Source organism: Myodes glareolus, chromosome 13, assembly GCF_982192425.1.
Source record: "Myodes glareolus chromosome 13, mMyoGla1.1, whole genome shotgun sequence".
In the NCBI taxonomy this organism is placed as follows: Eukaryota; Metazoa; Chordata; class Mammalia; order Rodentia; family Cricetidae; genus Myodes; species Myodes glareolus.
Genome location: NC_142038.1, coordinates 54926486 through 55157807, shown reverse-complemented (window position 1 = coordinate 55157807; position 231322 = coordinate 54926486). Strand labels below are relative to the sequence as shown.

General features: G+C 42.1%; 2 protein-coding genes, 1 long non-coding RNA gene and 1 pseudogene across 6 annotated transcripts; 2 read left to right on the top strand and 2 right to left on the bottom strand.

Annotated features, from left to right (window-relative positions):
• The first annotated feature begins 33326 nt into the window (after window positions 1-33326).
• Map3k2 (mitogen-activated protein kinase kinase kinase 2) lies at window positions 33327-121835 on the top strand. 4 transcript variants are annotated; one of them, XM_085700011.2, is made up of 18 exons: window positions 70726-70838; window positions 79518-79595; window positions 81414-81482; window positions 84783-84901; window positions 86176-86216; window positions 88047-88146; window positions 91405-91518; window positions 92209-92296; window positions 95482-95612; window positions 96847-96926; window positions 98071-98138; window positions 98290-98382; window positions 101858-102064; window positions 104567-104715; window positions 105671-105802; window positions 107465-107594; window positions 111444-111621; window positions 113013-121835. In XM_085700011.2, the coding sequence occupies exons 3-18, from the start codon at window positions 81479-81481 to the stop codon at window positions 113236-113238; spliced, it is 1860 nt and encodes a 619-aa protein (XP_085556137.1). In that variant the 5' UTR covers window positions 70726-70838; window positions 79518-79595; window positions 81414-81478; the 3' UTR covers window positions 113239-121835. The 4 variants fall into 4 exon arrangements, with proteins under 4 accessions (XP_048298499.1, XP_085556140.1, XP_085556137.1 ...); XM_048442542.3 differs by lacking the exons at window positions 70726-70838; window positions 79518-79595 and adding an exon at window positions 33327-33464; XM_085700014.2 differs by lacking the exons at window positions 70726-70838; window positions 79518-79595; window positions 113013-121835 and adding exons at window positions 33327-33464; window positions 112322-112609.
• A 697-nt stretch (window positions 121836-122532) lies between these two features.
• LOC146891800 (uncharacterized) lies at window positions 122533-125177 on the bottom strand. The gene is made up of 2 exons (XR_015734722.1): window positions 124985-125177; window positions 122533-122988 (listed from the first exon to the last, which is right to left on the bottom strand). It is a non-coding gene; the product is annotated as an uncharacterized LOC146891800 (long non-coding RNA).
• A 47-nt stretch (window positions 125178-125224) lies between these two features.
• Ercc3 (ERCC excision repair 3, TFIIH core complex helicase subunit) lies at window positions 125225-155265 on the top strand. The gene is made up of 15 exons (XM_048442541.3): window positions 125225-125375; window positions 125586-125791; window positions 127754-127990; window positions 129796-129845; window positions 130536-130671; window positions 130841-131005; window positions 131660-131864; window positions 133028-133342; window positions 140116-140300; window positions 142086-142288; window positions 146917-147013; window positions 149483-149600; window positions 150812-150930; window positions 152813-152965; window positions 154859-155265. Exons 1-15 carry the CDS (start codon window positions 125240-125242, stop codon window positions 154988-154990), a joined length of 2457 nt encoding a protein of 818 aa, XP_048298498.2. The 5' UTR covers window positions 125225-125239; the 3' UTR covers window positions 154991-155265.
• A 13143-nt stretch (window positions 155266-168408) lies between these two features.
• Window positions 168409-168980, bottom strand: LOC125405721 (large ribosomal subunit protein uL5 pseudogene; annotated as a pseudogene).
• Window positions 168981-231322: the final 62342 nt, after the last annotated feature.

Sequence of the window (231322 nt, the reverse complement as noted above, 5' to 3'; positions counted from 1 at the left end):
AGCCTGTGTGCTCTCTCTCCTGGCTTCTGGATTCAGTTCCTGTTCCCCATTTGTGCAGAGGACTGTGATCTGTGAGTCTAATATATAAAGAACCCTTTATATATTACTTTATAGTGTCCATCTTCATACTTTGATTTTCACCAGTGTTAGATGTTGTCGTTTATTTTCATTTTTAATTTCATTACTGTTATTAAATACATGTGTGCACAAGTACATGTATGCAGAAACCAGAGGACAACCTTGACCATCACAGAAAACAGTGGGCACAGTTATCTCTTTTTATTTATTTATTTTTTAATTTTTGAGACAGGTTTTCACCACTTTGGCTAGGCTGACTAGCTAGTGATTCCCCGTGAGTCTGCTTGTTTCCACATTACCAGCTCTGGGATAACACATGCATGCCACCCCCACCCAGCCAGTTTTATAACAAGGTTTTGGGTATTGGACTCAGGTCGTCATGCTTGCAAGCAAAATCTTTACTGACTGAGCCGTCTCCCTAGCTTTTATACCTAATGAGATCTTGTTTCAAAAATCCCCCTAAGCAGGGGCTGGAGAGATGGTTCAGCAGTTAAGAACATAGGTTTAATTCCCAGCACCCATATGGTGGTTCACAGCCATTTGTAACTCCAGTTATATGGAATGTAAGGCTCTCTTCCGGTCCATGCAGGTATTGCACTCACATGTTTAATATGCATGCATGTTAAACATCTATACATTTAATATTACAATAAAGATGAATTTAACTCCTCCATCAAGCAAGTAATTATAACAAAAAAAAGCTGTAACTGAAATAACCTGAGTAAATATAGGGAGGCTAATGTAGATGGGTCTTCTTTCTATGTGTTGCTTCCATTGGTTAATTAATAAAGAAATTGCTTGGCATGATAGGTCAGAACATAGGTGGGTGGAGTAGACAGAACAGAATGCTGGGAGAAAGAAGCAGGTCAGGCAGATGCCATGGAACCAGCCACCAGGTCAGACATGCTGAATCTTTCCCGGTAAGCCACGACCTCTTGGTGACATACAGATTATTAGAAATGGGTTGAGTCAAGATGTGAGAGTTAGCCAATAAGAAGCTAGAACTAATGGGCCAGGCAGTGTTTAAATGAATACAGTTTCTGTGTAATTATTTCAGGTAAAGTTAGCCAGGCAGTGGGAAGCAGCCCACTGCTCCTCCTTCTATAGGAGGCAAATGGTAGTTGCTCTAGCCCCTTACACCACAGAGCTACCAAAAATCATGCTACTATAAAAATGGCTCTGTGGTGGTTTGAAACAAAATGGCCCCCAAAGGGAGTGGCATTATAGGGAGATGTGGCTTTGTTGGAGTGGGTGTGGCCTTGTTGGAGGAAATGTGTCACTTGGGCTTTTCATATATGCTCAAGTCATATCCAGTGAGACAGACCACTTCCTGCTGCCTGCAAGATGTAGGACTCCCAGCTACCTCTCCAGTATTATGTCTGCCTGCACCCCACTATGTTCCACCATGATGAAAATGGACTGAACCCCTAAACTGTAAGTGAGCCACCCCAGTTAAATGTTTTTCTTTATATTAGTTGCCATGGTCACAGCAATAGAAAACCTAACTAAGATAATTTCTTATCTCTTAAGACTTTTGATTAAATACATCGAGTTTCTATCAAGGCTTTAGTGAAACTGCCGAAGGAAGCAACAGATAACTTGTCCAGGTACCGAGAGATGCTAGCCCATCTGTGTGCATCTGTGACAAGTAGCGCAGATATAAAACTGGCAAATTCCATGCTGCCTCTGGCCTTCTTAGCAAGGAAAACAGAAAGACGTGAGCCAGTGTGTATCTGGCTCACCTTAGACACAGCTCTGTTGACAGGGTCAGGACCAGGTTTTGACTCCTGCTGACACTGGGGCTTTCAAAAATGGAAAGCCTGATTATTTCCCAGTTGTCTCAGGATGGTAAAGTATTTAATGGGGACTTCAAGTTTCTGAAAAGGAGAAGAATAGTCTTCTTCAAATCATCCTTTAGGGGGCTATCATTATTACCAGACCAAAAAGCCTCGACACCTTTTCCTCCCTTCTTCTCTCCTTTTCTTTCAACATTTCTTTGTCTCTCTCATGATCTCTTTTTCCCTTTTGTAAACTACTCTAAGGAGTTAGTGGGCATTGAGCTTCCAAAGACAAACAGATGAATGGGTTGCTGAGAGACTGTCTTTGTCTTAAAAGCGAGCCTTGTCCAGCACACTTGTTCTGGCTGCTGTTTTACAGTGCAGCACAAGTCTCTCACCAAATGTCAGCCCTGTGCTCTGGGACATTACCAACTACCAGAACCATAAACCATGTTGTGATGGTTAATATTGGTTTTCAATTTAACAGGATCTAACATCAGCTAGGAGACACGCATCTGGGCACATCTGTGAAGAGATTTCTAGACTAGGTTAATGGAGGCAAGAAGACCTACCTTAAGTATGTGCAGCACTATCCCATTGCCCGGGTCCTAGACTGAGTATGAAGGAAAAACTCAGTTGAGCATCAGCCTTCATCTTTCTTTGCTTCCTAACTGTGGGTGCAATGTGACCTCTGTCTCAAGCTTTTGCTACTATGCCTTCCCTTCCATGATGAACTGCACCCTCAAAATTGAGCCAGAGGGGCTGGAGAGATAGCTCAGTGGTTAGGAGCACTGGCTGCTCCTCTAGAGGACCTGGTTTGATTCCCAGCGCCCACATGGTGGCTCATAGCCATCTGAAACTCCAGTCCCAAGGAATCTGATGATGTCTTCAGGCATCAGGGACTTAAGGGGAGCACAGACAAACATGCAAGCAAAACACCCATACACATAAAATAAAACTTTAGGGAAAAAATTAAGCCAAAATGAGTCTTTAAACAAGTAACTAACACACAGGTTAACTGTTATTGTTTGTAAATCAGCCAGTTTTGGATATTTTATGATAGCAACAGAAAATGGATGCAGACACCGGCAAGTTCAAATACGTTAAGTTGTTCCTCCAAAACCACCAGCGGATCTTGCAAGAGCCCTAAAGGACAGAGTGGCACTGTGAAGGACACCCAGGGCTGATTATCTGCCTGGGATGAGCACAGGGTTCAAAAGGCCTGGAGACTGGCACCGCAGACCTAAGCCTCCCTCCTTACGCAGTAGTTTTCCAAGGGTGGTCAGACCCACACCCTCTTCTCCAGAGCACCCTTCTCAGGGGAAAGTGCCAACACACTGGACTGGCACCAGGGGTCATTACCATGTGGGCTTACTAGGGGTGGGTAACTGTGTCAGAGAACGTCTGCATTCACTGCCTTCCGTTTTATGGCTTCTGTATTGTTTGTTTCCTGTGGCTGGGATAAAAACACCCTGGCAAAGGCAGCTTGAGAAAGGGTTCATCTGCCTCACAATACCGGGTTAAAGTCCACAGTTGTAGGGAAGTGAAGGCAACAAGAATTCACGGCAGCTTGTCACATCCACAGCTCAGAGCGCCGAGACAGGAATGAACAAAGGCAGTTTACACTCTGCTTGCTTTCTCGTCTGCTACACAGTCCCAGACCCAAACCCAGAGAATGATGATGTACGTGTACAGACTGCATCTTCCCACAGAAACCCACACAATCAAGGCAGCCCCCCCCCCTCCAGACACGGCTAAAGGCCAACCTGCTCAACCCCTTACTGAGACTCCCTTCCCAAAAGATTCTAGATTATGTCAGGTTGACAATCAGAACCAACCATCACAGCCACCCTGAAGGAGAATGAAAATGTCCTGCTGTTGCCTGGGAGCCTGGTGATACAGTGCCTTAGATCCTCCTCCTTCCTGTGGCAAAGCACCCAACAAAAGCAACTCCTAGAAGGCTTTGTTTTGGCTCACACCTCCAGTGTGCTTGTCATCACGCTGGGGAAAGGTATGAAGGCGGGGCTTGAGGCCACTGGTCCCATTGTGTCCACAGGCAGGAAGCAGAGAGAGATGAAGGCTGGTATTTAGTTGAAGTCTTCATTTTTATTCAGTCCGGGACCTCAGTGCAGGGACTAGTGCCTCCCACATCTAAGGTGGGTCATCTCTCATCTCAGTGAACTCAGGCTAGGAAGCCCCCCACAGACATGCTTTGAGGCTCGTCTTGTAGCTGATTCTAGATCCTGTTGACTTCAGTCTTCACCATCACAGGAGCCAGTTAAGGCTTTTTGTATTTTCCTTCATTCTGTAAGACTCTTTCTCTTCTTCCTTTCTTCCTCCCAGTATTCTTTCCCTTCTCCTTCCCCATATCGTGTGTGTGTGTGTGTGTGTGTGTGTGTGTGTGTGTGTGTGTGTGTAATAATTTTTTAGACAAGGCCTCACTGTGTAGTTCTGGCTGTCTTAGAACTCACTATCTCACTGTGTAGACCAGTCTGGCTTGGAACTCACAGAGGTCCATCTGCCTCTGCCTGCTGAGTTCTGGGATTAAAGGCGTGCATCACAACACCTGGGTATGTAAATTTTAATGTAAGGCTTAAGTAGCCAATAGTGAACTAAATAAACTGCTGTGTCAGAGGACAGGAAGAAACACAAAACTAGCGTCTCAGTATGTAGTCCACAACATCCTTAAACTCACCATCCTCCTGCCTCAGCCTGCCCAGTGCCAGAATTACAGGCATGGGTCACTATATTCTGTGTATATATAAAATTTTAAATATAATATATACATATACACACTAAATATATAACATATAGCATTACATTATATATACATACACATACTAAATATATAATATATGGCATAATTACATTATATAAAACACATTATATAAAACCATATATTATTACATTATATATCGTGTATAATGTTTGTAATATATTCTATGTTATATAATACTATGAATTATTTGGGGGGAGGTCTGAGTAGCTGGCCGTGTGCCTTGGATTTGAATCTTTAACCCTGGTCCCTCAAACTCATATCCTGTGGTTTCTGTCACAGCCCTGGCCAACCTGGGATGTTACAGAGAAAGTGAAGATGCTGTTGTTTCTCTCACTGTGCTTTACCTAGTTAAGAGGCCAGAGATAAATCAGGCCAGGTCGAAGGTGCCCTATAGTTCTCCAGCTCCCTGGAGGAGCCGCCTAGCCTGCACAGTCGGTTGGCTGTGCTCTAAGGATCAGGCTACAGGAGAAGGGCGGAACCAGCGCTTTAGCCTCGACTGGCTAGTGACGGTCCCACCACGGTGTGCTCAGGTCAGGCTTTGGATCTAGGACCTAACTGTCTCTTGTAGGGCCTTAGAACCACGACCCTCCGCGCCTAGGCCCCTCCCTTCTAGAGCGGCGGGTAAAGCCGGCTCCGCCAGGCGCCCCCTGGCTGCGCGCCTCGCGCTGAGTCAGCTGTGAGTCAGTGTCCCCTGACCGCGCCACGTCCTGCTCCAGGGGGACACAGAGAGAGGGCTGGAAAGGAGTCAGTGGAGGAGCAGAGTTACCCATTAACCAGCTTGTCGCCCCAGCAACTTTCTCGGAAGTCAGGCCTGCGCATTTATTGCAGGAATGGGCCGTGAGACCTCATCCGCAGAGCAGGGCAGACAGCCTTGGTGTCCCAGGTTGCCGCTGTGTTTAGAGTCCACACTGGCGTTTGGCAATGTCCTTCAAACTTTCCTTTTAATCCTCAGCCAGCAGTAAGAAATACGTTTTACAATGAATGCAACGAAGTCTCACAAAACCTTTTTAAAATTCTAGTTCTTTTTAATCATCATGAACTCTTAATAACTCGACGACCTATTAATAGGTTGTAACCTGTAGAATTGGTCCTGCAAGGCCTGTTTGCTCCCACTGTTCTCAGCCCAAGCTGGCCGAACTTCCTAGGTTGCCAAGGGACGACCTTGAACTTCAGTACCTCCCGGCTCCACCTTGTAAGTCTTGGCACTGAGGGCATTCACGATCAGCCTGGCTTTATGGCATGCTCAGGGATTCATTCTTCAACCTTGTCCTGACGTGCAGCAACGGGAAAGACCTCACAGCTGACCAGCCTGCTGAGGCTGTCTGAATTCAGTTGTTAGAATTTACTTCTACTCCTTTGACCTGGAGATGGACCCCAGACCGGCAGAAGCAATAAGGACTTGTTTGTGTTGGTTTAAGGTACAGGGAATCCTGGTAAGCCTGGCTTGAAAGAGGACTTACTTTCTTATACACTTTGTTGCCGCCTGAATGCTAGTTACACATCCGTTGCCCAAGCAGTTAGGTTAGGAAGCGTTTCAAACCTACAAAGAGAAGTCAGAAACAATGCACCCTACAACATTATCCGCCAACTCATCACCCGAGTTTTCCGGTCTCTACTCACCCACCAGTAACCTCCTTGGATGGGTGCCTCCCGCTATGAAATAAAAACCTGGCACCCTGGTTTCCGAATTGAATTCCCCTTTGGGTCATGCTCTCTGGCTCGAGAGAACTTGTGCCCCTGAGTGGACGACTTGAGGTGCTGGTCGACTTGTCCTGGAAACACCCACCTGGTCTAGATGCGATTGACTTCCTAGGATTGACTTCCTCATTGGCTCTGTCCTGTTATAGTATCTCTGAAAGGAAAGGTTCAACCGTACCTTTGGCTGTCAGTCACAGCACTGGACAATGTGGTTGTCTATAGGACTCGTGGAGAGGACGAACAACTATGGCATCCTTCTAGTTTGGACGCACTGCCTGCCTTAATCCTCTATATATGCTACTGAATGGGATTCCCCCAATTTAAGAGAATGGGGGTGCTTTAAAATGATTTGGGCCGGTTGTATCCTCTCCAATTGTGTAAGTTCTTCCTCTGCTTCTCAGAGCTCTCTTGCTCTGGCAGACTTCCTTTGTTACAATAGCTGTGCACTTGGATGGTATATGATACGGTGACTGCAGACTGCAGGTTCTCCTTGAACTGCATCATGCTCTTACTAGAAAGCAGAGATTTTGGGGTCAGATTTTAGCAGCGTTTTTGTAATAGCCACTGTGCTACGTTCTGCAGCTTCTTCTGTTAATATTTCTGGAAAGAGTAAGATCACTAACCACAATTCTTTGAGCCAGATTTGAAGGAAGCTTTATTAAATACAGGCTAGGACGATGAACACAGGCCAGATCCAAACCTGAGATTCCCAGAGTATGGCATTGAATTATGTCAGCTAGGGGCTTAGAGAAGCAAAAACCCACCAGACTACGTACTGCCTTCGCCCAATCAGGGGCAAGCATACATCCTGACATACTTTCTGCCGACGCACCTCCAGCCTAGGTGTAATCAAGCACATCCTGTGCAGTTGGGGCAACCAGCCTTGTTTACAGAAGCGAAAGCACGTGGCTTGTTATCTTACATAAATAACAGCCCCAGAATTCCAGCAGGTTGTCCGTCCTTGGGCAAGCAGGACTTACCGTTAGAGGTTTCTTTCTGTTTAGTTTTATAGCTCTCTTAAGCACAGCAATTTAAACTTAAAACACAACATTAGCCCTCACACTGCCACAGTGGCCCTTACCCAACAACCGCAGACTGCCCATTGTGCTAATCCGCTTCTTTGGCAACACAGGGAGGCTCCGAGTTAAAGGCTTAGGAACTGTGGTGTTGCATTTAGGAGATGCAGTACAAACTATGCAACATCAGTGAACTTTCCAGTGTCAGACTGGCTTCAGGTTTGTCCGTGTTACCCCATTAAGCTGCAACAAATCTAAATAAAAATGAGATAACATTAAAAATCATTTACAAAGCCAAGGGTGGTTAAAGGCTCATGCCTTTAACCCTAGCACTCAGGAGGCAGAGGCAGGAGGATCTCTGAATTTGAAGTCTGTCTCATTGCATAGGGATGTCTAGGACAGCCAGGACTAACCTGACATTCCCCGCTCGAAGAGACTGGAGTTATCAGTCTCGAGGTCAGTATGTGCTTGGTCTGTGTCACCCTTAAGATAGCCTGTGTTCCCTTTGTGCAGCATTACTTGATGAGTTTCCTGCTGACTCCATCCCATTTTATGACAGCTTCGTGCTGACTGTCCCATCTCCCCCCCCCCCCCCCGCTCCCCGTAAACTGTATATGAGACATGGTACTTCCTAATAAATTTGCTCAGCACAAGCCACATATGCAACACCTCCTGATCCCAGCTTTCATACCTTTTTTTCTGTTCTTTTTTTCCAATTCATTTATTTATTATGTATACAATGGTCTGCCTGCATGTGTCCCTGCAGACAAAAGTTGGCACCAGATCTTATTACCGGTGGTTGTGAGCCACCGTATGGTTGCTGGGAATTGAACTCAAGACCTCTGGAAGAGCAGTCAATGTTCTTAACCACTGAGCCATCTCTCCAGCCCCTTTTTTCTTTTCTTATCTCTGGTCCTCTGCCCCAGGACTGAAGAATGGTTTGCTCGTTCAGGTCACACCACAGAAACATATTCAATCAGGGCAAGATTTCCCAACCTATTGTTCAGTCTTGTGATCAAGCGAGGCATTCTACTTTGAATCTAACACAGCTTATTTCCTGAGAGTTCATTCTACAGCCTACAGTGAAGGAATCAGTGTCTTCAGTATGGAAGGACTCGGGTGAGCTCGCACTGTCTAAATGGAAAACTGAAGCGCCAACAATAAGAGTGGATACCTAGTGTACCTCAGTTTTCTCTTTTTTATGTTTTAAGCTATTTGTATGTTTCATTTAATTTATTATTGATTTATTTTTTTCTTTTTACACACTAGCCCCAGTCCCCCCTTCGTCCCCTTCTCCCACCCCTTCACCTCCCCCAGCTACTCTTCAGAGGCATTAAGACTCCCCTTGGGGAGTCAACAAAAGTCTGTGTACCTGAGTTTTGAAGATATATTTTCTCAAGAAAATAGTGTTATATTTCTAGTGTTAGTGAGGGTGGATTAGACTTAAGTTATTAGGACTATTTATTTGGGATGTGTATATGATACTGGAGTTGGAGCCCAAACACATTAAGCAAGTGTCCATCGTTGAGCTATGTTCACAGCTTCTTTTTTTTGAGACAGGATCTTGCTATGTAGACCTGGGTTAGCCTCAAACTTGCCATCCTCCAGTCTCAGTCTCCCAAGTGCTATGCTTACAGGAGTGCACCATCATCTTAGGCTGGGTTGATTTTTTTTTAAAGATTGACTTATTTTCATGTGCACACATCATTTTTATTTATTAAGTGTACAGTGTTCTGCCTGCATGTACACCTGCAGGCCAGAAGAGGGCGCCAGACCCCATTACAGATGGTTATGAGCCACCATGTGGTTGCTGGGAATTGAACTCAGGACCTCTGGGAGAGCAACCAGTGCTCTTAACCTCTGAGCGATATCTCCAGCCCCCTGAGCTGATTTTTAAAAAAAGTTTTATTACATTTGTTATTATTCTATTTATGTGTCTGCACATATACTGTGTGTGTGTGTGTGTACAAGAGTGCTATATTATGCGAATGGGTGTCAGAAGGAGTTGGTTCTCTCCTTCCACTATGTGGATTCAGGTCTTCCAGCTTAGTGGCAAGTACCTTAACTGGCTGAACCATCTTGAAGACTCAAGATTTTTGGTTTTGAGATTTTGTTTCTATGCTTGCTTTTTAAGACAGGATGCCATGTACCCCAGGCTGGCCTTGAACTTGTTATGAAGATGAGCATGACCTTGAACTTCTGATCCTCCTGCTTTCACTTCTACAATGTTGGAATCAGCGGAATGCGCCACCACACCGACTTAACTTGGTGCTGTGTCTGGAATCCAGGGCTTTATTCATCCATGCAAGGCAAGCACTAGACCAACTGAGTCACAGCCCCAGCATCCAGATGATTTTTAAACATTTATTTATTTTATTTTATGTGCGTTGGCGTTTGCCTGCGTGTCTGTCTGTGTGAGGGTGTTGGATCTTGGAGTTACACAGACAGTTGTGAGCTGCCATGTGGGTGCTGGGAGTTGAACCCAGTCTTCTGGAAGAGCAGTCGGTATTCTCAACTAACGGCTGTCTCTCCAGCAGCCCCTTCCCAGGTTGATTTTTTTTTAAGTGTTAAGAGCTGAGTGAAATCAGAGCAGGAGATTTTTTTTGACTTTTATAGGTTTCCATTTATTAGCTTAAATAATAACTTTACTATTAATAATTAATACTTTCACAGTATTAATGGTAGCAAATATATCTAAGTTATGGTTCTAAATTAGGTGACTTCAGTGAAAACTTTTAATAATGTTATAACATTTTTATTCAATAATAGTACATGCTTGACAATTTCAATATAAGTATTTTAATTTCTGCATTCTAGTATATAGAAATGATAAGCAATATTTCTGCATTCTAGTATATAGAAATGATAAACAATAATAATGTAATAATAATAAGATACATATATGATTTAAGAGTAAATAAAGTTCATGGTGAAAATAGAGTGGAAAGGCTATAACCTAACAAGATATTAAATGATGGTGGTTCTACCCCTGTGAGCTGGTGTACAGCTAGTGTCTCTAGGTCTAAAGTAATTTAAGTAAATTGTCGTTTGAGGCCAAGTGGAGCAGCACGGCACCATGCTCTACAATTTCGTATTCAATTCTGGAGAACTATGTTGCCAAAAAACACTGGCAAGCAATTATTGAGGAGAATGACCAAAGGAATTCAGTTAAACATCTACCACCGTGTTGGTAACTTGCCAAGTCCTTTGTTGCTAGTGTAGAGAACTCAAATGAGTAATATGTACGAGAAGATATCAGATTGAAAATGAGAAATCATTATATGAAGTGTTCTATGTTTTGAGTTAATAATTTACCTACTGTTCTATGTTTTCAAGCAGGAACTTTGGTGACATGTTTCTTCACCCTTACAAGAACATGACGCTACATCTTACATCAGACACATGAGCAATCCAAAATTTTGTTTCATCCCAGGAATTTTGTAGAATATGCCAAAACTAAATGCAAGATACCTGTCTCATTCATTTCATTTTTTTAAAAAAAAACTTTTCATTGCTGTATTTATCAGATTCCCTTAGTGAGCAAGAGATTTTAAACAAGAGTCAGGGTGTTTCTGCCTTTCCTTAGTCAGTAGCCCCAGATGTCTCATGTCGAAGGCCCACACTCTTTAAAACAGAACTAATTTGTTGGTCCCTTGACTTTTTTTTCAGTAAACACCCTCAGTATATGGCAGAGGCAGGTAAGGAAAATGAAGATGCCTTCGAGGGAGAGTCAGTCTAGTGGGGTCAGTCAAGCACCAGCAACCTAGTGATGGAGATGAGCCTAGTGCTGGAGATGTGCCATGATGCATTAGGCTCTCAGGAAAGCTGACAGATGGCTGGATGGCTTGGTTATGATTGGAGGATCCCTCAAGAGGCTGCAGATGAGAGTTTAATCACCATGTGAAACGTTGAAGGAGAAGTTGAGCCTGGTGTTCAGAGGTGGGCTTTTGGAAGGTGATAAGGGTGGGGTGGTGTCATCAGGAGAGACATTCATGACTGGATTCTGATGGCTTTGTAAGAAAACATTACACACACAGAGCATGCCCTATGATATCCTATGTCAGTCTCAAAGACATCTTAGACTTTGGCTCAAAATCATATGCCCAAATGATCCCATTTTTATAGTATTACTCTGAGAGACCAAGGAGACAGCTCAATTGGTAAAGTGCTCACCTTATGAGCATGAGAACCTAAATTTGATTCTCAGAACCCACATTAAAACAAACAAACCCTTTGGAGGCAGAGGCAGTCAGATCTCCGTCAGTTCAAGGTCAGCCTAGTCTACAGAGTGAGTTCCAGGACAGCCAGGGCTACATATAGAAACCTTGTCTCAAAAGAATAAAATCAAAACAAAAACCCCAAAGACATTAGGTGTAGGGACTCACAACTTTAATCCCAGCACTTAGGAGGCAGAGTCAGGTAAATTCAAGGCCAGCCTGGTCAACATAGTGAGTGCCAGTGCGACCAGAGAAACACAGTGAGACTCTGTCTCAAACAAGACAAGACAAAACCAAACCAATAAAACCCCAAATGGACTGTACCTGAGGAATAACAGCCAAGAGTGCCTGTGAACTGCACATTCACCCCCACAAAATATGTGCGACTGTACACGTGCAGGAACGCACACAGGCGCACACACAGGTATTGTTATGGTAGTTATGGTTGTTATGGTAGATTGCCGGCCTCAGTAACGACATTTTCCTGATCCTGACACAGAGACAGAGCTCTGCCCCCTTGAGCTGTACTGTGCAGGACGCCTTCTTCCCCGAGCTCAGCCACTACTCGTAAAGCCTCACGGCTTCGGAAAGCTTGTCCCAGAAACTTGCAGGATGAGCTGCGTTTTAACAGTCTGCACTGGACCAGCAGGCTTGAGGGTACCGCGTGCTAAAGAACTTCGGTCTAGAAAGCAGGTGCTGGTTGGTAAGAATGACAAGGAGCGAGACTGAAGAGATGGCTCAGTGGTTAAGAACATTTTGTTGCCCTTCCGGAGGACCGGGGTTGGATTGCCAGTGCCCACGTGTCAGGTCACAACTGTCCATAATTTTAGTTCCAGAAAATCTGGTACACCCTTCTGGCCTCCACAGGCACCATGAACATACGTGGTGTACAGACATACATTCAGGCAAAACGCAAATGCATGTAAAATAAAATAAAGGCTAGAAATAAAAACAATTAAAAAAGAAGGAACAAGAGGGCTGGTCACGGCTTTCTACCTCAAGCAGAGTTTAAGTTCAGTTTATAGGGTGAGCATGTGACTTGGTGGCTCTTGGTTCCACCCTCTTGAACCAGGGGAAATGTTTCCAGAATGGAAGAGGAGTGACAGCCAGCCTTGGAGCCTCCATTGACCTAAACACAGCTCGTGTAGCCAGAAGCTGTCAAAATTGGACATTGTGAAGTTCTTGTAAGACAACTGTTGGGTGACTCAGATATTCAGCGGGGGGCTGGCATTTCTAACCAGTGACCCACAGTGGGCAGGCAAACTGACGCAGGAGGGCAGCTGCGCTCACTGACGCTGGGATCGTTCTGGCCTAAGGCAGGGAGAAGTCTATAGGTTTCCATTCCTGCTCTGAGAGACTGCCCTGCGGAAGCCCAGCCACAGAGCTCAAGATATCTGCCCCGTGGTAAAGGAACATACAGAGCCTGACTCTGGAGATGGAGCTTGGAGTCCTGCTTCTTTGGATAATTTTGCATAACTGAGAAAGTGAACGTTCCCTGGAACTCGAGTTTCCTGATTGTCCAAGGGAGAGCATGGCAGCTGTGTGAATCAACCAGGACACTGAGCGCATGCTGGAAGATTTTGAAATGTCATCCCACATTCTCCCTTCAGAAAGTTAGAGGTGTTAAACGGCCTGCCCAAGTTCAACCAACGCCAGAGCAGGCGCCTGGAATGTGTGCTTGCTTTGGCTCTCGGCAAGCAGGTGAGACGCTGGGAACTGGCTCTGTTCCATCTGGGAATTCCACAGCCAGGTGGGTCTGCTCTCCAAGCCTGACTTGAATGTGTGCACCAGTCCCAGAGGAACTAACAACTCAGGGATGAGTCACCCTGGCTCATTGCAGCAGGAGACCCCTCCTCCCTGCCACTTGGGCCAAGGCCTGGTTGCTCAGCAACGAGACATAATATATATAAATAAAATGCAGCTTCTTGCTTCAGGAGGGAGGCCTGATGTCTTCTTGCTTTTCCTGTCCATTTGTCCCCCTATCGCTCGCCCAGGTTCATTGATTCAATGCTCAAAGCCCTCACTACAACAACCAGTGGCGGATTCTTAATTGTGGGTGCTGGGTTCTGCAGGCGCCCGATTAGATAAGTTGCCTCGGGGTGGTGCAGAAGGGGAGAGGCTTGGCAGGCACACTGGACTTTACCGCCTGGATTACTGGACGAGGGCGGCTTGGCTGGACGTGAGTGCCCGTCCCTGAATCAGAAGGGCAGGAGGTGCCCCAGGCTTCTGCGGGGAAATGGTCTCCATTTCCCACGCATGGGTGGGACTTATGCTACCATGGAATCACCTGACGGCAGGGACTGCCTGAACTGGCACCTGCACTTGTCTCTGGTGACTCATTTTATTTAGGTGCAGAGCACCTAGATCTGTGGGCAGTACCTGAAAGTTAGTGCCCCAGTCAGAAACACACACAGACACAACCATTAGTTTAGGAAGCCTCTCTGGGGCAACACTGAACTTGCATACACACACACACACACACACACACACACACACACACATTTATACACATCCCTATATCACACACACATCAGTTCTTTACAAAGACTTTGTGTTTTTTTTTTTTTGGAGGGGTCAATTTTATTATGGCTTAGTTTAAACCTTTGAGACTGTTTTAGGTGCACACACAGATTTGACATCACAACCTTCAAGACACAGAGCATTGCTTCTTCCACAGAGAAGAGTTTCCCTTGTTACCCTTCCTAGACAGCCCACCAATGGCCTCTAGATAGGTCTTGTTCTTAGGAGAATTTAATATAAATGAAACCATACACGATGGAATGTTTTATCTGCTTTCTTTCATTTAGCACGGTGCGTTTGTTGGCTAACTTTTAAAATCACATTGAGCTGTGTGTGTAAGTCTCCATGCATGCTCCAGGTCAGAGGATGGCTTTCAGAAGTTAGTCTCTCCCTCCCTCATGGGGGTACCTGGGATGGAACTCAGGTCCTCAGACTTGGAGGCAAACACTGTATCCACTGAGTCACCTCACCAGCCGCATTGTGTTTCAACCCTGTTCATAGTCTCATTGATTTTTTTCCCCTTTCTTTGTTAATCCACTTGTGAATATTCAAATTGCTTGGAGCTGTACTAACAGGATGGAAAACACAGATACAAGTCTTTGAACACATAGCTTCACTTCTCCTGTGCAAATACCTAGGAGAGGAAATGTTGGCTCCTTAAATGGGCACAATGTCATCCCTATTCTATAGAAGAATGGAGCAATCACAGAGAGGCTAAGCAGCTGCCAGAAGTTAAAAGCCATCACTGACCTCTTCTCTAGGAGTTCACCCACCAATATAATAAAACAGGCAATTTGTGTGTGTGTGTGTGAAGCTTTTTTTTAAATAAATAATTACTACACATCGGCTGGGTTCAAGTTTGTAGCTTTCATACCCTGACTGTCCTTGAGTACAAGTTGCAGCCACAGCAAGTACATGTCCTGAGGACCAATGAGAGCTTGAGCTGGAGGTCTATAGGGGCAGGGTTTTTAGTTAGTTTTGTAAAGATAACATTTGGTAGTTATATTCTTTCGTTAGGAAGAGCATCTTAGTCTGGTTTTGCATTGCTGTAACAAAGTATCTGAGGCTGGGAAGTTTATCAAGAATGTATGGTTATTTGACTCAAGTTTGGAATCTAGGAAGCCCCAGGGCACCCATATTGCCAGTGTTTGGTTGGTATGTGGTAAGGGTCTTCTTACTGTGTTATAAGAGGGCAGATACCACAGTGCCCTGCTAACTACAATCTCTCTCTATACAGCTTCCCGTACTTGTGCCTATGGAGGTCAGAAGTCAGCTTTGGGTGTCTTCTTATTTGCTTCTCCATTTAAAACAAACCAAAACCAAAACAAAACATTTATTTATTGTGTGTGTGTGTGTGTGTGTGTGTGTGTGTGTGTGTGTGCTTGCATGAGTTTATGTGCACCAAGTGAATACAAGAGCCGGTACAGAAGAGGGTATTTGACCCCCTGGAACTGGAGTTACAGTGGTTCTGAACCACCATGTGGGTGCTGGGGACCAAACCCAGGATCTCTGGAAGAGGAACAATTCTGTGCCGTGTTTTCTTGTTTCTTTGTTTGTTTTTTTTTGTTGTTGTTGTTATTTTTGATCTCATGTAGCCCAGGTTGACCTCAAAGTCAATGTTCAGCTGAGGCTAACCTTAACTGTCTCATTTTCCTGCCTTCACCTCTCAAGTGCTGGAATTATAGGCACACACCACCATACCTGTTTTATGTGGTGCTAGGAATCAAACCCAGTATTTTGCACATGCTAGCGAGCTCACTAGCAACTGAGCTACATCCCACAGTCTACCATCACTGTTTTAATGTTGAACATGTTCCAGATGTGACCAAAAGCAGTTCTGATTTATATCATTTTAGCAAGCCCTTGACCTCTGAGCATTTCCTTTCTCTTGGCTGTAAAAGGTTCCAAGGCAAGGTTTTGAGCAAGTATTGATTCTTTTCATAGGGAATGACATTTGGAAAACAAGGTAGGGTGCTAGATGAACTTGATACTGAGATATCATAGCTTCTAGGCCACCTCAGGCTACAGGTTCTTCAGGGCCAGCCATGAGCCTGGGCTTATGAGCTTAGGTACACCAGGAGTCCATCAACAGGAAATCAGTAATGCACCAAGCTCATACGTTTGTAGACAACTGCGGTGATTTGAAAGAAAATGGCCCCCCAAAGGAAGTGGCACTATTAGGAGGTGTGGCCTTGTTGGAGGAAGTGTCACTGTGGAGGCTGGCTTTGCTCAAGTTTCCCTCAGTGTGACTGGCAATCAACTTCCTGTTGCCTGCAAGCTGTAGGACTCTCAGCTACTTCTCCAGCACCATGTCTGCCTGCGTGCCACCATGTTCCCTGCCGTGACGGTTATAAACCGAACCTCTGAACTGTAAGCATGCCTGCTTAATTAAATTAAATGTTTTCCTTATAAGAGTTACCATGGTCAGCTGGGCAGTAATGGCACATACCTTTAATGCTAGTACTTGGGATGCAGAGACAGTGGATCTCTGTGAGTTTGAGGCCAGCCTGGTCTACAGACTGAGTTCCAGGATAGCCAGGGCTGTTTCACAGAAAAACCCTGTGTTGGAAAAAAAAAAGACAAACCCCAAACCAAAAAACCAAATGAAAACAAAACAAAACAAAGAAAGAGTTGCCATGGTCATGGTGTCTCTTCACAGCAGTAGTAACCCTAAATAAGACAATATCATTCAGCTTTTGCCTTAGCTTGAGCTAGTTCCATAGCAAAGAACTTGGTAGCTAGGTTCATGGAGTAGGGAAGGCGTGGAGAAGAAGGGTGATCTCCAGAGCTCTGTGGTAGATCTGGGTCTCCCATGGAAACAGAAAGCTTCAGAGTTGTTTTCTGGCATGGGACATCTATAAAGGTTATTTGATTGGCTGGTTTGTAAACCAAGAACTAGGGTGACCAGTGTGTGAGGGAGAGGGACTTTGCTTTGAAGGAACTGCTGGAGCAGGGTGGCGTTGGGTCCCTCTACGCTGTGGATGGAGCTCAGGGCTGCTTGTCACTAGAGACTCCTCCTTCCTTACCTAGATGGTCTGTCTCAACCTCAGGCCCAAGCAGAGGGTGAACATCCCCTCTTCGGGAAGCCTGTGCTTTTCTCTAGGACTATCTGACCTGTAGACAGCAGGTAGAAAGTTTACGAGGGAGGCCAAGAGAATCACACTCTTTGGAAGGGCCTTGAGCAGCTTCTGCAGTACAACTGGACTGGGGACTTGGTGGTCCTGGGGCCTCTCGGGACACACTCCTACGTAACCTCGGCTAGCTGGCCTGTGATAGAGGGCCAGTTTCACACTTGTCATTCGACTTCTGGGCACGATCCCAGAAGGATCTGCATTGTGCTGGGTTGAGGGGGACAAAGAACCTGACACAGGAAGGCATTAGGTTTGTCAGCTGGGCACAAACTAGAATCTGAGAAGAGTCTCGATGGGAATTATCTATACTGGGTTGACAATCCTATGGAGGATTGTCTTAAAGTTCATTGTTATGGGATCCAGTCTATCTCAGACCGAAGCCTAGGCAGGAGTTTCTGAACTTTTGAAGAGTGGAGAGATAAAAGTGAATGAAAGCAAGCAAGCAAATGGGCATTCTTATTTCTCTGCTTTTTGTTTGCTTGTTTTGTTTTGAGACAGGGTTTCTCTGTGTAGCCCTGGTCATCCTGGAACTCACTCTGTAGACCAGGCTGGCCTCGAACTCAGAGATTTGCTGCCTCCGCCTCCCTCGTGCTGGGATTAGAGGCGAGCACCACCACCCGGCTCGTTTTCCTGCTCTTAAGTATGGAAGGGATGTGACTAGTTATTCGAGTTTCTGCCTTGACTTCGCCACCGTGGTGGATTATAAACCGGAATGGTGAGCAGAAACCCCTTCATCCTCTAAGTTGCTTTTTGTCAAGCAATTTAATCACAGCCAATAGACCTAAAACTAGGCCAGAAGGTGATTCATTCTCCCCTCCTTTCTGTCTGTGTGGCTTTCCATGATGGGATGAAGAGAGAGCAGAGTCCAAAGAGGCTGGGAGTGCTTGGAGTGGGGTGGGGGCTAGGGGTTTTAAGATGAGACCCCAGTGTTGGGAGATGCAGCTGGAGGTGACAGGATGGGGGGACACTCCAAGACGTTAGACAATGAATGTGCACCCTCTACCAGGGTAAAGGTAGAGGTAATGAATGAGGGCCTCTATCAGGTGGGTTCTACAATCCCAAGGTCTTCTGGCTGATCCAATAGTGTCTCTGGGGCCTAGTATGACCACCAGCCCTTCTCTGACATCTTTGCCTGTGAGAGAAACTGGTGATCACCTTCTTAGGTGGTCAGGATACCTGTGAAAAGTACCTAGTGAGGTCAACTAAGGAGGATGTGGAAGAAGCACAGGAGAAGGGATAGGGAGTGTATTGGCTAGTTTTATGTCAGCTGACACAAGCTGGAGTCAGTGAAGAGGTGGGAGCCTCAGTTGAGAAAATGCCTCCCTAAGATCTAGCTGTAGACAAGCTTGTAAGGCATTTTCTTAATTAGTGATTGATGTGGGAGGGCCCAACCTATTGTGGGTGGAATCTGTCCCTGGGTTAGTGACCCCTAATGCTATAAGAAAGCAGGCTGAAGGGTGTGTCTAGGGCTGTGCTGCTGCCAAGGTCACGGTGCTCTGAGTGGCCTGCGCTCTCACCTAGGGCTACAGTGTCGACCAGGCCAGGACTGCTGCCGAGGGACACGTCTGAATCCATGGTCCTGCTGCAGCTGGGGTCTGTAATGATGTCCATGGCCAGTGTAAGCACAGGGTATCATAGGATTCCAGGACTGTGCCGAGTTAGCCCCTCCTTTACTCACTCTGGGATAGCTAGTCCTGCCCCTTGCTGGATACTGCAGCAGGAGAGCTGGCCCTGCCCCTCAGGGGAGAACTCCTCCAACCCCCCAACCTCCCCATGCACCCTCAGGAAAGGTGACCCCACCACCTGCCACGGGCATACGACTCACCTGGGCAGCACACTGGAGCTGACCCTATTGTCTGGGACTCGGGCGAGCTGACTCTGCTCACCTGAGCAAGAGAGCTGACCCTGTCCCCCCTGTCTGCCATGCGGTGGCATGGGTGAGAGAAAGATGCCTTCCCCTTCCCTGCTTACCCTGCCATCTGTGGCAGGTGGCAGAGCTGGCCCCATGGTCATGAGAGTGAGAGAACCAGCCCTGTCCCTCATGGGCCGCAGTGCATGCATGAGAAAACCAGCTCTTCTCCCCATTTAGGCAGGACACTATTGTCGGGGATGAAGGAGAGCCAGCCTGACAGCAAGAGAGCAGCAGAGCTGACCCTATCCCAAAACTGGTATGTCCCTTACAGCAATCGAGAGAGAGGGCCCTGTACCTCGCCTGGGCAAAACAGTAGAGCTGGCCCTGGTGTTGTGAGTCATGGTTGAGCCGGATCTGAGGACCTGGGAGCAGGAGAACTGGCCCCATCCTTGCTGTAGGCCCCACTGGGTGAGCTAGCTGCGGCAGTGGTGACGACGAGGGGGAGCTAACCAGCTGGCCAACCCAGCTACCACCCAGGCCCAGAACCAGGGCTATGAGTTAGCCCACTCCAACATCCACTGCAACCACGAACTGCTAGAGCATGTGAAGGGGACACACCTACAGCTCCAAAGCTGCAGGATCTCCATGACAACAACAGGATATCCAGAAGAGCCCCGGAGAGAGACAATTATCAATAGTTTAGCAGAAGTCAGAGGTCTCAAACCAGATCATTATGACTCAGAGCAATGAACATTTAACAAGATGAACGGACGAAAGGGCAAATTGTGTGACTCAACCAGACAAACTATAACTACTAAGACAACAAGATTCTTCTCTTTCCTTCCTTCCTTCCTTCCTTCCTTCCTTCCTTCCTTCCTTCCTTCCTCCCTCCCTTCCTTCCTTCCTTCCTTCCTTCCTTCCTTCCTTCCTTCTTGCCTGCCTGCCTGCCTGCCTGCCTTCCTTCCTTCCTTCCTTCCTTCCTTCCTTCCTTTTTTCCTTCCTTTTTTCCTTCCGCCCTCCCTTCCTTCCCTCCCTGCCTGTCTCTCTCTCTCTCTCTCTCTCTCTCTCTCTCTCTCTCTCTCTCTCTCTCTCTCTCCCTTTTGGTTTTTGGTTTTCCTTTTAAATTTTGTTTTGTTCTGGGGGATAGGTTGCATGGGCAGAGGGTGAATTTGAGGGGACAGGGAGGTAAATGGGATTGGGATGCATGATGTCAAATTCACAAAGAATCAGTAAAAGTTCAGTTAAAAAAAAAACAAAGATGAAAGGCCGAGCAGTGGTGATGCCTTTAATCCTAGTACTTGGGAGGCAGATACAGGTGGATCTCTGTGAGGTTCGAGGTCAGCCTGGTCTACAGAACAAGGTCCAGAACAGGTTCCAAAGCTAGAAAAAAACATTCTCTTGAAAAACCAAAAAGAAGAAGGAGGAGGAGGAGAAGAAAAAAGCAGGGTGAGTAAGCCACGTGGAGCAAACCAGGAAGCAGAACTCCTCCATGGCCTCTGCATCAGTTTCTGCCTCCAGGTTCCTGCCCTGTTTGAGTTCCTGTCCTGACTTCTTTCAATACTGAGCAGTGATTTGGAAGCATAAGCCAAATAAAGCCTTTCACCCCCGACGTACTTTTGGTCATGGTGTTTCACCACAACAATAATAATCCTAATTAGGATGGGCAGAGAATAACAAGATGTATAAACAGTAGAAAAGTAAAAAAGATAATCTTCATTTTACTGTTGAGACATAGAAACTGGAAGTGAAGTGTGGACCATAAGAGAAGAAGAAGAGACCCCTAAGAGAAGAAGCTGCAGGGGTTCCCAGAGGATGCCAGGAAGCCTACAGTACACAGTGTCTAAGATACAGGTCATCATCATTAATGATTTTAAATTGATTTTTAACTGATTTTTTAAACATTGAGTGTGTGTTGTATTGTTCGTGAGGGGTGTATATATGTGCTAGTGTGAATATGTGGTCGTGTACCTTGGGTGCACATGGGTGCACGTGTGTATTCAGGATAGAGGTTGTCCTTGGGTATTGTTAGATTAGGATGGTGGAGGTGATGTAGAGGTAAAAGATAGAAGGCAGGCATCTCTAGAAGCAGGGTTGCCCTTTTGATTGGAACTGCAGGACTGCAGTCTTTTAGAGCAAGTGGAGGCTGTGCACTGTGGCAGTGAGGGCTTGAAGTGGGGAAAGATATCAGGGCGAGCTAGTGGGTAAGTTTCTGGCCTTAGTCCTGCTTCTGAAATTTCAAATAGGAACTATCTGTTAAGGCCGTTACTCTTGAGTGTTGTAGAACATTATTTTAACGGTAAAGATGTGTTATATCTGTTTGTGCTGCAGAGTATTACTTTAACTATGTGAGGGTGTGTTACATTTGTTGCTGCTGCCTTTGTTTAATGATGTAAAGATGTGTTGCGTTTGTTCCCTTCCCTGCCTAAGGCACCTGAGCAACCAATAGCTGGGCAGAACTGGCAGGCAGAGCGAATAAGTAGGAGAAATCTAGGCATGAGACGGTGGGAGAGGGGGAGGGAAAGGGAGAGAAAGAGAAGAGAATGAGGGAGAAAGAGAGGGACACTCCTGGGGCCAGGAGCCAGGCAGCCTCCAGCCAACCAGACACAAGAAGTAATGAAAGTAAGATATACAGAGGAAAAGAAAGGTAAAAAGCTCCAAGACAAAGCATAGTTGAAGAGAAACAGGCTAATACAAGTTAAAGAAAAAAGTTAGCCAGAAATGAGTGTAAACTCAGGCCGAGTATTCATAACTAATAGGAAGTCTCTGTGTCATGATGTGGGAGCTGGTTGGTGACTCAAAAGAAAAAGCCTGCTACACTGAGCATGGGCCAGGGAAGGGAGGGGGGTTGCAGGCAAGCTTTGCCAGACTGAGATATTTTTACCCTTTAGCTATTTCCTCAATTTCCCTGTACCCTGTTTTTTGAGACAGCATCTTTCCCTGAGTCTGGAGCTCACTGACTGATCCAGAATGGCTGGCCAGTGAACTCCAGGGATGCCCTTGTCTCCACTCCCCACTCCCAAGTACTGGGGTTGTAGGTATGCATTCAAGTGTGTGAATGTGTGTGCTGGTGACACACACACATTAATTAAAAACCTAACAAAATGAGTTCTTTTAAAGATGAAGAGTAGTAGAAGTACTTGAGCTCTGGCCTCCACATACATGTTCCTGCAACCCAATTGCATGTATGTACACACATATCCACACATCACACTTACAACATGCATATATTCACATCACATATACAGCACACATATCAACACGTATGACATGCATATGCACACATCACTCATACAACACACATATCAACACACCACACATACAGCACACATATAAACACATTGCTTGCGTGCACACACACACACACACACAATAACAATAACAAAACCCAAAGTACTTGAAACAGAATCCTAATGACCTGCACCTCTTACACACCCCCACACATCCCAGTATGGTTACTGGGTGTCTTAGTTACTTTTCTATTGCTGTAAGAGACACCATGACCAAGAAACATGTAAAAGAAAGCATTTAGTTGGAGGCTTGCTTACAGTTTCAGAGGATGCGTCCATGACTATCATGATGGGAAGCATGGGGGCAGGTAGGGAGGCATGGCACTGGCGCAAACAGTAGCTGAGAGCTTACATATGATTTGCTAGCATGTGGTAAAAAGAGTGACTCAGAATGGTGTGGGCTTTGAAAACTCGAAACCCAATCCTGGTGACACACCTCCTAACCCTTTCCGTACAGTTCCACTAACTGGGGACCAGCATTCAAACCCAGGAGTCAGGGGGACCATTCTCATTTAAAGCACCACACATGAACAATTACATTTGTTAAAGAAAGCCAAAATAATAAAAAAAAATAAATGAAAAAGCTGGGCAGTGGTAGTACACAACTTTAATCCCAGCACTTGGAGGCAGAGGCAGGAGGATCAAAGACCAGCCTGGTCTACAGTGCAAGTACTGAGACAGCTGGGGCTATACAGAGAAACCCTGTCTCAAAAAACGAGAGAGAGGGAGAGAGAGAGAGAGAGAGAGAGAGAGAGAGAGAGAGAGAGAATAAAAGTAACGTTGTTAAGGACAATATCTCAACCACCCACTCCTGGGTCCTCTAAACTCATGTCCTTATACAGTGCAAAATTTGGTTACACTATCTCTATAGTTCCAAAGTCTCAAGCTCACTCCAACACCTACTCAACAGTCTGAGTCCAATCCTAATCCAAATCAAACGATCCGTTCCAAGTATCAACAATGGAACAGTGACATGGGACCAATTCTAGTCCAAAAGGCAGAAGCCAGGTGTAAGTAGCCCAAAGCAAGTATGAAACCCTGTAGGAAAAGTGTAAGCCTTGAAGCTGGAATGTAGTTCTTCGTTTCTTAGAGGGCTAGGGCTGGACCTCTAAGGTGCCAGGCCACCCCACTTCTAAGACTTTGCTGGGCTTGTTCCTCAGGGCTGCTCTCTGGGGTTGGCACCACACTGGAGTGTGCAGCTTTCCCAGGTGGGCACTGCACCCCATTAGGGGCACTGCCATTCTGATGTACCAGCACCAAAGCAGTGATTCCACTATGAGATTTTTCTTCTGTAAAAGAGAGCTAACCCTCTAGGTGCTGAGAACCCATAAATCTTCCTCAGCCTGCAAAACTGTCATGTAAAGGAATTCAAATATTTTAATCTCCCTTGCCTCGTGAAACTTTAATGAAAATATCTTAATCTCCCTCATCTTTTGGAATTGATACTGAGCTCTTAAACAAAGGGTAGCATGGCCACGCTCTCAGTGTTCTCCCCTGGACCCGCTTTCTCACTCCTCGCATGCCAGTCAGCAAAGTTTTGAAATTTTTATTTTTTTTCCCTTTATTTGTGAATGACATCTTTAGGTCATCCCTTTGTTCTTGTATCTCAACTGAAGTGGTTAAAAAACAGCTGCAAATGGTTGGGGAGATAACTCCATGAGCAAAGCTTGTGGCAAGTCTGACGACTTGTTCCCAGAACCCACATAAATATGCATTAAGAATGAAAGAAAGGGGGGATGGGTTTTGTAACTCTGTCACTAGAAAGTAGGAGTTGGGCAGATTCCTGGAGCTCACTGGCCACCCACTCTGGTCTGCTTGGGAAGCCCCAGTGAGAGACCCTCCCCCATAAAAAGAAAACACAAAAACCACATGAATGGTGTCTGAGAAATGAAGCTTGAGATTGTCCCTGTGATCTTCATGTGCACCGTCACACATGTGCCAACCCACACATATACTACCCCGACCAAAGTAACTGTGTAGCTGTCCCATATTTTGCTTACAATTTTATTTCACCAGTAATCCTATTCTTGTTTCCATAAAGAAACAGGGCATGTGAGGCAACCACATTCTTGTTTCTATTTAACAAGGAAGTTTTTATTTATTTTTATCTTATGTACATTGGTGTTTTGCCATGGGTATCAGGTCCCCTGGAACTGAAATTACAGACAGTAGTCTGTAGTGGGTGCTTGGAATTGAACCCAGGATCTCTGGAAGAGCAGTCAATGCTCTTAATCAGTGAGCCATCTCTCCAACCCCAGCAAGGAAGATTTTAATGTCTGTTTCTGACCAGTTATTCCAGTTATTTCCATCTGTTACACCCCTAGATTGCTTACTTGTAACAAGAGGGCCGGCTTGTTGGGTTTCTGTCCACCCAGTACCCCACAACCGGCAAGCCTCAAAGAAAATCACACACAGATTATAGATTATAAACTGATTGGCCCATTAGCTCTGGCTTCTTGTTAACTCATAGCTTATATTAACCCATTATTCTGATTTATGTTAGCCATATGGCTTGGTACCTTTTTCAGCTGTCAGCTCACATGTTTCTTCTTCGGTGTTCTGGGCAGGAATGGCAGAGGGAGCTCCCTGCTTCCCAGAATTCTCCTGTTCTCATTACATCACCTCTACTTCCTGTCTGGTTTTCCCGCCTATACTTCCTGCCTGGCCAATCAGCATTTATTTAAAATATAATTGACAGATTACAGACAATTCTCCTGCACCACTTACTACTTTCTGTGTTTCTTTCAGAATTCTGGCCATAACCATTGAGATAACTGCTAAGGAGCTCCAGCTGTTCCCAGTCACACCTTGCTCATGTCTTCATTCCGCAACATTTCCAGGTGCTTTCGTAACTCTAGCAACTAATTCCACTCTGTGTTAGAAGCAAAGAGTAATCTTGTTGTACAAAGGAAAACATAGACAAAACAAAATAGTTTGGCAATGCAATTGTGTGTGTGTGTGTGTGTGTGCACATTTGTAAAAAGAGTGCATTAGAACATGTATAAGCTACTTTTATATTGCTGTGATAAAACACCATAACCAACACAACTTATAAATATAAATTTTTATTTGAGCTTATGGTTTCAGAGGGCTAAGCTCCATGATAGCAGAGCAAAGGCATGGTGGCGGAAACGTCTGGGGCTCACATCTCAAACAACAAGCAGGAAAAAGAACAATGGGAATGCCATGAGCCTTTTGAAGCCTGAAAGCCTGCCCCAAATGAAACACCTCTTCCATCAAGGCCAGGCCTCCTGATCCTTCCAAAATAGTTCCACCAATTGGGAACCAAGTATTCAAACATATGAGTCTAAGGAGGTCATTCTCATTCAAGCCATCACACTTCTCTCCCTAGTTCCCTTAAGCTCCTGACCACATCATAATGCAAAATGCATGTAGTCCAACTCCAAAAGTTGCCATAGCCTTCCACAGTTCCAGCATAGTTTAAAAGTCCAAGGTTTCTTTTGAAACTTAAGACAATCTATTAATTGTAACAACCTATAAAATCAAAAATCAAATTAAATACTTCTAACATACAATGGCATAGTATATACATTACCATTCCAAAAGGAGGAATGAGGGCATATTGAGAAATATGTCAAAGAAGAACCAAAATCCAGCAGAGCAAATTCCAAAACCTGTAGCTTCTGGGCTGATGTCAAAGGGCTTAGGTGACTCTGCCTCTCCAGCTTTCCCACCTGTCACATCCCTCTTTCTCTCTCTCTTTCTCTCTCTCTCTCTCTCTCTCTCTCTCTCTCTCTTTCTCTCTCCCCTCTCTCTCTTTCTCTCTCTCTCAGGCTTGTTCCACTCTTTGGCTGCTGGTGTAGAAGGTCCTTCTGTTTATGTGTTACTTTCATTAGTTAAATAAAGAAACTGCCTGGTGATAGGGCGGAACTTAGGTAGGTGGAGAAGACAGAACTGAATGCTGGGGAAAAGGCAGACAGAGAACCGCCATGGAGCTGCCAGAATCAGACATGCTGAATCTTTCCCGGTAAGCCATGACCTCGTGGTGTTATACAAATTAATAAAAATGGGTTAAATCAAGATTTGAGAGTTAGCCAATAAGAAGCTAGAGATAATGGGCCAGGCAGTGATTTAATTAATACAATTTCTGTGTGATTATTTTGGGTGTAAGCTAGTGGGGCGGCCGGGACAAACAAAGGGCCTGTGTTCCTTTCAACAATTGGCACCCAACGTGGGGCTGACCGCTAACCCCCAAAAAATGCCGGAGAAGGAACCAGAAGTACAGAGGAGAACATGAGGCTAATCCACAAACCCCAAAAAACAAGGAAGAAGTGACCAGACATGAGGAACCCGCAAAAAAAAAAAAAAAAGTCAGTGGATATGTGAGTATTGAGTGCTCAAAAATAGAGATCAGGACCTCTTACACCAGGTTGTAGGTTCTAGCGACAGGTATCCCATGCCTTTGGCACCTCGAACATCTTGGGGTCTCCAGTGCAATCGAGGCTCCACTTTCACAGCTTTACAAATGACCTCTCTGGGTGGGGCAGCCGTGTAGAGGCCAGCCTGCCACATATTGCAGGGATTCACACCTTAACCTCAGAGGAAGATTTCACAACCTCTTTACTCCTGTATCCTTTAAGACTCTAAAGTCAGAGCCATGAGAACAACATTGCCATGTCTGCCTGCCTGCCTAGCTCCCTTGAATGACAGAAAAACTGAAAACCCCTTAGGCTTTTTCCTTTCACAAGTTGGAAACTTATATGGGTAGAGTCTTCCCTGAGGGCAATACCCCCAATTCCATTTTAGATTTGGTCTCTCGTCCTTAATCTCCTTAGCTCTTTCAGCACAAGCCTTGGATCCAGCATTAAACTTTCTGATGCTCTTTTTCTCTTCAAACTATACTTGCTCTATTTTGTCTTGGGTAACAATGCATAAGATTATTAATAACTGTGAAATAGGTTTGATGTTAGGATATCTTAAAATCTCCCCTGCCAAAGAAATTAGTCCATTATTTTCCAATTTAGTCTCATGAAAAATCTTAGGACAAATGCAGAAACCAGCCACAGTCTTTGCCAAAACGTCACAAGAATGGTCTCCAGCCTTGCTGTTGCTATTGTTTCCCCACTGAAACCTTTTGAGTGGGGCTTCCACGGTCCACCGTACTCAGTCCTACTGTCTGCCAAGCTCCTGGTAGGGTGGCCCATTAAGCCCTGCTTACAGAATTCAATCATGTTTCTAGTCCAAAATCCTCAGGTCTTCTGTATTCTTTCATTTATCTGCATGATCAGGCTTGTCACAGCAATATTCAACTCCTGGTACCAACTTCCATGGTAGTTTCTTTTCTATTGTTGTGATCAAACACTATGACCCAGGCAACTTATAAACGAAGTGTTTAATTGGACTTATATTTTCAGAGGGTTGGAGTCTATGGAGACAGGGTAAAGACACAGCAGTAGGAGAGGTTGAGGGTTCACATCTCAATAATAATAAGGGGGTCATATCTCAAATAATAAGCAGGAGGCAGAACACATTGGGAATAGCATACCATCAGTGACACCTACTTCAACAAGGCCACCCTTCTGATCTTTCTCAAACAAACAATTCCTCCAACTGGGGATCCAGTATTTAAACATATGAGCCTATTGGGGCCATTCCCATCCAAACCACCGCAGAATCCAAGTACAGCTGACAAGCACACTTGGTTAAAATGGCTTCAGTCTTTAATCTCTGACATAGGTGTTGACTCAACCCTGTTGGTCGGAACTTGACTTCACAATCTTACACAATTAGTTAATTGGCACAAAGAGGAAGAGAAGTTCCAGGAAATGTGAGTCATTGTCAGGCTAAGTACCTTTGACAGAAAAAAAAACTCCATAACTTTGATAGAAAAAGACTTTTTCTAAAATATTCCCTCTTACAGTTTTTTTCCCCCCCAAATGTAGACAGCAGATGTTGATCATCTGAAACCTCTTTATGTTTGTGGGTGTTTTGTCTGTGCAGCACTTGCATGCTTGGTGGAAGTGAAGGCCAGAAGAGGACATCAGATTCCCCAGACCTTGCCTTACACATGGTTGTGAGCTGCCATGTGAATACTAGGAGCTGAACCCCAGAAAAGGGGCCAGTTCTCCTAACCTCTAAGCTACCTCACCAGCCCCGGCGTAAATTGTTGCTATGGTAAGTGATGGTCTAAGATGGCTTTAGAGACATTAAAGAACCACATCAGAGACCTGGGACCCCAAAGCACTTTTGGTATATCTGGTCTCTAGCAAGAATGAGATTGCCAGGACACCTAAGAAAAGTTTTGGCTTTTGGCTAACAAAGAAAATGGCTACTTTACTTGAACTGTCAAAATTGCCTAGCCAATTTCTGCCTCTTCTTCTTCTGCCCTGTAAGAGTCATTGGAGAACTGGAGAACAGCTGATGTGGCTTCTTCCAGGTGAATTTGGGGTGTTTAGTGTGGCAGTTGGGATATCTCTCCAGAGGGTGTATCTACACTGTCAGATGTGGAGAGAAAAGGAAGTCCTGGTCTGGTATCTGGAAAAAGGTGTGAGAGGGAAGTAAAGACAAGAGTTATTAGCCTATGTGAGGATCCAGAGGAGACAGAGAAGGGGGTGTGTCTACATCAATGCACATCAGAGCTTCCTGATGGGTGAACATCTATCTACTGGGCTCCTGTTCATTTTTCCTGCTTTCCTGAGAGGCTGAACTCAACAAAGAACCAGGGTCTGCTTTTCAGGCACTTTGATAGTTGGTGAAGTGGCTGGAGTCACAGTGAGCAGTCCCTCTCAGACAGCTTCTAGAGAGGGAGAGAGAAACACTGTAAATATTAATTTAAGTTTAATTTATTTGATTATTTAAATTATTTGATTTTTAGGTTAAAATAACTGTGGGCAAGTCTCCTTCTAGGAAGCACTGTAGTTTTTTGTTTGTTTGAAAATAAGCTTCACCCTACTAACATTTTGTGACAATAGAGCAGGCATTACCTGCTCTGGGAAAAATCGCGATAAATTTGCTCTAGATCATTTAACCATCATAGTATGTGTGAGTCCTAGTCAGTCTCCCCAAATCCAGAGTCTGCCATTCCCAGGACAGAATCTGAAGATCCTGTCTACTGGTGTACTTACCCCATCTCACCCTTAGTAACATGAGTATAATGCATAGTCATCTGAGGAAGTTCGGTGACTAACTTGTCTTTAATAAAATGTTATTTAGATAAGCATAGCCTAATTATAAAAACCCTGTTTACAATTTTATTATTGTTTAGCAACACTGGCGGCCAGGGCTTTATCCATCAACCATACCCCCAGATATATTAACGCTTTAAAAGCACAGTGGAGTGGTTTGAATGAGAATGTCCTCCATAGGTTCCGGCCTTTGAACTTTTGGTTCCCAGTTTGGTGGTGTTTGAGGAGGCCTGAGAGATGTGGCCTTGTTGGGAGACCTGTGTCACTGGGAGAGGGTTTGAGAGACTCAAGCATTTGAAGTTGTTGTGTCTGCTTCCCGCTTGCAGTTTAAGGTGTGAGCTCTCAGTTGCTGCCCCAGCCTCCAGGCCTCCCATGCTGCCATGCTTGCTGTCTGTGATGGGGTGAACTCATCCCCCTGGAGCGGTAAGCCCAAATAAACTTTTCCTTTCTTAAGTTGCCTCGGTCATGATAGTTTATCACAGTAACAGAGAAAAAGGCAAGACATACAGTTTCTATTGCTTTGTAGCAAAAGAGGAAGTCAGGAAGAGATTCAACACACAGCATTCTCTGTTGGTAGCTAGGGTAGAGGCAATAGGAATGCAAGTGACTTCATGGAGCCAAAAGAAATCCCAGGAAATGAGGGTCTCCATCTGGAACCACAAGGAACTGAATCCTGCCCATAGCGTTCATAAGGGATGCAGACTTTCTGCAAGACTTTCAAATGAGAATTCAGTCCAGTTGATCTCTTAATTTTAGCCTGTGATATCTTGACGAGCAATTGGGACACTCTTGGTGGAAAATTCTCACCTCAACGCTGTGAGCTAAATAACAGGTATTAAATGAAGTCATCAAATTTGTTTTTTTCTTGTTGTGGGATAATGCTCTTGTATACTGTAAAAAATTGTCACTCATATTGGTCTAGTAAAATGCTGATTGACCAGAAGCCAGGCAGGAATTATAGGTGGGGCAACCAGACTAGGAGAATTCTGGGAAGAAGAAAGGCAGAGACAAAGTCACCAGCCAGGCACAGAGGAAGCAAAATGAGAATGCCTCACTGAGAAAAGGTGCCAAGCCACGTGACTAAACATAGACAAGAATTATGGGTTAATTTAAGTTGTAAGAGCAAGTTAATAATAAACCTGAGCTAATGGACCAAACAGTTTATAATTACTATAAGCCTCTGTGTGTTTCTTTGGGACTACACGGCTGCAGGACTGGGTGGGACAGAAACTTCCATCTACATTTTTCTTTTTTATTCTCTCTCTTTCCCTCTCTCTCTTTTTTAAAATGTGATCTCTCTATGTCACCCTGACTGGCTTTGAACTCTCCTTGAGTAGTTGGATGCAGGTATATAATACCACCTCTGGCAGTCTATGGAACTTGTCATACAGCAACAGAAGATTCAGGTATCATGCCTTTTGTCTGAAACCTTCCCCTACTTCCTCAAGCGCAACTATGACACCTTTTCCACTGCTACCTCGGCCACAGTGCAAGTAATTCTGTGTTACAATTATCTCATCTTTGTCTTAAATTTATTTTTATGAAAATGGGTGTTTGCCAGCTTGCATGTCTGTGCACCACATGGATGCATGGAACTCACAGAGATCTGAAGGCATCATCTAGGACTGGAGTTACAGACAGCTATGAGCCACCATGTGGCTACTGGGAATTGACACTTGGTCCCCTGCAAGAGCAGAGCTATTAGCTGTTTAGCCATCTCTCCAGTCCCCAAAAATTGTGTTCTTTTGATTCGGGATCTTACTATTCAACTAAGGCCAGCCTGGAACTTGTTATATATCATAGGTTGACCTCAATCCCGAAGGATCCTGCCATTTCAGCCTCTATAATGTTGGAACTACAAGCATGTGCCACCACACCTGAACTCAATTTGTGATCATATATACTAAAAAACCGAAAGAATTTAAGATTTAATATCTAAGAAGAAAAGTCATAGACACACACAGACACACACGCACATCTACAACCCACCATGGATTTGGGGATGGAATTCAGGTTGTCAGGCTGGCATGACGGGCAAACCATCTCTCTGGTTCACAAAAAACTTGGTTTTATGCAAACACTGTTAAGAATTTTCTCTTAGACGAGCCCCCTTCTCCTCCGCCGACGTAAATAATCCCAATCAGACCCAATCAGACTGAATTAAAGATGCCCATGATTAATGGAGTGCTTCCGGGAGTCCCGGGGGAAACATGGAGAGGGGAAGAGAGAAAGAAGGGGAGACCAAGTGAAATCAGGAGACTATGTGTTCATTCTTTGGGGGGCAGTTTAAATAGACTGTAGGGGTGGTCTCGACCTTCCCTGGGGAGGGGTTACCGTTTAGCGGGCGTTTGGAGGTGGAGTTTTGACTGAGGCAACTCCCAGGGGAGGGAGCTTATGCTAGGAGCTGGGGTGAAGCCCCCAGGCAAACAATCCAGACTTTTTGTATAAAGGGATGTTAGGGAGCTGAGGTGATGCTTCCGGCCAAAACATACATAAGTTGAAAAACAAGACCTTGTAATGGAAATAGACTGATTTTCCCCTTAGCGCTACATATTTGGAGCAAACATCCTTGCTTTTCTGCGGTTGATATCTCTGGAAGGAGACACAGACGTGTTGATAATCCTCAACAGTTGCTCCCTGGAGCCTGTGGTCAGGTCAGCTCCCTCGACAGTTTGGGTAGTGTGTCAGCTACCATCTCCCTCATGTCAAATACCGATGTGGAAACGTGATCTGCCTCAAGCGGGAAAGATCAGACTGTACTGATAACCAAAGAGGAATGGTACAGGAAACTGTAAGGGGTACTGGAGGCGAGGAGGAGATGGGGCGGAGAAGGTGTTTTGCCGTTCTGAGTGGTGTAAAAACCTCAGGGTGCAGGTCACACCACAGAGGGTCTCCAGGGCTAGCTAGCCCGCTGGTTAATCTGTATTTTATCTCTTGGGCTAAGAGGGGGGAAAGGGAAGGCTTTGGTGAAAGGGATTTCACTATCTTTTGGTCCGGGGGTGTGATGTCAAGTCATCTCGGGGTAAATCGGAAAAGTGATAACGTACTAGGCTAACCAGAAAATGCTTAAAATTTGGTTTGCGACGGTGATTTTAGGCGGTGGTCTAAGGTCAGGCCAATGATCTTTAAAGTCCTTTAAATGCTTGTTAAATCTGTGGAGGCAGATAGTTGCCAGGATTGGGAGACAGTCACTGCCTCTCTGCGATGCGCCATCCATTGGGGAAGCCCTTTCTGCGCGTCTCTGGCAGCACACACTTTGCGCAGGCGCAGAACGCAGAGGCTCGGCTGCGCGCGCACTCCGTCTGGAACCTGGGAACGTCGCGCCGTCGGTGGGCCGGGCCCCGGTGGGCGGAGCCGGCTGTGCGCCGGCGAGCCGACACTGCGCAGGCGCCTGCTCCCTGGCCCCAGCCGGGCGCGCGGATGCGTCGGGTTCCGCTCCCGGCGGGCCGAGGGGTTGCGCGCACACGAGCGAGCCGCCGTGACGTGCTCCGCCGTGCTACGCCAGACATCACGGGTCTCTGTGTAGTGGCGGCCCGGCTGTCCTCAGCCGCATCGCCTGGCGAGGGCTGCGCGGCGTTCGCGGGTGGCGCAGCCGGCGACAAAGACTACACACGGCGGACGATCTAGTGGCAGAGTCGGCGCTTCCGCTTCGCTGCTTCTCCGGCCCCCGACGACGCGGGCCCGTGGCTTCCTCCTCATCGGCCCAGCTTACCCCGCGGGCCCGGGGCTGCAGCTATCCTGAAGCGGTAAAGAGGCCCCGGGCCGCGCGCCCGCTGCCCCATGTGAAGCAGATTGGGCCTGGTTCCTCGGCCCGCGCCCGGTTTCTGCTGCAGCCCTTCGGGCCTCCGTGGCCCAGTGAGGCGCCGCTCCTGGGGGGCGCGGTGACAGGCCGTGCGGGGGCGGAGGGGCCAGCTCGGTGGCCTCCTCTCGGCCCTCGGATCCGCGATCCCCGCCCAGCGGCCGGTAAGTGCTTCTGGCTCAGCGTGCGGCTGGGCCCAGGGACGGGAATTCCACTGCAGGGGGGTCGGGGGTGGCGGATAGCCCTGCTAGGCTAGGGCTGACCTCAGAGCCTCCAGGTCAGTGCGATGTGGGCTGGGAAACTGTCAGACTCGTACTCCGCGGGGATTTTATTCTAACCAGAAGGTTGCAACCAGCTGATCGCAGAGAGGCTGGCACGGAGGTGCTTTTAGCCCCCAAAGTCTTTGGGTTGACGGTGAAGTAGGTTATTGATGAAGGTGGCTGGCTTCCCCTTATCTTGGAGAGGTGGGCCCAGCTCTCTCGAGGTGCACACACTTGGCTCCCTGTACTTTTATGTCAACTCGTCTCATCTTCCTAGCTCCACAAGACGAGTATGCAGTCAGCCAGCTTTAAAAATGAAAAATTGAGGCTCAGCAAGATAAAGGTGTAACTTCCCAAGGTCATGGAAGTGGTCATCGAGGAAGCCCTTAGTTCACATATGAGATATGTTTCTGAGGACTGCGTTTCTCCGTCTTGCAAAAATAAGTGCGTTAGAGAATGAGGTTGGCTGAAGAGTTTGCCCCGGTTGTAAATGCTAAACATCTAGATAGATAGCGTTTACACTTTATGACTTACCTCGTTGGATGTATTTGATTGCAGCCTTGTCCCCAGTCATTTTAGTTTTCAAAGACATTACTTGTGAAAAAGTGGCTCTGAGCATCCTTTTATGTGTTTGAACTGTAAAAAAACACAAATTTGCCAGCTTACTGAAAAAAAGAAATACCTGACAAGACTTCATATTTCTTGAGGTTATGTTTTAGTTTTGCGTTTTGTTGTTGCAATATACGGGGAACTCACAGTTAGGTTTTCTTTGCTCGAGAATTCCTTATTACGAACTTTGTTGCTGGATTATGTGGCAATATTTAGTGATTTTGTATTATCTTATGCAGTATTTCAGAGTTTAATGTCAAAAGTCATTGTGTAGAATGCTACAGGAAGTGATCATTTGTTGTCATGATTTATGTATCTATGCAAAATGCTACTAACTAGTTAATAAGATGACAGAAAATTTTCCTTTTAGTACCATACTGTAGTGTGTAAGCAATTCAGGGGCTCTTTACAGAAGAAAATACTGATAAATTTCTCTCATAATTGAAGCTTTATGTAACTACAAATACTCAATTATAGTATGCAAATTTCACTGGTGTATTACACCTTGAAGGAAACTCATAACTGATTGTCTTTGCAAAGTTCTTTTTTTAATTTACTAGCTTTATTTTATGTGCATCGACATTATGCCTGTGTATATGTCTGTGTGAGGATGTCTGTGTGAGGGTGTCAGATCCCCTGGAACTGGAGTTAAAGACAGTTTTGAGCTGCCATGTGGGTGATGGGAATTGAACCTGGGTCTTCTATAAGAGCAGCCATTGCTCTTAACCACTGTGCCATCTCTCCAGCCCCCAGTTGACTGTCTTTGTAATAACCTATAGGAAAGAGGTTACATTTACAGTGTTAACAGGTGAATTGCTTGCAGACTGTTTTGTTGTTTGGTTAGAATACAAACATTTGAAGTAGGTTGAATTTGGTATTATTGCAGAGTGGTTGCCTAGTCATACCCCTGGTTTGTCTGTTTTGAGGGAACTAGCTGTCAAGGGGCTTATCTTAAATAATTACATATTAAGATTGAATCATTTAAGTTTAGGTGGAGTGTTGCTCCTTAGTTGATGCTGCCAAAGGGATGAACCCTTATTAGTAGGTGCTGCACTGTGGTAGTGCACTGTGCTTTCTGCACTTGAGCTTTTAGGTTACATCTTTCCCGGTCTGGAAAACTGAAGCCCTTTAGTTCCCCTCTCTCCAGCTTTCTAGCATGAAAACAGTTTAAGCATAAAGAAAAATTTATCAGCGCTAAACAGCCATGTGTTGATCTTCTCCATTCAGCATTTGTTGATAGTTTGCTGTATTTGCTTTGTTTGTAAATGCCTATTCTTTTTGGGTGAACCGTTTGAAGCTAATCTCTTGATGTGTGACACTTTACCCTTGATATGTTGGCTTGCTTTGTCTAAAAACAAGGGCACTTTTTCGCATGGATAAATTACTATTATTGTTCATTTTCCTCAACATGGTAATTCCTTAGTGTAATCTTTAAAAACAAACTTAGATGTATGTGCGCATGTCTGGTGCCAGTGGAGGTCAAAAGAGGGTATCAAATCTCCTAGAACTAAAGTTATAGGTAGTTGTGAGCCATTATGTGGGTGCTGGGAACAAAACCTGGGTTCTCTGCAAGAGCTGGTGCTCTTAACTGATGAGCCATCTCTTTGGCGTCTCCTCAGTGCAATCTAATATACATATCTATATCTCTCCAATTGTCCTGTAAAGGTCTTCTAGACCATTGTGCACAGGCTTTCTTGCCCAACCAGCATCTCATCAGAGATTATTCTTTACATTTGTTTAACTCTTTTGATTTCTTCTAATTTAGACTACCCAACCCCTCCTTGTAAAGTGACATTTCAGAGAGAGAGAGGGAGATTCTGGGTTTGTCAGAAATTTTCCTTCCGGTGGAATCAAGTACAGGCTCTTTTCTCTGCCCCACTTAAACTAGCTGTTGATTGTAAACTAGTTTTAAAGAGTCCAAGAACAAGAACACCTGGTAAATGATGCCTTGTGCTTAGTATTACTTCCCATCAGGAGTTTCACACTTGCTAGTAGTCCCTTTACTTCTTGATGCTGTTTGATCATATGGTTTAGATGGACCTCATATTTATTAAGCTAGATATAAATAAATATATAATATAAATCAGGTTTATTTTTCAATGAATTTAGTATTTGTTTCAATAGTTTCATAGTAAGATTTCCTTAAGTAGCATTCTTTCATTAAAAATATTTAACTCTTGAAACAATTTTGAAGATTTTTTTCCATATATTTTTGTAGATTAAGATGGTCCATGTACATAGAAATAAAAAACTAAACTGTTATTTTTAAAATGCTTTTGTAGTATATCTATATATCTACATACCTATGCCTGCAGGCTTAAAAGAAACATACAATTTGTCTTGAATCCCTTGGATTTATTTTGAACATTGGTTGACTATGTTCCTCATGGTGACTAATCACATATTTGAATTGTGATATCTATTGAATTGTTGCTTTTGTTGTTACTTAAATTGATGTTTTATTATTATTTTAAATATTATGCATATGCACAGTACAGTTCAGACACTTCTGAAACTGGAGTACCAGGCAGTTCTGCGCCACTTGATGTGGGTGCTGGAACCATCTCAGTTTCTCACAAGCATGGTCCTTGCTCTCAATGGCTAAGTTGTTTTTCCAGCCCCAAGACATGCTTTTGTGTGTGTTTGTGTCTTTCAACACATGGGAAGCTAAGGACAGAATCCTTTTTTAAGATTCTCTATTATAACTAGCAGATTGCTTTTTTCCTTCCTTTTTGTTTTTTAATTTAAAATACTTTTACATAATTTTTCTCTTCCCTCTCCTCTTCCCATGCCCCCCCATTTACAACCTCTTTTTTTTTAACCATCATCACACCCATCAGACTGATTTTATTTTTCTTTCTTGTGTCCCCCCCCCCCAAGATAAGGTTTCTCCATGTATCCCTGGCTGTCCTGGCACTTGATCTGTTGATCAGGCTTGCCGTGAACTCAGCCCCTGCTTACCAAGTGCTGGGATTAAAGGTGTGTGCCACCATGGCCTGGCCAGACTGATTTTCTTATATGTGCTTAGTACTATAAATTTAAAAAGTTATATGTAGCTCATAAATTTTGGATTTTTTTTTCTGAAGGTAATTTGGCCCTGAACATAATGTCCCTCTAGTGCTCTGTATACATCTGCTTCTGTCATCATCCTAACCAAACACACTATAATCACATCTGTCATCCAGAGGGAAGTTAGCTATTCAAGAACAGAAGTAGTATTTTGTTGATTTCTGGTACCCTGAAGTCTAGCCTAATAAACAGTAGAGGCTTCCTTTTACAGTGTTTAAGACCACTTAAAAAGCCTGAGAACCCCAAATCATTGTAGTATACAGTAATTTTTGTCTTAATTTTATGAATTTCCTTTTTCTCTTATGTGATTTATTTGATTTTATGTGGCTTACTTAGAGCATAATTTTCTGTTATAGGTGTATACTGATGTAAGTACTACTTTAAGTAACGTAATTCAGCTAATCACAACACTAGTCAGTGAGCTAGCAACTATTACTTTATCCAGACTGTAGGTAAAGGATAATAGGTAATTTGCTCATGTTTAGATTATTTTATGGAGCTGGGACTTGGATTAAGACAGTCTTGCTCCAGAATTCCTGCTTTCACACACTGCCTCTCTGTTTTGAGTTGCTTTACCAAAAAGTAGGTCTTACTCAGTCATTGAGCATATATTAAGCTGAGGCAGGGTGTTTTCCAAGACCTTGAAAAGTAGGCAGCAGTAGGAAACAAATGAAAAATTCTAGATGTGAATTGACTGTTTATAATACCTACTAAGGACATAGTAGATATTATATAAACTACTGTTTATAGTACCCACTAAGATATTTTAAAAATGCAGAAGACAAAGGTGAAGGTAAGTGATTCTTAACCTATGGGTCGTGACCTCTTGGACTGAATGACACTTTCACAGGGGTCGCCTAAGATCATCAGAGAACATAGATATTTACATTATGATTCATAACAGTAGCAAAATTACAATTCCTCACCACAACATGAGGAGCTGTATTAAAGGGATGCAGTATTCAAAAGGGTGAGAATCACTGATGGAAGGAGCTTGACAGTCTGACCTAAATGAGTGCTAGTGCTTCTCTTTAGGTGCTTCAAGCTTTACTTGTCTTATCTGTATGATAGGGATTATAGAGCCTGACCCAGAGATTTGTTATGTGTAAATGGGATAGCACGTTCAGGAAAATTCCTATCATTTGTGCATGTGTGTGTGTATATATCAGTTGATGTGAAACCTACAGCCATGAAGATCGTGTCTATTTATGTACAGTGAAACAAAATTAATATTATTAGGGCTGATGATACTCATTTTAATAAAAATAATATAAAGGAAATAAAACTGACCTGTTTTATCCTAAGTATTTTATAGTCTATTATTTTATAAGATAAATGTAAAGCATTCTGAGTACATGACCCACCTATTTATATTAAAGTTTCTTTTTTTGTGTGACTTGTCTGATTATTTGGCTTCATAGTTTCATAGTTTCAACTTTATTTATTTATGTATTTTGAGACAGGGTTTTCTCTGTATAATAGCCCTGGTTCTCCTGGAACTTACTTTGTAAACGAGGCTGGCCTCAAACTCACAGAGATCCACCTGCCTCTGCCTCCCAAGTGTTGGGATTAAAAGCATGCGCTACCATGCCTGGCCTGACTTCCTTAACTCTCACTGGTTTATGTGATTTTAGTTAACTAATGGCGCATACTGAGAATTTATTAAAAGACTTTCTAGAGAGAATGGAGGCAGTGAATTTGTTACATTTGCTTGTTAAGGCTGAGTAAGGGGCACAAAGATTTTAAGAGCCTAATGGTAGTGAACATCTGCAGCAAAACAATCCTTGCTGAATGTGACAACCCCTGTGCTTAAACTCGCACGGCTGTAACTGCTTGTACAGACCTGCATGAGCTCAAGCCAGCCAAAACTCCAGCTTGTGAAGTTTCACCCCCACTCAAGGAGCTATTGGCAGTTGATGGCTGCTGAGGGATGGAGAGTCTGTCTGTCTAGGGATGTGGTCCCTGAGAGGTTAACAACTGTGTCCCTGTGAATTGTTCTTCTGGCTTTCATGACTGCTGCTTGCTGCCATGTTCTCTTGCCATGACAGACTGTTACCCTCTGGAATCTTAAACCAAACAAACTCTTTCTTCTGTAAGTTGCCTTGGTCATGGTGTTTTATCACAGCAACAGAAAAGTAACTAACACAGAAGTCGATACTAGAGAGTGGGCTGCTACTGTGAGGAATCTGACCATGCTTTTTTGGAGAATATGGAAGACTTTTTTAACTTTGGATTAGAAAAGCAATTGAATGCTATCTTCAGAGCTTTAGGATTGTCCTAGTAGAAACTTGGAAGACAGTAGTGCTGAGAGTAGTTGAACTATGGAGATCAGCTTAAGTGGTTTCAGAGAGGAACAGTATTAGCCTCCAGGTTAGAGGCCATTCATTCCTATGATATTTTGACAAAGAGTCTGGCTGTTTTCTGCCCTGATCCTGAGAACTTGCTGGCTAAATTAAAAAGTAATGGGCTGATTTCTCTGGCAGAGAGAATTTCAAGGTGATATTGGATCTGGCAGGGTTGTTACTAATGACTGTTATACAGATCTTAAGAGAAAAAGAGTAAGTGGGGAAGAAAGAAACACAAAATGTTCAGTTTTAAGAGAAAGAGGACCACTAAACTGAATTTTGGCCAAGGCTTGTGCTGAAAGAGATGGAGATTAAGATCAAGATTCAGGAGAATCCTGTGCATTGAAATAAATGGAACGGTCCCCGTGAAAGAGAGTAGTTATTCCTACAAAGCAATAAAAATTGCTGCTAATGTGGTTTAAGGAGCCCAGGCTCCATCTCAAGCTAACAGCAAAACTTGGTAGTGTTATCCATGTGCTGATGGCTTTAGTATAAAGGATGCAAGCGTCAGAGGGTTGTGGCCTCTGTTTTAGAGAGCTGCTGAGGCTAGGCAGTGTATGGAGAGAGTCTTTGCATGAAGGCCATGAGAGGACAAGAGACTGTGAGAAGCTGTTGTATTAAGCTGTGAAAGTGAAGCCTGACTGGTTGTGGAGAACTCAAGAACTCCAGAGTCATGAGATTTCTGTGAAGGAAAGCTTTATACAGGAAGTGGAAACAGCCCAAGGGGCATGGTGCCATTTAAGTTTTGTTGGTGAAAGATTTCCATACCCTGATTTTAAATCTCTCTACTGATAGCAGTAAGCAGGATCAAGCCGTATTAAGAATAAAAGACCAAGTTTATTGGGCAAAACATTCCTGGGTGATTTTCCTGGCACCCAGAGATGATATCAGGAAAGGAGACTGGAAAGACCACTTGACTCCTCTATAGGCAGCAGTTTAAATACCCTGTAGGCATTCTCCAATAGCTCTGGGGGAGGAGCCAGTGCTTGGTGGGCTTTCTGAGAGGGAGTGGGGTTTGGAATGGGGGATAGTGAGGCTGGAGCAGAGCTTCCAACTTAAACATTGATGTGGGATTCCCCTCTGTATGCTGTGAGTATCCTTGGTTAATAAAGGAACTGCTTTGGACCTATAGCAGAGCTATAGGGGAACAGAGCTAGGCAGGGAAAACAAAACAGAATACTGGGAGAAAGGTGGAGGAGTTAGAAGCCATGTAGTCCACCCTCCAGACAGATGCCAGATGGAACTTTAGCCAGTAAACCACAGCCACATGATGATACACAGATTAATAGAAATGGGTTAAATTAATATGTAAGAGTTAGCCAGTAAGAAACTAGAGCTAATGGGTCAAACAGTGATTTAATTAATACAGTTTCTGTGTGATTATTTTGGGGCTAAGCATTTGAGAACTAACTAGCGAGCGGCTTCCCCACAGCAAATTGGTGCCCATGTGGCCAACTAAAATCCACTTAAAACCTGAGAGGGCTTGGAAAGGAATTCTAGACATTAAAAAACAAACTTTAGCCGCATTTATATTCCCAAATGGGCTTTACTTACTGGCTGCATGCGGCAGCTCCTTTAAGAGAGGTTTTCCTGATTTAGCGGTAGCAGGAAAAAAGCCGCGGTTTGAAATGCTGGCTTTCTAGGATGTGCTGCCAGCCCAACCTCTGGCTCTTTCAGGAGATCGAGCCATTGAGTAGGGTTTGTGAGAAACGTGCTATGGCTTCTTGTTGGCAACATGGACTTGCTATGTGCCTAGAGATGGGGCGTTGTGCATGGCTCTTGGAGGTGGCAAGCAGCTCCGCCATGCCGGACTGGGTGAGGCAACAGGCAGTATCGTATTTCTCCTGGCAACGGTGCTGTTTAAGTTCATAAGAAGGGCTTGGCATTTTAAGAAGTGCTTCTGGTCAGAAAATAATTACACATATGCAATAAAGACAAATCCAGATGGAAAAGACCTCTAAATGGTTCACAGTGTTGGATAAATGTACGTAGGCTTAGGAGAGAGAAGAAAAAGAATATAGACAGTTATAAAAAGAAGTAAATGGTTAAAAAAAGTAAAGTCTTTAAAGAGTCAGTTCAGACAGTCATAGATTAAAAGAAGTAAAGAAAAATAAGCCACATAAAGATAGACTATGCAAAGAGAATCTGGATTATGTATACTATTGTGTTTTCTTTGAATTTTTTGATTCTGGGGATTGCTAAGCTAAACCAACATATATACATACTTTAAAGGTATCTTGATTTTAAAATATGGATCTAAGGATATGTTGCTTTGGAAAAAAAGGTTCTTTTGTTTCCATGGAAGATGAGAACCTTGTGGAATCTTTGTAGACTATTGTGGTTTGATAGACCAAGACCCCATGAAAGGTTGCCTTGAACTCCCCTCAAAAAATTACTTTGTTCAACAAAAAGCATTGAAGCAGTTTGGAGAGAAAAAAAAGCCCATATTCCCAAATTTTGTTTATAAATGTTTCTTTACATTTAAAGTGGGGATATGCTATAGAGAGTTGCATTGGTATGGATCTTGGTTTATTGATACAAATTTAAGGTCAATTTTGTTATACTATGTATATGTATATGTATGCTCTTAAGGTATTGTGTTTATATAGCTCATTTAAAATTTTAATGTATAATTAAGAAATATAGGTTAAGTCAAGTTTGTTCTAATGTTAGTTAGGTTTTTTAGATATATAGAGATATATTTCAGTTAGATAGGTATTCTTCAAATCTTTCAGAGGTCTTCAGAATATGGCATTTAATGTTTTAAGAACTTAGGACTTTTTATGACAGTGAGACATATCTGCTTCAGGCAGCACCACTTACTTCAAGAGGAAGATGGGCATCGAAGAGGATTCTTATGGAGTTAGTTAGCCATTTGGGCAAAAAACTGCTCTTGACTGGACTGCTTGATGAACTGGACATGCAGGACCCACAGAGAGATGACTGCTGACGCTACCTAAAGAAGGTGAGATAGTCCTTAGGGTTCCTGCTTCATGAAAAAAATCTGTCAGACATTCTGCAGGACACAGAAGAAAGTGACTGACAAACTACTAATATAGGCAGAACTATTTTTGAAATTTCCTGCTTCATGGAAAAGTCTGCTGGATACTACGGGCCAGTAGGTTGAAGATGGATGCCCCAACATTACAGAACTTTGGGTGATTGTCCAGGTAGCGAGATGGCTCTGTCAATTCTAGAGTTTTGGAAGTTACTTACGATGCATTTGCTGTTTACTTAGGTAATATTACATCCTTCTGGAGTCTTTGATGGAGTTGAAGAATAGTTATAATTACCTGTTTTGTTATATGTAATTTTACCATGTTAAAGTGAAAACCTTCCTTTTTTATTTAAACAGAAAAGGGGAGGTGATGCTGGATTCCACTCTGTTATGTTGTGAATACCATTGGTTAATAAAGAAAATTGTCTTGGGCCTGCACAGGGAGCAGAGGTAGGCGGAGAAAACTAAGCTGATTGCTGGGAGGAAGAAGGTGGAGTCAGAGAGACACTATGTAGTCCTGCTGCTGACAGGCGCCAGATGGAACTTTAGCCAGTAAGCCACAGCCACATGGCGAGACACAGATAAATAGAAATGGTTTAAATTCATATGTAAGAGTTAGCTAATAAGAAACTAGAGCTAATGGGCCAAGCTGTGATCTAATTAATACAGTTTCTGTATTAATTATTATTCTGTGATTGTTTCAGGGCTAAGTGGCCAGGAACTAACTAGCAGCCTCCCCACAACAAAACATCTCAACCTTTATGGATATATGGGTGTTGGTTCAAGTCTGACTCCTCTCTGTTGGCATGGGACGACATGGGAAGGGGGACGTTGGGAGTCAGGGAAATAGTTGTCAGCATGTGAATGGAGAAGGGGCCTCAGAAGAAAGAGGTAGAGTAGGTACCTGGCCAGTGGGTGGTGGTGATTGACACGGAAGGGCCTCCAGTAAAGCTCAAAAGGGCTTAAGCCTGTAGGCAAGGGTGGGGTGGCCCAGATGCATGTAAGGATCATGCTGAGGAGGACAATCAAGTGACCTGAGTTCAATAGAGCACTTGATGAGTTGTCCTTTAATGTGTCAGTTGGCCCTATCCACCTTTCCCAAGGATTGTAGACCGAAGGGGAAATGGAACTTCCAGGAGATGCTCTGAGAGCTTCTGATAAGAGCTCTGTGAGCCTGGAAGTGAAGACTGGCACATTGTTTGGTTAATCTGGCGTGCCAAACTAAGGGATGATGTGGTTCAGGAGTACCTGAGCCACCGCATCTCCTGTCTCCCTGGAGGTGGGAAACATTTCTAGCCATCCTGCAAAGGTGTCAACAAGAGTTAGGAGATGGTGAAGCTTTTTATGAGTGGGCATGTGGGTGAAGTTAACCTGCCTCAAAGATGGTGCAGGGGCTGATGTATTTGGAGGTCCCCTTGTGGGTTGGCCTTCGAACATCTGGCAGGAGTGAACCTGTAAAATACAAACTTGAAGATGCATGGGCACAAAGAAGAGCTCTGAGAAATGGAACAAAACTTTGGGGCCTATATGTAAGGTCTGGTAGATGTCTGAAATGATGGACAGTGCCTGGTCCTGAGGGAGGATGAAGTTATTTAAGAAGAACCATCCATCCTTTGTTTGCAGGCCCCCTTTTTTCAGGAGTTAGTCCCTCTCCTCTGGTTGTTAGCAGGACTGATAGGAGGGTATCAAAAACAAAATATGTTCTGTTGTTCCAGTGGAACTGAAGGCCAGTCCCTGAGCTATTAAGTCAACCCTGGCTTTACCTAAGGCCAATGGGTCCTTGTAGGACTGGTGTCCCTGATAGTGGATTATGGATTATGGCCACTTCTGCACGGAGCTGGAGGACCTCAAAGAGCTTGACTATGAGAAGTCTGTCAACTATGGGAGTGCCCTTGGTAGTGAGGAAGCCCCTTTCCTTCCAGAGGACAGAATGGGTATGGGCTATTAAAAAGGCATATTTAGAGTCAGTATAGATGTTATCCTGTTGACTCTTGGCTATCTGAAGCTCTCTAGTCAAGGCAATTAATTCGGCCTTTTGTGAAGAGGTTCCCATTGACAGGTGGGTCACTTCAACTGTTTTAATCCACTGCATATGCTGCCTGGCAATTTCCTGTTCTGTCCATGAGAAAGCTTCTGTCAACAAAGAGGGTGAGTTGGGGATTTGTGAGAGTTTGATATAGGAGACCAGGCTGATGTGAGTATACTGCCTCCACAGCCTCTGGGTGGGGGCAAGAGGAGGAACCTGTAGCATGAATAATAAAAACCCAGAGATAGATATTGGGGTTCAAGCTGGAGATCAGAAAAGCAAAGCAGTCATCCACTATAAAGTTATCACTTCTAACAGTGCTCAGACCGAAGGGGCGAGCCACTGAACCTCAAACTGCACTGCTCTCCACCAAACCTCAGACTCAAACAGAGACCCTGAGCTTATGTCTCCTCCCGTTTTATATTCCTCTCTAGTGCTGGGATTAGAGATATACACCACTATTACTCAGCCTCTATGGCTAACTAATGTTGCTGCTGGGATTAAAAGTGTGTACCACTACTGCCTGGTCTGTATGGCTGACTAGTGTGGCTAGCTTTGCACTCTGATCTTTAGGTAAACTTTGTTTTTATTAAAACACAAATAAAATATCACTGTAGGTACCAAAAGAGGAGGGAACAGGAATTATAGCACAAATTCTAAGTGTTCTTAATAAATAAAACCCAGAGTCAGATATTAGTGGATGAAAGCTGGAAAGATCAGAGAAGCAGTGCTATGGAATCATCAGACTGAAGGGGCAGTCTTCTCTCTACTAATTCTTGACTGCATGCTCAGACTGCTTCTGAGCACTTGTCTCTCCCACCTTATATTTTTCTCTCTGCCCAGCCATATCCTTTCTTTTCTCCACCTCTCTAGTGCTGAGATTAAAGGTGGGGACTATCAAGTACTGGGATTAAAGGTGTGAGCCACCACCACCTGGCTGTGTTTTCCTCTTAGACTGGATCAATCTTCTGTAGCCCAGAGTGGCCTTGAACTCTTAGAAATTCCTCTAACTTTTACTCCCGAGTGTTGGGATTATGTAACATGAAGGGGCCTGCTTGTTGGGGTTTATGTCTTTCCCAGTTCCTCACAGCCGGCAAGCCCCAAAGAAAATCACACAGAGTTATATCTCCATAAGTTATAAAACTGATTGGCCCATTAGCTCAGGCTACTTATTAGCTCTTGTAGCTTATATTAACCCATTGTTCTTATCTGTGTTAGCCACGTGGCTTGGTACCTTTCTCAGTGGGGCAGCTCACATCTTGCTTCTTTGGTGGTCTGGGAAAAACTGCGGAGGGAGCTTCCTGCTTCCCAGCATACTCCTGTTCTCATTGCCCTGCCTCTACTTCCTGTCTGGTTGACCCCCCTATACTTTCTGCCTGGCCAATCAGCATTTATTTAAAACATAATTGACAGAATACAGACAATTCTCCCGCACCAGGATTAAAGGTGTATGCCACTACTGCCTGGCCTCTATGGTTAACTAGTGGCTTAGCTCTGAACTCTGATCTTCAGGCAAGTTTTATTTGTTAGAGTACAAACAAAATATTACTACATTTCCTCCATTTATCTAAAATAAAAAGGCTATGATTAATATGAAAAAATTATATACAATAAATACAACAACATATACAAAATATACAGACAATAAATACATCAACAATGTCTAGTCGGCTGTGGGACAATGGTTTTACCATGTAAAGATTTGTTTCTTGTACTTGTTTAATAAAATGCTGATTGGCCAGTAGACAGGCAAGAAGTATAGACAGGGTGACAGGCAGAAAGTAGGAGCAGGACAATAAGAACAGTAGAATTCTGGGAAGAGAAAGGTTCAGTCTACAGTCGTGACCCAGCTTCAGAGGGAGCAGTATGTGATTGCCTTGCTGAAAAAGGTACCAAGTCACGTGGCTAGCACAGACAAGAATTATGGGCTAATATAAGTTATAAGAGTTAATAAGAAGCCTGAACTAATAGACCAATCAGTTTATAATTAATGTAGGCCTCTGTGTATTTCTTTGGGACTGAACAGCTGCAGGATCGGGCAGGACAGAAACTTCCTGTCAACACTAGTCTATTTGCATTTGATAAATTCAGAGGAAATATTCTATTTTATATCCTATATTGGTGAGTCCAAATTCTTGTACCTAATTTACTTTCTATCATAACTTGGATTGCCATCCAAAAGTATTTTTTGATGCCGCTCAAAAATCTTATCTATGTGAGAAATGACAAAAACAGCTGACTGCCTGGACAGTTCCTCTGCAGTGTTAGGGCATTCATCTTCGGCCTACAGGCCTTGAGTATTTGATAGACTTTTCTAGGAAGCAGGATTTTTGTCAGTCCTAGTTAAGCTGATTATCCCTTCATTTAATTGTTCCATTTTTAAATCATGAATTGCATACTCATACAGAGACCTAACTTTCTCCATCGTAATAGTGTTTCCCATTTTTTAATGTGCGGGGAAAAAACCTCTTAACTATTTCCTTTCTTTAAGAATTCTCAGTTTTCTCACCAAATCTGTTGACATTGAAGATATGAGTCTGACTGCTGCTGTGTAGAACAGTAGAAGCCTGACCAGATTTCAAGGCAGCTACCTGGTTTGACAGTAGCCTGAGAAGGGGATCTAGGGAAAATCCACCAGGAGAGAAGAAAGAAAAACCTAGCCAGCAGGGTGGTAACGCTGGTCACATGTAGTTCCAGCCTGTGTCACTGGCTGCAAAGCCGCAGGCAAATGATTTTCTTGTGAATTTGTTCCCCAAAAGTTGAGCACCAGATGTAGCATGAATTGTAATTGTTCTTAATAAATAAAAGCCAGAGTCAGGTATTAAGGGATGAAAACTGAAAGATAGAGAAGCAGTGCAGCCAGCCACTAGAGAGACTTTTACCTCTATGGAATCCTCAGACTGAAGCGGGGTGATCCTGTCTCTACTAATCCTCAAACTGCATGCTCAGACTGCTTCTGAACTCCTGCGTCCTCCCACCTTAAATTCTTCCTTTCTTCATCTCCAAAGCTCTTTGGAATTAAAGGCATGTAATTCCCAAGTACTGGGATTAAAGATGTGAGCCACCACCACCCAGCCCTGTTTTTCTTTTAGAATGGATCAATTTTGTGTAGCCCAGGGTAGCCTTGAACTCACAGAAAGCTGTCTGACTTTGTCTCCCAAATCCTGGGATTAAAGGTGTGTACCACCACTGCCTGGCCTTCTGACCCTGCTGATGGCCCTAATAGGGCTCTGTAGCTGGCACCACCACGTCACTCACAATGTTTTATGTACTATGTGGGTTTGGTTTGCATACTGTCTCAATGCTGTCTGAACTCAGCCTCGCTCCTTGGGAGTGAGAGTGGAGGCCTGGATGACATAGAGGTCATGCCAGGTCAGATCATAGGCTTGATAACGAAACTCCTTGACTGGCTAACAGAGAAGGAACCTATCCACTTCTCTATCTGTGAGAGGTCTTAAAGGGAGAAGGGGGTGTGGACTTGAACAATTCCCTTGGTTCTAGCTACCTCTTGGAGGGGCTAGAGGAGGGCAGGAGTCAACCGAGTGGAGGTATGAGAAGACTCAGGAGAGGACTGTGGGGGAGGGTAGGCTGGTATGTGGAAGGGGACCAGGGTATAACTTCTGGCATTAAAGGATAGGGAAGGGCAGTTGGAGGGAGGGAGAGAAAGGAAAGTGGGTAAGGGGGTGGAAGTTGGTTCTCAACCTTTGTCCTGGAGGGGGAAGAAGGGAGGATAAAGGAAAGAAGGTTGGCCACTGTGTGGAACAAACAGGTGGCAGTGTGGGAAGGGGATGGGTAGGCAGGGTTCTGAGAAGTGGGAGAGGGGCCAGTGTCTCTGCTGTCATGGTCAGGATGGAATGGTCAGGGTATAAGTTCCCTGATAAGCAGGAATCTGGAGGCACTGTGACCCTAACCAAGAAGACCTGGGCTGTGGGATACTGGCTCCAGAAAGAAGGACAAGGATGTAGAACCCAAAAACCGTGGACATAGGGCAGTTCTGACCACTTATCGCCATGCTGACAAAATTTTCAAGATCACGGAGGATGGTAAATTCAGAGGTTCCCTCTGGAGGCCATCATGACTGGTTATCAAGAGCTTGTTATGGTCAGACCTTAGTGCACAGGGAAATCAGGCGTTCAGGACATGTGGTGTTAGATAGCCCCAGTTTGAATAGATTTTGTAAAAGACACCCCAAGGGTTTTTGTGGATCTGGCTTAGACCTGCAGCTGCCCATTTCACAAGCCTGCGCCAGAACCTGAAGTCTAAAGCAATGTGTCCAGTGTGATAGTCGTGTGGGTGGGTGTGGGAATGTACCTCTGTGCAGAACATCTTTTGCACAAAAGGTCCCAGTAAGCAAAGATTATTTTTGTTCTGGGAACAGATCGGGGTTGCTCTGGTGCTGCCCCATCCTGGCAGGTATCTTGAAATTCGGAAGGGGTTCTGGACCCCTAGAGGCAGTCACTTGGAACAAGTCGGGGGTGGGGGTGGAGAACAGGACACTCAGCTATTCCTAGAAAATGCACTGTAGCATGATTAATAAAAACCCAGAGACAGATATTAGTGTTCAACCTGAAGGTCAGAAAAGCAAAACAGCTGGCCACGGCCTCTTCTACCTCAGTCTAAAATGGGGATCCTGTCTCCAGGAATTCTCAGAATGAACTGTCTGGGAGCTGTCTCCTCCTGTCTTATATTTTTTTCTTGGGCTGGGATTAAAGGCGTGCACCACTACTGCCCTGTTTCTATGGCAAACTAGTGTGGCAACTGGGATTAAAGGTGTGTGTCACCACTGCCTGGTCTGTAGAACTGACCAGGGTGACTGTTTTACTCTCTGATCTTCAGGCAAGCTTTATTTATTAAAATACAAATGAAATATCACTATAGTGCACCAAGATAAAAGGTTTCTGTATTCTGATATTAAGTCTCTCCACTGATGCAGTAATCCTAATCAAGGTGAATTAAGAATAAAAGACCAAGTTTATTGGACAAAACATTCCTGTGTTATTTTCCTGGTCCCTAAGAGATGAGACTGGAGAGGAAACCAGGAAAAAAATTTGTCAGTTTTCTAGTAGGCAGTTTAAATAATACCTTGTAGGCATGAACCTGAGTAGTTCTGGGGGAGGAGCCAACACTTGGTGGGCTTTCTGAGAGGGTGGGAGTTGGAATGGGAGAGAGAGAGACTGGAGTGGAGCTTCCAACTGGTGTTTGTTCTGCTGTGTTCTGATCTTGCTTTAGTCCTTTTTTTTCCTTACTGTTTTGTATTCTTCCTTTTTGGAATGGCAATGTTCATTCTGTGCCATTGTATGTTGAATATATTTAATTTGCTTTCTAATTTTACAGAGGTTACAATTAAGAGGTTGTGTTGAGCAGTGATTCTCAACCTTCTTAACTCTACAACCCTTTAATATAGTTCTTCATGTTTTGATGACCCTCAAGCATAAAATTATTTTCGTGGTTACTTCATAACTGTAATTTTGCTACTGTTATGAATCGTAATTGTCTTAGGTAAGATTTCTGTTGCTTTGAATAGACACCATGACAATGGCAACTATTACACAGGAAAACAAAATTTAATTGGGGCTACCTTACAGTTTCAGAGGTTTAGTCATGATTGTCACTGGAGGGAAGCATGGTGGTGTGCAGGCAGATATAGTGATAGAGAGGTTGCTGAGAGTTTGCAACAGGAAGCAAATGCCACACTGCTTGTGGCTTGAGCATCTAAGATCTCAAAATTCTTCCCATTGACACTTGCTTCAACAAGGCCACACCTATTCCAACAAGGCCACATCTAATAATGCTACTCCTTATGGGCCTATGGGAGCCATTCTTATTCAGACCACCTTAGTAATGTAAATATCTGATACGTAGGATGGTCTTAGGTGAAAAAGTTGTTTGACACCCCTCACCCAAGGAGTTGTGACCCACAGGTTGAGAACTACTGGCCTTGGGTTCCAGAAGAGACTTCAGGTTTTTAAGCAGTATTAAGACTGTGTATTAGGGTTCTGTAAAGAAACAGTATAATGGTTTGAGTAAAATGGTGCTGTTTCCTGAGTGGCTGTAGTGGGCAGTAGGCATGAGACCATGGTGAGCCATGAAGGCAGCCATTCCCAGGCTGGAAGCCCCTGAGTTGCCCATGGACAACGAGGGGCAGTGGGTCCCAGGCAAGGTGCAGTTTCCCAAGTGGTGGCAGTGGGTGGCGGGCCATGAGGAGCTGCAAGTCCCAGGCAGAGAGCCCCCGAGTGGCCCACGGGCCATGAGGGCCAACAGATCCTAGGTACAGAGCCACGTAGTGGGTGAGAGACCTAGACGGATAGGCACGTCATGCAGAGTGAGGTTGGATATTTATTTAGTGGGTTATGGAGGGGAAAAGAACAGAGAAGAAGGACGCTTAAAAGAAATCCCATACTAGCTCAGAATTGAGAAATAGATGGTTATTTATTTAGGGATAGCCTCACATCTATGTTTGTCTATATGTTTTATAGTTAGACTAATCAGGTTCTTTAGATACATAGAGATTATATTCTGCATAGATAGGTAATCTTCAACTACTTCAAAGAGCTGTAGAATATAACAGACATTTAAATAACTTAGGGTTCTGCTGAAGTGAGACACGATTGCTCCTGACAGCACCATTCTATTCCTTAGAGAATGTTGAGCACAGAAGACACTCCACTTTGAGCTTGTTTTCTTTTTGGCAAAACTGTCCTTTGGGCAAAGAAATGCCCATTTCTCAACCAATGACAAGATACATGGTATCTGGAAATGGATAAACAGGACTGTCAAATCTTGCCAAGACAGGATAAGATGGTTTTAAAAAATTTCCTACCTCTGAAAATGATCTGTCAGTTATTCTAGGCCTTAGCCAAAGTTGGTTGCTTCAATGTTGCAAATAGACTTTGGGTGATTGCCCAGGTAGCCAGTTGTCTCTGTCTTTTGTTGCACATTTTGGAAGTTGCTTGATTGTACTTCCTGCTTAATATTATTTCCCTTCTCGGATCTTCGATGGGGTTGAAGACTAGATAGTTGTAGTTACTTTCCTCTCATTACTTGGCCAAGTTTTTTATCATACAAGACTTAAACTAGTTAGGATAGGATAATTATTGAGTATATTTGTTCTTATTGTATATAATTTTGTATTAGACTTAGAGCTCTCTTATTTAAACAAAAGGGGGAGGTGCTGTAGGAAGTCTTACAGCCAGTGTTTATCCACCCACTGGGGTGTGGTCTCTTATATAAGCCGATGTAGAGCATGTGTTTGCTCTTTTTCTGGCTGCGGGATTCGGTTTATGATCATCGTTCAAACAGAGGATTCTAATTTATGAATCTACCCCTAAATAAATAACCATCTATTGCCTCAGCAGAAGAGGGAGGGAGGGAAGGGAGTGGGGCTTGCCTCTTAAAGGGACAGGACAGACCATTGCATTCTCATCTCTTTTATATAATAAAAAGGTGGGAGGTTAGGCACAACAGGTTAAAGGAATTGGGGCGGCGGATTCTCAAGACTACTTCCTGCTTATTTGTGGGCATTGTCTTGAAGGGGGAACCTGAGAAAGCTGGGTGCTGGTCACATCCTGGCATAGCTGATCTGTTTGTTCCTGTCCGATGTTTGTGGTATGGAATGTCTGGTGTCTCTTACACCCGTTTAAGGTATTGACAGAACAGAGGACAAACTTAAGTTTAGAAAAAAAATATTTTTGGACCAGGGAATTGAGAGGGGTGTATCTGACCTGTTTAAGGTGGATACTTCAATTCAGCTCTCTGGAACTCACCAGAATTCTTTGGATTTGTGAGAACATAAGTTTTAAACATATGCATTGTATAAACAGTAGCATATTTACGTCAGAATGACTGTGACAGATGTTTTTGCACAACGAAAAGTATTTTTAAGACTATGGGAGGCAGTGTGAGAGAGAAATTAGATTAACTTGTATTTGTCCTCATACCTTTATAATTTGTAGGTACACACCTTAATAATTTGTATTTGTGTTTTGCTGAAATTTGTTTAATGAGGTTGTCCTTTTAAACTGACAAAACCTGTCAGCTGTCAAACTGCATCAGAGATCTTTGAGAAGGATAAAATTTTACTTGAGTTATTGATTAAAAAATGATAGAGAACTTATTTGGTTGGCACCTAGAGCTACTCCTTGGGGTTCTCCATGGTTGCTGAGGGTTATATTTTTCTTTTGCTGTTTATCATAGGACCTGCCAGGCTCCAGAAGATCCTCTGGGCTAAGAAATCTGTAGGAAGATTTCTCCCTTGACCTGAGCAGCTAGGATGTCAATCCCAGCGATTCTGTCCCTGTCTGGAAATCTTCAGTTTAGATGAAAGGCAGTTTTCCCAGTGGTCAGCGCTTAGCAGTTGAAACAAATTGTGGATGGACATTGTTTTGTGTCCATTTGTCTTCTGTCTTCTTTGGAGGAAATAGAGTGCTGCTGCTAGGAGCCAACCTGTCTTTTTGTTATGAAAAGTCTTTTAATAATTGTTTAAATGCCATGCTCTCCAGTTCTCTGAGCAGTTGAGGTCTGTCTGTCAGGTATAATAACAGTATATAATCTGCCTGGAGAACTTGGTCTGAGCTTGACTGTACTGACTCAACTTAACAGGTAAGATTTACACTTGTAAAAAGACAGAAAGAACAAAAATGCTTGCAATAGAAGGTTAACGGCAGAACAGACAATAGTAGAGAACAGCTTAATTTTAAATCAGGGTTGGATTACATATATAGTATTTTCTGTAAGAGACTTAAAAAGTACATGTCCATTTAAAACGTGAAACTTAATTGCTTTGTAGTCTGTAATGAGATACAACGGACAGACAATTAGAACATTTAACAGTAAACATAGGTGCATTCAAGTTACATGTACACATACACACACACACAGAGTGAACAGAAATCGGGCGAAGTTGATGCTTTTGGTAGGCCTTACCAAAGGCATGCCACTGCGTAAAACACAGAGGTAACAGAGTCACCACCAGGGAACCAGGCAGGGAATACCTTAGTAATGATGGTGAGATTTGGTCGCCTGGTCTGGCTCTCTCTCACTTAAGATGGCAGTGAAGTCACCTGACCTTAGTCAAAATGGTGGCAGTCACATGTTGTATGGAGAAGCCACGTTTTTTTGAGCCGTGAGAGTTTTAAGCATAATAGCAAGAGAGACCTAGAGGCGTGATCTGCCCTGTTGCCGAGCTACCATGCTATAAACCGCAGCGGGGAGCAAAGGCTGGAATTGAAAACAGCTGCCTTGTGGATCCGGCCGATTTTGTTGGCAGCAGTAGCAGTGGCAGGGACAGTTTGAGGAAAAGCGGAGCCTGCGGGAAACTGGCGGAGCATAGTTTGAGGGTTTATACCATAGCTGAAAATGTGAAAACCTGTGAAAAATAGAACAGCATCCTCTCTCTATAGGCAGGGTGTGAAACGGCAGCAAACACTGCCGGACCTGTAGAAGAGCATCCTCTCTCTATAGGCAGGGTATTAAAGCCTGACTGATTCCAGTCAGGCCTACTCAGAAGCCAGAGAGGCTAGAGGCTGCTCTGCACTGTCTCTTACTGCGGGGACTACTTACAAGTGGTCCAAAAGAAAAAGAAACAAAGAAAATTCCGAGGGACCCTGGGCAGTGCTAGCGTGGGAGGACCAACCTGGTTAGTCCGGTCACATTTTTAGCTTTGGGAAGAAACCAGAGATGAATGTTAGCGAAGGGCTCAACCATAGCTGTGGTTGGGGGCTAGAAGGGGAAAACTCATCACCGAATCTGCTGGTGTGCGTAGAGGTCAGCGTTCAGGCAGATAGAGTGCAGAGCTGTTGTAAAGAAACCTGGTTCCAGAGCCCAGGGTTCCACGTGTCCCCAACTGGCCCGCCCATGGGCAGGAGGGAAAGTGAAGAGCCTTGGCACAAGCACCATAATGGTAAAAATAAAATGGTACCTTTTCCCGAGTGACAGCAGTGGACCACAAGGGGCAGTGAGTCCCAGGCAGGGAGCCACGTGGTGAGTGGCGAGTGAGAGACCTCAGCAGAGCAGCCAGTCCCACAAGGAGCTACAGCAGGTGAGAGACCAAGACGGATAGGTTGGATATTTATTTAGTGGGTTATGGAGGGGAAGGGGAAAGGAGAGAGGAAAGGAGGGAGAAGGAGGATGAGGAGAAAGAGAGAGGGCAGGGGGGTGTGAGATTAGGAGCCATGGCAGCAGCTACCTCTTTGGGAGAGAGATGGGGGTTGGGGGGAAGGGGCTTGAGCTGTAAGCAGGAAGGAGGATCTGCCTGCCTCTGCAGTGGACGGGGGAAGGGAGTGGGCATGGCTTGTCTCTTAAAGGGATAGGACCGACCATTACAAACAGAACCAATAGAATGAAAAAAAATGTATATATACAAATAAAGGGACTTTCTTAGAGTGACTTACACGCTGTGGTATGACTAGTTCAAGAATGGTGGTCTTCTGGAAAGGACAAGAGTCTAGTCCAGGAGATTGTGTGTTTCCGCAGTCTTCATCTGGTGCTAGAGTCCTAGGGAATTCCTAGGGAGTTACTGGGCTTGAGTCTGGTGGAATCTGGGAGATGTAGGTTCTACACTAGCAAAGGAATGCCTCAGAACATGAAGGATGCATTTGCCAGGCAGAGCAAGGACAAGCAGGCAAAATCAAAAGCTTCCTTTTCCCATATCCTTTTATATGGGCTGTTAACAGAAAGTGTGGTCTTATTTAAAGTGGATCATCCTACCTCAAATGATCCAATCAAGAAAATTCCTTCCCTCACAGGTATGCCCTGCTGCCTGGGCTTTTGTTGATTCCAGATGTAGTCGAAAACCAACAGTAGGGATTACAAGACTGAAAGACTATAGGGATTTTTAAAGTTGGATGAAATGCATTTTGCCTTATGATATAGCTACGAGACTGTTGGGGCCAGGGAAGGGAATATGGTGATTTGAATGAGAAATTCCAACAGTTGATGTTGGTTGGTAGTGCTGTTTGGGTGCATGTTTTGCTGGAGGAAGTATGTAACTGGATGTGGGCTTTGAGAGTTTAAGGCTTCATCCTACTTCTATTTTGTTCCCTCTGTTTTGTGCTGATGGTTGACAATGTGAGCTCTCAGTTTCTCCTTTTGGTTGTCATGCCTGCTGCTTCTGCCATGCATTCCCACCTCTGGACCCATAAGCCCCAATAACTTCTTTCTTTTGTATGCCTTGGATATGGTGTTTATTCCAGCAACAGAAAAGTAACACAGAATCTTTCAGGTATGTGCCTAGGAGTTACGTAGCTCGGTTATTTTGTAGTGCTATTTTTACTTTTTTGAGAAACCTCATATTAATTTCCATAGTCACCACACATTTATATTCCTGTTGGCAGTAAGGATTCCTCTCAGCCTACATATCCTTGCTCTCACTGGTTATCAGTTCCCATTGTCTCTTTTTGTAGTTGTGGTTTTCTAACTAGGGTGAAATGGATTCTCAAAGTAGTTTTAATTTGTATTTGGCCAAGAATGTTGAACACTTTCAAATATTTATTGGTTGTTTGTATTTCTTCTTTAGAGAGCTATCTATTAATTTAATTAGCCCATTTATTGGATGGATGATATGGATTTTCTGGTGTTTGATTGTTTGCTTTGCTTTGCAGACGCTTTTTAATGTCTTGTAAACTGCATTTGACAACTCTCCTGTGCTATTAGAGTTCTTTTCAGAAAGCCCCTACATATAGTTACATGTTTTGAAATGTTTTTCTATAGCAGTTTCAAATCTTCAGGTCTTACATTAAAGTCTTTGGTTGATTGAAATTAATTTTTGTGCAGGGTGAGAGATAATACAGACCTAATTTCATTTTTGGCAACAGTAAAAGGTACCTGAACTCAGTAATAAAATAAATTCAAAATCTATCATGTAACACACCCAAAGTGTTTCTGACAGTGCTACTGTCCTTATTGAATTTGGAGAGACCACATTACAACCTTGTTTCTGAACATACAGCTTGTGCTGTCACATCATGCAATACTGGGGAACACTGCCTAGTTTTAGAGTCTAGAAAATTTCATATTAAGAATTGTGGTGTTTTTAACTATACATACAAATTTATTCTTATAGAAGCAGGATTCAGTTATGGAAAACAAAGAGTACTTTTTTTTAGCTGCCTTTCTTCAGGATAAATAATAAATTAATATAGTTTTAGATGGTTAGAATGCTTCATTCTTAAATGCTGTTTGAGGACTGGGGAGATAGCTCTTACAGAAGACTAAATACTTGTACAATCATGAAGACCCGAGTCAGTTCCCAGAACCTGTGTTAAAGGTCGGGTGTGGTGACACTGGGAAGTCCTGGGGAGATACAGACAAGTCAACCTCTGAGGTTCTTGGCCAACTAGCCTAGACTGCTTGACAGGTTCCAAATCCATGAGAGATCCTGCCTTAGGAAATAAAGTGGATGGCTCCTGAGGAATGATCAATCACATACACATTGTTTCATTTACTGGTTTGAATTTCATTTTTTAAAAAAAATTGTTGAATGAATTTTGACTTGACATTAAAGCATTATTTCTAGCAATTACTGAAAGGGCCCTGAACGTACTACTGCTATTTTGTACTGCATGTTTATATGAAGTGGCACTCTGAATATTGATAATCACAAAATCAAATATTAGTCAACTCTGAAAAAATTTGAAGATACTTTTATCCAGCTGCTTGAAATAATCAATTTTAAAAAGCATTTTATAAATATAAAATGTAAAAATCAGCAAGTGAAGCTTTTTTTAACAAATGTATATTTGCCTTCATCTTTATTGAATGTTAAAATTACATTTCTTCTGAAGAATTATTTTAAAATAAAAATCTGGAAGGCAAAATGGTTCATCAAGTAAAGGTGTTTTGCTCTGTGTAAGTCTGATGACCCATGTTTGATTCCCAGAACCCTTGTACAAGTAGAAGGAGAGAATGGACTCCACAAGCATGCCATGGTATGTATGTGCCTACACACATACTGTGTCATACATAAAATAATAATTAAAATAGTTTAAAAATTCATTTGAAATAAAAATTCTTTACAGTTATCAGTAAATGTTTAATTTATGTATCTTTTGTATACCTGGTTGTTTAAAGTTCTCAGGTGAAAAATGGATGTGAGTGGAAAAAGGTTTAAGAAGCTCTGATATAAATTATATTAATTGATTTCTGTTTAGATTGAAACAGGTGACATTAATCTCATTTTCATATTAGATTAAAACAAAATAAAACAGCAACAGCAAAACCCCAAAATGTTCTCTATTATCTTATAGTCAGAGGCTAGGCAGGTTTTGTGTTGTGTGACATGACTTCATGGGGAGACACAACACACATGTCTACTCACCCAAGATAGGGAACCCATGAGAGAAACAAAGTATGAATAACGCTGAAATCAAACTTGATGAACCATTGAGTGCTGTGGGATAATTCTCTTCTACACTATAAAGATTTGTCACTTGGGGGAGGGAAATGGGAAGAGGTGGAAATTTTTAATAAAAAAATTAAAAATCAAAATACAGTAAAAAATAAGATTTGTCACTTGTATTAGTTTAATAAAACACTGATTGACCAGTAGCCAGGCAGAAAGTATAGGTGGGGCAACCAGACTAGGAGAATTCTGGGAAGAGGAAAGACAGAGATGCAGTCGCTCTCCAGATGCAGAATAAGCAAGATGAGAATGCCTTACTGAGAAAAGGTACCAAGTCACGTGGCTAAATATAGACAAGAATTAATCTAATTTACTTAATTTAAGTTGTAAGAGCTAGTTAATAATAAGCCTGAGATAGTAAGCCAAATAGTTTATAATTAACATTTAGGACTGAATGACTGAGGGTAGGACAGAAACTTCCATCTACAATTTAGTTTTATTTATTAGGGTTACTTAAAGGAGAAGAAATGACTCAAAGATAGCTGTATCATGTGAGCCCACCCAAGCATGTGCAACACCTCACAAAAGCTGGAGCACACTGCACAGCCTACAGACAGCTTACCAGGTTAGAGAGTGTCCTTTATATGTGACTCAGTGGGTCTAACTTTCCTCCAGGTTCCTGGTCTGGTCTCAAAGTCTTCTTTGGCTGAGAGTGACTCTTCATCAGTTGTTGTTGCTTACTGGGAGGGGGAGGAACCTAGTAAATGGAGTCAGTTTCTGGTACTTCCTGAAGCTATTTTGAGTTGTTTACCTTCTGTAGCTTCCCTGGGAGATGGAATGTTTTATTTCTTCAGAAAACTGCTATACAACTGCAGGTAGGAAATCTGAATGCAGTCTTAAATTGGCTGTTTGTTAGAACTGTGGCAGAATGCTTTCAACAAAGGGAATCAGACTCAGTGCCTTGCTGTGTTAGTGTTTTATCATAGAGCTATGTCCCCAGCCCTGACTTGCGGATTTATAAAAGTGCATTTGTCTGGGCATTTTTGTATAAATGGCTTGTCTAGTGTATGATTCTGAGAACCACAGCTTAATAGAAGTAGAGGAGGTAGAAGAAACTTAATTCTGTTGAACACGACAGTAATATGAGGGTAGATTTATTTCAAGACAGCACTTAGAAACAGGATAAATAGCTTTTTAAAATGTAATTAATTGATCTGAATGAAAATTTTTGAAAGCATTCCATACCCAGACGCCTTCCTATGCCTGGTAGTGCAGAATTTTAGGCCTTCAGTGGATTCTTGAAAGAGTAAGCCAGAAGTCATAGTCATCTGCGAGGCAATTGAGAAGTATTGGGTCCCAGAAAAATCATACAGAAATGAATTATTCTTATTTTATCCTGGAGAAACCAAACTAGTGAAATACATTTCTGGAAATAGCCAAAAGTTAGGGATCTTTTAAGAAAAAAAATATCAGAAAATTATATGCAGTCTTTTAGGTGCAGTAGAAATTTAAAATTACTACATAAAAAGTGATTTTTGAGATAATAATTTACAAGCATTTTTTCTTATAGTGTTTTGTATTCCTTTTCTGTCTTTCCGTCTTAACCAGAATGCAAAAGTGCCCCTAAGTAAAACTTGCTTTTATTTTTGATCATGCTTTTATTGATGTTTGCTAGTCTGTAGATGTACTAACTAGTATTCTCACCACTAAGTTCTGCTCTTTTTTAATAAAAGGAGCAAGTAAGGAGAAGTGGCTTCTTGGGAAACAAAAATGAGTATTGCAGAAGTGATTTGATTGGAGGACCAAGTACCTCAGAAAGAAAAGTTTCAGACATTTCAGTAGCTTAGGAGGAGAATTGGTGCTTGCACCATGTGAGAACTTTATCAAGGACATGCAGCCACTGTTTTATATGGAAGAAGAGATTCAGGAAAGAATTAAAAGCAGATATGGTTGTGGAGAGACTCAGGCCCCACTCTGCAGATTTGAGAAAAGCTACTTACCAGCTTGTCTGAAGTAGTGGTTCAGTGCAGATGATAGGTGAACCTGTTTGGCCACAGGGTGGAGCTGGTAGAAAGTCTGCAGTATGACATTTCTGCACAACCTTTTCATTTTCTCTGTGATAGATCTGTACTTGGAAGAACAGCTACATGTGGAGCAGGGAGACCAGAGATATGGTGGAGTCTGGTGTCAGCATTCTTTTTTGTCTAATTATGTTTTTGAGAGTAATTTGCCCTTTTGGGCAACTGTAACCTGGAATAAGATTCTGGGAAATGTGGTTTGAATTAATCAAGTTGACCTAGTACAACTTCAATAACAGTTAAGGGAGGGGGGGGAGAAACTCCACAAAGGAGGATGTTGAAGTTATGGGTATCTGCAGACTATGTCCATGCCAATCTGATAAAGCCAGTTGCTTAACCTTCCCACACCTGTTTCCTTATCTACTTTATGGGATTGTTGTGAAAAGCATTTAGCAGAGTCAGCATTATTATAAGTGTTACAGCTCTGAGGGGAAAGGTTCCTCAAGGCAAGTGTTACAGCTCCAAGGGAAGCAGTATCCTGGCAGTTAGGAACTAAGGAATATCACAAAGTCACACTGCACAGCAGACCTCACACAAGAGATTTATTAAGAAAGACACAAGAGGGTGGCTGCCTCTGCTTGGGTGAGAAGCAACAGAGATCCGTGTGTGAGGCAGGCTTTATATAGGGTCTCTTGGCAGGCAAAACTTTCCATAGTGGAAATTTCCAAGGTGGAATTAGTGGGATTTTTTTACTCAGGGATTTTTTTTTTTTTAAGCTCAGGGATTCTTGGGTTTTCCAAACCTAGAAGTGCATATGGACTTTTTACTTTACAAGAGTAATGCAAGCTATGGTAATTAGTAGCTTTTATTACTATTTGTAATTACAGTAGTAATGACAAGAAAGAAATAGGGCACGTTTTGGAAGGATAGATGGAGAGGAGATGAGTGGAGATAAGAATGTAATATAAAGTTAATATATTTGAGGATATTGCAATCTAGCTACAAGAACACATGAAGACATGGGCTAGAGAGATAGCAAGTGTTGCCATTGAGAATGGTTAGTGTAGAGCGGTGGTGAATGAAGTGCTTAACATACTACTTGGTGTTTCCAGGTGGTAATTCTTTCCTACTGTCATTTATAGATATGATCAAACACAGACATATCATTTATAGATATCTGACCCCCATATGCCATGGCATGAATTATCCCTATTTAACAAAAATAAATTGGAAAAACCACTAGCAAACTGAAGTGTATGATTTCCCTGTGTATGTTAAAATGAATGTGATACAATGAAATATTTGCAAAGTGCCATGGAAATCTTTATTATAAAACACCATATGCAAGCAGAGTTTTCCTGTCCCAAACACTCTATCCCAAATAACTGACTTAGAGGTTGAATATGAATTATAACTTTTCGGCCAATAGCTCAGGCTTGTTAATAGCTGACTCTTACTTTTAAATTATCTCACTTTTATTAATCTATGTGTTGCCATGTGGCTTGTGACTTTACTTGTCCTCTAGCATGTCTTGCTTCCTGGACAGCTGGCTATCATCTCTTTTGACTCCCCTGACTTCCCTTCTTCTTCCCATCATTCTTTATGTTTCAGGTTGACTCGTGTAATCTCTTCTTGCCCTGCTATCGGCCAATCAGTTTTTATTAGCAATGAGCATAATCCACAGCAACTATATTCTAAAAGCTCATAGCAAAAAAGTAAGCATATATATATATATATATATAATTATGATGTCAGTAGTATTGGTATTTTAGAAATGAAGTACTTAAATATCAACCTCACCTAATGGAAAAAAGATGTAAATAGACAAAAACCACAGTTTGGCCAATAAAAAATGAATTCCATATTGAAAGATCATACCCTAAGCCCCAAAATGGGATTGAAAGTGCTCAGAGTGGCAATAAAGTTAATTGAAAACATTTCTTTTTTTTTGTGGGGGGCAGTATATACACAACAGAGTTTTATTTATTCATCCATAATGAAAATTGACTTTATTTGCAGTAAATTCACTGACCGGAGACCATCATGTTAATTGAAATAAGATATAAGCTTGACTTGGGGGTCCATATTGGGTTTCATGGTCTAAATCGATGAGGATGACTGGTTCTTCTTAGGAGGGCACCAGATCACATTACAAATGATTGTGAGCCATCATGTGGTTGCTGGGAATTGAACTCAGGAGCTTTGGAAGAGAAGGCAGTACTCTTAACCACTGAGGCATCTCTCCAGCCATCTGTGCCCTCTTGAGGAAGAGACCTGGTCAGTCATCCTCATCAACTTAGACCATGAAACCCAATATGGACAAGTTCAACAGAACCACCATATGTAGGCTGTTCATGCATATTTCAGCATTGCCAGGACATAAATTTCATTCAGTTTTCATAAACTTGACTTAGACAAACATTGTCAGTTTTCTCATATTCAGGGAAACCATTTCCTCATGCATTGCTATGTGTTTAGGAGTAAGGATTACCAAAGAAAAGAGGGAGATAGGCACTTGATATACAGAAGTAGACCCTGGAAGTAGACTCTAGCAGTTCCTTTTGAGAGAAAAGCAGGAAGCATGTTATTGGTTTGTCATAGGGTTTTTGTTGGAGGTTGAGGTTTTGGTAATGTGTCCTCTGAGTTTTGATGGAACACTACAGCATTTGGTATTATTTGGGACTTTTGAATTATATAATAAGTAGCAAAAAGAGGGCCAGAGTAGTTAAAAGCACGTTGTTCTTATAAAGGACCTGGGTTTGATTCCCAATACCTATGTGGTAGCTCACAATCCTCTGAAACCCCAGTGCCAGAGGATCCAGTAACTTTTGCTCTCTGGGCACCAGGCATGCATATGGTGCACAAAACATATAAGATAGATAGATTTCAAAAATAAACAGCAGAATGTATTAAACTACCATTAAAGTAAGAGTATTTTTAACATTAAACACATTTTCATGGTAGGCCCTGGTATTGTTTTAAGGCCAGTGTTAAGGCCCACATTTATTTATTTATTTATTTATGTATTTATTTATTCTTTTTTTCTTTTTATTTTCTTTCTTTCCGAATCAGGGTTTCTCTGCATAACAGCCCTAGTTGTCCTGGAACTAGCTCTGTATACCAGGCTGGCACTAACTTACAGAGATCAATCTGCCTCTGCCTCCCGAGTGCTGGGATTAAAGGCGTGCATCACCACCACCCACCTGGTGTAGATATTACTTTAAAAGAATATGTTTAGTTTATTATTACTGTGTATATGTATGATGCATGTGTGAGTGTATGTGTCCTGGTGCATGTGGAGGTCAGGATTTTTTATGGAATCAGTTCTCTCCTTCCACCTTCATGTGGGTTCTGGGGTTTGAACTGAGGTGCTAAGACTTGGTGGCAAGCGCTTGTAACTACTCAGCCATCATACTGGTTCTGTAAATATTACTTTTATGCTCTGGAAATATTTTAGAATTTAAAAATTTACTTTATTGTGTATGTATACATATATGTTTGTGTGTGCACTCTGTGGCCTTTATCAGTGTGTACTTGTGTGTGTAGATCAGAGAATAGCTTGTGGGGATTGGTTCTCTCCTTCCATCAGATAGATTCTAGAGATTGAAGTCAGGTACTTAGAGGCTTGGTGGCAAGCACTTTTGAATCCAGTTAATACTGTCCTGATTTTAGAACTTTAACAAGATATTTTTAAAATTTTAAAAAGAGTAAATTTTGTAATTTAGTTTTTAAAATTTTTATTAGTTTCTTTGTTTTTTAAAGACAGGGTTTCTCAATGTATCCCTGGCTATCCTGGAACTTGCTCATACATCAGGCTGGCCTTGAACTCAGAGATCACCCCCTTCTGCCTCCCAAATGCTGGGATTAAAGGTATATGCCACCAGACCTGGCCTTATTTTGTCATTTTTCAGTATGGGAGAATATTGAGGGAAGTGTGATGTTATACCAAAGACATGTGTTTCTAGGACAAATAAATGAAATAAAGGCAGTACAGTAGTGTATATGAGTAGATTCTGAATAAGATTAGATTCAAAACTGAACTTAATAACTGAGTTTCTGATGTATGTATTATGATCGGGTATTTAAAATATTTTATACATAATATTTTCTTTAATTCTTACAGCATTCACAAAGTGGATACAGTTTTGTCCCATTTTCCATATGAGAGCCACTGAGAGCCACTATTCACTAATTCACTAATTACTGTCAGTGAACATTGAGTAATATGTTTGGTAAACCATTTATGAATTATTCCTTTTTTAATATCTCATAAAAATACCCAAAGACAACAGTTAGGGTTTTTTATACTCTGTACATTTGTTCAGAGTGATTTGGGAGTTTTGACAAAAGCCTAAATTTATTAGAGTGCTAATTTAAAAGCTACTTTTATTTTCTTTAAGACTGTTTTATAGCGGGGCAGGAGAGATGGCTTGGCAGTTAAGGGCACTGTCTGCTCTTCTACAGAACCAGGCTCAATTCTCAGCACCCACATGGTAGCTCAAAATATCTATATCTCCAGTTTCAGAAGATCTAAAGCTTCCTTCTGGCCTCTCTAGCTTCCTTGGGCACTGCACATATACATGTACATGGTTCACAGACATACATGCAGGCACCACATCCATACATATAAAGTGATAAAGTTTTTTAAAAGGCTGTTTTATAAAATACAGAAAACAAAATTGGTAGACACATACATTCTGTAGCATTGCCACAATGACTTAAGAACAGAAGTAGAAAGAACTTGTAAATGTGTACTTCCAGAGAAGCTGGTTTTGTGCTTCTCTAACAGATTGCCATAGACTGTGGAAGTTACAAAGATCTAAGATTTATTTCTTACAGGCTGAAATCCAGAACCAAAAGATTATGGCTGGTGAGAGGTTTATCTTGTTTTGTTATAACATGGTAGAACACATTTTATGGGTGGCTAGAACAACAGATCAAAGTTATAGCCTCTAGCCCTTTTATTGTAAGCAGTAGTCTATGCAGAAAGGCCAAGCCCTCCTGGCATAATCACCTCTTAGGATCTATGTTTTAATACTGTTTTATTGGGAAAAGCTCAACAACATGGTTTTTCAAAGATACATTCAAGTTATAGTATCTCAAATTGGTTTTGCTTAACAATTATTAACATAATTATTACTATATAGTAAACCTTCAATTAAGTTCTTTACAAATATTTACGTTTTTGGGCTAGGATTGTAACTCACAAGTAGTTCTTACCTATGCACAAGAACCTGGGTTGGACCAGCAGTACTGGGAGAAAACTAAAACAAAACACAAGCCACAAAGAAACATATACTCATTTCATTTCCAGTGCAATTTGGTTATGGTATCATGCCACAGTCTCCATATTTACAAGTGTGGAAACTAAAGCAAAGAAATATTAAGTCATTTACATATGGTTGTATACTTATTAAGGAACAGATTCACTGTCAAACTCAGACAATTTGGACCTACCACCTAAGCTTTTTACTTCCATACTTTCTGTCTTTACTTTTGAAGGGATCATGACCCATTCAGAGAGGAAATATAAATGATTGGAAAAGAGTGTTATAGATTAAAATTATGGGCCAAGCATGGTGATGCATGCCTGTATTCCTGCTGCTTGGGAGGCTGAGGCTGAAGGATCGTCACTTTGAGGCCAGTTTGAAATATAGACTAATACTCTCTCTCAAAAAACAAAATATAATATGAAAGACAGGCAAATAGACAGACCCCACAGATGAAGTGTGGCTATGCATTATTAAAACTTAACCAAAGAATGACAAAATTTCTTGTCTGCCTGCCACCAAACCCAACAACCTGAGTTCAGTCCCTAGTACTCATATAGTGGAAGGAAAGACCAATTTCTGACAGTTGTCCTCACTGTGACCTGTAGTATACATTGGGCTCACATATGCACACACATTTGTAGACAAAATAAATAAAAAATTTGAAACAGTTAAATTTCCCTTTAAATGTTATATGATTTTAATAGGAAAATAATTTGAAATTACTTGCAGATGTATGCACTAAAGTTTTTAACCAATATTAGACAGTTTTATTTTATTTTTAAAAACTTAGAATTCTTTTACAACCCACTAAATCAAGGGATCACCAGCTTAGGTAATAATTTTTAAAAATTCAACAACAGGGAGTGCCTGTATGACTCATTAGAGTTGTGGGTATGATAGCATTAGACAGCGATGTCTTTATAACTTGATTGGTAAGTGATTTGCAATGAACTGTACATTTAAAACCTGTTATTTATTAATTTTTTATATGTGTATTTACCTGTGAAATTAGTACCCATTTCCAGACAATGGTCATATCTTTCACCTCCAAAAGGTTTTTTTTTATAATACGTTATATTCTTACCTCTTTGTCCACGGCTTTCCAGCAATAGGTGATCTGTTATTTTCTCCATAAATTACTTTGTGTTTCTAGAATTATATATAAATGGAATCATACAGTTTATATGATGTGTGTGTATCTGAGTTTTTTCACCTCATATAATAAAAATATCATTTATTTGGTATTGTAGCTTGAACTTAAAAGGTCTCAGCATACTAAGTGTAATAATTACTTTTGATTCATTCATATTGTTTACTTTTCTCAGTAGTTCATCTTATTTATTGCTGAATATTATTTATTCCATTGTGTAGAATTGCCACAGATTTGTCTAACTGGTGATTGACATTGGGTTTCTACTTTCTAGTTGGTGATTACAAATAAATTGGCTAACAATTTTTTTAAATATTTGTGTGAATATATGCTTTCACAGTTTCACAGTTTTTCCATGGGTAGCTAAAGTTAGTTGTTAAAAAGCCCTCCCTTTTGTTTACAGGTATTTTATTATCATTATTATTGCTATTATTGTTTTTACAATGCCAGGGATTGCTAAACCAACCACTAAACCTCATCATTAGTTCTGTATTGATTGATCTTTGTATTTCTGTATTATACATAATGGGAATCATACAATATATAACCTTTTCAAATTAGTTTCTTTTACTTAGCAATTGCCACTAAAGGTTCCTCCTGTCTTTTTGTGGTACTATTTATAGCTCATTTTTTTTTTATTGTTTTCGAGGAAATATTTTTGTATTAGTTACTTTTTAGATGCTATGATAAAACACCCTTACAGGAACAGCTTAAGGGAGAAAAGATTGACCTTGGTTCACACTTTCAGGTCATAGTCCATCTTGGTAGGAATGTCATGGTGGCAGAATGTTGAGGAGACAGCTTGGTGATTTTGCATCTACAATCAGCCCTCATCATCTGAGTTCTGTCCCTGAGACTTAAATGGTGTAAGGCGGAGGCTTTTCATTCGTTTCCTGGCTGCCCAGACCCGAAATAATCACAAAGAAACTATATTAATTGCAATACTGTGTGACCAATAACTTAAGTGTATTTTTAGCTAGCTCTTACATCTTAAATTAACCAATTTCTATTATTTTATATTTTACCACAAGCCTTGTAGTTTATGGGTAATGTTTCAGCAGGTGGGCACCTTTCTCCTTCAGCAGCTACTTGGCTTTTCCTTGACTCCACTTTTTTTTTTCTTTATCTCTGCTTGGAATTCCTGCCTTGCTCTATTGTGCACTGTCTTAGGCCCAAAGGAGCTTCTTTATTAACTATTGGTAACAAAACACATTCACAGCATACAGAGGGGAATCCCACATAACCTCTTCTTTTCTGTCTAAATAAAAAGGAAGGTTTTAACTTTAACATAGCAAATTACATACAACAAAACAGTTATCAAGCAAGAATTATAGTTACAATATTTAATCCATTTACATTTGGCAAATTAAGGAAAATGCTCTATCATTTATCCTATTTTTGTGAGTCTACAGTTTTATATCTAATTTGTCTTTTATAACTATCTTTTTTCAACTCTATCAAAGACTCTAGAAGGTATAATATTACCTAAGTAATCAGAGTATATTCTAGACCAGTCGGAACTATACAGTGAGACTCCCAAATCTCATTCCCCCAACAGCCTATTGTTCTACCACCTTACATAGAAAATATTATCCTTTCCAGTTGTATAATCCTAGTACCTTTAAACAATCACTTAACTGTGTCTTAAAAGTTTTTAGATGATCTGTGCTTTTAAAAAATATTCATTTTTAATTGTGTGTTTTGGGACCTAGCCATCAGTTTCTGGAAAGTGACCAATAGCCTTATCAATGCCTGGGTTGTTTGGGGGTTTCCATGGTGTCACTTTGACCAGCAGTGTAATCCATTTCTGACATTGGAGATTTACTTGTTGGTGAGAGATGTCTAGCTGGGATTTTGTCTCGTTACTTGGTGACTCCACTTAAGTTTCTTTCATATATATTTTTACACACACACACACACACACGTGTGTGTGTGTGTGTGTGTGTGTGTGTGTGTGTGTGTGTGTGTATTTCAAGAAGCTTCTATTGTAGTAAGGTTCCATATGGCTCCTGAAATAGCCCTTAGTTTTAGCTGTCCACTTCTGTATTCTCTCCCTAACCCCTTGTTCTTTCCACCTCTCTGTTTAGTCACCCCTTTCCAATTCCCTGTCCATTCACAAATATTCTATTTCTCCTTTCTCAAAATTCTTCCTTTCACCATAATCTTTTATACCTAACCTCTATGGTTGTATGGATTGTAGCCTGCTTATCAAAGACTTAGCAGCCAACATCCACATATAAATGAATATTTACTGTATTTGTCTTTTTGGCTCTGGGTTACCTGATTGAGGACTTTTCTTTTTAAAGCTCTATCCATTTACCTGAAATTTTGTAAATTTTGTTATTTCTTTTTTTCTTTAACAACTGATTAATATTCCATCATGTAAATATAGCACATGTTCTTTATCTATTCATCCGTTGACAGATATCTAGTCTGTTTCCAATTTCTGGTTATAAATGACTAGAGAAACAATGGACATTGTTGAGTAGTTGTTTCTGTCGTAGGGTTTAGGGCCTATGTCTAAGACTGGTATAGGTGAATCTGGAGGTAGATCTATCTGTTCCCAACTTTCTTTTTTTAAATTTTTATTGAGCTCTACATTTTTCTTTGCTCCCCTCCCTGTCTCTCCCTTCCCCTTAAGCCCTCTTCCAAGGTCCCCATGCTCCCAATTTACTCAGGAGATTGTCTTTTTCTATTTCCCATGTAGATTAGATCTATGTATGTCTCTCTTAGGGTCCTCATTGTTGTCTAGGTTCTCTAGGACTGTGATTTGTGGACCTTCAACCCCATCGAAGACCTGAGAAAGGAAATAATATTACTTGAGTAAACAGGAAGTGCAATCTAACAACTTCCAAAATGTGCAATAAATGACAGAGACAACTGACTACCTGGGCAATCCCCCAAAGTCTCATTTGCAATGTTGGAGCAACCAACTTTGGCTAAGGCAGGGTCTGACAGACCGTTTTCAGAGGCAGGAAAAATTTTAAAACCATCTTACCCTGTCTTGGCAAAGTTTGGCAGTCTTTTTTCTTGTATACTGCTTGTCTTGTCTGGACACCACACATTTTGTCAGTGGTTGAGGCATAGGCAGTTCTTTGCCCAAAGACCAGTTTTGCCAAGAAGAAAACAAACTCCATGTGGAGTGTCTTCAGTGGTCAACATTCTCTCAGGAATAGATCTCTGCTATTGTGTCTCACATCAACAGAACCATAGGTTATTTAAATGCCATATTCTACAGCTCTTTGAAGTGGTTGAAGATTACCTATCTATGTGAAATACAATCTCTATGTATTTAAGAACCTGATTAGTCTAACTATAAGTGTGAAGAACATGTATGACTATTGACCTATATTTGTTAATACCTGTGTAACTTAGAGTAAGGCCTCATATTAGAATATTAAACAGTCTTTAAACAACTCTGTAGCAAATGAGGACAATGGCCTCAAAATATAAACCATGTATAAGTATCTTGATCAGAGGTAGCAATGTATAGTCCAATATGATAAATATATCCTAAAATTGTATCAATAACAAAATGTCTTAAGCAGAAGTATGCATGCATGAAATATGACAAAATAACTTTACCTAGGTGTACAAATATTGTAAACAGATATAGGAACATATTCAATATAAGAGATATAACTTGAATTTGTATCAATATACAAGAGTATACCAATGTAAATTGTCTATAAATACTAGCTTTCAAGTATTCACTCTATTACTCAGTATTATTATTAGTGTGAGAACGGTCACACTAATCTGCCTATAATCCCATCCAATTTTCCTTTTTCCCCCCAAAGTGTTCCACCCAACCCTATACTCCTAATTAATGTCCCTAACCCTAAGGACAAACTTTGTTGGGAGAGGGGATGTTGTCTTCTAGAATTACTTTCAGCTATTATGGGGACAGTGTTCTTTCTATGGGGTCCTGTAAAACTAAAATGATAGTTAAATTTCAAGATTGCTGTCTGTAGTTGCTAGGATTTTTTGGATGTTCTTATTTGAAGTTCTGGCCAGAACGTTGTGAGAAGGTGCACCATTTCATCTAACCAAGTTGGAATCATTTTAAGTAGCTGGTACCCAAAACAGATATTAAAGTAGTGCTATCAACATCATAACAACATATCAACCATGTGGAATCATTGTGGGGCCCCATCTTCTTCCTGAAAATTTCAAAGATTGCTGCAGGAAAATTTATTGTTCATTGCGGAAACTTAAACATTATTCATATAGACACATTCAATGAAAGGTACAAAAGAAACAAAAATAGGTATGGAGAGAAGTAAAATTTTTCCTAAATTCTTTCCTCTTTCTTTCTTATACCAGATGGCTCCTGACATGAGACAGAAAGTCTGAATTTTTCTTTTAACAACATGCTTGGATTTAGAGAGGATAACCATTGTACAACTCCAAAGTCAACTTCAGTTTTTAAATAGAGATATATACATACTGAGGTAATGAAATTTTACCCTGCAGATGATCGTCATGACAAGTCAGATTTCTCTTTGCTTGGTGATCCTTTCTGGATAGTTATCTTTTTTCCTTTGCCGTCTAAATGTGCGAGGTCTCTGGATATTTTGAAGATGAGTATTTTTCTGCAAAGACAAGAACAAACCCTGCCCCAATCCTTATGAGGTTTCCTTACCACCTATATGATAGTTACCTCCATGGATGAGCTGTCATTTCTGTCTCAAGAGGTTTCTCTTTTTCAAACAGAATCTTGATTAATTTTGAAGGTATCCATAACTTTTCTTCTGTGGAAACAAGAGTGAAACCCCTTCCCCAATGTAGCACATCTCCTGGTTTCCATTCTGAGATCAGCACATCCTTGAAATACACTGGCTAATTTAGTTCAGAAGTTTTTTTTTTTTTCTATTATCCAATGTCTCTGTGTTGCCATTATTTTTTTCTCATTAGTATAAAGAAAATTCAAGGTTAATAAAGCATATGCAATCTATTTCTAGGGGTGTTTTCCATTCCTTTCTGTTTGTTTAACATATCCTTTATAGTTTGAATTGATCTTTCTATAACTGCTGGACCAGTAGGATTGTTTGGTATACCTCTAATATGCTTTATATTATAATAAGCAAAAATCTGTGTCATTTTCTTAGAGACATATGCCGGACCATTATCTGTCTGTATTTGTGCAGGTATACTCATGATGTCTGTAACTTCTAATAAATTCTAATACTGAATCAGCCTTTTCTGAACTCAAAGCAGTTGTCCATTGAAAACCTGAATAAATGTCAATGGTGTGGTGTACGTATTTTAATTTTCTAAAATCTGCAAAGTGGAACACATCCATCTGCCAGATTTCATTCTTTTGAGTACCCTTTGGGTTACTCCCTGCAGGTAATGGTGTTTGGTTATAGAAAGAGTAAGTAGGACATCTCTTTATAATATCCTTAGCTTGTTGTCGTGTAATAGAAAACTGTTTCTTTAAGCCTTTGTTATTGACATGATTTTTTTAAAAATTCTGAAGGCTTCAGCACCTTTCCAATCAATAATCAATAAATTTCTTCATTACCTTGTGCTAGAGTACCTGTCAGACTTGTATGGGATTGGAAGTGTGTTATGTATATTGACAAAGTCTGTTTATGATTATGTTTTGAACCTGAATGAATAATGAAGTCAAATCTGTATAATCTGGTATAAATTCAATGGTTTCAATATGTAAAACAACTCTTTCTGCATATTGTGAACCAGTAACTATATTGAGAGGTTCTTTTTTTGATTATTTATTTATTTATTTAGTATACAATATTCTGTCTGTGTATGCTTGCAGACCAGAAGAGGGCACCAAACCCCATTACAGGTGGTTGTGACCCACCATGTGGTTGCTAGGAATTGAACTCAGGACCTTTGGAAGAGCAGGCAATGCTCTTAACCTCTGAGCCATCTCTCCAGCCCCTATTGAGAGGTTCTTTAAGATCCCTTGGTACCATGAGAATAGCATATAATTCTGCTTTTAGATAGAATTAGAAGGGCTTTGTTTCACCTCACTTAAATCTAATGATTTTCAACCTGCCTTTTCTGATTTATTTGCATCAGTATAGAATGTATTGGTTCCAGTTAATTGATGTGCCACATACAATATGTGGTAAGATTCAAGTAATTCTCTTTATATGGTTAATTCTATTGTTTTTGGGATCCTTGCTCTTAATCTCTCCTAAAAAATTATCACAAGCTCTTTGTCAGGGTTCATTGCATTCTAAGTTGGCATTTTCAAAAGTCAGAGATTTAATATGTACTTGTCTAGCTTCTAGGTTTTTTATTCCTATTTGTACAGCCTTAGTTAATCTTTGTAAAAAGTCACTAAAGGGTTCTCTTTGGCCCTGTTTAATCCTAATATATGATTCAGTTATTTTTACTGGTTCTTGAATCCTGTCCCAAGCATTTAAGGCTGCTCTGTGGCATAGGTTCAAGATGTGTTCATCATAAAGAGCTTGATCCTGTGGGTCAGCATAAAGGCCCTTGTCAAGATTTTGATCGTGGAAAAGCCTCAGATCCTTTTGCTTTTCCCTGTTGTCTAAAATTTTTGCTTCTTCTCACTAGTAGCATTTTCATTTTAGTTGCAGCCAGTCTTAGGACCACTGTAACTAATTGAAGCCAACCATGTGGTGTATCCTTATTGCTTAAAGCACACATCTTTTCCATCTCCTTAACAAATGGTGAATGTAAGCCTTAAGATACTACTGCTTGAGCCAGGCGGTGGCAGTGCACACCTTTAATCCCAGGACTCGGGAGGCAGAGGCAGGTGAATCTCTGTGAGTTTCAAGCCAGTCTGGTTCACAAGAGCTAGTTCCAGGACAGGCTCCAAAGCTACAGAACAACCCTGTCTTGAAAAACCAACACAAACAAACAAACAAATAAATAAAAGATACTACTCTTTGCTTAATTTCTTTTAGATCGTTCATACCTATACATTTCTATCTATTTTCTTTGTATTATTTTGGTTATTTAGTGTTTGATAGTTTGTTAGAGGTGATTACATAGCTAAAACTCTTGGTAAGATATCTCTGATTCTGACAAATACTGGTGATGTTAAATCCTGTCCTTGTATCTTTTCTCTCTACTCATCAGTTCCAATAATTTTCTCAGTCATTTCAAATCTTTATACCACTGTCTTTTGTAAAGCCTAAATCTCTTGGTCTATGAATATTTATAGTGATTTCATTGACTCACATAACCTCTTGTCCTTCCATGGTATGAAATTTTTCATTAAGGATAACTTCTCATTCTTGGATACTATTTTAATGGTCTGCATATTGCCTTTCTGGAGAGATACTTTATCTGCTAACTTACAACTTTTTAACTATTTTGATTTTCAAATCCAACAGTATGAATTCTTTCAGGTAACTTCTCAGCACCTTTTGACATAGATTGAATTTTGTCTGTCAAATTAATGTTATCCTTTTCAATGGTATTAATTTTTTTCAGGTAACTTCTGATAATCGATGGTATTAAGCCTGTCAGCTAGTTGTTCATTATTAGTTTGTAAAGACTGTATCATTTCTAAAAGTGCCTGATTCTTGGCTCTGTTATCAAACTATTTTCTTAAGGATATAATATCAAAAATAAAGCTAAGTCCCAATATCAGATAAATGGATGTATTAGAATAACCACATAAGCGTTGCAGAATGCAAAAAGGTTATTAAATTTCTGGATGGTGATATTGTTTGTCATTATATACCTTTCAAGTTTATTGTTTATTTATTAATCAAATAAAGCTGCCTTTGTTCAGTAAATTGTTGTAGGTGTAATAATCTTTACTGACCAGCATGTGTTGCAGTTTCTGCTGTGTTGTTGAGAGACACAACCGGTGGCAGTGTGAAAACTCCCTTTAGGTTCTGAGTTGGTGTCTGCTTAAATACTGTATCCTTTGCTTGACAGATTAAGGGCAATCAAATCGATTCTGTACATGGAGAGAGTTTTTTGGTGGCCAGAATATCAAGGAACCTAGAGCTCGTGATTGGGGAACACAAACCAGAAGCTGCACAAGTTGCCACATAGCAGGGAAAGCAGTGGGGAGCTCATGTGAGCCCAGGAAATTGCCAGATCACTGCACGGTAGTTCCACTGTGGCAGGGTTTTGACAAAAAAACCACTTAGTAGGTGAAATCGAGCCAGGTGGGCTGGGGTGGGAGACCTTCTAGCCACGGACCTTTTGTGCTGGTCCTGGTAGGTGTGGAGTTGGGATTCACATGGGCACCAGATATAGATGGACACTATAAAGTAATCTCACACTAGCTCAGAATTGATTATAATAAAGGGTTCTTTATTTAGGGGTAGACTCACAGATCACACTCCTCTGAATGAGTAGGGAACAGGAACCTAATCCAGCAGCTGAGAGAGATACCGTGCAAAGTTTATATCTATGGCTAAGTACGAGAGACCACGCCCAAATGGGCTGGTGTCTTAAAGGCTATTGGCTGAAGTTGTTTTCACAGCAATCAACTACCCTTTTACTAAGTTACATAGATAGTAAATATTTGCTCAGTTCATTTGCAGAATCTCCCTCCCTCCCTCCCTCCCTCCCTCCCTCCCTCCCTCCCTCCCTCCCTCCCTCCCTCCCTCTCTTCCTTCCTCCCTCCCTCCCTCTCTCCCTCCCTCTCTCCCTTCTTCCTTCTTTGATTTTTGAGAGGTTGGGAAAAGAAGTGGAAAATTATACTTCAAACAAGAAGTTGGAAAAGAACTTCTAATAGTATGGAAAAATTTACAAGAGTTTCAAATGTTTTGATTAAGAATTATTGCCAGATGGTGGTGGTACACACCTTTGATGTCAGCACTCAGGAGACAGAGGCCAGGCTGATCTCTGAGTTTAAGGCCAGTCTGGGTTTCTAAGAAAGTCTAGGTTCAGTCTTACTCCCAGGAGTTATCTAATACCAAACAGTCACACAAATAATACATACAGACTGAGCCGGTTGTATATAGGAATATGAACACACACATGCATGCACATGCACATGCACACTCAACTGTTTTAAAAGGCCATGAATCACAAAAGGGGAGGGAGGTTTCATGGGAAGACTTGAACAGAGGAAAGGGAAGAGGGAATGATGTAATTATATTTTAATCTTAAAATATAAAATAATTTAATTAACTACTATTCATTTCTACCTTTAAAAATATTTACTAAATTGAAGAGCATATTCTATACGATTTGCACAAGATAAAGATAGCTGTCTTAGGGTTTCTATTGCTGTGAAGAGACACCATGACTACAATCTCTCTCTCTCTCTCTCTCTCTCTCTCTCTCTCTCTCTCTCTCTCTCTCTCTCTCTCTCTCGTATGTAATATGTCTGTGTGTATGTCTGCAGGCCAGAAGAGGGCACCAGACCTCATTTTACAGATGGTGGTGAGAGCCACCATGTGGTTGCCGGGAACTGAACTCAGAACCTTTGGAAGAGCAGGCAATGCTCTTAACCACTGAGCCATCTCTCCAGCCCCCCTACAATAGCTCTTACAAAGGAAAATATTTAATTGGGGCTGATGTACAGTTCAGGTGTACAGTTTAGTCTATTATCCTTATGGTGGGAAACTTGGCAGCATGCAGGTGGCTGTGGTGCTGGATAGGTAGCTGATAGTTCTATATCTGGATCAGCAGGCAGCAGGAAGAGAGAGTGACATTGGGCTTGACTTGAGCTTCTGAAACCTCAGAGCCTACTCCCTGTGACATACTTCCTTTAGCAAGGCCACACATATTCATATAAGGCCACACTTCATAATAGTGCCACTCCCTATGGATATATAGGGGGCATTTTCCTTCAAACCACCACTACAACAGTTAATAAAAATATTTAATAGCCCTCTTCCAGTCTGAGTGTAAACATACTATAAGCTTTTTCCTCCACCATGAGACAGGGTCTCACCATGTAGATCTTGCTCTTCTGGAACTTTCTTTGTAGACTAGATTGGTCTCAAACTTGTAGAGATCTGCCTACCTCTGCTTCTTAAGTGCTGAGATTAAAGGAATGCACTACCATGCCCAGAACTATATAGACTTTTTGTTTGTAGACATTATTGAAGATGTGTGCTTCTATGTAACAAAGTAGATTTTCAAAATGGAAGTTTCCCATAACAGCACAGAATGAGCATATTAAAATCATTAAATAATCATCATAAGACTTGGTATGCTGGGTATTTTGGTACCTATATTTCTAAATTTTGTATGCATTGGTAAGGTTCTGACACAATAGTACACTTAAAGACATAACTCAGAGCAATTTGATTTCAGGAAAGGTCAATTGATAAAAGTAATTAGTACATTTTAAACATTGAACAGCAGATAACTTTTGCTAAGTGTCTAAATAGATGGGTCATAATCTAAACCTAGGTTGCAAGTCATTCAAACTTGTGGCTAATGAAATTGGATTTCAGCGTTTCCATGAAAACTTCAATAGACACATTCACCAGGCTGACACATTGACTAATTATACACAACAAATTAAGTTTTACCTGAAGTTTTACTCTAGGACAGTGGCAGCTGACACCCCAGGTTTATTGAAACAGTAGTTATTTCTGTGTCCACTGGAATCTTTGCAGTGACGCCACATTTAAGGATAGTACGTCTCCAGATGCACAAGTTGTTTGTTGTTAAAATCTCCATTCTACTGTTGTTATGGATTAGACTAATGAATTATACTTGCATCTTATTTCATTCCACCTTCAATGAATGCTAGGCCCCAAAGCACTGGCGCTCTCCCAGACCTGCAGTATAGTGGACAGCAGTCAACTATCCAGCCTCCTCACAACATCAGCAGCAGTCTGCTTGGATGGTAGTGTACTGTCTGTCACAAAAGGCTAGCCCAGAACTTGATTGCCTTCTTTCTCCACCAGAGTAATATCGTATGTTGCTCTACATACTCTTACTATTGTGGCGACACACCACACACACACTTGTTTTTTTGTTTTTTGTTTTCCCCCAGACAGGGTCTCAATGTATAGTTGTGGCAGGCCTGGAACTTGCAATGAGACCAGGGTGGTTCAAGCTCATAGAGATCTGCCTGCCTCTGAAGGGTTGTGGCACCAGGCCAGGCCAGCACTGTACTTAAATTCCTCTATAAACTTAAGGTCACATTGGTTGGATTGTGTGTAACCAGGACAGTTCATTCAAGCTGTTAATTTAGTTTAACAAAACAAAAACCAGAAGGCATCCAGTAGGGTTACAAAAGAAGAATTTTAAAAATCAGTTGCAGAAATGATGCAGAAAACCCTAAACCCACTTCTGAACTCTACTTCAGAATTCTACTTGAAAATTTCAGTGTTTGGAGTATGTACTTGGAAGAAGTGGGGAATGAAAGAAACTTCCTAACAGGAAGCAGGGATTTCAGTCTAGTAACACTGAAGCATTATCAAGGAAACACACTGAGGTTTACTCCGCCTAGGCCTGAGCTCTTGTAAAATTTTAGCTCAGTATTCAGGTTATCCACTCTCCTGGGGCTTATTGGTGGAATAGCAGTGTATTTCTACAGCTTTCTCCATAGAGTTCATGCTCTGCCTAGCAGTAATCTCCACTGCCTTCCAGAAACTGTGTGTGACCACGCACACCACAGAAAAGGAGCTTGTTTACTCCCCGAAGGTTGTAGCCTCTCCTGAGTGGTGCAGGAGGAGACAGTGCAGGTGGCAGGTAACTAGAAGCTAAACAACCTTGTTTTTAAAGTGGGTGATTATATAATATGCAATACTAATTATGGTGGTGATAAGAGTAGTAGTTGTGGTACTTTTTGTGTTGATTTTATTTTTATAACAATTTTTGCTGTAAGAGAACATAGTCAAGAGTTAGAGAATATATGGTTATATAGTTATAGGACATCCTGTCATGGGCCCTTTATAGTATGTTCCTCATGTTGTAGTGACCCTCAACCATAAAATTATTCTGTTGTTGCTGCATAACTGTAATTATCCTACTGTATTAATTGTAATGTAAGTATTTGATATGCAGGATATCTAATATGCAGCTCCTGTAAAAGGTTGTTCGGCTCCCAAAGGGGTTATGACTCACAGGTTGAGAACCACTGCTGTCATGCCTAGCTTTTTGTTGTTGTTTTTGTGTGGGTGCTGCACTTCTGAATTCAGGTCCTTCATGCTTGTGTGACAACTTTGTGAACTGGGCATCTCCGCAGGTCCCATATGATACTTTAAAAAATGATGTCTCTATTTGTTAATGTGAGTATATGTATTCATGCACACGAGTGTAGAGGGCAGATTCAACCTTGGATGTTCTTCCTCAGGAGTTGTCCACTTTGGTTTTCTTTTCTGTTCATCCCACCCCCACCCCAATTTCCTTCTTCTGAGACAATTTCTCACTTGGACCTGGGGCTCTTAGATTAAGCTAGGTTGGCCAGCCAGCAGACTCCGTGCCTAACTTTGTGACTTCTTGGAATTGAACTCAGGTCCTCATGCTTGTGACAAGTGCGTTATTGACTGAGCTGTCTCCCTAGCCAAGTGAACAGTTTGTGTGCTTCTGTTTTCAAGTGTTTTGTATGTATGTGTAAAAGTGGAAATGGTGATTTCCTCCTGTGCACATTTCCACTACCACACATGTTGTCTTTTTGCCCATGTCTGTCCTACTGAAGTGAAGTGGTCTGGCACCGTGCTGTTGGTCTCCATTTTCCTAATGAACTCATGACGCTCAACATTATTCTAAGTGCTTCTGTCTTTCTGTATCCTCTTTTGGAAAAAAAATCTCTATTGAAATCCTTTGTCCATCATTTAATTGGGTTATCTTATTGTTGAGTTATAATGATTTTTTATATAATGTATATTATACATAAAAAGAAGACCTTTATTAGATACAAATTGATATAAATAAATACATTTATTAATATTATATATTAAATAAATTTTTATATAGTTTATTTTCTCCTGTTCTTGGGTTTTTTAAAATTATTTTCATGTCATTTGTTGCAGAACTTTAAAAATTTTTGGTGGAAGTACAATTTATTTTTCTTGTATTACTTATTATGATTTGATATTAATGATTTGTGATTATGGTATCATACTTAAGAAACTTGCCTAATCTAAGGCTATAAAGAAATACATATACTCAAAGAAATACAATTAGCTTGTGCACTGAGTTGCTATGATGTCTTTGTGAAAACTCAGTTGACCCTGGGTGTTGGTTTATTTCAGGATTCAATCCTACTCCACTGACCTGTGCCTACTCTACAACTATTTTGATTATAGTAACAAGTTTTAAAGATAGCAACTGTAAGTCCCCTCACTTTTCTTTTGCAATAAATTGTTTAATTCTTTTGCCCCACTGGGAGTGCCATATGAATTTGAGGACTAGCTTTTCCATTTTTGAAAAAGACCATTAGAATTTTGAGAGTGCATCTAATTTATAGGTGTGTGTGTGTGTGTGTGTGTGTGTGTGTGTTTGAGACAGGTTCTCATTGTGTAGCCCTGATTGTTTGTCCTGGAACTTACTGTATAGACCAGCCTGGCCTTGAACTCAGAGATGCCTCGGCCTCCCAGTGCTAGGATTAGAGGCGTGTGTTATCAGTCCAGACTTTAAGTGTAATTTCACACAACAGTGTTTTATAGTTTTTACTATACAAGCTTTAAATTTAAGTATATTCCTGCACACTTTTCTTTTTATGTTATTGACAGTAGAATTGATTTCTTTTCCACAATATCATTTGTTAATGTATACAAATAGAACTGACCGGAAGTGAGTAAAGACAGCTAGAACACAAACAGTGAAACAGCTGGTGTTGGTGTTCTCATTGTGCTGAAGAGGGCTGGATTTTATGACCTGTTGGTGCTGAGGTGCTGCCGAGGATTTTATCCTTTATTCCATTAATGCAGTTTGTTGTATTGATTCTTGTGTGTTGAATCTACCTTGTTTTTATTGGATATATCTCTTCTAGTCATCTATATAATCTTTTAAAATTTTTAGAAAAGATTTATGTATATGAGTTTTTTCCAACATGTATGTATGTATGTATGTAAGTATGTGTGTGCACAGTATACATCCCTGGCTACCAGGGAGGTCAGAAGAAGGTGTCAGATCCTCTGGATCTGGAGTTTGGGATGGTTCTGAGCCACCACATGAGTGCTGGGAAATGAACCTGGGTCCTTTGCAAAAGCAGAAAATGCTCTTAACCACCGAGCCATCTATAGCCCCTGTAATCCTTCTTTTATGTACTAGGTTATGTTTGCTAGTCTTTTATTGGATTTTTTTTCACTGTGTAGCCCAGGCTGGCCTGCCGTTGGTTTTAAAATTTGTCTGTTGACAAGTTAGAGTTTGTTTTTAATCTGTTTACCTTTAACTTGTTTTTATTCTATTTATATTTTATATAATTTATATAAGGTATATCTGCTATTTCTGTTTTTGTGGGTCACATTTTCTTTCTTCTCATTTGTATGTATGTATATGTATATGCAAAAAGTTTTTTTGCAGTGTGCTGTTTTTAGTTTTTGTCTTTTTTGCTTTATTTTAGATTTGCTTTTTGGTGGTTTATCTTTAGAACTCAAACTGTTGTTGGTTTGATACCAACATACTTGCAGGAGCTTACACAAACACATATATGATTGTATCTTTCCTCTCTCATTACAGTTATACAAATTATATTGCTATAAAATTTATGCCAAGCAACAGTTATAATTATTCTTTATGCAATTTTCTTTAAAACAATGTATTATTTTTCTGTTGCTGTTTTCATAGAAAAGAATTAATGTGGCAGGAAGACCGCATGTCGTTAGAAAGGCCTGATTACAAAACGCCACCTGGGAGCTGAGATTTGAGGAGAGTTATGATAAGGGCTCATTGTATCTGAGCTGTTTATACAAACAATATGCTTGTTGCTGATCACCTGCTATTTTTGGATCCTGGAAGTTTAGTGTGTTGGGGGAGGGTACCTACACAATCAGGTCCTAATGTTAGGTATTCTGAAAAACTCAGAAATTATTTCTAGTGTATACACACATATCCTTCATTAGTGTCAGTTATACTGTTACTTTCCTTTTTGTGGTTACCTCTTCTGGTTGTTATTAATTAATGTGTTCATCTTCTTTCCTTTTCAGGCAGTAAATAATGTTGATGGGAGAACCATTTTCCTAATTTTCAAATTATTAAGCTGGTCTTCATAATGGGTAAGTTTAAGTTAAAAGCATTTAAAATTTTTTATAACTAAAGAATAGGATGAAGGAGAAAATATTTTTTATAAATTTATTTAGAAATTTATGATATAGTAAGATTTAGCTAGCATTTTACTTAATGGATTTTAAGGCTTAGGGAGAAGTATCTCTCTCTCACACACACACGTTGTAGAGGTTAAAAAGACATTTAGAAAGCCTAGTTTTTGAGGGCTCAGCATACTCTCACTCTGTGTAAGGTTGGGTTAGGTGTGTAAACCAAAGCTTCACATTATCACTTTTAAAATTCTTCTTCCTCTTCTTTGTAGCCTTGAACGCAGTGTCCCCTGATAGTCCAGGTTCTCCAGGTCTCTGGTAGCTCCAAATTGGGCACACTTTTACTGACTCCTGTTTGCATCTCACTTTTGTTTCTTTCATTTGCGTTGCGACTTATATATTAAGTTGGTCTTTATAACCCTTCTGAAACAATATACACTCTAGTTACAAGACAAAGAACAGTCATTGCCTAAAAATACATAAAAGGAATGGGGAAATGGTATAATTTTTATTTCAAACAAACAAAAAAATACATACTGGAATATTCACAGACAATCATGACTATTTAAAAGTAGCCATCACAAGCTGGATGGATGTCTTGGAGCATGTAGTTAGTTCCAGCACTGAGGAGATAGAAGCAAGGGGGGGGGGAGAGTCTCTGAGTTCAAGGCCATCCTGGACTGTGTAAAGTTCTAGGCTACATAATGAAACCCTGTCTCAAAACAAAGAAATTACACACATACAAAATGGGAATCACAGATACTTGCATTTTTTGAGAATATTAATATATAATGAATATGTATACAATCTATCAAATTCATTATTTCTTTTTGTTTGTTATTATTATTATCATTTAGAGATAGGGCTTCTGTATATTGCTCTGGCTGTCCTTGCACTTTCTATACCAGGCTGCCCTCAAACTCAAGGATCTTCCTTGCCTCTGCCTCTTGAGTGCTGGGATTAAAGGTGTGTGCCCCCATGCCTGGCATTCCTATACGTATTCCTAATAAAAGTTACTTGAAATTAATTCCTAACCCTTTTCTGTTTTTATGCTCAATTGCGTGTAGGTGTCAAACATCTGCTTCTTTTTTGTGCCTGTGCTTAGTCTATGGTCCTCAAGATATTTTCACTGCCTGTTGGACCAATCCATGACCCTTCTGGCACCTGTCACCTGTCTCATTTGCCTAGCATTCCATGGCTATCACAGGCATTCCTAACTAGAGATGTTAAGACGGTCCCTTTCTAGTTAGTGTGTGCACACTATGCTTGGTAGTTTGTGGAATTGTTAGCTCTCATCCATTTGTCTTGTCAGAATCTCCAGTTTCCACCTTGGCAGGACCTTCTTAAGACCTGAATTTTGTTAAATGATCTTTTCCTTTTTTACATATTATAAAAAGTATTTGTTTTCTTAACATGGAAATAAATATATGTGGGCATGAAAAGAGATTGGAGCTAAAGCTTTCATAGGTATTTGTTTATTTGGCCACTGTGTTACTGAGTATATAAAAATGCCTAAATTCAAGTGCTAAAGATTTTTTTTATCAAAATAATCAGAACATGATATGTATATTTAAGTACTAGATTCTTATTCCAGTGTGGGATTAAGGATCCTAACTTTTTGTTTTTGTTTGTTGTTTTTGTTTTGTTTTGTTTTGGTGTTTTTGAAACAGGGTTTCTCTATGTAACAGCCCTGGCTGTCCTGGAACTTGCTCTATAGACCTGGTTGGCCTTGAACTCACAGAGATCCACCTACCTCTGCTTCCTCAGTGCTGGGATTAAAGGCACATGTCACCACTTCCTGACTGGCCTCTGTTTTCTAAGAAATGAATTTATTTCATATTTTTGCTTTTAAATAAATTTTTGTGTGTGTGTGCCTGGTGCCTACAGTGGATAATAGAGGTTATGGGATTGTCTGGAGTTACAGTTGTGAGCTACCGTGTGGGTGCTGGGAATGGAACCCCACTCCTCTGCAGGAAGAGCTGGTGCTCTTTAGTTGCTGAGCCATCTCTTCAGCTCCACATTGTTATTGGTCTTTGTTGAGAAATACTTCAATTAATTTATTTGTTTGTTTTCAGAATTTATGTGTTTGTTTTATATGCATTGATATTTTGTCTGTATGTGTGTCTGTGTGAAGGTGTCAGAAACCCTGGAACTAGAGTTACAGACAGTTTTGAGCTGCCATGTGGATGCTGGGGATTGAGCCCGGGTCCTCTGGAAGAGCAGCCAGTGCTCTGAACTACTGAGCCATCTCTCCAGCCTGATAAATACTTTTATGTTTGTAGTCTTTGGGAGAAGTTTGAGAGAACCCTTCAGAGCATTAGTAGGCAGTGTCCAGAGAGAGCTTTTCTGATAGTTCTAAGTATCACATCTAGGAACACATCTCTAAGGTGTGATCTGTGTTTTGAATATATAAATGCTAAAGGAAGATGATGTTTACATAAGGTTTATGTTTTTACTCACTTTTAGTAAGGTTTCTGATGCCTGATGTTTCGTTTGGAAGTCAAAGAAAAGAATTTATTTTAGCTGACGCAAGGTGTTAAATCAGTAAATGAATTAGAATGGCATTTACTTCCTACAAATGTCTCATGTATAGAGGGCTTGGAGAGAGCTCAGCAGCGAAGAGCACAGCTCTAGGGGATCAACACCTCTGGCCTCTATGGGCACCTGCACTCATACATACTTATTCACACACAAACACATACATACACTTAACTAAAAGTAATAGAAATAATATAAAATAACAAGTAAAATATTTAAAACAAAAATAAGTGTCTCATGTGTGGACACTTAGTTTATGTTCAACTTGAGTCTTACGCAGATTGATGTTAGTTGTTCTCAGAGGTGGTATTTTGTATTTACTTATAACACAATATTTGGCAGGTTGCTCCCTGTGAATTCAAAGCCAGACAGATATACATAGTGAGTTCCAGGACAGCCAGGGCTACATAGAGAGACCCTGTCTCCAACAGCAACAGCAGCAACAAATTTATATAATCTATGAGTGTTTGGGGTGCCCATAAGGGCCAGAAGAGTGTACAGAATTCTAGAGTCACAGGTGGTTGTAAGCTGCTCAGTGTGAGTACTGGGAACTAAACTTGGATATTCTGGAAGAGTAGCAAGCCCTCTTAACTTCTGAGCCATCTCTCTAGACCAGCTAATTCATTTTTAAACTCAATTCCATTATAAATTCTGCTTCTTTTCTATGATGAATATATGTTGAAATTACAGTTTTGTATATGTGTTCTTTTAAAAAATACCTAGATGATCAGCAAGCTTTGAATTCAATCATGCAAGATTTGGCTGTCCTTCATAAGGCTAGTCGGCCAGCATTATCTTTACAGGAAACCAGAAAAACAAAACCTTCATCACCAAAAAAACAGGTATTTATTTCAATAATACCTAAAACATTTCATTTTTATTATTTTTAAATTATGTGTATTTGTGTGTCTGTGTGGGTATGTGGATGAAATTGTAGGTGCTTGTAGAGTCCAGCAGTACTGGAACCCCTAGTGCTGGAGTTAGAGGTGGTTGTGAACTGTCTGACATGAGTGTTAGGAGTTGAGCTTGTGTCTTCTGCAAGACCAGTATGTAGTAACCACTGCATCATCTTTCTAGTCCCAAGATCAGTAATATTTTAATAAGTATATTTTGTTGTTTTATGAATAACTTTCATTTCATAGCCTGATCTTGTAAAGACTTCTTTTATACTTTGAATCAAATGTTGTGTTTAATAAATTATCAGGTATGTTTGTTTTTTAAATTTTGTCTTATCTACAACATTTAATGTGATATAGTGTAAATGCTGTGTATAGGTATAATATTGAAATAAAAAAAGAAAAAATGAATACATGTTTTAAAAGCTGTATGACAGTTGTATAAGTTTTTATCTCACCTATTCTTCAAGCATCTAAGATAAACAATTTGTTTTCCCAGAAGTCTCCTCTGGATACTTAGAAATGTGATGATTTTGATTTCTATAAACAAGATTAGTATGAGGTAGAAATCATGGAAAGTAGAATTTTAGAGTTCCTCTTACGTCTGTTTTTACTTCCCATAGTTTCAGTTACTCATGGTCGGCTTAGGTCAGAAAATAACAGGTATGATGTATAGATAAGCAGGTCATAAGTTTTAAATTTCATGCAATTTGAAGTAGCACAGTGAAATCTCACACTATCCTGCCCTACTTTGCTTAGGACATGAATTATACCTCTGTGTGTGTTGTATCCATGTTGTATATCCATGTTTGTTACTTAGAAGCTATTTAATTTATGGGATTGACTACCGAAATATGAGAGAAAAGAGACTGACAATTTGAACATTCAGAAAAGAAGCTTTAAAGTACTTTCTTTAAGAGAAAAGGAGAAAGTTCTGAATTTAATAAGGAAAAACCAAGTCAAACAACAAGCATATGTTCAGAAGCCTTGAAACATACAGATGAGGAAGATCTATAGTATAGCATTCTGTATGTCCTTAGGTTCAGGTCATTCGAGTACATTGGTGCTCTTTCCTTATTGTCAGATCTGACAGTGTAGTCTCACCTCAGCTTTTTGACAGATGTCAGGTGATTAGAATTATACTTTGAAAATGAAACCCCCTCTCTTCTGCTCTATGTCCAATGAATAGGCTAATAACTAATATCTTCATTTTATTATAGAATGATGTCCGAGTCAAATTTGAACACAGAGGAGAAAAAAGGTAAGTAAAGAAATGTTACACATCAATTAAATCATATAATAAAACATGTGTTCCAATTAAGCTATTAAAGATTCTTTTTAGATTTGAATGAATTTTTGTGATTTTAAAATTAAAAATGGAATAGTCTTTGGTAATATGTGACACTCACCTAGACTGAAGAGAAATAGAGTATGTCAGGTGCCTGCTGACCATTGGAAATACTGAGTGTGCTTGCTTTGCAATATCAGGAAGTAAATAAGATTGTCTCATAGTACACACTTTAAAATTTTACTCTTTCTTTTATTTTTACTGAGTTCAATTTTTGAGTGTTCTCAGGAGATTTCAGTGCCATGACATGTGCTTTGTTAATAATGTTGTACAGTGAGTTGGAATGGTGACTGCAGACTATTTATTTCGTATGATTGTAAGCTTAACCTTCTATGCCTGGTGTCCGACTAGTATTTGTACCTCAGGGCGAAGTAACTGACAAAAAGATCTAATAGGAGGTATAATTTTTGTTGTTGTTGTTGTTAGTGACTCATGATGTTAATGAAGGCTTGTTATTCTTAAGGAATTTAAAACGGCTCATAAGTCATATAACTTGAAGATGTGAATATAATTCACCAGAGATACTGGGGGGAAAAGTATACCTGACAAACTGTAAAACTATTATCTAAGCTGTGAGGTGGTAGTGCATGCCTTTAATCCTAGCACTCAGGAGGCAGAGGCAAGTGGATCTCTGGAGTTCGAGGCCAGCCTTGTCTACAAAGCAAGTTCCAGAACAGCCAGAGCTGTTACACAGAGAAATCCTGTCATGAGAAACCAAAAACCAAACCACACCAAACGAACAAACAAACAAAAACTTATTGTTTAGTAATGTATTCCCTGTTTGAAATTATTTTCTGGGTCTTTGCTAGCTTTTCCATTTCCTCAGCTCTGGATTTAGTATGTTATATGCCCTAATACTATATAAAATGAGCACAGAAGTGGCTTCTCGCCTGAGAAGCTAATCTAACATGGTTCTCTCTAGACTTAGTGCATGTTCTCTGGGCTGGCCAGGCCTCAGGAATAGAAGAAGCAAATAATCATAATTTATTTCATTTCAGTCCCTTAGAGTCTTTAGTAAATGTGCTAAAATATTGAATTAATAAGGATCCAGAAATCAAATTTGATCTCCACAGAATGGATAACTTACTATTCTTATCAATTTCACTGCATTCTGTTACAAATATGTCACATAGTTAATTAAATTCACTTTCCTAAGTGGATGCTTTACACTGGTTTTTAATATTTATGTGATTATTAATTAAACTTCGAGAATCTTTTAAAATTATAAATTAGCATAAAACAAATTTTAGTGGTTTTGTTTTAAATTTTATATTGAAATAATTTTGTTAAAAAGTGTGTTATAATTTTTACTTTTTTTTTTTCATTGTTTGATTTTTTTGAGGCCAGGTTTCTCTGTGTAGCCCTGACTATCCTGGAACTTGCTCTGTAGACCAGGTAGACCTGAAACTCACAGGGATCTGCCTGCCTCTGCCTCTGAGTATTGGAATTAAAGGTGTGTGCCACCACCTCCCAGCTTTTTTTTTGTTTGTTTGTTTATGTGTTTATTATGTGCACTGGTGTTTTCTCTGCATGTATGTCTGTGTGAATGTGTCAGATCCCCTAGACAGTTGTAAGGTGTCATGTGGGTGCTGGGGATTGAACCTGGGTCCTGTGGAAGAGCCAGTGCTCTTAACTGCTGAGCCATCTTTCTAGCCCTTAATTTTTTCATATAATGAAACAACTGTTGTAAGTGTATTATTTATTACAAAGAAAATAAAATATTTTAAAATTATTTTCCTGTAGAATCCTGCAGGTTACCAGACCAGTTAAACTAGAAGATCTGAGGTCTAAGTCTAAAGTTGCCTTTGGGCAGTCTATGGATCTGCACTACACCAACAATGAGGTAAATGTGCCATTTCACTTCAGTAGTCTGTATTTTTTACAGTTCATATGTTCATGTAAGAGCCTGTGCTTTCATTTGGTGACTAGGAAAGAGTGGCACATTAGATGACTGAAATGTGACATGTTTGTAAATTTTACCCTATTAAGTGGAGGTGCTACTGTGAAAATAGTTGAGTAAGAATATACAGTAGGATGATAGGCATCACCTCGCCATTTTCTGCTTTAGTTTTTTTCCTTTTACTCTATGTACGCAGTGAATTTACTTTCCTTGGGCCTATAGAGCTTTGGGAGTCAACTTCATTAAAACTTAGGATCACTGGGTGTTGTTTAGGATACTTTTTTTATTCTTATATAGTTAAATATTTTTATTTATTTTATTGTGCAAGGATGTTTTGTCTGCATGTGTGTCAGTGTGGATACCAGATTTCTGGAATTGGAGTTACAGACAATTGTGGATGCTGGGCATGGAACCTGGGTCCTTTGGAAGAACAACTAGTGCTCTTAATCACTGAGGATCTCTTTGTGCCCCATTCCTATGTTATTTATGTTTGGGGTCAGTACATATGGTCTTGAGGGCTCACTTTGTTTTTGGGATACCTTTTTAATCTTGAGATTAGAACTGTATTAGATAGTAACTGGACTTTCTTACTCTGTATGGGATCTTAAAATTTTTAGTTAATTTCTTTAATCTTTGGAAAATGCTTTTTATTGGCCTAATGTTATGATTTGTGAGTTGCAGCCTTTTATGGGGTAGGCATTACAGATTTGTAGAAGAAGCAGACAGTAGATGAGTTGAAATTTTTTTTAAGGAAATACATAAACTCTTGTGACAATGAATAAAAGCGAAGTCAAAGATGGGAGTGGCGGTGCCTGCTTTAATCCCAGTACTTGGTAGCAGGGGCAGGTTGGAGGCAGAGGCAGACAGGGATGGTAAGTTTCAGAGCAGCCAGGTCTACATAGAGACCCTGTCTCAAAACCCCAAACAAAAAGGTCCGTGAGTGTCCTCTTTATACTATTAAGGAGAAACTAGCTGAGATAATATTTAAAGCCAGCCCTACAAAGAGTTTCAGGGGAAGAACAGAAGATGGAGCAGCTTGAGAACAGTGTGAATACCAAGTGTACCAGTGGAGATGGAGTGACAAGAGAGGTCACCGTAAAACTTCAGCAGAGAAAATACATGAAGCCTGTGCAAATAAAGTACTTCAGAATAACTCCAAGAGGAAAATGCTTTTTTTCTTCACTTTCTTCATATGTATTTAATAGACTATTTGAAGAAAATACTCTTTTAAACATAAAAGGCACAGAATTCATCACCATAGTAGCCCAGTCTGATCGCCTATTTACAACATAGAGTACTTTCTGTGCTGAATACCAGAAAGTTTATTGCTCTGGGAGCTCCAGGGCCTACAGCAACACCAGCCACAGACACAGAGCCACAGCAGGACTTGCTTTCATAAGTACAATAAGTACAAATCTATGTCTTAACTAGGAACTCTGAATGGAGTAATGAGTATTGTACTATAGCAATATCTTGAAATTGTACTTTTCAGTTCATTTGTGGTTTATTACCCATAAGCATTTGTCTTTCCCAGTCTTCTGGGTACTGCATCATAGGTACATGCTGACCAGGTTTTCAACAGCCAGCCTAGGGTTCTTGGAGTTTTCTAGATGTAAGCATGGGGTGAAGAACGTAGAGGGAAGATGATTATCAGCTGTCCTAAAGGGCAGCTCTCTGGATAATGCAGTTTTCAACCCCCCCCCCCCATTTTTCCAAATCCCCTATCTAGATTCTTTTCCCATATAAATAACTTGACCTTGAGTCATTATCTCCTAGCGTGATTCCCAGGGAAACAAAGACTCCTACTTTCCAACCCCTTTGTCCTCCCCTTCTTCCTTTCCCTCTCTCTCCCAGGGTGTTTTGTCAGCTATAGGCAAGAGGAGTTAAGTTGATATGTAGTAGCACAAAATTAGCTGCGAATAGAAACTGGGAATAAATTTTTAAGTAGAGAGTAGACAGATGTAAACAGAGTATAAGACAGAGTTCAAATTAGTCTTGGTTTGTATTTGCACTTGGCAGCTTTCCCTTTTAAAAAAAAATATTAATTTTTTTTTTGAGACAGAATCTTACCATGTAACTTTGGCTGACCTGGCACTCACTGTATATCTTAGGATGACCTTAAACTTCTGTCAATCTTTAAAAAAGAAGACACTGTTTTCATAAAACACTCTATAGAGTATAATTATATACCATAGTAGTTCCTGGGTTTGGGCACATCTCTGGTGCTCACCCTATGATACGTACTGAACAGCATTTGCCAAGGGCTCTTTGCTGTGTTCTGCTGGAAGGGATCCTATCTTCATGGACTTACACTGCAGAGGACTCTGAGCTAAGCAGACTTTACATTTCAATATGTCTCACATGCTCTGCTCTTTAGAGATGATTAGTAAATGTGGCATATGTCCTCTTATTTACAGTGTTCCTCTTCCACTGAAATGACACATGCTTTTATATCATTGACAGTTTCCTTAAGCTGCACAAAATTTTTTACTTAAAAAAAAAGATTCTTATTTTTGTAAATTATGTGAATCCTACTTTTTTTCATAGACCTCTTGGGTGTTTCTGTCTTTTATAACATCTTAGCCATGAGTGAGTCCTAATGAAAGTAGACTTCACTTTGAGGGTTTCCTGAGATGATCGCTCATTTGGCTTGCTTGTTCTAGAGTGTAGTGGTCAGTCACCAGGACCAGAGATGAATACAGGTGAACTGTAGATTGCAGATATACTTCCCATGGCAGATGTCACTGATACTCAAGGTTTGTTAAATTGCAAATACATCAGATAGAGTATAAATCTGTAGTTACTATTAGAAAAAGAACTAAGAATTTTATTTGTGCAGATGAAAAGAGTAACTAATTTTATAAAATTTGTGTGTTTTTACCTTTCAGTGTTCTTATTAGCATGAATATACTTACTATACCTTAAATTTAGCGTTATAAAATATCACAGAAAATTAATTTTTAGTTATATTTACTAGAAGAATGTAATGATTAATAAGAAAGACATTTGACTCTTTACATTCTTTCGGAGACTTGAAGTGGTGTTGGAATAGAGGATAGAGATGTGTATACTCCTTAAACTTTCATTGTAGTGAGAGAGTACAAGGTGTTTTGAGATTTGCAGTTCCCCTGTAATGGAGCTGCTCATGGAAGAGCTTGACCTGATGTGGTGTTTGCATGATTCCTGTGTCTTTTTGTTCAGCTGGTAATTCCGTTAACTACCCAAGATGACTTAGACAAAGCTGTGGAACTGCTGGATCGGAGTATTCACATGAAGAGTCTCAAGATATTACTTGTAATGAATGGAAGTACACAGGTATGAATTGGGGTTGTATTTCTCACTGAAGATTTTAAGACTTGTAATCATTTCATATATTCTAATTTATAAAATTAAGTTTTATAAATTATTTAATTCATAAATTTAGTTTACAAAATTGAATTTACATACTTTTCATTACTGTAACTTAATCTCCTTGTTCCCCCGAAACTATACAGAGTTATAAATAAGAATATATTATACATGTGAAATGAATAGAAACTGGCAACTTGGAAAAAATTATGTTAGAATTGAAATATCCATTTTTTATTTTTACTTTTACATTTATTTTGTATGGATGGGGTGACGTGTGCACATTGTCACAGGCACATGTATGAAGAAGATCAGTTCTCTTCTTCCCACATGTTGGTTCCAGGGTTTGAACTGCAAGCATGCTTTCCTGCTAAAGCCATCTTACTGTCCCTGAAATATCTTGTCTTCTTCATCCTCTCCTCCCTTCAACCAACTGCTTTCCTCCCTCCCTCCTTTTCTGTTCCTGGGTGCTAAAGATCTTGTTCTCGCCTTTCAATTAGGCTTGTGCCACTCTTCTGGCAAATTAAAATTTGTAAGAGTGGGTTTGAAAAGTCCCAGCAAGAATGGAGAATAGCTAGGCTGTGTTGTAGTGAGAGGAGGAGTCAGTTGAAAGCCTCAAATGGGAAGAATAGCATTAATTGCCCTTTTCTTTTCTAGGCTACTAATTTAGAACCATCACCATCATCAGAAGATTTGAATAATGCACAACTTGGTGCAGAGAGGAAAAAGCGGCTATCTGTAGTAGGTGAGAAAGCCAGGGTCTGAATAAGGAAATTCTCTTTTTTTAATGTATTGTAACATGAAATATATTCCTGATAAGTAGCGCCTTGTCTCTATGCTCTCTGCAATTACGTGCTTGAACCACTTTGTCTTAACTGTTGTTCCTGAGAAATTAATTTTACATATTGTAGGACTAGCTATATCCAATTTAAAATTTTTGTTTATACAGAGTATTTTAATATTCAGGAATTCAAATAAAATTTCGAAGAGTTTTTAATAATATGAGTAAAGAAAGGCAGTAACTAAGACATGATTGGACTCTCATTTCTAAGTTCTCTAAGGTTTTAGGTATTGCCAGAGTATGCTATCAATATAAAAATGGCTAAGAATAACTAGATTGTGTTATTTTTCTTGTATCTAGTTTTACTTATCATGAATAATGAATTCCTTATACCTAAGCTTATGATATAAAGAAATAAAGATCCCGTGTGCTATCTTGTGAGGTGACCTTATTGAGCCTGGGTAGGCAGAGGTGTTTTAAACCCTCCATGCTTGTTGCCATAAAAAAAGAAACAAAAACAAAAAACAAGACAACATTTACAAGGAGCTGATGAAGAGATGACTTAGTGGTTAAAAGTGTTTGTTGTTCTTTGAAAGAACCAAAGTTTGATGTTTGATTCTCAGCACCAGTGTCAGGTGGCTCACAACCATCTGTGTCTCTTGATCTAGGAGATACAGCACCATCTTCTGGTCTTTTCTGACACTTGCATACACATGAATACATGTTGACTCACATGTACATATAAATAAAGGCAATAAAATAATTTTTTGTTGTTGTTGTTTTGTTTTTTGGTTTTTCGAGACAGGGTTTCTCTGTAGCTTGGAGCCTGGCCTGGAACTAGCTCTTGTAGACCTGGCTGGCCTTGAACTTAGAGAAATCCACCTGCCTCTGCCTCCCAAGTGCAGGGATTAAAGGCGTGTGCCACCACTGCCTGGCTAAGAAGATAAATTCTTAAAGTATCATTAAAAAGACAAAAAAAATTGACAAGCTCAAAGTGTTTGTTGCCTAAAGAACAGCTGTTTTTAACAGATAGGGCATAGAGTAGTCACTCCAGGTAGCATGAACTCTTGTATTGAAGGCATAGATTTGAAAGGGAAGTAAAAGAGGAGAGACAGGTAAGTAAAAGAGAAAGCAAGCAAGCAGGACAAAGGAAAACATTTGAGTGAAAATCTAGAAATGACTTAAATAAAAGAAGGGTGTTAACAATGAATGAAAAGATTAAATTAGGATGTGAGAAAGTAGAGGAGTTTTTTATGTTCTTTTGTTTTATAGAATAAGCTGCTTTATGATCATTCTCTTTTTAAGTGTCTTGTCTCATGTGAGTCTGTTTCAGAGTACTAGAGATATAACCTACAGAGATGATACATAAATCAACACAGCTTATCCTTAAGCAGATGTACTTGATATTACTAAAAAAAAAAAAGTGAAATACTATTTGAACTGAGTTCAAATTCTGGCACTCTCACTATGAAGCCAGTGCCTTTTCCCTTGCTTTGAAGCAGTAGATTAAAGCCATGAACAGAATACTTGTAAAGTAGGTTTCGCTTCTCAAACTGGAGGCACTGTTGCTATTAACTATATAGTTTTTCTTTGTAGAAGTAAAATCAGCCACTTCGTTTCAGTTGTTAGACACAAAAAGCTTAATGCACTAGTTAAAATGCAATTTTGAATTTTCCATTATTAACCTACTAATAAGTATTTTTGTTGTTTGATTTGGTGCCAGGATAAGACAAAAACTGAAAATTGTGCAGAATTTCTATGAGTGTGTTAATATGCCCATTACAATCAATGTTAATATGTGTTGTCAGGTAATTGGATGAAGAAACTTTTATAGCTGCCTTCCTTTTCAGTTAGTAGTTGAGTGTATTGTTCTTTTATTTTAAAAAAAGGAATATTCAGAAAGAGTAGAAATATCAGGGATGCAGTTATAACTATAACCATAGCTATTACAAAGCCGACATGAACCCTGAACTCAGCCCACACTTCTTTTCAGACAGCAGATGAGGTCTCTGCACGTTTAATAGGTGTTCTCTTGCTCCTTCTCCCTACTTAATAAAGGACTCCTTTACATATGCTTCTTTTCCTTTAAACTTGAATAGAATTTAAATGCTTACACCACTTATGTATCTATTTACTTTTTAAAAACCTGCAAGGAGAGCAGAAAACTGTGTTAATAAAGTATCATTTCTGAATAACCAGGTAAAAATAGGCAGATTATTGTCTCATAAGAGTTGTGAATAATTAAATGAACTAACTAAATGAATGTCAGGTCTACTTCATTTTTTCTTAAAGTATAAAGTTTTTGGAGGAGAGGGATAGGGCAGAGTCTTATTGTATAGGCTGGTTCATCTGGAACTCTATGTACATAAGGTTGGCTTCGTACTTAAGAGATCTGCCTGTGCCTGCCTCCTGGGTGCTGGCATTAAAGGTGTTTGCCAGTACACCTGGGAAATTATGAAGACATTTAAATGAAAGGAATGTAGCTTGCTATAAGAACGTAATTTTAAGTAATAAAAAATAAGATATAGGATACTAAATATAAAATAGGACCCAAATGACTAGGAAGCAGGTTTCTAAAGATTAAAGAGAGTGACCAGAAAGAGTATCATGGAACTAAATGTGCACAACATATGTTTGTGGTGAATGAATCCATCACAGCATTCTTACCAAGAAGTGATGTAGTACTGTGTACTTTGATAGTAAAACAAACTAGTTGCCGAAGACACTAAGATGGTAACTTGTCCTAGACTTTAAGCCATGCCTGAATACAGAGCTCTTATTCTTTTACTATATCATGATATCAGCAACAAATTATATCAAAGACTAGCAGATGCAAATTATCTTTGGAAATTCAGAAGCAGTGGCATTAATGTAAGTTTCTCTTGTGTGTTATCAGTTCATGATATGGTTATCATCAGTCTGAAAAACTTTAGTATAAATTAGCATATTTGAGTGAGGTTGTAGAATGTTAATTTAGAGTTTAGAGAGGTTGTAAAAGCTCTAAACCTGAATATTCTGATTAAGTTTCTATAAACACTAGATTTCACTTGCTAATTTATTTTTATGTGGTTAGAAATATAACCTATTAAATTGAAACAAAAATAGTTTGCTTGCTGACAGTAATAAAACTTACAATTTTTCTTTTTAAGGTACCACTAATAGAGATAGAAGTTCCCCTCCCCCAGGATACATTCCAGATGAACTACATGAGATCGCCCGGAATGGGTCATTCACTAGCATCAACAGTGAAGGAGAGTTCATTCCAGAGAGCATGGACCAAGTAAGCCACTATGTGTGAAGATGCACTGATCAGGACCAGTGTGATTTGGCAGATACCTGGGGTGTGTGTGTGTGTGTGTGTGTGTGTGTGTGTGTGTGTGTGTGTGTGTGTACATTTTCTGTAATCCTCTATCTTAACTGAAAAAAATATTAGAAACTTCTCATTAATTTACATATCCCTTTTTGTATTAGTATGTAAAATTACTAAAACAATTTGATTTTCTTTCTTTTTTTTAAGGATTTATTTATTTATTATATGTATGGTGTTCTGCCTGCATGAATGCTTGCAGGCCAGAAGAGGGCACCAGATCTCATTATAGATGGTTGTGAACCACCATGTGCTTGCTGGGAATTGAACTCAGACCTCTGGAAGAGCAGTCCCTGCTCTTAATAGCTGAGCCATCTCTCCAGCCCCATAATCTGATTTTCTTATATTGATCATCCATGATGCATTTGGTTTGTAATCTTAGATTAACTGTCATTCCGATTTTTAAAATGAATATTTTATTTTATATATTTTTACTTCTTTGAATTTTCGAGATAGGATTTCTCTGTGTAGCTCTGGCTGCCCTGGATCTCACTCTATATATCAGACTGGCCTCGAACTCCTGAGATCCACCTGCCTGTAGAGGGCTAGAGGTGTGCATGCACCACCTTTGCCTGCTTAATGAGCACTTTAAAGATGGAGTGAAATTATAAATACTTTATGAGGCTGAGGTTTGTGAACTGTTTATTCCATTTTAAGAACACTTCAGGTTTGTAGTAATCAGATGTTTTTGTGAGGTTGCTGTTAGGTCCTTACCCTGCACTGATGCCCACATACTGCAGCATTTTAAGTCTAATGTAGCAGTCACTGTATGGTTCATCTCAATTGAACAGGGCCATTGTCCAGTTTTTAATAAGCAAAATTACTTCAGCTTCAATTACTTGACTATAGAAAAACTGTATTTTGCCTTAAAAAATTTTGTAGTCACAGCTTGTTTATTCAGAATGTTTATAAATGAGTAATTCTGGAAAGTGATTGCTGTTTGTTACAGAGTTTCTTTGGAAGGTCCTAAAAGGATTCTGAAATTGTGGGGAAAGTTGTGTATATTTCTGGATATGCTGGAAGCCATTGAATCATATATTTTAAATGCATGAGGTTTATGTTATGTCACAAGCAGTTTGTTTATTTTTTTTAAGTAACTTTTGGTTATTATCAGGCAGAATCATGGTGGAACTCTTTATTTTCCTAGATGCTGGATCCATTGTCTTTAAGCAGCCCTGAAAATTCTGGCTCAGGAAGCTGTCCATCACTCGATAGTCCTTTGGATGGGTAATTATGATTATTGGTCTGCCTTTTAGTTCATGTTGATATATAGTGTTATCAATAATTCTTTTATTATACATTCTGAAAAATGTAGCTTATTGATAATTGTCTACACTGACATTGAGTAAAGTTTTCTATATTGTAAATAAATCTTTTTGGTTTGAGGCAAGGTTTCTCTATAGCTTTGGAGTCTGTCCTGGAACTCACTCTGTAGACCAGGCTGGCCTTGAACTCACAGAGATTTGCTTACCTCTGTCTCCTGAGTGCAGGGATTAAAGACGTGCACCACAGCTCCTGGAGTGAGTAAATCCTGGAACCTCATCAGATTCAATAACTTTATTGTCTTACTATTTTTTTTTCTATTTGTGGTTGTCAAAATCTTGTTTGGAGCAAATGCAAACTTAGACTATGTTTATTTTAAGACAGCTCTTGAAACTGTTGCAAAGTTTCTCATGTTTGGTTTTGGCAGTTTCTTTTAAAATTTTATTTGTTCTTTGTATGCATGATGTGCATTTGTGAGGGCACCCTCTTTTGTTCTCAGAACATTGCTCTTTTCAGTCTTCTGTAGCACAGTTAGTATTAGATGCTTCACTTGCTATTTCCTCCAGGCTTCTTTATGACAACAGATACACGTTTGGAAGTTCACGTATAATTTCCTCTACACATATCTATGAAGCCTGTCTGTCAGTGCTTGCTTTGGGGAATCTACTCTGTTTACTCGTACCCTCCCCACCTCCAAAGAAAAGAAAGAAATTTTGTAGTATTCCATCCTGAAAATTTGTCATTGATGTTTGATAAGTTAAAATTATATGTCTTTTATATAGATTCATAAACAGTTTTAGAAAAAAAATCTTCCCGCATTAAACAGAAATGCAGGTGCTTCAAACCTCCATGGTTTCAAATGTACCATGTTTACCCCTATATGTAGTAACTGATTTTAAAAGCTTGGCTTTTTGTCTGTGTGTACTAAATAAGTGTTTCAAAGAAGTTTCTCTTTTTAAAACTTTATGTTAGTACTTATGTAAGCTCCTTCACACACACACACACACACGATATGAACACACATACAAATACAGATATTGGTTAAAACTTTTTTAAACGTTTTATTGCATACTTTCTTTTAATTTAATCTTATATTTTCTATTTATAGAGAAAACTATCCAAAATCACGGATGCCTAGAGCACAGAGTTACCCAGATAATCATCAGGAGTTTTCAGGTTTGACTATAAATTCCACGTGCTTGAATGTTTATGTCATGTTTTAGCTGGGAGGGGAAAATCTTTTGAAAAAAATTAAAAATGATAAGTGTACTTTTCATTATTAAAAATATTTTCCTTTTTTAATGATAACATTCTTATGTCTTAACAGATTATGATAACCCTATATTTGAGAAGTTTGGAAAAGGAGGAACATATCCAAGAAGGTATCATGTTTCATATCATCATCAAGAGTATAATGATGGTAAGTTTCGAACAATGAGACTATAAAAAACATTAGCAAATATTTTAAAAATGACCACATATTTAAAAAACCATATTTATTATGACCAAATAACTTGCTCTTGAGTCACTTAAGTTTCCGGTTAAAAATAAATAAATAAAAACCTTTGCCTTTAGTCTCAGTACTCAGGAGGCAGTGTCAGGCAGATCTCTATGAGTTCAAGGCTACATAGTGAGTCTCAGGACAGCCAGGTACATAGAGAGACCAGGTTTCAAACAAACAAACAAACAAACAAACAAACAAACCCAACAAACCTTTTTACTGGGGCTGCAGCTCAGTGGTAAAGTACTTGCCCAAAGCCCCAAATTTGGCCTCTGTCAATCCTCCAAAAAACATTTTTTGAGAATATCAGGTTATAACTAAAGCAAAATAATATAGTAGTTTTATGCCATCTTATGATATTTATGTTTAATTACAGAGGAATAATTGGAAATGGTATAAATCAGAAATTTAGTGTCATATTTCCTTATCCCTTTAAGAAAGTAAATTGGGCTGGGTGGTGATGGCACATGCCTTGAATCAGGACTTGGGAGGCAGAGGCAGGCGGATCTCTGTGAGTTCAAAGCCATCCTGGTCTACAAGAGCTAGTTCCAGGATAGGCTCCAAGAGAAACCCTGTCTTGTTGCACAAGGAGGGGGCCCTTTGTTCTGTTCCAGCAGCCCGGCTACCTTACACCCGAAATAATCACACAGAAACTGTATTCATTTAAATCACTGCCTGGCCCATTATCTCTAGCCTCTTATTGGCTAACTCTGACATCTTGATTTAACCCATTTCTATTAATCTGCATATCACCATGAGGTCGTGGCTTACCGGGAAAGATTCAGCATGTCTGACCTGGTGGCTCCATGGCAGCTCTCTCACTCTGCTCCTTTCTCCCAGAATTCAGTTCTGTCTTCTCCATCTACCTAAGTTCTGCCCTATCAACTAGACCAAGGCAGTCTTTTTATTCATTATCCTATGAAAGCAGCACACAAACAGAAGGAACCCCTACACCACTCACTGTATCAGAAAGAAAAAGAAAAGAAAACAAATTGGGTCTGAGAAGGGGTCTTAGTCACTGAAGTGTATGCTGCTCAAGCACAAGAAAAGCTGGCACAGCAGTGCATGTCTCTTACTGAGCTTGGAGGAGAGGATGTGGAGCAAAGGATTCCTGAAGTTTAGTGGTTGGCTTGTCTCACTGAATCCGTGAACATCAGGTTCAATGAGAGATCCAAAAGTAATACTCCAAAAAGTAAAGATGGCAGCTGGGCATGTTGCCCACGCCATTAATCTCAGCACTTGGGAGGCAGAATCAGGTGGATCTCTGAGTTTGAGACAACCCTGGTTTACATAGTGGGTTCCAGGCCAGCCAAAATTACAGAATCACATATACCTTGTCTTAAATAAAACAATCAGATAAATAAATTACATGGTTATGCCCTGGTCTTAAATAAGTAAATTCATACATACATAAATAATCGAGATAATAGAGGTGGAGAGTGTTTGAAGAAGATGCCCATTGTTGACCTTACGTCTCCACACGCATGTGCACGTGTATATCAAACTTGTCTTGTTCTATTGTGAATAGACTTCATGGTCATGACAACTCTTCTAAAGGAAAACATTTCACTGAGGCTGGTTTGCATACATATGTATATATAAATTTAAAAATGTTATAACTCTTAAAAATTAGCATACAAAATATAGAGTATTAGGTTTCATTATAGCATTTTTCAAACAAAATTTATTTTTGTTGCTCTTCCCCTCTACCCTCCTCCCCTACCATTTTGTCCTTCCCCACTTTTTCAAAATCCTTTCCTCTTGTCATCTCCTGTTTAGTTCATAATCTGTAACTATGTTCATACCCACATATATACATGCATATAAACACTAAAAGTTAAGTGTAAACTGTTTTTTCGTTCTCAGCCACCCAGTCCCAAATAGTCACACAGAAATTCTATTAATTACAATACTGTTTGGCCTATTAGCTCAGGCTAATAACTCTTACATCCTAAGTTAACCCATTTTTATTAATCTGTATCACCATAAGACTATGGCCTACTAGTAAGGTTCTGTCGTCTGTCTCCTTCGACAGCTACGTGGCATCTCTTTGACTCTGTCTACTCTCTCTCTATATTTCTGTTCTGATTCCCACCTGGATTCACTCTGCTAAGCCATTGACCCAAACAGCTCTATTCATCAACCAATAAGAGCAACTTATATACAGAAGGACATCCCATATCATTTAAGAATCTGTCTTTCTGAGTCTGGGTTACCTTACTTAATAAAGTTTTAGATCCATCCTTTTTCTTACAAATATCATTTTTCTTTACAGCAGAAAAAAAATTCACTGTTTGTGTGTCTTAGTTACCGCTCTGTTGCTATGAAGAGACACCATGACCAAAGCAGCTTATAGAAGAAAGTATTTGACTGGGATTTACTTACAGTTTCAGAGGTTTAGTACATGATTGTGGTGGGGAGCATGGCAGTAGACAGGCAAGCAGGCAAGGGGAAGGAGCAGTGTCTGAGAACCTACAGATCTGCAGGCCCCAGACAGAAAAGCTGAGCCTGTTGTGGGCTTTTGAAACCTCAAAAGTACATCAGCTGGGGCCCAAGCTTCAGATATATGAGTCTACTGGGGCATTTTTATTTAAACAGCCATAGTATATGCATTACATTTTCCTTTTGATGGCTATCCTTTTGATGGATATCTAGACTGTTTGCATTTCTTTGCTCTTATGAATAAATGTAGATGTGTCAGTGTCTTAGTTTACTCTCTGCTACTGTGGCCATAATCACCATGACCAAAACCAACTTGGTCATGAAAGGGTTTATTTCACTTAGTAGGCTACAACCCATCATGAAGTGAAGTCAGGGTAGGAACTGAAGTGGAATCCATGGGAAAATTCTACTTACTGGCTTGCTCTCATGGCTTACTCAGCATGCTTTCTTATACAACACAGGATCATCTGCCCAGGGGTGGCAGCACCCATGGTAAGCTAGGCCCTCCCACTCATATCATTAATTAAGAAAGTGCCCCACTGACTTGCTTACAGACCCATAAAATTGAGGTAGTTTCTCGATTGAGATTTCCTGTTCCCAGATGACTCCAGCTTGTGTCAACTTGACAAAACAAACTAAAAAAGCCTACCAGGATCGACAGTATCTCTCTGCTACCTATCACTCTCCAGTTTGCTTTTATCTTTTTTTAAAGTCATTATTGGAAATGAAATTGTTTTTCTTCTGTGAAAGTGAAGGATTTTTTCTGTGGTTTTCTTGTGCACATAAGTGTTTGTGCATTTTTCCATAGCAGGGCACATATAATCATTGTTATTTCAGGTTTTTCAGCCTATATGTCAAGGCTGATTCTTATTCTACACAATAGATGTTTAAGTATCTTGAAAGTGTAGTACATTAATGGAAGGAGTAAGTTAATTCTCTTTTCACTTTGTAGGTCGTAAGACTTTCCCAAGAGCTAGAAGGACCCAGGGCACCAGCTTCCGGTCTCCCGTGAGTTTCAGCCCTACTGATCACTCCTTAAGCACCAGTAGTGGAAGCAGCGTCTTCACCCCAGAGTGTGACGACAGCCGAATAAGAAGAAGGGGAAGTGACATAGACAATCCTACTTTGACTGTCACAGACATCAGCCCACCCAGCCGTTGTAAGTAATAGAAATGTTTAGCAGAACATTTGCATAGTTTTATGTTAACAGGAATAAATGGCAAGTCAGAACTCAGGGAAAAACACTCTTCACAAGAAATAATAGCATGCTTTTTAAAGGTGACTATACATTCAGGTATAAGTATATTAGGGCTAATTACTGTAGCCATAATTACTAATTTTTCTTCACTTTTACTAGGAAAATTGTTACTAATTATTCTTATACATTCTAGTCTACATGTCTTTGTTAAGCACTGAGACTCCCTATGCGATTCCTAAGAAATAGCCTAGTGAGGAGATTGGTTTATATGTGTCAGATGAAATACCTTTCCAAAACAACTTAAAGGAGACCCAACAGGATCCTTGTGGCCTTGACTGGCTTGGAACTCATTACATAGACAAGGTTAGTCTTGAACTCACAGAGATCTTCCTGCTTCTGCCTCCTAAGTACTAGGATTAGTGGTATACACCACTATGCCTAGTTTTTTTTGTGTTTTTAAGTTTGCTTTTTTATGTTTTTTACAATTTTGCATGGAGTACCAGACATCACTTATAGGATCATGAAGACTGAAGTAAATAAAATTTATACCTGGGCATATACACAACTCTTCTACCTCATTCATTTTTATGATGGATTGAGTCAGCAGACTCCTAGTTTACTGGGTTGATTATTTTGTATGCTCCCATACCTGTGTACCATGGGCTTAAAATTCCTCTAGAGTTTTACCAACTTGGCTTTTTAGATGGTTTCTAAGTGATCCTGCTCAAGCCCCAGCATTTGGTCCTTTTTTGTGCCTGCTTCTCAGAAAGGGAAACTCTCCTGTGTCCTTGTCCTGCTCCTTCAGCCGTGGGCTAGAGACAGGCTGTGACTTCAGTCTTGAGCAGGCCCCATTTAGGTCTCAAAGATGGGCCCTTTTCTGGAGGAAGAAAACTCTTAATGGTCAGGGCCTCAGGTTTCCAGGCCTCATTTATTCTCCAGGGTTTTTTTGTTCTGTTTTGTCTTTTGTTTTTCAAGACAGGATGTCTCTGTAGCTTTGGAGCCTGTCCTGGAACTAGCTCTGTAGACCAAGCTGGCCTCCACCTCACAGAGATCCTCCTGTCTCTGCCTCCTGAGTGCTGGGATTAAAAGTGTGTGCCACCACTGCCCAGCTTGGTTTTTGTTTTGTTTCATTTCCTTTTCCACTGCTCTAACATAGTGATAACAGGGCTTATTACTTTTCTTCAAGAAGTTTCAGGCTGTTTGGGTTTTTTTGTTTTTGTTTTTGTTTTGTTTTTGTTTTTGTTTTTTTGGTGGTGGTGGGGTAAACAGATCTCACTCATCTGGCTCAGAACTTCTAAGGGAAATCCCCTCACTCTGCCTCCTTAGTGATAGAATTAAAGGTATGTGTCACCAGCAGTGACTCTTACTTTTCAGGGTGGCTGTCTATCACAGGGCCATTCCATTTCCTATCTTTGACCATGAAGGCTATGATCTCTGGCTCCTATGAGTACAGGGAAGAGGTACAGAGCGAAGCTGGGCAAGTTGGGCTTATGTAAGTCTTGCTTTTCCTGTGTTCAGTGCTATCGTAGCAACCCACACTTGTTCACGGTGGAGCTGAGCATTCCTTGCTGGCTGGAATGGATTTGTTTATATGCTTCACCATTTCCTTTCTCTTCTTGGAGTGCCTCCTTTTCCTTAGATTTTAGGTTAGTTTGAGACCCTGTAATCTGTGCTCCAAAATGTTCAGTAAAGGTTATAGTTTTTTTCCAGAGAGAGCAATATACATCTATAATTCCAATACTTGGGAGCAGAAGCACCAGAAGTTCAAGGCCAACCTGAGGTACATAACAAGTTACAGGACAGTCAAGTCTACATAGTGAGACCCTATCTCAAAAAAACAATTTTAAAAAGTTATGGGGGCTGGAGAAATGGTTTAGTGGTTAAGTGCACTGGCTGCTCTTCCAGATGATCTAGGTTTGATTCTTAGCACTCAGGAGGCAGTTTACAACCATCTGTAACTCCAGTACCAGGATATCCCATGCCCTTTTCTGGCTTCCAGTTCTGTATACATGTGGTGCACACATCCACACATACAGGAAAACACCCATATACATAAAATAAAGCTGTAATTTTATTGATTGCCTGATTTCTCCTACAGAAGTGGGAAATGATACTTTTTCCAGATTTCTGTATATAGATGGGACTGAAAACCTTCTTTACAAATATTTTAATTTGCTGCAGTAAATTGGAAAATTGGGTATCTTACATCTTAGATTAAGTGAAAAATGACTGTCACTTTGGTAGTGGGGAAAAGAAAATCTTCCTTGGGGGAAAAAAACGTGTCATGAGATGCAAACTTTTAAGAAGTTAGACTTCTTAGAAGAATAAGGAGAACATTTTTGGAAGATGGAGACCATTATAAATTTGGATGGTCATAATTTTCCCTTCTATCTGCAATGTTCAGTTAAGGATGTCGTTTTATAGTACCTGACTACTCCATTTTAAGAAAATATTCTTTTTCAGCTCCTCGAGCTCCAACGAACTGGAGATTGGGCAAACTACTTGGCCAAGGAGCATTTGGTAGGGTCTACCTCTGTTATGATGTTGATACCGGAAGAGAACTGGCTGTTAAACAAGTTCAGTTTAACCCTGATAGCCCGGAGACCAGCAAGGTAAAAGTCACCATGCAGTTACTTGGCCATTGTAAAAGCATTTTTTTCTTGGAGGAGGGGGGAACCTAAAAACAAAAACAGGACTAGTGAGATTATTCCAAGCCTAGAGGCTTGATTCAGTCCCCAGAACCCACATGATAATGGAGAGTCAGGTCCCACAAGTTGTTCTCTGACCTCCACAATTGTGCTGTGGCATGTGTGTTCACACCCCCCCCATACCCAGAGCCAGACTAAATGTACATAAAAGGTTTAAAATGTAATAGAACAATGTGGTGGGATTTGTGGGTTGTAGTAAAATGTTATTTTAGTGCTTCATTTGTATAAGATAACTTTGTCAAACCCTCAGGGACTGTTAAGTAAAGGTACTGGGGGTCTGGAGAGATGGCTTAGTGATGGAGAGCACCTGTTGTGCTTTCGGACAACCCATGCTCAGTGCACAACACACACCTGTCTGTAACTCTAGTTCCAGGGTGGTCGAGCATCCTTTTGGTTTCTGAGGGCTGCGTGCACACACGTGCCGACACACACACACACACACACACACACACACACACACACACACAGTCCAGATAAGCTCAGACAAGTTCACACACAATAAAATTTTTTTTAAAAATTATCGATTAGAGACTAAAATATTCTATGTTCAGTGAACATTTTGTCCATGAACTAAGAGTATCTTGTGTTTACTATTATGCGATAAAGATTTAATGTAGGGTCACTGAAATTGTCTAACAAGTAAAGATGCTTGCCACCAAGCCTGTCAACCTTAGGTCAATACCCAGAATCCACCTCCTGGGGACCCTCATGGTGGAAGAAGAGAACTAACTCCTGCAAGTTGTTCTCTAACCTCCACTTGTCTTTCCTGGTGCATGTATGAATGAACCTGCACACACACACAGAAACAAACAGAGTAACTTATTGTTTAAAGAGACTTAGCAGGAGTTCTGTCTTTCAGGAAGTAAATGCACTTGAGTGTGAAATTCAGTTGTTGAAAAACTTGCTGCACGAGCGAATTGTTCAGTATTATGGTTGTTTGAGGGATCCTCAGGAGAAAACACTCTCCATCTTTATGGAGTATATGCCAGGGGTAAGTCCATGCATCTTTATGGGGTATATGCCAGGGGTAAGTCCATGCATCTTTATGGGGTATATGCCAGGGGTAAGTCCATGCATCTTTATGGGGTATATGCCAGGGGTAAGTCCATGCATCTTTATGGGGTATATGCCAGGGGTAAGTCCATGCATCTTTATGGGGTATATGCCAGGGTAAGTCCATGTATCTTTATGGAGTATATGCCAGGGGTAAGTCCATGCACCTTTTTGAAAAGATAAATTCTTTTAAAAAATAAGTTGAGGTTGCCGGGCGGTAGTGGCTCACGCCTTTAATTCTGGTACTTGGGAGGCAGAGGCTGGCAGATCTCCGAGTTTGAGGCCAGACTAGTCTACAAAGTGAGTTCCAGGACAACCAGGGCTACACTGTCAAAACAAAAAAAAAATTAGTTGAGGAGAATTTAGTTCAGCCCTTTTGATCTGCTGTGTCAGAGATGAAATTTTGAACCTGATGTGGTGATGTTAGGAGACGTAGGATGTCTGGTGATTCCACTGTAGCCGTGCAGATTGCTCACAAGAGGAGAATAGTCATGGTTTGACTCATTATTATAAAATTTTATTATTTTTTCTGTAGCCAAATAGGAATATTCAATTCATTTTTAAACATATTTCAAGATGGTAATTACTCATTAAGAGGTGCCTTCTGCCAGGCATAATAACATATATCTGTGATCCCAGCAGTCAAGAGGTAGAGGTAGAAGGATTTCAAGTTCAAGGTCAATCTAGACTTGACCAAAGTCTTCACTCTTCTTCCATATACATTTTTTCTACTTTTAACTCTTAATATTATAAATATATACACAGAGGAATGTTTCCTGTATTTTTACATGTTATCAGTTCAATTAAATAAAGACTTTTGAAATTTAGAAAAAAAAATAACTTTACAAAAAACCCAAATAAAAGAAAATGTATCCAGGCAGTGGTTGTGTAAGCCTTTAATCTCAGCACTTGGGAGACAGAGGCAGGTGGATCTCTATGAGTCTGAGGCCAGCCTGGTCTACAGAGTGAGTTCTAGGACAGCCAAGGCAGTTACATGGAGAAACCCTATCTCCAAAAAAAACAATAACAAAAAGGGTGGGGGAGAAAAATATATTCTCATAATTTATTAGAGTAAGTTAGGGAAAAGATGTTTGATTCATGGGGCTTTGTGGAAGTAGATAGCCAGAATTACATGTTGATGGTACAAGGTTGCCATCTGAGCTTATAGATCAACCAGGACCTGGTAGTGCCGTTGTTGGCCATCAGTGTTAGGCACAGAGTAGCAGTTTACTCTCACCATTATGCATAGCTCTTTATCATGACCCCATTGCTACTTACTGGATTTATTTGCTACTACTTTAATGTTTTCAAATATTCTATTTCCTGTGTAACTTGGCGTAAACATTATTTTTTTTGGAAAACAAATTGGGGTTTTATTAAGGTCCTGCAAATATGGAAGACTTGTAATTTGTTAATTTCCAAGAGATTAGTTCAACATAAATAATCTGAAAGAAGAGAAACTCTGTATATTTATTTACTAAGAATTCTTGCCCTTTCTACTTAGAGCTCCTAGCCATGAAGTAGGATTCTCTAAAAATAAAAAGATTTAGTAGCAATTTTTGTTTTAAACAGAATATTTAGTTGTTTTCTTTTTTCCTAGGGTTCAATTAAGGACCAACTAAAAGCATATGGAGCTCTTACTGAGAATGTGACTAGAAAATACACCCGTCAGATTCTGGAGGGAGTTCATTATTTGCACAGTAATATGATTGTCCATAGAGATATCAAAGGTAAGTCATGAATTACTTTTTACTTTAAGTACACAGTTTTGTGTGAGTGAGAATGAAGAAATACCATCAAAGCATTGGACATTTACACTGTAAACTGCCATAAGGAAACAGTTTTCCAGCTTTCTCACGGACTTCGTTAGTGTCCTGTCAGACCAGTTCTCAAGTTGGAACCTAAATGAACGATTAGCTTCAGTGTAAGGATCCATAGACTCAGTCTCATTTAAACATCCTAGAATAATATAACCATGTTTGTAAGTGTATTTCCTAGGCATTAGGGCAATGAGCTGGGGTTAGGCTGTCACAGAGTTGGATTCAAACTTGGGCTTCATTTGCTTTTAACTGTAACCTTGGACATGTTAATCTTTCTGTATCTTCAGTCCTCATTACTCTTTCCATCCTCCTCTCTCTTTCATCCTCCCTCGTTTTCTTCCCTCCTCATGACACACACCGTAATTTCTGGAAATGGAATCTAGGAAACTGCATATAGGCAAGGTTTCTACCCCTGAGATGCACCCACTGTCTTCTCTTTTACTTATTCTTAAGTTAGAGTCATAATAGTACTCAATTTATAGGATTCTTAAAAGAATCTAATGCACTAACATGTTGTAATGTTTAAAACAATGCCTGGAGCTCAGCACTTAAAACCTAGCTACTGTGATGACATACTGTATGTTGTAATTATATTTAAAGTCATGGGAATAGATGTCATGAAAGAATAAAGAGGAAGAAAGGAAAGATCCCAAGAATGAGCTTTCCTCCCTAGGGTCAGATACAGAAATAAGTACATGAAGTGAGTTAATGGTAGAGATGTGTAAAATTTGAGAGTGTTAAAAACTGTTTACTTTGGAGCCTACATGAGTCTTTAAAAACTGGGGTATGACCCAAAATTTAGAAAATCACTGAGTAAAAAAAGTAAGTATGTCTGTATAATATTTACTCATTGATCTTGTTGTCCCTTTTATAAGTTCCAAACTTCTGCTTTTCCATATGGTGGGGGCACATTTTAACTGTGTCCAGATTAGGCCAAGAAGAAAATTGCCAATCATTTCTGGTAATTTAACAGGAATTTCTAGTATGAGTCTAGTATGCAGAATTCCTGAGGCAGATCACATGCACTAGAGGGGGGCTTATTAAGTATGAAGATTGATAGCTTAAAGAACTTCCTAAAGAAATTATTCAATGAGGAATAACTGTTTCTAGACAAGCCAACTTCTCTTTGGCCCTCAAAATGAAGTGAGAAAAGAAACAGAGGCAGCCATCTTCTATATAGATCAATATTTTTCTATTCTTATCAGAAAGTATGACAAACCACTTTGGTCAAGTGAAGGGAGATGGAGGCAAGCTGATATATAAATATTATCAGACAAATATATTGGTAAAGGAGAAAAATAAGATAGAAAAATAGGCATCAAATTTGTAAATTTAAGTGTGGTAGGAGGAAAATAAGGGCCACCAAATGGCAACATAGTAGTATATGTTTTATACAGTATACTTTTTACTTGTTCTGTCTTCTATTTTTCATAAACAATTTATAAGTGGCAAAAGGAAAAGTAAAGGGGGCTGGAGAGCTGACTCAGTGGTTAAGAGCTTGAGTTCAATTCCCAGCAACCACATGGTGGCTCACAACCATCTGTAATGAGATCTGGCGCCCTCCTCTGGCGTGCGGGCATACGTGGAGGCAGAATATTGTATACATAATAAATAAATAAATCTTTTTAAAAAATAGAAAAAAGAAAAAGTAAAGATAATTGATTTCGTGTAATTTCAGAGCTGATGTATCATAAAAAAGATGAAAACAATTACTGTTTGGGAACTCACTCTTTTCCAAAATTTATTCCCTCCATTCTTCCTCTCCTTTCCTCTCCCTCTCCTTCCTTCTTCCCCCTCTAAATTGATCACATTTTATTTGTGTGTGTATGCATATGCATGCTAGTGCCATAGAGCGTGCACAACACGCAGAGAACAACTTGAAGGAGTTGGTTCTCTTCTTCCACCTTGTACATCATGGCTTTTACTCACTGAGCCATCTCTCTGGCCCTATTCTTTATCTTTTTTTTTTCTTTCAGGGAACTATACTGTTGACAGGCTTGGTGGTGCATGCCTTTAATTACAGCAGAGGCAGATGCATGTGGATCTCTATGAGTTCAAAGCCAACTGGGTTTGGGGAGGACTGTACTATTAAATACCAAATATTTAATAAGAGGACACTTGGTTTTATTTGTGCACATGCACGCATGCACACAGGCATGTACACACACAAACACACACACACATACACGCACAAGCGTGCACGTCAGAAGAGAACAGGGAATGCCTGCTGTCTCTCTCCAGCATGTTTTTTTTGGGGGGGGGGGGGTCCAGATCTTTCTCAGTCTGCAGCTCACTATTTTCCAGCTAAGCTGGCTGGCCAGGAGTATTAGTCAATCTTCTTGTTTATGTCCTTGACCCAGGCACTGAGACTACAGATGCATGCAGATAACACCCAGCTTTTATATGTTGTTGGGGGTCTGAATTTAAGGTCCTTGTGCTTGAACAAAAAGTACCCTTACCCATTGAGTCATCTTCTTATCCTTACTATTTTTTTGTTTTGCTTTAACTTTTAGTTGTTCGGTTGGATGTTGGATCTGAGTAATGGGAACATAAGCAATTCTGTGTACCCTTGCACATATTTGAAAGGGCTTATTTTTAATTTACTAAAATAATGTTTAGAAAACTTTTTTGGGAACCTGACTGCCTATTTTTTCCCCAGCTTCTCCTGTGAACAAGTATTGGTTCAGTATTGATACCACTTCCCCAAAGATGACCCTTTGTACCTATGCACATATATGTGTAAGGAAAGTGTCATTTGCTTGTAGCCGGTAAAATCTGGCTTATTAAGCATGTGTAGTCTCAGTTACTTAGGAAAACTGAAGTAGGATCGTGAGGCTCACCTAAGCCCGAGTTCAAGTTGCCAGCATGAACAGCATGGCAAGACCACATCTCAAGCAAACAATGAGGTCTGTTTCTTTGTGATTAAATATTCTAGAGATGGTTGGATTTTTTTCTGAGTCCTTTTTTTTTACATACTAGATGGTAGGAAGTAATAGGCAAGCAGAGCTACATTAGATTACTGATGGGTCAGACAGGCTTACTAGATTTTGCTGAGAAGGATCCTAGACTTTCCTTTGGAAATTACTGCTGCTAAGACTGGGGAGATTTCTGTAAAAATAGAAGCTCATGGTGAAGATGGAGAGCGTATTCTCAATGGTCTGTAATGTAGATTATCTGCACTATTTAGCCTCCTCCATAGGAATCATTAAAAGAAGGAATAGTGTAGTGTGGTGGTACATACCTGTAATCCCAGTGCTGGGGCAGTGAGTCAGGGAGATCTCAAGTTTGAGGTCAGCCTGAACTATATAGTGTAGCCTTGAATTAAAAATAACAATAGCAACAACAAAAGAACACCTTAAAATACAGGTAGTTAATGCTTCAATAATATTGCAGTAGGGGAATGATGCTAGAAAGTTTTGGTTATGAACGTCCTGTTGGAAGTTCCCGAGGAGAAGCTGACTTATCAGGAAAAGGATCTTCAGCTATGGACTTCTTGCTTCATAGCAAACAAATGGAGCCAGAGCCTTTGTTGGTGCTCTGTTCTTAGCCCCTTTCCACCTCACCTGCCCCCGTTCCATCCAGGTTCTGAAACACCTGGATAAATGTATAAACAGCAGATGTTTAATGCACTGTGGGAAATAAACAGACAACCTAATTTGGGGACAAATTAGAATCTTCAAAGTAATTCTCTGCCACTTATGCACATTCTAGAATGCCAATAAAATCATTGAAATGATACCATTTCTTATTTTTTTTTAGGAGCAAATATCTTAAGGGATTCCACGGGCAATATCAAATTAGGAGACTTTGGGGCTAGCAAACGGCTTCAGACCATCTGTCTCTCAGGCACAGGGATGAAGTCTGTCACTGGTACACCTTATTGGATGAGTCCTGAGGTCATTAGTGGTGAAGGCTATGGCAGAAAAGCAGATATCTGGTAAGTTTGGATGTCAGATTTGCCTAGAAACTTACCTTCTTATTTCTACTCACATTTGAAATTGCCAGATTTAAATTATCCTGTGTACTTTGGAAGCAGGATATATGAATTGTAATGTCATTTCAGTTATACCTTATCAAGGCTAACTTGACTAAATACTGGAGTCTTTTTAGGAAGGATTTTGTCTTAAGCAAATCAACATGAGAAAGCTCTTATTTCCCTGAGTAACTTGTAGAGTACTCTTCATTGTCAGTGTCTTTAAAAACAAAACAAATAAACAGAAAGAATCAGTGATACCCTTTTTAAGTCACAAAGGTATATTTATAAACATGTGAAAACAGATAATAGCTACCTGTATGAGGGTGAGGCTACAAGTAATGATTGGGGTAAGAAGGGCTATGAGATTAATTGATCATGGCATACCTACTCACCCTAACTTGAATCTTGACTCCTCACCACCACCGTGGGCTGGGACATATCAGACTCTTCAAACTTTGCATTGCATGAATATTTACTTAAAAATTTAAAACTTTACAGTGAAGCAGTGCAGTTCTGAATGGGTAATTTCTGTTTATATGTTTGAAGAACAAGGAGATCTTCATTAATAGCTGATTTAGTTTTGATTGCAACATCAGATTTTCCAAGGATCTTGCATGTCAAGCGTATAATTATTTACAATAAATTGATAATTGCTTTACAGAAATAAAAACTGTTGCTGTGGTGGTGGTGTGATGTGGTATTTTCATAATATGCTTAGCTCTGTTGTTTTTGGAAAATACATTATTGGATTCTGGATGATTTAAGGTATCTGCAAGTCTTCCAGGTAAGGAAGAAGAGAAATTATGCTGGTGCCTATACCTCTGGCAAGGGCTCTGTCATGGCAGGGGCTGTGTGTTTAGTTGTTAGTGTCTTAAAAGTGAATTAATAAATTACATGATAATTTTAAGTTAGATCATACAATGGCCATTTCCTACTTCCTAACCAGAAAAATATATTCATTTTTATTTGAAGGAAATAATTTATAATACTTGTAGTCTTTGTAGGATGGAGATAAAATTATTAACATCATGTTAGAAAATGATTTAAAACAAAATAATAAACTTTTTTTGCCTAACCATACATTTGTAATCATAGATAATTATGATATATTTTCATTGAAATGTATATGTTGCTCCAGGATTTTACTGATTTTCATGTTTGAATTACAGTTTTATTTAATTAATCTTTGAATGAAACTTTGTATTTGAAATGAGTAATATTAAACTCTATGTGAACTTTTCCCAGTTTCTCATTTTCTGGTTAATCAGCTTTCTTTCCTAAAGTTATTGCTTGGGTAAAGCTTATTTATTTATTCATTCATTCATTCATTCATTTATTTATTTATTTTTTAGGAGTGTAGCATGTACTGTGGTAGAAATGCTAACTGAAAAGCCACCTTGGGCTGAATTTGAAGCAATGGCTGCCATCTTTAAGATTGCCACTCAGCCAACAAACCCGAAGCTACCACCTCATGTCTCAGACTATACTCGAGACTTTCTCAAACGGATTTTTGTAGAGGCCAAACTGCGACCATCAGCCGAGGAGCTCTTGCGGCACATGTTCGTGCATTATCACTAGCAGCCAGCAGCTTCTGTGCCTCCACCAGCTCCATCTTCGAGTTCACCTTCTCTCTTACTGCACTTTCCTTTTTTATAAAAATGAGAGATGGGGAGAAAAAGACAAGAGGGAAAATATTTCTCTTGATTCTTGGTTAAATTTGTTTAATAATAATAGTAAACTAAATTTTTTATATTTAATCTTTTTCTTTACAAGAACTTGAAAGTTTTTTTTAAAATTTTTATAATGTACTGATGTGGTTCAGAGATATAAAGCACTTTAGTACATAGTTGCTCTTTTTAGTACAAACAAATCATTTGGAATATATAAAGATTGTAGTCTTGCCCTGTATCACTGACATGGGAGACAAAGAGAAGAAAGTGATGTACAATTTGTAGTTTTTAGTGATAGTATTTAAATAGATCCTTATTTGTGGGGTTGAGCCTAAACTTGGGTTTAGGTAGGTACTCAACTTAAAGAATATAGGTTCCTTCTTATATCTGTATTCTAGAGCCTAACGTCTGTCTGTCAAGCTTTTTTGCTCAGTAGGACTCTTGAACAGAAGATGAGAATCTCTAAGAGGTATGTTGGTTAATCCTAGGCAATATACTAGGCAAATACACTATAGTAGATTCATGTTCCTGGAATCTATAAACCTTGAGAGATAGCTTCTTGCTTAAAGATACTGTTGTATTTGAAAGCAGGTTATGTGCAGCCAACGACTAAATTCAACTAAAACACAGACGACTGCTCATTAAACGTCTGAGCAGTAGACGAGACCACATTTGCCAGTCAGTAGGAATAATGGAAAAACAACCAAGTGTCATTCAGTATATTTTAAACGTTGTTTACTTGAGGGAAAATTTCCCAAAATGAAGGGAACTGAGAAATAATAAAATTGTGTCCCATATCTTTCTATTTCAAGCCCCTGGTTTCCCATATTTGCAGTCTTTAGCTCAAATACCCATCTGTTAAAAGCTCCTGTCATGAAATAAAACCTTGTTCTTGTGATCACAGAGTCCTAAGCCAGAGGCACCTCAGAAGAGCAAACATCAGGTAACACTGAGGGCAGTGGTGGGGAGTCAATTTTACTTCACTTGGCATTTGGCAAGGTACTACTAGCATCTAGTGGGCAGGAGTTGGGGGTGCTGCTAAACAGACTGTAGTATACAAGGACTCCCTTCTCAGAAATTATCCTGCCACAGATGGCATAAGTGCCTAGAATAAAAACCCCGTTATAAGCTGAAAGCAGCCATTCACAAATCAGTAAAAACATTTCAGAGGAAAGATGTAGGGCAAATGAGGGTCAAAAGAGTCAGGGATGAACAGCCTCATCGCAGCAGATAACAAACGGTCCTTTCACAACTGCTGATTACACTTGAATCACTAACTCTCTCACTTTAGAAATAATGAATTTGAGTATTGAACCTTTTGAATTTAGCATCTCTGTATATTCTTTCCTAAAAGTCAGTTCATCCTTCTAGGCCCAGAAAAGTACACCAAAACAAAGTGTTTACTAGCAGTGGGAAGATTAAAACACTGCCAGATATTTCCAGTGTAAGCACCTATTAGAGCCATGTCATTAAATGGAAAGACTGAGCTGGAGAGGATCCCGCTGTCTAGTAGAATTATGAGATTTAAAAAACATGAAGGTGTCAGTAATTTGGCCACTTCTAAATATTTCAGCATATTAAATCAAGTGCTAAGTAGTTTATTTTCCAAAGTCTAGACGCTAACACTCTTCCAGGAGACCCTGAATGGAATGCTTTTCATCAGAAGAGACAAAGATTCTGATTTCATTGTTGTTGTTATTATTATGTTCATTTAGATACCTTTTAAGTACTTTGCTTCTGAAGTTATTTAGATCCGGCATTAATGTATCAAGAGCCTTTCGGGCATACCCTGTAATAATTTTTGAAATTTCAGTAGTGTAAGAGTCAAAGCAGGAAATATTAGTTAACACTTCTCCTGTGCACTGTAAAGCAAAGGAAGCCCTTACAAAGATTAAACATCAGGTGCCTACCACTTCAGCAAATCTTAATCTTAAGCTAGAAACCTAATGTGTGGGTGTGTTGCAATTTCTTTATCTCTTATGAGTGAGGACATCTTTTCTACTTGAGCAAAGTCATGGTACCTGGATTGCTGGGGTTTTATTTTGTTTGTTTGTATTGTTGTTTCTTTGTCTCTAGTCTGGTTGTGATTTCCCTTAGGCTCATTTTTGGTCCGTCAGGGTAATGTGCAGTACAGAAGAGAGACAAACACTCTTCAAAAAGATACCTGCACACTGGAAATCAAAGCAATTGTTAGCTTTTTTATAGTCTTCTATTTCTTTTCTAAATTCAGTAGTAAATAGTTGTATCAGAATACTTTTGCTTTACAAGAAAAATAAAATTATAAAGACTTAAAAAAATAGATTAATAGTTTACAGAGTTATTATATGGAATATGATGTGAATTTATTTCAGACCAGTTATGAAGGTACCAAAAACACAATGAAAGTTTATATACATACATACATACATATACATGTATGTGTGTATATACATACACATACATATATATAAAAGTACAGACACACACACACACTTGTGTGTGTATAAAAGCAAATGCTCTGTGTGTGTGTGTGTGTGTGTGTGTGTGTGTGTGTGTGTGTGTGTGTAAAAACAAACCCTGCAAGAGCCAAAAAGCTCGAAGTAGATGATAGGGGTATGGAATGGAAAGGTCAATAGTAAATTTTTTTAAAAAAAGAAATTTTTTGAAAGGAAACAGTTTTGTCAAAGGAAGTAAAATATTACACTCCATTTTTTTTCCTGCCTAAATCTGTTTTGTGTTTTTAATGTATAACTGATTCTTTGGTACGGCAATGTTTCTTTGTGGCTGGAAAATGGCCAGACTGCTGACTTTGTGCCTTTAAATGCATTCTGCATTGCCAGTAGCAGACTTCCGGTGCTGGACCCAGATCCATTAGCAGCGTCAGATGTGCTTCCAGGAAGCACCTTCTGCTTAGGCCCTGAGAGATTCAAAGTGGCATGACAGGATTGAGTCAAGTGGAAGACATTTTGCAGTGTAAACAAAAGTAGTTGAGTAAAAGATTTGGAAAACATAACTAATACAATTTTGGATGGATTGGTATTTAAATGTATTGAAGTTTTACGTACTTTGAGGTTTTCAGAATGAATGCCTTGAACAATTTCAGCACTTTTTCTTGTTTACAAAAATATATCTCTAACTTTAGAAACATCTGTAACTATTGCCTTAGAAAGTATTAAGAGGCACAATCTACAACATGTGAGAAGTCGAATATTAATGCACATGCTGGACTATAAAAGAAATTAAAACTTTCATTCCAGAGTAAATTGAATTGACTTTCATTTGAGTCTTCTTCCTAATAGAAATTACATAAAAGTAAAAATACATCTATAGAGTAGCTTTCTGCTACTAAGTTCTGACATTGTTTAGGTCTGCTCTGTACTGTTTCTGAAATAGGGTTGCTATAAAATTCGTGAAATCGCTAAGAAAATAAAATCAAACCTGAATAGATGGGCAGATGACCCAGCATGATGCAGACTCCTTGGCTAATGGCACAGTTCATGCCAAAGGTTTTATTTGGGATCTGAGAACTTTTATATAAATTCAGCTGGAGTCAACCAGGTGTACAAATATATGTCTTATTTTAATTTGTGTTTTTGAAGTCAGGGTCCTCACTGTGTGGTTCCAGGCTGGCCTGGAACTTCATTGCTCTTCTTCCACTTCCAGGTGCTGGGAAAACAGGCATGTGCTACTATACCCAGCTTTGTCCATTTTTTAAAAAATAGGGTCAATCTTTTTCATTTTTTCCTCAATAATTGTGATATGTTATGTCATATTAAATTAATATCCTTCAGGAAGTTACAGTCGAGGATGAGTATGGGCAGTTAGTTTATGGCATACCCTAACTCTGAAAGTTTAGTAATAATGTTTAAAATGCTAGCATTTTTATATGGAATAATAAGGAAGAAATTGTTTAGGTAATTGTTGGCTATTGTAGACTCCAAAGATATTAACAAGAAGGATTAGAGTAAAACTATCCCCACATCCCAGGTTAGACAACCTCTCTGTCAGAACCTGTTCTTACTACACAACACAAACCCAGACTGTTCACCACAGTGGAATATTTATTCCTTAGCACACTGTATTGGGGTTCTCCCTGACCCTGCTGTTGTTGTTACAGTTTTAATTTGGTTTTAAGGGGGAAAAACCCCAAACTTTATTTTGGGGTGTTGAAATATCCAGAATATTTGATAGAGGTTGAACTCGCGCCAAGTGTTTATTATGCTAGATCAGATTTTTATTTTTTGAGACCCTATTGTTTTATCGTTAAATTTGGCATTTACTTTTAGATGTAACATTCATATTTATTTAACTTTAACACTGGTTCAACTTCAATGAAAAGCAATTTGTTAATTTTTAGTAGTGCCTTTTTCTCTGTATGCCTTAATTTTATTTTATATGTGTAATTGAAATTACCTAACAAAATGAAGTTTTCCAAAATCACTAGGCCTCAAGAGTTTATTTGGCCTTAGACTGTGTGTTGGTCCTTATGTGTTTCTTAATGCTTATTTCCTACTCTTACCCTTTCTACCTCCTTTAAAAAAGTTAGGAGAGAAACAGCAGCATTTATCTGATTGCAGTCTCCACTATATGTGAAGTCCTAAAATAACTGCAGAAAGGTATTCTCATTCTAAAAGACATAGTAAATTAATTTTGGGGTTGATTACTTGATTTTCAGTCATATTGGCACTGTCCAAGTTTTTGTGTATTATTATTTGGTATGATTTTCATAGAACTAGGGTTGTTGTCTTGCCCTAAAGAACTCCTTTAACAAAAGTTGAGGCAATGAGCAAGAAATCCAGGGACAGCAAATTCTAATCCTTAGTGTTTAGTATTTTGACTAATACTCTAGCTTACTGTTATGTGAAGTGCGTGGTGTGTGCGTGTGTGTGTGTGTGTGTGTGTGTGTGTGTGTGTGTTTGGAGCTGGGGCAGGGGTAGGAAGGAAGGTGTAGTTAGTTGTTCAGTTAGATCTGTCTCTGTTCTTGGAAGAACAACTGAAAATGTATGATCTACTAATTTGGGGTGAGAATAATCATCCTCAAGTAGGCATGCCAGTATATTTTCCGTAAGTAGCTAGTACAAATGATTGTTTAATAAAGGTATTTATTGTAAATTGCCAAGCTCTTAGTTGCTAAAAGTAGATTAAAATTCAATTTGTGTGCTTGTGTGTATAATAATTAGCTTATATATAATTCTTAAATAGAAAATATTCAATCTTAGATATTTCTTCATGAACTTTTTGGAATAGAAATTCTGCCAGACATTATCTAACCTAACCAGCTTCCTTAGCTTACCAAGTCATTAAAAGGAAATATTATTATACCTCTTTTTGGTTGGCTAAGGAAGGCGTGCTGTGATGTCACTCTTCCTACTTCATAGTCATCTTTAGTGTTGCTTTGACTTCTCTCATCAACTAGACAGGATGCGTTAGGAGCTGTGGAAATGCCCGGACCATCCTTCTCTCCCTTTCCATTCTCTCCATTCAGAACTGGAGATGACAAGCTTTCAGGAGAACCTAGACAGTTCTTTTGATAGAGGTACTAAGTATAGTCAAGGTTGAGCTTCAAGGGAGGAGTCATAACTCCAGTAAAGAAAAGACTAACTTGTATCCATTGCCTGTACACAGTCTTATATAATTCTTCATGTTTTTTGTGTTGTGTATTTTAATAGACAGTCATAAAGTATTAGTCATAAGGTATTGTTTCCTAACAGCAAAGACATTAAACAAGAGAATACTCCTGTCCTTCTGCCTGATGTTTGTTTGTATCTCAGTCTGTATTACCAGAATCACTTTAAACCAAAGCTTTTGTATTCCCTGCACATATAGCCAAAATGATTAGTCCTGTTAAATCTGCCCATGAGTAAACTAGTAGGAGATAAGTGGTAGAACAGATGCTAGTAGAATTTGTATGCCAATCCTTCAAGGAAAAGGACAGGTGCTCAGTGTTTGCATTTAGACATGAAGAATTTCCTTAAACTATTGTGAAGCTGTATAATACTGCAGACTTAAGTTTGTATGTGTGCCAATCTTATTAATGTCATTTGACCACTGATGTATGTAGATTTGCATTGACATCTGATTCCTCAGATTGGTAGCTTATTTTCTTTAGAGTCTCTTAACATTTATGAGCTTGTGTTTGACTTAAAGGGACATTTCGACAATGCTGTGAAGAAAAATAGGTTATAAACTAAAGTCTGCTTTGTGCCATAGACATTTTGGAACATACAGAAGCATCTGCTCTCTGTTCTTTTAGGCTTACAGAATTTGTCCCCTGCTTTGGATTTCTGAATCTTGTAATGCCAGTTGAGAAAAGTTTATAACTATTCTGAAAACCACTTGTGTTCATTTATTTGTATATTTTATAACTTCTTAAAAAAAAAACCCTGTGTAACCAGTGATTTTAGCATTAGCATTACTTAGAAGGAAAGATAAGTAACTACATGTTAAACTCTAGTAGATGCTTTGACTCCAGGATGTATTTGATAGGTTCTCATTTTTCCAAAGAGTCTTTTCCCCACCTGTAGTAAGGAGAGTAGACTGGTGGGAAGCTACAAGCCAGAAAGGCTTATGGGCAAAAAGAAGTGGGCCAAACTTCTTTAAAACAAATAATTTTGGTTCTTTTTTTGATAATTAGTAAGTAAAAGGTTTACATTTCTTCTATTGCTGTTGATTTTTAAATTTAGCCTGCATTCTAAAATATCGTAACCAAGTTAATACCAAAAAATACTTTTAATGTCTGACATCTCTTATATCTCATGTGGTTGTTTTTACTCATTGTAAATAAACTTGGATAAATTTGAAAATGAACTTTTATCTTACAAACTATGATTATCAATTTGTAAATTTACCCTTTGACTTAATGTAAATTTAAAATGTATCCATTAAATTCTCTATATTTAATGTATTATTTTCAGCAAATGTTTTTAATCTCAGTTGAATACTGAGCAGTTTATAATTATGTATAAATATTTTATGTTTCTTATCAATGTTGACTTTTTTGCACATTTTCCAAACATTTAATTTGTACACTGATTTATATGACCAATAATTGTTGAGTGTCTGAGGATCATGAGTGTGTGCATTGAACTACTGTCTTTGTGTTTGCACTTCTTCCCAGATGTAGCCCTCCGTTACTACGCTGCTACAACACTTAGTAGGACCTTCTTGCTTTTGCAAAGTTACCTTGTGTGGTTCTGTCTTTGTCGAGGAACTCAGGAGTTCAGTGTTGCGTTCTAATTTTATCCTGTATTCTGAATCAGTTCCTAGGTTGAAAGTATTCTGTTTCAAGAGATATGTGTTTGTCTAGAGATGCCCTTTTCTGTGTGTAGGCACATGTATATATCTTAGTAAATTCTTATTTTCGTTTCATTTCTACAATTTAAAGAACTTTATGATAATTAAATATATGTAAAGGATTTCTGAAAAATTATTTACTATATATATACTATATTTTCATCTGGCTGGTCAAAATTATTTTTTAAATTTTGGTTTTAACCATTTAAGCATTTGTAGTTCCAAAATCAGATACAGATTTTGCTTAGAGCTCAGTTAAAATACTCTTGCAACTAACATTCTTTTGGGGGTTGGGGTGGGGGATTGTTAAACAGTAGCAAAACACACTGTCCACAAACATGGCATTTGACCTCTCGGAGCTGTTAAAAATGTAAGAAATTAAATTGTCTTGAAGACATGTCAAGATTTTTATATGTCCATTACTTTAGGCCTGTCTGGCTTTTGTTTTTGAGTATTTCCTTTATTTCCAAGTTTTCAGGTTTTAATTTTTCTCTTACTGAGCAAAGTTAGACTGAGTGTATGAGGCAATGCATTGGCATATTGTCATTCTTCACAGTTGACTACCATTGTTAGGAATCTCAAAATACGCGGTATGTCTTTATACTGTACTGTGTGTTTTAAGCAACTGACAGAAAAAGAGTTGGAAATTAGGTTTCCCATCTGACAGTGTTTCTGTATTCAGTGTTCAATGGAAGCCTTCTAAAGTATGTGGTGTTATAAATGATCTGTGTTAGGAATAAAGCCCACGGTTGAAGTTGACTATCACTAAACTTATTAGGTTGAAAGGAACCCATGTGATTAGAACCTACCAGAAGCCAGACACAGTGTAGTATGTGCCACATTTCACACACATTTTGGGTTTGTTGTTGATTCAAAATTGTGCTTGTAAAAAATGTGTAAAATTTCTTGAGTTTTATAATTTCTATGTATTTTTCTCTTGCTGGTAAATAGCTTTTTAAAAATTTAATATAAAAGAAACCTTGTTTATATTTTGTTAGTGATAATGACTTTGTTTATATGGCAATTTGTGTATTACTGACACATCTTTATTTAGATTTGTCATGCATGAAGGCCTGCGATATTTAGTACAGTGAGACATACTTTTTCTTTCCTGTTCATCTTTGGACGGATTGTGGTACAGAGGCTTACTCTCGGTAACCTTCTGGACTACGGGATGGACATAAATGATGGCACTTTGAGTGTTAATAAAGCTGGTATTTATTCCCACTGTGATTTGTGTCTACAAATACGTTCTTGGACATAATGTGTCTATAGAAATTCCGTCTTGCTTGCTTGCTCTTTGGAACACCTAGCAGTTACCTAGAAACTCTCAGTGTCTGAGCCTGTAATGCCCATAAAACCTCTTTAGCAGATCTTCGTGGAGGTAACGATGGCTCAGACTGAATGTAGCAGTGATTAAAAACAAACAACAGGCTGAGGAGCCAGTTCAGTGGGTTAATGTGCTTGCCCCACAAGCCTGGGGACCTGAGTCCAATCCTCAGAGGTGGGGGAAAAGCCAAAGCAGGAGGGGAAGGGGATTCAGATGCCACTTCAAAAGGAAAGCTAGATGAAAGCCAGACATTCCTATTCTTAGGACAGTCCTACAGCCCTCATGAGTCTTAACTCCATTTGTGGGGTTTGGTGAGGTAGTGATTCCTCTGGCATATGGGCCAGCAGAAGAGTGAATTCCAGTTTTGTCACAATTTTGTCACACTGTATGACTCTGGATACTATCTGAGAGGGACTCTATTGCTGGGTTTTAATAAACTGAAGGGGACAGGAGACAGGAGGCTGATGAAGGTGGAGAAATGCAAAGGGAGAGATAGCTTTGTCCATGGTGGTCTGAAAGCAGATCTCAACTAAGAATAACCCTGGAGTGGGATAGTTGATCCTCAGGCCAGTGGGGAGAATCAAATTCTGGAAGCATCTGTTTATGGTTCACTGTTTTAGATGCATTTGATAGCCACAGCTGAGTTCCTCCAACAGTATGATCAATAATACTCAAGTGGCTTTGAATTTATGAAGACAGGTCCTCCATCTGGACCATTCTCAGTGCTATGCTTGCTTCCACATTCCCAGTGGATGTAGGATTCTCTCCACGAAGTCTCCAGAGGGTGAGACCTTGCTCAGCCCATAGAATGCAAAGCTGGTAGAGGCACAAAGAAAGAAAATGGCCACTGTGAAGACTGCTCTCATAGACACAGGACACATTTTTTAAAATTTACTTATTTTTTATATCGTATGCATTGGTGTTTTTTCATGGGTGTTAGGTTCCCTGGAACTGGAGTTGCAGACAGTTGTGAGCTGCCATGTGAGTACTGGAATTGAACCCGGGTCCTCTGGGGGAACAATGAGTGCTCTTAACCACTGAGCCATCTCTCCAGTCCTGTGAACACATTTTCAATATAGACTCAGTAGCAGTATAACCAAAGGAAACTAAATCCACTAATTCTGCTGACTTTTACTTCCCCATGCTTGCTTGGTGTGTGTGTGTGTACACCCATTAATGCAAGAGGTTGATGTCCAATGTCTTCCTCTATTACTGTCCTCATTTGCTCTTCACCTATACAGGCAGGGTCTCTCATTTAAATTCAGAGCCCAGTGATTGGGCTTGCTCCAGGAACCTACTGTCTGCTTCCTTCATGTCATCATTAGAAGCAGTTTACTCGACCCACCTGTTTTTGAATTTTGTTGTTTGTTTAGATTTATTTGTATGAATGCATGTCCACCTCATGTGTGACTGGTGCCTGCAGAGGTGAGAAGAAAGCCTTGGATCCCATGGAACTGGATGTAGGGATGGCTGTGAGCCACCATGTAGGTGTTGGGAAGCAAACCAGACCTTCTGGAAGAGCAACAAGTGCTCTCGGCCATTAAGCTATCTCTTCAGCTTTTCCATGAGTGTTCCTTAGCTCCAAATTCTGATCCTTACATCTTTGTCGCAAGTGCTTTCTCACTGTTCCATCTCCCCACAGCCCCACTTCACCTTGTTTAGTTTGCAACAGGAATTTTCACTAATTAGAGCTCACTGACGAGACTGGCAAGTAAGCCCCAAGGATTCTCCTTTCTCTGCTCCTCAGTGCCAGGACCACAGTAATCTAACATCATGCCTGCACTAACATCACACCTGTCCCGTTTATGTAGGTTCTGAAGATCCTGCATCAAGGCTTCATGCTTCTGCTCAAGTACTTTTACCCACTAACTTATCTTTCCAGCTCTCTTAAATTTTTCATTGCTTGTCCACTTTGTTAACATAATGGGTTTCATTGTAACATTTTCATACTATGGCATGCTTTATTTTCCTCCCTCTTGCCGCCTCTTTCAGGTCTCCTTCTCACACCCTTCTACCTTCTTATCTATGTTTTGTTGTTTACATCATGCCAACTGTGACATTTTATTCTGGAACAGCAAACTGACTTGCCACTTACATCTGACTTGCTGCAAATCATCTTCCAAATCTGCACTTTGTCTCAGATAGATCATTTTAGTAGCTGCTGAAACCAAACGTCTTGGATGTTACTTTTCCTTCCTCCCCCTTCCCATATTATCTCAGTCAGCAAATCCCATCCACTTCCCTTTCAAAATAAGCATAGAATGAAACCAGTCATAATTTCGTTTAGTTAGAGCTATTCTGGGACCATTCTACTGTTATTTTTGGAAGCATGTAGCATGTATATACACTGTTAGATAGCCAAGTATTTCTTTGAACTTTTCTTGCCTCCACCTTCCAGGTGTTGGGATTACAGTCATTACACACACACACACACACACACACACACACACACACACACTATTGACAATATGTTTTGCACGCACAGACACACAGGCTGCTGACAACTGTTTTGCGCACACACAGAGACTGTTTACAATTGTTCAGTGCATACACATAGAGAGAGAGAGACACTGCTGATCAGAATTTGGTGACTCAAAGCAGCTGACCCGACCCTTTCACCCTTTCTTTTGTGTCTTGTTTTAAAACTGGACACTTGTCAAAAGCTGTGAGATCTGACCCCAGTCAATGGGGAAAAGACATAATCACCAAACTAAAAACTACGCGAACTGACTACTTGGTGTCCTTGTTAGTCCCTTTGGGTTTTCAGAAAGAATTGTCTCGCCGAGTTATTGTTCGTGTCATCCTTGGTGAGGCCCCAAGATTATTCTTTGCTTTCTGGTATAGAAAAAATTTAGCCACACCCTCTATCCAGGGCCACTCCATTTAGAATGGCACTGCCCATTTTATTTTCCTTAAACCAATGTTTAAGGAAACATTTCCCACCTCTCGCGTTTAGAATTTAATTTCCAAACACGAGGTGTGGTGGAACACGCCTGTAATCCCAGCTCATAAGGGGCCTGAGGAAACCATCCAGGTTTGTTCACTATCCTACCTTAGCGATCTAAGCAGTGGCCTCAACAAACACGAGAGCGAAGGCAGGGCATAGTGAATCACAGCACTCCAGAGGTAGAGGCAAGCAGATCTCTGAGTTGTGGGCAGCCTGGTCTACAGGGCAAGTTAGTGCACATCAGGTTCAAAACAAAACTTACAAGCGTAGGATGAACACTCCAGAGTCACTGCTCACTTTAGATTGGTTGTGGCAGTGTAGCGACGCTCTTCCGGTCCAAAGCCAGAGGTGGGATTTCCGATGGTCTGGGGTTGTACTTCCGGGTATAGACCGGAAGTTTCTCTAAAAGTTACTCTTCGGGAATTTACGCGCTGTGGAGTCCCGTGGCTCCCTGATCCTGGAGCTGTTATGGGCAAAAGAGACCGAGTAGACCGCGGTAAGGACTCCTTGTAGCGGTCCTTGTCTCAGAGTTTGCTCCGGTCTGTTGGGTCCAGGAGATGCGCTGCGGAGCCGGGTGGGAGGTGTTTGCGGATTCCGGGGATTGCGGGGATGCAGAGCGCTGGCTCAGGAGAACTTAGCGTTCCCTGTGCAGTGCGGAGGAAATAGTAGAACCTTGTTGGGTTCACTTCTGTGTCTTCTGTCGCAGACAAGAAGAAGTCCAAAAAGAGGCAATATGAGGAGGAAGAGGAAGACGAAGACGACTTGCCTGGGAACGACTCTCAGGAGGCGGTGCCCTCAGCGGCAGGGAAACAGGTGGATGAGTCCGGCACCAAAGTGGATGAGTATGGAGCCAAGGACTACAGGCAGCAGATGCCGCTGAAGGGCGACCATACTTCCAGGCCCCTCTGGGTGGTAAGCATAGCCAAAAAGTCTGGGTGGCAGCTAAATCTTGGACATTCTCACACCTCCAAAATTCAAGAGTCAGGAATGCTGCTTTCTGAAGCAGCTGGGGCTGTACGTGCACATTGGAATAGCTGTTGTGACCTGGGCGTTCGTTCTCCATTTCTCCACAGCCCACCACAAAGTGGTGAATGCCAGATAACTCAGCAGGTAAAGGCTCTTGCTGTCAAGAGTGAGACCTGAGTCTGTACCAGTACCCACATGGTAGGAGAAGAGAACCTGCTTTGGCAAGTTGTCCCCGACTTTCAACATTGGAACTGTGGCATGCGTGTACTCACACTTACACCACATACAATCAGTCAATCAATGTAGCATTTCTTTCTTTTTTAATTGATTTTTATTGAGCTCTACATTTTTCTCTGCTCCCCTACCTGCTTCTCCCCTCCCCTTCAACCCTCTCCCAAGGTCCCCATGCTCCCAATTTGCACAGGAGATCTTGTCTTTTTCTACTTCCCATGTAGATAAGATCTATGTAAGTCTCTCTTAGTGTCCGCATTATTGTCTAAGTTCTCTGGGATTGTGGTTTGTAGGCTGGCTTTCTTTGCTTTGTGTTTAAAAACCACTTATGAGTGAGTACATGTGATAATTGTCTTTCTGTGTCTGGGTTACCTCACTCAAAATGTTTTTTAGCTCCACCCATTTGCCTGTGAAATTCAAGATGTTATTTTTTTCTGCTGTGTAGTTCTCCATTGTGTAAATGTACCACATTTTCCTTATCTGTTCTTCAGTCAAGGGGCATTTAGGTTGTTTCCAGGTTCTGGCTCTGACAAACAAAGCTGCTATGAACATAGTTGAACACATGTCCTTGTGGCACGATTGAACATCCTTTGGATATATACCCAAAAGTGGTATTGCTGGGTCTTGAGGAAGGTTGTTTCCTAATTGTCTTAGCAGTCGCCACACTGACATCCAAAGGGGCTGTACCAGCTTGCACTTCCACAAGCAATAGAGGAGTATTCCCTTTTCCCCACAACCTCTCCAGCATTCTTTATTTTGTGTGTGTGGGATATGTGCACACATTGTGCAGGTATGCTCATGGGGGTGCTTCTAGAACCCTGAGGTTGATGTCAGGCCGTTTTCCTCCATCACTCGTCACCTATTTGCCCAGCTTCCTGCTTTGTCTAGACTGATTGACCTGTGACCTCTCCCCCGCTTCTTCTGCCTGTGTGCCCACCCACCTATCCCCACCTCTAACCACCAGCTCCAGATATACACATGCACTACCATTCCTGGTAGATCATACCCATGCATGACCTAAGCATGAACTCAGGTCCTCGTGCTTGCATAGCAAGCTTTTTACCCACCGTGCCATCTCCCCAACCACTGAATAGTTTGTGTTAGGTAACAATTTACTTCCTCATTTTTAAAAAAGATCTTTTAACTTCTATGTATGTCTGAGTACCTGCATGCATGTGCGCCTCATGTGTGTCTGGTTCCCGAGGAGGCCAGAAGAATGTGTCAGATCCCCTGAAACCAGACTAACGGGCTGTTATGAGCTAACTACCTGATATGACCATTGGGAATGGAACCTGGGTCTTTGCGAGAGCAGCAGTGCTCTAAACCCCTGAGCCATCCTCTTTAGCCCCTTTTCAAGTTAATGGAAGGTATGTGTTTGGTAGCTAAGTTTGCTTGACTTAAGATACATAATGTTCCACACACATTTTTATTCTAGCTGAAAGGCAATTTGAAACTATTAAGTTAGGGAAGATTTCTGTATATGGAACATTGGGAACCTTTTCTCTCTACTCTTCTGTGTCTAATTAAAGTACTAGGACCCTTACAGTTGCCTGAAGGACTGGTTTCAAGAATATCTTAGCAGTGGACAGCTTATCCTTTTTGAGAATGACATGAGAGCCTAGTGGTCTCTGCAGCCTGTTAATATCCTTGCCTGTTGTGTTCACTTGATGTTTTTAGGCTCCTGATGGCCACATTTTTCTGGAAGCCTTCTCTCCAGTTTACAAGTATGCCCAAGACTTCCTGGTGGCAATTGCAGAGCCAGTGTGCCGGCCTACTCATGTCCATGAATACAAGCTAACTGCCTACTCCCTCTACGCAGCTGTCAGTGTTGGGCTGCAGACCAGCGACATCACTGAGTACCTCAGAAAGCTCAGTAAGACTGGAGTCCCTGATGGCATCATCCAGTTTATTAAGGTGAGTTGCTAGTGATTCCAACTGTCTTCATAGTGTGGCAGTGGTGTGCTCAGGTACTGATATTGCCATCAAAACGTCTGGCTTGTATCTCCTTTGGTAACACAGTAGCTGATTGCCTAGCTGTTACTGCTTTGGATCCAGTTGTGGTTCTGACTGAGGCTATGCTTCCCATGAGTTACTCCTAGCCCTGGAATAATAATTCAGGTCCAGTCTAATAAGGGTTATTTGGAAAACCAGCTCTGAATGGTGGTGCTAGAGATCACATTTATAAGTATGTATGTACACATGTATGTATATATCTACAATTTATTTTTTGAAATCCTAACCCCAATATAACTGAATTTGGTAAAACTAAATGAGGCCATAAGAGTGAGGCCTCACAATCAGGAAGATGCTTGTCTTTATTAGGAGACATCATACAGCTGTCATAAGTCCCTTCTTCATGGGACTGTAGAGAGAAGGTGGCTCTCTACCAGTCAGGAGACCTTGTCACAGTCTCAATCATCTGGACCTGGTCCATTCATCATGAACATCTAGAACTCTGAGAAAATAAATCTTTGTATGGTGTTTTAGGTAGTGAGCTCCATTTAAGGAAGTACTTATTCAAGACCCATGGTAAGTGAATTGTACTAGGGAAAGTCAGAACTTCAGATGTTGGAGTGAGGAGGGCTCCAGGGGAGTGGCAGTTGAATCAAAGAAGCAGGACGGTGAGTAGTTTTGTTACCATTAGCGAATCTGAAAGGGCTCCACATTGGATTTTACATCTGTAAGCAGAATACCTTGCATCCACTCCCAGAGAAGCTTTGGACTCTGCAGAGTTCTCTGCTGTGTTGTTGTGACATAAAGGGTTGCCCAAGGAGAATGCACCTACTCCCTCTATGCAGCTGTCAGTGTTGGGCTGCAGACCAGCGACATCACTGAGTACCTCAGAAAGCTCAGTAAGACTGAACCAGAGCTAGGTTTAGTCTCGGTGGGAAGCTGCCTACAAAGGATGATGGCGTTGGGGCAATGCTGCGGCAGTCTGAGGGCAGCTCAAAATCTGATTGCGAGTTATCATTGCCAGCACACAAATGACAGGATTCCCTCCAGCAGATTGGGAACCTGAGAGGATTTACACTATATTCCCTGTCACCAAGAAGCTTACATTGTGCTGGGCATGGTGGCACATGCTTCTGATCTCAGCTGTCCAGGGACAAGAACTGAAAGTTCAAGGCTGGGCCGGTCGATTTATTAGAACTTGTCTCAAAATTTAAAAATAGAGGTGGAAGTGATTAAGGATGTAGCTTCATGGTCTTGAGTTCATTTGCCAAGAGACAGGGTTTCTCTATGTACCCTTAGTGGTCCTGGAACTCCCTCTGTAGATCAGCCTGGACTTGAACTCACAGAGATTGATCTGCTTCTGCCTCCCAGGTGCTGGGATTACAGGTGTGTGCCACCCCACCCAGTTGGAGGGAAGGCCTAAGCCTTTTGAGCTTACCTTGTGCAGCAGGTACTGCAGAGTACTCACTTGTGCCTGATGACTTCTGGGAGCTGAGCCTCCAGATCAGGATGGGGGCTGTGGACAAGCAGGGGAAAGTAAAATGGGAAACACAGCAGTGCTTTTTAGCAGTGTTTTATAAATAAAAACCTAGTCTTGTGAATTAGGTAGGAGGAGCTTCTTTCATCTCTAAAACAGCTCCCTTTAGGCAGATATGACGGCACATGGGATTTTCCTAAAGCAAAGTCAACTCTTCACTTGGCTGTGCTAAGGCCTGGCGTTCTGGGGACTGAGATTTGCCTGTTTGCTGATGTTCTCTCTCTTGCAGTTGTGTACTGTCAGCTATGGGAAAGTCAAGCTGGTCCTGAAGCACAATAGGTAAGAGGAGGTATGAGGCACCGCCCTCTGATGCCAGGGAGGAGGGAGGACTGTGGGTAGGGCCTGGGCTCAGGCTCTGCTTGAGACAAAAATGGAAAATTGAGAGGACTTGGGAAGGGAAAGGAGTCCCTCACCCTGTAGACTAGTTGACTTCTTCCAGCTGATAATCAAGAATTCTAGCTGGGCCTGCTGGTGCATACCTTTAATCCCAGCGCTTGGGAGGCAGAAGCAGGCTGATTTCTGAGTTCGAGGCTAGGCTGGTCTTACAGAGTGAGTTCCAGGATAGCCAGGGCTACACAGAGAAACACTGACTTAAAAACAAACAAGAAAAAAAATTCTAGAAGTTAAAATTTGCAGTGTTATTTGTCCACATACAATAGTAGTTTTTTATATAGATGTTTCAGAGAAGAGTGTTAGCAGAGCAGTGACCATACTCAGACTGTGCACATTTATGACTTGTGTTCAGCTGGACTCCTTTCCCAGTCAAACCTTCCTGCTGCTGACGGTGACTGTCACTGTCTCCTGTGGCTCTCAGCATGCTATTCTTCACTTGTAGCTACTATCTTTGATTTGACAAAGTTATGGGAAGTCATGAGACTATAATTTTCAGATCATCTAATTGAATTAGATGCAGAATGTTCTGGAAATGGTGTGCCGGTCAGTAGGGACTTCCCTCCTCCCTGCTTGTAGGTACTTTGTTGAAAGTTCCCACCCTGATGTCATCCAGCATCTTCTTCAAGACCCTGTGATCCGTGAATGTCGCTTGAGGAACGCGGAGGGGGAGGCTACGGAACTCATCACAGAGACCTTCACAAGCAAATCTGCTGTGCGTGAGCTCCTGGGTTACCTGGGGCTGGGAACTTAGGACCTCAGTTCTCCTGTAACCCGGCAATGGTAGGCTAGCCGCCCTGCTGCTGTTGCCCCTACAGCGTCAGTTCATGGCTGATAACAAGGCTTGGTGTTGTGTAGAGTCCCATACTGCCTTTCTCTTCCAGATTTCCAAGACTGCAGAAGGCAGTGGTGGGCCTTCTACCTCCCAGGTGGTAGACCCACAGGCCAAATCTGACATCCCTAAAGACCTGTTTGATTTTTATGAGCAAATGGACAAGGATGAGGAAGAGGAAGAAGAGACCCAGACAGTCTCCTTTGAAGTCAAGCAGGTTAGTGAATGCTTCCTGGATTGTTTACCAGTCCAGCCATGTGTCAGCACCCTCTACTCCGAGAGAAAGGGATCCCTGTCCGTTTCCAGTTTTGTTCTTACCAGTGTGGCCCCTGATATTCTCCTGAGGTGATTATGGTCTGAATGTCCTTCTTGAGGCTAGGAGGCTGGTTTCCACAGGATCCATTTTGGTTCTGATTAAAGTTCATTTTGAGAAGACCAGGGATGGTGCTCTGTTTGTAGAATAACTTTCCTAGTGTGTCTAAGTCCCTGGGTTCAGTCACTAGCACCATATAAACTGGGTGTGGTAGTGTATGTCTGAAATCTGAGCCTGGAAGGGCGGAGGCCAGGAGGAGTCAGCAGTTCAGGGTGATCCTTGACTGCACAGTGAATTTAAGACTGGCCTGGACTAGACGCCACTTGTCTCACAAAACCAAAGCAACAAGAAAAAAACAACCCACTAAACAAAAAAAATTGTTTTGCCCGTGTTCCTAGTTTATGCTGTTTTTCTATGCTAACCTTCTTGTTGGCAAGCAAAATCTGAAATTGTGTTCATCCAGATAAAACTCCAGATATTGATCATGAGGCCTTTTTGAATGTTGTCTTGAATGCGTTTCGGAGTTGAGATTATCAAATTTCCTCTGCTGGCTCCTAGGAAATGATCGAGGAGCTGCAGAAGCGCTGCATCTACTTAGAGTACCCTCTGCTGGCAGAATATGACTTCCGGAATGATTCTCTCAACCCTGACATCAACATTGACCTGAAGCCCACAGCCGTGCTCAGACCCTATCAGGAGAAAAGCCTGCGGAAGATGTTTGGAAATGGGCGAGCACGCTCCGGAGTCATCGTTCTTCCCTGTGGTAAGTGAGGCCTGAGTGGAGGAGGCTCCACCTTTGTCTGCTGGCTGCCTCCTGCCCTGCTTGGTGTGTCTCCCTGCTAGCACCCTGCCTGTGAATGGCGATGGTCAGACCACTTCCTGGTTCTGGACTGAACTGATATTTACTGAAGTGCTTACTTTGTGCTACCCTTAGTCAAGGCCCTGCGGGTCTATCAGAGCTCATTCAGTCGGCGGAGAATGGCTGTGAATGGCTCCGCTAAGGAACCTGCGAAGTCCTGACTAATAATGGAGGTGTCAGAGAAACCTGGAGCGTGCTGTACGGGTAGACAGCAGTGCTGGCGGTGCTGCTGGGCATGTAGCGCAGTTCCTACCCAGTGAAGTCAGTCTTGTAAAATGTAATTTGGAGGCTGCCTCTCCAGAAGTGTTGCTTGTTTCTAGATGGCTTGTGATGGATGTAAGGAAAGGCAGCAGACACACGCGTTTGCACACACGCATCCCCTTTTGTCAGACTTTACAGTTGAGTGTCAGGTCTACCTAGGTTCACAACCAGAGGCCATTACAGATTCCTCTGGGAACTCAACCTGGACACAGTTTGCAGAGATGGGCCTCTGCCTTCAGTTCTCTTCAGAAAGCTTCACGGGTCATGTCGGAGATAAAGGCAAAATCATTGAACAGTTTGATTTTTTTCATCTTAATCTTCTAATGGAAGGGGAAACTAAAGTAAGAAGTTCAAAGAATTTTGTCTTCTCTGACTTTGCCAGGCGCGTGCACACTTTGTGCTTTCCTGAGCCTTGATTGTCCTATTAGTTTAAAGCTGTCATTTGCCTACAATGTATGCTGGGTACCTGTGACCGTGGGCAAATGCTCTTCGCTCCAGCCTTCCCTTCTTTAAATCGATGGTAGCAGGAGCATCCTTCTCATTGTTGATTCTAGCATTTTACCATTTATGTGAGATACATAAAAGGAGCTGCCGAAGGACCTCCTACTGATTCTCATAAACAAGTACTAAGTGGGTCATCTCTTTATGAAGGAAGCAGCCTGAAGCAGTAAGTGCCTTACAGATATTGTCTCTGAGGATCAGTTTATGGATTTTGCCTAGATTCTGGTCCTGTTAAGCCATTCTATCTGTTCCTGACCTTTGTTTCACTCTGCTGTTGGGTAGCATCACCCTTTGGTTGCTTGTAGGTGCTGGGAAGTCCCTGGTTGGTGTGACTGCTGCGTGTACTGTCAGAAAGCGCTGCCTGGTCCTGGGCAACTCGGCTGTGTCTGTGGAGCAGTGGAAAGCCCAGTTTAAGATGTGGTCAACCATCGATGACAGCCAGATCTGCCGCTTCACCTCGGATGCCAAGGACAAGCCCATTGGCTGCTCGATTGCCATTAGCACTTATTCTATGCTGGGCCACACCACCAAAAGGTCCTGGGAGGCTGAGAGAGTGATGGAGTGGCTCAAAACCCAGGAGTGGGGCCTCATGATCCTTGACGAGGTGCACACCATTCCAGGTACGGAGGTGGAGGCTTTATGCAGATAAAAGCTGACCCACTGGGGGTTGCAGGTGACCGCTGTGTATTCTACCTACTGACTAGCAAAGCTTTGACATATCCACAAAGCCTGACGGGATGGCACTGGGAGGGGGTGTACAATCCAGAGCCTCCTCAGTCACTGGTTCCTTTCTGCACCTTCTCATTGCTGAAACTTATGGTCCTGGGAAACTGAGCCAAGAGCACTACATAACCCTTAATGATACTGTCGTGTTTCATTAAATGAAGGCTGAAGTACCAGTTGTCAGTATGTAATATAAATCCAACTTCTCCAATTGCAGGTGTATCCTTTTCTTACAACAGCGTCAGTGATACAATCTATCAATCTGCTGTAAAAGTCACCCATTTAGAGTATAATCCAGCAGGTTTTAGTAAAGTTCTAGAGTAGTGCAGCCCTCACTATGGTCCAGCTTTAGAACATCTGCATCTCTACTTTCAGTCAGTCTGCATCTTCCTCTGCATTCTCAGGCAGCCCACGCTGCGTTCTGACTCGAGATCAGTGGCTCTCAGCCTTCTTAATTCAACGACCCTTTAACACAGTTCCTCATGTTGTGGTGACCCCACAATAGTAATAGAATAAAATATTTTATTAAAATAATAAAATTATTATTACTACTACTATTTTGGAAAAAGGGTTTTTCTGTGTAGCCCTGACTGTCCTGGAACTTGCAGTGTAGACCAGGCTGGCCTCAAACTCACAGAGATCCCTCTGTCTCTGCCTTCTGAGTGCTGGGATTAAAGACATGTGCCACCACAGCCTGGCCATAAAGTTGTTTTTGTTGCTACTTCATAACTATATTTTACTGCTGTTATGCATCATAATTAAGTATCTGATGTACAGGATATCTGATATGTGGCCCCTATGAAAGGGTCATCTGACTCCAAAGGGGTCACAGCCCACAGGTTGAGAACCACTGTTCTAGGTGTACCCTTTCTGGGAGTTTTCCTATAAAAGAAACAACACAGTACTTATTTCTCTGTGTCTGTCATCTTGTGTTGTAACAGTGATGTGTTCCTTTTACTGATAGACAGTGCCCTGAGCAAATGGCTCTCTGAAGTTTTGGTGGTGGTGGTGGTGTTCTGTTGTGGTTTTGATTTTTGGAAATGTGCTCTTTCTGATTGCCCAGGCTAGTGTCAGACTCCTGAGCTCACAGGGATCCTTTGCCTGAGCCTCCTGAGTAACTGTGACTGTTAGGTGTGAGTCTGCATGCCTGGCTAGGCAGCTCTTCTTGGGAAGAGAGATTAAGGAAGACCTCTGGTCTAAAGCAGAGATTCTTCTACTTTAGAGAGGCATTTTTTAAAATTTATTTAATTTTATTTTATGTACATTGGTGTGAAGGTGTCAGATCCCCTGGAACTGGAGTTACAGACAGTTATGAGCTGCCATGTAGGTGCTGGAAGTTGAACCCAGGTCCTCTGGGAGGGCAGCCAGTGCTCTTAACCACTGAGCCATCTTTCTAGCCTCAAGAAAGGCATTTTTACAGAGAACATTAGAACACTGAAAATTGGCTGCCCACTGTTGGTGTCTTTTTTATATAATGAGAGCTCTTCCAGGGTCTGTATATGTCTGAGGATAAGTAGAGATGTTAATAGAGGTGCTTATAGATGGTCCAGCAGAGATTGGATGTCTTTGAGAAGGGAAAACGACAAGGTACCAGCCTTATGGTAAAGAACTTGGCATGCACTGGGAGGCCATGGCACACGTCTTTAATCCCAGCACTCAGGAGGCAGAGGCAGACAGATCTCTGTGAGTTTGAGGCCAGCCTGGTCCACAAAGTGAGTTCCAGGACAGCCAGAACCATTACATAGAGAAATCCTGTCTCAAAAAACAAACAAAACAAAAAAGACCTTGGCATGCTCAGACAGTGTCCCCAGAGAAGTCCTGAGAGAGCAGTCAAGGCTGCCCTGGTGCAGGTGCCAGAGCAGCTTCAGGGCTCAAAGACCCGGGTGGAGATGTGGCTTATACCACTCCTCTCTGCGGAAGGAGCCGTCTATGGATCGGAAACAGAGTAATCTGAGCTGACTTTCAATAGGAATCACTCTGGCTACTGAGCATAAGCACTTTGGGAGCAATGAAAGGAGTAGGCTTATGAAGTCCCAAGAGAAGGCTTGAGCCAGGGAGAAGACAGTAAGATGAAGACAATCTGATTGGACAGGCCACAGAGATCCCATGAACAGGTTAGATATGAGGGCAGAAAGGAAGGCAAAATCAAGGATGAGACTAAGGCTTTGGTTTGAGTGAAGGAAGCTCAGCGGGGCAGTCATTGAAATGAGATAGCTTTGGAACCAGCATGCCGCCTACCAAGGACAGTCTGTTAGACTTTAGACATGCTGATTTGCATTGTCAGATGAATTCAGGCAGTGACCAGAACGTTAGGAAACAACATTAGCGAAGAAATTCACATGCTGTGTCTGCTCTAACAGTGTAAGCATCATTAGCCATCAGGGAAATGACGATTAAGACACAAGATGTCACTTTACTCCAAATAGAATGACTAAAATGAGAATCCTGGCATGACCAGTGCAGAGGAGGTTTTAGATCAGAGGCATTGCAGAGTTGATGGTTGCTCTGTAGAACAAATCGACATCCACTGTAAAATCACAGCATGTACACTGTTGGAAATGAGAACAGATTTATATAGAAATATCTATACTTTTCCATAGCAACTCTCGTTCATAATCTCCAAAATTCAGGGGTCATCTGGGGATGTTTAGATAAGCAGAGGACAGCACATCTGTACACCAGAACACAACTTTTTTTTTACATTTATTTTATGATAATTTAGAAAGTCAACCTTCAAGAGTATGGGTATTAGGTCTGCCAGGATTAAAGCTGATGGTATAGAAAGTTGTGTTTTAAATGAGTTTAAGATTGTTCTACAGTAGTTCCCTTGGGCTGGGTATGAAGCCTGGGAGGGCTGAGAGTGTACTAATGCATACTGCTGTTCTTAACTAAAATCTCAAATTCAGGCGTGTGGGAGCCTAGTACAGGTCATAGTGCGGTCTCTGTTCTCTGGTCTGGTTCCCAACATCACTTGTTTGTCTTTGGGTATAAAAGTGAAACCAAGCTTTGAGTTCAGGCCTTTGAGTGTATTGTGTAAGAGTTCCTGTGTTGAGCCGGGTGATGGTGGTGCCTGCTTTTAATCTCAGTACTCAGGCAGAGGCAGGTGGATCTTTGTGAGTTTGAGGTAAACCTGGTCCACTGAGTGAGTTCCGGGACAGCCAGGGCTATACAGAGAAACCCTGTCTCACAAAACAAAACAAAACACAAACAAACAACAACAACAACAGGAAGGAAGAAAGGACAGAAGAAGAAAGATTTCATACATTTGAGGCAATTCTCAGAAAAGGTGGAGTCTTTAAGAGAAGGCTTTTGGTCATGTGTATCACTGGCAGATGGGATTAATTCTGTTCTCCCGGGATCCCAGTTAGCTCCTGCAAGAGCAAGTGGTTATAAAAGAGCAAGGCTTCCAGACTCCGTGGGAGCTTTTCTGCATGTGTGATGCTGTATCTACTGTGAGGCTCTCACAAGAGTCCACACAAGTGGAGCTACCTAGTCTTGTACTTTAGTGTTCATTTTGCTCTGACAACAGAGGATGAACTAATAACACTGCAAGCCCTATTGACTGTCAGTCAAGCCCCAAGAGCTGCTATTAAATAGAGATGTAAGCAAATCAGTAAATTTTCAGACGTCCTACTTTGATTACATTGGATCCAGCAAAGCGCTTTATCTTTGAGATCTCAAAAGATAAGCTTTTCTTTTACTGGTCTTTTAAGAAGGAACCTTGTTGGGCCAATTTATTAATACTTTTGTGTTGTAATGAACTAGAAAGATAGCTCAGTTAGTACACTGCTTGCCTAACACACGCACCTCTAGGTTTGCTCCCCAGCCTCATATAGATTAAAGGCATAAACCACCACCTGGCCAGTTCTCCTGACTTATCAAGCATTTATTGAGCACTTTCCTTGTCATTAGAGATACAGAGGTACAGTTGAGACATCCCAAATGAACTGTAGACTTAGCTTTACCTAACAGTGATGCAAACTTCACCCACAGGGAGAAAGGTGATGCCATTTATGTGAAATTCAAGGAGAAGACAGACTTCTTTGACAGCAGAAGTCAGAGTGGTGGTCTCTGTTGACAGAGGGGTGATGTTGTGCTCAGTGCTCCATCTGTGACTGTGAAGGGGCCTCTCAGTACAGCGTGCCTCACTCACCTGGGGCAGTTGTGATGGCTGCCAGAAATGGCCTAGAAGATTCAGATTCGAAAAAATTCAGATCAAGTTCTCCTTTGTCCTGTTAGCTGTTCTGCCTCCCAGGCCCACAGTGTGTTGCACTTGTTGCCTGGACCTCCAATGCTCCAGTTAGGAAAGGAAAGCCTGGGATCCTTTGCTGTCACTTGTTTGGGTCAGCAGTCATTGCTCAGAGATAACCATGACATGAATGTTTTATTTGCTTGTGCCTCCTTTTGTGTTTTTGTTGTGTTTGCACATATATGTTTTCAAAAATTGTTTTTGTGTATGATACTTAAAACTGATCATTACTTAGAGTCTGTTCATTCTGTTCTTCTATGACTCTTTTGTTTGATTTGTCTTTTGGAATATCTGGCCTCTTCATCTTCCAGTTGGGTGGATTGGGAGGTCCTTCTGTCTATGTGTTGCTTTTATTGGTTAATGAATAAAGAAACTGACGTGGCCTGTTGATAGGGCAGAACTTAGGTAGGTGGGGAAAACTGGGCTGAATGCTGGGAGAAAGAAGGCAGAGTCAGAGAGAAGCCTTGGATCTTCTGCCTGAGACAGATGCTGGGAACATTACCCGGTAAGCCACTGCCATGTGGCAATGCACAGATTAATAGAAATCGGTTAAATTAATATGTAAGAGTTACCCAATAAAAAAACTAGAGCTATTGGGCCAAGCAGTGATTTAATTATTACAGTTTCTGTGTGATTTTTTTTCGGGTCTAAGTTGGCCGGGCAGCCGGGAACCAACAAGCGGCCTCCCTTCTCCAACAATTGGGTTTCTTTTTAGAGTATCATTGGCCCCATCTTTAATTATATTATAGAATAAACATGACATTCGTGTGTACTGAAGATTGAAGCCAGGGTTTCATGTTTGTGAAGTGCATGCTCTTCCACTGAGCTACACATCCAGCTCCGGAGTTAAACACTTTTTTTCCTCCTTTGGAAAAGCATGCAAGCCAGGTTTTATTGAGAAGTAGAGTAACAGCTCCCTGTGGGGTGTGAGGTGGGCTGTCCTCAAAATGTGTTGCCCAGCCCAAAACTCTTAAAAAAATTATATTTACCTCTGGGGAGAGCATGTGTATGCCATGTTCAGGGTTTGGAGGTCAGCAGGAGCTGACTCTCTCCTTCTACCATTTTGATCGCAGACTTTGAGTTCAGGTCATTAGGCCTGGCAGCAAGTGTTTTCACCTGCTAAGCCATCTCATTGGTCACCCAACTTAAAACATCTTAATCTTCCTCCAAAGTGTTAAAAGTTTTAAAAACTGTGGCCATGGAAACCTACAAATTGGAGGACCAGGGTTCAAGTCTCAGGACCCCACAAACACGCTGGATGCAAAGGTTTATCTGTAATCCGAGCTCTCCCGTCCTGTGGGAAGGCGGAAAGTGGCAGCAACAGAATCCCTGGATGCTGCTAGTCATCTAGCCTGGCACACACAGTGGTACACCGCAAAAATGGTACACTGCCTCCGACAAGGTGGAGGATGAGGTCTTCTAATGTCCACACATGTGCCGCAGCGTGTGGGTAGCTGCATTCACACGCATAAACACACCCACACCAGATTTTTAAAAAGTTGTTTCCCATTTATTGGTTTATTTGATAAAATCGGGAATTATAGGCAGGCAGTGGTGGTGCACGCCTTTAATCCCAGCACTCAGGAGGCAGAGGCAGGCGGATCTCTATGAGTTCGAGGCCAGCCTGGTCTACAAGAGCTAGTTCCAGGACCGGCTCCAAAGCTACAGAGAAACCCTGTCTTGAAAAACCACAAAAAAAAGGAGGAAGGAGGAAGAAAATGAAAGTTGCTTCTTGATGAAAGTCAGTCTCATCGGCACTGTTGGGTGTTTTGTTGTGTTGAGACGGGTCTCACTCTGTAGTCCTGGCTGTCTTGGAACTACTATATAGAACAGGCTGGCTTCAAACTCTGAACGATCCTTTTGTGTCTGCTTCCAGAGTACTGAGTCTAAAGGCATGTACCACCACTCCTGATTTAATTGGTATCTTTGTGGGAATCAGAGAAGGATGCTTAAGCAAACTAGTGACTGAACTTCATCATTCCTGTGAGCTCTGTTTGCTCTCTGGTTTAAGGGGGAATGGTAGAAGGCAGAGCAGAGCTGGCTTCCTCTCTACCCCCACATCCCAGCTTCCCTAGCTGTAACCTGGGGACAAGCTTCAGGATAAATGATTTGTGTGGCTTGAAGTCAAGTCCTATTTGCTACTGCTGTCTGGACTCTAGACAGTGTTGGTAGGAGAATTCTGGCATTTGTGAACTTGGAACTCCTTGAAGTCATTTATCCCGTGTTCTTCTTTCTATCTTTGAGCAGTTCTAAAGCCATGCTGAAACACTCTTGCTTTGTTGTTCTTGTCTGGAGCCAGAGTTCAGCTCTCTAGTCCCAGGGTCAGCCATATGGTGCGGCAGATCAGTGCCAAGCTTCAAGCTGTGTGTGGTACCTTCTCAGTGTAGGAAGTGATGATGTGAATCTTCCCTTTGTCCACAGCCAAGATGTTCCGGCGGGTGCTGACCATAGTGCAGGCCCACTGTAAGCTGGGTTTGACCGCAACCCTTGTTCGGGAAGACGACAAAATCGTTGACTTAAATTTCCTGATTGGGCCCAAGCTTTACGAAGCCAACTGGATGGAGCTGCAGAACAACGGGTACATTGCCAAAGTCCAGTGTGCTGAGGTATTTGCACTCCTGGGTGGTTTGCGAACTAAGGACTCCTCCAATGGGAGGAGTCTCCCATTCCTCATGGGCAGACAAACAGGTCAGGACCCAGTCTAAATGAGCATGCCGTACCGTAGTCCCTTGATAGGCGAGCCATGCCTCAGAGCAGAGTGCAGTGGAATCCTGTCTCCGCCGTGTGGTAAAGTCAGTAAGCCAGTACAGACCATACCTCTGCACAGTTCACTCCCTGCTCCTCCTGTGACGAACTCTGGGTACTCTGTCCACCTTTGCCCTGAAGGATTGCTGCAGCAGCCTGTGTGGGCAACCACGTAAACTAATTCCAGTGCCAAAGTCCTAAGAAAATAGATTGGTCCTTGTGGTGTTATTTCTGAGGACACATTTTTCTAATACTGTTTTTTAGTGAATACTGCACGACTGTGTGCTAAAATCCATGGTCAAAGGTAAGTCTTTGAACGAATGACAAAACCATCCATCTTAGTACTTTAACATGACTGTTTCTTCACCCACTCAGAGGCCAATAATATTAAAAGTTATTATTTGAAATGGTTGTATTAATTACTGTCTTTTTCTATTTGTGGTTTTTGTTTGTTTTTCAAGACATGGTTTTACTATTTAGCCTTAGCTGGCCTGCAACATGCTATATAGTTTGTAGGCTGGCTTTAACTTACAGAGATTTGCCTGCTGTTGCCTCTACAGTTCTGAGATTAAAGATATGGCTCTATGTATTAAATTTGATTAATAGCTGTACTCTGGTTTTCCCTTCCTACCCATGGTCAATTTTTCTAAGACCCTCAGTAGATGTCAGATACTGCATAGTCTGAATCTACTGACTTAATGGCATTTGCTTTGTAACTAAGCACTTGTTATGTAATAGAGTCATAACTTTTGCTCTGTGAGGCTGACAGAAAACCAGCTGGAGTTTCCTTTTCTTCTTTACATTTTAATGGCGTCAGAATCACACTTGCTGTGGCTCTTAGCAACCTCAGCATGAGTTTTATTTTTTCTTTTCCTAAGTCAAGTACTTTCAAGTAGAGGAGGAACTTTATGGCATCTCTTTGGTGTATTTAAGCTGCCAACATCACTGCACTTGTACTTTAAGGCTATTAAGTAGTTTTCCTAAGTGAGTGTTACTTAAGTACAAGCATTGCAATACTGGGCCAGGCGGTACAGTAATTAAGATAGCGGTTCGTGAGCAGGAATTCTGTACAGTGCAGGTAAGCTAGAGCAGGAGACGATTGACAGTCTGGGCATAGCAGAATGGGTCTGCATAAGATTTCATTACTCAAGTGGTGTCAGTTTAAACTTCGTGAGTTGTGTATCTGGTGGATTTTTCCATTTAGTATTTTTAGACATTTGATTGTATGAAACTGAAGTCATGAATAAAGAATGACTATTATATTGAGATAAAAATTCACCTACCATTGTTTTTGGTTTTTTCATTAAAAAATATTTCTTGTGGTGTGTGTGTGTGTGTGTGTGTGTGTGTACGCACACATAGGCATACACATGCCTCAATGTGCCTGTGTAGGGTGAGGACTACTCAGATTGTATCTCTCTTACTACCTTCTAGAGTCTGAGAATCAAGCTCAGATCACTAGGCTTTGCAAGTCCAAATACCTCTGCTTGTTGAGCCATTCAAGCCACTGATAACTGAATTTTTTTCTAAGCTGATTCTGCTAAATAAACAGCATCAAAGGTCCTTAATGGTGTGATGTTTTGTTTTGCAAAATGATCCCCTTATTCCTTATTTTTATTCCTTATTCCTTATTCTTACTGTCTCAGGTTTGGTGCCCGATGTCTCCTGAGTTCTACCGGGAGTATGTGGCAATTAAAACTAAGAAGCGCATCCTGCTGTACACCATGAATCCCAACAAGTTCAGAGCCTGCCAGTTTCTGATCAAGTTCCATGAGCGGAGGAATGACAAGATTATTGTCTTTGCCGACAACGTATTTGCCTTGAAGGAATATGCCGTTAGGTTGAACAAGTAAGAGATGAAATTTTTGACTTGCCGCCAAATCCCCTTGCCATTGAGAGTATGGGGCTGCCTGTTTCTGTGACCTCTCAAGAACTCTGGGAGCTAAGGATTTCTCTTCCCTGCCCTTTCTCAGTAGCTGGCAAGACATAGGAGCCTATAGTCAGGGTCAGAGGCTAGAAGCTATAGAAAAGAGGAGTCTGATCACCCAGCACTGGACTCCAAAGGCCAGTGAGTCAGCGTTTCAGGCCAAGTGAGAACTGGGATTGGAGTTGAGACCAGATTGTATGGTCCCGGGTTAATGGGGCAAGATGGAGGGGCTAGTATCCCAGGTGTACTTGCTTTTCTCATCCCTGTGACCTGATAGACGGCTGTGGTCTGTGGTGGATGAGCCGTTTCAGGTGCCTGTTTGCCGACCCAGTCCCTGAAGGAGCCACTTTCAACTCCTTTGTGTTTACTTTTTTGTACTTTTTAGCTGATAACTTTGGGACAATTTTTGGTTTGTCATTATAGAAATTGCCTATTGACTTCTAGTGTGAGAGTTGAGGTTTAGCTTTCTTGCATATGATATTCTGCACACCTGCCTCCTAACATGGTAACAGTCCAAGCTGGGGGTTAAACCAGTAGTCAGTGTTACATTGTTCTGACTGTGCCAGCATTGTCCAAGCAGGGTTTTATAGTATGCTCTGATTGCATTTTTTTTTTAATGAACATGTTTTGTTTTTCCTGGAAATTATACTTACTTTGTTGCTTTGGCTTTCTGCATATTAATTCTTCCCCAAATTCCTTTTGTAAACATGAATCCCCTCTCAGTAGCATCATGGACCTCTCAGTTGTTTTTCTTTCCTGCTGGACTCTTGCTCCTCATTTTTCCATTCTACTCTGGCCTGTAGGGCTAGAGCTGTCCCTGCTGCCATCATGGAGCTTTCTGTAGACACACCTTATAAATCCCCAGAGCAGTTTCTTGCATTGGAGCTTCATCTCCAGTCTCAAAGCTGGGCACATGACCTGGCAGTTTGAAGGAGGGAAACTTTGTCATCTTTGAATTCTTCATTTCCTGTCTCTTACCTGTCTCCCTCTGTGTCTTAGTTAGGGTTTCTATTGCTGTGAAGAGACACCACGACCACAGCAACTTTTATAAAGGAAAACATTTAATTGGGGTGGCTTGCTTGCAGTTCAGAGGTTCCGGTCATTGTCATCATGGTGGGAGATAGTGGTGTGCAGGCAGACATGGTTCTGGAGAAGTATCTGATAGTTCTGTATCTTGCAGGCAACAGGAAGTGATCTGACACATGGGCAGTGTCTTGAGCATATGTGAGACTTCAAAGCCCGTCTCCACAGCTACACACTTCCTCCAACAAAGCCACACCCTCTAATAGTGGCACTCCCTTTGGGGGCCATTTTCTTTCAAACCACCACACTCTGGAACCCATCTTCACTTTCCAGTTCCATTCTCTTATCATCCCCATCTCCCTTCTTCCCAACATGTTTTCTTTTCTTGCCTTTGAAATAATTCTGTGGACTCTGGGCCTTGTTTATTCTTAGCTTGTGGCAAAAGCCCTGGTATGTGCCCGAGAACTTCCAGGTGTCTCTGTCTTCCCATCTTCATTGCAGTTCACTGCAGGACACTGATGCTCTGTGACAGTGGAGTGGGCAGAGGGCACAAGCAAATTCCCATCTGTGTGACCACAGGAAGGTGATTTGCCACTCTGAACCTCTTTGGCCTCTTGGTCACTTTGACCTGCACCACTTATCAAAGAGGTTGCTTGTACCTGGTGTCTCTGTGTTCACTACAAGTGAGAATCCCTTCATGGTAGGAATGGTACCTTGTTCCATTTCCATATGGGAGAAGCCTCGTTATTCAAGGGCCTGCAACTGTACAAGTTATTTTCCAGATGGATGGAGGACTTTAAAAAGGAACCCCTAAACCTGTTCTGATGAGTGTGGCTTCCCAGCATTTTCTCTAACATGATATGCAGAAAATATTAGGGTTATGCAGTGCCCAGGATCCTCACAGTGCCGGGGACAGCAGCTCACATCTGGGCTGTCCAAAGGCCCCTGTCTGAATGTGCAGCTGTTCAGACCCTGCCCAGCCTCCCCACAAATGAGAAATGTGACTGTAGGCGTACTACGGGACACAGAGCATGAGACAGAAGAAGCAACAGCGGTGCTGTGGGCCCAGGCTGTGGACAGCTACTCTAGCGCTCCTGACCTGACTTTCAGTTCCCATGTAGAAATTGGGAATCTGCAGTCTGCCTTTTGCATTGTTTTATGAAGTTTCCAGTTCAGTGGTGTGTCCAGATTACCTGGTGCTTGTCCTAGCTATTACTAAGAAGCCCCAGAAACAGGCCACCAGTATTCCCAGAAAGAAAGCAAGGGAATGGCTCCCACATGGGGAAGTAGACAGCAAGGTTGTCAGATAACCTTTCCTGTGGTGGAAAGCTGAAAACAAAAGAGACCAAGTGTTAAGGGAGAACAGCTCAGGGCTGGTTCCTTCTTGAAGGACAGACTCCAGTGTTGACATTTTCAGCTGCCCTCTGGCTAGGGTACAGCAATGTTTTCATGGTTGTTCCCACCACTTTGTAAAATCAAGGCTTCTGCTTGCTGTAGACTCTGCCTCGAGCTATAGATCCTGAGGCAGGAAGAAGCAAAGCTGAAAAGGTGCTAAAATTCATGACGCTCACAAGTTTTGTTGGTACTCAGAAGACAAGCAAGAGAATCATGAGTTTGAGCCAGCCTGGCTACATTGTAATTTCCAGACCAGCCTGCAGTACCTATGAAGCCATATCTTAAAACAAAACAATACACAACTAAACCAACCAGAAAAACCAAACAAGCAAACAAGAGAAGGAATTGTAGAGAGTGGTGAGCCTGGGCCCATACTCCAGGGGAAGAAGGGGGAGGAGGTGTTGGTGAGAAGAGAGGTCTGCAGCACTCGGTGTCACAGCTCTCTTGATGTGCCGACATGACAGGGCTTCCTCGGCTGTTAGCAGCTGGACTTTGAGGGCAAAAGGCCAGACTTCAGCAGTCCTAACGGACAAGGAATGGTGAAAAACAGAGAGGTTTATTTAGTCAGTGTGTTTTGGCAAGAGAAATAGGAAGAGGTGTCCAGTGGCCCCAGGTTCATCCACCTAAGAGTTTGATGCATTGAGACAAGGGCCAGGAGGCACACATAATTAAGCCAAGGTATGATCCAGCATCCTTGTATCAGCCTGGGTCCTACATGGTGGTCTGATAAGTTGTTAGTAGGTGTTATAGTTGGCTCCTACAGCTCACCAGTTCTAGGATACGTAGTCTTCCCATTGTAGACAATCACGCTCATATGGTGTGTGGAGGGAGTGTCTGTCCTGCCACAGGGCTTTTTTCTTCTCCAGTCCAAGGAGAACAAGAGTGTAGGACAGTAATATCTTGTACTTCATCCTTTTTGGTTGTTCTTTTTTTTTTCTTGAGTATTTTACATTTATTGAAAATCACTTATTTTCTCATAGAATATATCTTGATTACAGTTTCCCTCCCTCTTCTCCCAGGCCCCCTTCCTCTCCACATCCATTCTCTTCCTGTCTCTCATTAGAAAAGAACAGGCTTCTGAGAGAACAACCAAACATGACAAAATAAAATATAATAAGATTAAACAAAACCATGACATTCAGGCTGGACAAGTGTGCCTTCATCCTTTGCTAGGATGAGACTGTTCGGGTAGGCAGACATTCCTAAGCAACTGTCCTGGTGTCTTAGTTACTGTTCCATTGCTGTGAAAAGATGCCATGACCAAGGCAACTTATAAAAGGAGTGTTTAATTTGGACTGATGGATTCAGAGAGATACAGCTCATAATGGTGGAGCAGGAGTTGTGGTAGTAGGGACAGCTAAGTGCGCCCATCTTGATCCTCAAGCAGGAGGCAGAGGGGGCACTGAGAATGATAGGGGACTTGAAACCTCAAACCCGCCCTAGTGGTCCGCCTCCTTTGACAAGGACACAGTTCCCAGTCCTTCCCAAACAGTTCCACCAACTGGGGACCAAATATCCAAACATACGCACCTGTGGGGCCCATTCTCATTCAAACTACCACACATGTCTACGCATAGGAATTTATCCTTAAGAAAAGGACACAGGCCTGACGGTGGTGACACACACCTTTAATCCTGGCACTCTGGAGGCAAAGGCAAGCAGATCTCTGTGGGTTTCAGACCAGCCTGGTCTACAAGAGCTAGTTCCAGGACAGCTAGCACTGGTATACAGAAAAACCCTGTTTTGAAAAAAAAAAAAAAAAAAAAAAGGAGAAAGAAAGAGGACACAAACACAAAATGCAAGCAAAGTTGCCAAGGTTGCACCCTGCTTTAGTTACCTTGTGAGCCCAAGTAAATAGTCAGTGCTTTTTCCAAAAATGTTTTTTTTTTAATTTTTTCTTTCTTTCTTTTTTCTTTCTGTTTTTCGAGACAGAATTTTTCTGTAGCTTTGGGGCCTGTCCTGGAACTAGCTTTGTAGACTAGGCTGGCCTCGAACTCACAAAGATCTGCCTGTCTCTGCCTCCTGAGTGCTGGGATTAAAGGTGTGCGCCACCACCGCCTGGCTCACAAAAATAGTTTCTAATCGCCATGTGTGATCCTGTGTTGTTTCTAAAACCCCTTGTTCTTCTCTAGACCTTACATCTATGGGCCCACGTCCCAGGGAGAGAGGATGCAGATTCTCCAGAACTTCAAGCACAACCCCAAAATCAACACCATCTTCATCTCCAAGGTATGTGGCACTGGGTGGTGGGCACACGAGGTGCATCTGAGCTCCTGGACAGGGTTCATGCCTGCTGAAGGCCTCCTGTGCTTGCTCTCCTGGCCCAGGATGACAGTTAGGGAGTGGCAGCTCTGGGAAGTGTGAAAAGTAACGGAGAGTTCTTATGTCTTGCAGGTTATCTATAGGGACATTTTGCTCCTCAGGTTTGTCCCACCTCTCCCTGGGAAGTAGAGATTTAAATTGTTTTTCCTTTATAGAAGGCACTAATGTGTGCTACCTACTGTGGCAAAAGCAGGTATTTGGTTGACGCTTCCTTTTTGGAGCTGGAGATGCTGGATTTTAGGAAGCTTCTGTCCTGGTCCTGATGTGTCCTGATGTGCCTTGATGGTGGGTGGCTAGTGCCACAGTGAACTTGGTAGACCAAGCTTCAGGGTGGTGTCACTGTCCCCATGTGATCCAGGGTTTTTCTTCTGTTTGTTTATTATATTCTGGTTTCTAGCACTTGCTTTCTTGGAATTCACTCTGTAGACCAGGCTGGCCTCTGCCTTCTAAGCACTGGGATTAAAGGCGTACACCACCCCTCCTTCCCTTCCTCCCTCCCTCCCTCCTTCCCTTCCTGTCTTTGTTTGTTTGTTTGTTTGTTTATTTATTTAGCTGTTGTTGTTTTGGATTTTTGAGACTCACTTGACTCACTCTCTAGACCAAGGTGGCCTCAAACACAGAGATCTTCCTGCCTCTGAAGTGATGGGATTAAAGGATTGCGCCACCACTGTCTGACCCAGTGGTGTAAAACAAGTCTTTTTAACCTTTTTTCCACTCGTGATCTCTTTTCACCCAAGACATTTTTATGTGTGTGAAAGGTCTGGGACTTGGGTTTTAGCAGAGACTGCAGTGGATGTTCTTTTGTTTGTTAGGAGAGCCCCTACATAATGGGCACACACATAGATGGCAGCAGCATGGCAGGGTGGGAGTCCGGGAAGTTCAGTTAGCTGGCTCAAGTTTTTAGAGTCTGACATCCTGAAGTCTGTGCACTTTTTTGGGGAAGTACGAATGGCACCTGTCACTGCCCTGGAATCTGGGTTTCTGGTTTACAAACTCATGAGCACAGACGAATCTGTCTCTGTAGCAGCCAGGACCCCAGAACCAGCTACAGCAGTGGAGACTGTCGTTAAAGGCGAAAGGGAATTCTCCCATCAGTGTGGTGGACTTGCTTGCTGCTTTTACTGAAGATTAGATCTCAGCAGACACCGCAGGATATAGAAGATTCTATTGTAGGCTGTAGAACATTGTCAGTGTTTTTCAGAGTTGATGCTGAGAATGCAGTTTTGCATAAATACATAGTTCAAAACAGCGGAAGTATGCTTGGGGCCATTTCAGAAATTGTTGGAAATTCTGTTCTAATCCCAAGCCCAAATTTACTGAATGATTTTCTTTTAATGAAATTCAGGAGTTAACCATTAAAACAACAGTTTTTAAAATTAAGCATTCTAACACAAAGATGTACTAATTCAACACTCACGTGCTTAGGGATGATTGTAGGAAAATACCAAAGCCTTTGTTTTCCGTAATTACACCATCGTAGAAGAGCAGAGAAGTTTGTACGCACAGTTGAGGTTTTCAGCAACTTTTGTTTGTGTTGCAAGGTGAGGACAAGCACAGAGCGCAGTGTGTGTGTTGTGTGTTTGGAACCGAGGCTGTCTGTAGTGAGAGTGTGCACTTGATAAACACTCAGGAACCTTTAAAATTGTTAATCCTACCTGTTCACTCATTTATTTGGGAGAGGGGTGCCACAAGTTTGCCATATTGTATGTGGAGGTCCGAGGACAACCTGTGGGAATTGCTTCTTCCCTTTTGCTCCTTGGGTCCCAGGGATTGAAACGAGGTCTCCAGGCTGGGAGGCAAGCACCTCAGACACCATAACCCATAGTTTCAGAAGCTGCCATTTAGATTCGGGTGAAGAAGGAACTAAAGTCTAGAGGACAGGCATATTTCCAGTCTGGTGGTCGTGGCCGGGAACGCTCTTCCTGTTTGTGGCTGGGGACCTCTCTGGGCTGAGACCCAGCTGAGGAGCTCGTGCTCATGAGGTCTGTGTGCGTGGTACCCTTCATTGTCTTGTCCCTCCTGTGCTGCTGCAGTTGTCGCCAAGTAAGATAGGTTTTATACAGACCCATTTCTGCAGCACAAAGAGAAAAATTGAGGCTGGGTTCTGGAGAGGTCACTCTGAGGCCCACTGTGTCCCCACTGTCTGCAGTGGCAGGCCCTTGACAAGAGGAAAAGAGGATGTTTCTCCGAATTATTCCCAACACTAACTTCGAGTCTCACTCAGGGATGGATAGGGAGGTTGCTTAGTGGGAGAGCACATGCTTGGCTGAAGCCCTAATTGCAGTCCCAGAATACAGAAATTTAAAACTTAAATCTGGACTAGTTGATGGTCTTTTGTTCTTACCGTTCCCTATATAAAACTGCTTATTTCTGCAGGTCGGTGACACATCCTTCGATCTGCCAGAAGCGAACGTCCTCATTCAGATCTCCTCCCACGGTGGCTCCAGACGGCAGGAAGCCCAGAGACTGGGGCGCGTACTCCGAGCCAAAAAAGGTAAAGGCCGCCTTTCGTCTGCTGCCTCGGGCAGTTAGGAAGAGTGGGGGGGAGCTGCTGGTGTCCAGTCAGTGAGCTCTTTGCTTCGAGCTGGGAGACCTTGATGGGAAGGACCCGAAGCAGAGCTCAGAGCCGAGAATCTTCATTACTTCTCATGCCACAGGGGTCCATGTTCTCCATGGTACCTTTAAATGGCTTTTATTTTATTTTTATTTTTGGTTTTTCAAGACAGAGTTAGCTTTGGAGACTGTCCTGGAACTCATTCTGTAGACCAGGCTGACCTTGAACTCACAGAGATCTGCCTCCCTTTGCCTCCCAAATGATTGAAGGCCTGCGCCAGCACACCTGGCTTGATGACTGTTTTTACTAGTAACTTCAGCTCCACTGGATCGTAACACCCACTTCTGGTCTTTTTAAGTGCATACATGTGGCATCTACTCACACAGACATGCAAACATACATGTCAAATCAGAAATAAAGTCTAAAGTTGAATGCTGTTCTGGCCTCCACACTGTGGTCCTCTCGTGACAGCTGTCTCTCCGTTCCCACTCTCGCTGCAGTTCTTCGGGCTTTAAGGGAAGCCTCTTCTTCCCTTTAAGGCCTCCTGTTCCTACCACCGTGTATTGTAGTGTTTCTGTCTGATTGCTTTCCTTCCACCATACCATGCCAGGGTCTCTAACCTGAAAAACCTCTGATGCACGCCTCTCAAGACAGCTAGGCCGAGGAGCACGCATTGAGACGCAATCATGGCCTGAGGCTCTCTCATTGTACTAAACCTCATTTCTGAAAGGAACTTGCGTGTTTGCTTTCCTTTGCAGACCAATCGCTGTGGCCTTTGATGGTTCTTTTAACAGGTTTCCGGGATCAAACTCGGATACCAAGCTGGGCAACGTGTGCCGTTATCCACTTTACCATCTTCTTGTCCTCTTTGTTTCTTTTTAATTTGTTTTTAGGTTTGCCATGCTGGGGATTAAACCCAGGCCCTCTTTAAGCTAGGGCAAATTTCCTGCTGCCGAGCAACGTCCTCAGCCCTTTCCTCCCCTCACTTGATGGTGATCTTCAGAGCAGACGGAATGTTAATTTTGATGGCATTCCCTGCAGTCAGAGCGATCACACACTGGGTAAAGAGCTTGCCCACTGCAGTGCTGGCGTCTAGCTGGGACCCCGTGTTTCAGGCTAATGTGGATTTCATCTCACCTTCTTTTCTGTAGGGATGGTTGCGGAGGAATACAATGCCTTTTTCTACTCGCTGGTGTCCCAGGATACACAGGAAATGGCTTATTCTACCAAGCGACAGAGATTTTTAGTAGACCAAGGTTACAGCTTTAAGGTATGTGTTTGTTTACTTTTGGTTAGACTTTGACAAAGATGGGGGCACCAGCCTGGGACAACACTCATGCAGCCTTCTTGCTCTTTCGTCTCTGTGAATTGCTGGGGAAACACCGTACTGATAGTCCTGAGGTACCAAAGCCCTGCAGTCACTGAGAATCTGAACACCCGGGGTTCCTTCTTGGATGTGCCCTCCAGGTGGCTTGGAGATGTCTTCCGTAGCTGGAGAGGCCTGATCCAAGGTTCTGTTCATGAGGGATGAATGGAATGTCTTTAGAAGCAGAGAAGAAAACCCCTACTGCGGCCTACTAATAGGCTGTCGTCAAGATGCCACGCTCCAGGTTCTTAGTTTACAAAGATTATACCTGGGTCTCTGTGTTAGGCTCTCTAAATGAATGGAGCTGATGTGATAGATGTGTTTATCAAAGGGGAGTTCATTAGATTGGCTTGCTCTGTGAGGTCTGGGTAGTTCAGTCACGACTGCCTCACACTGGAGATAAAGCTGGGTGTCTCAGCGGGCTCAGTCTGGCCTGGTTATTTAGTGCTGACTGCAGAAGTGGGACAGATGGGTTGGACAGGGAGAGCGAGGGCAGCAGGCCAAGCAAGTTCCCCTTCCATGCCCTTTGCTCTGAGCTGGCACTAGAAGGTCTGCGTCTTCTGGATTTAGTGTGGATCTTCCGGCTTCAAATAATCTTAGGTCTCTCACTGAGCACCCAGCAGCTTGCTTCTAGTTCATTCCGGATGTAGTCGAGTTGACAGCCAAGATGAGCCGTGTCAGGTGCCCCGTGTCAGCTTGACACTCAGTCACATCTCCTTGTGTCACGCTGAAGTTCCAAAGGAGTGACTCCACCTAACATGATCAGCCGCCCGTGTGTGACCACATACAGCACACATTGTGTCTTTTTTTTTTTAATAGATGGCAGTCCCTTTAGGAATGCTCTTTTTCAGTGTTCATGACAAATGTCCTGATACAGATTTGTAGCTCTTAACCACTGCTGTTATCTCAGATGATAAGTAAACAAAGAACGAAAATATCAATATCCGCTTACAGTGTGTGTCTGCTCTTAAAATAGGGCAGAGGCAGCCACTATTCAGATGTATTTTCACTGGTCTCTTCAAGCATGGGTGAGATTTCCATTATTAGCCTTCAATAGAACAGCTCTGCCACACTTCTTTAGCTGTGAAGTGAGTTCCTTGGTCAGAGTTAATGCAAACAGGCCAGCCATTAGGTTCCTACCTTGACTTCCCTCAGTAGTGGACTGTGGCCTGGAACGTAAGGCAGATAAACCCATCCTCCCCCACGGCTGCTTTAAGTCAGGGGGTTTATCAAAGCAACAGACATGAGACTAGGAGGACATTTTGCTTCTGAGAGAAAATCTGGTCAATTGTTTTTAAATTTTTGCTATGAGTATTTTGCTTGCATGTATGTCTATGTACCATATGTGTGCCTAGTGCCCACAGGGGCAAGAAGAGGGTTTTGGGTTCCCTGGAATGGAGTTATAGATGGTTATGAGCCACCATGTGAGTGTTGGGGACTGAGTCCAGGTCCTCTGGAAGAACAGCCTGTGTTCTTGTCTCCTGAGCTGTCTCTAGTCCTGGTCAGTAAATTCTTTACATCCTGTATGAATAAAGTACTCCTTGCTGGAAGGCCAGGTGCCAGGTAGTGAGTGGTTGGAGTGCATGTACCTGCATGAACCTTTCCATGTTTTCCTGCCCTTCCTGGTTCAGAGATTCTTCTTGTGGTATGCCATTGGAGTGCCTAGTCTCTGTCTTAACCAGTAGTCAAGCTCTGGTTGGACCAGTGGAGGTGGGAAGAGGTGACCAGGAGCAGGTGCAGTGGGATTTGGAGGTGAGCACAACAGTGTCTGCCGTTACTCCTGTAGGTGATCACAAAGCTCGCTGGCATGGAGGAAGAAGAGTTGTCATTCTCCACCAAAGAGGAGCAGCAGCAGCTCCTGCAGAAGGTCCTGGCGGCCTCTGATCTGGACGCAGAGGAAGAGGTGGTGGCTGGAGAGTTTGGCTCTAGATCTGGCCAGGTGAGTGGAGGGAGAGGGGTCCTTCTGGAGGAAAGCCACTGTATGTGGGCACATGTGTATATACATAATATGCTCACACGTGCACACACATACACAGCCTGTGAGCATGTGAGCAAGTAGGATTGGGGGAAAGCTAAAAATTCTGAAGAAACAGCCCCATTATTTTTTAATGTGGGTCTCCTGTAAATGTATCATCAGATAGAGGGGCTTACTGCAGCTGTGACTGGGATCCTGTCTGTCCATACAACAGCCTGGTAACTGGGGCCCAGGATGGCAGTCCTGCAGCCTCTCAAGCTAGTGAGTGCTATATCCTTTGCTCTGGGGTTTCCTGGCTCACCCTGCTTTCCTCCTCAGTGAGAGAGCTCAGCCTTCAAGATGAGTCTTGATTCAAACCATAGTTTCAGTGCATGGGAAACCTTAGAGTTCTCTAAAAAGACTTTGCACACATTAGTAAGTACCCTCTGGGCCCAGGCGTGAGCACACAGTGTAGTCAGTGAGTGTATCATGAGGAGGAGTCTGGCCCTCCAAGGAAGGGAATACAACTGAATCACCTGCTGCAGGAATTCCCATTTCCGAAATCAGGGATAGTGAAGCCAACAGGGAAGCGTTAGTGAGAGCATGATGGGAAGGAAGCAGCGGCTGCCACTTGGGCAGGTGCTAGCAAGGCCCAGCCGACCTTTCTCATGCTAGGCAGTCTGAGTGTTAGTCCAGGGTTGTCAAGGTGACCTTTGGATGTTAGTCCAGGTGACCCTGAAATGAGCCTGCGGGGACATGGGGTGAGTTCTCAGGTGCCTGTGCAAATTGGCTCTGGGCCAGACCCCTGGCCTTTGTGGTTGCTGTTCACACCCATCTTTGTTTTTGAGGTAGGTGTCACTGTGTAACTGTCTGGCCTGGAGCTCAGAGAGATCTTCTGCCTCTGCTTCTCCAGTGCTGGGATTAAAGTTGTGCCTCCCTCCCCAGCTCCACCCCCAGCTCTGGAGCAGAATTGGCCACCCCTATTTTACAGACACTCAAAATTTGCCCATGGCTTTGGAGCTGAGTCAAGCCAGGATTTCCTGGCTTTCCCATTGGTTCCACAGCCTTGCATCAAGTCTTAGGAGATTTTAAGAGACTCCCGCCCTAACTTTCTTTTTATTTATTTATTTAATGTATGTGGGTGTTTTGCTTGCATGTGTGTCTGTGTACCACATGTGGGTCTGGTGCCCTTGGAGGCCAGAAGAAGACATTGGGTCCCTTGGAATCAGAGGTACAGACAGTTGGGAGCTTCCAGTGGGTGCTGGAATTCAACCCCTAGTCTGGAAGAGCAGCCAGTGCTCTTAACTGCCGAGCCACCTCTCCAGTCCCAGTCCACCCTAACTTTAAGATTCTGTGCAGGGACCGCAGGATGTGCCTCGGTGACAGAATGTCTGTCTGCAGTGCCAGACCCTGGCTTCTGCCCTCAGAACCACAAAAGAAAGAAAAGCTGTCACTAAGGGAGCCGCTGTGCTGCTCTGTCCCGCCGGTGCCCGGGCAGTGTTCTAGGAGCGTCAGCTGGCTCAGCTGACGCTCTGTGCCTCGGTTTCCTGTTCTGTAGGTTAAGACTGTTACTGTTGCAGGGTCGGGGGAATTAGTATATATGCAGTGCCTAAGACACAAAGTGGAAGGCAGAAGGCTGTTTTAAAATTTACTATGTGTATCTGTGTGCATAAGCGTGTGTGTGATTGGGGCTTCAGCTTAGTTGTAGAGTGCTTACCTAGCATGCAGAAGGCATTGGGTTCTATTTCCAACATCATCACGTGTGTAAACACACACACACACACACACACACACACAACTGAATATGATTATGGATGTTGTAAGAGGGTCTTTCCTTTGGTGATTAACCTTCGCCTGGTGTCTTCCTCTTCCGCACAGGCATCCCGACGCTTTGGCACCATGAGTTCCATGTCTGGGGCAGATGACACTGTGTATATGGAATACCACTCTTCCCGAAGCAAAGTTCCCACCAAGCACGTGCACCCACTTTTCAAACGCTTTAGGAAGTGACACCCACCCTGCTACTCAGTTGAAGACTGGCTGCCTGGATCAGGGTTGGAAAAAAGAGACTTCTCAGACTTTCTCTCCAAGTCTATGTACTCTCCTACTGTTGATCTAATGCAACACCTATTGACCGACTGCTGAGAAACTATCAGTGTTACGGCTTTGGCACAGCCTTCGTGGGTTGCCCAAACTTTAAGAAGGAAAGAAAGACTTTTTTTGTTTGTTTGTTTCATACTTTTTGAGAGTGGATCATTTCTGTATATAAAAGGTATACCATTTAAGGCGCATTTGTCTTTATTCTGCTGAATAAATTTAAAAACGGAATTGGTGGGCCCTGGGGCTGGAAGGAGAAGTGGACACATGTTCCCATTCTTGGCCAGAAGCCAGCTCCAGCTGACAGCCACTTGCAAATGAAAAGTTAGTGACAGTCTGGGGAAACAGACTCCTCCTAAGGGTAGGCCCATGCCCAGCAGTAAGATGGCCAACAGGAAATGAACTCAATGGCATCCTCAGAGGTTCCCTGTCTCATAATTATGTCTCAGGGCTTTCCTTTCTGTAGTATTAAAAAAAAAATGGAATTTAAGCTCTGTATAAGTCAGAGTTCTCTAAAGAAACTGAACTGATAGAAATTGATTAAGCTAACTTTCTTTGAAATATTAACAACCTGAGAGGTTTTAATATTCTGCACCTGAGAGTCTGAGGACTCGGTGGTGGTCGCTCAGTCCGTGAGGCTCAGTGCCTCAGCATCTCAGTCTGGAGCTAAAACTGTGTGGGAGGGTCCTGGGTAGCTGCTGGTTCGTAGGGATGGATGCCTGCAAACGCTGGTTTGGATCTCAGCAAAGGAATCTGCAGCATCGGTAAAGAAGGCTGGTGGCAGGAGGGAAGGTCCAGCCAGCAAAGGGTGAGTGACCCTCCCTCCATTGGCAACCACACCCTCTGTTAGATCCAGGCCACAGCAGATGGAGCCACACTTGGGGGCAGCTCCTCCCACGTGGGTCGCTTCATTTGCAATTCTCTACAATTGGTGCATGTAATTCAATGCAAGCCGACCCTACAGGCCAGTACTGCATGCTTAGTATTGATCATGAATTTGAGAGGATCTAAACCCACCTAGGAGGGCTGGAAAGATGGCTCAGCCGTTAAAGACTGGGCTCACAACCAAAACTATAAAATCACCGAGGACACATCCATGGGTCTGTCTAAGAAGTTTCTAGATTGGGAGAATTGTGGGAAGACCCACCCCAAACACTTGCCTCCATCATATTGGCTGGGATCTTGGACTAAAATACAAAGGAAAAAGCCGGGCACCAGCATTGCTCGGCCTCTGCTTCTTGACTGTGGCAGCAATGTGAACAGCTGCCGCCTGGTCCTGCCACCAGGACTGACTGTACCCTTGAACCTGGGAGCCGAAGTAAACCCCTTCCTTAACTTGTTTAAAGGTATTTTGTCCCAGCAATGGGGAAAGTAGCCAACACAGTTCCTGAGACTGCAGTTACAACACCAGGGGCTGCTACATGCTGTCCGTTTACTGCTGCCAAATGCTGAGGGATGCAGACACTGCCAAATGCCAGAGCTGTGAGAATTCTCTCCTCCCTGCGACTGCTATCCTGTTTTAAATTTTTAAGAACGTGTGTGTGTGTGTGTGTGTGTGTGTGTGTGAGCGCGCACGCGTGCACATGTATGCATGCACAAGCCAGAAGTTGATGTCAGTTGTCTTTCCTCAGCCACCCCGCCTTTTATTTTTGAGACAGCTGTCTCACTGAACCTGGAGCTCACAAGGCTAGACAGCCCCAGGGATTCAGCTGCTTCTGCCCGGCACCCAACACTGGGGTTATAAGCGTGCACTGCCATGCTCAGCTTTTTAATATAGGCTCTGAGGCTCAAACAGGTCCTCCTGCTGCAGGGTAGGTGCTGTCTTTTGCTGCATTCAGGTTCTTTTCTAAGGAGCGTTGCCTAACTTGAGCTCTCAACGTTTAAGGTTTTATAAACCTTAAACCTTATAAGTTTTTATAGTTTTATCTATTATATTTCATCTTCTGATCTATCATGAGTTAATTGTTTTTCAGTGCCGGGTGTTGAACCCAAGGCATTGGACATGTTAGATAAGTGTTCTATCATTGAGCCATATCTTCAGGTCTTGAGTTACTTACTGTATAGTGGATGGGGTAAAGTCCTATTCCATTCTTATGTGCGTATATCTAGTTGTACCAGTTACGTAAGGTATTCTTTCATTTCAAATTGTATTGGTTCCTTTTTCAAAAAGGAGTTGACTGTGGGTCTCCAGGTTTATTTCTGAACTCTTGATCCTCTCCCACTGATGGAGATGTCTGTGCTAGTACCATACATCTTGGTTACTGAAGTGTGCTGGTTAGTTTTGTATCAGTGTGTAGTAAATTAAAGTCATCTAGGAAGAGGAAACCCAGTTGAAGAATTGCCTCCTTCAGATCGACCTGCGGGCATTTCCACAAGGGATTGCCCTGATTCACGACTGATGTGAGGAGGCCAAGCCCACTGTGAGTGGTGCCTCTCTGGGCAGACAGCCCTGGATTATGTAAGAAAGAAAACTGCGCACGTGACAGGAAGCCCAGCTGGTGAGCAATGAGCCTGCACAGTCTCTGCCGTGTCTGCTTCCAGCTCCTGCTTTGAGTTCCTGCCTCGGCTGTCCTGGATGGTGGACCGGAACCTGTAAGCCAAATAAACCCTTTCCACCCCCGGATTACTTTTGATCAGAGTGCTTATTAAAGCAATAGAAAAGCAGCCTAGGACACATACCCAGGAGGAAGGTGTGGACAAGAGGAAACCCGACTTTCAGCTTTTCAGTTCTGTTTTGCTTGTTCTGAGTCTCATTTAAATACAATTTAGAATCAGATTGTCAGTTTCCACAAAAGACACTATACTGATATGAGTTGCATTAAATCCATAGATGAGTCTGCAGAGTATTGCTGTCCTAATGATATTAAGTTCTTGTGAATGTGGGTGTCTGTTTAATGGGTCTCACAGAATCTTTTTCAACAATGTTTCATGGTTTTCACGCCCAAGTCTTAGTTCTTTCAGTAAGTTTATTTTGCATTTGATTCTCCCCCACTGCCTTGCTCTCTGTGTGTATGCATACAGAAATGCACATGTGTGCTGAGGGGCAGAGAGTATATTATAAAAACACTGGGTGTTTTTATTGCTCTCCGCTTTACTTTTTAATATTTAAAAATTTTACCTTGACAATGTCAGACATGTATAAAATGTATTTTAATCATATCAGCCCTCAGCTCTCTTCAGACCTCTACAACAAATCTCCCTCCCATTTTAATGCCTCCTCTTGTATAACCCATTGGGTTCCATTAGTGCTGCTTGTATGCAAATAAGTGTGGGTAAAAGCGTGGGCAACCTACAGAAGAGCACTCTTCTCTGGCAGCCATCCACTGCCAATAGCTCCTCCTCGGCCCCTCCCCCATCCATGATCTTGTGCGAGGCACTCTGGCTGCTGTGGCGCGGTAACCCTGGCGTGTCCACAAGACAGCATTTCGCAGCACTCCTTCCCATCCTTCAGTGCTTCCCGAGCCTTGCAGAGTGTGTACGTGTGATATAGATGTCCCATTTAGGAGTAAGCACTTAAAGTCCCTGTCTTAGTTACTGTTCTGTTGCTGTGACTCGTATGAAATAAAGCATTTAATTAGGGGCTTACAGTTTCAGAATCCATCATCATCCTGGTGGGGAACTTGACATTCAGGTAGGTGCTGGAGCCGGAGCTGAGAGCTACATCCTGATTTGCAAGCAGAGAATGGAAGAAGAGAAACAGGGCCTGACATGGGCTTTTAAAACCTCAAAGCCTACCCCGCAGTGACACACTTCCTCCAGCAAGGCCATGCTATATGAGCTTTTGGGGGACCGTTCTCATTCAGAACACCACAGTCCCTCATTCTCAATGCATTGGTCAGTCATCAGTCTTTCTATTTACTACTGCCCATTGCGAAAAGCTCTGGCCGCCACTGAAAGCAGCACTAAACTATAATATAACCATATTTACAAGGCACTCTGGCAATTTATACAGTTAGCCAAACAGTAGTAATAGCTCACCCCATAGGGTCTATGACTACCCTTGTCACAGACTTGACCAAGCTTGCCAGGCGTGGATTGCCTCCTGTGGAGCAGGCCTCAGATACAACCAGAAAGTGGCTGGTTTCCTGTTGGAGCACATGGGGCCCATGCCACTGCTCTACTAGTGGCTGCTGGTGCATCTTGCCTGGCAGTCAGTGTTGGAGCATGCAGGGCCCATCAATAGATAAGACCACTGATGACTTTTCCTCCAGTGGTCTGCATAGCATCTCACACTATGAACGCTATCCAGCATTCACCTTAGTTTCTGAGACAGGGTCTCACTGAACATGGAGCTCACAGAGACAGTTAAACTGACCAGGCAGTAAAACCTTTGTATCCTCCTGTCTTTTACCGCTCGAGTGTTGGAATTACAGAAGTATGCTGCTGGTGTGGGAAGTCCTTCTGTATATGTGTTGCTTGTATTGGTTAACGAATAGACCTGTTTCGGTCAGTGGCTTAACAGACTAGAGCTAGGCGGGGAGGGGGGAGAACTAAACTGAATGCTGGGAGAAAGATGGCAGAGTCAATGAGAAGTCAAGCAGCTGCTGCAGGAAACAGACACTGGATAGAACCTTACAAGTAGGCCACAACCATGTGGCAATACACAGATTAATAGAAATGGGTGAATATAAGAGCTAGCCAATAAAAAGCGTGAGCTAGTAGGCCAAGCAATGTTGTAATAATACAGTTTCTGTGTGGTTATTTCAGTTCTGAGCGGCCAGGAATGAATGAGCAACCTTCACCAACAGTATGGTGCCCACTGTCTGAGTGAATCCACATAAGAACTAAAAAGAGTTTAAGAAAAAAAAAGGGGGGAGGGCTTCTAGACCCAAGGAAATGGGAGTCAATTGGAGCTTGTTAGTAGTCACATATTTTTAGATAGGCTCTGCTTGCTGGTGGCAAGCAGAGACTCGGCTCCTTTAAGAGGTTCCTTGACTCAGAGTTAGTAGCTAGAACTACACAGTTTCTGTAAGGGAAGACTTCCTGGTTCATGCTAGTTACACAAACAGTTCTGGCTCTTTTGGGGGGTTGATGCCTGTCACCCACTTTGGGTCCGGATGCTTATGTGTCAGGACAAAAGTAGCCCCGAAAGCCCATGGTTTAGCACTCCCTGCCGGCAGGCAGTGGGATTGGGTCTGCTAGGCATGCACAGACAGGAGAGTATGTCAGATTCCCACCGCCATACACAGATATTTCCAGGCCTCACAGTGCGCTGCATGGCAGATTTAGCTTTTACTCAGATAAAAAGGGTTTATATGCTGCATGGCGCTTCCAGAGTTGAGGTGGTGAGGATAGCTCCCACCCGGCAGTCTCAGAGGCAGTGAACGTGCCTCTGCCACGTTGGACTGGGCGGAGCCAAAAGACAGGGCTGAGTTGGTCCTAGCTACGCCCTCTTAGCGTTAAATAAATAAATAAAAAAAAAGGTGCTACTGGTCGGAGAATAATTACAGATAGGCAATTATAAAGACACTATAAAGACAAAGAAGTTAAAAACTAAAAATAAACAGAACAAACAAAATCAAAGGCACTGTGCACTCGCTGGAGCGTGCTCCAACTCTCAGTGGCCTGCCCCTTAAATGGAGCTGGGTTCTTCCCATCCTGCACTATTGCCAGAAGCCATCAATTGTGGAGAGCTACTCTTCAGCTTCTCGGCCTTACTTTTTAGGAAGCCTCTTCGGTGGCTTCCTGTCTACGCTGTTAATTTGGGGCAAGGGGTCGGGGCTGTCACAGAAGCCTTCCGTGTCCCTCCCTTCCAACTGTGCATCCGCAGTCATCGAGATCCGTTGGTGTTCTGTCTTGCGTGGGTCCGTTGAAGGAAAAGGTCACTCCGAGATGAATTTTAATTTTAGGCTTAGCAAAAGCAGCCAAGTGAGCCAGCTTCTGGTAAACTGGCTGACAGTTGCTTCACAGTCTTTTTATTGTTACATAACTTACACCTTCAGCAAGCGATTTCCACATACCAAAGCCTCTTAGCTGGGGTGGTTTGAAGGAACCATTTGCCTAAGCAGATCTCAGCCATGAGATCTCCTGGTTCGCCAGCTCCTCTCAAACACTAAGTTTTGCAAAGGCTCGGGAAACCTTCAGGAAGAACTTAGATAAGAGTCACTCACTTTAAACAGAAGTTCAAGGCGCTGGCACTCAGAATTCGGTGTCTCCAGTGTCTTCATGGAATCTCTTGCAACAGATATCCCAGCAAAAGCACCCTCCTTGCTCTTCACAGTCAATGGGAGCACAGATCATGGGCCTCCTCATGGTTTCTGGTAACAGCACAAGAACACGGACTCCTGCTGCAGTAGGACCTCAGACCCCGACATGGCCCTTGGGAGCACAGCCTGGATGTCACTGTGCAGGGCGTTCAGATCAGTTTGACCTCCTGTTGGCAGCACAGCTCACAGCCATCGGTATGGCCGCAGGTGGTAGCGCCTACTGCAGACATCTATCTGCACGGCCTTTGCAGGAATCTTGGATCCTGGGCTGGGTATAGGCCTTGGCAGCAGGCTCTCCCACCTGCTGAAGTTTTTACTCTTTTATCTGCCTTTAATCTCAGCCTTGAGGCAGGTGGGTCTCTGAATTCAAGGCCAGTTTGGTCTACCTAGAGAGTTCCAGTACAGCCAGGGCTACACAGAGACTCAGTCTCAAAAACAAAGAATAGAGCCAGAGGTAGTGGCACTGGCTTTAATCCCAGCACTCGGGGAGGCAGAGGCAGGTGGATCTCTGAGTCAGAGGCCAGCCTGGTTTACAGAGTGAGTTCCAGTATAGCCAGAGCTAACAAAACAAAAACCAAAGAATAGATTGGCTAATGGAGTGAATACAAAATAAAACAAGCATTTCTGAAATAGCCAAAATTTACATATTTTAATAAGGTTGACTATATAGTTACCCCTATATTGCTAGTTCTTTGTTTTCTATGAACTCTTATATTTAAATGATTAGAAATGGGACTTTGGAATAAGTCACTGTAGTCTTATCTCTGAAGAGTTCAAGAATAAGAATATAGAGATGTAGATTCCAGAAATAAGAATGTAGAAATAAAGAAATACAAAGTTGTAAGCCTAGGAGAATGAGAGCAGGCTGTCAGCAGCTTTCTCAGCAGCTTAAGGATAACTGTTAACAGTGGGTTACTCTACAAACCATAGCTCTGTCTGCAAGGTTGAAGCATCCAGCATCCCTCTGCAAACTGAGGGTCAGCTTTTAGAAAACTCCCTGGCCACTCATGACCAAAAACTGATAGTTAACTTTTGTTTTTTGGTTTTGGTTTTTTTTTTTTTTTCGAGACAGAGTTTCTCTGTAGCTTTGGAGCCTGTCCTGGAACTAGCTCTTGTAGACCAGGCTGGCCTAGAACTCTTCTGCCTCTGCTTCCCAAGTGCTGGGATTAAAGGTGTGCGCCACCTTTTGTTCATTCCTAGTACTTGCTTCCTGCTATAAAAAGGGGAGTTCCGAAACAGGCCATTGCCACAGCCTTACAAGTCCTTCTCTGGCTGTGGTCTCAGCTAGCTGATAAGCTTTTTGTGCCCCATGGAGATTTATTTATTTATTTAGTTAGTTAGTTTTTATTTTTTTCCTGGAATAAAGTTTGCTTCTGGTTTAAGCTCAGTGGTGGTGGCACACATCTTTAATCCCAGCACTCAGGAGACAGAGGTGGGTGGACCTCTATGAATTTAGAGGCTAGCCTGGTGTACAGAGCGAGTTCCAAGACAGGCTCCAAAGCTACACAGAGAAACACTGTCTTGAAAAACTAAACAAAACAAAACAAACAACTACAACAACAAAGAAAACAAAACAACCCCTCCCCCCGAAGTCTAGGAAAATATAGTCAGGTGGTGGTGACTCTTTAATCCTAGCACTCAGGGATGCAGAGGCAGGCAGATTTTTGTGAGTTCGAGGCCAGCCTGGTCTACAGAGTGAGTTTCAGGACAGCTGAAGATACACAGAGAAACCCTGTCTCAAACAAACGAACAAACAAACAAAAGCATGACTGTCGTTATTAGAAATAGATGTCTCTTGTATTCTTTGGCTAAGAAGAGTTAACCCTTTTACTTTGTATATCTCCGGATGGAGTAAATGGAGTTAAAGTTTAAGCTAGATTATTTTTGTTTTATCTAAATTATACTAAATAATGAGAATATATGTATGTATTTATAAAGACAAAAAACTTGAATCTTTCAAACATTAGTTTTGAGTAAGTTGGGGGTTTAGGGTAAGCAGAGTAACAACAAGTGAAAGGAGATAGTATTTTTATTTGTAGCTTCATTAAAATCAAGACAAGTAATATTTTATCATTTAGCAATATGCCAGGTAGAATATTAGATATAAATAATTTTTAAAATCTAATTACAAAAATATTTAAGAAACGCAAAAAGTAAGAGAAATATTTAGTTCTTCGGGCACTCAGTTGTCAGTGGTGTTGAAGGTCAGCACATCTAGCATTTTCGATGTCCATATGGGGCTGTGCTCTCAGATGGCAGGAGAAAGTTCCTGCCTCCAAGTGAGTTAGAAGTACTTGGATACAGTCCTGATCGTTAATCAGAATGGAGTCTTTGATGTGATGTCTTCTCTCTCTCTCTCTGTCTCTGTCTCTCTCTCTCTCTCTCTCAATAGAATCATCTGGGGTTTTTTTATTTTGTTGTTGTTTGTTTGTCCATTTGTTTTTAATCCTTTGAGGAAGACTGTAACTGATTTTGAATTTTAGTTATCAAAGTTAAGTCTTGGGGCTGGAGAGATGACTCAGTGGTTAAGAATATTGGATGCTTTCCCAGAGGACCCAGGTTCAATTCCCAGCACCCATATGACAGCTCACAACTCTAACACCAGTTCCAGGGGATCCAGCAACCTCTTGTGGCCTCCACAAGCACCAGGCACAGACATGGTACACAGACATACATGACGGCAAAAAACCTGACATGTAAAATAAAATAATTTCTAAAGATCTAAGTCTGGTACAATATGATGCATTGTTTATCTAATAGACCCAGTTTCACAAACATTTAAATTTTTATTAAAACAAGTTTACAATCACTATGTAATTTAGTAGGAATATCCTAAGTAGACATCACTCTCCAAAATCTCCAAACAAATTTTGTTTTATGGTTAAAGAAAATAAAGACTATCCAAACAGCAAAGGCTTTATTCAATGGTAGACATAAAAAACTAAAATTTAAACAGGTTTTAAATATACATTTAGACAGAGGATACTAAAATTGAATCAATACTTAGGAAAATACTGTTGTAGAAAATCAAACAATTACATCTTAGGGTAGTGAATTAACCTTTAAGATTTTATAACTTTAAATTATTTTAACCTAATTACAACCATATTCATTTTAAAACATTTTACAACATACTTTAATCTTAACATTATTATCATTACTACAAAATTTAGAGAGAACAATTTAATGAGATAATTTTTAATGCGTATTGGTGTTTTACCTTGATTGGCAGGTCCCCTGGGACTGGAATTACAGACAGTTGTGAATGGCTGTGTGGGTGCTGGAAATTGAACCTGGGTCCTCTGGAAGAGCAGTCAGTGCTCTTAACCACTAAGACATCTTTCCAGTATTTAATAAGGTAATTTTAAAAGAAAATCTAAAATTCAGAAAACGTATGCTATCTGAGTTATCCACCGGTTATAAACATAGGTAAAGCACATTAATGCTTCCCCGTCCCATCCCCCCCCACCCACAGGCTTCTCTGTGTGACAGCCCTGTGGCTGTCCTGGAGTTCGCTCTGTAGACTAGACTGACCTCGAACTCACAGAGATCTGCCTGCCTATGCTTCCTGAGCGCTGAGTGCTGCGTTTAAAGGTGTGTGCCATCACCACCTGGCATGGTTCATTTTCTTAACCAAAGTTAAATTTACTGCTTGTTAAAGATTTAACCTCCTGCCCTCTGGTTCCTACAGTCTTTCACCCCGTCTTTTACAATGCTCCTGAGCTTTGGGGAGGTAGTATGATCTCGACATCCTATTTGTTGCTGAGCACCCCGCAGACACTCATTCCCGGCACTTCCACCGGTTGTGAGTTTCCGCACTAGCCACGGTTATGTAATGGAACTTCTCTGATGAGGTTTGTGAGCTGTGCTAATCTATAGGTAAGAGATAGGAATCTAGACAACAGTTTGCTACTACATCCATTAGTAGTAGCTTCACCCCTCGGGCCCAGGAGCTCCCACCGCGGGTTCCTGACCAGATTTACAGTACCAGGGAACCTCTCTCTCTCTCTCTCTCTCTCTCTCTCTCTCTCTCTCTCTCTTCTTCCCTCCCCCCTCTCCCTCTCTTCTTTTTCTTCTTCTTCCTCTCTCTCTCTCTCTCTCTCTCTCTCTTTCTCTCTTATAGGATTCAGAGAGATAGCTCATTGGGTAAAGTGTTTGCCATATAAGGATCTCCTCATTTCCCCAAGACTCTGTTTTTTTAATTTTTATCTGATTGAATATTGAGGTTATTTTTATTTGATATTAATTTGGTGGCTCCAGTTGGCTTTATTTGCCCAGATTTCTATTCCATTATTTCACCTTTTCCGTTTCATGGGATAATTTACTTAATTATCTCTTACCCCCTCCCACTTTCTCTAATTTCTTGCACTTTGTTTGTTTAGAAATACTGAGTTGCTGCAGGAAATTTCTCATTATGCTTCTGATGTCAACCCTATGTATTAGTGAGGGTTCTCTAGAAGAACTGAACTGACAGGATGAATGTGTATCACCAGGGACTTTATTAGACTGTCTTCCGTAAGGATTCGGCCATAGCCACCCGTAGCTACAAACACTGAGCGTCAGGAAGCTGCTCCATCTATGAGGTGGGGCCCTCAGCAGTCCCAGTCTGGCACTGAGGGCCTGGAAGGTCCCTGGAGAGCCTCTGGCCTTCAGTCCACATTGGAAGGTCGCTGAAAGAAGGTGGGCACAGAAATGTAGTACAGACGAGATGAACTTGCCAGAACGAAGACAAGCAGGCAAGGCCTTCTTCAGCCTCCTTGTATTTCGGCAGCCACTGGAGGGCGCCACCCACATTTAGCTGCTTCTTTCCACTTCCGATAATCTGATCAAGAAAAATCACTGCCGGGAGTGCCCAGTGCCTGGTGGAATCAGGGTAGGAACCGAAGCAGAGGCCACGGAAGAGTGCTGCTTACTCAGTGAGGGATATTGAGTACCAACCTCAATTCCCTCTCAGGGTTCAGAGAGCGCACTATGGCAAGCATGGACCCTAGAAAAACATGAGGGTGAAATGAATTCTCCACCATGTACTTTTCCACATCAGTTTCTTTATTGTTCTGCCTCTTATCCTAATTCTCCTGTCCTATCTCTGGTTCTTCCTAGCTGATTCTTGTTCTTCTTTCTTCTTCTTTCTTCTTCTTCTTCTTCTTCTTCTTCTTCTTCTTCTTCTTCTTCTTCTTCTTCTTCTTCTTCTTCTTCTTCTTCTTCCCCCCCCTCCTTCTTCTCCTTCTTCTCCTTCTCCTCCTTCTCCTCTTCCTCCTCCTCCTCCTTCTTCCCTAAACACTCTTTTTGAAGCAATAAAGAAATTGCAGAAGTTGTTTCTCATTGGTCAAGAGCACATTCCTAGGGTAAGTTAGGGAGCTGAGTCATTGCCGTGGCAATATAAGGTGCCAAGCCCATAGGAACAAGAGCATGACCAGACAGGGTGGGTAACAGGGCCCAATGACAACTTTGAGACACAAATCCATTGTTACCAGACTGGCAAGTGAAGAACTGTCATGACCTTCCTAGGGTGCTCTGCACAGCAGCCTGGCCAGACATCTGTGACTCTGGCCTTGTGCAAGTTCAAGATTTTAAACTTATAATCTCTTTACAAAAAGCCTTTAGTCTAGTTTGAACTTGCTTTGAGGTGAAAGTGAGCTAATTATGTGCAGTTAGTCTGAGCAAAATGACAAAACAGATTTATGTATCCACAATCCGTGTGGGACAAATAAATCCATTTATGAAACATGTATATAGTCTATATATCAGAATTATACAGCCAAATGAAAAGTCATCTTCCTGACCACCCACAGAAATATGTGTGCCCAGTAGATGGAATATTTTCCTTAGATAAACAACATAAGCAGTGGGAATACAGCCAAAACTATTCTTAAGGAAGAAATAAAGTTCTCAGGGGAGAAATGAAGTGACTCATGAGAAAAATTACAGACAGGAGCAACTGGTTTTCACAGCCAGTGACCCCACGGCCTTTCCAGGTGGGGCTCCCTATCAGAGAGTCACTCATCTGGTAGGTCGGCCTGTTGGACACTAGATGTCACCTGCTGTGTCTCTCATGATCGCTGACACTTATTGTCTTGCTCTCATGGTTACCCCCCTCCCAGGGCCACCAGCCCAGGAGTGGCATTATCCACAATCGGCTGGACTGACCCCCCCACCAATCAATCATTGATCAAGAAAATGTCCCCCAACCCAGACTTGTCTGCAGGCCAATCTGATGGAATTTTCTCAGTGACGGTTCTCTTTCCCCAGGAGATGGTCTGTGTCAATCTAGCAAGAAACAAACAAACAAATAACAAACAAAATAAAACAAAAAAACCCTAGCCTACTTCTATCAGTAGCTTTTCAGTTTCCTCTTTGGCAGCTGGGGCCACAGTCCGTTGAACATCTACACCCTGATTCCATGGCAAAGGAGAAGAAAGGTTACAGACGAAATCATGGCTGCTGGTCAGTTATGCTATGATTCACTGCATGGGGGAGAAAAGTATCTCAGAGATGCAGTGTTGCTGCTCCTTAAGATGAAAGAAGGGCTGTGTTGGAAGGGATATGAGGGACTTCCAGAATCAGAAAGAAGCTGTGGGAACAGATTCGTCCTTGGGGAAGACAGCCAGTGACACTGCACTGCACAGCATCAGGCCTGGGAGCAAATGAAGTCGTGCCGTCTTCAGAGGCTGAGTTGTTCAGAGGTTGTTGCTGTGTGTGTAAGAGAGAACTCACAGAGCTGGTTGGGAAGTCAGCTCAGCCTCTAAAGCCTGTGTGAACCAGGACTTGTATGTGATCCCCAGAACCCACATTAAAAAGAATCATGTGTAAGAGCACATGCTTATAATCCCAGTGCTGGGGAGGAGAAGCTGGAAAATCCCTGGGACGAACTGGATAGCCACACAAGCCCAATGGGAAGATGCAGCAGTGAGAAGCCCTGTCTCAAGAAACCAAAATGCACAATGTCCCCAGGCCTCCACATGTACATAAACCTACAGCACACAAGTGCCCTGCAAACACACACACACACACCCCAAAACTAACACACCGTCCAAATGGTTGACCCTCAGTTCTTTCTTTTCTGTGCACTCATGCATGCATTTGAAACGACACTAAACCTTTATTCATCTTTTCCTGGTGTTGTTTTTTTTTCCTGAGAAAAATTTTATTGGCCTTTTGGATAAAATTTATTTGCCAGGAAGGATGATCCCATCATACTTCTGCTGGAACCAGCGCATGGCTTCCTCTTTGCTGATTCTGTGTTTGGCCCCAGTGCAGCCTGTCCTGCGCTTCTTGTCTGCGATGCTGAAACCTGGCCTACCCAGCATCACATAGAAGTCCAGGCCATAGATCCCAATGCTTGGGTCATATTTGATGCCCAGGTCAATGTGTTCTTGAATCCCAAAGCCGAAGTTCCCAGTATCTGAGAAGCTATTTTTCCATAACTCAGACTCCCGCACCTTCAGGCCTTTCTCCAGAATTTCTTCTGCCTTGGCTCCACAGACAGTGCAGTGAAGAGCAATCTTTTCATTTCTCCTGATGCTGAAGAACCTGATGGTGCACCTAGCTTTGGAAAAGACAGGTGTCTGGCCTGTGAGCTGCTCTAACACCTTGACTGCCGGGGTCAGCCTGTCCCCGCTCACCCCAACACAGATACTGAGGCAGAGCTTGTGGGTACGAAGTTCCCGCATGGGGTTCTCCTTTTCACCCTGATCTTGCGACAGGATGGAGGACAGGAAGAGACAGCCTTTCCTGGTGTTTTGAAACAGAAAGAATGCCGGGCAGTGGTGGCGCATGCCTTTAATCCCAGCACTTGGGAGGCAGAGGCAGGTGGATCTCTGTGAGTTCGAGGCCAACCTGGTCTACAGAGTGAGTTCCAGGATAGGCACCAAAGCTACAGAGAAACCCTGTCTCGAAAAAAACCAAAAAGAAAAGAAAAGAAAAGAAAGAAACAGAAAGATTTGCATGCCTCTGTCCCCCAGAGCCTTCTTTTAGAAAGAGTTACCGTGCCTTGGACCTCTCCATTGCGCTCCTTCCCATTTGCCAGTGTGTGCTGAGGGAGCACGTAGGTTGAAGAGAACACTTCCTCCCCACCTTTTGAGGGCAGACACAAATTTGGGAAGGAGCTCAGGGTGAGGATGATGGTGGGCCCCAGGATCAGTGTGTCGCAGAGGAGGAACTGTCTTAGTCATCCCAATGTTTTGTTTTATGCAGGCTCTGCCTGGTGATTTAGCTCCTACACAATTAAATCCTCTCAGGAGACCCCTCTCCCCCGCATGGTTTATCTCAGACTCTGGGGACCAGCAGGGTTTTGTAGTTTGGGGGTACAACACTGCAGAAAGATAAGGTTGGCCATCACTACCCCACAGTGTCCCACTGTGGGTCCTCCCCAGGGACCATTTAGATGTCAGTCATGTGCTAGGTGGTTATGTTAATGTCCCCACACACAGACATTTCAATTGCATGCATAGTAAAAGCCTAGCATTACTGCGGCGCTCACACAAGCCTTTCTGGTTCCCTCATGCTGAGTCACAGACATCGTACGTGGGATTGGGGTGGAAATGACAGTGGGCTAACGTTAGAATGGCACCCCACTCCCGCTCCTCAGGGGACCCTAGGATGTTTAAAATTGATTTCTGTGTCAGAAAATATGGCCAGAACAAAGCCATGTTCAGGGTGTGTATTTGTGTGTGTGCGTGTGTATGTGTGTGCATGTGTGTGGTATAGGCATGAGGATGTGCAGATGCACAGGTCCATGTAGGCACATATGGAGACCGTCTTCTATTGCTGTCTGCCTTGCTGTTTTGAGGGTCTCTCACTAAATTGGTAGCTTCATTAATAGTGGGTTGGCTGGCAAGCTCTCAAGATTCGCCTGCCTCTGCTTCCCCCAGACTCTGGAGTGCCTGGCTTTTGCTGTGGGCGCTGGGGGTTGGACTCAGGTCCCTGTGTGCAGAGGAAATGCTCTTCCCCCAAGCTATCATCTCCCAGCCCCCAAACAAGGACGGCAACGAAGAAAACAGCAACATACGATGTTTCAGTGGAGAGAAAAAACATCTTCCTCCAGGGACTGGGTGTAGTTTTCGTAAGTGGGTGACTCCAGAGAGGTTGGGGTCCCCTGAGCAAACACGGCTTTCACGAACCTGCCTGGGGAGCCATAGCAGGAGTGTTCGCGGTTCAGCAAAGAGGGACAGTGTTTGCTGGTACCGATGACCCAGGCGAACCGAACGTACCACGTTAAAGGCACAGGTGTCTAACCAGACCCTTTCACTGAGACTCACACACAGGCTTGGGGATCCAAGGTTGATCTCACATCAGATTCATACAATCCTCTCACGTTCCAGTAGTTTCTAGAATGACTCAGAGCTTATCTGAGTACAATACTCCAGAACCCAGCCCTATGTAAAGACACGCAACAGAACCCGAAAAGAGACGCAATAGGGATAGATTGTGGTCTTTGCTCGAACCCACGACACACATATCAAAAAATATTTATCCGTTGAACACCGACTGCATACTGTCCGTCTGTTAAACTTGATTTTCTGTGTCCCAGGTTGTGGGACAGGTCAGGCAGGGAGGGAGGAAGGTGTGGGTGGGCACTGGCTCATTACTCCCTTCCACCGCTAGATGGGGCTGCTCCTCAGCGGCCCTAGGTGTCCAAGGAGCAGGCTCCTGCTGTTAGGAGAGCTAGCTCCTGCTGCCTGGAAGCTACTGAACCGTGTCTAGTATCTGCTGCCACGCACAGGACACCGGCTCAAACAGAGTCTCGTGGACATGTGGTGCAGGCGGGAGGACAACCTAGTGTTGTCCACTACTTTATTCTTTTTTTTCTTACATTTTATTTAATTATTTTTTTCATACGCTATATTTTGATATTTTCCCCTCTCCAAAAGTCCCAAACCAACCAACCAACACCAACAAAAAGAAAATAAAAACAAATGGCAAACCAATAAGACAAAAAAAAAAGGTCATCCCCCCCCAAACCCTGTAAAACAACAAAAATATATGAAATTCTTTTTGTTCTGGCCAACTACTGCCAAGCATGGGACTGCCCTAGAGTGTGGTTGATACGCCTAGTGACGCTCCACTGGGGAAGCTTCTCTCCCCTTGCCCAGCAGGCATCAGCTGCAGAGCGTCTTGGTAAGGGGTGGAACTTTGTGTACCCTTCTCAGGGCTGGGATTTTGTCTGGCTTAAACTGTGCAGGCCTTGAGATGTTTATTCTTTTTTATCCTCTCTCCTCTTTCTTTTGGCAGCCCTGACTGGCCTGAACATACCATGTAGACTGTGCTGGCCTCAAATCCACAGACACCTGTCTGTCTGCTTCTCCTTCCTCAGTGCTGGGATTAAAGGCATGGGCCACCATACCCAGCATGGTCTACCTTGTTTTTTTGGTGGGGTGGGGGGATAGGTCTCTCATTAGCCTGGAACTTGCTTATTATGCTAGGCTAGCTAGCCAGTGCCTCAAGGACTTGCTTATTACTACCTGCCCAGATCTGGAATTACAAGCATGTACCATCATTGTCAATTTATTCATTTCTGACCGCGGTTTAAGTGTTTATCCTTATATGCACAGATAAGTGTAGCTCTCACCCATCATCAAGAAATCTTCCTTTGACAGCAGAGAACACTGCAGAAATGCACCGCTGGGAAAAATGCAGAGAACAATTGGCTGCGTGGATCCTAACATCTACAGCACAACCCCTACATCTAACACTCGAGGAACATCAGAGGAACGTGGCAGGGGGACCGGGCCCATCCATATGCTTTGAGCTAGTGTCCTCTATATATGACAGGGAGCTCTACCCATCAAATCTTAGCAGTACGGTCACCTAAAAAAAGTCCTGCACAATGACAACACCAGTTGACACGCCAATGCGGAAAGGGGACTCTCATGGGGTCCCAGACCTAGATAGAGAGCTACAAGTAATGACGGCTCCTGACAGAGAATCAGTCTTGACCAGGGAGGAGCCCACTGAGAGGTTATCTAGTCCCAAGTAGTCAGCCCTAAAAATCTACACACATGAGCAACACAAACGGACTCAGCAGCTCACATATATAACAATAACAAAGAAGAGGTTATGGATTTAAGAGGCTGGGAGAACAGATGGGGTTGGAGAAGGGAGAGGTGGAGATGATGCAAATGCGATACTCAAGAATGATTTCTCAAAAAACAAAAGAAAAATGTAAAAAGTGAAGTATGTATGATGTGTGTTTGAGTGTGGGCAACTTTTGGAAGTTGGTTTGCTCTTTCTACTGTGGGTTCTGAGGAGCCTAACTCAGGTTGTTGGGCTTGTGCGGCAAGCCTTTTACCTGCTAGCCACCTTGCTAGCCCAGCGCACAGTTCTGTAAACTATGGTTCTCGGGGAGGAGACTCGGGTTCTCAAGCTTGTCCAGAGAGTATCTTACCAACTGAGTCACCGCCCCAGCGCTCATGGTGACATTCTGAGTGCTCAGAAGTCAGAGCCTGGTGAGTGGCCCAGGAGGACGCCGGAGCCCAGTTTGCCCCGTGTAGGACTGTGGGGGTCAGGCTTTTTTTCTTCCTATAAACTTCATTTTGAAAAAAATTGAAGCCCACTGAAAAGTGACAGAATATACACCGAGTGCAGGTCTGTAGCTCACTGCCACTAGCATCTAACTGCATCTGCCTAGGGCTTTCTTCATGTGCTGTGAACCCACGAGGCTGTGAATGAATATTCATGAGCACTCAAGTGTGTGGGTGTGGGTGAGAGTACATATATATATATATATGTATATAAGTAGTATACTAGGTATAAGTAGTGTACTAGAGAGTCTACATATATGCTAGCTTGTGTGTGTGTGTGTGTGTGTGTGAGAGAGAGAGAGAGAGAGAGAGAGAGAGAGAGAGAGAGAGAGAACTACTTAAGAATCACTTTCAGCTGGGTGGTGCACGCCTTTAATCCCAGCATTTGGGAGGTAGAGGCAGGTGGATCTCTTTGAGTTCAAGACCAGTCTGTTCTACAAAGGGAGTTCCAGGACATCCAGCATCACACAGAGAAATCCTGTCTCCAACAACAACAACAACAACAACAACAACAACAAATCCCCTCTCCCCCGAAAAACCCCTTTCAGGGTTGAAGAAGTAGCTCCATCGGTGGGTTTAATCCTTTCACCCCCCTCTCCTCCCACACACACAAAAAGAGGTAGTGCACACTTTTAATTCTAGTGTGAGGCAGGAGAGATGGGGGATCTCTGGGGCTTGCTGGCCAGCCAACCTAACTTAGTTGGTGTAAAGGCCAAGAAACTAGCTCTCAACCCCTACCCAGAGTTCCAAAGGAGAAACGCTTCTCTGGAGTGGGGATCGAAAGATTTCTATAATAACTTCACACAGTACCCAAGGGTCATTTTATTTCCTCTTTAATTCTAATTCTCTTGTCCTAATGGTCTATAATTTCTTAGCTCTAATTTTCTGTCTCAATTCTAACATCCCTATTTCTTTTATGTTGTACATTCTTCCACTTTTTTTCTTCTTCTGTTACAAATTCCCAAGCATACATATCCATTCATTAGCAGCTTGTTAGTAATTAAAAAAAAACACAAGGAAAATTCTCAGGGACAGAGCCATGTTTTGAAGATGCATAGCAAAACTTAACAGCTAGTTTGTAGCCAAGGTCAGCTGCAGCTGTGTGTGGTGGTGGGGGGGAGGGTCCTGGCCATCTCCAGGTTACAAAGGGAGAAAACTAAACAATTGAGAGATCTAAGGCAAAAAATATTGCACTATTTTACATTTCTCAAGTGTGATTAATAATATCAGGACACGGTTAGTCAGCTAAGAGCCTTTTTTATCACCTGAATCTCAGGACCTAAGCAGAAACAGTCTACTGAACCTAAAATCCTGTGTGAAAAACTACTGCATTGTGTTAATTGCTATTAGTAATCAGATCAGAGAGGTGCTGATGAAGGCAGTTTAGGAAAATGTAGGTGCTATTGATCTCTTGAAGGACTATGATGTAACAGGGACAGACACCTGCAATGGCGCCCTAATTCATCACAAATCCTCTGAGGGGCTTACATCCTACAAGGCCAGACACCTGCAATTTCATAAGTAAAATCTGTGAAAGTTCTGTATGTGATCTGTGTAGAGATAGTTTATTTATGTTTTAATAAATAAAGCCTGCCTAAAGATCAGAAGGGCAAAACTAAGCCACTAGAGGTCAGTCAGTGGTGGCACACACCTTTAGTCCCAGGGTTTGGGAGGCAGAGGTAGACGGATCTCTGAGAGTTCAAGGCCACCCTGGGACACACAAGACCAAAGAGGAAACAAACCCAGGTGCTGGTGGTTCACACCTTTAATCCCAGTACTAGGGAGTCACATGTCTTTAATCCCAGCACTAGAAGGAATCTAACAAGAGAGGAGAGAAAGGCTCAGTCTGCTTAGTCTGCAGTCGCCCAGTCTTGGTAGAGGGAAGACTTCTCTAGCGTCTGGCTGCTTTGCTTTTCTGGTTTTCAGGTTGAACTCTAATTTCTGACTCTGGATTTTTATTATTAGTGCTACAGATCTGTCCAGAAGGACACATGTCTGGCCAACTTGCTCTGTTAGTAAGGCTAATGATAGAGAGCAGGCTTCTAAGTTTCTCTTCATAATATGGAGAACATAGTCACCTTCCTGGCCATCCACAGATAAATGTATGTGCCCATAAGACTGAGATGTAATCATGAGATTGCATGTGCATATTACATGAAAATGCGTGGTCATGGGAGATATCATAGCTGAATTACAGATGAAATCAACAGAGGCAGTGGTGCTGCTGGCCTTGATGGGCAGGGTTCCTCCATCCGAGAACAATTTTTCTGGTGGATTGACGTCTGAATTATCAATTGCTATAGGCTGTAATTGTGTCATGGTCTGCAATAACTCATGGCAAATGGTCCTGACAAACTGATGAGCCCAGGCCGGTCAGAGACCCTGTCCCAAAATACAGTGGGTACAAGTGACATGAAAGCCTGACCATCTAAGCTCAGTTTCTGAAACCAGTGGGAAAAGGTGGATGTTGGGCACCTGGAAGCCCAGCTCTCCTACGGTGAGATGGGAGGTGACCACGTAACCCCAGCTCTCCTATGGCGAGGTGGGAGTTGACCACGTGACCCCAGCTCTCCCATAATGAGATGGGAGGTGACCACGTAACCCCAGCTCTCCTATGGCGAGGTGGGAGTTGACCACGTGACCCCAGCTCTCCCATAATGAGATGGGAGGTGACCACGTAACCCCAGCTCTCCTATGGCGAGGTGGGAGTTGACCACGTGACCCCAGCTCTCCCATAATGAGATGGGAGGTGACCACGTAACCCCAGCTCTCCTATGGCGAGGTGGGAGTTGACCACGTGACCCCAGCTCTCCCATAATGAGATGGGAGGTGACCACGTAACCCCAGCTCTCCTATGGCGAGGTGGGAGTTGACCACGTAACCCCAGCTCTCCTATGGCGAGGTGGGAGTTGACCACGTGACCCCAGCTCTCCCATAATGAGATGGGAGGTGACCACGTAACCCCAGCTCTCCTATGGCGAGGTGGGAGTTGACCACGTGACCCCAGCTCTCCCATAATGAGATGGGAGGTGACCACGTAACCCCAGCTCTCCTATGGCGAGGTGGGAGTTGACCACGTAACCCCAGCTCTCCTATGGCGAGGTGGGAGTTGACCACGTGACCCCAGCTCTCCCATAATGAGATGGGAGGTGACCACGTAACCCCAGCTCTCCTACGGTGGGGTGGGAGGTGACCGCATAACCCCAGCTCTCCTATGGTGAGATGGGAGGTGGCCACATAACCCCAGCTCTCCCACGGTGAGATGAGAGGTGACCATGTGACCCCAGCTCTCCTATGGTGGGGTGGGAGGTGACCGCATAACCCCAGCTCTCCCATGGTGAGGTGGGAGGTGGAGACAGAATCACCTGGACGTTCTCAGGCCAGCTGTCCTGGAGGACGCAGCACAGGGGCAGAAACAAGACAGATCCTTCCACGCAAGCAGCAGAGGGGCAGCAATCCCCATAAGCTGTCCTCTGACCTCTGCACATGTGTATGGCATTCACATACACACACACACACACACACACATACACACACACACACACGACAACAAAGACAAATCAAGAAGAGAAAGACACAAGGTGGACAGCTCCTGAGGAATGACACAGGAGGTTGACCTCTGACCTCCACATTCACGCGACTCCTTTACAAGTTCACTGTGTGCACCAAGAATCACCTGCAGACAATGTGTTACTTCCCCTGCGAGCTTCAGACACGTCTCTTACACTGCACTTTTTTGGGGGAGGGGTGTTATTTGTTACTGAAAATAGATTTTAAAAAAATACAGTGCATTCTGATTACGCTTTCCCATCTCCCAAGCCTCCCGGATTCTTTCTATTCCCTACCCACCCAAATCTACACCCTTTCCTTTTGTGTCTCATTAGGATACAAATGGGAATCTTAAAAATAATAATAAAATAAAATAAACAGAATAGGGCAAAAACAAAGAAACAAACAGAAGAAAAAGAGCCCCCAAAAGCTCAGGAAATACATGTATATGCACATATACATATATATACATATGTATATATATATATACACACAGATATATATATACAGAAACACACATTTGCACACACAGAATTCCCTTAACAAAACAAAACCAGAAGCCACAATATATACAATTAGGACCTGCAAGATTAAACAAACAAACAAACAAACAAACCAAACAGACAATGTAATAAAGCATTATGGGAAATGCCATTGCGTTCATTTGTGTTGGCCACCTACTGCCGAGCATGGGCCTGGCCGTGGGAGTGGTTTGTGTACACCCAATGAGCTCTGTTGGAGAAAGCTAATTTTCCATTTGTGAGTTACCAATCGGAGATAGCTTCTGGGTTAGGGATGGGGGCATGTGTCTGCTTCCCTTCTCTGTTCTGGAACCCCATCTGGGCTTAGACCTGAGCCGGCCTTCTGCATGATGCCCCAGTCTCTGAGAGTTTATATGTATCCTGCTGTGTTTAGAAGGCCTTGTTTCTTTGGCTGCCTTCATTTCGTCTCGCATTTACAATCTTTCTGCGTCCTCTTCAATGGAGTTCTCTGATCCCTAAGGCGAAGGAACTGATGGAGAAGTCCCATTTAGTCCCGAGTGTTCCAAGATCTCTCTCTCTGCACCTTGTACAGTTGTGGGTCTCTGTATTTTCCCCATACACTGTCGGAGAAGCTTCTGTTATGAGTGCTGAGGAAGACACTGATATATGAGTATAGCAGGACGTCATCGGGAGACAGTTTATTGCCACTTTCCTTAGCAGAATAGTAGTATTTGGTGCTGCCCTAGGTCCTTGGCCATCTGTGCAGGGTCAGGTATGAGGTTCCAGCTCATAGATTAGGCCTTAAATCTAATCAGATATTTGTTGGCCAATCCCACAAACTTTGTGCCACTGTTACCCTAGTGCACTCTGCTTGCAGGGCACCATTGCAGATCAAAGTGTGCGGCTGGTTGGTGTTTGCTCTTCCCTTTTGGTAGCGCGCAGAGTCCCGTCCAGCACCACGACAGGCACAGCTTGATGTGTCTGTGTTCACGGAGTTGTGTAGGTGTCGCCTTCAGCAACAGGGCTTTACCATCAGTTTGGGGAGGGCAACCAATAGCCTTTGAAGTAGTCTGGGTTGTTTGAGGGTTCTAATGGGTCCCCTTTGGCCAACAACGACGGATTAGATGTAAACCAATTTGGGGAACTGGAGGTTTCATTTGGTGATGAGCGACAGCCAGCTGGGGTTCTGTCTCCCCTGATATTTGGTAGTTTCATTTAGGCCATCTTCATATATGAATTTATTTTAGGAAGCTCCTGCTTCATTATGTTTACATATGGCCCTTCAGCCTCTCAACTGTCTGTCAATGGCCCTTAGCTGTCCCTTCCTGTATTCCCTTCCTCCCCCTGCTATTTTCTCCTCCTTCCCATTTAATCCTGCCATTCTAGTCCCTCCCCTCTATCCACTCATATCTAGGGTGATCTATTCCTCTCCTTGGTCCCTTATTCTATAACTAACCTCTGTGGTTATATGAATATAGTCTGGTGTTTTTTTGTTTTTGTTTTTGTTTATTTTGAGACCTGGTTTTCTCTGTAACTTTGGAGCCTGTCCTGGATCTAGCTCTTGTAGACCAGCCTGACCTTGAACTAACAGAGATCTGCCCACCTCTGCCTCTCGAATGCTGGGATTAAAGGCATGCACCACCACCACCCAGTAGATGTAGCCTGCTTATTGAACAGTTAACATTCACATCAAAGCAAATACATACCATAACTGTCTTTTTGTATCTGGGTTGACTCACTCAGGATGATTTTTTTGAATCTCATTTTTAACAACTGAGTTATATACCATCATGTAAATGTACCACACTTTCGTTATCCATCAATCTGTTGACAGACATACAGACTGTTTCCCATTTCCGGTTATTATGAATGGAGCAGTAATGAACACAGTTGAGCATGTGTCTCCGTAGTATGATAACACATCCTTTGGGTGTATTCTCAAGAGTGGTATAGCTGGATCCTGCATTAGATCTATTTCCAGTTTCCCGAGAAACAGCCACAGAGGCTGTACATGTTTGCACTCTCACCAGCAGTGGATGAGTGTCCCCCTTATTCTACAAACGAGTGTCCTTTGTCATTGATCTTGGCTATTCTGACTGGTGTAGGATGAAATCTCCAAGTAGTTTTGATTTGTATTCACTGAAGACTGAGGATGTTGAGCATTGAACTTCTTCTAGACCATCTGTATCTCCTTTCTTGGGAATTCCTTTTTAGATCTGTGCTCAATTTTAAATTGGATTGCTTGTTTTTTTGATGTTCAGTTTTTTGAGTTCAGTATATATTTTAGATATTAGCCCTCTATTGGATGTGTAGTTGGTGAAAATCTTTTCCTATTTTGTACCCTCCTACTTTGTTCAATTGATGGTGCTTTTGACATACAGAAACTTTTCAGTTTTGTGGGGTTCTGTGTATTTACAGTTGATCTTAGTGTCTGTGCTACTAGTGTTCTCTTCAGAAAGTCTTTTCTTGTACCAACGAGCTCAAAACTTTTCCCCACTTTCTCTTCTATCAGATCTAATGTATCTGTCCTTATATTAATATCTTTGATCCATTTGGAGTTGAGTTTTGTACAGGGTGATAAGTACAGATCTGTTTACATTCTTCTACATGCAGCGATCCAGTTTGACCAGCGCCATTTATTGAGGATGCTCTCTTTCTTTTATAATGGTTTCTGGCTTCTTCTTCTTCTTCTTCTTCTTCTTCTTCTTCTTCTTCTTCTTCTTCTTCTTCTTCTTCTTCTTCTTCTTCTTCTTCTTCTTCTTCTCCTTCTCCTTCTCCTCCTCCTCCTCCCCCTCCCCCTCCTCCTCCTCCTCCTCCTTCTTCTCCTTCTCCTAATTCTTTTAAGATTTATTTAGAGAGTCTGGTTTGATCACATGCTCCATCAGTTCCAGTCCAACTGGCCTTGGTGATCTCCCATTAGATCAGTCCCGCCGTCTCAGTGGGTGGACGCACCTCTCGCGGTCCTGACTTCCTTACTCATGTTCTCCCTCTCTTTCTGCTCTTCATTTGGACCTTGGGAGTTCAGTCCAGTGCTACAATGTGGGTCTCTGCCTCCATCTCCATCCATCGCCAAATGAAGGTTCCATGGTGATATGCAAGATATTCAGCAGTGTGGCTATAGGATAAGGCCAGTTCAGGCACCCTCTCCTTTGATGCCCAAAGAACAAGCTGGGGACATCTCCTTGGACACCTGGGAACCTCTCCAGAGTCAAGTCTCTTGCCAACCTTAAAATGGTTCCCTTGATTAAGATATCTACTTCCCTGCTCCCTCATCCACCCCTCCTCCATCCCAACCATCCCATTACCTTAAGCTCTCCCCATCCTTCCCTTCTCCCTTATCTCTCCCCATCTCCCTACCCCACCCCCACCCCCGTGCTCCCAACCCCTGTCCCGCAATTTTGTCCACTTCCAATATCCAGGAGGATAACTCTATGTTATTCTTTGGGTTCACCTTCTTATTTAGCTTCTCTAGAATCACGAATTATAGGCTCAATGTCCTTTATTTATGGCTAGAATCCACTTATGAGTGAGTACATACCATATTCCTCTTTTTGGGTCTGGATTACCTCACTCAAGATAGTGTTTTCTATTTCCATCCATTTGCACGCAAAATTAAAGATGTTATTGTTTTTTACCGCTTAGTAGAACTCTAAAGTGTATATGTGCCACACCTTCTTTATCCATTCTTCTATTGAGGGGCATCTAGGTTGTTTCCAGGTTCTGGCTATTACAAATAGTGCGGCGATGAACATAGTTGACAAATGCTTTTGTAGTATGATTGGGCATCTCTTGGGTGTATTTTCAAGAGTGGAATTGCTGGGTCCTGAGGTAGGTTGACTCCCAGTTTCCTAAGAAACTGCCACACTGATTTCCAAAGTGGTTGCACAAGTATGCATTCTCACCAACAATGGATGAGTGTTTCCCGTACACCACATTCTCTCCAGCATAGGCTATCATTGGTGTTTTTGATTTTAGCTATTCTGACAGGTGTAAGATGGTATCTCAGAGTTGTTTTGATTTGCATTTCCCTGATTGCTAAGGATGTTGAGCATGACCTTAAGTGTCTTTTGGCTATTTGAACTTCTTCTGTTGAGAATTCTCTGTTCAGTTCAGTACGGTGGAGGCTGATGGAGAAGCCAAGGACAATGGCACTGGGTTTTGATTCCACTGCATGGACAGGCTTTGTGGGAGACTAGTCTGTTTGGATGCTCACCTTCCTGGACCTGGGGGGAACAGGGAGGACCTTGGACTTCCCATAGGGTAGGGAACCCTGACTGCTCCTTGGACTGGAGAGGGAGGGGGAGGAAGAGTGGGGGGAGGGGAGGGAAGCGGGAGGAGGGGAGGAGGTGGAAATTTTCAATTAAAAAATTAATTAATTAATTTAAAAAAGATTTATATTTTATGTATACAATGTTTCTCCTGCATGTACACCTCCATGCCAGACGAGGGCACCAGATCTCATTACAGATGGTTATGAGCCATCATGTGGTTGCTGAGAATTGAACTCAAGTCTTCTGGAAGAGCAGCCAGTATGCTTAACCTCTGAGCCATCTCTCCAGCCCAGGTTTCTGGCTTCTTTATAAAAAAAAAAAAATCAGGTATCCGTAGGTGTTGTGGGATATTAGATCACACTGTGAAGTTGTGACACTGTTTAACTCAGCTGCCCGAGGCACATTCTGATTGGTTTAATAAAGAGCTGAATGGCCAATAGGCAGGACTTCTGGGCAGAGATAAGAACTCTAGGAAGAATCTGAGAGGCAGGGGATTGGCCAACTAGACATGGAGAAAGTCAGACACGGTACTGAGGAGAGGTGAAGAACCACGTGGCATGATGTAGATTAATATAAAAGGGTTAGTTTAAGTTTTAGGAGGTGATTGGGAACAAGATCAAGCTAAGGCCAAACTTTCATACTTAGCAAAAATCTGTATGTCATTATTCCAGAGCTGATGGTCCAAAGAAAGTCTGACTCCACTTAGGTGTGAGGGTGTATGCTTGGCTCTTCAGTTCAATTCCATTCGTTGATCAGTGTGTCTGGTTTTGTATCAGTACCATGCTCTTCTTATTACGCTAGCTCTGTAGTACAGTTTGAGATTGGGGATGGTGATACTATAGCAGTTATTGTATCATTTGGGATTGTCTTATCTATTCTGGGTATTTTATGTTTTCTTAGGAATCTGAAAATTGCCCTTTGAAGACCTGTGAAGAATGTGCTATAATTTTGATGGAGATTGCTTTGAATCTATGCATCGCTATTGGTAGAATGGCCATTTTCACTATATGATCCATGCGCATATGAGATTTTTCCATCTTTTGATATCTTCTCCAATTCCTTTATTCAATGTCTTAAATTTGATGTCTTTTTATCATACAAGTCTTTCACTAGCTTGTTTGGAGCTACCCCATGATATTTTATTTTTTAGACTATTGTGAAAAGTATTATTTTTCTGATCTCTTTCTCAGTCCATTTGTCATGTGTAGGGGAAGGGTACCGATTTTTGTGTATTAATTTTGTATCTTTTTACTTGGCTGGAAGTATTTGTCAACTGTAGGAGTTTCCTGGTGGAGATTTTTTTTAAAGGTATATTTATTTATTATGTATATAACATTCCTTCCATGTGTGCCTGCAGGCCAGAAGAGGGCACCAGATATCATTATAGATGGCTGTGAGCCACCATGTGGTTGCTGGGAATTGAACTCAGGACCTCTGGAAGAGCAGCCAGTGCTCTTAACCACTGAGCCAACTCTCCAGCCCTCCTGGTGGAGATTTTGGGGTCACTTACGTATACTGCCATATATACAGTATACATCTACAAATAAAGCTACTTTGACTACTTCCCTTCCAATTTGTATCCCCTGATCTCCTTCACTTCTCTTATTTCTTTAGCTAAGACTTCAAGTACTACATTGAATATGCATGGTGAGAGTGGACAACTTTGCAATGTTCCTGATTTTAGTGGAAATGTTTTGAGTTTCTCTTCATTTGGGTTGGTTTTTCCTGTGGGCTTGCCATAAGTCACCCTTATTATGTTGAGGTATGTTCCTTATATCCTTTATCTCTCCAGGACTTTTATCATGTCAAAGGCCTTTTCTGTATCTAATGGGATGATCATGTGGTTCTGTCTTTCAGTTTTTTATATACTGGACTGCATTTATCAGTTTGTATATGTTGATCTACACTGTATCTTTGGGCTGAAGCCAACTTGGTCATCAACTTGATCTTTTTGATGTATTCTTGGATTCAGTTTGCAAGAATTTTATTGGCAACTTTTGCATCAATGTTCATAAGGGAAATTGATCTGTAATTCTTTTTTCTGTGTTGAGTCTTTATATATAATGTATATATCAAATATAGATTTGATATAGATTACATTTGAATATATGAGTATAAATATACTCTTATAAATTATACAAGTAACTGTGGCCTTGTAAAGGAATTGGATCAAGTTTATATTTTGTGGAATAATTTGAGGAATATTGACATTAACTCTTCTTTGAAAGTTTGGTAGAATTCTGCTTTAAAATCAAGTGGCCCTGGGATTTTTCTTTGTTTGTTTGGGGGACTTGTAATTGCGGTTTCTATTTCACTGGGTGTTATGAGTCTGCTTAAATTGCTTATCTGATTTTGATTTAACTTTGATAAGTGGTATGAATCTAGATAGTTATCTATTTATTTTAGATTTTTCAATTTGGTTGAGTACAGGTTTTTAAAGTATGTACTTATGATTCTCTGGATTTCCTTGGTGTCTGTTGTTATGTACCCTTTTTGTCTCTAATTTTGTTCATGTGTATTGTCTCTCTTTGTATTTAGTTTGTGACTAGGCAAAGGTTTCTGGATTCAGATGGAACCATCTTTGGTTTAAACTGAAACTGTCCCCCTTTTCTGCTCCCAACCATGAAAAGTTCCATGGGAAAGCAACCAATCCTGTTCTAGAAACGTGAGTTAAAATGGCCCAACTAACTACTCATTTCTTTTATTTCATATACATACTTTTTTAGCTCTTCTCTCATCTATTACATCCTGGCCACAGTTTCCCCTTTCTCCCCTCCCACCAGTCTCTCCTCACCACTTGGTCTCTCCCCCAGACACATACACACACACACACACACACACACACACACACACACACACACACACACACACTCCTCCCCTCAGAAAAGAGCAGGCCCCCCAGGGATGTCAATCAAATATGGCACAAGCTACAATAAGACCAGCACATACCATCACATCAAGGCTGGACGATGTAGGAGGAAAAGAGTCCCACAAATAGGTAAAAGAGTCAGAGACTGCCCGGCTCCTATTTTTAGGAATCCCATAAGAACGCCAAGCTAGAGGGCTGGAGAGATAGCTCAGTGGTTAAGAGCTTTGCCTGCTCTTCCAAAGGTCTTGAGTTCAATTCCTGGCAACCACATGGTGGCTCACAGCCATCTGTAATGAGGTCTGGTGCCCTCTTCTGGCCTGCAGACACACACACAGACAGAATATTGTATACATAATAATAATAATAATAATAATAATAATAATAATAATAATAATAAACCAGAATGCCAAGGTACTCACTCAGCCATATCATATATGCAGAAGGTCTAGGTCAGACCCCCATGTGTAGCATGAGGGGCCGGCTTGTTGGGGGTTTCTGTTCCACCCAGTACCCCACAACCGGCAAGCCCCAAAGAAAATCACACACAAGACTCCATAAGATCATAAACTGATTGGCCCATTAGCTCAGGCTTCTTGTTAACTCTTATAACTTATGTTAGCCCATTATTTTTTATCTATGTTAGCCATATGGCTTGATACCTTTTTCAGCTGTCAGCTCACATGTTGCTTCTTCGGTGGTCTGGGCAGGAATGGCAGAGGGATGGGCTTCCTCCTTCCTAGCCTTCTCCTGTTCTCATCGCCCCACCTCTACTTTCTGTCTGGTTGACCCACCTATACTTCCTGTCTGGCCAATCAGCGTTTATTTAAAACATGATTGACAGAATACAGACAATTCTCCCACACCACCTATGGGTTTCCTGGTCTCTGCAAGTCCCAATGAATCTGAGGGGTGTGTCTGACCCCTCTGGTTCCTCCATTCTTGGCTCCTGGTAAACTGTTTGCTTGTCTCTTCTAACCAGAACATAGTTTTTCTCGTTTTTTTTTTATTTTAAAAGTTCTCTGTAAAATTCATTCGAGGTTGCTCTGTGAGCAGCATTTCTCTCTAGACAGTTGCTGGCAGGCTTAATACAGACTCTCAATTCGGGCTTTGGTCGTGCTGAGTGGTCTTTGGGTCTCTACCCCCAAAATAAGCTAATTTAGCTAAGGATCTGTCAATCTTAATGGTTTTGTCAAAGAACCAACTGTTTAATTCATTGATTATTTGCATTTTTGTTTCTGTTTTATTGATTTAAGCCCTGAGATTGATTATTTTTGCTGTCTACTTCTTTGGGGTATAAATTCTTTTTGTTCTAGATCTTTAAGGTATACCATTAAGTTACTAATATGAGATCTTGTCAATTTTTTTTACATGTAGGCACTTAGTGCTATAAACTTGCTTCTTAGAAGTGCCTTCATTATGTTCTGTGGGTTTGGGTATGGTGTATTTTCATTCACTTCTAAAATGTTCTTAATTCCATCTCATTCTTGATTTCTGCCTTGACCCATTTTTTATTCAGTAGTGAGTTCTGTTTCCATGAGTTTATAGGTTTGTGTTATGTTGATATCCAGCTTTAATCCATGGTGGTCAGATAGGATGCAGGGTGTTTTCTCAGTTTTCTTATCTCTATTGAGACTTGTTTTGTGTCCAAGTATGTGGTCAGTTTTGAAGAAAGTTCCATGAGCTGCTGAGAAGAAAGTATGCTCTTCTGTGTTTGGTGAAATATTCTATAAATATCTGTTAAGCCTATTAGGCTTGTGACAGAAGAGAAAGTATGCTCTTCTGTGTTTGGTGAAATATTCTATAAATATCTGTTAAGCCTATTAGGCTTGTGACATCATTGGCCTCCAGCATTTCTCTAGTTAGGATGGAGGACCTGTCTAATGGGGTGAGTGGGATACTGAAATCTCCCACTGGCACTGTGTGAGGGTTGATATGTGATTTATGCTGTAATTGTGTTTCTTTTATGAATTTGATATTTTTTGTTATAAATGTTAAAATTGCAATATCCCCTTGGTAGATTTTTCCCCTGATGAGTACGTAGTGACCTTCTCTATCCATTCTGACAGTCTGTGTCTTTTGTTGGGGAATTGAGATCATTGACGTTGAGAGTCATCAGTGAGCAGTGTTTGTTAATTCCCATAATTTTATTGTAGTGGTGTGGGTTTTTTTTTTTAATCTTTTTGTTTGCTGTTTGCTGGTCTGGAATTATTTACTCCTCATGTTTTTTTTGGGTGTGGTTAGTCTCTACAGGTTGAAATTTTCCTTCTAGTGTCTTCTGTAGGACTGGGTTTGTAGATAAATTCTCCTTAAATTTACTTTTACTGTTGAATATTTTTCTTTCTCCATCTAATGTGAGAAAGGTTTTGCTGGGTATAAGTAGTCTGGGTTGGCATGTGTGGTCATTTAGAGTTTGTAGAACATCTGTCCAGGACCGTCTTGCTTTTACAGTTTCTGTTGAAAAGTCAGGCACTATTCTAATAGATCTGCCTTTATATATTACTCGTTCTTTTTCCCCACCAGATTTTAATATTCTTTGTTTGTTCTGTACATTTAGAGTTTTGATTACCATTTGCCAGGGAGAATTTCTTTTCTGGTTCAGTCTATTTGGTGTTCTGTTTGCTTCTTGTATTTTGATAGCTACCTTCTTTAAGTTGGGGAAATTTTCTTCTATGACTTTGTTGAAAGTATTTTCTGTGCGTTTGTTCTGGATTTGTTCTCCTTCCTCCATTTCAATTATTTGTAGCTTTTGTCTTTTCATTGTGTCCCAGATTTCTTGAACGTTTTGTGCCTGGATTTTAAAAAATATCTAACACTTTCCTTAACTGAGATATTCATTTCTTGTATCTTGTCTTCAGTGCCTGAGATTCTCTTTTCCATCTCTGTATTCTGTTGGTGAGGCTTGCCTTTGAGTTTCCTGGTCAAGTTCCTAAATTTTTCCTTTCCAGTTTTCCCTCAGGTTAGGTTTCCTTTATCGATTCTAGTCCTACTGGCAGTTCTTGAACTGTTCTCTTCATGCACTCCACTGGTTCATGGACCCCATTGACGGACTTATTCGTATCCTCTTTAAGGTCCTTGAGCATACTCAAAATACCAGTTTGGAAGTCCCTGTCTGTGCTTCGTTTGTACTGCACTTCTCAGGGCCTAGTATAGTAGGGTTGCTGGGCTCTAGTGGAGACATCGTCCTGGTCATGATTGCCCGTGTTTTTAAGCTGGCATCTAGGCATCTGGTATGGTTTGGTATGACTACAATTCCAGATGTCGCTTTCTGGTCCTGTCTAAGTTGGGTGGGTTTTCCATTCTTTGGTTTCTGCTGTTTTCTCTGGGTCCCAGCAGTTCATGATGGCTGCAGAAGACCTGGTAGAGAGTGCTTCTGAGTCCCTGTGTGTGGGCTCTGCAGGTAGGACTTGTTTCTTAGTATTGGGAGCTGATGCTAAGGAATGGAGATGCGAAAAAATGTGGGACCTGAGAGGGTCCACAGGAGAGAGGAAAGCTGGGTTTGCCGTGGGTTCTGTGTGGTGCACAGAAAAAAGGAGGGAAAGAGGGAAGAGAGGCCCCCTGCATGTGTTGACTACAGGCTGGGGATGAGACTGAGGAGCTGGAGGATGGGAAGGAGAGTGAAGATCGCTTACCTGACTCCCTGGCCAGTGTGGCCAGTGCATTTCCAGGAAGAACCTCAGGGATTGGCGGGTGGGACAGAGGGCTGGGTGAGGAAGGATCCACATGGCAGGACTGCACTTCAAGGAACGAACAAGAGGGAAAATGTGTTGTGTTTTGACACCAGGGCTGTTGAGTGTGTAAGCACACGGAAGCCTCGTGTTTCTCCTTACTGGCTGTGAGGGAAGATGTCTTAGATACTGACACATTGCTTAGACAGAATATCTGACAAAGTAACAAGATAGAAAGGGTTAATTCTGGTTTATTGTTCTAATGGATAACTACCCATCTTGGCAAGTCAGACATGGCAGCTGGAGAGAGCGACTGAGGGTTACACTACATCGCATTCAGGAAGAAGAGAAAGAATAGGAAAAAGGGCAGGGTATAAAATTCTGAGGCCAGTCCCCAGCACCTTCATCCTCTAGCAAGGCTGTACCCTCCTGAGCCACACCTCCAGCTGGGGCTCAAGTGTTCAAACACGGGAGCCTATATTGGATATTTCAAATTCAAACCGCAGCAGAAAAAGCCTCCCATCTTTGTTCCTTCCATTTTTTTTTTAATTTAACTGATTCAAATAGGAGGAAATGATTACCCGGATGTAGAAGACAAGCTCACGGGAACTCCAGTTCTTTCCATGAGTGAGCCAGGACGTGGGGAGTGTGCCTTTCAGATTTCAGTCTTCATTCACAGCCAGCTTTGGAATGGTGCAAGTACTCAGGAAGTCTCAGTATTTTCTGGCAGGAGGTCACTGCCCAGTCTAAGGTCATCAAAGAAATGCAAATTCTCACAAGGGGTAGACAGCTGGGTATCCTCACAGCGTGCTGATGATTGACATTCATGATCTGGTCTTTTCAAAGCAATAGCAATGGATGTGAGGGTGATCTGGCTGCAACATCCGTCACTGCATTATTTGCCAGCGTTGATCCAGCCCAACCCGCTGGGCGGGTGAGCGTTGCCTTGCTCCTTCACTGTACCGCATAAATCTCTCCCTCCCCAAGCTGTGCACTTAGTGGACGAGAATGACCTTGCGCAACAGAGGAAGGATGGTCTTCAGTCAAAGGTGTCTCCCCTGATCTTCCCTGATGTAACCTTCAGACACATCATCAAGGCAATAGGGGGTTAGGCAGAGAGCCACCATACATCTGCTGCGTATCTACATGATACCACCGGCTTTGTAGAACAATTCCAAAGCAGGTATTGGAACCTATAAAAGTACATATTACAACCAGGGAGGCTCAACTCTCCTACTGCCTCAGTGTTTCTAAACTTGGGGGGGGATCAAAACCAAGCTGGGTTTGGCTATCCATTCCCAGGAAGTCAATTGAAAGAATCAAATGAACAGCAGAAAGCCGAAAAAGGAGTTCATTTAGTGTGGCCACACTGAGAAGAGGAACAAATAGAACAGGGACTTCCCCAACTCTGTTTTGGGGTGCCTGGAGAGAGATTCAAGTTGAAATGAGGGCCAGGGACATGCATCAGAGAAGTCCTGGTAAGGCCCTAGCCACTACTGGTCCATTGCCGTCTGAGCGTCAGTCTCTCCTATAAGGTGATCTGAGAACTGTGTGAAATTTCTTTCAGGGAGAGAAATACTCCCATGACTAGGCCATTTCCTTCTCCTGGATTGAGATTCTGGGTAAATCCCCCATTTCTTTGGGGTTCATTGGTTCAATTGTTTGACAGACTAAAAATGGAGTAACCCATGCTAAATTTCCACATGACCACACTGAAACTGCTTATCTGAACTCCAAGAAATCCGGATTAGAAGAAAACAGTCGAGTCTCCAAATAGGCCAGTAGCAGCATGCTTTCCATAGAGGCATATAAACCAGTAACTGTAATAAATACCCTAAAGAAAACTCACTCCTACCCACTGCACCTGGGAGAGGCACAAAAGCACATGCCAAGAACATCTCTGTGTTTTTAAAGAAACTGAGGAAACCAGAGTCTTGTTTTCTCACAAGCATTCAGAATTCCCCTTGCATGATTCCATTCTTGCACCATACTCCAACTCCTCCTTTTTTATTTTTTCATAGCAGAATTTCCAGTGGTTTTGATTTGAGATGCTGTAGATAAATCTAATTGTCATTTGACGTGTGAGCAGCCTATAAGCAATATGTTATTAACATGTTGAATAATGTTAGGACAGCAGAAGTATGTGTGTGACACTCTGCCACCCAGAGCAGGGGTCCAAACCATGTCCAGTACTATTAATTGCATTATTATGTTGATCAGGAAAAATCCATAGAATAGCTTAAAAAGAGACCCATATGATTCATAGTTCTAGTGTCTTATAGAGCAGAAGCCCATATTTGCCTTTAATAGGAATACAAATGATGCCCTATGCAAGGAAAAAGTGATTTAAATCCCAAGGAAAAGTTAAATGCAGTCCCAGATGATGAGTGAGTCTATTAGTCTCAAGGTCCAGTCATAAACAGAGTCATTAGTAAAGATAACAGGAACTGGATACATCTAATCTGTGAGTTAAAGCAAAGGAGGATGAGGAACACGACACATATCCAGAGGCCCTCACTGCAGGTGCACGGGTCAAAGCAGCTAGCATTGCCAGAAAGAGATTCTCAGGAGACTCAGGTCTCTGTGTGTTCTGTAGAATATCCTCTCCCTTGCTGCATAGGGCCTTAACTTGGTTCAAGGTTGCAGAATTGACGCCGACGCTGATGATATAGCCAATAACTCTCTCTGCCCTTCAGCTGGAGGCTTGCCATCTCTCTGGTGACCTCTACTATCTCCTGGCCTTCTGTCACTGTCCCTGATGGCCTTGTGCCAGGGGAGCCTAAACGAAATCCATAATGTTTCAGAGGCTCCATCTGCAATGGCAGATGCCTACCCCTTCCCAACTTTCTTCTGAAGGAGTAAAAATAGGGCAAGTTAATGCATCAACTTGCTTATTTCCTTCTGAAATAAAATCAGGGAGGTTGGAGTGTGCACAGTATGAGTCTATTGCTAGAAATAAACCTACAACATTGGCAGAATCTGAAACGATATTTAAAGGCTCATGAATTAGCCATAGTAGATGAGTCCAAACAGCCAGTTCTACCTGTTGGAGTGGGGAAAAAAAAGTATTGACGGATTACCCGGACCAGGGATGTCTCCTAGGACTTTGATGAGCCATCAGTAAAATAAGTACCTGCCCGTGGGATGGGAGAAGGCTGGGCAATTTCTGTAATCACAAATTCAGTTTGCATGAGAAGATTCCAAAGCTCACCAGCTGGATACTGTTCCTTCAACAGGAATCTGCAAAGGAAATTTGAAAATTCACAGAGTTCTGTATCACTCTTCAAAAACTGCTTGTTAATTGAGGGTAATATAAGATAGCAAGGAGCAAATCCATATCATTGTTGATGTGGGGTCCTCCCCTGATTTACTAATTGAGCAAGAAGAGTAAGGTAAGCAGTCAGTATTGTATGGTTGGTATGGTACAGATAAATTCATTCCAAAGGTTTATCTTCTTGTGCCTGTAGGAGGCAATTTAGCGGGGAAAATAAGTAAGTTTAAAGGCAGTGAAGAATCCGTATGATACACAAATTCTCTTAGTCTGAATTGGTAATGAATTCCATTTCCCTGCATGCCCTAGCTTGCCTAGGTTGTAAAGTTAGCATTTTAATAACATCCCAAACTAATGCTCAAGTGATTCCAAGGTTTTTTTAAATTATTTTTTAAATTTATTTTTCATACCAACCACAGTTTTCCTCCCCTCTTCTCCTCATGTCCCTTCCTCCCACCTCCATTCTACCCCCTCCTATCCTCTCCTCAGAAAAGGTAAGGCCTCCCATGGGGAGTCAACAAAGCATGGCATATCATGTTGAGGCTGGACCACGTTCCTCCCCTCTGCCTCAAGGCTGAACAAGACATCTCACCATAGAAAATAGGTTCCAAAAAGCTAGCTCATGTACTAGGGGCAAATCTTGGTCCCACTGCTAGGGGCCCCACGAACAGACCAATCACAGACCACTGTCAGCCACAATCAGAGGGTCTATGTCAGTCCCGTGCAGGCTCACTAGCTGTCGTTCTAGAGTCTGTGAGCTCCCAGGAGCTCAGGTCAGCTGTCTGTGGTATTCCCTGTCATAATCATGACCCCCACACTTTGGCTTATATAGACCTTCCTCCCTCCCTTCAGCTGAACTCCAGGAGCTCAGCCCAGTTCTTAGCTGTGGATTTCTGCATCGGCTTCCATCAGTTACTGGATGAAGGTTCTATGATGACAATTAGGGTAGTCACCAATCTGATTACAAGAGAAGGTCAGTTTAGGTACCCTTTCCACTATTGCTAGGAGTCTTAGTTGGGTGACCCCAAATTTAATGGGGGATCTTATTTCCTTGTTTAAATCGCTTTCCAACATTCTTTCAAACCTGTCCCATACTTCTTCATCCAAAGTTTCTTCTTCTGGAAACCAGAGATCCTAATCATAAACTGTGGAATATTCCTTTATACTGTGTAAATTTATGTCGCTGTGATTGGTTTAATAAGGAAGTTGATTGGCCTATAACTGGACAGAATAAAGTTAGGTTGGACACTGGGAAGAAGAAGGACAGAATCAGAGGAGTCTCCAGACAGACAAGGAGAGGAAACGAGGTACAAGATGAAAGAGAGGTAACACCATGTGTGGCAGAATGTAGGTTAATATGAATGTAGGCTAATATAAATTTAAGTTGTAAACTTAGTTATTAATAAGCCTGAGCTATTGGCTGAGCATTGATAGTTAATATTAAGCCTCTTTGTGGTTAGCAGGGAGCAGGCCAATGGGACAGAAAAGTCCACCTACAATAAACTCTTTCTCTATGTGCTTGTTGTTGGTGTTTAGGAAAGCTATTGATTTGTGCACGATGATTCTGTATCCTGCCACATTGCTGAATTTGTTTGTTCTTTTTAGAAGTTTTGTAGTAGAATTTTTGGGATCACTAATATATAGCATCATGCCATCTACAAATAGTAATCATTCGATTTCTTCTTTCTCTACTCACAGCTATCTAATTTCCTTCTCTTGATTTATCACTTCAACTAGTGCTTCTAGTATCATATTGAAAAGCGAGACATTTGTGTCTCATTCCTGATTTCAGCAGAATCGCTTCAAGCTTTTCTCCATTTAAGATGAGGCTGGCTGTGAGTTTCTCACTTATAGCTTTTTTTATGTTGAGATATGTTCCCTTTAATCCTATGTAAGCTTGGACTTTGACCATGACAGCATGTTAGAATTTATCAAACATTCTGTTCTGCATCTATAAGATTCATGTATGATTTTTATCTTTAAGTCCATTTATGTGGTTTATTACATTTATTGATTTGTGTATGTTGAACCATTCTTGCCTTCAGGGATAAAACCAACTTGGTCATGGCAGATAATGGTTTTAATGTGTCTGTAATCCATTTGCAAGTATTTTATTGAGCATTTTTTAGTCTGTATTCATCAGGGATATTGGACCTTACTTTTCTTTCTGCTGTGCCTTTTCCTGGTTTTTGTATTGAAATGATAGTGGCTAGAAGGAGTTTGAGAATGCTCCCTCTGTTTCTACTATTTTGAATAGTTTAAGAAGGATTGGATATAGATCTCTGACAGTCTGGTAGAATTTTGTTATGAATCAATTTTATCCTAGAATTTATTTTTAAGTTGGAAGTCTTTTATTACTATTTCAGTTACCTCATTAGTTATGAGTCTGTTTAGGTGGTTGATCTCTCCTTGGTTTAATTTTGATAATTTGGTTGAATCTAGAAATGTTTCCATTTTTTTAAAGTTTTTTTTCCAGCTTAATAGAGTATAGGCTTTAAAAACATTCCTTTATAATAGTCTGAATTTCTTTGGTATCTGTTTTATAAAGAACATTATTGTATTACTGTTTATTTCTAATTCTGATCATTGAGGGCCTTCATTCGCTCCTCCCTCCTCCCCTCCCTCCCTCTCTTCCTCCCTTCTTTCCTTCCTTCCCTCCTTCTTTACTTGTTGATGTTCTTAGCTGGGGCCAGGGGTCTATCGATCTTGCTTATCTTCTCAAAGAACCAGCGCTTAGATTCATTGATTCTTTACGTTGTATTCTTAGCTTCTATTTCACTGAGTTCTCCTCTGATTTTTATTATTTCTTGCTTCTCACTGGGTTTGGTTTGTCTTTATTTCTCCAGTGTTTGGAGCCGCATCAGTAAGTGTTTTATTTGTGTTCTACTGTTAAACGCAGGCACTCGGAGCTGTGAATGTCCTCATAGGACGGCTTTCAGTGTGTCCCCGAGGTTTTGTTCTGCTTCACTGTCATTTAGTTCCAGGAAGTTTCTCATTTCTTTCTTGATTTCTTCTTTGAGCCCTTCATCATTCAATAATGAGCTGTTTAATCTCCACAAGTTTGCACACTTACTAGAGCTCTGCTTGCTGTCGACTTTAAGTTTTATTGGATTGTGGCTGGAAAGGATATAAGTGTAGCTTCAATCTTTCTGAATTTGTAAAGACTTTCTCTGTGTCTTTGTGTCCCAGGATTCGCTCTGTCTCACAGAAGTTTCTGTGTGTTGCTGAGTAGAATGTGTATTCTTTGGTGTTTGGGTGAACTAGTCTGTGAAGACCATTTGATGTTTGGTGTCAACTAATTCTGGTATTTCTCTGTTTATTTTTTGTTCAAATGACTTGCCTTTTGGAGAAAGTGGGCTGTTGAAGTCACTGTTATTAGTGGATTGGTGCTAATTTGCCTTTAAATTTAGTAATACATTATCCCCTTGAAAATGTGTGCACTAGAATTTGGTGAATATATATTTAGGATACTAATATCTTTCTAGTTAATTCATCCCTTGATTAGGATGAAGTATCCTTCTTTATATTATCTGATTAGTTTTAATCTGAAGTCTATTTTGTCAGATATTAAGACAGCAACATCTGCTTGCTTCCTGGTCCCGTTTGATAGAAATACTTTCTGTGCGTCCTTTCATTCTGAGGTGGGACCTATCTTAAAGTCAGGGTTTTTGCAGATAACAGATTTATAAATTTTCCTCTTTTTTTCTTTTTCCTTTGGGGAGATTCAAGGCAGAGTTTCTCCATGTAGCCCTGGCTGTCCTGGAACTCACTCTGCAGACCTGCAGATCAGACTGGTCTCTAATCCAGAGGTCTGCCTGCCTCTGTCTCCTGAGTGCTGGGATTAAAGGCGTGCAACACCATGGCCCAGTTGATATCCAAATTTTGGGCTGCTTGCATTCTGGCTAGTTTTTCTTTCTTCTCCAATTATGGTCGATAGCTTTGCAGGAATGTTATCCAGGCTTGTTGTCATGGTGTTTTAGGACTTGGAGTGCATTACTCCAGGCTCTTCTTGTTAGTGTCCCTGAGCCTGGATGGACCTGGCCCCACCCCTTGAGGATCTGGCAGAGTATGTCTCTGTTCTACATCACTCCTAAGGCCAGGCAGGCAGTATCCTGTGCCTTTAAAATGTGAAATTCCACCTACTTTGCTCTCTTCTCCCTCTTCCTCTTTCTTCTCTCTGCATCTCTTCCTCTCTTGCTTTCTCTCTTCCCTCCCCACTTCCTCTATCTCAATAAACTCACTGAAGCTCTGTCTGCATGGTGTATTTGTCTCTTGCTCACTGTGGAACCTCTTGACTCTTTCCTGCCAAGGTCTCTTGTGCACAGAATCATAACACTTCTGGCTTTCAAAGTTTCCATTGAGAAATGAACTGTTATTTTGGTGGATTTTTTAAATATGTGCTTTGTGGATCTTCTGTTTGTTCATTTTTTTTCTCTTGTTGGCTTTTTCCTTGTCAAGAAAAAAAAATAAAGTCTTTACTTTTAATGCAAGAATTAATCTAGGGCCTCCACTTGACTTCTTGAAATCTTTATTATGGTAGTGGGAATTTGGATAGAAATGCTATCGAGTGTTGAACTGGTCACCTGGGATGGACACTGTACCTTGAGTATAAAAAGACCAGAGACTTAGTAGCACATGAATGATACTGCCAAACCTTGCCCATATATATATATATATATTGAACTCTCAGACTCCTACATTGTTTGGGAGATATTAGGGTCATATCATGGGACCCCACAACTCTAACAAAGCCAACTCAGTTACTTGTAAGTCCTTCATTTAAGCCCAGTGACTACCTGAGTCCGTTCTTGGGGTCCTGACATGAGGTTTAGGTTTTAAGGGAAGTCAGAACGTATGCATAACTAAGTCATCCTGGTCAAAGAGTGGCCCTAACCATCAGCATTGTCCAGGCTCCAGTTTCTCCCGCAAGGTAACTGGCTGATGATCAGCACAGTGTGAAATCTCTTCTGGGAGACAAGCACCCTTCTGGCTGGCAACAGGCCGCAGTCTTTGCCTTCTCCTAGCATGAGACTCCCAGGGAAACTGAAATATCTTGGGGCCCATTGTTTTAACAGTCTGATGGCCAAAAGCAGGAGCACAGGTTTCTTCTTGTCAGGATGATTATAACACATTTCTGATAACTCCATCCTCGGATAAGGAAAGGCTACTGGAGGCTGAGATGATGCTTTGGTGTTCTGGTACCCCAGACACTGGACAGCTGTCACATCTGTTCCCTACTCCAGGGCTAGAAAATGAGAGTTTCCTGGTTGGAGAGTTTGCGGGCTATCAATGCTGGCTTATGTTTACATTTCTCTCAGCTCTGTTCTGTGGCTCTGGTTGTCTCCTCCAGCCAATGAGGGTCACAGAGTGTTCCTGAACTCAGTGCCCCTGTGATGATCACTGACATGGGTAGACAGGGTGGGTGTAAGACAGACCCTGGTGGGGTGTGTGTAAGTGGAGTTTCCAGTCTTAAGGAAATCAAGACTTTCAAGTCCTTCCCACCCAGAGAACTGTTCAGTGATACAGATGTACCTCAAGACAAAGGTTTTTGGACAGCTGCTGTTGAGGATATAAGATGTTGATGGAGGGGCTGGGGAGACGGCTTAGCTGATAAAGTCTGACAAGTGTGAAGACCTGAGTTTACTTCCCAACACCCAAACAACAAGCCAGATGTGATGGCTCACATTTGTTATGCCAACGTTGAGGAGGTAGAGACAGCTGGATCCCTAAAGCTTGCTGGCTTTTCACATCCTAGGTCTCAGTGGGAGACTCCATCTCAGAAGTAAAGTGGGTGATACTTGGGGAGCAATGGATGAAGCTGTTCTCCGGCTTCCATTGCACATGCACGCACACTCAGCACGTAAACACATGTATGTCTGTATGAGGGTGTTGAAGCCTCTGGAACTGGAGTTACAGACAGTTGCAAGCTGCCATGAGGGTGCTGGGAAATGAAGTTAGGTCCTCTGGAAGGGCAGTCGGTGCGCTTAACCCCTGAGTCATCTCTCCAGCCTGATGAAATTGTTTTCCTGCAGCTCTGCCATTGGTAGACTCTGAGACTGTTGAATCTATGAATACAGGAGATTGACATTATGAGGAGATATGGTATTGGTTGTCAACTTGACTACATCTTGAATCAACTAAAATCCAAGCTGCTTATGCACTCCGCGGGATTTTAAAAACCACATTATTTGAAGAAGTAAGACTCAACCTAAGTCTGAGTCACACCTTCTGGTGGCGTCTCACATAAAAGGACGTGAAAGAAGGAAGCGTCTCCTTGCCGCCTTCTTGCCCTCACTCTCGCTGGCAAGCTTGCCCATTCTGTTGTTGTGTGTAGTATTCAATCTAACTTCTTCAAGATTCCAACAGAGACCAAAGACCAGCTGACCTCCAGGAACCCCCCAGGACAACCCTGCGTCAGGTTGAGACAGAGACATCAGTCTAGCGGACTGGGCAGATGGACTTCTGGCCTTTCTATTGGCAGACAACCATGATGGGATTACCTGGACCACAGCCTGTATGACAGTCTGGTTAGTCCCCTTTTAATCTGCATATTCATTCTCTCACTTTCATTGCTTTAGAGAACCCTGGTAGCTCAACTGGAGGCAAGTGTAGATGCTCCAATAGACAGTTCTGTATCTGTCCACAATGGTAGCCATGATTGCCAATTTAGCAGAACCCTGAATCACCAAAGAGACAAACCTCTGGCCATTGTGAGGTCTGTGAGGGATATTAAGTTAATTGACATGGGAAGATTCAGCTCTAAATGTGGTGGCACCATCCCATGGTCAGTGTCCTGGGAGGTCATAGAAAGAAGGTGAGTTGAGCATCGCCATTCGTCTCCGTACTTCCTGATGGCAGATGCAATGGGACCAGCCACCCTACACTCCTGCCACCATGCCTCTCCTTAAGGTGTGAGCCCAAATACACTTCTTCCCTTAACTGTGTGTGTGTGTGTGTGTGTGTGTGTGTGTGTGTGTGTGTGATATTTGTTCACAGTCAGGAGAAAAATAAATAACATACTCTTCCACTTTCCAAAGGTATCTGGTGTAAATACAGAAAAGACACCACCCTGGGGTGTCTCTTGGCAGCAGAACTGAGTCTAACCTTGATTTCTGCTCTGAGATCTTTGGAAGGGCTCTGTTCTGGATGTTGACACAGATACTGGCAGCAGCCCAGCTTTGGTTGGTTCAGTATTAGCCAGGAATCCAAGAACCCAGTACCCAGGATGTAGCCTTACCCGGAGGGAAGACCCACAGGAGGCCCAAAGATGTACTAGGAGCAGGATGAGGTTCCGATAGCCCTGGATAGAAAAGGACTGTAGAGAGGGTGGCTGTCAGGTCAGAGGTAGTGCGACATCTCACACAGAACTGAGACAATCTCCTTTTCACATCAAATAACTGGGGTTGGCTGCTTAAGGGAAACGTGGAGGAGTCTTGGAGCCAGATTGTCCCTGTGGGAGACAATGGGGAAAGAAGAGGGCAGGAGGTGGCCTGGGCTGTCCCAGGACTAAGGTGAGCAGCAAGGGTGGTGGGCTAATGTTTGTCACGGAGGCAGGCCTCCTTGTGGGTCGTGTAGCTCTCTGAGCACAGCTGGGAATGTAGAGGACTGCTTAGGATCCTTCTCCGCATTGCTGCCTATGTGTGAAATGCTCTAAAAGAGAAAACTGTCAGATCCTGCCCCTGTGCACCTTGCTCAACTCCTTGCAAGGGCTCCATGGCCAAAGCTGCGTTCAGACCACTTGACGTTCAGACCTAACGGAGTTTAGTTGGCCCTGAAACTCCGGGAGGAAAGATGCACATCCCATCAGTTCTAGAGATAAAGGAAAGGCGAAGGGTACCATGAACGGCCACACATTCATTCAAAGTGCTGGGCGTTGATTTTTTTTTTAAGATTTATCTTATATGTATATGCTTTTCTCCTGGTGGTTGTGAGCCACCAAGTGGGACTGGAGACCAAACCTGGATCCTCTACAAGAGCAGCAGGTGCTCCTAACCATTGAGCCACCTCTCCAGGTCCTGGGCATAGGCCTTTGACAAAATTCTACACTTCAAAGCATAGTGCCTCATCCAAGCCAATCCACAGGCAGGAGACACTGGCTGCCAGGGTCTGAGGCCCCCTGGGACCTCAGCATTCTGGGGGTTCAGGCTCATGTGTTTTTATCCCTCAGTCTTTCAGATGTGATCAATGATTACTGTTCAGTGTGATCACCATGGAAACACACCCACAGATGCGTTTCTGAGGATGCTCTCGGAAGGTTATTTTCCTTCTTGTGTATGTGTGCCGGTTATCATGCGTGTGTGCAGGTGCCTGTACACACATGAGCTCATGCATGTGGAACAGCTTTGGGTGTCATTCCTCAGACACTGTCCTCATTTTATATTTTTAAGAGGGTTTTTTCATGGACCTGGAACTCTGCAAGAAGACTAGGCTGCCTTGTCATTGAGTCCTGGCACCCACTTGTCTCCTCCTCCCCAGTACTGCGGTTATGAATGCATGCCATTATGTCTGACTTAATTTCAGTGTGGATTCTGGGGATCCAGGCTGGGTCCCCATGCTTGCAAGGTAGCATTCACTGAATGAGTCATTTCCCAAATCAGCTGAAGACAGAAGACCCATCCTCAGCACAAGCAGTACCAAGGGTGGCTTGGGGCCCCTGACTGAACAGCAAGGAGGCAGTGAGCTGAGCTCCAGCATGCATCTCCCTCTGCTTCCTGACTGTGGATGTGATGAGGTCAGCTGCTTCAAGCTCCTGCCGACCTGCCTTCCCTGCCGTGATGGTCTCTGTAGTCTGGACCATCAGACTGAGCCAACAAAGCCCTCATCCTTTAAGCTGTCTTTGCCAGCTATTGTCACGGTGATGAGAAAAGCAAGTCCTAGTACAGGTGCCAACTGTCCTTTGGTAATCTACACAGACACACACATGTAAAATTTAAAATGCACTAAAATGCAGGGGTGGGAGGGAGCTGTGTGTGGCAATGCATGCTTGGAACCTTAGAGCTGGAGGGGTAGAGGCAGGAAGATTTCTGGGATTTACTGGCCACTAGTCTTGACAAATAGGTGAGCTCCAGATTCAGGGAGAGACTCTGTGGGTAAGGGTGCTTGCTGCCAATCCTGAAGACCTGAGTATGATCCCTAAGACCCACATGGTAGGAGAGAACCAACTCCCACAAGTTGCCATCACACACACACACACACACACACACACACACACACATACACACACACACACGGTGAAAAGAGAAGGAGGAAGATACGTGACATTGACAGGCACCCACACGTAAACTCACAACATACTTGCACACAAATACACAGACACATATGCACAACATACCACACAGAGATTCAGCTTCCACAGGCAACATCTATAGCATGTCTGATCACATTAGACATTAAGGTAGCTGTCCTATGTTCAGTCCATGTTTCTGGTATGTGCAGAAACAGCTGCTGCAAGCGGTGCAGGCATGGTAGCCACCCAGATGTGCCCTCATAGAAAGACACACACAGTTCTGCTCCAGACACTGTACTTACTGGTGTGCTATGCTACCCAGAGAACTTTGCAAACAAGTGCCCTCAAATGCGTATGGCATCCAAAGAGGGATGAGGGAAATGCTTCATCCAATAGCCTAAGATAGGCTGGTTACAGGATCTGAGAGTCAGGGCTATATATTCTTTGTAGAAGATCTTTTCTAAAAGATGGACAGAAACAAAATGTATGTACTGTGTGTGTGCGCACGCGCGCGCAGGTGTGTGTGTGTGTGTGTGTGTGTGTGTGTGTGTGTGTGTACTGGCAAAAGGTCAACCTCAGGTGTTGCTGTTTGAGACAGGGTCTCTCAGTGTCCTGGAGCTTGCTGGATAGGCTAGGCTGGGTGGTCAGTACAATCCAGGGTTCACCAGTGTCGGGATCTTACATTGGGACGACATCTCGATGGGTTCATAGATTCCAGGGTAGGGATTAGCAATGTTAGGCAGAATAAACAGAGATGCAGAAACATAGGAGAGTATGGGAGGGCAACCCAGTGAATACTGCATGTGCCCGTGTTTATTTCTTATGATCTTTAAACACCCCAATCCAAAACAGGGGAAGAATCATGGTACAAGGAACAAAGTGATTACAATCTTAATCCCCCAAACCACACCTTAGGTCAAGATATCCTGTTAGTAGTTACACCTTAAGTCAAATCTCCTGTTGTCAATAACAGGAGAGCAAGACTAGGCTGAACTCTGACCTTTAGTCATGGTGGGACAGATCCAGTTCTGTGAGCTCCTACACCCAGTCACTTCCTCCCGCATCACCGAGAACACAAATGCGAGCAAGCGTACCCCACTTCTTACAGGTTCTGGGGAACTGACCTGAGATTCCATGTTTGCATGGGAAGCTCTCTACTGATGGAGCCATCTTCCCAGACCCCATTTGTACCTTTTTTGAATAAAGTATACATATTGCATTTAAATTATTAAAATAGAAACATTTAAAACAAACCCCTTTCATTGAGCCCTTTCATCCTTTGGATTTCTGTATCCTTAACTATTTGCAAGTGTGTTCTCTGCCACCCCCTAAGAGGCAGGCTCCCAGCCCTGCCCCCACCTCCTGTGATGTGATGACACAGGAAAGGCTTCCTCTTCCAGAGGAAAAGCTAGAGAATGTGCAAATGACTGCTCACCTCAGCTCCAGACAATCTGATGAAAGAGGGTCTCTAGCAGTGTGACAGACAGTGTGAACTGCTTCTTCCCTTGGGAATTCAAACTCCCTTAGATGCCAGTTTCCCAGACTCCTCTAGCTCTGGCAATTTCTCCTCTTCTACTCCATTATGGTTTGAATATGGTTCCTCTCCCCGTGAACTTATGTGGAAATGTTTCTTAGTGTGGTATATCTGTGTGTGTGAGTGTATATGTAATAGCGTGTGAGAGTATTTGTGAGTGTGTGTATGAGTGTATGTGTGAGCATGTGAGAGCACATGTGAGCATGTGTCTGTGTGTGTGAGCATGTGAGTGTATGTGAGTGTGTGTGTGTGTGAGAAAGTGTGTGTGTGTGAGCATGTGAGAATGTACGTGTGTGTGAGAACATGTGTGAGTGAGACCATGTGAAAATGTATGTGAGAGTGTGTGTGTGAGAAAGAGTGTGAGTGTATGTGTGTGTGAAAAAGTGTGTGAGTGTATATGAGTGTGTGTGAGAGAAAGTGTGTGAGTGTGTGTGTGAGCATGTGAGAATGTATGTGAGTGTGTGTGTCTCACATACAAGTGCACATGCCCACACACATGCAGAGAGATGAACCCCTTGAGACAGGTCTCTCGCTGAACTGGAGCCAGGCTGGCAGCTAGCAGGCCTCAGTGGTCTTTCTGTTTCTTCCATAAGCACTGAGGTAGTGAGGGTGGCTGTGGTCATGCCTGACTTTCCACATGGGGGCTGCGAATTTGAACTTAGGTCTTCATGCTGAGGAGCAAGCACTTACTTGGTGAGTCAGCACCCAAGTTGGAATTTGATCCACAATGTGCCATCGTGTAAGGCAGGAGGCAATCTGAGGGGTTAAAGCCTTTCTTGTGGTGTGGTTGTAATGGTCTGTCCTGTCCCTTTAAGATACAAGCCCCGCCCCCTCTCCCCCTTCCCACCCGGCTGCTGAGGCAGGCAGATCTTTCTTCAACATGTGAGCCTCTACTTCTCTCTCTCTCTCTTTCTCTCTCTCTCTCTCTCTGCCTTTCTCTGCTCCTTCCCCTTCTCCCCTTGCCCTTCCATAACCCACTAAATAAATATCCACCCTCACTCTGCATGACATGCCTATCCGTCTGTCTCTCACCCGTTGTGGCTGTGGTTCCTCATGGAATTGACTGCCCTACCAAAGTCTTCACCGGCCACACAGCTCCCTGCCTGGGATCCGCTGCTCCTCATGGCCCATGGGCCCCTCGGGGGCACCATGCCTGGGAGCCAGCTGCCGCTGCGGTCTCGTGTCCACTGCCTGCTGTCACTTAGGACCTGTGGCGAGGTCTCATGGCCCGCTTCCCACAGCCACTCGGGGACCTGCGGCATGGACTGTGGTGTGGTCTCATGGCTTGCTGCCTGCCGCCACTTGGGGACCTGCAGTGTTTCTGCCGCTGCACCCCTCGGGGATCTGCAGCGTTATATTTTTACCATAACAGTGGTCACACAGTATTCTGAAAATATCTCTTACATTCTACGAGACTGGAACTTTTGCTGGACCACACAGTCAGAGTTAATGATATAACTTCAGGTCATTTAAGAATTACGTCTGCTGTTCTACTGTGTACCCAAACTGTTTAACCTGACCTTAAGATAACAAAGTCACAATCAGTCTTACTCGCCTTGGATAGCCTATGTAATCTGCATAAACAGAAGACATGACCTCTCCTTGGTGTGGTTACCGGGAAGATTTTTATTGTAGACATGAGAGGGACAACAGTCAGAGGCATCAGGAAGAGTCCAAAGCGAGAGAAAAGAAGACTGGACATGGTCAGCAGACTGAACTGGCCAGGGCTGCCCGTGAGAAAGAGAAGAATAGCAGGGACAGAGAAAAGAGGGCATAGTGAGGAGAGCAGGAGCCTGGAGTAGCAAGAATACCAGGGTGATCAGAAGGGTGGGTAGCTAGAGGGAGTTTAGGGTAGGAGGTAAGAAGGGGTAGGAGGCCAGTGTGGACCCTGAAACATGTAACGGGTACTTGTGATGCTGAGGAAGCCTGGAGGTTAGCATGAGTGTTGATATTCTGATACGTGCCATGTCCCTTCTGTAAGGGAACGACGCCTCTTGGTAGATGGAAATTGGCTTCTTAAATTCCCAAGGACTGTTGGCCTTAATCTAACTGCCAGAATCATAGTCCAGGTTTAGCTCATTTCTGGATATTTAGACTGCCTTTTGGAGTTTGGGGAATTGAAATTTTCTTCGGACCCGACTTAAATGACTTCTACATCCTAAAATGATAGACCAGGCTGGTCTCGAACTCACAGAGATCTGCCTGCCTCTGCCTCCCGAGTGCTGGGATTAAAGGTGTGTGCCACCACTGCCCGGCTCAAAGTGATAATCTTAAGTCGTGCCCTCTTCCATGCCCACGGCCCAGCTAATGCTTGTGCATCATTGCTGAAAGCAACAAATGCAGGAGTTGAAAGCAACTTCCTACAATCTACCACAGAGATTGAGAGCAACCACTTGCGGATATCGGCTGATCAACAATGTTTGTCGTTGGGATTCACTGGAGCCATTGGCCTCATTCCTTGTGAAACTCTGTTCGGGAGTACTATAGTTTCCCATCCTTTCCCCGTGTGATGCTTTCTAGGCTGTTTGATAAACACAGTCACACACAAGACAGAAATACACAGACAGACATATATAGGGACAGACACACAGACTCAGGAACAGATTCACCAGATAATTCTCAGACAGCACAAATCAGGCATACATCATATAAGACAGACAGACAGAGGACAGAAGACACAGGGAGTATGAAGTAGAGAATTTAAATCTGGGCTCGCTCTTGGCTAAATGACTCCAAGGGGAAGGGCTTTTATTTCTTTCCTCAGCATGACACCAATATGCTATTGGTATCTTAGTCTTACTTGCTAATGCATTGTAATCTGCACACTGTGGAACTGAATCTGTGCTGTGGAATAATCCTTCTGTACATTGTGAAGATGTGTTATTCTCATTGTTTGTAAAGAGCTGATTTGCCAATAGCTAGGCAGGAGGAAAGAAGGCAGGAGAGTCAAACTGAGAGAATGCCGGGAAGAAGAGGAATGGAGTCAGGGGAGTTAGTCGCAAGGAGTTGCCAGTCAGACACATAGGAAACAGCATGGCCGTTACAAAGTCAAGGTAACTGAGTCACATAAAAGAATGTAGGTTAGAAGAAATGGGTTAATCTAAGTTATAAGAGCTAGTTAGAAATCAGACTAAGCTATTAACCGAGTTTTTATAATTGAGAAGACGTCTTTGTATGGTTATTTGGGAGCTGGGAGCAGGACACAAAAATCCATCTACAAATTTGTCCTGAGAGCGGTCACTATAAAGCAGGGACACCCTTTGCTCTTTCTCTCAACCACGTGGGTCTGGTTGCCTTACTTTTCCCCACCATGAGTTGCAGTATCTCAGGTCCTTTGCCAGGCTGCTTCTGGACTTTTCTGCCTACAGAAGCAGGGGCCAAAGTCCTTGTTCTTTATAAATTATCCGCTATTAGGGAGCAGAAAATGAACTAAGGCACATTTTACATCTTTAAACTTTTCTACCAATTTCACAGAGTGGGGTCTCCAATAAAGTAGAAGCAAAGAGAATTAGACCTGATGTCTATAGTTAGAGCCTCAAACTGTAACTCTGCTGTTTACTGTCTGGTCTATACTCATAGTCAGAATTCTACAGAGAAGCAGGGTGAGCAAGGACACTAAACTCCTTGGCTCTTCTGAATGATCTTTGGTGGAACAGTACCTTAACTTGTCATTTGGACCTTAGGAGGAAGTGTAGACTGTCACGTCCAAAGGAAACTCCAATTTCCCAAGCTCCAAAAAGGCTGTCAAATATCCAGAAAGGAACTCAAGCTGGGCCAGAGGAGAATTTCTGGTTGTTAGATAAGGGTCCATATTCCTTGGGAACTTGTGAAACTGGACAAAAGAAGTCATTTCCCTTACCTCTGGCTAAAGGGACAAACAAGTGGCTCTCCCACTACCACACCTGTGGAGCCTGTCAGACTACCAAGGTCCACGCTAGCCTCCAGTTCCTCAGTCCTTCTCATGAGTAGGTGTGCTTTTCAAAGTCACCCGCCAGTCTCCTGGCCCTTCCCTCCTCTGGCTGCTCAGCCTTCCTATAACCCAGCTGTTCTCACTATTCATGGCTTCCACTCCTGCCCTTCTCACTATGCTCTACCTTCTCCACCCCTGGCTAGTCTCCTCTTCCTCGCAGGCAGCCCTGGCCATGTCCAGTCCGCTGGACTTGTTCAGTCTACTCTTCCAGATGCTTCCGGCTGTTGTCTTTCTCAGGTCTGCAATATGGTTTTCCCCTTAACCATACCATAGAGCAATCATGTTGTCAGTTCGCTTATAGATGTTGCTTGTGTCTCCCCTAGGGAAGGGATTTTAGCTAAATTTGTCAAAGTCAGTAAGATAGACAAAACAAGTTGAGTTGAAGAAGAACAATGGTGCTGACCCTGATACGGGGAATGAGACAAACAACGGAAACCAATTTGTGTGTGTGTGTGTGTGTCTATGTGTGTACATGGTGATTTGTTCTTATAGGGCTTATGAGGGTAGTGTCTGGGGCACGGACAACACAGAGAGTATTGGAAGCCCACCAGGGTGGGGGATTTCCCTAAATGAAATTATCTGGCTGCACCACCCTGGAGCACTCCCACGGGCTCTGCATGCCCCTTTCCCTGCTGTGCTGACTCAGTGGAGCTGAAGCTGTGAGTCACCGACTACACTCAGACTTAGTGCCGAGGCCCGTATCCTCTTTGGTACTCTTCTGCTTCCTGTTTTTCATTCATTTCCTCTTGTGTTTTGTAGTAAGAGAGATCCCACCGAGACCTGTCAGCAGCTCTATCCCCCAGGGGTGATGAGAAGGTCTAGGAGTTCAGTACTTCTCTGGGATTGAAGGGAAATAGGTATCTATGTTGTCTCTTCCAAGGCTCAGGGACCCTTGCTGAAGAGGGGTGGAAAGCATAGAAGAGCTGGAGGAAGATGTGGAGCCGGGGAATCACTCCAGCTGGGCTTGCTCGCTGACTATTAACCTCCCCTTAAGAGGGGTGGAAACGTAGAACCCTCATCTGTGTGTCCAGCCGCTCCATACCAGCTGTTGTGTGCAATGCTGCTTTAATTGCATGGTCTGACAGAGGTGTTTGCAGATGTTTGTGTGGGCGAGGGCACATACATATACAAGTGCACATGCATGTGCACATGTGTGTGGAGGCCAGAGACAAGCTTGGGTATTGTTCTTCAAGAGCCATCCCCAGTTTTTGTCAGTGCGGAGACAGGGTTTCTCTCTAGGTAGCCTAGGCTGGCTGACCAAGGGAGTTCCCTAGGGATCTGCTTGTTTCTGCCTCTCTGGTGCTGGGATTCCAAGTTTGCCTGGTCGTTCCCTGATCTATCTCTCTCTATATATATCATCTATATCTATATCATCATCAATATCATCTATATAATGAGTTTTGAGGACCAAACTCAAGTCCTCATGCTTGCAAGGCAAGCACTTTACCAACTGAGACATCTCCTTAGCAAAAGAAAATGGTTTTTATTGGAATCAAATTTGTTCAAGTCATTAGCAATATGACAGCTCCATAGCTTTGGCTTAAGACAAATGCCACAAGCAGACATTATGATCAAAGTGTCACCAGAAACAAGAGAGTTCTTGTCATGGCTACCAGACCATACTGGGGATAGCTGAGTCTCCTCTTTGGATAAATAATGACATTCATTGGTAAAAGAATTTAGTGGAACCTCAAGGAGACTTTCCTACGAATTAAAAGAAAAACCCCAGAGTGGGAGGCTGTAGATCTCAGCAGGTGCCCAGGGAGGAGAGAAGGAAGGAGATATGCCATTTGAGTTTAGCAGGCATGGAGGGCAGCCTTATGATGAACTAGTAGCCCATGTGGAGGAGTGAGGCTCTCAGGAAACAGTGAGGAAGCCCACAGTGTTAGGGAAGTATACTTAGAACAGAAATAGAAGGAAAAGAAAGATAAGCTGTTGTCTTCTGAGTAATTCAGAAAAGCAAGCAGACTTCGGGAGCTGCATGACCACAGCCGGGTGAACTGTGCTGACAAGGATGGGAGTCCTGGGAAGGAAAAGCATGGTATTTCATTAAAGGAGGTTATTATTCTGCCTATATCTCTTTAGCGTCGCTTAAGGTGAGGCTACCTTCCTGGAGATAGTTCCACATTCCTGAGAGGTGGTGTCCTGGCCTGGTGATTGACTAACCCAACCAGAATGTTAGGTCTCCAAGCCAGAGACTTCATCCTCTTGACCAGAAGGGACTGGTTTTCTGTTAATGGGCCTTTCCTGCTAAGGTGTCATTTACGCCCTCTGAAGAAGCAACTCTAGAACTGTTTTGGAGGTGGGCTGAAATTGGGGAGTAGATTTAATCCATTTTTACCGGGAGAATCTGGAGACTCGGTTCTAATGCTGTTGACCAGAAGGGATCAGTGTCTGGGCTGAAGTTCTAGTTCCTTCCTCATGTGTAGCTGCAGATAGGTTGCTCATTTAGGAGGAGGGGAGAGGTCAGTCTCCTCTCCAGGTCTCCTGGCCAAGGATATTCCTAGAACTTTGGCTTTGGCCTGTCCACGTCCTGTTCTCATCAAACAAGGTATATCTAAAGACCAGAGGTTTTACCATCAACTGTCTGTTCAAATACTCTAGAACCATCACCATGGAGATCATGTTGATGTTGGGAACTTGAGAAAGGCCTTGGGTATATCCAGGCTATCTCTACCATGCTTTGAGAGCCCACAGACAGAAGCATCTCATGACCTGGAATGGTGGAACCATTCCGTCTTTTTCTAGCAAGGCTCCTGAGTTCTGTGGGTTGGATACCTGATGGCTGAATGACCAGCATCTCTGCAGTACAACCTAGTACAGATGACAGAAGCTGGATGCAGGCACTTATCACAAGGAAGTTAGTGGCAAGGGTTTTGGGGCTGCTCTCTGGAGATGGATTGGTTTGAGGCAGTGGCCAGCATATATACATATAAATGTGTGTGTGTGTGTGTGTGTGTGTGTGTGTGTGTGTGCATGAGTGTGTGTGTGCTTGTGGTGTAAGCCAGAGGTTGACACTGGCTGTCTTGCTCTACTGCTCCCCAGCTTAATTTTTGAGTCAGGCTCTCCCACAGAACTTGGATCTTCACCTGTCTCCACCCTCACCCCTTAACAGAGGTTGCAGGTACTTGCCACCATGTTCTGGAGATATGAACTCAGGCCCTCATACTTGGACAACAAGTACTTTACTAACTGAATCATCCCCCTGATCCTGCAACACACATGCTTTTTAATATTTAAACGGTTTTGAAGTTCTGCCTCAGGAAAGTGCCTGATACGAGACGAAGAGCAGAGGCGGCCCACCTACAAGGGACTCAAGTGCACGAGCATCCATTCCTTCTCCCTGGTTTCTGTTGAATCATGATATAGCACTTGGCTTTGGACTGCAGGCCCAAGGTTACATTGGATGGGCACTTCTGGGGTTCTCCTGCAGCATAGACGGGGAAAAACACAAAAGTGGTGATCGTTAGGGGTCCTGGAAAGCCCATTTGGAGTCTTGGATACACAGGGGAGCTCCCCCCTGAACTGGAAGGGACTGGGTCCTGGGAATGCGCACTTCAGAATTTAAGATTACACAGGGCACAGTGCCTGTTGGGGCAGCCTTCCAGATCTCTGTTGCATTTCAACTGTGAGGTGATGCTACGTGTGACTTTTCCTGGGGAGACGTGAGACATGTCTGTTCCCTCCAGGAAAGGAACAGAGGGTAGGCTGGAGTAACGTTCAGCTGGTGACCCATGAATTTGCCGAGGTTACTTACTCACAGGAACAGGGATGACTCAAAGGCAGTCTGAAAAGTCTACCTCAAAATGGGTGACCTCTCCGGAAGGCTGTAACTGAGAATGCCCTGCATGCCTGGTCAATGAGTGTCAGTCTCCCCCAGCTCAGCCTGGCAGAGTCTCCCCCTCCCCATCAGGTGTTTACTGCATCCAAAATCTTGGGGGAGGAGCCCCCAAGTTTCATCTCTGGAGGACAGTGAAGTGCATTTGCTTCCTGAGTCTCATGAGCTTCTCTCCAAGACAGATTGTTTCACTGGGTAGGAAGCTGCTACCCAGGAAGATAGGTCTCCTGTGTCCCCCAGAGCCTTCTATCTTTGTCTGTTTTGTGCTACTGTAACGAAATACCGAAGGCTGGATAGTTTATAAAGAAGGGAGCATTTTGTCTCAGAGTTCTAGTGACTGCTTCTGACCACCGCTCCTGGTGCGGCCATCTGCTACATCACAATGAGGTAGACGAGGAAAGGGAAATGGTTTCTGGCAGACAGAATAGAGCGGCCTACGAGGTCAACATGGGGCTGGAGTTTTCAACCTTTCGATGTTGAGGCTTGATGTTGAGGCACGACGTTGCCATCTACAAATATGGCGGTCTGCATTCATAGCAAGCATTCTACCAACAGAGCCGCGTCCCCTTCTCAGAGAAGTAATCCAGTCACGTGAGACTTACCTCCCTCCTCTGAGACAATACTGATCCATTCTCAAAGAAGAGCCTTGGCGACCCCATCACCCTCATGAGGTACACCATTGGAGTCTCCACCATCTTCAGAGCACCACGCTGCTGTCCAAGTTCCCTGCATGGGAGTCCTTTAGGGTCCACACTTAGACTTAACCAAGCCATAGTACCTTCTCCTTGGCCTTGCTTCTCTTAACAAGTGACCACTGACTGCTTTCTTAAATGTGGCTCTAATCCGTGTCCCTGTTCTACTCCTAAACAGGCCAACCCTGCCCTGAGACTCCGCCCTCCAACCCTGGGTGTGCCCTCTGTTTAGATCCAGTGCAGAAAGCCCAGAGCCTGAAACCCGCAGTCTTTCATCTGTCTTTGAACCTCTCTCCTGGTGTGCTGCTGTGGTTGTAAAGAAACCCTAAGAAAAACCAGACCATTTTGGATACTGGAGGTGCTTGTATTTGTATGTGTGTGTGTGTATTTGTGTGTATGTGCAGTATATTTATTATGTGTGTGTGTATATACGCATGTGTTCATGTGTGTGTAGGCCCGAGGTTGATGTCACAGGTCTTCATCAATTGCTCCTCACCTTATTTTTTGAGACAGGGCCTCTCACAGACTTGAAGCTCCCTGATTCAGCTAGACCAGCTTGCCAAGTTCCAGAGATCCTGTCCCTCCCTCCCAGCTTTGAGATTACAGGCACAATAGCACTTTGCCTGGATTTTTCCATGGGTAAATAGCAAACACTTTACTGATAGCCATCTCCCCCCACCTATGAAAGTTCTTTCATATTAAATGTCCCCTGTCCCCCAGAGTGAGGACCCAGGCAATTCTAATGCATTTTTAGTGAAAAATCCATTTTTGATATTTTGTTTACTCTTTAATATTGACCGATCAGTAGGACTATCAAAGATAACATTTGTTAGTTACAGCATTTTTATTTGTTCTCTGAGATTTCAATGGACAGACACAGCATATTTCAATCAGATCCACCATTCTAACTCCTCTGCAACTCCCCAACATTCCCTATATTCATGTCTTTTTTAAACTCAAGGATAATATTTTTTAAAGCTAGATAGAAATCAGACATACATGCTTCACAAGATATGAAACTTAGAAAGTTGTATGTTTCTTTGTCACCTGCATATGTTGTTTATGAAGTCAGAGCTGAGTCTGGAATTTGGACAGTATTTTCATCAATCACGTTCATCTTTCTGTGATCAGTTTCAAAGATGTCTTTAAAATATTGTCAATTAAGGGTCTATGTGAGGGTTTAGATAAAGGAGTGGGAAAGGGAAAATAATGTAATTATAATCTCAAAAACAGTCACGTAGGTGGAAAGAAAGGCAGCATTAAAAGGAGATGGGTCCGTCAGTAGCATGCTTGCTGTGCAGGCGTGAGTTTGATCCCCAGAACCCACATACCAGTGCCGGGAAGGTGGAGACAGGAGGATCCTTAACTTGCTGGTAAGTCTTGCTATACTGGGAAGCCTGGATCCCAGTGAGAGACTCTATATCAAAAATAAGGCAGATGGCACCCAAGGAAGAAGAACACTACTATTCTCTGACTTCTGCATGCACTCATAGACACATGTGCTCTATACATGCACACACACACTCACTCATGCACACACTGTATTTTTACAGTATTGTGGAGTATAGAGAAGATCTGTTATTTCTTTAGGCTTTCTGAACACATTTAGCTAAAATCTGGAATTCTGGATGCTCTAGTCCATTCAGGATGCCGGCTTCAACAACAAAAGGCCACAGCTATTTATGTCTCATGTTTCAGAAGGCTGGAAGTCTGAGACAAAGCTACCAGAAAATTTGGCCTTTGGGGAGGATGCTGGAAAGGAACTATGTTCTTACTGCATACTCACAAGGCCAGAGAAACTGCCAGAGCTCACTAATCCCATGGTGAGGGCCTTGCCTTCAAGACTGCCCCTGAAGTAATGACATGTGTGCTGTGTCAGTAACCAACAGCTCTCTGATTGGACTTAAGAAACACTCAACAAGAGGAAAGCCATACCTGGTACTGAAAACCCAGCCCACCATCTAGTGCTAGTGAAGTCGTGGATCTTGGAGAAAAAACAATAACCACCACTTTACTAAACCAGCATAGTCCTTGACTATATTCCAAATGTTTGTCCTTGTACTCACAGAGAAGGGCAGTCCTCGCCTTTCATCAAGGAAGCTTCTCTTTGCAACAGATAAAGACTATCATAGAGAACCACAGCCAATCAAAAGGCAGAATTCTGGAACCCGGTCTCAATGGATACGTCTATAAAACACCCCTACACTTAGGGCTCAAGGAACATTGAGGAAGAGGAAGTAGAAAGATTGTAAGAACCAAAGGACCAGGACATTTGCCGTGAGACTGTATCTCCTAGTAATATCAGAAATGACACCATAGAGTCTCACCCACACGACGGCCTGAGCATGAACTGAACAAGGACAGTAGACATGCCAAAGTGAACAGGCGAAAGCCCACGAGGTCTCCACAAATAACTCCAGACAACAAAGGGATGCTAGGTGGGAAAAAGTCTTCCTCAGGGAACAACACTTCAACTGGTTATCCAGTACTAAGAGGTCATTCCTGAAAATACACAAGTGACATTATTCAGACTGAACAGCTTATATTTATAGGTATATATTATATACATATAACAACAATTTTTTTGGAAGAGATCATGAGTTTGAAAGAGAACAAGGATGAATCTATGGGAATGTTTAGATGGAGGTATGGGAAAAGGGGAAATAATGTAATTATAATCACAAAAATAGAGAACAAAAATGAAAAACAAACAGGCTTGAGAGAGAGAGAGAGAGAGAGAGAGAGAGAAGATGACCCTAGGCATTTCCCTTAGTTCCATCTCTAAATAGCATCACACTGAAAGCTTGGGCTCAATAATGAAGTTAAAGAAAACATGTGTTATGTGTGTGTGTGTGTGTGTGTGTGCATCTTTATACATGTGTGCATGTGAAGGCCAGAGGTCAACCTTTAGGCATGTGTTGTTTGTCCTGGAGATTGAGCTCAGGTCTCCATGTTTGCAAGGAAGCACTGTATTGACTTAGTCATCTCTCCAGGCCTCAACAAGTGAATTTCAAGGGAACACACACACTGATAGCCCATCATACTGGACCAGGAGTAAGCCTTACACGTTAATTTACAGAAGTTGTCATATACATGTGTTAAAATGCTGTGATAAAACTTCTTATCTTATCCAGTTAATATGGAAAAGTGATGCACGGTAAAGTGTCTAGTTTTACAAGTATAGATGATGTTGTAAAGACTGTAGTGAGCTAGAGGAAGTAAAATACTAGTAATCTCAATTATTAGATCATGAAGACAAAGATACAAAAACCTTTTATGATTCAAGAAATAAAAACAGGGCCCAAAGAGATGGCCCAGTGGTTAGGAATGCTTGCTTTACAATCATGAGTACCTGAGTTTGGATCTCAGTAGCCACATAACAAGTTGAGCATCTCTGCAAATGGCTGTAAACCCTGTTCTGAGAGGAGCTGAGAAAAGATGATAGCTGTGGTCTCCTGGAGTCCAGCCTACCCACGAAGTTCAGGTACACGGAGAGAAAGAGTCCTGCTCAAAAAAAATAGGTGGAGATGTGATAATGGAGGACACATGATGCCCTTTTCTGGACTCCTTGTACATACACAGTCGTGAATGCACACGCACGCACGCACGCACACGCGCGTGCGCACGCACACACACACACACACACACACACACACACACACACTGCCATGGACACTTGACTGCAGCCAGCTGTCAGAGTACAGCGCTACTATTCTTTTGAGCATTTGCTATTTGAACTCAGAGAAAGGAGCAGCTGTGGAAATACACCTGTTCTCTAGCCTACTTGATTACATCATTAAGAAGAAATGTCTTCCTTACTGTTAGAGGTGGCTGACGTAGAATTTGAAGACAGTGATTGCCATTAGGAATTTTACAGCCCGTGGCAGAGCACTCATGGTTTGGGAACGCCTAAGTCTTAGGTCAGAATTCAGAAATAAGTTAGTGGGAACATTAGCACACTGTCCTTGGTGTCATTAGGATGTCCTGCCCAAACTTAGCATAGCCAGATAAATAAGAACATGGGACATTCATTTTGCGTTCTCACTTACCACTCCCAGCCCTGTTTCACGTGTTTTTTTTTTTTTTTTGCCAGACACAGTTGACAGGAATGAAGGCTACTTTTCCTACATCCCGAGCAGATGTAATCTGGTAGATGAGACAACACATAATTAGAACATTAAATAGAGCTGTGCTACTTGGGAGTGGCAGGTGTGAGCTCCAAGAATAGACCTGGCCCATCCTTCTCGAGAGCTGATTTCATTCCATGGCAACAATTTAAAACCAAGTCAGTTCATATTGAAATATTTGTATTGGTTACTTTCCTTGTTGCTGAAAAAAAAATAACAAACCTGACAAAAGCAACTTAGGAGTTTCTTCCAGCTCAGAGATGGAAAGTGCAGCTGGTCACGGGGGAGACAGCATGACCATGGGGACATGAAACAGCGGGCCACGTGGCGTCCCCTACTCAGGAAGCAGAATGTGACGAATGGTGGTGCCCATCTCCCCTTCTCTTTATTATGTCCAGGACCCCAATACATAGAATGGTGCCACCCACATTTAGTGAGTTTCTCTGCCTCCATTAGCCTAATCTACACACTTTCCCATTGACATGTCCAGAGATTTGTTTCCATGGTGATGCTAAAGGCCATCAAGTTGACAGTCAAGACTGCGGATCACGCTTGGATACACTTTTAGTAGAACGCCAAATGTAGAAGTGATGTGGGTGGCAGTGATAGAGGAGGGACTCCGAGGATTATCTCCAAGAAGGCTGTTAGAAACGGTGCTGCGCAAGCTTCCAGGATAGGCGAGCAATCAATAGTCCTATCAAACTGTGACATCTATGAACCACAACAGTGACTACCATGGCAAGATACCAACAGTGCTATAGTGACACTCGTACCTTGTATTAACTTAAGATTTGCCCAATGGGAGGAAAATCCTGCCTGGTACTGGAAACCTAGCCAACTACTTAGGGCTCATGAGGTCATGGATCTTAGGGGAGAGTCTACTTCCACCACTTTACCGGATGAGCATAATTCCTACTATGTTATAAAACTTATCTTTATACCCACAGGTAAATATAGCTGTCACTCAACATAGAAGCTTCTCTTTACAGCATGGAGACTGTCACAGAAGACCACACTGGTCAAAATGCAGAGAACAGATTGTGGGGAGCCCAGACCCAGCAGATGTATCTGTATGATACAACTGTACTTAAGGCTCAGGGAACACCAAGGAAGAAGGGAGCATAAAGACTCTAAGAGCCAGAAGACCAGGAAATTGGTTGTGAGATTGTTTCTTCTAGAAATGACAGGGAAGCTATACCCATGACACCCTAACAATATGGCTACCTAAACTAGCCCTGAACAGTAACACCAGCAATACCATGTAGCCACAGAAGGGGTGTTAATCTCATGGCATTGCTCCTAGGCAAAGAACTCCAAACAACCCCCTGCTACCATTCCAGGCTCTCTCCATCTCTAAGTGGCAGCTCCCAAGATGAAGAAACACATTCTAACTAGAGCCTCTGATGGACACACCTGGCAGGATCTCAGAAGCATTTCATATTGGGTAACACACAGACACAACACACTCCTCTGAACCAAAAAGAATATCAGAATCCATGGAGCAGAACACCCATCCAGTGAAGACAAGACCAGATATCAGCAGCTTGAATTAAAACACCCCCAAACCAGAAGCCTAGACACCAGTATCAAACCTAGTAACAGCCAGGACAATATGTCTCCGCGAAATCCCGGTCACCTTACCACAGGAGGCTCTGAGATGTGGGATATAGCTGGAGCACCAGGTAAGAATTTCAAAATGGCCTTTATAAATATGTTAGAGGACTTTAAAGAGGATATTGTAAGAGGAGACTGCTTGTTTGTTTCCCGACTGCTCAGACCCGAATAATCACACAAAAACTGTATTAATTACAACACTGTTTGGCCAATGACTCAGGCATATTTCTAGCTAGCTCTTACATTTCGAATTTACCCATTTCTATTAATCTGTGTATTGCCATAAGGCTGTGGCTTATCTAAAAGTTTCCAGCGGGGGTCTTTCTCCTTGGGTAGCTACATGACATCTCCCTGACTCTGCCCATTCTCTCTCTTTATATCTCTTCCAGTCTGGCTATATTCTGTCCTGCCATAGGTCAAAGCAACTTTATTCATTAGTCAATAAAAGTAACACATATACAAAAGGATATCCCATATCAGGAGATGAATAAGCCTATTAAAGAAATCTATAAAGACATACACAAACAGTGGAATGAAATGATGAAAACAGTCAAGACTGGAAACAGAATCAATAAAGAAAACCCAAACTGCAAGAAAACTGGAAATGAAAAATTAAGGACAAGCCTCACCAACAGAATGTGAGGGACAGAAGAGAAAATCTCAGGCACTGAAGATAAGATAGAAGAAACGGATAGCTTAGTTAATGAAGATGTTAAATCTAAAAAACATCCAGGCACAAAACACCTTAGACCCAACCTAAGACTAACAGGAACAGAAGAAAAGAAGCCCAGGCCAAAAGCACAGGAAATATTTTCAACAAATTCATAGAAGAAAACTTCCCCAACTTGAAGGGGAGATGCACATCAAGGTACAAGAAGCATACAGAACACCAACTAGACTGGACCAGAAAAGAAATTCCCCTTGGTCCATAATAATAAAAACTCTAAATGTTCATAACAAACAATATTAAAAGGTAGAGAAAACGACCAAGTAACGTAGAAAGGCTGACCTACTAGAAAAAAATCTGACTTCTCAATGGAGACTCTAAAAGTATGTAGGGCCTGGATAGATGTTCTACAGACTCTAGGAGGCCACATATTCCAGCTCAGACTACTATACCCAAAAAACTTTGAAAGAAAGACATTCCACAATAAAACCAAATTTAAGCAATATCTATCCACAAGCGGCACTTATAGAAGGCACTAGAAGGAATATGTCAGCCTGAAGGGGCTAACCACACCTAAGAAAACATGAGGAATAGAGGGTGGAGACCCCACACCACCGCAAGAACAAAATAATGAGAATCAGCAAACACTCTCATTGGTAACTCTCAACATCGGTGGTCTTAGTTCCCCAATAAAAAGATGTAGACTAACAGAACGGGTTTAATAATAAGATCCAACCTTCTGCTGCATCCAAGAAAAACACCTTAACATCAGGATGGACGCCACCTCAGGGTAAAAGGATGGAAAAAGGCATTCCTAACAAATGGACCTAAGAAGCAAGCCAGTGTAGTCATTTTTAATCTCTGACAAAATAGACTGCAGTACAAAGAGTAATGAGAAGAGATTGCCCTTGTAGTCAATACATCATCAAAGGAAAAAGCCACCAAGAGGATATTCAAATTCTTAACATCTATGCTCCAAACACAAAGCATCCAACTTCATAAAAAAACACATTACCACAGTTAAAGAACATATAGACCCTCACAGAATGATAGTGGGAGACTTCAATACCCTACTCTCCCCAGTAGGCAGGTCAGCCAGACAAAAAATGAACAGGGAAGTACTGGAGCTAACAGGTGTTATACAACAAATGGACCTAACAGGTTTTTACAGAACATTTCACCCAAGCTCAAAACAAAACTTCCCCTTTTCCCCCTTTTCTCTGCACCTCATGAAACTTTCTCTACAACTGACCACATACCCTGTCACAAAGCAAGTCTCAACAGATCCAAGAAAATTGAAATAAGCCCCTGCATCCTATCTGGGCATCGCGGATTAAAGCTGGATGCCAGCAACATAAACAACAGAATGCCTACAAACTCCCTACTGAATGAGTCCAAACAGAAACCAAGAAGGAAATGAAATTAAGAACTTTCCAGAATTGAACGGAAATGAAAACACAACATGCCCAAACCTATGGGACACGGTGCAGGCTGTTCTAAAAGGAAATGCGTAGCAACCGATGACTGGTCCAACCTGAGAGCCATGCCAGGAGAGGGAGCCCACTCCTGACACTGCCTGGAGTGCCAGGACCCAGAGCCTGGATGGCCCAGAGACCTTAGAAGGAACCAAACTCGACTGGCAAAAAAGTCAATATAATGATGTCTAATGAGATTCTACTATACTCATAGATTGGTGCCCAGTTCAAATGTCATAAGAGGCCGCATCTAGCAACTGATGGAAACAGATGCAGAAATCACAGCCAAACATTAGGTGAAGCTCAGGAATTCTGTAGAAGAGAGGAGATGAAGGATTATAGGAGCCAGAGGGATCAAGGATACCACAGAAAAACCCACAGAATCAACTCACCCGGTTCACAGAGACTGAACTGACAGCTGGGGAGCCTGCATGAGACCGACCTAGGTCCTTTGCATATGTGTCACAGTTGTGTAGTTTGGCTTCCTGTGGGACCCCTAACCGAGGGAACAAGTGCTGTCTCTGACTTTTTTGCTGGCTTTTGAGTTCTCATACTGGGCTGCCTTGTCCAGCCTTAATACGAGGGGAGGTGCCTACTCTTACTACAACTTGATACAGCATATTTGGTTGATATTCATAGGATGTATGCCCTTTTCTGATAGAAACGGAAGAGGAATGGATGGTGGGAGGGGCAGAGGGGATTTGAGGAGAGTGAGTAGGAGGAGGAGGGAGGGAGGGGAAACTGTGCTTGGGATCTAAAAAAATAATAACAATTTTTTAAAAAAGAAAAACTGTAAAGATCCCATATTAACAACTTAACAGAACACCTGAAAGATCTAGAGCAAAAAGAAGAAATAACATCCCAAAGGAGTAGATGGCAAGAAACAGTCAAACTTAGGACTAAAATCAACAAAATAGAAATAACAGCAACAACAATGAAAACAATACAAAGTGTCAACGAAACAAAGAATTGGTTCCTTGAGAAAGTCATTAAGATGGACAAATAGCAGAGAGAAAGCCAAAATGAAAATTAGAGATCAAAGGGGATATAACAAAAGACATCAAGGAAATCCAGAGGATCATAGGAAATTAAAAAACCTACTCCAAATTCAAAAGTCTAAAATAATAATTTTCTCACTATATGCAACCTCTCAAAGTTAACTAAAGATTTAAGCAGACCTATAACCCCTAGTAAAACAGAAGCAGTAAGTATAAGTCTCCCAACCAAAACAAAAGCCCAAGATCAGATGTTTTAGAGCAGAATTCTACCTGATTTTCAAAGAAGAGTTAATGCCAATACACCACAAATAATTCCACAAAAATACAGACTGAAGGACTATTACCCAATTCCTCCTATGAGACCACAGTTATCTTGATACTTGAACCACATAAAAGACCTGAAAAAGAAAGAAAATTACAGATCAATTTCCCTGATGAACGCAGATGCAAAAATTCTCAATAAACTTGCAAACTGAATCCAAGAACAAATAAAAAAGATCATCCACCATGATCAAGTAAACTTCATCTTAGAGATGCAGGATTGTTTCAACATACATAAATCTAAATGTAATTCAACGTATAAACAGACTGAAAGACAAAAACCACATGATCATCTCATTAGATGCAAAAAAGGCTTTTTTTTTTTACAACTAAATAATACTCCGTTGTGTAAATGTATCACATTTTCTTCATCCATTCTTCAGTTGAGGAGCATCTGGGTTGTTTCCAGGTTCTGGCTATTATGAATAATGCTGCTATGAACATAGCTGAGTAAGTGTCCTTGTGGTATGATTGAGCATCCTTTTGGGTATATGCCCAAGAGTGATATTGTATCACTGGGTCTTGAGGTAGATTCCCAGTTTTCTGAGAAGTCATCATACTGATTTATGTACGAGTTTGCACTCCCACCAGCAGTGGAGAAGTGTTTGCTTTATTCCGCATCCTCCCCAACATAAGCTGTCCTCAGTGTGTTTGATTTTAGCCATTCTGACAGGTGTTAAGATGGCATTGCAGACTCATTTTGATTTGCATTTCCCTGATGATGAAGGATGTTGAGTAATTCCTTAAATGTCTGTCTGTTTTCTAACAAGAGACAGAGAAGGTTCACATCTGGATGGGAGGTGAGGTGGAGAGAAAGTGGAAGGAGTGGGAGGGGGCATAATCAGATTATATTTTATGAAAAAATCCATTTTTAATAAAAGGGAAAAGAAGAAATGGAGTCCATCAATTTGAACGAGAGTGTGAGGGGTGACATAGGAGGATGAGGAAGGGACACAGGAGGGGTTGGGGTAGGGATGAAAGGGAAGCAGTATGTAATGTGATTATATTTTAATTAAAACATTTAAAAGGCCATTAGAAAATGGATAGAAACTGAGAGAATCTTTTTTTACTTCAAATGTTGGAAATGATTCAAATTGCAAAAGTCTGACTTGCTTTTGGTTCCAAGCCTTACATCTAAGGCTTACATCTTAACCTAAGGTTACATCTCCCCAAATAACCTTAAAATGTCACAGGCCATATTCATAGTAAAATTATCTTCTTAGTAGCCTCATAAGGAAACAGACATGCTCATAGGGCTTTCCAAGCCCATTTGCTGAATGGTTACCATCATACTCTGGTCCACAGCAAACCTGCTGATAAGGGTGTTTACCCATGGCCTGTGTCTGCTTACACAGAGTGAAAGGCATTTTCGTTACAGGGCATCCCTTGAAAATAGTTACAGGCAACTGAGTAATTTCATAGACGTCTGGGGCAGTGACTAACACACAGCAGACTAACCAAAACCTTTGAAAGGAAAATCTTGGGAAATGAGATACCCACGGGCCATTCAGCATTCTAGAAATAACCCTGGTAATTGAGGAGACTTCAGGCTATAATAATAAAAAAAAAAAACAAGCAGATTGCTTAATCAGCTTTATAAAAGGAAAACAGAAAAGCAAAATCAAAACTCTCTGGAGCCAGAGAATTTGATGTTCAGGGTAGTCAACAACTTATGATATGAATCATCCTGCTTTTAACAAAACAGAATGAACCCTGAAAGACACAAAGGCAGAGCCCATTGACAGGAAAATAAAAATAACCTCTAGACACTGTTTTCAAGGAAATACAGATGTTGGACTTACTAGACACAGGCTGTAGAGAAGCTGCTTAGATTCAGTTTGATGATACATGCTTGTGGCCCCAGCTGCTAGGGAGGTTGGGGCAGAGGATCTCTTGAACCCAGGGACTTGGGCTAGCCTGGGCAATACAGTAAGACCACATTGCTTAAAATTTTAAGTATATTCAAGTGACAAAAAAAAAGACAAAGAAGTTAGACCATTCTAACAACAACAAAAAAAAACCCAACAATATCAGGACAAATAGAAATGTCGATAAAAACATAAAAATGGCCTCTGTCTATTTCTATATAGAAAAGTCTGAAGTGGACTTGGTTTCAATCCCAGCAGTGGGAGGCTGAGGCAGGAGGAATGCGAGCTCTGGGCCATGCTGGGCTATGTAGTGAGATCCTGTCTCTCACTGTTTCATGAAACGAATATTCTAAGATAAAAAACTCATTGGTGCAACCTGAGAGCAGTTGTAAGAGGCAGAAGATGTTCATTCCAGTGACTTGGAATAGATGTCTGTCGAGACAATCGCATTTCAGTAACAGAGAGAAAATCAAGGTGAGCTGAGGCACGGGCCAGAGACCAGTGGGTCCCATCAAACAGGCCACACTATGCATAATGTGGGTTTCAGAAGGCGGGGTGTTGGTGAAATAATAGACGAAGGCTTAGAGATTGATGGATATTGGCCTGTACTTTCAAGTACTTCTCACACTTCAAGGAGGATCAGTTTAGAGTGACCCACAACAATCACATCACAAGCAAATGTCAAAAGGTAAAGACAATAGGCCTCCCTCTCTGGTGGGACCAGGAAGCACCATACAATGAGGTCTCTGGCTTTTGCAGGACCAGAACCAGAAAGCATCAGGCACCTAGGCTTCCAGCCTCCACAGGATCAGAGATGTACTGGTTCGTTTCACATCAACTTGACACAAGCTAGAGTCATTGGAGGAGAAGAAACTTCATCTGGGAAAATGGTCCTCTCAGATTGGCCTATGGACAGGCCTGTGGGGCATTGACCTTCCTGATGATTGATATGGGGGGGGGGGCAAGTTCACTGTGGATGGAACCACTCCAGAGTTAGTGGTCCTGGGTTTTTATGTTAGGAAGCAGGTTGAGCAAGCCATGAAGAGCAAGTCAGTAAGCAGCACCCCTCCATGGCCTCTGCATCAGTTCCTGTCTCCAGGTTTCTGTCTTATTTGAATTCCTGCCCTGATTTTCCTCAGTGATAGATTGTTTTCTGGAAGCATAAGCTGAAATAAACACCTTCCTTCCCAAGTTGCTTTTGGTCGTGATGTTTTATCGCAGCAATAGAAGCCCGGCTGGAGCACCATGCACGGGTCCCAGACACCAAGTCCTGAACCTTTTACACTGGTGAACTTCGGTTTTGCTTTGATTTGGTCATGACTGTGCCCTAGTTCTTCCATCATAGGGTGGGAAAGCATTTAACTTGCTTCTTTAACTAGGGTCCACAGAACTTTAAGGGAGATTGGAGTTTTAAAGATACTTCAGAATTTGAGATGAAAAGTGTGCCAACAAAACAGACTACAGTGAAGTAAAAAACACTATTAGCAAATACTTTGTAAACATACACCAGTAAAACCTAGAATAAATAGAAGAATTTCTTAATATGTATCATCTATAAAAATTAAAGCCAGAAGATATAAATAACTTAAACATAACTCACTGCAAGCAATGAGATTGAACATGGAATCAAAATTCTCCCACAGAGAAAAGCCAGGATGGGACATATTCACTGCTGAGTTCTATTCAACTTCCAAGGAAGATTTCAGACCAGTTCTGATAAACTTATTCCTCAAAATACAAAGTGAAAATTTCCAGACGAAAACACAGGACCTACTCTTGAAGACAATGGAGTTAGGAAAGAACACCAAAAGTTCAGGAGCCAGTCCTGAGTATCAACAGAGGTGACCACATGAAAATCAAAGGCTCTGCACAGCAAAAAACCCAGTAGAGCCCACACCCACAGAGTGGGAGAGCGCCTTTACAAGCCACACTCCAGACACAGGGCTAACGTCTAGATACACCAAGATCTGCAAAATTAAATAGCAAGGAAATAAAACTACCAACCAATAGATGGACTAATGAATTGAATAGATGGTTTTCAAATGAAAAGTTACAAGTGACCGATAGCTCTTTTTAAAAGTTCTCAATCTCCCTAGCCATCGAGGAAATGAAAATGAAGTCGAGATACTGCCTCACCCCAGTCAGAATGGGGGTCACTAAGGGATCTGACAATGAGCTCTTGGGTGGCTGTGCAAACAGGAGCCCTTATTCACAGCTGTGTGCAAATTAACACATCTATCTATCTATTGTGGCAATCAGCTTGGCGGTGCCTCAAAAAAATTAAAAGTAGGACTACCATATGATCCAGCATTTCCCTCTGGGCATGTACCCAGAGAACTCTACACCAAGGAGATATTTACACCCCCATGTTTATTGCTGTCCTAATCATTATAGCAAGAAAAGGGAACCAACCTAGTCCAACAAGAGATGAATGGATAATGAAAATCTGGTGTGTATGTAAGACACACTATATTCAGCCCTTAAAAAAAATGAAATCACAAAATTTCAGGGAAATTAATGGGCTTAGGTATGATGTTAGTTGAGGTCACTCGATCTCAGAAAGAAACATATTGCGTAATCTCCCCCCAAGTCGATCTGAGCCTACAACGTTTATAGGCATACGTGCAAACAAATGTCTGCATAGGTGTAGAGTAACATTTGGAAAGGAGAAGAAGAGATGATAACAAGACAAAATTCGCACTAGTAAGTTCACATAACAGCATGCCTTGTGTAAGTCCTTTGAATGCTCTCTCAGGAAAGGACAGTTATCTTACTAAGAGACCTAAATTTTAAACTATGTTTTTACTGACTATTCCTGTAGGGTGTAGTTTCTGAAAGTATGAATAAACTTTGAGTCGTTTAGTCTTTAAAAGTTTTAGCTATTTCTTGGCCAAGATCAAAAACACTGATACAACTTATGCTGGAGAGGTTGTGGGGAAAAGGGAACACTTCTGCATTGTTGGTGGAATGCAAGCTGGTACAACCCCTTTGGATGTCAGTGTGGTGATTTCTCAGAAAATTAGGAAACAACCTTCCTCAATACCACTTTTGGGTATATACCAAAAGATGCTCAATCATGCCACAAGGACATGTGCTCAACTATGTTCATAACAGCATTGTTTGTCATAGCCAGAACCTGGAAACAACCTAAATGCCCCTCGACCAAAGAATGGATAAGGAAAATGTGGTACATTTACACAATGGAGAACTACATAGCAGAAAAAAATAACGACATCTTGAATTTTTCAGGAAAATGGTGGAGTTAGAAAACATTATTTTGAGTGAGGTAACCCAGACACAGAAAGACAGTTATCACATATACTCACTCATAGGTGGTTTTTAAACATAAAGCAAAGAAAGCCAACCTACAAACCACAAACCCAGAGAATTTAGACAACAATGAGGATCCTAAGAGAGACTTTTATAGATTTAATCTACATGGGAAGTAGAAAAAGGCAAGATCTCCTGAGTAAATTGGGAGCATGGGGACATTGGGGGAGGGTAGCAGAGAAAAATGTAGAGCTCAATAAAAAAATCAATAAAAAAAGTTTTAGCTATTCTTAATTCCAGCACTCAGAAGGCAGAGGCAGGTGGATCTCTGTGAGTTCGAGGCCAGCCTGGTCGTCTACAAAGTGAGTTCCACAACAGCCAAGACTACACAGAGAAACCCTGTCTTAAAAAAAAGTTTAGCTATTTCAAATTATAGCATGTGAAGATTGCTGTAAGTATGTTTAAAAATATAATTTTGAAAACTCTGAGATTACCCTTAATCTCAAAGAATATCATGTCAGGTATTTGAAAGTGTCAAAGAACATTTCCCCACTGTATGTTACAATTCTAAGTTAGTGTTGCTGAATCAGTATACTTGTTTTTGGTTTTTTTGTTTGTTTTTTCTGAGACGGGGTTTCTCTGTGTCACAGTCGCTGTCCTGAAACAGACTTTGTAGACCAGGATGGTCTTGAGCTCACAAAGATCTGCCTGTCTCTGCCTCCCTAGTGTTGGGATTAAAGTCCTGTGCCACCACTGCCCATTTTAGCATACTTTTTAAATTGAAAAAAAAGACAAAACAAAGAGAGACTTTCGAAATTAGTGAGGGAAAAATGACTCATATATGAGGTGTCTCCCATAAGTTTAAAGGTGGACTTCTAAGCAGAAACAGTAGAGGCCAGGAATCAAGAGATGATTATATTCAAAATGGTGAAAGGGGGTAGGAGAGGCAGCGAGATGACTCAGTGGGTGAAGGTACATACTGCCTGGCCTGATGACCTGAGCTTGATCCTTGGGACCCACACAGTGGGAAGAGAGAACTAAGTTCCACAAGTTGTCCTCCGATCTGCATAGCATATGAGTCACACATAAGCACACACACACACACACACACACACACACACACACACAGAGAGAGAGAGAGAGAGAGAGAGAGAGAGAGAGAGAGACTAAGTAATTTAAAAATTAAAAAGGAAAATCAATAACTTGTAGAACAAGGATTCTACATCCAGAAAAGCATCTCTCAAAAATAAAAGTCAATCAAAACACTCCCAGGTAAATAAACTTTATCACTAGGAGATGACCCAATGAGGGATCCTTCAGGGGTCCTTCAGGATAAAATAAAGAACCCTAGGCAGTGGGAAGAAAAGTTCTGGAAAGAATCTATGTGCAGATCATCCCTCTGTCTGATGTGGGGTTGGTGAAGATCTTTTCCCATTCTATAGGCTGCCCCTTTGCCTTGTTGACTGTGTCTTTAACCTTATAGAAGGTTTTCAGTTTCAGGAGGTCCCATTTATTGACTGTTGCTCTCAGTGTCTGTGCTACTGGGGTTATATTTAGAAAGTGGTCTCCTGTGCCAATGCGTTCAAGGCTACTTCCCATTTTCTTTTCTATCAGGTTTAGTGTAACTGGATTTATGTTGAGGTCTTTGATCCACATGGACTTGAATTTTGTGCATAGCAATAGGATCTATTTGCATTCTTCTACATGTTGGCATCCAGTTATGCCAGCATCATTTGCTGAAAATGCCAGCATCATTTGCTGAAGATGCTTTCTTTATTCTATTGCACAATTTTGACTTCTTTATCAAAAATCAAGTGTTCATAGGTGTGTGGATAATTGTAAGCGTTTTCAATTCGATTCCATTGATCTACATGTCTATTTTTATGTCAGTACCAAACTGTTTTTATCACTATAACTCTACAGCAGAACTTGGAGTCAGGGATGGTGATGCCTCCAGATTTTCTTTTACTGTAAAGGATTGTTTTGACTATCCAGGATTTTTTTCTTTTTCCCAAACTAGATATCAAAATACCAAACAATCCAATTAAAAATGGTGTACAGATCTAAATAGAGAATTCTCAACAGAAGAATCTCAAATGGCTGAAAGACATTTAAAGAATTGCTCAACATTCTTAGTCATCAGGGAAATGCAAATCAAAATGAGGTTGAGCTACCATCTTCCAGCTGTCAGAATGGCTAAGATCAAAAACACTAAGGACAGCTTATGTTGGATGTGGAACACTTCTCCACTGCCGGTGGGAGTACAGACTTGTACATAAATCAGTATGGCGACTTCTCAGAAAATTGGGAATCAATCTAATTCAAGACCTTGTGATACAATGCCACTCTTGGGCATATACCCAAAGGATGCTCAATCATACCACAAAGACACTTGTTCAACTATGTTCATAACAGCATTATTCATAATAACCAGAACCTGGAAACAACCTAGATGTCCATCAACCAAAGAACGGATAAAGAAAATATGGTACATTCACATAACAGAGTATTACTCAGCTGTAAAAAGCAATGACATCATGAAATCTGCAGGCAAATAAAAGAAACTAGAAAAAAAAATCATCCTGAGTGAGATAACCCAGACCTAGAAAGACAAACACAGTATGTACTCACTCATAAGTGGATATTAGATGTAAACCAGGCAACAACCCGCAGTACCAGAGAAGCTAGGTAACAAGGAGGATCCTAAGAAGTACACATGAATGGCCCTAGGAAGGGAAAATAGATCAGAGCTCCTGGATAAACTGAGGGTGGGGTGGGGGGAAGAAGAGAGGGGAAGGGGGATAAGAACATGAGGGAACGGGATGGTTGAGTTGGGGGAGGGATGGAGAGGGAGAGCAATGAAAGAAATCTCTTGATAGAGGGAGCCATTATGGGGTTAGGGAGAAACCTGGGACTAGGGAAATGCCAAGGAATTCATAGGATGAGTTCAGTTAAGACTCCTGGCAATAGTGGATAGGGTACCTGAACTGGCCTTCTCCAGTAATCAGAATGCTGACTACGCTAATTGTCATCACAGAACTTCATCCGGTATTTATGGAAGCAGATGCAGTGATCCACAGCCAAGCACTGGGCTAAGCTCCTGGTGTCCAGTAGAAGAGAGGAAGGAGGGGTTATATGAGCAAGGGGAGGGGGCAAGATCATAATGGGGAAACCCAGAGAGGAAGGTGACTTGAGCTAGTGGGAGCTCACTGACTCCAGACTGACTGCTAGGGAGCCTGCATGGGACCAAAATTCAGCCCTCTGAGTGTGAGTGTCAGTTTAGGGCTTGATCTTTTTGTGTGACCCCTGGCAGTGTGACGGGTGCATTAGTTGACTTTTTGGAGCCATTCCCTATGGTGGGATACCTTGCTCAGCCTTGATACAGTGGGAAGGGGTTTGGTCCTGCCGCAATTTGATATGCCAGGTTTTGTTGATGCCCCATTTGAGGCCTTAACCTTTCTGAGGAATGGAAGGGGGTGGGGGCAGATGGGAGTGGAGGGTGATGGGTGGGGGAGGATTGTAGTTGGTATAAAATGACTAAAAATTTTTTGTAAAAAAATATAAAAGCATGTGAACCATGGTTCAGATGCCGGGTAGAAATGGAGGGGAGGAAATAGAAAGAAGATTAGCTCAAAACATTACATGTATGCATAAAATGTAAATGAAAAACTTTGATCACAAAAAAAAATTGAGTTCCAAAATAAACTCTCTCTTTTCCCTTTGACACTAGAGCTGTTTTTGCTGTTGTTGTTGTTTTTCTTTTCTTTTCTTTTTCTTTTCAGGAGTAACTTGAACATAGGTGAGGAAATAAAGAACACTGGTAAAATTGGAACCACAAAGTAAACACAAAAGACAGGATGAATGAGTAAAATTGCCGACTTTCCTCCTCTGATCTAAAGAACAACATAAGGATCTGTTTGTCACCTGTAGCGGTAGACAGGCAGTGTAAACACAGGAGTAAATTTAACTTCTATGAAAATAACATTACAGAGAGAAGGAACCAATGCTTCACAAGAACCAAGATCTGTAAACTATTGAAACCCAGAGAGTGTTAAAGATAGATTGATCTAAATTTAAGGAGTAATTACAATAATCAGAGTAGACACCAAGAAGAAACCTTGAAAACAGCTAAGTAAGCATTTAAAAAAGTTCTACGTTAGAAGCATCTGTTAAACACAAAGGAAGACAGTGCCAGAGGAACAAAGAAACAAAACTTGTAAGAAATATAGAAAAGGAAAAGCAAAATGATACATATAATTCTAATCATATCAATGATGATATTTAAGGTACTTAGGTTAAAAAAAGTGAAACAAAAGACAGAATTGTCAGACTGGTTTAAAAGCTAAAACTAAAACAACTCCCCCAAACAACAACAACAACAACCCTTTGAAGGTTAATCTCAATTGTCAACCTGATGAGATTTAACATTGCCTGGGAGACAGGTCTCTGGGCATGTCTGTAGGGGGATTATCTTATAAGTTAATTGAGTTGGGAAGACCTGCCCACCGTGGGCAGCACCATTCTCTAGGCTGGGGTCCTCGTTCTTAGGACCTAAGAACGAGGAGAAGCGAGCTGAGCATCAGCGTTCTTAACTTGCTGCGTCCTGACTGCCTCAAGCTCCTCCTACTTTGTCTTCTCCACACCATTGTTGGCTGTGAGACAAAATAAACCTTTCTCCCTTAAACTGCTTTTGCCAAGGTAATTTATTGTATAGTAGGGAAAGTAATGAGGATAACTTCTACAAAAGGTTAATTTACAAATGAGGATAATCTCTCTACAAAAGATACATCTTAAAAGACGTGAGTTAAAATTAAAAGTGTCATAATGCAAATAGCAAAGATAAGAGAAATGGAATACTGATATTAGATAAAGTAGACTTTAAAACAAAAGATACTATAGAAATAAATAAACAAACATTTTAGACAACAGAAGGTCAGTACATTAGTAAGAAGAGCATTATAAATATATACACATCTATCAGTAGAGCCTAAAATACGTGGGCAATAAAAGACCTGGAATTGAAAGAGAGACTGTGGAAATAAACCAGCCTAGATATTTTAAGAATGCCTTAACTTTAAAAAAGTCAAAAAATGTATTTGTCAAATGGAAACCAAAAAATACTTTGGAGAAGAGGTTTTGCTTTTGTTTCCACAAGAAACAAGAGGCTGTGGATTTGTTCCAGGTTGATTTGGATCTGGTTTGATCATGGGAGGCCTCCTGAAACTTGACAGGTGATGTCTATCAACAAAAATTATAACTGGTCTTCCCAGGACTTGGCCATTATCTCAAATTTTCTCTCTGGGACCCTAAAAATACTTCACCCACATTCAGCAGGAAGCAGTCTAGAGAATACAACATCCACATTTCCAAGAGAAAGGGGGGTGTGGGTGGTCTTTGGTTATCTTCTGGGTCATGGATGTTTGTTATATTTAGGTGAATATAGGAATACAGAATTAAAAAACAACTATTAATCTGAGATATTTTACATTGGCATAGATTTTGATATATGGGTACAAATTCAAACAAGTTTGTTATTTTGTATATGTGTTTTTGCTCTTATTTAAAGAACTTTTATATATTGATACAAATTTAAGCTAATTTTTGTTACAGCACATTGTATATATGTTTATACCCTTGTTTAAGGGATTTTATATACTGATACCAATTTAAGGTCATTTTTGTTACATATATTGTATATGTGTTTTTGCTCTTGTTTAAGGTATTATACCTATGCAGTTAATTTAAAAATGTAAGGTAAAATTCCAGCTTTTGAAAACCATTATTATGAACTATTGAGGATAATCAAGAAACATAGGTCAGTAGTTAGTAATTTATAACAATCAAATTTGTAGATATGCTAGGTTTGTTTTTCAGATCATATAGAAATTTATTTTAGATAGATGGTCTTCAAGTACTTCAAAGACCTATATAATATGGCATTTAAAATGTTTTGTTAATTTTAGACGTTTCATGAGAATGAGACACATCTACTCCTGGCAGCACCAATTTACTTCAGAGAAGATATGGGCATTGAAGAGACCCCTTATGGAGTTTGCTTTCATTGTGGCAAAGTTAGCCACTGAGCAAAGAATCTGCTCTTGCCTTTGACTGCTAGCCATGTGCTGTGCCAATTGTACATGCAGGACCTGCAGGAAAGTGATTGCTGCAAGCTTTGCCGAAACAAGGTGGGATGGTCATTCAGGGTTCTTGCTTCACAGAAGAAACTGCCAGATATTCTGCAGGACACACAGAAAATTGACTGCTGAACCATGGCAAGGTAGACAGTCATTCAAAATTCCTGCTTTATAGACGTGTCTACCAGATACTCTAGGTCTGTAGGCTGAAGATGAATGGCCCAATGATGTAGAGGAACTTTGGGTGACTGTTCAGGCAGTCAGATGTCTCTGTCATTTCTAAAGTTTTGAAATTTGTTTGCAATGCACTTTTTGTTTAGACTAGACAGTTATAGTTGCAGTTTTTCCTAGATATGATAGTAAGTTAGGGGTAAAATTTTGGATTGACTGAGATAGGAGAGACTATGGAGTATTTCCTTTAAATTTACCAGACACAAATGAGCAAAAAACAACCAACAACATACATACATGCAGACAAATTGCTCATGTACATACAAAAATAAATCTTGGGAAGAAAAATAAAAAGGTAATGTGGATGTTCCCAAACAGTTTGGTAGAGACGTCTAGTGTTTTTGCCCAGTCTGTGAGGGGAAAATGGTGTCCCAGAGCCCTGCATCTGACACTTAGAATTCTGTTGCAGGGCAGTTGCCACGACGCGAGAACTTGCAGAACAGTGGGG

Bases quoted from the DNA above. Each gene is read 5' to 3' on its own strand.
- Ercc3 (XM_048442541.3), top strand. From the start codon at position 125,240: ATGGTCTGGGGTTGTACTTCCGGGTATAGACCGGAAGTTTCTCTAAAA. The intron at 125,376-125,585 runs GTAAGGACTCCT...CTTCTGTCGCAG, and splicing joins AAGAGACCGAGTAGACCGCG to ACAAGAAGAAGTCCAAAAAG. The intron at 142,289-146,916 runs GTAAGAGATGAA...GTTCTTCTCTAG, and splicing joins TATGCCGTTAGGTTGAACAA to ACCTTACATCTATGGGCCCA.
- Map3k2 (XM_048442542.3), top strand. The intron at 92,297-95,481 runs GTGAGAAAGCCA...TTTCTTTTTAAG, and splicing joins AAAGCGGCTATCTGTAGTAG to GTACCACTAATAGAGATAGA. The intron at 98,383-101,857 runs GTAAGTTTCGAA...TTCACTTTGTAG, and splicing joins TCATCAAGAGTATAATGATG to GTCGTAAGACTTTCCCAAGA.